This window comes from Festucalex cinctus, chromosome 13, assembly GCF_051991245.1.
Source record: "Festucalex cinctus isolate MCC-2025b chromosome 13, RoL_Fcin_1.0, whole genome shotgun sequence".
In the NCBI taxonomy this organism is placed as follows: Eukaryota; Metazoa; Chordata; class Actinopteri; order Syngnathiformes; family Syngnathidae; genus Festucalex; species Festucalex cinctus.
In genome coordinates, this window is record NC_135423.1 from 20,170,607 (window position 1) to 20,458,964 (window position 288,358).

General features: G+C 39.8%; 6 protein-coding genes and 4 long non-coding RNA genes across 20 annotated transcripts in view; 7 read left to right on the forward strand and 3 right to left on the reverse strand.

Moving 5' to 3' along the window:
- The window catches only part of ankrd13b (ankyrin repeat domain 13B), a 41,447-nt gene extending 31,770 nt beyond the window's left edge, over positions 1-9,677 (reverse strand). For both annotated transcript variants that reach the window (XM_077541868.1, XM_077541867.1), the window contains exon 1: positions 9,290-9,677. In XM_077541868.1, coding sequence (XP_077397994.1) covers positions 9,290-9,397 — 108 coding nt within the window. In that variant the 5' untranslated portion in view covers positions 9,398-9,677. The remainder of the gene's footprint in view (positions 1-9,289) is intronic.
- A 5,361-nt stretch (positions 9,678-15,038) lies between these two features.
- Positions 15,039-41,923, forward strand: git1 (G protein-coupled receptor kinase interacting ArfGAP 1). Of its 4 annotated transcripts, none has more exons than XM_077540795.1 (21): positions 15,039-15,403; positions 19,715-19,848; positions 21,204-21,316; positions 21,520-21,625; positions 21,936-22,022; positions 22,107-22,237; positions 22,307-22,401; positions 22,802-22,844; positions 23,328-23,354; positions 23,820-23,868; positions 24,867-24,939; positions 25,461-25,558; positions 25,842-25,953; positions 28,063-28,187; positions 29,381-29,533; positions 31,712-32,053; positions 34,470-34,550; positions 37,961-38,037; positions 38,123-38,299; positions 38,557-38,620; positions 39,562-41,923. In XM_077540795.1, exons 1-21 carry the CDS (start codon positions 15,352-15,354, stop codon positions 39,775-39,777), a joined length of 2,355 nt encoding a protein of 784 aa, XP_077396921.1. In that variant the 5' UTR covers positions 15,039-15,351; the 3' UTR covers positions 39,778-41,923. The 4 variants fall into 4 exon arrangements, with proteins under 4 accessions (XP_077396921.1, XP_077396925.1, XP_077396922.1 ...); XM_077540797.1 differs by lacking the exon at positions 15,039-15,403 and adding an exon at positions 15,488-15,745; XM_077540799.1 differs by lacking the exon at positions 31,712-32,053.
- Positions 41,924-42,269: 346 nt separating this feature from the next.
- On the reverse strand, positions 42,270-52,261 carry tp53i13 (tumor protein p53 inducible protein 13). Of its 4 annotated transcripts, none has more exons than XM_077541080.1 (12): positions 52,215-52,261; positions 52,017-52,123; positions 48,672-48,728; positions 48,412-48,567; positions 48,167-48,247; positions 47,916-47,951; positions 47,404-47,462; positions 47,219-47,297; positions 46,808-46,936; positions 46,181-46,375; positions 44,149-44,878; positions 42,270-44,073 (listed from the first exon to the last, which is right to left on the reverse strand). In XM_077541080.1, exons 4-12 carry the CDS (start codon positions 48,508-48,510, stop codon positions 43,967-43,969), a joined length of 1,515 nt encoding a protein of 504 aa, XP_077397206.1. In that variant the 5' UTR covers positions 48,511-48,567; positions 48,672-48,728; positions 52,017-52,123; positions 52,215-52,261; the 3' UTR covers positions 42,270-43,966. The 4 variants fall into 4 exon arrangements, with proteins under 4 accessions (XP_077397206.1, XP_077397205.1, XP_077397207.1 ...); XM_077541079.1 differs by having other exon boundaries at positions 48,672-51,838; XM_077541081.1 differs by lacking the exon at positions 52,215-52,261 and having other exon boundaries at positions 48,412-48,564; positions 48,672-51,838; positions 52,017-52,208.
- On the forward strand, positions 50,699-61,788 carry LOC144033177 (uncharacterized). Of its 3 annotated transcripts, none has more exons than XM_077541074.1 (24): positions 50,699-50,810; positions 51,272-51,408; positions 52,441-52,542; positions 53,233-53,316; positions 54,929-55,019; positions 55,859-55,899; positions 56,078-56,134; positions 56,325-56,420; positions 56,541-56,654; positions 56,738-56,881; positions 57,240-57,311; positions 57,399-57,441; positions 57,528-57,637; positions 57,732-57,833; positions 58,596-58,709; positions 58,787-58,891; positions 58,992-59,085; positions 59,176-59,255; positions 59,374-59,451; positions 59,528-59,566; positions 59,815-59,916; positions 60,025-60,099; positions 60,982-61,080; positions 61,202-61,788. In XM_077541074.1, exons 1-24 carry the CDS (start codon positions 50,789-50,791, stop codon positions 61,571-61,573), a joined length of 2,373 nt encoding a protein of 790 aa, XP_077397200.1. In that variant the 5' UTR covers positions 50,699-50,788; the 3' UTR covers positions 61,574-61,788. The 3 variants fall into 3 exon arrangements, with proteins under 3 accessions (XP_077397200.1, XP_077397201.1, XP_077397202.1); XM_077541075.1 differs by having other exon boundaries at positions 56,541-56,643; positions 56,736-56,881; XM_077541076.1 differs by lacking the exons at positions 56,738-56,881; positions 57,240-57,311; positions 57,399-57,441; positions 57,528-57,637; positions 57,732-57,833 and having other exon boundaries at positions 56,541-56,640; positions 58,594-58,709.
- Positions 61,789-62,841: 1,053 nt separating this feature from the next.
- LOC144033727 (uncharacterized) lies at positions 62,842-64,706 on the forward strand. The gene is made up of 4 exons (XM_077542037.1): positions 62,842-63,013; positions 63,155-63,243; positions 63,752-63,958; positions 64,418-64,706. The coding sequence occupies exons 1-4, from the start codon at positions 62,992-62,994 to the stop codon at positions 64,421-64,423; spliced, it is 324 nt and encodes a 107-aa protein (XP_077398163.1). The 5' UTR covers positions 62,842-62,991; the 3' UTR covers positions 64,424-64,706.
- A 158-nt stretch (positions 64,707-64,864) lies between these two features.
- On the forward strand, positions 64,865-66,185 carry LOC144033728 (uncharacterized). The gene is made up of 3 exons (XR_013288046.1): positions 64,865-65,145; positions 65,558-65,788; positions 66,061-66,185. It is a non-coding gene; the product is annotated as an uncharacterized LOC144033728 (long non-coding RNA).
- Positions 66,186-66,477: 292 nt separating this feature from the next.
- On the reverse strand, positions 66,478-67,721 carry LOC144033729 (uncharacterized). Of its 2 annotated transcripts, XR_013288048.1 has the most exons (3): positions 67,413-67,721; positions 66,957-67,043; positions 66,478-66,898 (listed from the first exon to the last, which is right to left on the reverse strand). It is a non-coding gene; the product is annotated as an uncharacterized LOC144033729 (long non-coding RNA). The 2 variants fall into 2 exon arrangements; XR_013288047.1 differs by having other exon boundaries at positions 66,957-67,721.
- A 1,989-nt stretch (positions 67,722-69,710) lies between these two features.
- On the forward strand, positions 69,711-180,018 carry igsf11 (immunoglobulin superfamily member 11). The gene is made up of 8 exons (XM_077540896.1): positions 69,711-70,239; positions 96,485-96,514; positions 150,520-150,683; positions 171,308-171,515; positions 171,797-171,952; positions 173,667-173,789; positions 175,144-175,291; positions 177,241-180,018. Exons 1-8 carry the CDS (start codon positions 70,110-70,112, stop codon positions 177,797-177,799), a joined length of 1,518 nt encoding a protein of 505 aa, XP_077397022.1. The 5' UTR covers positions 69,711-70,109; the 3' UTR covers positions 177,800-180,018.
- A 28,383-nt stretch (positions 180,019-208,401) lies between these two features.
- Positions 208,402-209,497, forward strand: LOC144033449 (uncharacterized). Its single transcript, XR_013287984.1, has 2 exons — positions 208,402-208,497; positions 208,735-209,497. It is a non-coding gene; the product is annotated as an uncharacterized LOC144033449 (long non-coding RNA).
- A 4,978-nt stretch (positions 209,498-214,475) lies between these two features.
- On the forward strand, positions 214,476-216,088 carry LOC144033611 (uncharacterized). The gene is made up of 2 exons (XR_013288016.1): positions 214,476-215,773; positions 216,011-216,088. It is a non-coding gene; the product is annotated as an uncharacterized LOC144033611 (long non-coding RNA).
- The last annotated feature ends 72,270 nt before the right edge of the window (positions 216,089-288,358 follow it).

The following is a 288,358-nucleotide window of genomic DNA, read 5'->3' on the forward strand; positions in this document are numbered from 1 at the left end:
GCGGCCATTTTGCCACTTTCTATCGACTGAAGATGATGTCATAGTTGCTCAGGGCTCAGGCAATGACCAATCACAGCTCACCTGTTTTCAGAAGCTGAGCTGTGATTGGTTGTTACTTGAGACCTGAGCAACTGTGATGACATTTTTACTCGATATTAAGTGACAAAACGGTCACCTTCTAATATTGATAAAAACAGCTGGATTTTGCTGCTTAACTCATATTCCATTAACTCAATAATAACCAGAATACCAGAAGACTAGCGGGGCTGCATATAACATACGTACAATTGTCGAGAATTTTTTGGTGGTTGACTTGCTCTTTATCTGTGTTTTACAGTCAAATTCTGTCCGAGTAAATCCCCTCTCCTATCATCCATTTTCTTTCACCCCCCCATCTCAGTGGTGAGCTCAGTGAGTGACTGCATTATTGATACATATTTCTAGCTATGGCATCTGCTCCTTCTCTCACACCAACCCACAACCCCTTTCCCTCACTCACTGTGTTCGTGGCCCAATGCAGCTTGGCAGGTACTTAGGCCAACATCAATCTTTCATTCAAAAGTCACACACACATAAATGTGCGCACACACCCAAAAGGTAATTTTCTCAAAATGCTTGTGCAAAGCCCACATGGAGAGATCGAGTGATGACTGAAAGAAGAGAAACAAAATAAGTTTTATCTCCTCAAAACAGAGGCTGGACCACCATGAAAAACTGGTTCGTTCTGCCAACTCAGACAGCAGTATGCGTACAGCAAACGAGGGACGATAACTCAAAGAACAAATTGACAAAACTTCACAGTCGAGATTTACTTGCATTGGGGGCTGTGAATTGTAGCACTGGAAATAAAAGCAAACGATACAAAACCTCAAATTGCAAACGCTGACCTACATTTCAGAATATTTTGTGTTTTGACGTTTCACTGCATATTATTCACTGTCAACCCTAATCTCCACAGAAGGCAGGCGGTTGAGGAAGTGTCCAAAAAAGTCAAATGGGCCTGCCAAAATAATCCCACAGGATCATAGTTTCACTGATGTTTATCTGAAGGTGCTGACACCTGTTCAGAACAGCTGATACAAATACTGGCATCACTGTTATCTTACCATGTCATCGTACCAATCCATCCATCCATCCATCCATCCATCCATCCATCCATCCATCCATCCATCCATCCATCCATTTTCCAGCACAATCTGAATTTGACCTCTAAGCATGTATTTATTGGAGCGCTCCAAAAATGCAGAAATGTTGAAGATGGGGAAGTGTGAAGCAGTCATTAATTTCATCCATACAAGGTTGAAGGCGCACAAAACTCACTGATTTGTTTGTCTTTGTATAGATGAGGTGCGCCAATGTAATCTTCTATAACCAAGACAGTACTCACGGATCTGTCTGTCATTCGTCATTAAAACTCATTCACTGCCAGTCATTATAGAAAGTTTTTACATTTCCAATACTCACGTGATATTACATTCAATAATTATATATAAACCGAATCTACCAAATAACAGAATAGACTCCCTACTTTTTGTCCCGTCCCGTTCTTTTATAATTGACAGCAGAAAAATGTAGGTTTGCCAAAATACAGCCATTTCTCCCATGGACTCTGAAACTGTGTTTATTTCCTATAAAATGGGGCAATGATGTCATCTACCGGTGGTTGGGCATCAGTAAAGTTGTTTCCAAGTTTGATATTTACAGTGGAGCATGCTCAGATTCGCCCCCATTTAGCACCGCTCTAAAAAATACAATTGACAAGTATACTTGTCAAAGGCAGTGAATGAGTTAAAATTGACACAATTTTAATGACGAATGACTCGTTGACGGATGGCCATTTCGAATGACAGAAACATTTATGCACACCCATTTCACTTAGGAATGACGAATGACGGATTGACGATTCCACTGCGATTCGTCTTGAAATACTGACGGATTGATGATGACGGAAGGACATCCCAACCCAACTGTTGACGATTGCAGAATGACGGACATCCAAAATTCATTGATACGCCAACATCTGCCGAAAGGTGTAAATGAACGGTCTCAGCAACCAGAATATTTGGCCCTGGCTCTCCTCTCTCAGGGTTAGGAGTTGTTCAGTTATTTGATGTTTTTATTCTGGTAGCTCACAAATCTACCAGAAGCATTAATAAAATGGTACATAAAACCAAGGGCCACACATAGAAATGGAAATAAAAGCACCTGAGGAAAGGTTGTATATATTGTAAAGTAAGGTCACTGATGCAGGAATGAAGGATTTATCCCACATGAGGCATACAGTATGTCTTGTGTCTGCACTTTCACTTTCAGCTTTTTAATCCACTACATCTTGTTCCGACTTCCATCTCTTGCTAAGCTTGCTTTCTTTCACCAATTGAATCTCATTTGCATTTGCTTTTATCATTTACTGTCAATCTTGAGCTTGATCTGTCTCCTGTTAAAAGCTTTCTGCAACTTAACTAAATCTGACCCCAACCATTGTAGCTTGTCTTTGTGGCGTCTCTCCGCTGCAATTAGTACTTGGGTTTCATTACACCAAGGAAAGTAAGAGGGCTGAGGGTGGGGTTAATCAATAGTGGAAGAAGGATGGTAGAAGTCGGAGGAGAGGAAAGGAGAGCCCGGTCACAGACAACCTGTAAGCAATAATTAATGGCTCTTTTCCCTTAGGTCAGCTGATAAATCTTGTGCTGATTTACCATTAACACCTTACGGGTTGTATCGTGAGCCCTGTTTCCATTAAGTAGTCTTTTGCTTCAGTTTAGTACGTAACCCAATCTATTCCAGAGCAAAGTTGTAAAGGGTGTAAAAATAATCAATTAAGATAATATGTATTTTGGATTACAGAGAAATTTCACAAGCAGATCATGCAAGCTTCATACATGTTGTTGTAAGGGCAACAATTCTACATATATTTAAACTTTAAAGTTACCCAAATGTTTATGTTCTAATTATCCAAGCATTTTCTGGGGTCCCCAACTAAATTGACAAGAGGTCCACAAACCCAATCAGCCCAAATGACTCGGGTTCAGACATGAAAAGCACCCAACCGCAATAATTTCATTTTCTGCTCTTTTATTCAATTGCAAACATGTCCGTTAATTGACAAAATTTTGCCTTTCTTAAATATGCTTATTTTAAGTCTATTGTTCATATATCTCTTTCATTAATTTATTTTTTGTGCAAATGTTAAATTATCAACTCTTTCAAGGAAGGGTTCCCATCACTAGTTATGGATACAACAATTTTCAACAACTATTTCCTTCCTTTTTCACCATTTCCTTTATGGCTAAATATATGTCCTCTCCTCTCGGATGTGTTTTCAAAGCTGTGATACCCAAAATGTTCTCTATAAATGTTTTAGTCTGAGGATTGTCACTTACAGTACATCAGTTCCGTTAACTAATTCACCCGCAGCCAACGCAATACACCGGGCACTTTGGATGGCACTGTCCATCTGGGAGCAAAATAAATAAAATAATAAAATTATTCCCAAGTTTTTGCCAGGCAAATCACAAGTCCTAAAAATGGTGGAGTCATCTTATTCAAGTCCCCATCTCTGGGGTAGGTCTGTAGCCTGTAAATACAGTAGAGCCCGGATTTATACAACCACCTATTCCACATCGCTATCTGTACTGGAAAACGAGGTTGCAAAAAGCTGGTCAATGTGTAAGGGGCTTGTGATGTCCCACTAAGTATGTTGGTAACACAGTTATCGCCATTCCATCTACACACCTCATAATGGATATACAAGCCAGTTTAATGTTCCACACCATTACATGGCGAGCTAAATTGAATTATATTGTGACACAGTGACAGTGAAAAAAGAGAGCTGGAGGAAAAACTGCAATGGAAAGAGCTTGATGAGATCATCGGCTCATTTCCAGACTTTCTCTTGAGATAACCCATCAGTCTTTACTGTGTTCTTTAAGCCAGACAGACTCTGCTTCCGATCAAGCCACCCTGCTCTTCATCACCATATTTGTGCCTCCTCGACTTCATTCTTAAATGTTGCCCGCTTTTACTTTTCCACTGCTTCTGCCAACTTGGTTATTTACACAGGAGAGTACAGATGAAGATTCATCTCTCAGAAATTTCTTTTCTCTCCTCAGCGCATCCTTCAAATTGGACTACTAACATAACACCTTGGTGTACTTCTCACCAATGGTCTGCTGTTAATAATTTTTTTTAAAACCAATCGAAGCAGCCATTCGCCACATAAATAAAGTAATGTGTTTGCATATTTGATCATTGTCATTATGAATTTGATCAAAAATAGTATATCAGGGCAGAGTGGAAATAAATTCCACATGAGCCTGTCTTGATTTAAAAGTACATACATATAAAGATCTATTTTACCTAATGCAGTTTCCCCACTGTTCAGTTGGACATAGTTTGATATCATTAGAAATGACAATAATCTTGATAAAATATTCTTCCTCTTTTGCATGCCTGTTTTCTTTTTGCCATTGATTCTGCTAACATTAGGCTCTTTAAAAATAAAAAATAAAAATGGACAGTGGGCGTGCCCAAAGTGACTATAGGTGTTTTGTTTGGCATAACCAACCCTACTACTAATAAAGAACCACAATAGGTTTAATTCTAAATGAGACTAAATTTTTATGGTAGGCAGCTCCTGCCTAGTAAGGTAAAATATCTTGTGCATTAACTTTACAAAGGTTAATTTAAGTTTTTTTACATGATAATTGATACTGTGTTAAAATTCTGCCGTGGTGAGAATCCACATGTGCTGAGTTATTTGGAATATGCATTTAAATGTAAAATACAGTATGTAATAAACTAAAGTTAATGTGACGCCAAGTAAAATGCACTACGGTTGAAATTAATGACTGTAAATAAAAATTACGAATACAAAAAAATCTAAATATATTGATAAACATACAATATTAACTTCCCACAAAAAAATTGGAGTTAAAAACAACAAAAACTTCAAAATGTTAAAAAATATTTTTAATGTTGAAAAAAAAACTAAAGAAAAAAAACAGCGAAAATGCAAATTTGCAGGTGCCAAACCGCGAGTATGCAAGGGGGCGACTACTATAAAATTTGGCCTCTGCAATCAAAAATGCTGTGTTTCGCACCAGGGCTGGACTGGCCATCTGGTATACAGGGCAGATGCCCAGTAGGCCCGTCCTCTTTTGGTATGGATGCAGTGCTTTTTATGATTATTTTCCTACATTTTACACCAAGAGACTGGCCCACAATTTAGAGGGACTAGTCTGGTAATCCAGTTCGAATATAGATCACAAACTGAAACATCATCAGTAAGCATCAGTGGCAGAACTACATGTTAGGCAGGAGTCGGGCCGGGCCGGGCCGGGCCGGGCCAATGTGCCAAAGTCAAAATGCCAGGGCTGATTTTTTTGTGCCAGTCCAGCCCTGTTCTAGCACTGAATAAGCTGAAACCACGGACCGCTCAACTGGCAACTGTCAATCAAAAGACCACTTCTACATTTTTGAGCATGCATGAAAATATATCCTCTTAAAGCATCCGTTGACTAGACAATATCTCAGCCTGTGGTCACACAGGTTCGCTATGCCATGACGCTGAGGCGCTCTGAAGAGGCCATGCCAGCCTAAAGCCTCGTTCGGTCCGTCACGTGATACGTCACACTTTTTCCCCCACTAGCTACTCCACCTTTTTTTGCGTGATATGCATGCACTCACATCCAACAATGAGGCGCTCAAACGCAGTCATGCCAGTGGAATATCCAAAGAGCTGATGCATTTTTCAGGTGTAGGAAAAGCTAGCTAACTATACTGCACATTACAATTGCACATAGAATCACTGAAGAGAATGCAGGAGCTCAAATTCTTATACAGTGGGGGAAGCAAGACTCATGCCGGATTCCAAAGTGTGTCACATGGCGCCATTTTATGAAAAAAGTTTGATCTCCACAACGGAGTACTAGTTATCAGTCTTTGCACTTTTTCATCAATAAGCGTAAAACGCACATTTCCTTGAAAAAGTAATTATACCACTTGCACTTTTTTTTTTTTTTTTTTTTTTTGCACTTTGTCACCTTACAACCACAAACGTGTATATTGGGATTTCACTGTATATGATTGTATTAATTTCCTCCGATTGGGTCTGACTCTGGGCTTGTTCATTTACTCAGCTGTGAGGTTTACTTGGCTTTCAAACAACAGTTACAGGTGGAAATAATTATTTCCTTTTTTGGTTCCTCATTGTCACCTTATGCATCTTTCTTTATTGTGCAGTCAAAGTAGTTTTGACAAACGCGAGCACTCTGGTTGAACTACGAACTGTTGTTGGATTTATTTAAGCTGCATACTGTATCTATGCCATTGTATTTACAGCACGCATACGGCTATCTGCTGTGATACTCAGCAATCAGCTCAACATCCTTTGTGAAAATGGGTGTGCAAAAGGGTGTTGAGTCAACTGTAACCAAACTGTGCCGATGTGAACTTGTGCTGCTTGTTAGAAATAAATAGTTCTGTTTTAAACAAGAAGCTCTTACTTTGAAAAGAGATATTTATAGATTATATGTAAACAGAGGAACAAGAAGAGAGGAACAGAGAAGGGGAAGTGTTTGTTCTGCTTTACTACCTGTCTTCCTGCCTCATCACACCTTTCTCTGATCTCACTTCAAACTTAGCAGGATGACTACTGAGATTTAGAATCTGAGAATATTTATCTGAAGTTAATGTGAAAGGAACGTAGAATACGTGTGTGCGTGTGTTTCAATGGCCTATTTTCGCCTATTAACGTTCTTAATTTTTGTGTTGGTTTTAGTGGTGCTTTAGACTTATGCAAAGCCTGCATAGTGACAGAGATTGAAACACCCAGGAAAATTTGCTACCATACAAAGAAGAAAAAAAAAAGAAAGAGTAATTGTATAAACACAGAAAAATACTCATAATTTTTATTTTTATCGTGCGCCGATATCCTGCACAGATTCCAGTGAGTTCGTTATGCTTCCGTCATGTTAAACCGCCGTCCTCTCCTGAGCTGAATTTAAAAGGAATGAGAAGAACCGCTTCCATCAAACGGGAAGTAAATGCTTTCTACTAGGGGTGTCTCGATCCGATACTGATGTTGGATATTGGTCCGGTATCAGCCAAAAAAATATATATTGGGCTACATCTAAAATATCTGATATTAGCACTCATGTAGAAGCAGGCCATACCAGACTCTGCTCCTGCTCTTCTATCCTGCAGCGTCTGGATCTAGCATGCAGAGCCCACTTATTCAAGTTCATGTTTGGATATGGGTCATACTTTCTCATACCTACAGTTCTATTGTTCTTTGTTTGAACACTTGCTCAAGTTGCATCGGTGCATTTCCACCTGCTTGTATCTACGAAGATGCCAAAAGAAAGAAATTGGACAATTATTTAGGGTTCATTAAAATGAAAGTCACTACGTACTCTTCTGTCTTTGTTAACAAGAATGTATATGTTAATTAATAATCAGTGATCTAGCATACATTTTGGAAGCCACCACTCACTGGGTTGAAAAGTAACACATGTCTTTGCATAGCTTAGAACAGGGGTGTCCAAACTTTTTCATTTGAGGGCCACATACAGAAAATCAGAAGGACGCAAGGGCCACATAATGTTATGAAGAGAAATTGTGTTTAGTCCTAAAAATTGAACAAAAAAATTATTTGTGCTTTTGCATATTTAGAAAAATGCTACAGTATATAAACCAATTTATTTGTAATATGACAGTAGGGTTATTATAGTTTTGGAATTTTTCATTTTAGTCAGTTTTTATTAGTTTTCAGGGTGGTTCTGTTAGTTTTTATTAGTTTATTTTTTTTTAAATGCTTAGTTTTAGTTTAGTTTGTTAGTTTCAGTATTAGTCTTAGTTTTTTTTAAATGTGTATTACCATTTTTTATTACTTTTAATTAATATTTAAAAACACCATGTTGTTTTTTTGAATTTGTGTTTTTTTCATTAGTTTTAGTTAACTAAAACAACCTTTAATGGCACCTGTTTTTCGATACCCTCCCTTCTTACTTTGACCATCTCCAAACATTTTTGTTTTCTTTATTTCATTTGAACTGAGTCAAATGCCATTTTTCGCATATGTCGCGGGCCACTAAAAAAATGCCCCGCAAAAATGGCACCCGGGCCGTAGTTTGGACACCACTGGCTTAGATGTTAGAGAATACTGTATCTAACAATAAGCCATATACAAATTAAAAGCTTGTTTCCAAAATGCAATAAACGGCACTTTTAAAAGACGTATTTTGCCATTCCCTTCTTTTATGCACAGACTGTTATTTGCCGTGTCAAGTATGTGCCAAGCCACAATACAACCTTGCTTCTCATTTACTCTTATATATTCCAGAGATTTTTATGTAATTGTAAGAACTTTTTAATTTTGTAGTCTATAATTATCCATATGTGAATGTGAGTGTGACTGGATCTTTGTCTTCTGCATTTATGCCCCTAGATTGATTTTTGCTTTCAAATAAAGTTCCATGTTTTTGTGTGCGTTCATGTTGTAAACTGTTCAGTATGTAGGAAAGTGTGTGTGGTACCTTGAGACTGATGCATGCACTCAAAACCTATCCTGCAGAGAATCTCTTATATAATGACACTGAGTGGTGGTGCATTTGTTTAAAAAAAAAGACACTGCACTCACATATGTGCTGTTAAATGTAACTCACTCACACAGAGCTAGCTGATATATTTCCTCAAGGCTAAACTGAAGTGGTCCTTTTAAAACAATAAGTGAAATAATGTTCAATCATTAAGGATTGTACTCTCTTGAAACTCACAATATTGACATTTTTTAAATGTACTCCCACATGCAGCATATGCTTTGTGTCACCCACTCACAATTGGTGGAAAGATGAATATCAGGTTTTGAGTTGTGGGTGCAATGTTGCTGCAAACATGCATGTACTGCATCATTCACCAGACTAGCAATAAAGCCATCTGTCATATAGCCTACATTTAGAATTTAATGACAACTCATACAACTTCATACAAAACTGCTTAGTAGGCTACATTTGAATCTATAAATGCACGTCAACGTTCACTATGGTAAAAGACCAAGAGCACAATGAAGCGACGAATATGGCTACAAGTGCCCTCCCTACTCACAACAATTATCAGCACTACCTGCAATTATCGAGCTGCTAAATGAAGTGTTGCGATGCCACCGGCACCATCTCCACTGGCTCCAGCGCGTGCACAAAACACGCCCAACGCACGCCACAAATAAAGAATCAGGCCCATGTACAGAATATGAAATAGATGTGTTTTAAAATGCTGCTCGGGCTCTCACCTGCTCGTTGGCTGTCAGCTCTTTCTCCAGCTGTCGGTGCTTGTTGTGCCACACCAGATAGTGGATAGGATAGCGACTCTTCTCCGGAGTTTTCTTAGCAGAAATCATCCTCGTTCATAGTTTGTCTCCTCCTCTGTCTTCACTGTGGATAAGGATACTTTTGTTAATGACGCTCGCTATACAATGAAGCTAATCATCATGTCGCTGTCGTCCGGAGTCTCGCCCTGCGTTTGGTTAGAACCCGGCTTATAACGGTTGCTTCGGTCTCGTCGCGAAATTTGCCTGTCCGTTTATTTCTTAACCACCCGCTTGGCCACCTCTTTCTCCCTCCCCTGCCTACTACAGAAACACATCTCTCCTCCTCTCCCAGCTCTCCTCTCTCCTCCCATCCGCCTGCTGACTGAGATGCGCTGACAAGCTGCAAGCAAATGTGCTCATACTCAGCCAATCCGCTCTGAGGAATGCTGTGATTGAACTTTATGTCTCAAAATAGGCTGAACAAATAATGAGCAAACACTCAGAATGGAATTGCACCGATGCAAGCCAAAGAGGCAGAGGAAGTTAGTGGCTCAAATATGCATTTCATTAAAGCAATGGCAATTGTGCCAATATAAGATAACGACAATAAAACAAATAATATGACATTTAAAACACCATAAAAAAATAAATTGCAAAGCTGACATGATAATAACAATGGTAATAATATTATTCTATCCATTTTCATACAGCTTTCCCTTTTGAGGTTCAGGGAGTGTAAGCCTATCCCTGTTGACTATAAGAGGCTGACTTTGACCAAACTGGTTGCCACTTACTGACTTGGAAATGAAACGGATCCACACTAGTGCACAGAAGTCAGGTGAATTAACCAGTACACCATCAGTAACTTGAGACAAACCTAAAGAAAAAATTATAATTACGAGCGATAATTTTATGTGCAGTAGCTACAGGTGGCCTAAGTGGTTTGTTTCTGTCTCATGGTCCTGGGTTTGACTTTTGACTCTGGTCTTCCCTTGCAGTGTGCATGTTCTCCACTTAGGTATACGCTTCACATGCTCCAAAAAACATGCACGTTAGGTTAATTGAAGACTCTAAATTGTCCATATGTGTTGAAGTGAGTGGCCAATTGAACTGTCTAACTAAATCTTTGTTGGTATTGTACAATACAATAAGCAGTCCCGGAAGTTCCATCATCTTCAGCGATACGATGGACCGATAGAAGGAGAAGCCCTCGGATTAACTGACAACCACTCTTCCTCTTGCCCAAAAGCAAGCTAGTATGGGCTAGAGCTCAATCATATAGGGCTAAATAAGCGCAGGATTTAATGCTCTACAAATAGGAAGGAACCCCCAGATATCATGCAACTCTAATCCATAAAGAAACTGTGAGCAAGGATATGTGATCAGTACCAATCTTTTGAGACACTGAGTAACTTGACTTCTTGGTTTTCTGGCAACATTGCACATTATTGACTTTCTGTCCATGGTCTTGCCTTTGATTCTCTTGCAGCAAAAAAATAAAAATAATAAGCCAATTTTTTCTGGAATTGACACGAAAAAAAAAAATCTCCTTGGCTGATTTTGAATCAGTTGGGAAAGTTGTGGCACTTGTGTGCCCTATGAGGAGCAAAAACAAAAGTAAGTCTAAATATTTTTGATGCATTATAGCATGCGAATGCTTGACTGTATCAACAGCGAGATACTGTATATCACTGTTTTATTTTGTTCAGACATATGAGGCACGTAGCACAGTAAATAAAGCCTTAATGAAAGAGCATTACTTAAAGGAAACTGTCACCTGCATGACAAATTCAGCTTGACATTTTATTGACGCTTACGTAATATTGAATGAGGCAATTAGAAAAAGGGTCGGTTGTAGTTTACAGGTACTGGTTTGTTTCTCTTCACTGGTGGGAAATAACGTATCAATACTTCCTAAATGTGTACTTAAAGAGGAAGTCAAGTGAAAATGTTTATTTCCAATATGTTCTTTGGATTCCCACTAGTTGAAACACGACATACTGATTAATGTTGTTAATGTTGCTAAGTTTTTCTCCCCCCCCCCAATCTTTTGAGACACTGAGTAACTTGACTTCTTGGACATAAACTCATTTTCAGGCTAGGTTTAGTATTGTTTGGGGGAAAAAATGATATCTTGTTGATGTTGATTGCTGTCTGCAATGCAGTTTTTCACATTTGTCAACACACATTTCTCAATACAATAACGGCTTTCTCAATACTGCACACACAAAATGCTAAACCTGACACTCCCTTTGCAAGAAGACTCTTGCTATCAAATCTCTACGTTGTGTTCACAAAATGGAACTCATGTTTTCATTTACGACACAGTCGTATTTTCCAATGACACATAGGATTCATTGAGCACATACAACTAAGCTTTTGTTGCACACTACAAAGCATTTACAGCACATTGTAGGGCAAAATTGAAAACACCATTGTAAAATGGAACACACCATACGAATGACATTGATTTTGGAAAATAAGATATTTCTCCATTTGTAAAAATGCCTCAGTGCTGTTATGTTTTGAGGTTGGATACCAAAACCGCAGACACAAATAAGAGTTTTAACACTTTATTCGCATAACATCAAAAGGCGTGGAACTAACTTGACTTGACTATAAACAACGAGAAGGCATAGAGGAAGAGAGAAGCAGGTGGCCAGCTGGACAGAGGAATAATCACACAAAACACACACTTCTCAGAAGGCTTATATAGACAGAGAATCGATCTGATTGGTTGTGGCTAGACATCACATAGCTCCTGACATCACATAGCTTAAGACTAGTTCAAATTAGATGCCGGTTACATCAGTTCAAAACAGACACTTGACCTCACGGTCATGACCTAAATATAACCCTTGCATGACCCAAACTTAACCCTGGTATGACCCAGTCATGATAAGTGTATAGCCTCCTTTTTTTCATCAAACAAACTTAAAACAGCACAGAAATATGCACCCAAAAATGTTTTATTTTTGTACATGACTGAGGAATAGTCATGATCAAGCATCATCATGCCTTCAGTTTCTGTCAGGCCAGAAGACCTCGTCCACCTCACAAGCGATGTTCTCCCTATCTAGACATCTCTGGAAGAACCGCATTGAGTGGCGTATGAATCCCTGAATGGATTCGAGGATGACGTCACCACAGGTTTCTTCCTGAGTCTGGGGGTTTCGCTCATGCACCTTCCACCTCCCAGCAGAAAAGAACTCCTCTACGGGGTTGAGTAATGGAGATTATGGCGGGAGGAATAACACCCTAAAATGTGGGTGGTCTTGGCACCACTGACGTACAAGCAGAGCCCGGTGGAAACTCACATTGTCCCAGATGACAACATAATTTCAGTAAATCTTTATGGATCATCAATGTGATCTGGTGGAACAAGTTGATTGTGGAAGTCATCAAGGAAGGACAGCAGCAAGACCCTCAAGCCAGCCTCCCTCATGCTCAAACCATGCATGGTTCAGCACGAATCTCATTAGATATAATAGTTCTCTGTCTTCTTACTACTCGTCCTCTCTGTCCTGTTCCTCTCTGTTCTCCTCCTTTCACTCTTACACTTCTTCTTCTCAGGTGTCTCTCTTCAAGGTTCTCCATTCACCAAACACAGAGGAGCAGGCTCAAGACACTTATATGCTGCAGTCCTGATTGCTAATTGCTCAGCAGATCTGAATGTGTTGAATTTTGAACACTTGTGTGTTGTAGGTTGATACTACTGAGATGTCACATGAGAAGTGTATGTAACAACAGAACATCGTATGCAGTGTTTTGACAACAAGTTAATGTGCAATTGACTGCAGAGTGTATGGTAGGTTGAAGCTTTGGGCTTTTACATGAGAGGTGTGTGCAACAACTGAGAATTATGTGTAGTGTTGAGACAACAAGGTGATTTGCAATTGGCGTCAATGTAAAGAAGGAAAGTCAGAGTCTAATGGAGTCATAAGGGATTGTGAAGTAGTGACCATTTGGGTCGAGCGAATGGTGCATGAAGTTAAGGTTGTGCAAATTGTGCCAAAGTTTAGATTTCTGTGTTAACAATCGTGAAAAACTGTTAATGAATAAATGAAATGAAAATGAATGAATATTGCATTTGTAGAATAAGAAATAAGTGGCAAAACACACTTTTTTTTTTTTTTTAAATCCATCTTAAGGGTCGGCCATTTTTTCAATTCCTGTCGACAGGGCTCAGTTAACAAATGACACTTGACCAAACCCAGAAAACAGGTGAGCCGTGATGGTCGTTGCCAACAATGCTGTATATTAACTAGTAGTGTTGTTCCGATACCGTTTTTTGGCCCCCAATACCGATACCGATGCCCAGCTTTGCACTATCGGCCGATACCGATACCATACCGATACTTAAGGCTTTTTTTCCTCAACATGAAAAAGCTGTCCTGCCATTGGTTCAGAGCATTCAAGGGCCAATAGGATCTCTTAGATCGGCATGCAGTGAACATGTCACATACCAGTGAATGTCGTGCACCAGCAAGACACAAGATGCTGCATCCAAAATTCTATATTAGTGTTGGAATTAATGGTATCGGCATGTTACTTGTGAGTACTCACCGATACCGATACCACTGTTTTAATGCAGTATCGGCACCTCTGCCGATACCAGTATCGGTATCGGAACAACACTATTAACTCGTGCTGCAAAGCAGTTAAAATTACATAACTATTACTAATTAATCACACAATTTTACTTAATTAATCATAATTAATCAAATTTTTCTATTTTTATTTCTAATATTTTCAACAAAGCCTGTAACATATTTACTTGAGTAAAATCTTGGAATTAATTTAAAATCATCACATTGATTCAAACTCTGTTCTCATAGCGAAGCTTTTTTGATACTTGAATACAATTCTCTTGAAAAATACAACTGTGGAACAATATGATCAAACCTAACTCAGTTTTACAGGCATCTTTCTTATATTATTCTCATGCAGAAAACAATTCTCAAAACTTCTCGCTCACGGGTTTAGTTCTGCCCACGAGCAACACAGTGCAGCAGCGTTGGTTTGTAAGGCCCCTATGACGGCAACCTGAGCAGGGTATTTTGCTAGGAGATTATACAGAGAAATTACCATCCATCCATCCATTTTCTTGACCGCTTACTCCTCACAAGGGACGCGGCGGTTGCTGGAGTTTATCTCAGCTGGCTATGGGCAGTAGGCGGGGTACACCCTGAACTGGTTGCCAGCCAATCACAGTACAGAGAAATACGTACAATATGAATAATATAAACTGCCAATAGATTTATTTCATTTTTTCATTTCACAAATACCTGTGGCTAGAAAGCACATGCGTGGAGAGGCTTTGTCATGAAAATGTATGGGTGTAGTCTGCAGACCGTGATTGGGGAGTGACCAACAGCCTCTCAAAATATTCACACTCTCTTTATTCTTGACTGTTTCCTGCTACTTCTTTGACAATTGCACCATGTTTTTGTCGTTCAATGACAAAACATTGCATTTTTTCAGGGTGTGTAACTTTTAATGAAGTGCAGAAGTGGAATCAGTATTGCTTCTTTTTTCCCCAGTATTTTTTTACACAAGTATTTTTTTTTTAAATCTTACATGACAGTGAAAATAGAAAAATAGAAAAATAGAAAACTATCCATTGCCTCTACTGTTATCGCTAGTATGCTACCGCAGGTAGATTGCAGGGGTGCTGGGTGCGTGGCAGCCAGGTAGGTAGAGAGCTGCCGTCTATCGGCGAGATGCTGCCATTGCAGCTGTTACAGACACTAACTGCGGAAAGCTCTCTCCCACAACCACAATACAATTAACCACGTTATGTTTTCACAAATACAATATGGAATAAGTTATTTTGCCAATGTATGTAGCGAATGAACCGGCTGAACGTACGGGGAATTTTAACGGTCAGCCGCCGGCCGGGAAAACCTCTCGCCCCAGCCGGCTTCCGGGGATTGAGGGTCCGCATCGGTTGACAGCAGACGTCGCTCTTGTGGCTCGGGGGGAAAAGGGCGAACTAACACATCATCGCCGACATCCACCTCTCGATTTCAGACATTTCCGATATGTCAAGAAAGCTACAGCGGACGGAGATCTGCGCCGACTGCAGTGCGCCAGGTAGATAATCAAAACACACGGGAAATGGTTACCCGGCTGTATCGGCACAATACTTCAAGAGAGCGACACGTAAGGGCGAAAGTGGCCGAGGCTGGGCGCCTTTTCTGCGGCTGGGTAGAGCAGGAAAACGGCCAGTGCTTCGAAGCGTCGCTGAGGCCTCACATATTGAGCGAAAATAGGCGTGTTTTTAACGCGAGATGTCGTTAGCTTATGGAAGCTAACCATTGTTGAGTCCTGCAAGATTGACTTGTATGTTTATTTGACAAGGTCGTATGCGAGGACACAGTAAGCGCATGTTGTGCTGTGGATGATGTTCACGGATATCGCTTTTGATCCGAGGAGGTTTGTTTTGATTTTGTGGTCTTAAACATATTAGCATATAGCTGAGCTAGTAAACTGGTGAATTTCACCGTTTGTGCTACCATAACATGCTCGCACTCATCGTAAATGTAAAAGTTGTTCATTCTGCCGTCTGATGAGTCTATTTGGAATTTAGAGCACTTGATTGAAGTGTTAACTTGTCAATCGCTTCATGGCTGTAGTGCTAGTTGAGCTAACGCAGTAGCCAAGCTCGCTAGCTAACTTTGGCTAAATGACAAGTTTCTCCATAGATGTTATGTCCGTTTATGAGCCAACTGTTAATTATGTGTAACAGTAATTTTCAGATATATATATATATATATATATATATATATATATATATATATATATATATATATATATATATATATATATATATATATATATGTATGTTTAGATTTTGATTTACGACACGTCTTGAAATTTAGTTTCGTATATTGCGCGTAACTCGTACGCAAAGGACAATATTTGCGTTCTTTGCCTTTATCCGTTATGTCTGGAAGAACAGTGAGAAGAAAAACAAACAGCTACATTTATTTGCATTTCACTCTGGTTTTAAGACTGCTCAGTCCTCTCGTTTAGTTCAGACTCCGGTTCATAATTATGTGTGTTGCTTGCATTCATTCATGTATATGTACATGTACATGCACATATAACTGCAGCTCTTTCCTTGCCGATGCCTTTGATTACAGTGCGTGTGAATTCAAAGCTGTCAAAACGGTTTTATGGCCCTACTGCTGAATGCATGCTAGCTACACTTTGATATATGTATATATATATATATATATATATATATATATATATATATATATATATATATATATGTGTATATATATATATATATATATATATATATATATATATATATATGTGTATATATATATATATATATATATATATATATATATATATATATATGTATATGTATATATGTACAAGATAGGAAATGTATTTTTATTTTTTAAGCACTTGTTTCTTTTTAAGAGTTTTTCTTTTCGTCTAACTAGTCGTACAGTTTTAATTGCAGTAAATCTTTGAATGAAAATCACTTTGAGCCTACCTATTCTTAACGCTGCTCAAACAATTTCATTTTGCGCTGTTTGTAACCTGAAACTGTCAATATTACAACAATTGAAAAACACTTGTGGGTCATAAATATTAAACATTCACACAACAAAAGAATGATATTAACTGAGTGTACTGACATGATTATGTACAGTATTCTTAAAACACTGTACACAATAGTTAACTGTATGCCGTTTAAAACCTAAAAATCGCACATTATGTTTGCGAGTTTCAGGGCCATCACAAATTGAGTATCCTGCCTACTCTGGAACCTCCAAAGTCTTACGTGGTCATTTCTGTGATAGTGGTCAATCGCTGATAAGAGAATTGCCTTTTAAGTTATGTTAAGTCATATTTTTTTTTCCCAGAGACAAAGGTTATCATAAAATTATCATCATGGAACCTTTTGCAACAATAGAGGAAATGTATTAAGCGGCATTTTAACATTGTCCAGATTATGTAACGAAACACTCACTTTTGCTTGATAAAAGTATTTGGATGCGCGAGGGGGGCCTACTTCACAAATTGTAGGAAAAAAAAATCCAAGTAGCTTCCCTAAGCAACATCAAAACAGTATTGTTGTATACACACACGCACACAATCCTTTGATATTTTGATTTTGGTAATAGAAATAAGGTCAAGTGAGGTAAGATTACGGCTTACAATCATGCATTAAGGCAGCTTTGATGTCCAAATGGAAAACATTCAAGACTCTCTCAAAAAATGTGGTGGTCAAAATACAATTAGATGGTCTTCTAGATGTTTTAGAATTTAATTTGGAAGTCTGACTCTGATTATATATAATTGTATTGTAATTTACAGGAGCGAACAAGGTATGAAGTATGTGTATCTTGGATTAAAAAAATAAAATCATTATTATTGACCCGCGTGACACACACAACCAACATTTTGCTATATGATTATGTTCTGTATTTTGTAGTATGCTTGGATGTGAATTAAATGATAGCTTTAGCCTGTGTGTGTGTGCATAACATTTACCACTATAGGTTCAATCATAAATCTGTGACTTTCTGGCATTTGGGCTACAGTTCTAAACTATGCTACTCAAACCCATTTTATTTCTACTCTTGCTCCAGGTACTTAGAGAATTTAATCAAATGATGCACTATTTTAGTCCCATTAATACCTTGAGCCCTGGCTTTTTTATCCCAGCTTGAACGTGACATAATATAGTCCACATCGTGGATGTGTGCATGCCGGCATGTTTCGACATTGTTTCCTGTTAACAGTTGTGTTCACACGGCGTGGCTGAAGTATAAACATGACCCATATTGCATGACTGCTCTGCCAGAATCTCTAGTGTTGTATTTTATTCTTACCAAGTCGTTTTCTCTGCCCTGATTTTAAATGTGATTGGTAGACTACAGTGTGTTGTAACTAGTGGTGGAAGAAAATGACATTGGCTAATGAATAAAAAAAACAAAATAACCTCACCACTAGTAGAATGGATGGCCGGCTTGTAGTCATTCATGCGCGTTCCTGTCTCCAAGCTCCGATTTGTAATAATTAAAACATTTGTGTAGGTTTTTGTTGTTGTGTGCTTTAAAACGACCTTATTTGGGGATCCAGGGGAGGTGGACATTTGTTGCCAAAATTTGTTTGGCCACTTCTGTGTTTACCGCACTGACATTTGTTGCTGATGGCCGCATTAAGTGAATGGGAATGACGTCAACAAAAGGTCCATGGGTAACCACGAAAGTGACCTTCTGGCCATTGCAAGTATGGTTTTAAAAACATACTAGTTATAGTTTTGAGGCAGAAATTTTTGTGTTGACCAATATTTTTTTCCCCCAGCCCCAAAAATGCATGTTTTCAAGAAATGATATTTTCAACATTTTACACAGATGGGGTATTAACAAATAAGGTCTTCATGATGATTTCCAACTTCGGTTATGCACATGTTGATGCGCTTTGCAAATTTATGTGAACTCAATGCCTTGTCTAAGCATTGCCATCAATTTTCCATTTTTCCAGACTTTTGGGACACCCTGTAGTACTGCTGCTACTGCACCTTCTACAGGTGCTGTTTTGTGTGCATCCCATCACAATTGGTGTCTCCTTTGGGTGGGTGCTGGACAGATTACAATTTACTACCTTTGTAATATTGATCTGAATTTACATTTAAATGTCATGTTATTCTGTTATTCTCAACATAATCAGTTTTGGAATGCTGTCCACCTTTTTATTTGTTGACGTTTAGCATACATTGTTTTCATTGAAAATGATGGGAATTATCTGTTCCAGTGTCTAACTGACACTTACATAAACCTCAAACAACAAACAGAAACTGGAAACAAGAGTACTGGCAGTTAACTTTCTCCGTTTGAACTTTCTTCATAGTTATAAACATGTGTTATGCAGGTGTAGAAAGATTCTTCTGTGGTCGCATCACAGCAAATGCTGCAAAGAGTACATGCCGTACTCACTTTGTCACTGGTCTGCCCACTTCCCAGCGGTGATCTGTGATTCTGTGACCACCCTGGCCAACTATCGCCTCTCCTGTGCAGAATTTAAAAGGAATGAGAGGAGCCACTTGCATTGGCCGAGAAGCTAGTCAGCTTTTTTTTACATTCACCTCCCAAATTGTCCTATTGTAGGAGGAAGTAAAGATCAGATCAGATCTACACATTCCACTATGTTGTTTATCCCTCTCACCCGAGGTCATCATTGATGGAACACAGCTCACCTGCGACCAAAGTGAGGATAAGCGATTGCACATAATAGATGGATGGATGGATGCACATTTGATGGCCGCTTGTAAAGAAGGACTTAAAGCTTGTTAAACCATTTTTAGTGTGAAAGGTGCCATTGTCACATAAAACATGTTTACAAAGCCCATTAAGCCATACTTATGTTGTTTTTCAGACCCGGGCTGGACCAGTATTAACCGAGGGGTGCTGATCTGCGACGAATGCTGTTCAGTCCACCGCAGTTTAGGCCGCCATATTTCCATAGTTAAACACCTGAGGCATAGTGGATGGCCGCCGGCATTAATGCAGGTGAGCATGGATGACTTTCGCAGAATAATAATAATAAATGAATATGCCTCTCAGAGTTGGCCGCTATCGCCTGTGATCACACGTAATATTGGATAGTAATTTGCAAAAATATCAGATATGGGGATTGGCCAATAGTATCGATTTGTGAAAAAAAAATATGAAAATGACCAAATTTGGATATTGGAGATTTCTACTCAATAGTGGTATAGTATGTAAATATAATTTCAAAATTAGTCCTACAACATTAAAAATAAATTGCTTACAAATAATTTCTAATTATTTAAAATGTTAAAGTGTTGGGTTAATTTCATACAAGATAGATATAACCTTATAATGTCGAGAAAGGTAATATTTCAAAACATTAACTTATTCACTTAGCCATTTTCACTGAAGCCTCTTCGCTCCTGGCTGTTTTACTGGATTTTGACTGATGTTATGAGGCCCACAGAATATTGTGTTTGTGTTCTATTGCTACAAAAACATGGAAAAAAAGAAGGAAAGAAAGATTAGTCTTTTCTTTCATCAGGGAAAAAGTATATTTCTATCTGTTTCTGTTTTGCAGCAATTAGCATTAGAATATAGCTAAGTTTCATCATTATTCACAAATCTGCTTAGAATTGTGGTAAACAGCTTGTTTTCATCATGGCCCTGGTTGATCTATTATACTCTGCTGCCACCTGCTGGCCGTTTTTGTAATTACTACCATTTTTTTTCACCCGTCATCTGCAGTTGAGAGACTGCATCAAATCTTTCTATATGCTCTAGCATTAAAAAAAAATAAAATAAAACAAATAAATAAATATATATAAATACGTGTTTGGCACACTTAATACATTTAAAATACAACGTATTTATACGTTTTTGGGAACAAATGAGTTAAATGTCTACAAAGTTTTGAGTGATTGCTTGAATGTAATATGCAAAGCAAAATAAGTTGGTGTACATTCATGCACATGTGGCAAAGACACGCTGTAATTTAGATTTACAACCCAGGCTTAATTTTAGTCTTGTCACCCGGATATACAGGTCAACTGAAAAGTCGAACGCTATCACTTCAAAAATATGACCTTTACAGTAATCACTACTTTCCTATTAGCCAGGTCTTTGACACCATCTTTTTGCTTTACAGAACATTGACATCAAAAGCACAAATGTGTGAATGGGTAAGATTTTCTGCAAATAGCTGAGGATAGATTAGACACTATGGGAAAAGTGAACTGCAAATTGGCAGTGGTTCATACTCTTATTTGTTGCTTTTCAGTTGCTCCCAACATTTCGGAAGTGTCATGGTGGTTAGTAAGGTGGTGAAGGTGGAATCTACTCTGATGAACTGCCCTGCTTGTGTATTTGTTCAGATGGTTCAAACGTTGGCCGGCAATGGGGCCAACTCCATATGGGAACACAGCCTACTGGATCCTGCTCAGGTACAGAGCGGTCGAAGGAAACCCAACCCACAGGACAAAGTCCAGTAAGCATAGTCATTCACTACTTGAAATATTACTGTAATGTAATCCCATAAGATGTTCACTCAATAATTTTCACTTTCGAAAAAAGTCATTAAAAAAACTCGCTCTGCTTTCTCAGTAAATATTGTCTTGTAATTTTGTATCATCATGATCATCACTCAATGCCATTGAGGTCTACATTATTGTGCAATTGCCTACTCAACAGCCCCACAAAGTCTGAGTTCATCAGAGCCAAATACCAGATGCTGGCCTTTGTGCACAAGCTACCCTGTCGCGATGATGACGGCGTGACTACCAAGGACCTCAGCAAGGTGAGTGCACAACCGAGGACCCTGGAGTCAGCGTCTTACCTTAATCCTAAAAATTGGACTCATCCCTATTATGGGTGGTCCCTCATCTAAAACCTATACAGTAGACTAGTGCACACATGCAAACTGGCCTATTAAGCCCCCATGGCACAATGTAAATTGAATGACAAAGCAGGATGCAATAATGACCTGTGTTGCAGTGGAGCTTCACTGGGCCAATAAGAAGGATGTGCCTGTTTCTATCTCAGCCTCATTGCTTAATCGCCCCCTTCTGTGCCCTGGATTTCTCCGCCTTTCATTGTTTTCCTATCAGCAACTTCACTCAAGTGTGCGAACAGGAAGTTTAGAGACGTGTCTTCGGCTGCTGTCCCTCGGCGCTCAGGCCAACTTCTTCCATCCAGTATGCAAATAACACACGGGACTTGCTAAGCTGACTGACATTCGACTTGTCTTGACGCCCTTTATTTCTCCCTGACCTACTCAGGAGAAGGGCACTACGCCTCTCCATGTGGCAGCCAAGGCAGGGCAGATTTTACAAGCTGAACTACTAGTGGTTTATGGCGCTGACCCCGGAGCACCTGACATCAATGGACGCACACCAATGGATTATGCCAGGTATCCGGTATAATGTCTACTTAAGCATTATGTATTCCAGATGTAATTGGGTTCTGTTGTGTGTTTTAGGCAGGCGGGTCACGTAGAGTTAGCAGAGCGACTGGTTGAATGTCAGTATGAGTTGACGGACAGGCTGGCCTTCTACCTGTGTGGACGTCGCCCAGGTAAACCATTGAAGGAATGGTTAGTTGCTGTACTAAAGTGACGAGTGATTGTATATTAAAGTGATAGTTCGGGATTTTTGACGTGGATCTGTATGGCATCGATTCGTCACCTACAGTGGTGTGCAATCAGCACTGACCTAACACTGACAGCGTCCTGTGACCCAAGATCTGGTTCGGTTTTGGTCGAGACGAAAGTAGTGCGGCAAGTTGGCTGGGGTCACGTAAATAAAGGCACACTACCTTTGTCTCGACCAAAACCGGTCCAGATCTCGGGTCACAGGACGCTCTCAGCGATAAGTCAGTGATGGTTGCACACCAATGTAGGTGACGAATCGATGCCACACAGATTCATGTAAAAAAATCCTCAACTATCACTTTAAATGATGTTTTTTCCCTTCAGATCACAAGAATGGCCATTATATCATCCCTCAAATGGCAGACAGGTATGGATCATAATCTTGATATTTTATTCTCTATGCCCATTTATGAATTGGGATCAATTCAGTTTAATGCAGTTTAGTACGGTGACCAGAGGGTGGCACCACAGTATATTTTAACTCACCTGTATAAGTGTATGAAGTCAATGCTTTTGACACTCCAGATAAAAATTAAATGCTGTGTTTTTAAATCTTTCATTTTTATCAACAGGAGGTTTGAATTATTGGCCCAAAAGTGCTGCCAATGAATACTAAGGAATTTACAACCACATTTACATGTAAATTATACAGCTCAAACATATTACAAAATCATTTTGTTACCAAAAAGAACTTAATTGTAGGACTTTCATCTCACTTGACTGGATCTGGTGAATGGTACCTGTGGATGTCAACATTGTAAGACGGTTCTCCACCCTTCTTTCTGTCTATTTCTTTCTTTTGCTCACCCGTTTTCTGTTCTCTCCATTTTGCTTCGCTCGGTGGAGCCAGAGCTCGTCCTAAGTGCCCGACACAGAGGTATCTTAACTTTCTTGTTCCTCTTTTCTCCCCAAAATTTCTCTTCATTTTTAAACACTACTTCCGCTACTCTGTCTGTATGTTTCCTTGTTGTACAAAGAGCTCTCAAAGTGGGAAGAAAATCATTCAGAGGACTTACTGTATCACTAGCAAAAGAAGCAGTAGATTAACTAGGGTTAATTAAGAAAGTAGCAAGGCAACAGCTTGGCAACTTTTTGCTGCCCAGCTGTAGCTTTCACCACCCCAGTTTCATCCTCCCTCGGAGACGGTAAATCCATCCAAATCCAAACGTACTTGCTATCTCTGTCTCCCCACTTCCTTATCGCTTACTCATCTCTATCGCCATGTTGTCCAACATGTTGTCCACCATGTTCAGCACCTTCTCCTACTGTTTGTCTACTCAGCTGTGTATTAGCAGTGCTGTTCATTATGCTGTTGTTATCTGTTTGTTTTTTTTCTTTTTAGTCTGGACCTCTCAGAACTGGCCAAGGCAGCCAAGAAGAAGCTCCAAGCGGTGAGTTCACTTGAATTGCAACATTCGTAATTGCATTACAATTAGAGATGGGCGATTAATTGGGTTCAACTAATATATTGAGTTTGTTTGGATGGTTTTTTTTCCATCTTTTTTTTTCTAGTACCTACTGTAGTTCAAAGTGCAGCTTCGCCTAGGTTTCAATAACTGCTAATACTTGCTGTCACCGTTAATGAGCTCCTTTTTTGTTTTAAATACTGGCTGTCACCTGTAATGAGTGCTTTTTTTTTTTTTTTTTTTTTTTTTTTTTTTTTTTTTTTTTGAGAGAGAGAGAGAGAGAGAGAGAGAGAGAGAGAGGATGTCTAAGCAGGACATTTATGATTGGGTGCTGGAAGAGTTGACTGAACGAGCCACCTCTGAGTTAATTTCCTGTAACTTTTATTTTTGAAGTAGGGAGCAAGGTGAAAGAGATTGCAAAGGCTAATGTCTTTATGATCTGATTAATATGTATTGTTCTAAAAAAAATATATATATATTAAAAGAAAAAAAGTTGCAATGTGTACTAGTTAGCCCCAAGGACAACAGGAGTAGCTCATGGGTCTTTGTTCTATATTTTGTTTACAAAAATAAAATGAATTAGAGAATGATCAGTAGAAAAAAATGCTGTTTATATTTAACCAAACATTAAAAAAAAGGAAACTTTAGAGCTGTAATTTTAAAACGACACTATTTTTGCCCTTAGTTATCATACCGTCAGAATCCAATATGGCCCCATGCATATTCACTCTATAGGCCGCACACTACATCAAATGGTCTGCATGGCTGTCGTCCCAAAAGGAAGCTTCTTTTTCTTCTGATGCACAACAAAAGCCTGCAAACAGTTGACTTAAGACATGCAGGCTAAAAATATGGATTACTGGAACCATGTCCTGTAGTCTCTGATGAGACCAAGATAAACTTGGCTGGCTCAAATGGTGTCAAGCCTGTGTTTAATACATTTACGTATGATGAAAATATATATTTGTCTGCTTGCCTGACAGCTTAATAATCGTCTGTTTGAGGAGCTTGCGATGGATGTCTATGATGAAGTGGATCGCAGAGAAAATGATGCAGGTGAGTCATGTCCCTGTTTGTTGGAGAAATAAAATCACTTTGATTTTTACCTTATTAAGTAACAGTTTGAATTTAAGATGGTACAAAGCGATTGATTTAAAAAAAAAAAAAAAGCAAAGACACCCAGAAAAAAATGGGTTTGTAGACATGATAATGAGAAACTAAGCTCGGAGTGAACTTCACAAAGGGAAAAAATGTTTTTGGAGTGAGGGAGGAGAGGCGGAGAGGGAGGAGGAAAGACCTCACCAATCTCAAGTCTCTCCTCTCTGCACTTCTTTTTCTCTCTCTCTCTTGAGAAGTAGCAGTCAAATTTGCTCTTTTACTATTGCACCGGAGGTAAGTGGCAAGGACGCATACACACATGCATATAGGACAAGGACTGAGAACACAATTGTGCATGTTGCAAAATCTATTTTTGCAGTACATAGCTGTGTTTGAGGAATTGGCTGTCTGCAATACCTACAAGACCTTGTTACTTAACCACACACATTTATTTTTGGCCCTCATCCTTGCGTCTCCAGTGTGGCTTACTACACAGAACCACAGTACTCTGGTTACGGAGCGAAGCGCTGTGCCTTTCTTACCAGTCAACCCTGAGTACTCTGCCACGCGTAATCAGGTAAACCAACTCATGCATATTTAACTTGAACAAGTTTTTTTCTTAAACTTAAGCATAGGCTCATATTTGTTTGTGAATCTGCACCGTAATGATTGCATGTGTGTTTGTGTGTGTTCCAAATGTTCAGTATGACAGTATTTTTCCACAGCACGTGGTCATTTACCACAGTCGTCTCACTGGCAGTGAACCATGAGCTTTCAGATGGATTTTTATGCTTTAGTTGAACCTTTAAACATCCTATTTGCTTATATGTTCTGTTTTTTCTCTCTCTCCCACCCCTCAGGGCCGTCAGAAACTTGCACGTTTTAATGCTCGGGAGTTTGCTACTCTCATCATTGATATCTTAAGTGATGCCAAAAGAAGACAGCAGGGGAAAGGTCTCAGCAGTCCATCTGGTGAGAAAGCGATGGGAGGGTTACACAGCAAGAACTTAGGCCATACTTTGTTTTGAGTATTTTAGGATTGTGACTATATAGTGCAATACACATCAAATTGAACGAGCCGCTGAGTTGCTGGAATTCATCTTACCGTTGACAGTTTGAGCAGTTAGTGAAATCTTGACTTTTTAAGGGCCCAGTCTGCCGGTTTCACTCAGGAAAATACCATTTTTAAATACAGGATGTACACACTTTAACTTTCTCTCAGTCTACACATCTGTGTTTATGTTAATTTTTGGTGGTGATTTCGTCCTAAACCCCCACCCCCCCCAGCCTGTATTTTGGCATTTTGTGTTTGTTTTGTAAACAGCGTGACGTTTCTGTGGAAAGACAGTGTTTAAACCCCTCCAGCCAATCGCAGAGCGGGGGGTGGCGTGTCGCAAACGGCGCCGGGCGAATTTGTCAGCTGCGTGACGTCACTCCCGCGGCAATTTGAAAGCACGGACGGATTTTAAACATTTTTTTTTACTCACTCATTCACACATGTAAGCTTCAGTGAGTGAGTGAGTGAGTGAGTAAAGAAAATAAATAAATAAATAATCCGTGCTTGCTTTAAAATTGCCACGGAAGTGACGTCACGCAGCCGACAAATTCGCCCAGCCCCGTTTGCGACACGCCACCCCCCGCTCTGCGATTGGATGGAGGGGTGTAAACACTGTCTTTCCACAGAAACGTCCCACTGTTTACAAAAGAGACACAAAATGACAAAATACAGGCTGGGGAGGTGGGGGTTTAGGACAAAATCACCACCAGACATTAAGAGAATCCCAGATCTGTAAATTGAGAAGTAGCTTGTTTGTTTAAATCCTGTATTTAAAAAGTGCATTTTCCTGAGTGAAACCGGCAGACTGGGCCTTTGAAACCACTGTGAACTGTCAAACTGATAGTTGGCCCATGACGGTTCTGGACTGCTGGCAGGCCTGTCTCGTACTTGTAGACTTTCACTATGAAGCCAGGCTGTTGTAACACATGCAAGCATGTGGCTTGGCCTTGGCTTGCTTAAATAAGTAGGGCTGACCCTGAAAAAGACATTGTTTGGATGGCAGCATTGTCGCGCCAAATCCTGTATGAATAGTTCAGCATTAATGGTACCTTCACAGATGTGCAGGTTAGCCATTAGCCATGCCATTACTTGCGTATCATCATTCACAGGCTGCTGTTGGCTTTTGTGCTTTGCACTGGTAACAATCCGGTTGGCCATTTTTTCAAGGCAAATTCCAAATGAGAACATATTTGCAAAAAAAAAAAGAACATTCATCAGTTTGAAGATTAAATATTGAAATTAATTATTTTTTCTAAATTACAGTTTGTTAAATATTAAATATTGTCTTTGTAGTGTATTTAATTGTTTATAGGTTGAATAGGATTCACTCATTATATTTTTTATTTATTTTATTTTTTTAACTTTTACACATTTTTACAACATCCCAACTTCATCGGAATTTGCGGTTCATAATCATCACTGTTGGAGCGGAAAGCTGGTCAATGTAATATTTTTTTTCACAATTCTGTACTACTGGTCAGTTCCCAAGTAGGTTGTTTATGTTTACAAATTACTGACCAATCTAAAGTGGTGAAAATGATCTGCGCTCTTATATGTTAATGGGTCAACAAACTTTTTTTTTTTTTTTCCCCTTGAACAATTAAGAGTTTGGAAATATAAGGATTTCGCTCCACGCCAATGATATGTTAAATCAAACAGTCAATGTGTACATTTCAAACTTTATCTACAAATACATGCCATAGTGTCAATAGATGTGTTCTGTCTTCTAACTCAACATACTAAGGAGAGTGAGAAAAACCACCCGGTGAGCAAAACAATAATATTGTTAAATGTCTCTTAGTGCAACAATTATATTATTAATTGAATAATGTTTAGTACTGTCGTATCACGATACCTGCTGCACCAGGTTGCACAAACGTGACCATGTGGTATTTTATCTTATTGAGAAAAAAAACATTTGTTCACACACAGTCTACATTTGAAATGATCTTCCACAAGAGATGACAAGTCATGATGTTGTACTCTACACATTGATGTCATATGATGTACATTTTCCCCTCCAGATCCATTAGACCTTGGATTTGATGATGACCAGCATGACTATGATAGTGTAGCTTCTGATGAAGATACAGATAGCGAGCTGACCACCCAAAATAACAACAACACACAACGCAACAACCGTGCAAAGGTACCGCACTTCAACAAAAATGAATTTCTGACTTAAATATTAAGAATAAGCCTTCATGACTGCTTGTCTCAGCATGCTACACAGGGAGGGGCCTCTGTTAGCGCTGCCACATAGCTCCTGAGTGACATCACCAGCCACATTTGGGGTCCTGTCAGAGAGGCATTGTTCATACAAAGAGAGAGGAAGGGGAAAAACTGAGTGGCACTGGCATAGAGCAGAAATGCAGTAGTAATAAAAAAAATGTGAAAAATAGAGCTCCAGGCTGCCTCTAAATGGTGTCATTTTACTAGTAAATTTTGAGATGGTGCAAGTAAAATTTTCACCTACCTGCGCCTATGGAACCAGTAAATTTGCAGATAAAAAAAAAATCGTTATTATTTTTTGTTTCTAACAATTCAGCCCATTTATCAATAATGTAGTAAAAATGGGTGGAGTGAATGTTTACTTCTTCCCTACTTCGTCCCACATTTCATATAAGGATGATTTCAAATGATACTGTATTCAGTAAAAAGAGTTTACTTAGCTGCTAAGTTTATATGTTTGAGCTCATAGTGGCTATTCATCAATGATGTTTGAAAGATATTTTCCTTGGTCCACTTTCTGGGAGTGCTATCGAACTGCATGTTCGAAGGTCACAGGAAGTGGGGGTGGATGTTCATTGAGAGCGAGAACCAAAGCTCTTCTGTGTGTGGATGTTTTTGGATCAGCTGCAGTTCTGGTCTTAGGGCAGCTGTACAGCTTTTCCCTCTTCACACTGCTAAACTCCGTTCTTATTAAAGACCATGTAAAGTGAATTTAGAGAGATGTTCCTGAATTAATTGCACACGTTTGAAGATAATTACTGGAAATCATGTCCAAAGATGTAGTGCAATATTGTGGAGATTTAGCGTTGAACTGTTATTTAATATTTTGGTTGGCAGAAGTTGTTGGCATGGCTAAAATGGGGCTTAGTGATACACTTGGAACTCGGCATGAATTGCCCCTTTGCCATAATATAAAAATGTCATTTTGGCAATTTACATTTACACTATTTAGTTTGTCAAATTTAGAAGATATTTATTTTCAATTTACATGGCATTTAAGCTCCAAAGTTACCCCCATGTTTGCACTTATCTTAAAAAAAAAGAAGAAAAAAAAAGAAGAAGAAACGTGAAGATCCACATTGGCTTTCTTTCTTTCCACCCGTCAAACAGAGCATGGACTCATCTGATTTGTCCGATGGGCCCATCACTCTACAGGAGTACCTGGAGGTCAAGAAAGCCCTGGCCTCCTCGGAAGCGAAGGTGCAGCAACTGATGAAGGTCAACAACAACCTCAGTGAGGAACTCAGGCGGCTTCAGAAGGAGGTAGGAAATGTAAAGAGACTGTGAATGTACATCACATTTCACAACATACGGTTAAGGACATTAAATATTTTATTAGGGTACATTGTGACAGTGGGCATATATAAAAAAAGAGAAGTCCATATGATATAAATAATTGAAAAGGAGACTGACACATTAAAACAGGGTATTATTAATTCTCAGAGGAGGGCAGGGTGAAGTCTTTTAGTTGTTTTTAATTTTCTCTTTTCATCTGAGGCTACATATTCATAGTACCTATTTATTAACTTAATTATTAGCTGTACTTTGTCTGCAATTGTCCAGTCTAACTCATCTAGTTAAGAGTAGTGTCGCTCGGTGTATTGCAAGCTTTGTTGTACAAGTGAAACAGTTGTTTGCATTTTCATGATTTCTTCATTTAGCAATATCTTGTTTAATTTTCAAGTTGGCAGCACTTCTTCCTCCCAGCAAGAATTTTCTCGCTTTCCTGGTTCAAATTTCTGGAGCTGGCATGTCCTCCCTGTGTTTGTGTTGGTTTACGTAGGTACTCCAGCTTCCTTCCGCAGGTTAATTGTTAATTTGAGATTCCAAATAGCCCATAGTTATTAACGTCAGTGGGAATTGTTGTCTGTTTACATGTGCCTTGTGGTCAAAGGAATGAATGAAGGTTTTGAAGTGGTGTTTGTTAACATTAACATTGATTCTTGAGACAGTCAAAATATTGTTAATGCCTCTGGGTATGATGCAGTGTTAATCAAGATAAACATGAATATTTTTGCAAAGCAAGCAGAAACAATAGATTATATGCAATATGTATTTCTAATCATGCCATAATGTAAATCTCTTAGAATTTTTTGTATACGAATTAGGAATCATTTGAGTTGTGTAGGTGGACCTAAGTAGCTGACAACTAGGGCTGGGCAATTATGGAAAAATTAATAATCACTTATTTTTTAATGATATTGAAATTGCAATAAATACAATTTATTCATTGATTTCAAAACTCAATATTTACTCAACTAAAAAAAAAAAAACAAAAAAAAAAAAACTTAAAATTATCAACAATCCATGCACACTGAACACTTTATTCTTGATCACTACAAAATGACTGTAAATATCATGTGAAATTCAAGCCTCTTGCGTTTTCATTCTGCTGCATCAATACCTTTTGTTACATTGCATCCTTGGACACATTCTCCCTTGTCTTTAAGTCACATGTTAAATGCTATTATTTTTTTAATTCTATTTTTATGTTGGCAAGTCTTGAACTTACTGGGCTAACATGGAATCCACCGGTCTCATATTTTGTGCCATATCATGAAAATGTGACAATAAAAATACTCAAATCCTTGAAAAACTCAACTCGAAAATGTAACTTGAAAAAACAACCAGAAAGTACATTAGTAACAACGTAAAATATGAATATGCTAAAATAATAGCAATTTAAAAATAAAAACACAAATAACCTGTGACTGTTCCTGCTTTGCACATGTTGGCCTCTTGGGACTGTGTGATGCCACTCATGCATGGATTATATACTTAGAATAAGATGAGTAGAATAAGAAAGTTGCACTTGAGCTCTATTAATGTAACTCATTTGTCACAGATTAGGAAGAAAATGTGTCTGAGCATTGTTATATTACCTGTGTAGATGTGTTCCCACAGCGTTTGTGTTAATATTTATTTGAAGGAATATTACTTCCGGAGGTCAATGATAATTTCAATAACACATTGGCAAGATCCAATGTGTGTAATAGTTTTTGTTGTTGTGTTTTTTACAGTAAACTCCAACTGGGGTGTCATTTAACGGCTTAATATCATGCTCGGGGAGGGCAAAATACATGTCACGCAACATGGTGCATTCAGGGTATTTTCACAACGTTTGGAATTTGCAAACACACCGCAAAGCCAAAATCGTGATTAATTTCCCATTTGATATTTAATGGTGACATCCACTTCAAGTGAATTTAACTGAATATACTTTTGTTTTTTGGAGACCTTCATCCCTCCCCAACGCCTGGTGCCTGTCCTGTCATGTAACGTGCCATTATCACACATCCGTCCCTCCCCTCTACTGATATCAGTTAATCTGTACCTGTGCTTATGACTGTTTGTCTTGACGATTCAGTTGATGCCGCACCCCCCCTCCTTGCCTTCAACCTCCCCATTTACCTCCTCTGATCCCTCCCTCCTGTTATGTAGATCACACGGATGCAGACAGAGAACAGCGCGTTGCGGGGTGGCCAGCACGCTGGGGGGCCAGTGGGCCATGGGGTCGGGGGTCCGGGTGGAGGAGGAGGTACCTGCTGGCTGGGTGGCGGGACGCGAGGAGTGATTGGTGGGGGTCTGCCAGTATCGGGGAAAGGAGTTGATCACTCCGGGCTGACGGCGCCCTCATCAGCTACTTCCCAGTCCCATCCCCATCGGAGAGACCGCCAGGCCTTCTCCATGTATGAGCCCGGGGCTGCCCCCAACCCCACGGCCCACGGCCCCCCAGCACTGGACTCCCTGGCAGCCCGCCTGCAGCCCCTCAACACACCCAGCGTAAGTTAGAACTCTCCCTTCCTTCTGGAGGCCCTAATTGGCTCTCCTTGGCCTGATTGGTGGATGATAGTCGAATGCTATCTCGCCATTTCTCTTTGAATCATTCTCTTTCTGCACTTCCGCTTCTCATCTTTCTCTTTCAGAGGCTCACCATTGTGTGATCTCCCATTCAGCTATCGAGCTGCAGAACCAAAGTGCCGAATTAAATGAACCCTGTAATGTGCCTTGTAGTCATTTGATGGGGAAATTGCAATACGTGCTATCTGAATGAGAAAGATGGGAAATAAGAAATGTGTCTGTCTGGTGCGTAGTAATACCTTCCTCTCCTGCACACTTTTGCATTCACATTTTCATCCCCCCTCTCCTAAATAGCTTTTGATAACAGCTGCTTAACAGTTCAGTCGAAAAACACACACTTGCCACAACGTTATGACCATTTGCAAGAGCAGTATCAGATGTTATGCCTTTACAAAACAAATATGTTCGTTTTTGTGATGGTAGTTTGCAACGGTATAGAACTGAACTGCATCATACTCGGAGCTGTTTCTAATATTTTGCTTTCTGCAAATTAGTTAAATGAGAAAATAAAACACGAATGCAGTGGTTCTTAACCTTGTTAACTTGGAGGTACTGAGCCCCACCAGTTTCCAATGTGCGTTCATCGAACCCTTCTATAATGAAAAGTAAATTGATTTGCTTTTTTGCACTAAATTCAAGAGTAGAGTGTTTACTAGTGAGCAAAATGAACAGGGAGATAGACTTTTCATGGAATGTGGCTCTCTTCACCTTGAATTCAGAAAGCTTAAGGAAGGCTTCCTTTCATTTTGCTTAATAGCTAGTTGTGCTAAACTAGAATTGCTCAACTTGGCATTGCAAATCGTGCAGTCAGGACGCTGACTCCCATCACTCAACTGAGCGTTATATTTATAGAGCACTTTAAAACAACCAGTGCTACTTTTTTTTCCAGATAGAAAGCACGGGCAGCAGATGCAATGTAAACAGTAGAGGCCCCAGAACTGAACTCTGTGGAACACCGTACACTCTTAAAAAGAGAATTGTTGAACCAATTTAAGATTAAACAGAGAATTTTTGACCAACTTATTAAAATTGCTTTAAGTGGTAACACACGATTGAATTAAATTAATCCAAAGAAGAAAAAAAATCCAAAGTGAATTGATTAAATTTAATGGCCTCGAAATTAATTAAACTCGAGTTTAATGAACTCAACATTCATTAAACTTAAGTTAATCCAAAGTGGATATATTAAGTTTAATGAACTCAAAATTAATTAAAATTGAGTTTAATGAACTTAAAATGAATTAAACTTAAGTTAATCCAAAGTGAATATATTAAGTTTAATAAACTCAAAATTAATTGAACTTAATTTTAACGAATTTTAAATTAATTGAACTTAAGTTAATCTAAAATGAGTATATTAAGTTTCATGAACTCAAAATTAATTAAACTTTATATATTCACTTTGGATTAACTTATTCAATTGTGTGTTACCACTTGCAGCAATTATATATTAAGTTGGTCATCAGTTCTCTTTTTAGAACGTACGTCTCCTTCTACATGTGAATTCACATTGCACATATTTGTCCGACCACACAAATCATTTGAGTCAGGTGTGTCTTGACCTCCGCCAAACACCTGAGACCGCGTCACCAAACCTCTGAGGTTTGAGCGAACACAGGTTAAGAAGCACAACACCAATTAAAAACATCTTTAAATTGCCAGTGAGACTTTTCTGACAGGGATAATTGAACATCTTTGTGAAGGCAGGATATCTGAAACAGCTGTTTTTGTTGTTGTTGTTTTTTTTGTTTTTTTAATGATTATTATGTTATGCGAGTAGTTGTGGTCAGTCACCTGCAGCCATTTTCTAGAGCTGATCCGTCAGATCATCCAGCATCAAATCAATGATCACCATATCGTCATATCTCTCTTCAAGAGACTTACCTTGTTTGTCTTTCTGTCTGCCTCCTCACCTGTCTGTCTCATGCTCACTGCAGTGCAGCCATGCATCCTCCGGATGTAAGCATTCTGTCCGTCATTGTTTCATTTGCCATTCATCTTCACACTGTGCTTGCCCTCTGCTTATGATCATGTGCACTGGGGAACATCAGTGTCGTGTAGTCTGTTTTAGACAGAATGTAACTTGACAGTCTCCACATTCTCAAGTGCTTGATAGTTAGAGTTGCCGTTAGAAGGGCGACTGTGTTGACGAAAGCAAGCAAACCGGCTCTTGCTGACGCTTCATCTTTTTTTCTGCTTTGTCTCAAAACCAACCCCTCCCCCCCATCAATACCGATTTCCTTCCCTCTCTACTAATCTTCTCCCCGTTATTTTGTCCATTGCTGTCATCCCATCCCTCTCTTCCTATATCCATCCCTATGCTCCCCTTTGTTCACAGGTACGGAAGGGTAGCATGGGTGGTTTAACTTCATATGGAGGCCAACATTTGTCTGGATCTTCAGAGATGGGTCGATACATGGTGAGTCCTTCAAGGACGCTGGTCAAGAAGGATGATGGGATAGAAGTTCAATTCCTTTCACTTTCATCATAATTTTTCACCACTGTCTTACCTGCTTGCATTTCCTCTATTATTGAGTTGCGGCATTTTCATTTTTGGTTGGTCACCTTGAAACTAACACGCAAAAAAAATACTACATAATGGTTTCCGAATTGAGAATAGGTGCGTTTCCATTACCCTTTTTCGCAAAAATAAAAGCGGTATTGTACTATTTCGATAAAGTGCAATTTCGAATTGTCGGTGTTTCCATTGAAGAGAGTTTCGCTTCTGAGGCGCAATTCTCAGAATGTCCCGTCTCGCGAGACCTCGCTGTTCTGTAGAAGGTGCTCATGATGTTTACGGTAGACGGACGCCCGGTGTAGTTATATTACTTAAAAAAAAAAAAAAAACACACTCACCGGGCGGTTTCGGGCATTTAGTGTTGGTGTTGTTGTGTATGTCCCTCGGGAGTCGGCAAGCAGTTCTGACACGAAAGCGAGTGGCACCGTACTTCCTACTTCCTGTAATCCTGAAATGTTGTTGTTCCCATACCGAAGCTGGGTAAAAGGCGGGTTACAAATTGTTAAAAGTTTCTGATGTTTTCTGCTAAATTAACCAGACATGGCAGGACAGGATTTTAAGCTCTCCTCTCCTTCAACTTTTCGAAGGAGTCTCGCTCGATTACACCTCTCTCTCTTTTATGCTCATGACGTGCAGTAGCTGATACAAATCACTTCAGCATGTAAAACAAAAATACAAAACCGAAATTGATCATTCTCAAAACAAATAGTATTTGCAAGTTTAATAAAAAAAACAAAAAAATACACATAAACAACGTGTTACAGTCCTTTCCTCCGTGACCGGGCGGGTGTCACATGAATACTAAGCGCAAAAAGTGTTTCCAATTACACTTTTGCGAAATACTTCTTTTGCGATACGTCTCAAAAACCACCTCATGACAGCGCAAAAACTTTTTTGCGATATTTGAGTGTTTTTTGTTTGTTTGTTTTTCCCGCAAATCCGGTGTTTCCGTTACCAGTTTACTTTTGCAAAACATGCATTTGCGTAAAACTGAGGGTAATGGAAACGCACCTAATGACTCCTAAATTCCAATGATGGTAGAGCAGCACTTTATTTCCCAGAATAACTTGATTTATCCAAGTCTTTAAAATGGCTTCCGAAACTTTTTGGATATTTAACTCATTCATTCCCAGCCATTTTCACTGAAGCAACCCCCTTCACTCCCGGATGTTTTACTGGATTTTGAATGATTTGGCTAGGCCCACAGAATATTGTTATATTGCTATAAGAACATGAAATCTACCAAAAGGAAGATTAGAGTCTCTTCTTCCATCAGGGAGAAAAAAAAAGTATATTTGCATCGGTTTCCGTTTTGCAGCAATTTGCATTAGAATATAGCTAAGTTTCATCATTATTCACAAACCTGTTCAAATCACTGGGGAAAAGAGCTTGTTGCAACATGGCCCTGGTTGATCTCTTATACTCTGTTGCCACCTGCTGAGCAGTTTCTGTAATAACTATTATTGCCTTAAGCGACCTCTTCAGGTCAGAGGATGCATCAAAGCCTTCTGTATGCTCTAGCATTTAAAAACAAAAAAACTTCAAACAATGTATAAACACATTTTTGGGACCCTGGCAATATTTAAAATAGAAAGTTTTTATACATTTTTGGGAGCAAATTAGTTAATTTGGAACACAAGCAAGAGTGGAGTGAAATACACTGACAATAAATGCACTCATTCTCATCTTCCTGCCATATGATGAGATGTAGTTTTTCTGACTTGCATTGAATTCAATCTCACTTCCTCGAATTCAAATTCAATTCACCGTCCTATGAGCTGAAGTCGATTCAGATTCAAATTCATCCATTGATTTGAAGTGAATTCTGAAATGGCGCCTACAGTACTGTAATAGTATGTGTAAATATACCACAAACTAACCACCACAAAGTAAACCTGTCTTGTAACATAGACCTTAAAATTAAATGTATTGTAGATTATTTTATTTGGAAAAAACATAAATCTCAACTGGGAGACTATCATCTTTGTATGGCATCAACTTCCATAATGAATTATTACTAAGTCAGAGTTTTGGCACCATCTTGTGGCATCAATGAGTATGAAAACAATGGGAATCAAGAATGTGTATGAAGATATTGAGTTTACTGTAGTAATTTTCTATTCTCTCCCAGAAAGTTAATAAAAAGCTTTTTGTCATTCGAAATCCTTATCCTATAATACAGGGGTGTCCATACTACGGCCCGGGGGCCATTTGCGTCCATTTTTTAGTGGACTCAGTTCAAATAAAATAAAAACAAAAATGTTTGCAGATGGTCAAAGTAAGAAGGGAGGGTATTGAAAAACAGGTGCTATTAAAGGTTATTTTAGTCAACTAAAACTAACGAAAAAACTAAAATAAAAAAAACAAACAATTTCGTTAACGAAATAAAACAAAAACGAAGATGCTTTTTTTTTTTTTTTTTTTTTAAGAAAACTAACAAACTACATTTTAGGTTTACAAAACTAACTAAAATAAAACTAATTATTGCAAAAATGTCCTTCGTTTCAGTCTTTGGTAATTAATTTAATGCATGAGCCTTTGGGGATGATTTTAAATGTGACTTTTAGTAGATTTATTTTGATATAAACTGGAATAATGACGTCGCGCCCTTGGTGTTTTTTAAATGTTGCGCACGAGTAATACACATAAAAAAAAACTAAAACTAATACTGAAACTAACTAAACTAAAACTAAGCATTTATTAAAGAAGTAAAACTAATAAAAAACTAACAGAACCACCCTGAAAAATAATTAAAACTAACTAAATTTAAAAAAACAAAACTCAAAAAAAATTAAAAACTAAAATGAAAAATTCCAAAACTATAATAACCCGACTGCCATATTACAAATAAATTGGTTTATATACTGTAGCAATTTTCTAAATATGCAAAAGCACAAATAAATTATTTGTACAATTTTTAGCACTAAACACAATTTCTCTTCAGAACATTATGTCGCCCTTGCGTCCTTCTGATTTTCTGTATGTGGCCCTCAAATGGAAACGTTTGGACACCCCTGCTATAATGTATATGTGATATAGAAAATGGGATTTGAACTACTAACCTTTATTTGATTGCATTTATTTTTCAGGAAGCCACCACATTGTAGATTACCGAGCACTTCTTATTTCTTCACCAATTTGATACATTACATTTAATTCCCTTGTTGGAACAGTGTGAATGTTCCAAGAAGCTGCATCTGCAATCAATACTGGTGTGCAGTATCGATCCCCATTGACTCAAGTGTTAAGAGTCCACAGTTCAATGCGTTGAATGACAATGACGCCCAGGGGGGTTGTGTGTCCCTCCCCAGATTTCCAAATCGGATAAGCACGGCAGCGGTACCGACAGCGACTACGACAACACGCAAACATACGACCCCTCGATAAGGTCAGAATGACTGCACGTCACCGTGCACAGAAAATGAGAAAACAAATGGATGGTGTTGATGAGCGTGTATTTTTGCTCTTTTCAGCATGGGCCGCAGCAGCGAGGAGGAGGGGCGCGGGGAGGCGGAGGAGGGAGGCGGTTGTGAAATGGGCGATCCAGACCCCACCTTGCCATGCACGGAGGACGTCATACTTAAGACTGAGCAGGTGACCAAGAACATCCAGGAGCTTCTCAGGGCAGCTCAGGAGTTCAAACATGACAGGTGAGATGCCAACGCGCAACAAATATTTCAATATTATAAGAATATCATAATATATCAATGTTACGGATTACTTGATAATAAGATGTGCTGCTTTAATAATTGTATAGTAATATTTCTCTAACACTAGTTAAAAAAAAATGGTGGCCCTCCAGGCCTATAAAGCACTGGGTGAAACCATACTTTTATATTCTAAATTTATTCAACACATATTTTGCTTTAATTGGATTTAGACATTAAAATCTGCTTATTCTCCTCAGCTTTGTACCATGTTCGGAGAAGATTCACTCTGCTGTCACTGAGATGGCCTCACTCTTCCCAAAAGTAAGTCACAACACACTCTTTTCATTTTGGCTTTCTTATTTGCATTTTTTATGGGGGGTGGGAATTACAGAATAATGAGTAATAACATGACTGTGTTTTAGAAATGCATAGCACAATTATAAAGATTATTTTAATAACATTCATTGGAGGAGTAGTGTAGAAAAAGTTTTTTTAAAATACAGTGTTCCCTCATTTATCGCGGGTTCATCTTTCACGGCCTCGCTGTTTCACGGATTTTTTACAGTGTGCTTTTTGGTTTAGTTTTTTCTGTGTTTGCGCGGCCATATCTCTCGAACCCTACGTCCGACCGGGGACATATATGGATTCGTCTCGACGAGACCTTTCCAACGATGTTTGTCCCGTCGCTCAACGACATTGCATTCCGGAGATAGAAAATATATACTGTGCTGTATAATAAGTACATAAAAAAAAAAAAAAACACAGTAATGGAAAAAAAATACTGTAAAAGGAAAAAAAATAAATGATGAATGAAAAAGCATTCATAATAAACTAAAATCATACCAAAATGAAAAAACATAATAAATGAAAAAATATATATATTCTGTGCTGTATACTGTAATAACTAAATAAAAAAAATACATACTTTTAATGGAAAAAATAAATGTAAATGTAAAAATCATACCAAACGAAAAAATATAATAAACTTAAAAATATAATTACCCGTAACAGGATTTATTTATTTATTTTTAATTAACAGTGGATTTCCATTATTGCGGGTAGTTTTTGGAACGTAACACCCCGATAAACAAGGGAACACTGTACTTAATAAGTTTATGTTGTATTTACTAATTAAAAGCAGTGTATATATATAAAATAATGTCCAATAAAGATGATTATGTATGAATCTTTCTATTGGTCTCACAATTTTCACCATCCTCCACTCAATTAAAATTTGGTTGTCCTCACGCCTCTTCGTCTAGCGGCCAGCCTTGGACGCGGTCCACTGTTCGCTCCGCCTGCTGGCCTCCAGCGCCTCGCGCCTACAGGTGGAGTGCCGCAAAGCGGCGCCCTCGGACCCGGGCGCTCCCGCGGTGGACTATCAGCTCCTCACTCAGCAGGTCATCCAGTGCGCCTATGACATCGCCAAGGCCGCCAAGCAGCTGGTCACCATCACCACTCGCGAGAAGAAGCAGTGACGAGATGCTGAGAGAAGAGGGGAGCGGAGGAGGGGATGGGGACTGGGCCCGTGGGTAAAGAGCAATGGGGGTGGAGGTCCAATGTGATCACATTGTTTGGGAGGGGAAAGAGAAGTTTGGACTATGCATGGGAAGGAATCAGATGGACGTGAATGAGCACAGAGGGAGCAAGTGGAGGGCTGAACGCGCCGTGTAAGATAAAAAGGTTTTACGTGCGACGATGGTGCTGATGTGTGTGATGTGAAAGCGCATCCTGACACGTTGCCACTTAATTTATTCCCCCGCTGTCGTTCCTCATCCCACCTTCAGCTCAGATCACCTTGGACCAACAGCCCAGTTTGCTCCAGCCTGTTGTGGAGGTCCATCATGGCATGTTACCTTTGTTTGGGATGATCTCAAAAAGACTTTCAAAAACACTTAACACTGGAATAATTGTGATGTATTGTTTTGCTTTTTTTGTATTGATATTTTTTACTGATTTGTTCTGTTTGTCATGGTCTCACTTATGATTCTCATTTAGTGGCGCAGGGAGACATTGTTCAACCTCTAACTGGGATTTAGCTTAACCTGTGAACGGATTTCTCCAGCACTCTTTTGGAGTAGAGAGACTCATCGGTCGAGGGGTTTCAGGCACCAAAGCATTTGGATTGAACGGTCAAACCAAAAACCCCTTGGTCTTCTTGTCTTATGACAGGACCTGGATCACAATGTTTTAATGAAACCTCAACTGTCTCTTAATGTTTTGTTTTGTTTTCCTCAATTAGCCTCATTTTATTGCTCCAGTGAAATCATCTCAGCATTAACCAGTGTCGAATGTTGCAGTTCAGCAATCCGGAATACCATCACAAGATGTTTTGCTAATATGTTATTGATTTAGTTTTCTGAGTATTTTAGCTGCCTGGTGAGCACAATCAAACCATTTTTCTTAATGCCACGTCACGGTCTGCTGAGTCAGCCCACCGAACTAAACAGTCTCTGAGAGGGGAGCTGGCATTGGTTGGCTTCATACAGGCGACCGAGCTGGTTGAGCTGTGCCAATGAGTTCAGAATCAAACAAGCCTGCTGGTTTCTCATCCTCAAAACCGTCGTTCGGCAAACATTTGTCCCTTCCAGCACTTTGAAGAAATCAGCACTTCAAATCGGTAGTTTGATTTGCTCATGTCTGTGTCGCATGCCTCCGAGGGCTGATTGTTTGCCACGCCCTAAAAAGACTCTTGCAATGTATCATTGCTTGATATTGAATGCCTTTGCACATGATCATGTCCTGTTTGACTGGCTGCAACAACGGAAATACTTCCATCGACAAAGCTTTTCCCATCAGTCAAGTTTTAGACTAGAGCCATACATCCATATATATATGAACATATATATTTTCATGCTATATTTTACATTAAGCTACATGTTAGGGATGTGTCTGTGAAATATTTATGTCTATTTGTTGACCCAAGTGGGCTTTAGGCTGTGAGAGCTATTCACCAAGCATCCAGTTCAGTTTGGCCTTCGAGTATGAAGAAGACGGATCGGGCAGGGCAATTTCTTTTCCCAAACACCAGCGGGATGAAGGCGTGTAAGGTTGTAGTTTAAGTGCATTAGGTGCTCGATGTAAGGGCTGCCATATGTGAGGTGTGTGGAACAGGAAAAGGTCTGAACTTAAGCATGCTTGGGCTCAGCACTACAAGTCATCTCAGAATGGCGAGAGAGGTTCCAAATTAAAAAAAAAAAAAAAAAATGCACATGGCACCTCTCAGTCATCTCGTTTAGTGGACACCCAGTAGAGTGTCTCGTGTGAATGTTAACTGCTTTAGTCTCATTGTGCCCAGCACGGGTTTTATTCTCCATCTGCATCTTAGCATCTAAACATCCCCGTGGTCATCATCGGCTGGACCAAGCCTTCCATCAGCCAGTGATTTATTTGATCTCGAACCACTGGCCATCACACTGTGGCCTGTTACGTTGCTGTCCTTGTGCATCACCCCACGGGCATATGTTTTGGGAGATGGGTGACGGGAGCGTCATCTTTTAACAGAAAACACTAAAAACTGTATAAATGTAGAGACGAGAGAACAATGACTTAAAAAAGGTCAGTCGTTAATGGAAACTCATAAGCTGTACATTTGAAATAAAATAATAAAACAAGTTAATTGTCCATGGTTTGGTTGGTTTCTTTTCAAGTATAGATGTGAGCCTCAAAATTGAACTTTTTACTAGTGATTGGGAAAATGAAGCTTCCTGAAGCACTTACCTAGATGACACTCTTGGTTTTGAGACGCAGTGGTATTTTAATCTATTTTTAGTGCACTAGCCTTTATCTGCAAGAGCGCCATCTAGGAGTCAAAAAAAAAAAATCAAGTGCTTCATGAAGCTTCATTTCCACATCACTAGTACAAAGATGCTAAATATTAAATAAGTATTGGAACATATTAGGGCCAGTGGTATTTCTGGAAGGTCAACACAAAACGTTATGTAGGAAACTGCATAAAACAGGAAACGGGTTCATGATGATCAACTTGGTGAATATTTATTGTTACTGCACATAACCAGGGGGAAAAAAAAATGTTGGAGCACTCATTTTATCGATATTTACATAGACAATTACTAATCTGGTAAAACATTTCCTTGTCATCAAATATCTGTTTGGATTATCTCACATTCAAAAATCTTTTCAATCAGGGAATAGTTAAAATAATTGAAATAATCCTTAAAATAAATTGACTTCTTCAAATTAGGATTATCTTTTTTTTCCCTTCAAGCACACCTAGAGACAATTCGGAGTGCCCAATTAACCTGCCATGCATGTCTTTGGAATGTGGGAGGAGACCAGAGTGCCAGGAGAAGACCCACGCAGGCACAGGAAGAACATGCAAACTCCACCCGGAGTCTGGACTCAAACCCGAGTCCTCAGAACTGGGAGGCAGACTTGCTCACCAATCATCCGCCCAAGCTTTTTTGTTTTTAAAAGCGTACATCCCATGTTATTCTCTAGATTTCAGGATGTTTCAATCGATATCTTTTGAACTTGTAATTATGCAAGTCACATCTGAAATGATTTCCCATTACATGAACTTAATGTTCACTACCAATGTTACTTAAACCTCACTCAACTTTTCCAAAGTAAAAAATAAAAACGTAGTATTACTCAGTGGCAAGAAAACCAAATCAGGTGACAAGAGGGAAGTCGACCGAAAAATGTTCATTACAATCTGTTCTATGCTGCTCCTAGTCTAAACATGGTCCTCTGATTAATATTTTGTTTGTGTAATATGCATAAGCCCTGAGCAACTGTGACAGCATGTGGCAAAATGGCTGCCCCCTGAGATGGATCAAAACAGGATGATTTTGCTGCTTAATTCATATTCCACAAATGCAATATTAATCAGAATACTGTCTTTAGACTAGTGGGGCTGCATAAAACATTCGATTGTAAAGAACATTTTTGGATTGACTTCCTTTTTAACTCATTCACTCCAAGCCATTTTCACTGAAGCAACCCCCTTCGGAACCTACCAAATGAAAGATTAGAGTCTCTTCTTTCATATATATATATATATATGAGAGTGAGAGTGAGAAAGAGAGAGAGAGAGAGAGAGATAGAGAGAGAGAGAAGGAAAAAAAAGTATACTGTATTTATATATGTTTCCATTTTGCAGCAATTAGCATTTGAATATAGCTAAGTTTAATTATTCACAAACCTGTTTAAATCACTGGGGTAAAGAGTTTGTTGCAACATGGCCCTGGTTAATCTCTTCTACTCTGCTGCCACCTTCTGACCAGTTTTTGTAATATCTATTATTGCTTTAAGTGACCTCTTCAGGTCAGAGGCTGCATCAAAGCCTTCTGTATGCACTAGCTGACTAGCATAAAAAAAACTTTTTGGGGGAATGGCAATGTTTATAATAGAACGTTTTTATACGTTCTGGGGAGAAAATGAGTTCATAGTTGTTGCACAAATTTCAAAGCCAATATAAAACAGTAAGTTTGCTTTGAAATTTTCAGACTGCTGTGTGTTGGCCTGTTAAAAAAATGCTGTAGTATTCACAAGTTGTATCTTTTGGTAATGAGGTTGCTCGCGTCTATCTTTACACACCACAGTAACATGCTGAATACAAAACGACTAAAAGGTTCAAATGTACCGGTACACTTATCCTCCTGACTTGAACAAGCCTCCAAACATGTTAGTTCCTTCATTTGTCTACATGTACTCATCGGAACTTGAGGAACTGGGCAGGAGAGCACACTCTTGTCTCCGGCCCCTCTTCCGCCTCCTCTTCGCAATTTGCAGCCTTCTCTGGATAACATCTACAACACCAAAATCGCACAAATGGCAGTTTTTGCAAATATACAAATGCTCCAGACAAGCAATGTGCTTTTTACCTGCCACGCTGTCGTAGTCTTGCTGCGGGTTGTGCCAGTACAGACTGGGCGATGTCCTCCAGTGGCGGTAGAGGCGCGTGTGCAAAACCGACAGCGTGAGGAGAACCAGCAGGAAGCCCAGCGCCGCCGCGGCCCACACCGCCTCGTTGGACCCGGGGGTCCTCGGCAAGACGCCACTCACCAATGTGGCCCCGCCCTCCGCGCCCTTGACACAAACACACCGTTGTCCTGCCGTGCAAGTGCCGCATTTGTCGGCGTTGGCCAGTTGTTTTGTTGCCGCGGACTCATCCTGCCCCTTTATTGAGTGCGTGTCACCTTCTTGTGCCAACTCTCTTTCTCTCACATCTATAAATTCATTTTCCAGCGTTTGCCCATCTGCAGTGGAGCTGTGTTTAGCAGAACCCGTCTGGTTCACTGTCAGCCAGCGTCGATCTGTCTCAGAAACCTTGAGGAGTCGCATCCTCTGCATAGAAGCGTTCACTGGACGATGTGTCCTTGGCGCGTGCGTGCTGCTGCTTTTCGTGTTAGTCGAGACGTTAGACAACTGAAATGTTCCGTTTGCTTTCACGTCATCCTGTTGAGGCGGGATGGCAGCCCTTCTCTGCCTCTGCCTTGATCCTCCTTGCAGTTTTTGCCCATTTCTATTGTTTGATGGGGAACCGCTCTCTGCCTTTATCTCTCCTTTTAGCCATGATGAGATGATCCGCTCACAACATTGCCTCACGGGCTCCTGTGGATGTGCATAAACAGCTGCCAAGTCAGATTTGGTATACTGGTAATCTATGTAAGAATGGATGGCTTTAAATATTAAAGTTGTGCCCAGAATAATAAATGTAACAAATGCAAGTTTAATTATTCACAAACCTGTTTAAATCACTGGGGAAAAATAGCTTGTTGCAATATGGCCCTGGTTGATCTCTTATACTCTGCTGCCACCTTCTGACCAGTTTTTGTAACAACTATTATTGCTTTATGATGTTTCATTATGTACATATATGAGACAGACAGTTGAGCAGTATTTTTGGAAGTATACCATTACACTGGTGATAAAGGCATCAAACAATGTCTCTTGACTCGGCAATGGATGTGTGTGTAGGCACTCAAAGTACTATTCTAAGATTTTAATATTCCCTTCTCATCCACTTATTTGAAAAGGAAATGCACAAATCCAGCTATTTTATTCATTTTTATGATGATGATTTACTCTTCACACGTAGCAGAGGGGACAGGGAAGCTCCGCCTCTCCTGTCAACATGGACTTACAACAACAAGGAATTTTCGGCCCATGAAAGATTGTGTTTGAAAAGCGATCACCGATTCCATCAGAAGAGTTTAAAACAAACTTTTAGATTTAGTCTACAGCTGAGCGCTGCCATTTGCGTGGGATGACCATGAATAGCGAAAACCCATGTGTAACTGATGCCAACTGAAAGGTATAGAAAAAAAAAAAGATTCTTCATAAACGCTGATAAATTTTAAATATTACAATGTAATGTCTTATTTTTCAGCGGTGATCAATAATGTTGATCAATCAGGCAAATGACGACATTGGCTTGGCAGATAAGCAGTCAGTGAGTGAGACTCAAGAACAGTTCTTGTGCGGTGTTCGCATTTATGTACCTTTTTTTTTTTTTTTTTTTTCTTAAACAGACACAGTGGTTGCCTGAACTTTTGGCATTATTAGTAATGCAAAGTAATAAATGATCTGAGATAATCAAGTTTTTTTTTTTACGTCAATGGGTGAAATGACATCATCTTTGCAGACGAGGTCAAGAATGTGATTGATTGTGTCACACTTGTTAGAGACCAGAAGTATACAATATAGCAGAGTTCATTGATGTACTTATCCAAGTTGTCAATATGAATGTCAAAGCCTCCAGTTATAAAAAGTGGTATTCAGTACAGATAACTGATCGCATTTCTTCAAACTCCTCCATAAATCTATCATTTTGATTTGGAGGTCTTAACCTTTGGATCACTATTTATTAAAAAAAAACTGAGATATTCAAAGGAATTGAAAAACAGTTCAAACCTTGGGTTCTGTTCGCCGTCCTTCCCAACGCGTGCGTTTCTGTCCATGTTGCTTAGCTTCGCGTGTCAATAGGAAGTTGTATTTGCCACCGATCTGATTGCTCGAGGTCGTCGTGCTCTGCAGCCAATCACAGACGTCCGAAGAGGCCGCAGTGGAAAGCTCCAATGTTCTCCCCCAAGACACCAAAGCTACGGGCTGAATACAGACATGATCACACAAAATTAATTCTTCCATGAAATGGCACCCCAAACCTATGAACAATTGAAAGCGTATATTTGTTTTTGAAATGTCAGCTGAAGCTGGAGCACCTGGAAAAAAAAACCCAGGCAAGCAGTGGGAGAACATGTAAACTCCACAAAGAAGGCCCTAAGCTAAGATTGAAACCCACGCAGTAAATTCTATAGTGTAAATTTGACTCTTTTCGCTATCTGAATAGTGTTCAAATTTACTCTACAGATACAGTGGAGAAGCTCCCAACTGTGAGATAAAACGTGCCAACAACTACTCACTAGTAGTAAACAACCCCAAAATTGCTTCCCAAACACCACTCGCTATTTGCGAGGGATAGCAACTGAGCCCTACTAAATACAGCACAAATCCGAATGAGGTGTTGAGGTGTTCCCTTACCATGGATTTGTTGAGATAGGGGTAAGGGGTGACGATGTAGTCGTCTAGACATGTGCCGGCCAGGATGGACACAAGCTGACGCTCGTTGAAGGCTGCGCAAGGATGGTAAAGCAATACGGCAGCACCGTGCTGGTAAACACACAACAAACACAAATATATGAGTCCAAAAAATACACCACATTATCAATAGTGTCTTTAAAGAAAAAAAAAAAAACACAATGTAGTCTTCTGTTTTCAGCGCAAGAACACTTTGATGTCCTTCTTGTGTTACCTCAAAATACTTGAAAGAGCAAACGACAACAGTGTCCTTCTGTTCAAGCAGACAAGAAAGCTTTTTCTACTTGTAATACAGATAATATTGAGTGACTGAAAGTCTCTCCAAAAAGCCGCTCGAGGTTGGAAGTCACTCACATGCAGGTTGTTGAGCCACCGTTGAGGAGGACAGTACAAGTACTCGCCGCTCTGTGCTCCGACTGGCCTGAACGCACCGCTGCAACGCACACAGTATACACACAGTCAAACAATGTGACAAATTATTTCAATTCAGTCATAGATTTTGCTTTCTCGGGATTGGCACCGGGCCATAACGGCTGTACCTGTTGGGGATGCTGTGGTGGTGGGAAAGGGGTTCGTTCATGCAGACCTTCCTGGCAAACTGTAAAAAAAGAAAAGTGGTCACATATAACCCTCCTCTGAAATTTGTTTCTCAGGAAAAATTATTTTAAATGTTGCTCAGTCGGTTTAACAATGCAGAAGTGTCATAAATGAAGAAATAGACAATCTCATCATCATCATCTCTATTACCAATTGCAAAATAATTTCAATCAAAAGTATAATAATGAAAAAAAACCTACATTTACTGTTTGTCTGTTTTTTTGTCATATATATATATATATATATATATATATATATACACACACACATACATGTATATACAGTATTTCTTTTCTTTTTTTTTTCTTTTTTACGCAAATTGTACTATTGGAAGATGCCGTATCACACTCAAACATATTGAATGTACCCTGACCCTTTGACTCTGCAATCACTCCTCCATTTAATGAAGACAGAATGTTGGTTAAACAAAGCTCTCGTTTTAGTGTTTGCTCACCTCGGGATCATACACTGTGGCGACACTGTCGAGCCTCTGAAAAGAGTAAAGAAAGTAGTGAAAAGGGTTTTTACCACCGGGACTTTCTCGTGCTGTGGAACATGCCATCCAAGTGAAAGATTTTGAGGAATAAGCGGTTAAGAAAATGGATGGATGGATGGATGGATGGATGGATGTCCCACCCCTACTCATTATATTAGTTGTCAATCATTCAGAGGTACAGATTTGAGATCTACCGTATCTATGGTTACCTGTGTAGAGTCCAACCAAGCAGCAGGAACAGGACAGCCCCAGTAGATGGCATCTTTCGGTAGATCCCTTTCCACCAGCAGCTACACAATTATCACGAGATGATGAATGTCATACATTACAACAAGCATCAGTATAATATTATTATTATTATTATTATTATTATTATTATTATTAATAATAATAATAATAATAATAATAATAATAATAATAATAATAATAAATATTTTACCACAAAAAAGCTCACCTTTCCGTTGTCACAGTCTGGCTTCAGATACCCAGAGACGATGTGCCGACCGAAATAGAACCACAGTGCGGCCAGCACGGCCACCGTGCGGCTCGGCATGCTCACCACTCATCCAGGTGGGAGAAAGAACGCCATGAAGTCAGGCTAATGCAGCTACTAAAACACAAAGAAATTAGTTTTGAAGTTTCGAATCACATGTGCACAGAACAAAGGATTGTAATAAAAAAAATAAAATAAAAAATAAACAAATAAATAAATACCGTGCTTATCATGCGGACTGCGGTTTCTTCGTTTCAGACGGCGGTCGACATTCTCTGCTTTGTAACACATACGAAGAAAAGTATTTTAACTGACTTAAAACTGAAAATAACAATGACAATCAAACAATGTCAACAACGGACGTATTTTTCTACTTTCAATATAAAATAGTTATTTCGTAAATCATTAGTTATCTAACAGTAAAATGCATTTAATCAATTTTCTTGTCTGAAATTCACATTATTATCGTTATGTCTAAGTATATATGATAGATTAAATCGATATTATGTTTTGTGATTAACATAATTCAGCTTTACTCTGAAAATATACTTGCAATTTTGGAGCTAGTAATTCAACTTGACGACTTCCGCCCAGTTGGCTGCTCAAGTACGGAAGGTCAAAGGACACAAACTTCATATCTTCAGGGGGCGTACCCTAAGCAGGTATTACTTTTTTTTTTTTTTTTGTACTACTTGGGTAGGGTCAAAAAAGAAAACCAGCTTTTCACAAATAAAAAAAGATATAAAGCCCCATTATGTGCAATATGTTAAGTGCTCTGATAGTTATTCGCCAGAGGTCTTTCTTTCCAAACGATCTATTTTTTGTCAGTAATTCAAAAATGACAAGAGTGTTGCCCGTATAAACCAGGCCGATTGTTATATTCGTCGAACGACATTTCACCACACTTTGAAATCAAATAATCCTCACAAATCTAATTACAACGATCCAGTCCAATCGGCCTACTTTTTAATAAGCGAAGAGATTCTTTTCACAGAGTTGACTCCCATTTTGACTCAGCTCGGAATATACTGTACCTACATTTTTTGATAGATTTATTGTGCTATTTTTATATGAATTATGACATCATCAACTGTATGTGGTTTTCTTGAATAGCACTTTACTTAAAATAATAATAATAATAATAATAATAATAATAATAATAATAATAATAATAATAATAATAATAATAATAATGTAAGATGATGGTGGTCAATATAATATAATATAATATAATATAATATAATATAATATAATATAATATAATATAATATAATATAATGTAATATAATATAATATAATATAATATAATATAGGCGGCACGGTGATCGAGTGGTTAGCACGTCCGCCTCCCAGTACTGAGGACTCCGGTAACCACCTCCCAGTTCTGAGGACTCCGGTTCGAGTCCAGGCTCTGGCATTTCTGGGTGGAGTTTGCATGTTCTCCCCGTGCCCGCGTGGGTCTTCTCCGGGTACTCCGGTCTCCTCCCACATTCCAAAGACATGCATGGCAGGTTAATTGGGCGCTCCAAATTGTCCCTAGGTGTGCTTGTGAGTGGGGATGGTTGTTTGTCTCTGTGTGCCCTGCGATTGGCTGGCAACCAGTCCAGGGTGTCCCCCGCTTAGCCTAGAGCCAGCTGAGATAGGCGCCAGCACCCCCCGCGACCCTTGTGAGGAATAAGCGGTCAAGAAAATGGATGGATGAATAATATAATATAATTAATTAAAATAAAGGGCAGTTACGGGGCTGCTGATGCAGGGCTTAAAACATCCACTAGGTGGCGCCATAACACCAGTTTGTGGTTCATAAAACTGAGGTTTGTTTAAGGCGACCGGATGCGCTCGAACTAATGCACAATTTGCATATTTATCACGTCTAAGGCGTTTATATGTTGTGCTGAAAAGTTAAAAATCATTTGTATGGTTTTGTCTACCGAATAATCAGCATTTCCTGGTTCAGACCACTACAATCTTGTCACTACAAGTAGTGGAACAAGCATTACCTGTTGGCACAGGTGAACAGTTTTATGTTTTTCAAAATAAAAGTACTCACATCATTTTATATGTACAACACATACCAATAAGGTTTTTAATGTATACCGGAACTATAGTCATAAACATAGACGGTTTAGTTCACTGTGTATTAACTTTCTTAATATTCATATACTAAAAATTGGTCAGGTTTTGATTTATTTTGAAATTCATCTTGCCATACCCAACCTAACACATACTTCTTGACCCTGCCCTATCATTCATGTTGTCTGCACTCACCTCAGTAGTTAAACCTGGACTGAGGGTGTGTTTGGGAGGCTTCCTCGGCAGAGGAGAAGGGTGGACGTAAATGGAGTTCCCTCACATGGAAGGTTAGCTGATTCCATTCACATTCTTTTATCTGGCAATATTTTTTAGCTCATCCTAGTTGCACGATTCAAACACATGTGACACAGTTTCATCTGTGACACGAGTCTGTAACTATTTCAGGATATTTTCGTTTTATTGCAGTTACACAGAACATTGGGCGTTTCTTCTGTTTTGAGGGGTGGGGCACTACTGATTATTCTCATACTGTAATAATAAGGTAATTCCTGTGGTTTATTGCAAATGGAATGCGGAAGTTCCTCACTTCCCAGAGAACAATTTGTTGACTTTAGTATTAAATAACTTATCTTGTGTGTTTGGTTAAATCAACAGTTCTCGATTAAGGAAGTATGAGAAATTCAGTAAAATGGGTGCACTGTTTGCTAGCTCTAAATGTGGGCAGTTGAAAAAGTTAATTCTAGGGTCCATAGAAATTGGTGCTGATGTGATATTGTGTCCACCATAGCTCCAAGGGGAGCTGCAAGTGTAGAGGAGCCAGTAGCCATCCCTCCTGGTCGTTTGGGGTCTGTCACTGAGGAGATCGAGCCTGAAGAACTAGAGAAGCAGGATGATGACGACAGGAGCCAACCTACAGATTGCCATGTAAGTAACAATCCAACGTCAAATATCACACCAGAAAAACGACGGAAATACCCACCGCAACAAATAGACACTGAAACCTTGAAATTTATGAAGAACAAAAATGCAGGGAAATTGTATAAATTAGTACAGGAGTTTAACATTGTTAATAGCCCTTTGTGCTCCCCGTTCTTTTTTTTCTTTTTTTTTTTTTGGTCTTAAATTTGCATTTTCTTTTCTATTATTCTTTAAATAAGATTTCTTAGGCGTTTCTGTTACATTTTCTGTATAACTATGTATCAGGCCGATATGTTCTGTACATTTGAATTTAAATTTATAAAAGAGGGAAGGGGAAGAGACCGACGCAAACTATAAGTACCTTCTGCGCATGCGTGAGAAATACTCCTCCTCCTCCTCCTCCTCCTCCTCCTCCTCCTCCATACCATTGGCGGCGCTATTTCACATTGTTAGAAAAAGACAACCGAAAAGCTCTTTACGGGGGCGGGATATAAAAATGTAAACAAAGCATAGCTAGTGCTATCTTTTTCATAATTCACTCACAATGTCCTCCCACGCGGATCACACCCTTAGGATCTTTACAGATTATCGTGCAATATAAAAATTAAGACTACCTGGTATATCCAGTTGCGTCTCCATGTCATACAGTTGGCTCCATCGACATACCCGTACAAATGTCGTTCTTTCTTGAATGACAGCGATTAATTCATCTATCGATCTTCTGTTGAGACAGACATTATACGTCCAAAACCGAAGGGTGACAAAATTAATGTGTAACATGAGCAAAATTGCAAAGGCTTTCCGTCGCTTACTGTTTATCCGCATTCGTCACTTCCTGTTCCTGCCCCATGCGCTGATTCGCTAGCTAACAGCCAATCAATGTGACCAAATGTTACGACAGTCCGACGCCGCTTCAACTTCCGACGTCGGATTGGTGTACCGAGGTCCAATGCAGTCTGTTGACTTGATTATGACATCGTATATATCTGCGCTTTTTTTCTATTAAAGAACATTGACAATGTGACTTTTTGTCATCAGGCACAATTCTCATATGACAGTTCTTCATCATCGTCTGACAGTGAGGATGAATGCAAGGTGCAAAAGAAGAAGAAACTGAAGAAAAAGAAGAAGAAGAAGAAAGTATGTATCTTTAGAACATTCTGACCTACACCAAGGAAATTTCTCAAAGACATTCTTATAATTAGTAGTATTAGGCCTAAAACTATTCGACTGATTTTGACAAAATCTCATGGATTAATGAATTCATTGACTGTGTGGCGCAGTTTTGCGAACTTTATTTTTCAATTAGTAATACCTGCAAAAAAATAAAAAATAATTATAATGAGCACAAAATATGACAATGGAGGTGAAGTGAATTTTACATATATATTACCACAAACAGTTGATATAAATGGTAAATTATTGCATGTAAATAAGTTTCATAATAAGAAATAGATAATCAAAATAATCACAACATCACTTTTAAAATGAGAATCTATTTTATGAGGTTATAATGTCAGCCTTTTACAGCTTCTACAGGGTGTGCCTTCCCTGGGAAGAAGTAAATACACTCCTGCTGCACTCGACTAAACTGGTCAGGCTTGTGACTAATGTGTTTGCAGAAAGTAGACCAGTTGCACTTTGTGATGGGTACAATAGGCTGGCGACATAGCTGCAATGGGTGGACATGTGCCTGTTTGTGTGTTTGCCAAGTACTTTGAAGAGCCCTTCCCTTTTTACACTACGCACCAATGACAGGATCTCATTTACCTTGACAAAGGCCCAAACAAATAAACCTGTTTTTTTTTTTTAAACTCTCTCTTTCTACAGGATTCCAGTTCATCTTCTTCCTCTTCCTCTTCATCTTCCGCTTCCTCCTCCTCTTCCAGCAGCTCTTCAGACAGTGATAGTGAGGTGAGTTATATCATTTGCGTATTCAAATATTGCTTCAGCACTTCTGCCGCTAGAACGTTGTCATCACATGTTGTTCAGAAGCATGCACTTTCCCCTCCAGCAAGAACATGTTTTTAGAAGTCATTTCAAAATCCTCTGCCGTGTGCGCAACTCTGTTTATGCACAATGAATCCAAATTACTCTATATTTCAGATGAGTTAATATGTACATCTGAGGTTTGTTGATGTGACAACATTCAAAATTTAGGAGCAACTTCTTCAAAGTTGAAAAGTTTTCGTACACCTTTACTATTAAAAAGGCAGGTAGCGCTAAAGCAGTGGTGTCAAACATAAGGTCCGCGGGCCGGATCTGGCCCGCAAAGGGGTTTAATCCGGCCCGCGAGATGATTTTGTAAAGTAAAAAAAAAAAAAAAAAAAAGTAATGTCGGACTAATTAATCAGTGGCCACAATCAAAATATATCAAATTTGTATTTTCACAAGCATATGAGCAATGCAACTTGTACAGGGGAATCGTCCTGGATGTAGTTATTTTACACACAACTTAGTTTGTTTAATTTTTCTTATTATTATTTTTTTTAATCATAGACCGACAAACGTGTTAAATACGACACAAATCCAATTACAGGTAACACAATTAGATCTGACAAGAATTACCGTACTTATGTCATTAACTGCGCCACGCAATGCATTCTGGGAACAATATATATGCAAATTTTTCGATTTAACACGTCCAGAACTCAGTGTTGCCGCGTTACATTTGCATTTGTATTATTTTTTGAAACAATAGGATTCCAGTTGAGCTCCGTAATTTAGGGCTGGCACACAAATAGCGAAAATCTGCGTGTAATTGACGGCAATCGTTTTTAAGTTATGTACCGTTATTTTTACCGATGCAGCCCATTTGGTAATATATTTTCCTCCATGTGGCTCCTGAGCTAACATGAGTTTGACACCCCTGCTTTAAAGAAACAAAGTGAAGACAAAGTTTCCCACCTCAGGGAGGTGTTGCTGGGTGCTGCAAGGATAAGTCTTTGCATTCCAAAAAGGTACTGCCTCAAGGTTTGGATTGTTTAGAGACTGTGAAGCATTAAAGTATGAGAAACTAGGTGGAGGACCCAGTTCATGCATCTACGTGTGTAAGGAATCTGATTGAAGATGGCAGGACACACACCCATTTGGAATGTATGAAACAGACGTGTTGTAACAATGAACTGGTCTGGTTTCCAATGCTTTTCTCTTTCTTTCTTTTTTTTTTTTTTTGACCATCCCAGAATGAACAGCAGGTCACATGTTGACATAACTGGGCTTTAGTATGCATTCAATTGGAGTGACTACATGTGTGCTTTTTCTGATTACATGCAAAAAAAAGTCAATAATTTGACCTTTCTTATCCAGTAGGTAACATCTGACTGTGATAGTATCACGGCACTTGAAGCAAGGACAATAATGACCTGTTTAACCAGTTGTTATTGAACTATTTAAAAAAAAAAAAATCAACATTAAAGCACCTAAACAATAGTTTAAGTACCAGTACTTTCTCCAGTTTTCTTTCTTAATTGTGTGCTGAACACTATATATATAATTATAATGCATTATTTTTATTACCTTACAGGATGACAAGAAAAAGAAGAAAAAGAAAAAGGAGAAGAAGAAGAAAGTGGTGAAAGAGTACATGTGGGACAGGTTGATCATACCACCGACCGGTAGGTGAAATACTTTGTCATGAAATGTTTATGTATTGCCTCAAGTTTGTGCTTTTTCATAATAATAATAATATATATATATATATATATATATATATATATATATATATATATATATATATATATATATATATATATATATATATATATATATATATATATATATAGTATTGTATATGTATTAGGGCTGTCAAAGTTAAAGCGTTAATAGATTAATTAATCACAGAAAATTGTCGCATTAATCACGTATTAACGCAGATTAATCGCACTGCTGCGCAGGTCCGTGATGAGGTCAATCCACGGCAATTCCTACGCCTGTTGTTCCAAAATGAGCGGGGTGACTCCAGTTGGTGTGCTCGGTGGTAAATTTCGCTTTAAAAAACACCCCGACGGGACTTTAGATAAAACAAAAGTAATTTGTGTTCAATTAATAATTGCTGAATTGCACCAATTGATATGATGCTGTTACGTTTTGAGCAATACACGCATGCCTGCAATTGAGTACATGCATTTAATCAATGTTTGCGAATGACATTCATATCATAAAATGCGTTGTCAAAATATTACGGTATTTTGTATTTATTTTATATTACGCGAATGCGCAAGTATTTAGCTGATTAATTGTGATTAATCAAAATTAAAAAGTGTGATTAATCAGATTAAAATTTTTAATCGTTTGACAGCACTAATATATATACATACTGTAGTTCCATTTTGAATACTGCAAGTACGTAAACATTGCAGAAGCATTGGTAATGTTCTTAAAGTATTGGTGGTTTGGTTGAACTGATTTCAAAGCTGCAATTGTTCCAGTTTGTAACAAATCCATGTTTATTTAGATGTGCAAACTGAACTTCATGGGGACTCAGAGTTAGTGCGGGTAAGAGAGAGAAATAACCTTTGACATTTGAAATATGCCCATTTTGCTATGGAATCAATGAATTGTTACATTTCATAACTAGTTGTCTGGATCTATTTTTGTATTTTATTTTATTTTTCATAAATACTGTATGCATCGTCATATGTAAAACTGTCCCATTGCTTCCGTCTTGTTTCAGGTTTCCAACCCATCCGATGATGACAATGATAAGAAACTTAAGAAGAAAAAGGACAAGGTAGAACTGAGCTTTTAGGCACGCTGAATGACTGCAGTATTGCTGTTAGTGGCATGTTGATGCATGGTTGCTTCTAATGTTTATTGGCTAACAAAAATAGATGAATTCATCAACATGTATGCATAATGTAGATAAATATAAACATGGATGAACATTTATTAATGAAAAAACAACCACCCTCGCTTTCCAGGATTCCTCTTCTTCTGACAGCTCTTCCTCAGATAGTGATGAAAAGAAGAAGAAGAAAAAGAAGAAAGACAAGAAGAAGAAGAAAAAACACAAGAAGGTATAGATATGTCACATGATGTAGTTATTTAGGGAAAAACATTCATAAATAACTGATGAAGTCAAGATAAAAATACGTGTTGACATCAATTTATATTTACGTTCTCCTTTTACTTCACAGGATTCCTCATCCTCTTCATCTGACAGCTCTTCTTCTGATAGTGATGATGAAAAGAAAAAGAAGAAAAAGAAGAAGAAGAAGAAGAAGAAGAAGAAGAAGAAGAAGAAGAAGAAGGTGGAGTGATTAGGATTTGCGTAATTGAGTTTCATGTCTGTTTTCTAAATGATGGAAATAACTGGCATGAATTTCTTTCACAGGATTCCAGTTCCTCCTCCTCCTCCTCTTCTTCTTCTTCTTCTTCCTCCTCTTCTTCATCCTCCTCTTCCTCCTCTTCCTCCTCTGACAGCGATGATAAGAAAAAGAAAAAGAAGAAAAAGGATAAAAAGAAAGATAAGAAAAAGGTACATTAATTTTGCTAGCTTCTACTCGCTGGGCTGCTCGCTCACTCGCTCACGCCAAATAATAATTGGTATAGTACAGTAATTGGTGGTAGTCTTAAAAAGTGTTGTCTCTCTGAGGCACTGTAGTTCACGTTTCAAAAATCATTGCATTTTATTAGTTCACCACTAGATGTCACTAAAAAATACATACTGTCTCTTGAAATGACCATAATATTCGAAAACTAATCGAGCACATTAACTACACATTCACATTTTTATTTCATATGGAGACATAATTACAACTATAAAGGGAACTCAAGAGAAATGATGCAGACGAAGCCAATGAAAGAATTGAAGAACAAATGATTTTTGTTCACAGGATGAAGTGCAAGAATCACTTTCACAGACAAGCGCTGTTGGAGATGCAGGGAAAGACAATTATGATGACAAGGTGACACACTCACATGCACATTATCACTCAAAGAAACATCAGATAAACATGGATTTTGTTTTGTTTTCATTGGTGTTTTTTTTATAGTACAAAACAGCGGAAGGTCAATCTGTTACCTACTTATCAAGTGGTAAGTTTTTTTTCTTTCTACACGTCAAGGTGGGTCAAAGATTTGAATAGCTTAGGGATCAATTTGATTCTAACTCTTGGGAGCAGAAGTGGTCTCAGGCTTTACTGAGGACGGCCACCAGAGTGATGATGAGGGAGAGGGAATGGATGAGAAGAAGATGAAGCAGAAAAAGAAGCTGAAGAAGAAGAAGGAAAAGGTGATTGTAGTGAGCGCATGTTGATGAAAAGAGCAAAATAAACAAGCAAGCCTCATAGTCGTGTGTGTGTGTGTGTGTGTGTGTTTTTTAATAGGATTCTGGTTCATCTTCGGACAGTGATGATGATGAAAAAGACAAGAAGAAGAAAAAAAAGAAGAAGAAAAAGAAGAAGAAGAAGAAGAAGAAGAAGAAGAAGGTATTCTTTAAAAACAATTAGCTCAAAAATAAGCCAAATTGGTTACAAAAGAGATGGACCCAACGTTTTTGGTTATTTATTGAACCCAAAAAAACCAAAATCAATTGGGTTGGGTTAAGCTCATATCGCATGAGGGACGAACATTTGCGATGCTAACAAATCAAATGTTGGTTTCACATCAGAGTTTATTCAAGGTTGCAGCGTTTCCTAAACATTCTCTCAACAGTCTTAATGGTTCCCTAAACATTCTTATTGTTTTTTTTTTTTTTGCTCTTGTGATAAGAAATTCCATTAAGACTGTTTAGAGAACCATTAAGACTGTTGAGAGAATGTTTTGGAAACGCTTCAACCTTGAATGAACCCTGACGTGAACCAATTAGCATTTTCTAGCTCAAGTGCTCATCCCTCAGTGGGATTAGGCTTAAAATTAATAAATCCACAAGATGACATGGGCCCCATTTTGTGTTATTTTTTACTCAACTGTTTTAGTGTATAAACATAGAGAGAAAATACAGTATAGTTAATGTTTTATTACATTAGTAAATGGAACTTAAGTCATCGGTCTCAGAGCAGGTGTTGATAGAGCTCTTGTTTCATAGCTCATTAGCTTATGCAGCCATATTTCATTTAAGTTTGCATGTTTGTGTGGCATGAGTAAATGTTGCAACGTGATAGAATCTGATTGCTAATTGCTATCAATATATATATATATATATATATATATATATATATATATTTTTTTTTTTTTGATATCATTTTTAGGATTCTTCCAGCTCCTCTTCCTCTTCATCTTCTGATAGCTCTTCTTCGGACAGTGAGGATGAGAAGAAGAAAAAGAAAAAAAAGAAAAAGAAGAAAAAGAAGAAGAAGAAGAAGGTGTGTTATCCTTCTAAAATATATTTTATTTCATTCACTCTCGGTTGGTTTACTATACTGATCTTATACGAAAACAGGATTCCAGTTCTTCTTCTTCGTCTTCGTCCTCTTCCTCTGACAGTGAGGATGACAAGAAGAAAAAGAAGAAGAAGAAAAAGAAGAAGAAGAAAAAGAAAAAGAAGGTTTGCCTTTGTACTTCTTGTATTATCCAATACAGTATTTGGTAATGTCAGCCATGTCTTTTCGTTATAAATAGAGTTTTTATAAAATTAATTCTAACAGGACTCCAGTTCTTCCTCCTCCTCTTCTTCTTCATCTGACAGTGATGATGAAAAGAAAAAGAAGAAGAAAAAGAAGAAGAAGAAGAAGAAGAAGAAGAAGGTTTGTTCTTTTGTAATTTGTTGTCTCATCCATTTCAGTATTTGTGTAGTTCCAATGGTTTGTATTATTATCCCAATATCTGAGCAGGACTCCAGTTCGTCCTCGTCCTCTTCTTCATCTGATAGTGACGAGTGCAAGAAGAAAAAGAAGAAGAAAAAGAAGAAGGTAAATAAACGTGAATTATTCTATTAATGGAGTCCATAATAAATGAATGAATAATATATATTTGCAGTTGCTTTTAATCATACTGCTGATTTCTGATGTCATGATACTTTGCCATTAGAAGGACAGCTCTTCTGATGATAGCTCTTCCTCCTCCTCCTCCTCTTCTTCCTCCTCCTCTGACAGTGACAGTCACAAGGTGAGATAATGCGCGAGCACGATACACAATTGTATTGCTATTTCTTGAGAACTTAAACCACAAATCCTTTCTTTAGAAAAAGAAGAAAAAGGATAAAAAGAAGAAGAAAAAGAAGGTGAGCCACCACCAGAAAGTGTGACTAAACAAAGTGTCACTGATAGCCAGATAAGATAAGTGTCACTTTATTAGATACAGCTGTATACCATGCATGTATGCATACAGTAATATGAGAGCTGTATGAAAGGTGTGCAAATTTACTAAGGCTTAATTTTAAAGTCTTCCTTTGTACTTTTGATACAGCTCTATTAATCTTATATTGTATGACTGGTAGTGGTAAATGTAAATGACTTGCTTTCTGTGCAGGATTCTTCCTCTGACTCGTCAAGTGATTCTTCTAGTGGTGATGACAAAAAGAAGCAAAAGAAGAAGAAAAAGGACAAGAAGAAAAAGAAAGATAAGAAGAAAGTAAGCAAACATTTTTGCTTCTCGTGCACTTCAAATTGATATTTATTCTGTGGAAATGGGGGGAAAAAATGCAGCGTGCAAACCAAATTATCGCATTTGTATCCAAAGCATTCAGATTCTTCTGGCAGTGATGAGAAGAAGAAAAAGAAGAAGAAAAAGAAGAAGGGCAAGAAGAAGAAAAAGGTCAGTTAAAGGCAGGGTCTTCCGTTTTCACTCAGGAAATTGCACTATATAAATACAGGATTTATACCCATCAACTCCTTCTGAATCTACACCTCTGGGCTTCTGTTAATGTGTGGTGGTATTTTTTTCCTAAACCCCCACCCCCCAGCCTGTATTTTGCCATTTTGTGTTTGTTTTGTAAACATCGGGATGCTTCTCCAGCCAATCGCAGAGAGGGGGGTGCCGGGGGGGTCGTGTCACTCACTGTTGCCAGACGGGGCCGGGCGAATTTGTTGGCTGTATGACGTCACTCCCGCGGAAACTTGACAGCACGCACGGATTTATTTATTTTTTCACTTACTCACTCACTCACTCACTCACTCACTCACTCACTCACTCACTCACTCACTCACTCACTCACTCACTCACTCACTCACTCACTCACTCACGCTTGAGTAAGTGAGAAAAAAAAAATCCGTGCGTGCTGTCAAGTTGCCGCGAGAGTGACGTGACGCAGCCGACAAATTCACCAGGCCCCGTCTGGCGACAGTGAGTGGCACCCCCCCTCTCTGCGATTGGCTGGAGGGGTAAACAACTGTCTGACCACAGAAATGTCCCGCTGTTGACAAAACAAACACAAAATGGCAAAATACAGGCTGGGGAGGTGGGGGTTTAGGAAAAAATCACCACCACACATTAATAGAAGCCCAGAGGTGTAGATTGAGAAGGAGTTGATGGGTATAAATCCTGTATTCATATAGTGCATTTTCCTGAGTGAAAACGGAAGACGCTGCCTTTAAGTGGCTATGTGCTGTAGAAAATGGGTGGATAATTCATTGAGTGTACAAGGATTGTGTGGTTATGCTTTCTCTTACAAACTGTGTCTTGCTTCTATATGTTCAGGATTCAAGCTCCAGCTCCTCAAGCTCCAGCTCCTCAAGTTCCAGCGACAGTGACAAGGAAAACAAAAAGGCCAAGAAAGACAAGAAGAAAAAGGAGAACGTAAGTAATGGAATGGCAACATTTCCTCCTGGAAGCGAGCCTGACATGTTTATAGAAAAGATGATTTCATTTGAAATGAAATGTCACTGGCATCTTCATCTTTTCCATCTCTCCATTGCAGAAAAGTCCTGATGCTGAGCAAAGCAGCGAGCAAAGAAACGATCCACAACTGCAGGTGTCCGACCCGGGTGTGAGTGGCTACTCGGCATTTATGAGAAGCTCCAAGCCCGGTGGCGCTTCCGCCATCACTTTTCCATTGCTCCCCTCCAAACATGTTGTAAAGATGGATCCTCTGAACCCTCCGCCTCCTCCCGCACTCTCCAATGTACCAGCGTCCACAACAGCTGGCGGAGATCGGGCACCCATTCGCAGACCCTTAAGCCCCATGGAGTCATTGATGGGGAGTACGTTTCGGTACAGAGACGCAGGGGCCCGTCAGCCCTCACATCTCAGCTCTACTGATCTCTACAGAGGTCACAGGTCTTACAACTGATGGCAAGGCATGCACAACTATTCACAGATTGGTCATTACATGAGTGGAAGTTGAAAATGATCTGACATGATGTCTAATTACACTGAATCATTGGAAATGTATGTTTAGTGAGGAGTCATGGTATAGGAAAAAAAAGATGATTTTTAAATGGAAAATATATATGGAGCACATCAAATAACTCAATGTTTGCTTCAGGGAATAAAACAAGAAGTGTGTATCGTGTGTACGCTATCTGATTATCAATCATACTGTAGAAACAGTGCAAAATACACACAGCTGTTTTAATTAAGTTGTCACGGATTTCCCAGTGATGTTGAACTTGGATAGCAGTCGCTCGTAAGTATTCGACTGTCACGTCACACACCAAGTCTGCAGTCTTTACTTCACACTGATACGGATTATTCAGCCGGAAATTCCAAGGGAATTAAAAAAAAAAAAAAACCCTACAGAAACGCAACAATCTCCTTCCCTGGTCTCGACAGTGCGTGAAAATAAAAATACTCAGGAGTGTACTGTGCTTCAAACCGAAAATTGCACAAGTAAGAGTGTCTAATACAGTGTGTAAACAAGAAACTTTTTTATTTTATTATTCTATTGTCAATTGCTGGAAGCATAAATGAAATTTTTGCTTGTAATTACCAAAACAATTCGCTTGTATGGACATGGACAAAATATTTCTGAGAAATAGAAACTTCAATCTCAAACAGAGACCACAATGCAGATTAAGTGAAAGTTTCTGTAAATCCTTATGTCTATGATGAGCAGGGATACAACACAACGGCATATAAATATTTGTTATTGTTATACAGTGTTGTTATGAAAAATGTTAAATATAAAGTGCATGCATAAACCAGACAAACATTTCTGATTCTACCATATGGTTTACACACACATGCACATACTGTATCTTTTGCTTCAGACTTGGAAATTCCACAACTAGGTCATTACAGGCCAGACAACAGGTAAACATGACTACAATTTTTTTTTTAAATTCCACCGTTTAAGAAGAACCGGTATGCGCAGGAGGCTCTGCCTCCCTCAACTGAAAAAACAAACAAACAAACAAAGCAGCCAAACATAATGGCAATATAATGACAGCTTTTTAATTAGTACACCTTGGCATAGGTGAAAAGGAGTATAGGTCGCCATGCTGACAGACTGAAGTTAAACTCCTCCCACTTGTTTTCACTGAATATGCTGTTTGTGCGGAAAAAAAGTTGAATAATGCTATTTCCGGTTCACATAAACGTTTCCCGGAGGCTTCTCGTTCCACAGCAGGAGGTGTGGTGTGGCCTGGTTGGGTCACGTGGTTTGAGGTGTGGTACTAGTTGGTTTATGGTTTATTGTTGTTCCTGTCCTCTTGTGTGCTTCAACTTTGCGGACAGTGTCGTCGTCGTTTGGACTAGCACGGAAGCACGATGAGTTTCAATCTTGGTGATGGTAAGAATTTCGTTCAATTAGCTCTTGCATTTTTCTACTAACTAAAACCACCTGTCACTTTGACGTCGTAAATTTCGAGTTGAAGTTAATTTTGGATATGCTGAGTTTAAACTTTACATTTACATGTGTTTTTATTTACAGCAGTGGGCGACGTTGAGGAACAGATGACTAAGAAAGATGCAAAAACGGACGAGTTCAGCTGGCCTTGGGGCAGCAAGAGTAAAGATAAGGTACATTATTCAAGTAAAAAGAAAACTAGATGTCACGTTACACATGTGACATAACAATTGATGTATCTGTGTTTGGATTAAAAAAAAAAAAAATATATATATATATATATCCATCCATCCATCCATTTTCTTGACCGCTTATTCCTCACAAGGGTCGCGGGGGCTGCTGGCGCCTATCTCAGCTGGCTCTGGGCAGTAGGCGGGGGACACCCTGGACTGGTTGCCAACCAATCGCAGAAAAAAAAAAAAAAAAAAAAAAAAAAAAATATATATATATATATATATATATATATATATATATATATTTCTTACTGCCTTTTACAACCAGGAACACGAATTTGTAAAAAATGTATTTATTTATTTATTTATTTATAAATAAAGTTTGTCACTGTCTCACCTGTGGCGTATACCACTTTGGACAATGATAAGCTGAAGAACATTCACATATAATGTAACACTTTAAACTGCAATGAAAATTCTGAAATTGATCACATTTGCATATTTCTAGGGTGACAGCAAATCCGGTGACAAGAAGAAAGATGGGAAGAGTAAAAGCGACAGTAAGGATGGAAAGTCTAAGGATGGAAAGTCTAAGGATGGGAAGCATAAGGATGGAAAGAAAAAGGAGGATGGAAAGAAAAAGGAACATAAGGATGGGAAGAGGTCGGACACCTCCTCCTCGTCCTCATCATCTAGCAGCAGCAGCAGTGATGAGGTGAGTTTTTATTTTTGCAAGAACTTTGTAATAGTTCCTTGTGGGTGATATTTGAAAAAACAGAATGCTGCTCGACACTTGCAACATACCTTTCACGCCTTGTTTTTTCTTTTTTGTTTTACCTCTATGCAGCCACAACAGGTCTTACCTGCTGTAGCACTTTGAACCGTACACGACACACCTCACCCTATCTGTGACTGTGCATGTGTGTTCTGTGACTCGTTGCAGTCATATTCTGTACCAAGTCACATTGGCTAATATATGCTGAGGCTGGCAAAGACTTGACAAGAGAATGAATGCCACTACCCTTGTTTTTTTATTTATTTAATTTTTTATTTTTTTTTATTTTTGGTGCTTGTTAGGCACCACTGCTGCAACCAAAACTATTCATTTATATGAGCTGTAGTACTTAAGATGGATTTCCCCCTGCAGTAAGCATTGTCCTTTTTGCCATTGCAGAACTGATGCTTCCTGAGAGACCAGTCTGGTGTGTTGGCGGCGTGTGTATGTGTGTGTAAATGCAATTTAACTTTATTCCGTCTGTCACCAGTAACATGCTGGTCTGGTTTAAACCAATCTTCAATTTAAGGATCTGACAACAGACGCCATACCTGAAAGCACTGTGTTTTTACCACAAGGTGGCATTGTTTCCTTTTTTTCCCCCTGTCAATCAAAAGTATGTAATGCATGGCAATTGTTGCCAATCGGATGTTTGTATGAAATTAAATAATGGTTGAAAAAGAAATAACATATTTGTCAAGTTGTTTTAAACACCCACGTTTTTGACCGAGTGGATATTTTTCTTCGTTTTTACAAAATACATCCGCAGACCTTTAGAAATTATGCAGACAGATCAAGTATACATAATGTATTGCATAAAAAAAGGCTATAGGTCGCTTGCACATGTCGTCACTTCCGCCTCGGATTTCTCGTAGTCGCCATGCTGGGTGGCCTCCATTTACGTAGCGATTCGGTCTAACACGTATCTATCACGTTTGTTTTCTGCGTTTAAAATGGTACATTGTTGCTGCATCGTTGGCTGTTCGAACAAAGCCAAGGGGGAAAATGGTCGGTCTTTTTTCCGAATTCCGAAAATAATTAGGAACCAGGGCCTGGAGACAGAGGAGTGCGGACCGGAGGGAAGTCGTTACTTTGGGCTCGTGTGTGCAGCGATCACTTTGTGAGCGGTAAGCTTGTTTACCTTTATTTAATGCATGAGGATTAATAACGTTTCGACCGCCCATATATGGGAACTTGCTTATGTTTTGGATTCATGAGCAAGCAAGTTCGGTAGTACAAGCTGGCTAGCGGACGTTAGCCGAAAGCTAACATCGAACATTTTCACCCAAGTAGTGCCAGTGCAAAGTGTTTACTGCTGAAATTGGATTGATTAGTCTTGGGCTTTTAATGCCGATAACATGTTTTTTGGTGGCAAATGTAAACTTGGGAAAAAAAAGAGACAGAAGGGGCTGATGCAAGAAAACAGACCCCCGGTAGCCTACACATCATGCTAAAGAACTTATTCACGGCCACCCTACTGCGGTAAAATAACCAGTCTTTCCATATTTTATTTGTTTATATATTTGTTTATTTTAACAGGTCGCCCTGCGCCCGTTTTTCTGTCCAATCATCCCGACTGGGCTCCAACATTAAAGTTGGGTCCCAAGTTACAACATCTATGTCTCAGCCCAGTCGGTGCCAAGATATGAACGTGCACAGGAGAGACAAGCAAAGAAAAGACGACTCGAAGTGGCAGAGATTGTTGCAGTTATGCAGCCAGATGGCTCCAGTAACCTGTACCCTCAAGTACTGCTGACATCATTGACTCTGGTATGCCACTCAGAATTCATTACATGATATATTGTATGCATGAGTGAATGTATGTGTTTGTTTGTGTGTGTACACGCACCTTATATTTTAGAGACATTTGGAAGTGTTTATAGAAATAAGTATTTGCCTGTAGCAATGTTCATACATTAAAAAATGCAACAAAATGTGTACATTTCTTTTACACTGACAAAAAAACTATACTACTTTACTATATTAAACCTATTACTGGTACCGTATTTTTTTGTGATTTTTTTATTTATTTTTTTCTTTAGGGATCTCATGCCACACCGACTTGATTGCCAATGACATGATGGAAACGAAGGCGAGCATCAAAGCATTGGAGGAGGACAACATGCGACTGTTTGTTTGGCGCTAATAAAGGCAGCGTTTATACAAATTCTATTGTTGGGTTTGTTTACAAAGCTATACATAATACAAATGACAGGATTTGACTCAATGTGCAATATGGTCCCTCTTAAAGTAATGGCATAAATCTCTATTATTTCTAAAAGCACAAAAAATGAAGTGAATAATGATTAGATGTAGTAATTTCAGGGTTAAAAATTGAACTGTTAATTAATGTAGTTTATTTTAGCACAGGTGCCTACCATCCTGAGATGACGGTATGATGTAATGTTGATGGGGTACGCAATGACTTTCATTATACTATGTACAGAGGAAAAAGTTGCTCTCTTTTAAATTTGTTTAATGTAAGACAAGTACCAGTACTGTGTTACAGTTTTCCCAATAATCCTTGTTTCACACTTGTCACAAAACCACTGTCCTTTTGGCAGTCTAGATTGGCACACTTCAAGTGATATCATTTGATTTTACAATCTGCTGCAGCACAAAAAACTACTTTATTCCGCATCTTTGAAGTACATGAGCAAGTGGTAGGTGACAGCGGCTGAGCAGGAACACTGGAAGTCCACTGCTGATCTAGTAAATGCTCTCCCGAGCAGTTCAGGTAAGGAGGGGATTTTGGGGGAAAAAAACTCTGGCTTTTCCAACTGGCCAAAACGAGCGATCTGGGTGGACTCGCTCAATCACACTTTGTCCACACCACAAAGTCGCAGAAGTCCGTCCAGTTAAACTCATCTGTGCCTGAATCTGAAAATATGAAACATAGAATTAAATAAGAAACTACAAAAAGTAAAGCCATACATACCTGGTAATAATATTGGTGTTGTCGTGACAAGTGATGGGAATTGTTGCCATCTGGCACCAGACAGAAATTGGGTGTTGTGACAGCCTCCTTAACCGTGAGATCATAAGAAAAGCTGTCAGTATGCTCAGTAGTTACCATGAACACGTTTTATTGTACTGGAAACTGAAACTAAAAATACGTCCTCTGAGAGTGGTTAACCTTAACCATTTAGAATAAGTTGATTAAGTAACATGTAACTAGTGAAAGGGCAGCATTAAATTTAATTAAGCCACGGGGAGGCTGTGCATAGTTACTTTTTATTCTTATACGCTCTGCCATATTTGCCTGTTATAAAATTGTTAGAAAAACCACATCAGGTAAACCTAGCTGTGCATGTAAACACAATGATAACAGGAAGCCTGAGAACAAATCAACATTTTTGTGTGCAGAATTACCAACACCATGTGGTTTACTTACGTGCAACAGCAACCGTTTCTTCTGATGCGATGTTAAAGTTTACACTCTGTATCCACCCGCTTACAAAATAATTGTAAGCCTCCGGGGATTTGTTGGCGTGTTATGGAGCATGTTGTCAACACGAGGTAGGGAAAGATGTCCAGAGATGTCACATTTGGCCAGCAAGCTTTCTCCGTCAAAAAAAAAATCACCCTTGGTCAGGACGTAATTAGGATCAATCCCGCCACACAGAGACACCTTCTGCCTGTATCGTTGTTTTTGATCTTCCGGTAAATCGTGAAAATACTGCGAAAATTACATCAGGTTGATAAGCTCTACCGTGTAACTCGCGAGTGTACCTTGTGAACCGGCGGACACCCAATATGGCGCCCGAAGGAAAAACTCCCATGATGCATTACGATGTGCAAGCGACCTATACTGTACATCTACAATTATTCATTCATCATAACATCATATATAACTGAATTGACATTTAGTAAAATGGATTAAAAGGTGTTTCGAATCTTTAATGTAGAGAATAAAATAATTAAATAAAAACCTCAGAATTGTGGGGCAGATGTGCTGACCAATTGATCACCTTGAAGCAATATCGTGGAATTATGTGAAGCTGCTTTTAAATTACATGCTCATTTAATTATTATCTAGAAATACCTTTAGAGTAGGTCAGCCGATGCAGTTTTTATATGCATTATGTGATTTGGTCTGAAAACAATAACTTTGTGTACAGAAAATATTGTTGCTCTTATTGATTTATATTTTATGAAGTTGGCGATCATGTCAGATTTGCCAAAGTATGTATGACTTCAAATATCTTCATTATGATAACGAGTGAGCAACATATACTATAATGGAGAGCTCACAAGGACGATGCATCTGCGTCCTTTTTGGCTCACTCTTGATACCAGACTTTCATGTATCGCCCCAGTAATCAGGATTCAAATTATGGTTTGTTTCACTGCGTTTGTGTCCCAGTACTGCCTGAATGTGAAGCTCGTGACGCAACACAATTGTGCCTAGAGATGTTATGTTGTTGTTTTGTTTGCCATTTGGTTTAAAAACATTTTACTTGCTGATATCGCCATCGCTGACATACACATCTTGTTCTGACTTCTCCTACACAACTTCCTGGAGCCAAGATTCAAACCCAGCTCCTCAAAGTGCCGTGCTGCAAACACTTATAATTTAAAAAGGTTTGTTGTGTGTTGACCCAGACACGTATCACACATCCTGTGATGTACAAAGCATATGTACTATTATCTTGCTGAGGTGGATATGTTTGATCAGTGAATCTGAGCCATCAAACACTATACAGTGTCTTTGATGGCACCCTGCTTATTTTCGTCAGAAGAACATTGCTACAGTAGAGTAGGAAGATAGAAAGCTACTGCTGGTGAGTGTAAATACTGCATGAAGCAGGAGTTAAACAAGTTATCGGAGCGCATGCAAGTTGTCTGCCCTTACTTAATGTATGAGTGACACCAATGGGCTTTTTTTCCAGACCAAAATACATAAAAAAAGAATTTCCCCCCAAAAAACATTGACAGACTTATATGCTGTCAAAGTTAAAGCGCTAACTAATCACAAAAATTTATCGAATTAATCATGTATTAACGCAGATTAACCACAGATGATCCTTTAGCTTGACAGCAGATGGTTATGTTAAAGGTAGCGCAGGTTGTGTTTGAGCAAAAAACATAACGCATTAAAGTAAAGCTTTTAATAAATGCGTATGGCATTCAGAATATTTGCTTATGTCAAAATATTGGGGTCATTTTCTCCCCATTTTAAAAGTATGCAAGTAATTAACTGATTAGAAAAAGAGGAAGATGAGAGCGTGCAGTGAATCAAAAAATGTTGAAGATGTCCTCATAACATTAAATGTCGAAAGAATTGGATGTTTTTCTTTTCTTCTGTCGATCTATTAACGTGCCACAAGGGGGCGCGGGTACTTTTTCCTCCCTTCCTGGCGTCAACGGTCTCCCAGCAACAGCCGGACTCAAGCCGCTTTCCAATCATCTGCCACAGAGGCTTGTCAAGTTCACAGAAACATTCGACTATTTACCGGATGTTGAACAGATTACCAAATAAAGTACAACGCAAAAGACAAAGTTGGTGCTTTTGTTAGTGTGTACGGGTGATCAGATAAAGCATATGACAATCTAAGTCTACGCATGAATGGCCACACTTTTGAATATGTTATCTTCCCCACCAACTGGTAACATAACTCAGTTTTATTTTGAATAACTTCAACCGGAAGCCGAGGTCCTTTGAATTACCTGTTACTACCCATCCACTGAACCGCTGCAGATCAAGCGAGGAAGCATGGAGCGCCACAGGACGCGTTGGAGACATTCACCAAGGCGGTGCGGACACGCTCAGTTTTGGACGGGTTTCTAAGTCGCGTTCAGACACGTGGAGAAGTTCGCCTCGGTCCAACTGGGACTTTCCACCAGCCCGAACTAACCTGACGGGTTGGCGTCACAATTTCACAGAAGACTTGGACTGATCCGCTTACCCAAAGGACGGGCATCGGGGGGGCTGAGACGCGCCAACACGGGAGACAGCGGCCGGTGACCCGGACCGGACCGGACATGCATTGGGGTTCCTTTTGGACCACGCGTATGAACATTTCACTTTGTTTTGGACTAACGAAGTGGCTGGTGCGCGCTGCGTAAAATTCCACTTGTTCCATGTCACATGCCATTACAAGGACGAGTTTTCTCCAAGGGAACTGAGCGGAGCAAAAGAACCGAACAACGCGGAACAATGGTGAAGTTTCATAACTCGGACCTATGGATAGCTTGGATGGTCGTTTTCTGCATGGAGGGTGAGTCTTCTTCCATTTGTAACTTTTTTTTTTTGCTGACAGAATGGTTGGTACCACACAGCACTACAAAAAGATAATGTTGGAGGAAACACTACCTGCCTCATTTGAGTTTTTGGAAGAAGCCTAAGAACTTTATTACAAAGCATCAAAGAATCAAAGGAACACTAATTACGTAACAAACGTAGCCTATACAATAGCTAGCAACACATGGCACACTATCTGAGCGTACTTAATACTTTTCCTGTAGTAATAATAATAGTAGTAATAATAATAATAATAATAATAATAATAATAATAATAAGACTAATTTGCTATCGCGTAGATTATTTATATAAAAAAAAATAAAGAAAGCATGTGGAAGTGTAGCATTGGGCGCGTGCCACACAGCTCTTTGATCCACCATCCCCACCCCTCCCTCTCTATCCCCCTTAATACTTATCTTACCCGGCAGTCAAATCCCCACATTTCCACCAAACTAAAGCACCGATTTCAAATGACGTTTCCTCAGCGTGCAAGCATCTCTGTCCGCGGCACTTTCGACTGTGCACGTTTTATCCCATGCGCGCGTGCGCTTGTCTGACTCTCTCACCCACGCAACGCAACTGTTGCAGATACGCGAAGTGGGTGCGTGCGTGTGTGTGTGTGTTTTGAAATAAACACTAAAGGCCGGGGTGGTTAGGCTGCGCTGGTAATCCACCCGATTAACAACAAACCCGCTGACCAGGCAGCACAACGTGTGCGCGTGTGCGTGAGTGAGTGTGGCCTACACACATTTGTTGATTTAGCTTACTTCACTTGTCAGGTGTTGTCATTGAACGCAGGCAAGCAAGCAAGCAAGCGTGAAAGCACAGCGAGGTAGACTTTATTATGTCTGATAGACACTGATCTTTTGAATTAAAATCTAACTAATGTTTTTGAACGGAAATACTCCTGCATTATTTAACATTTTGAAAGTACTTAACACTACTTACTAGGCTCTATTGATGCCTGCAATTGTTGAAAATATGAAATGATAATGACGAACATGTACTTAAAACACACTCCAAATGATGAAAACTTGGTGCTTATCTGACTAGCTCAGTGTGTGACCGACCCACAGGGGTTCGATGAGTCAGTCTCAAATGATACGTGATGGTAACCTCCTGACTACCAGAAATTCAAATTTGCCCTCTGTAGTGGACCTTTTTAAACCTGAGTATCTCCCACCCAGTGCATACAATTGAATTAGATAATTCAGAGCTTTCCAATGATACTAAATGTGTAGGGGTGGGGCTTTGCTACCTTTGAGTGCATCATAAAAGAAAATAGCTTCCCTCAGTGCAAGCACTTTTTAGGGAAGATCAAATGTAAGAGTATAACACTTTTTATTGAACAAATTTAGGCTTTAAATGTTGTTAAATGTTTAAATATTGTTGTTGTTGTGTTCTATAAGACTCTTAAGAACACATTAAAGTATTGTTTGAATTATTTTAACTGTATTTGAGCCTAGCATTTAAGTTTAAAAGAATGTCCACTGTAGTGGACACATAGCTTAAAAATAAAAGACTTTTTTGTTTCTCAAAAATTTCTTATGCAGTATTCCAGTTACTTCACAAAGATCGGGGAATATCAAAATAAACATTATTGGACAATTTTTTTTTTCCTGGTAGTTAAGAGAATATGCCCCGCTTGGCCATCATTGGCTATAGGTGATTACCCTACATTGCTTGCCCTATCTGCTGCAGGGAATTTAATGCACACAGTAGTCGACCTGTGGCTGTTTGTGATGGTATGTTGTGTAAATACTTTATTATTGTAATCCCTTCATACTATGTTGCAGGGGGAAAAAAAGTGGTTGCACGGATATGTGCTATATGAATTCTTATGTATAACGAACGGAAAGTACGGTGTTCCGCAGGGTTTGTTTACAGGATCTCTGCTCTTATGCTGCCCCTGCGTTCTATCTTAAGAAAACAGCAGTGGTTGTTTTAAATTGCTCTATAGAGTTGTGTATAGAGTTGAGTTGCGTGATGGGAGTCAGTGTCCTATGATTTGCAATGCCAAGTTGAGCAACTTGTTTAGAATACATACTAGCATGGATGACAATCTCCAAATATAATAATCACTCCTAAAAAAGGCAAGTCATCTTTTTTTTAAAGAATAGCAATACAAAATGGTGCCTAAAGTGCTGACCATGTCCCAACTCAGATTTTCCAATATAAACACACACGCCGCGCAGACACGGCCTGTCAATTTAGATGTGACAGGCTTGGTGTTAGATTGAATTTAGTTGTGATTGTCGAAGTGTTCCGCTTGGCTGTTCACTTATTTTGCCGTACTCCTCTGCAGAGGGTGTGTACTCACTTTTACCCAGGTTCTTCCTCTCGCTTTCTCTCTCGCGCACACACACGCACAGATGTACACACACACACTAAGCTTGTTAGATTGGTTCAGTCTGGGCTATTGTGTAACAAAATGGTTTAGATTAAAAAGACTACTGTAGCCACTTTTCGTCCTTCCAGTCCATCCGTGTCCGAATGCAAGTTTTCAAGGCCACTGATTGAAAATCAACACAAGCGGTTTGAGGGACAGTTCTTCCTCCTCCTCTTCACTCTTTTCGCGTCTCAGTGGGGAGTCACAAGTGTGTCTATAAATAAATTCCAGTGTATTGATTGTCGTTGCTTGTTTAGGCTGTGTGTACTGACCTCAACGCTTTGCATGTCACAATTTATCCGTAGATTGATCATCTGATTATGTCAGCAAACTCAGCAGACACTGGATAGTTTGTTCGGTATTTTGTGATCTTGACTTCAAATTAGTGGTAACTCGGCATTATGAGCAGGTTGTCAGCACTACCCCACAAATCCCAGATAAATGTGTTTTTTTCATTTACAGCACTGCTGAAATGACCGTGGCTCCCTGAAAAAGGCTCATTTCAACTGCCCTGCATAGATAGGGTGATAAGTGGGCTGTAATTTCTGATTCTTATGGTATTTTGACCAAAACATCTCAGAAACATTTCATTTTAAAATGGGAAAACACTATTAGCTCTCGCTTAAGTCTTGAAAAATTTGTTGTTGTTTTAGGCCTTCTGAAGGGAAGTTTCCAGCCTTGTCAAAACAAGAAACAGCGGAGGCTCTATGCTCTTAACTGATTGGTTCAGCTACTGTCACAATGAACCCCTCATGGCGATAGCAGCACAGAGCTGCTCTGTGCTTGTACCCAGGCTTACTGTTTTACCCAGAACAACCCTCAAGGGGCGCGGGCAGAACCAACATTGAGCTTCAATCAATTGAACACATTCAATTAAAGGGGTGGTGGTGGCTTTGAACTTTTCAACTACATCCCGCCGAGCAATTAGAATTTTCACGGAAATGTTGAGATTATCCAACAGCGCACATGACATTGTCCGCGTGTTTATACAACAACTCGGTGTGTTTGTCGAGCTCTTTGGCATTCAGGGCCATGCATACTGACATCAAGCTGAATTTGCACTTTCTTTGTGAACTTTATAACCTTTCAAAGTTTGACAAGACACATCTCGCCTGGTCACTTTTGATCAATCTGTCACTCAAATTCATGCAGGATACTAAATACTTCTATAGAATGTAGTGATGAGCTGCACTTTACATCACAATTTTGTTTGGTTTAGGGGACATATGAAGTATTATGAAAGCATGAACATTGTGTGAGAATGTTAATAGAGCAAATCATGTGCCTGCTTTCCATTTTTAGGCTGTGCTCACACGTGTAATTTGGTTCTCTGGTGCGGAACAAAGCAGAAGATCATAAATAGTGCATAAAAAAAAACAAAAAAACAAAAAAACATATGGATAAAGCTGAGTGAACAGTGTTGTGTTTCGTAACAAATTTCCAACTGTCAAACTAATACAGTACTGCTTTCCACTGATACACTTGATGGTGATTTTACCAGGGGAGAGAGAAGTCATGAAGAAAGTGTTAATTTGTTAATTAGTTGTCATACAGTATAACTTAGCAATGCTCAAAATAAAACATTTTTTTTCCTTTGCGGAGCAGTTTGCGAATCAATGACTTCATTTGTAGAGCAACTTTCTTGTGGAAAATCCCAGGGGGTGTGAAACAAGGGTTTTATTAAACAATGTAAATATGACAAAATGAACACTTTTCTTTTTTTCTGGAATCAGCAGTTTTTATTTCTTAAATTTTCATCATGTATTTCCTTGTATAGAAGAAAAGCTAGATTCAAACAAACAAACAAACAAACAAACAAACAAACAAACAAACAAACACCATACAAACACCATAACGGAAGCTAATTCCTGTCTGGTTCCGGTTCTGAACGTGAGTAAGTAATTTGCCGACCATTTTGATGTTAAAATTTGTAGGCAGACGTCTGAAAAGTGTCATGGATCACCCAAGCACTTATTTGTCTTATTTGTGTTAGCCATGTCAGTTTTAGGTTAGCTTAGAAATTAGCATGACTTCGCCATATTTTATTGTTATCCCTTCGTGAATATGACACTTAAGAAATCACCGCCACACTGGGATGATTACTGACTTAGGATTCTGCAACGTGTTTAGGCGCAACTGTAGCCAGCTAAAGCTGTTGGCCAGCTGCGAATGCCTAAGTAGCTCAGCTAGCGCTTATCTTGTCTGCCGACGACTACCTATGGTAGGTGACACGAGTTTAGCAAAGCTTTTTGGGATGTCTTGGTGGTTCTTCGTGCACTCTCTTTTGAAAGTTGTATCAGTGGTTGGTTCCCAGGTTTGCCCTTAAATGTGTTTTGATGAGCGGCAAAATGTTAATTTTAAACTGCAGCGCAAAACAACTTATTTCAAGCCTTGGGTTAGTGTACATAAGTCAGTTAAAATAATGTTCCTCATTTGTTTCACACTTTTATTAAAGGATCTGTATCGGACTGATATCTAATGTAAGACCTGGACGTGGTCTGACTTGGACCAATACCTAGGTTGACCATATTTTAATTTACAAAAAAAAAGAAGACACTTGGCCCGTCCTTAAATTATACTTAAAAGCTAAAGCTTTGGGCAACTGTTACTCCTCAGGACCGTATTTGAACACTTAGTAAGTGAGATATGTAAAACGCTGACCTTTTAAAAGACCTTCCTTGGACGACTGGACATAACCTTGCCAGCAAGTTGAATTCTCGTGGTATTTGTTCACAAACGCTATCCGTTCGCAGTCTACCTTTTTTAGGTCGGACCAATCAGGCATTGTTTAGGGCGGGGCATGAAGCTGTGATGAAACCAGGAAGCATTGACGCCGGGGGGAAAACCCCCCAAAACAAAGTAACAAACCTAACATGGACAAATGGACTTTGCAATTAATTCTGTTCTTGCAGAATTACTCATCGTTTCCTTGTTGAATGTTAAACAGCAAGAGGAGCTTTGTGTATTTTTATCTAGCTGGTAAAGATGTTTTTTCTTCCCCCCCCCCAAGACGTGACCGAAAACAACATTTTTCATCCTTTCCCAGGATTGGTCAAAACAAATGTGTACAAATATGCCACATCGTCCAATCAGCTCGAAGTATTGTACAGATTGTCCCGCCTTTCCCGAATAAATCACCTTGGAGCAGTCCCAGATTGATATTGTATTGCCAGGTTAGACTGAACTAAAAAGTAGACATTTTCAGGCAAAAGAGGACGTTTGGTCACCCTATTAATCCCAGAATTCAATATCGGGTCCACTTTGTGATACCATCACTTGTAAACAGCCTGCCATAAATCACTAATCGAGCAGTACCATAATGGCAGTGGACTGATAGCAGATGAGACAAGTCAAGACTGTGCAGAGTAAAAAGTTTAAATGGTAACTTTTTAAGTGTAAGTTGAAATGAGACCAGAGAACCAGAGCTCGGAGAAGTGACAAGCTGCACGCACATTCTTACATCATCCCTGTTTCTGTGGAAGAAACAAAACAAGAAGCCTTCTTCCAAAGCATCCAACTTAGAAGGTGCCTCTCACTGAGTAAATCCTGCTAAAGCTAAATTCATGTGATAAATAAATCCTCTCTGTGTCAGTTTTATCTGATAAGTAACATTTTTCCACTGCTCTTTCCGCCTGCTGCTAAAAAGGAGCAGCTGGAACATGAGTGTTGGACAGATGGAACTTTCCACCTCGATTATTTTTCCCACTAAAAATAGTCTGTCAAAAAATTAAAAGACCGCCGGGACCGTTGGCAAAGTGCATGTTCGTGTGTGCATGTACGTATGTTTTGAGCGACAGAGGTGCGGAGAACTTCAGACGACGCGGTCCTCAGATGACGGCGGCAGCAACCGTCCTGGGACTGTGAATGAATAAATGATAGGCAGATCTTTGGAGGAGGGAAAGCGCAGCAGTCGCCCCGTCATACAGCCTCTTAAGCACACATTCAAGCAGCCCCTAAAGGCTGCTCGGCAGTTGGCCAAGCATCTTGGGCAAACATCTGACGTGGTCACTGAGGTTTGGGCATTTGAGGTTTTCATTTGGTTGTACCTTTTGTTCAGGTGTCACATGAGAAAGTCATGAGCATGCCTGTAAACGTAGTTTGAATGATACCTGATTATTACATTGTCTGCATTTGCCGTTATTGGTTAGGGAGACAGACTCCATAAGAGGCCCACGTTTTGAAACGCAATCAGTCTTGTTGTTGCTTAAAAATCTATGAGGACGACTATTTGTTGTGTGTGATAAGAACCAGCAACCAGCGACATCATCAGTCTTAAACCAAAATCGGAAAACGATGATTTCTGCAATCCCGCAGAAACGCTTTGCATTCAGATGAGATCATCTCTTAGATTGATGCTGCTTATCACTTGAGATTGGCTGTGGGTGTGTATGCGTGTGCGCTCTGGTCTCATAAATATTTAGAGCCATCTCTCATGTCGTTCACACCTTGCTGGTTCGGAAGCTTTGACAGGATCTTTGCAGATGGGACCTCAAAATCACATCAGTAACTCAAGCGACATTTGGGCACGTACAGTGTTAAGGTGGGTCAGTTAAGCATGCGGAGATGATTTAAATAATTTTATTTTAACATCCTCTTAACGTTTGTATGACGAAGATCCATGTCAATTGACTTTTGTGAGCACTCCGAATGACGTATTGCAGCACACAGTCAGTTTCTGCCAGTTGATCTCTGGCAGTATCAATGAAAGTTGCAGTGTTTTTCATTGTCACATTCATGAGCTCAGATCAATGGTGAAGGCAATGCTTCTGGGCACACATGAAACCCACACGTGTGTGCCAACAGATTGTCCGTGTCCCTCAGTCCACATATATAGCCCCTGGCAAGTAAATTACAGTTGATTCCAAAGGATCATGAGGTCCCTGGACGGTATTGACTAGTTCCAGTGGTTGGTTGACTGGGTAGTACTTGGATAATGCTCTTCAACTGGGCTAGTCAATAATTTCTTTTACGACAAAGTGGAAACTATTAAAGTGAACTGAAAAAGTAAAAAATAAATAATAATAATAATAAAGCTTTAATTTTTGTAAAACAAGATGTACAACTAAGACAAGCTGTTTTTGTGAAAAGCATTGTTCTAAATTTGAACCGTCATATTACAATTAAATAGTGTTTCCAATTGATTTCACAGTAGTTTACATAATAGTCATAATATTGCCAGTTTTAGCCACAACCAAAAACCGGATGTTTGAAGATAAAAAAATAAACCCTTGGCAATCCTATCCAGCTGGTTAGACAATAGTTACATAATTCATCTTTCCAACTGCATGTTTTAAGGTGCAAAGCGGACATTTTTACGAATCTGAAGACTGATTAAGCTCGTATCTCATTGAGTGGTGAAACATAGCGAATTTAGGATTTTCATCAGGATTTGTCAAGTCAAGTTTGTTTATATAGCCTTTAATCACACAAAAGTCTCAAAGGGCTTCACATGCCCACAGTTGACAAATAGCAACGACATCCTCTGATCAAACCACAAAAGGGCAAGGAAAAACTACAAAAAAAAAAAAAAAACATCAGGGAAAAAAAATAAAATAAATAAGAAACCTTAAGAAGGGGCCGCCGAAGTGGCAATCCCCCTTCCAGGATGACCAGGCTGCAATGGATGCCAAATGGGCAACAATTTACATAGTTTATGATACTAAACATTAGTACTAGAATAGTGTAAAAGATTTGTAAGATGTTCAGAGACAATTTTTACTTGTCGCAAAAACATTTTGAGCACATTCAGATAATTTTTCACTGTCTGCGAAGATCTTTTGAAACTTATTACGAACCCTGACGAAAACCCCAAATTAGCTACATTCGCAATTTTTCATGCATTTTTTATTTAGGAATTTATTTAAATTTCCACTTTATAAAAGATGATGCTGACACTGAACTCCCTACACTTTATTTATTTATTTTTTAAATAATCACAATAAATAAATTATGTTGACATTTTTGAAAACTTTATTTATAGTCGAAAAGTTTACTATTTACACACTATTTACTTGCTTAGTTTTTAATTTAGCTTAACATGCTGAAGGCCCTGTAAGCTCCCTGCAATGTTTGTTATAATTTGTAAACAAAGCTGTCTATTCTTTATATGCTTAATATTAAAGGCTAAAGGTTTTTTGTTTTTTTTACGCTAAAATTTTCTCTTTTACTGCGAATGATTATTGGCTTGAAATATCGGTTATTGGCCTCCTTGACTACTAATAATCGTTATCGATATCAGCCCCGAGAAAACCAAATCGCTCTAGCACTACAATATTTTTCCATTACTTTACATGCATTTTTATGAAACAAAAAAAAAAGTATTACAAAACAATGTTTTTATTATTGCTGGATGGTAAAAATGTTTTCTTTATTTAATGATAACGGTGCTTCCGGTAGAAAGCACAGCAAGATGCAGCTGTCAGAAACACAACGGGAAACCTTATGAATGAATGTGCAATATCGATTCTGATGCCTCTCTATCAATACGTTTATTGTAAGGAGACCCACAACGATATACTCTCGTATCGATTTGATTCAGCACATCCCTAGAGATAACGCAGATCCTATGACCTCCACACTATATCATTGTGCTCTCATTGACAGTGAAGACAATATCATATAAAATAGTCTATCATGGTTTTGTACAGATATTTCCCACAGACAAATGCCGAGATGACTTGACTTGACTTGACTTGTACATCTTCTGTGTTAACATTGCCGGTGGGGATATATAAAGTGAAAATGCCGGTTAAATATTTATACTGTTTAATTAGCCAGGTTGTTTCATTGTAAATGATGGCCGTTTTCGTGAAAGAAACAGCTGCATGAGCATCAATCAGTCAGACTGGGCATTAGCAGGCATGAAAGCTGTCATCTCCGCTGTACTACATCCGCATTATGTCCAATTGATTCTATTTGTGAACGGAGCAGGCCATTGTCTGGAGAATTTACATCCCGCGAGTGGTATTCTTGATGACGTCTATTATTTGACTCTTGTGGAAGTGTTCAATACGAGCATCCAGAGAGGAGAAGAAAACATTATTCCTAAAAATAAAAATAAAGAAAAAACATGCAGACATGAATTCAGAAGCTTCTTGTTTACTATCAAAACTAGGGGTGTGAATTGCCTAGTACCTGACGATTCGATTCGTATCACGATTCACAGGTCACGATTCGATTCGATACCGATTAATCCCGATACGAATTTATAAGTCGATTGTTGCGATTTTTTTTCATTCAAATTTAGAAAATACTAATCAGTAAGCTTGTAGAGTGTAAGATTTATATGAAAATTTATTATTTATTTATCTGAAATTTCAGTCTTATAGAGGTTGTAATCTGTTTCATGTTTGAACAGCATTAAAATAAAATATTAAGGCTTAATGTTCCGTTCATATAACATTCTTCCATGCTCAAGGTGTGAATCCTAACCCGAAGTCAGACGTTTTGTTGAATATTTTTCCATTAAAAATGGAAGTTTAAAAATCGATTCACACACACACACACAAAAAAAAAGGCAATGATGATAAGACGTTGAACCGGTAAGACTACCAAATGAACAATTCTGAGCTCTTAAAAAAAAAACAAACAAAAAAAAAAACAAAACTTTTTTTTTTATTGAATCGATTCGAGAATCGCGCGATGTAGTATCGCGATATATCGCCGAATCGATTTTTTTTTAAACACCCCTAATCAAAACTATTTGATGTCTCTTTTGAAGCAATGTAGTGAACGTACCTAAGTGTATTGAATCAAAATGATCACGCTGATGTCTTGACTCTCTAACACACAATTCAAATACAGAATCTAGATTACAGGGAAAACATGATGACAAAAATGAATTATAATAAAAATAACGTTGGATGGAAATGCCGGCGGCTCTCCTCATACAACGTTGCTCTTTGCTCTCCCGCGTGCATGTTCGGCGCACTTATATCTGTCCAGTCCGCACAGACAATAGAGCGGTGATAAAATCACCTCTGCCCCGAACACATCCTTTCTGATAGATGGAGACACAAGAGCGCGAGATTGTCTATGCCTGCACTATTGTTAATAACAGCATATCCTGATAGGCCATATTGAATTTAAACATGTAGTGTGTGTTTCAGTATACAGTAATAATAATGAAAAATGCTCTAAAAATCAATAATAGTTGTCTTTGCTGTCCCATGTAGAATTGGATCTATAAATCTAATAACCCGAGTCTCTGTCAATCTTTATTTAAATACAAATCTACGGTACAAAAAGGTGTGACCAACTGTGAAAGTTGATAGCACCAACTGAGAAAAGGGAAAAAGTTGGTTGTACCAGTGTTACCAGTGCAAGTTAGCACAGTGCAGTACAGAGCCTTTCCTCACAGGGTTCTTCTGTGCCCCCCCTATGTTGTGGTTTGTGTGTGTGTCTGTGGGTACGATCATAGGGATATGCGGGAGGGGGGGGGCATTTTCTTTTTATTGTATTATGGATGTTTTAATTGTTCAGCACATTGAGTTGCATTCGAATGTATGAAAGGTGCTATATAAATAAAGTTGGATTTGATCTATGAAACATAATTTTGAGTATGATGATAACTAAGCTAATCTGCGTATTTATTTACGTACCAAATAGGCATACACAATTGCATTTTAATTTAATTTCTTTTCTACTTTTCAAACTTACTTCACAGAGAAATACAAAAAGGAAAGTCGCTTGTTAATGCCATGGTTATCCAACTACAAATTACATACCATTAAAAAAAGTAACATAGATTATCAGCAGATTTGGTCATACAAACATCTCCCAACCCCCTCCAGCTGAAAGTCGATTGGATTTCAAATTGCGTCCACAATCACATCTGATTGCTACATACAGTATGTACTTCAGCCTGACCTCCAATCACAATGTGCATGCTCCCAACAATCAAAAGGAAGTTAGAGAGCAGCAGAGCATTTCATAGCAAAGTTGTTATTCCAGACACCACAAGCACCTTAGGAAAATACAGAAAAGCTGTGTGAAGCATCAAATACAGTCTTGATCCAATAATCTGCTTTATAACGAACATATGGTGCTAGTATGTCACTGTGCAGCTATAATAGATTCCACTTTCTGAGGTCGACTTTTTTTTTTTTTTTTTAACGGGGGAACTACACAGGGATTTCTTCGAACAGAGAATAAGAGGTGCTCCTTCACTACTGACAGAACAAAGTCAATATTGATGTTCATTTGAATCCTTGTCCATTCATTCTGAAGAAAATCTGAGGTTTCAATAACTTGTTATCCAAGACCAGCGTGTCTCAAAATCTCTGAGGGGCAAAATAGAATTGCAATATTGACGCTCTTGTTTGTTACTGGCTAGTGGCTACGCTTGCATTCCAATGTGGCTCAAGTTGAATCCTTTCATTATAGTCACTACAAACAAGATAAAGGTTGTCCTTCGGAATTTATTTTGAAATGAGAGGAGTGTACAATAATTGACAGGCACAACAACATGATTCCACCTCATTTCCCCTCTTTTGTACATTTTAAGCACCTATAACAGAGTTGATGTATGGACAATTTTTTTTAAAGAAAGAAAGAAAGAAAGAAAGAAAGAAAGAAAGAAAGAAAGAAAGAAAGAAAGAAAGAAAGAAAGAAAGAAAGAAAGAAAGAAAGAAAGAAAGAAAGAAAAAGAAAGAAAGAAAGAAGACTGAATTGTCTTTTGGCGTCAACGAGAGTGTGAATGGTTCTTTGTCAAACTTTGGCAAGTGCTATAGAAAATGGTTGAATAAGAAATAGGCTTAAGCCAGAAATGACAAATGTTGAAGCCCAATTTGATTCACGAGGGTTGCCCACCATTGTTTTGGAGTGTCACTGCAGGGAGTTGAGTAATGAGCATTCATGTGGAGCTCAACCAGAGGCACTGAAACTCATGACCAGTTATGAGGCTTATGTTTTAGAAGATTACCATCGAATATTTATTTTTTATTTTTTGGTGAAACCACCAGGTTAAATAAAAAGGATTCTTGAGTAACAATGCTGTAGTACTTGTCGCAATTGGAAATAAAGAAGCCACAACGTTGACGTTAGACAAAACAGATCGCGAGGCTTCTACAGGGCTAATGTTATGTTATTGAGGTACATTAACATGAATCTCATTGATATACGCTACGTTAATTTGAACTTTTTTCGGGTGCTACTTGGCTTCACACTGGGTGTCTTTGGTGGAGAACAACGTACGTGTTGTAAGGATTATGTGTCATGGTGCTCGCCTTGCGTTTCAGTCTAAATAGCTTCCCCACTTTAAACCGAATAGCTTTGTGAATTAGTGCGTTGTGCCACTATACGCCCAGTTTTGCTTTTCAATGTGTTTATATGAGGTACAAAATGTGAATTTTCACTCACAAGTTGTGTATCCAGTTTAACACCTGAGACTCATCTGCCGCTGATGTATCGACATCACCACATTTATGAGGCAACCTGCATCAGCTGTGTTGAGTGCACAGGCAATTAAATCCCAACTCCATTGTCACGCTTATAATGTGCCAATTTAAGGGGATGGCAGTCTGAAAATGTCTATTTTTACTTCAATAGTGAATTTCTGATCTTTACCAAACTTTAATAGACTCTTCCTTGGCATATACTCAACTATCTACAACAATGAATGAACTTATTAAACAGATTACTGGACTCCTGTTAACTACTGTATCCTTACTATTTACTACACACGTGCACGCACACACACATGCAGAAACATGCACGATTGTGCAATGTCAAACAATCCATTTAGCTACCATCTATTCAATTGGGGTAATTACGAAGAGACTATTAAATTGTTACTGTCTGCGCACCATCACAACTGTAATTATGGCCAAGCATGTGCAATTCCACTTTGCTATCGCTTCCATTGTTATGTGATGACACAAAGCGTGCGAGGATGATCGAGCATGGTATTGTTATTGATGGACAGAAAGAATGAGAGTGAAGAGAGGAGAGAGAAGGGCGGGGAGTGTTTTTACAGGGAGAACTCTTGAGACTCTCATAAACATATCTCATAATCAATGACACAACATCAGATGATCCATCTTGTCTGGCCTGTAAACGGTTGACATTTTCCTTTTATTAAAGCTGTGAAACGGAACACAGGGTTTTAATGATGACATGTAATGATCAATGACGCCATTGTACTCGGGAGGGGGGCTGCTTTATTAACATGGGCCTTTGTCCCCTTTCAGAGCAATTTCTTTGTATTTAGAAGATGATTTGGGAATGGAATGTGGGTCTCGGATGGCCACGGCAGAAAACGCTACTTCTACTTTACCCGTTATTGTGAAGCAGAATTGTGGTGAAACAGTTGTAAAATGGATTTGAAATGAACGTAAAGGTCTCTATAGTGCCACTTTGCATTGGCATAATAAAACGTGGGGTCATATATACAATACTTTGTCATCCCTTAAGAATAATAGGAATGATGGACACACAACCTACTTACTGATTGTGAGAAACAATGTCATTTGTTTGTGTGCCACCAAAAGGAAAAAATCACCACCACGCGTTAACAGAAGCCCAGAGGTGTTGATTGAGAAAGAGTTCACGGGTATACATCCTGTAATTATAGAGTGCATTTTCCATATAAAATAATCGATTAATGGTTTATGAATCATATTTGGCTTGAAAATCAATTCAATAAGGATTATTTGAATTTTTAAAACCCAGCCCTATAAATAATGTTTGCTTAATTTTCAAACATATTGGTATAATGTAAGCCAAATGCTATTAAAAAAAACCATGCCACGACATTACGGGAAAAAAACTAAAAATGTGTAGCTTTTAAGCTAGAATTACAATTAAATTCAAACGTATTTGCAAATACAGTACATGTAAACTTATTTGCAAGTATATTTGTATTTGCCAGTCAAAAAAGGTTTACTTCACATTGGCAGTTGCACACTTGTGTCCCACAATGCGATTTCTGCATATGTCCCCCTCTCTGATACCATATTTTCTATAATGACTACCAAATGTATGTTGCTTCTTTGATAAGAAGGTAACAGAGTGGCAGTTTCCATTGGCATTAAATGCTAAAAAAGTTGGCACTTTTTATATTGAAGGTTAACTTGAATTCAACTGAGTATATGTTGGAAGCTGACTGTTCACAGAAGACGGTTTTATCGTCTTATTCAGGTGATTGAATGTGGGAGAGCAGAAAGCTTAGAACGCTGAAGATGACGCAGTGAGAACAGGGGCGCAAAGTTAGTTGGACACAAGCAAGCATGTGAAAACAGATAAACATCCACCCCTGGTTATCTGTTGAGTGTGTCTGTATTCCCAACAGCTCTACATCTGGCCTTCGGCATAGCTTAACTTCCTCCAAGCTTAACCCATTTAACACTTACTCAATCTTTCACTTGCTCTTCACAAGGCAGAGGGGCTTTTAGTGGCCGTGTAGTTGATTTACAGTTTTCTCATATAATTTCCTTTTCCAACCTCGGATTCATTCTTTTCCTAAATTGCATAAGCATAGATCAAAAATAATGGTTCTTTGCACTTAATTTGCACTGCATTTCTCCCCCCTGCACGACGGAGACTCAGGTGGATATGATTATTAATAGAACCCCTCGTTTATGACGTCAGTTGAAATTCACACATGCCTCTTAAATCTCCAAAGGGGTTTTATGGTAGACAAATCACTCTCAATGGTTATTCAGTCAGTGATGTGAAGGAGAAGCAATCTTCTCCTCTTGCCCTTCGTCGTGCTTTTGTGTCTTTCCAGCTGTGTTTTACCCTGTCGATCTGTTGCTAACCTGTCCGCTTCTCCCTCTCTATTGCGATTCTCAAACACTCATTCATTCTCTCCGATTTCTCTCTGTGACTAATGCATTGCCTTGTGTTTCATTTTCTCTTTTATTGAAAAAGGCCTCCATTCTCTGCCTGAAAGCTTTGTGGGGTCCTAAATGCTAAATGGCAGTCTGTCTCTGCCAGGCGCCCGCTTAGTGCTGGTCTCCTTGGTGATGAGACCGATCAGGCGCTTCTGTACCAGACAGTGAGCAGTCTGTGTTTGTGCGTGTGTGCGCTTCACTTACTGTATGGCAGTGTGTTTGACTTATATAGACATTCATATACTTTAGGGAGGACAAGGTGCTATGCTGGTGACATGTATTCAACAGCTCATTAGCATTTGAATGCATTATGTTTCCTGTCAGCAGGTCCCTGCCAAACAAGCAGGCCTTGTTCTCGCTGCCAGGGACTTGAGCGGGCAGAAGTGGCCGGGGCCCAACCTGGTATTGGTCAACATTGGCACAATTCACAAGAGTTAAACTCTGCAGACATTGCTGGCCTCTTAAGAATTCTGTCCATCTGCACTGGCATTTCAACAAGAATTAGATTCTCAGGAATGGAAATGAGTGACTTCACAAACATTTGCTGGTGCTTGTTATACAGCAGATTAATATTAGTAAAACATCATCAAAACAAGTTTCAGTTCATAAGAGACAGTTTAAGATCGTGTTGAAGGGCCAGTTTGCAGCGTTAATTTAATTAAAACTAATAGCAAGATGTGAATGTAGCCTTACTTCACTAATTCCTCCCACCTTTGTGACCTTTGGCCTGTGAAAGGCGCTATAAAAATGAAGGTTACTTACTTACTCAGAGGCGCTATACAAATGAAGGTTACTTACTCACTTACTTAAGTGAAATAGTCACAGGGAACGCATATCTAGCGTCAACAAAAGCAGCACCAGCGCTAATACTGGAGCTAGCATTAGCACTGTAAACAAACTAATGTTAGCCATGACTGCTACATTGGTAGCATATGACTTTGCATGTAATAGGATGCTACTAGTATTACACAAAATATTAGGTTTTGTTGTTATTGTTATTACTGGAATTTACAATTATAAATCAAAAATAGGTGATAAACTTTCCTGTTGAGCAGATTATTTGCTACTTTCTCATCAAAATCCTTTCAGCTGCCCCCTACATTCTGCTTCTCTTTGTTAATCTAATGCCAATTTGTTGGCAAATCAGGAATGAGAACTTTTAAAATGACAATAGTTTGAATGAACATTTGGTTTTCTTTTAAACAAGTGTTATTATATTTTTAAATTCACATTGTGCATAATGTTGTCTTGTCTGGAAACATTTTCAGTAGGCACATTTAAAACACAAATATAAATTTCATTTTAAATATATTATTTCTGAATCGGCTTTAGGGTCTTCAGCAAAGCTGAAATGATTTGGAAAGAAAAAATGCAATTTTGAGAACATTTATTCTGCAGACCTAAAATGTCAAAATCAAATCTCAGGACTCATTTGGGAAAACAAATAACATTACTGATATTATAATTTACTTAGCGAGCTCACTTTAGCTAATCGGTCACTCCTCCTGGCTGACGTATGCCTATGCAATAATAGAAGAACGGTTATGATCCCGTTACGTGTTCTTTTGTAGACATTTATACATGTCAATCACTGAGAAACTACCGGTAAGTATATTCTTAATGAGTTCCTACTTGCTGAAAATCTACTTGGATTATTTATGTAGCGTTATGGGTCGGATATACATGTTGCACTTAATCTCTAATAGAACTTTGCTAAAAGTGTCGTGTTTGATCTTATTTTATTGCACAAGTAGTGAATGCAATATTTACATGGGCCGTTAACTTATGGCTGTAAAGGCATTTACGTGTTCATCATGTAAGTAGTTAATTTAAAGTACAGTATGTGAAGACATTAAATGAGATTTACTGTTGCTGTGTGGCTACATAGCATTTTGTGTAAATGCACATCTGCTGTGTGTTACGACAAAAAAATAGGACTTTTACATTGCATGATTCAATTAGCTACTTATGTACAACGTGACATATCATATAAAACTAAAATGAGGCTAATTCTATGTACATTTGGATCCAATAAGAGCCAGTAAAAGAGCCGATCAGTGTAACACAGACTATTAAAATGGTCCTCAACATATCATGATACAACGTAGGCCACATTATGCTTTACAAAGATGATCTAAAGACGAAATAAAGACTTGTTAAAAAAAAAAAAAGGTCATCATCATGTCAACTCATTCTGTTTTACAAGCTCCCTACATCAGAGTTGGTTGTCCAGATGCTCACGAGCTATTGATTTAGGTGACAGAGACTCGTACTTTGATACACTGCTAATGTGGAAGAGGTCAGCCATGTGCTTGGAGCACTCATCTCACTGGGACCAATTTAGAGCACCTTATAGTAGTACCACACGTGTTTTAATGCCTTATTTGCTGCGCTTCATGTTTTAAGCATGCCTATGTGTGTCTAGAATCTGGATGCATAAGAGTTCAGTTCAGGTATGTGCTTGTGCTTGCATTATTAAGTATCATACTGTTTAACTTGACAGGAGAAATGCCAAATGTATACTGTAAATAGATAGACTGTAATGCATAGTGTAAGACCATATGTATGTGAGCCAAAAATCACCACAGTTTCAGCTTATGGTGTGATCCAGGTTAGCAGTGCTCCCATTTAGAAATCAGTGGTACATAGAGTATCATGAGGAATACCAAATAAATTGTAAGTGTGGGATGAAGTGTTTTGATCATGTACTCTCCACTATGGCTCAGCCAAGTGCTGGTTGATAAGAGGAGATCCACACAAAAGTGACACGAAACATGCATTAGAATCAGGGGTGCACCCTTCTTAGGTCTTAGAAAATAACCTGGTGCTGTCATTTTCTTCTTATTTTATTCCTCATCCATTTCTTGATACATTTTGCTAGATGGAGCTCATGGACAATTGAGAGGAATACAATACACGAATAGCTTCCCAATACAAACGTACAATAGTACACAATACATTACAATCATTTTCTATTGAAAAATGACTGTTCCTCATATACTGAGAAGAACAGCCAACTGCTGTTTAAAAACTGGAAAACAAATGAAATCACCTTAGCTTTCTCTTAATTTCCTCTATTTTCATGTTCTCCCCCGTGCTTATTTGTGGGACTCCAGCTTTCTCCTACATTCCAATAGCATGCATGTTAGGTAAATTAAAGACTTGAAATTGTCCTTAGGCGTGAAACTGAGGGTAAGTGGTAGTTTGTCGATTTGTGGCCTGCGATTGCCTGGCGACCAGGGTTGGCTGCGATGGGCTCCGGTTCACCTGTGTCCCTTGTGAGACAAGGAATAAAAGAAAACAAAAATGATGGATAGATGTTTATGTATTACTTTTCTTCCTCTCTCCCTGCTATTAAATGTTTGCATCCACTGTTCAACATGGAAAATCTTCAGGTTGACTCCGTTCTTTTTTTTTTTTTTTTCCCCTCAACTGGATATGCTTTAAGAGATGGCCTGTAGTTTCCCTGCCTCGATGCAGGCCACCTAAATGTTATAACTTATCGATCACATGCTGTAAAATCGTATGTATATCACAATTTTTTTTTCCAAAGAAAAACAAAAACAAATTTAGTTTAAGACACTAATTAAACCTGGCACAACATAAATACTTACTGTGCGATTTTCAATAAATGCCTCAAAGCACACCCCTACAAAATTTTCACGACACATTTCCATAGTACTTTCCGCCTACATCTGTGAAAATTGGAGGCATATGTAACAGCCAAAGATCTACAAAAAAAAAAAAGTCTTCTGTAGCCATAAGCTAAAACCTAACAGGAAGTTAGGAAATTTTAACTATATTTTGGAATTAGGTACCATTTTTGGCCTTTTAGAGAGGTCATATTTTAACTAACTCTCTTTACAAAGTTTATGTGATCATTTTCAAACTTTGGGAATTTGCTTTTTGTTTAATTATGCACTGTTGCCATGGTGATGCATTGTTTGCAAAGAAAAAATATGCTGTTTTTGAGGGTCCATACTTAGGCAAAAACTCATGAAACCTTGTCCACTCATCAGGCCTGGCAAAAACATTTATATTTTATAGGGTTATTGGGCAGTTTCTTCAAAATGGCTCAGTAGTTCCCCATATAAATATTTAATAAAACACACGTTGAAAGTTTTACCCAGATCTACGAAAACTGGAAGGCATAAAGTAGGTAACTGCCTTCAAAAAAGTCTTTCAGTCATTTGAAATTTGGCACCATTTTGCCCTTTTAAGGAGATCAAATTTTAACGAACTACTCCTATAAAATGTGTCATATGAAAACGCTTAAGAGGTATGAAAAGCTTTTTATTTCATCGGACGCTCTTGCTATGGCGATTGTGCTGTCTGCAAAGAAAAATTATGCTCTTTCCCCCCCCGGTCTAAACCTAGAAGAATACTCAAAAGTTTCTGTATTCTTACACATGTAGAGGGACATCGTAAAATGACCTCATGATAAAAAGCACGGTTAGCCACAAGGCAATGTTGTACTTTCATCGCATTGTGCCAGACTGAGCCACTCAAACAGCTCTTAGTTCCTTCACACTTCTTCTTCTCATTAAAGCACAACTTGTGATTAAAGGGCAACACTCGGCGTGATAATGCGAAGCCCATGTTTGAGTTTGTGTCTGCTAATAAAGTGAGACTGGTTGACTATAGGCTTGTGATTATTGTGTTGAGTTATGTTTGCGAGCTTCTACCTCATTTTAATGAATTACTTTTTAGTATGGTCACTCCATGCATGTGTTTGTGTGTGTTATATGGCTTACTGGATATCGGGGCCAGGAGTCGGTGGCTCACTCACAAGGTTAATTGACCAGAGGATACTATTTTCTTGATTAGGATAATTAATGCTTACCTTTCCTAATTATTTACCCTTTGACTTTGATGTGACATTCATTAGTGTTGCCTCATTAATTTGTTATTAAGACATTTGAACACATAATTGCCCATGTTTTAAACAAACACTTCTATAATAAATGGTTGATGACCAACAGAAGACTTAAAGATTATAAAACATTGACCTGCTTTCTAGAAAAAACAACCCCCCCCCCCCCCCCCCTACACACACACAAGGAGCTCAATGCTACTGTACATTGATAATCTCATTTACAAAACTAAACTTTGATTGATTACACATCTTTTTTTTTAATCCATATCCCCTTGACATTGATATTCAATAAACATTGCATTTGTTTATTCAGGTACAGATTAATTTTATATGAGCAGTATTAAAAGGTCTGATCATCAAAGATTAATAGTCTTTGTGCTGTAATGTAGGCTAGGGCCCATGAGGATTGTGAGCTGGAATGTAAAACAAAGAAATCATTCTCCACTCAAGCTAAATAAAAATATTTTAACATTGGCATCACTACTGCAGCCTGCCTGGCAATGAATGAGTTGTAATTCCAATGACAGAGCGAGCGAATGATGAAAACTGATCAATGTAATAAAGTTATGAGGGCAGTTTTTATTTGGTCTGGGAATTTTCAAGGACACAATGCGCGTGCGAGTTGTGTGTGTTTGGATGTTACATCCACCTGAGCAGGCACACAGTCTCACTCAGAGGCATTCATTCGCACCTAAACAAACTTCTAATGAAGCCTCTGCGAAGCAAACAACTTGATTAAGACACACAAGAGGTTGAGAATCAGGTGTGACCACCTTGGGTCATGAAACCATGTGTGAACGCATGCCAACAATGTACTGAGCACGTTGCAGTGCAATTTGTTTTAAGAGGCACTTCACTTCCTGAGGGAGTGCATTCTTTTGGCATGTTCCATCTCTAACTTTGCAGCTCACTACCCAGTGATTGTCCTTTTGCTGAAAAGTGTAGCTTTTTTGCCTCTGGGAAGAACATTTCTGTTCTCCTTGAAGCTGCATTTCTTCTGCGTCCACTGAGTCTTTCGTCTTTTGAAGCAAAACAAAACACAGGCAACGCTGTGAGCTGTGAGGCAGAAAGAAACTCAACCAAACTGTATCATGCACTCAAAAAAAAAGAAAAAAAAATGCACTCAATACCGTAGGTCCATAGAATTACACTGCAATTGGCTGGCAACCAGTCCAGGGTGTCCCCCGCCTACTGCCCAGAGCCAGCTGAGATAGGCTCCAGCACCCCCCGCGACCCTTGTGCGGAATAAACGGTCAAGAAAATGGATGTATGGATAAAGAGATATTTTGCATGTTGTATTGATGTAAAGTATTTTTTTAAATAATTATTAGAGCTGTCAAACGATTAAAATTTTAATCAGATTAATCACATCGTAGAATTTTGATTAATCATGATTAATCACTGACTTAAAAAAGCTTTTTTTCCCCAACATTTTTGACCGCTACACACGCTTATCCTGCTTTTTCTAATCAATTAATTATTTGCATAATTTAAAGCATTTAATAAATGACCTATGGCATATGTAAACATTTATTAAATGCTTTACTTTCATGCATGTAGTTATGTTTATTGCTCAAACTCCAATAGCTACCTTTAACGTAACCATCCGCTGTCGGCTAAAAAGGATAATCTGTGGTCAAAATTAATAGTGTGATTAATCTGTTGTAATAAAATGATTAATGCGATAATTTTTTGTGATTAATTAATTAGTTAACGCTTTAACTTTGACAGCACTACTAATTATATAAAATTTTAAATGTAAACCTAAGAGTGAGCCTGCTTTTTATCCATTAACTCCTGAGGGAAAGTGGTTACAAGCTCACCAGATATTTAATAACATTGTTGGGAACATGCATAGAATGTTTTTATACGTAGCTGTTGTTGGATTGATTGCTTTAGCTGTCTCAATTATAATGTATGAAAAATATTTGTACTCCTTATTTGTCTCTTTGGATTTTTCTTCTTTGAATAAATACCTTTCCATTTATATTTGCACATTGTGGACTGGGTGCCGTTTTGGGGATGGGGAAGAGGTGGGGCGATGCGGGAGTAGGTAGGAGTATGTTTATTTGCTGTCTTGATCGCCATGGAAACTGACATGAGGGAATGTCAGGAGCTTGGCAGTTCCAAGCAATTTGAGTGCAGTTAATGGGTCAAAATTGTCTGCAAAGTGCCGTCGAGGTTAGATTATACCCAACCTGCGTAATGGGGTTGCCTTTTCACACAACCACTGTTTTACAGAAACAGAAAGGATATGAGTGACACCCCCATAGGAAAGTAAATAGCATGTTGCTCACAACACAAATGTTCATTTCAGCATTTTTTTATTTTTTATTTTTTTTTTGGGGGGGGGGGGGGTTAATAGTTGACACTTTCTGCATGAAGTACAGTAGCAGTCATTATTTGAAAAGTCATGTGGGCATTCCGATGTGAGGACACATGCACAGTAATGAAACATTACTGCTGTTGTTAACTTGACCCCTGTTTCCCTTAATCTGCACTGTTCAGTTATGTTTGGCATGTTTTCATTTTTTTTGAAGATCAACATATGAACGCATTATGTACATTTTTTTACACTGGCTATTCTTTTAGACGTGGTGCACGCCCTGTTTTCCTTCTCCCATGAGCCTCTGCTCCGGCTGCCTGCTGGCAGACCTTTTTAGATTGAGGTCAGGTCGGGCATCGATGCTTAACCACTGGAGAAATGATTGCTCTACTCTGGGTCTAACTGTAGAACACTTAGGCCGTTCGTAGCAGGTAGTGTGAGGAGTCGGGTAGCGACGGCAGCGGGATCAGCCAGGCAAAACGTCTGCCTCGCACCTCTTACCCTTCACCACTCAGCCAGAAAATATGGAGGATGATTACTTTAGTCTGCTGCCACTTGTGAGTGACTTGTGATTTGTGAAAGGAATTCATTGAATTGCCATTTAAACAACTGTTGGCTTATGGAACTCAATGAGGCATCACTTGCGTCTGATCATGTTTAATACAAATAACTACAGTTAGTTAGATGAGGGCAGCACAGTGCTTGAGTGGTCTGTGAGGTTCGGGGTTTCAGTCCCGGTGGCAGCCTTCCTGTATACTGAAGACTTTTGGGTTTCTGATTAAAAAAATAAATAAATTAGGTAAAAATTCAGAATTCCAGATTGTATTTCATTGTATTGACATTAGATGTGATAAACAAAAATAAGCACCTTTGGTTTGAAGCCACCAACTTTTCAAGTAAGCAGTTATTTGAATGTGCCCCATTAACGTCATCGGACTGTTGCGTTGTTCATCAGAAATGCTTTTCCAGGCCTTTACTGCAGCCTCTTTCATTTCTTTTTTGTGTCTGGGTGTTTCTCCCTTTACTCTCCTCTACAGGAGATAAAATGCATGCAACAACCATTGGGCATAGCCAATACAACAATTTGGAATGGCCTGGAAAAAAAAAATAACAGCTGGTGTACTGAGCCACAGACATCAAGCAGGTCAATCAACAGCATTTGATGACAGAAAAGATGTGAGAGCTTTAACTTTGTTGTTGTAGTAACTTTAAATTGAATTGTAAAATAAATATACAGTTTTGAGCCCTTACTCCGCATGTGGAAGTCGCAGGATTCTACAAAAGTCAGATTAATCATTTGGTAGTTTTGGTTAGAAAAACAGCCCAAGCGCAATCTCGCACTTGAAATACCTGAGATAGTGTCCGGCAAACTCGCATATCTAATGAGAAGAGGTGATCTAAAATGATGGATGGATATATTATACTGTATGTATGTAATATATGAAAATATTATAGTCCAGTGTAAAACCCAATTCACACTGGCTGCGGAAAGGACGCAGTGCGTTTTCCGTACGGCTTATGCAAGGACTGCAATTCACACCGTGGGCGTTGCGCGGCCGGAAATCTGCTCCCGACAAACGACAAGATCCCGTGGGGTTCACGCTGAAGAGTTGAGTTCACAAAATAACAACCGTGTATATAGAGTCCTATTTGTAAACAATAGCCACGCTTGCCTGTTGTCACATCGATATGCTTTTTGGACATTATTTTTGGGACTTCTACCATGGCTCTTCTACCATGGGTATGTACGTATGCTTTGTGTTTAAATAGTGTTATTTTGTCATGTTTAAATTATTCTGAGCTCATTTTGTCTTAAATGTCCGACTCATGTCATGCTATGTAGCTAGCTCCCCCCCCCCCAAAAAAAAAACAAGTTCACAAACGGTTTCATGTTGAAATATACCAGATTTACCTTGATGCGAGACGCCCGACTTCCTGTCCGGCTCGTGTAATTTCTCCAGCTTCATGAAATTCCGCATGCGGCGTCCGGAAGAAATAGAACGCTTGCGGAAAACTTCCGCATCGCCGCAGTTGTTCCGCAAAGCAGACGCACCGCACCGCACCTGGTGTGAATTGACACATAGACTTGAATGCGTTCTATCCTTGCGGCGTCCGTACGGCCGCCGTACGGAGAACGCACCGCGTCCGTTCCGCAGCCAGTGTGAATTGGGCTTGAATTGAGCTTGAGACCATCCCACTGAACAGTCCTTTTCAACTATATGTTGACTTGATGGCTATTGAAATGACAAATCACTGTACTTTAATGCAGTGTCTCCAGCATTATATTTTGTTCATTATTTTGCTGCTCCTTTGTCTCTTGTGAAATAAGATTAGTCTCCATATTTTGGCCGGCATCCACACGCAGAGAAGTAAACAGGACACCCCCGTTATTCTAGTTTGTGATACCATGGAGGTAAAGGGTTAAGGCACATATTAGGAAGAAACACCCTTCAAGTAGACTTGTTTTTGATACAACTCCTGTATTTTAATCTGTAACAGACCTTTTGCAAGATTCATTATGTGGCCAACGAATGTACTGTGAACCTTTGCATTACAAAACCTCCAAATATAAAGGTGACCCTAGCTAGAACAACGTATTGAATATACAATCAACTGCATAATAAGTATTATAATTTTCCAACAACCTCAGTAACAGACTATTTTATGTTTCCGGTCCATGTACACTGCTATCACGCACAATAGTGTGTCAAAATGTGATAGGTCAAATGGTTGATTGCTGCCAATTTTAATGACAGCTGCATTAATGATGATATTGGCAACATGACAGGAACAAATCAATGGGAGTGTATCCAGCTACTATCGGATTTTATTAAGCGGGAGAATGAGAGCGAGAGAGAAAGAACGGGTTATCTCATAATGAGTCATTAGGGACCTTGCTGAGGGTGACGGTTACTGTTAACCTTAAGGTTATTAAACAACGGTCATTCCACAAAAAATTGTGGTGACTGATGGTTGAAATAAAACTTGGCGGGGGAAATTAGATTTACAATTGCAAGAGTACAATTCCTGGATAGGCATCCATGCACAATAATTAGTGGCTGTTGATTGCCAGCGAAGGATTGGATTAACTGTCCTCTGTCAGGAGAGAAACCTCGTCAATATTGTATATAATCACACAACTGTTTCCATCACATCAGAGGACATTATATTGACTTTCTCATGGAAAGTCATTCGAAACATTAGCATAATACAGTACTGAATAATACAACAAAGTGGTAACTTAACCCTAACCCTTGCATTTTAAATTCCAGAAACATGTGATTCTATAAACATTCCTGACAACAACAAAAACAACAGCACTCAGGCTTGAATAATGAACAATTACAAGAAACAAAGAAGTCGTGAGAGACATGGCTCAATAAGCAATTACAAAGGAAGAATGCTGACAGGATGCAAGCATGTGCGAGTTCTACAGGGCAGCGGTTCATGTTGTTGATGGCTCTGTAATTGACTCTATCTCATGTTAATTTATATGCACATGCAGTAGTCATTCACTGCTCTCCATCATGTACTGCATACTGAGAGGTTCTAATTTTAAACTCCTTCCAATAATTAAGGTCATCGAAATACAGATACACTTCTTCACAGGAAAGCCACTTTAATAAAATATTTTATGCTAAATGTAAATCTCTCACAGTGCCAATAAGAACGGAACATTTTGAGCTTTGTCGGGGCAGAATTTTGATCCAGCTCTTGTATTGGATCTCGACTGTGTCGCTGATGTGTACTGTATGTCAGAACGTGTCAATGATGCTATTTTTTCCTCTCGTTTTACAGGTTCATGGTTTGACACACTCACTGGAAAAGGTAAAACACACACACACACACATACACAAGCACGCACGGTTTCATAGCTCCCCATGTGTTGCATTCTTTATTTTTTTGCTTTTGCATTTTAGTGAACTTTCAGCTCATTTTGTGGCAGATTGAAGCTACTGGTTTTACGTCTGCGTCCTTCCCTCTGTAGGGCCCAGAGTATTTTAGTCCGTAATAATCCCCACCATCTGCTGTCTCCTTTTACTACGTTTAGTACGTGCTCTGTGACTCCTTCTCTATATCATTTACTGTTTATTTTCTCCTCCGGCTCCCCTTTTGGGCTGCACACTTCACTCATTATAGACCGGGGCCCTCAACTTTATACAACTCCTCCACTTTATACTACTCAATCTCAATCTGACAGCTCTCTTGTCTTTCTCTTCTACTCCTCTCCATCACTTTGTCTTTATGAGGCTCTTGCTGTTTTACTTTGAGCATTCTGGGTGTCACCGCACACATCGCTGCACATCCCCTTTATCCCCCTTTTGATTCGTAACCGCACACAAACATTCCCCACAGCATGTCAAATCCTAATCTTTGTTTCTAACACAGACTATATCCACTGGGAAAATCCTTTCATACACATTAGTTAAGCGTGTAGGCTTCACATTATTCGGAGAAAAAGTACTTATCAGGAGTGAGTTGTACAAATGGGATCCTGCTGAATGGAACTCTACCTATGTTCTTAGCAATCTCCTTCCCAAAAAGGCAGTATTTAAGCAATAACTTTGGATCAAATATATTTTTAAAATATAATAATTTATACTTCAGTTCATCGCGTTGATAATTGTCTGTCATGAAACACCCAAAAAAGGTTAAAGATTAACAATGACAGCAAGCCTCGAAAAAATACCCGGACTGAACACCGATGGAAGCACCTTTAAGGTCCTTTAAATCGACACTGTACATGAAAAACAGGACACCCACAGTGCTACTACAATATATGATGATGACCAAAATTCAGACAGTAATGACATCATCATCTGACGTAAGCCATGTTCAGCACACAGCTGGATTAACAATGAACGAATGGATTAGTGAGTGTGAAAAGAAGTCAGACAGAAACAGACTGACAAAACACGGTGACGCCTGTGTTTACTGGGAGATGTCACACAGATACTGATAATACCCAGAGATTGTCATATTTTGGCTGATATGCTAATGACATCACAAAACCAGGCAGCATGCACAGAAGCAGTGAGCTTCCTTTTCCCTGTCCCGTGCCTCATTTCTTCCCATGATTGCCAGCTGTTCCATTTATGCTAAAACTGCAGGTCTCTGCTGGTCTGAACTGCTGTCAATTGCTGTTAATAGGTGCTTTTGCCATTTGCCTCAGAGTCCCACTTTGCTGCGATGTCATTACTTTACAGTTCCTTCATTCCATGGCTGCTGCAGAGATTTTCAAAGATTCCAGTATTTGAACGTAATGACATGCTCTCTGTCAGTGATGTAATGTAAGGCATAGTCTGCTTTACTATTCGAAATGTTCATAATTGAAATGCTGAATAGACAGCTCAGGCTAATCAGCTTAGAAATGTAGTCCGCAGTCAACGGATAATAAGGAGGATCTCGCCGCTAAAGAGTCTATTAACACCCCTGTAATGAGAGTTCGTGTACTATGATCTGGGGACAATAGATGGGTGGGGAAATTAAGAGGGAGACAGAGCAGCAGGGGGGAAGAAGGCGCAGTAACAGTGAAATTGTTCTCATTTTTCACGAGGACTGTATAAAAGACGGAAAAACAATATTGAGTTGAGATTTAAGTGAACAAACTGCCAATGAAATGCAAGTTTTAGTGTAAGATTACTGAGATTAACTGGACGGTTCTGGTTGTCTTAGAAGACGTTTGGCGCCTCATCCGAGCAGGCTTTATGATCAGTTCGTGCACAATGCCTAGATGTTATGTTAGAGCAGGACAGGACAATTTATGACAAGACATGTTATGAGTGACAGAGGTACTGTTAGGTTAATGTAGCTCAACTCAGGTTTTCTTTATTTAGCATCAACGTTAGCCTACTAGTTTTAGTGTTTAGTGCTCACGAAAGGTTTGAATTATTTGCACCCTCCACTGCTTGAAGACGCAATGATTGACTACACCTTATAACCTTATTGACATACATTATAAACAAAATCAATAAACTCATTTATCATGGCTGTCACCATATTGTACAGAATGTATTTAACATTCATTAATATAGACTAAATCTGCTTTTGATTGCTTCTCCCCTCTCCACTTGTGTTATTTGCTCTAAGCATGATATGTTCTGAGATTTGCTGTGGTATGCGGTTTAGTGAACAGTGCATCAAGGTGCATGTTGAGGTCCACTGCAGGAATAACATGACTGACTGTCAACCATTTCTCAGTTTCACTCTCCTATTCTTTCTGACCTTTGAGCCTCGACTTTCCACACAAACACATTTCTAATTATGAGCCGGCTAGTGATCATGTCAGTCCAGCATGGATGGAAGACTTGGACATCCTCATCTCTTCCAAACAGCTTTATGCAGTGTATGCATATCCTCCTCCACTGTTTTTACCTTGTAGTAAAGTTCATTCTGCAATTCAGAGATAGTATTTTGTAATCCAATTTAAATTTGAAACAAACACCACTTGGAATTAACAGCATGCCATGTAGTTATAACGCCAACAGAATGATCAGATTTCCAGTTCAATTTAGTCTGTCCTTGAGTGTCCTCCTAGTTGGCATGTTAAAGGAGGTTCAATTTGTATACAGTGGACCCCCCACTATTACAGCACATTTCTGCGAGCTAAATCATTAATATACCACAAACTCCCAAAACACTCCTTACACAGTTGCCAGCTGGGTCTTAGGCAACTGAAGCGGCATAGCAGTTAGGTATTTACTGACCTGATACTGCCGGATCAACGCAGTGACAACAAGAACTGGCGGACGTTTAGAGGTGTTTTGCTGAGTGGTTCTAATCGATTAATTTGGTTTTGATGCCTTGTTTAGTCCTACTTTGGTGGAAGTATCGTGAGCCAAAGTCATTGGCTCCGCCATCTTACCTATTTCATCCTGCTAGACTGACCATAACACTATTGTTGTTGGATTTGTGATTGGTTGAGCAAGTCAGGGGCTAAGAGCAAGCGTATGTGTTGGTGGAACTTACGGTTTACTTCCAATTGTCAGCCCTGCCAATTACCCCAACACATCTTATGATCTGTGTCACCTGTTTCTTGTTGTTTTGTAAGTTATGTTTTTACAGTTTCACACTCTTTCTAACTCTTTGACTGCCAAAAACGTTTAATAACGATAAGTAAAATCACGAAGAATGCCACCATAAATGTTAAATTATGTCGTCCACGTGCAGCACTGCCTGGTCAATGAGTTGTGGAATCAAAAACACCCACTAACTATGGCCAGCAGATGGCAGCATTGTATCTCTTTTCAATTGACTCAAGGTGTATGGAATTACAATGAATCATGACGGAATCTGATCACATCTGATGAAATAGAATGTTTTAAAGGATGACATGAATGCCTTTGTCACATTAGACCTAATTCATAGAGTGTCACTAAACAAAAAAAAAAAGTGTTAAAGTCACTGATGTGGAGAATATCTTTTCACAAAAATCTTGGTTTCTCCTATCTTTTCAATTTTCGCTCAATGTCACTAAAATGTATTTTCAAATGGTGATTACTAAAGAATGGAATAAGGTAGAAACATGGAATGCGATCTTTCATTTGGTACCCACATTGTATATGTAGTAACAGCACACAATATTATGTTTGCCTTGAAAGATGAGTTAAAATGCTCAACATTGGCTGTCATTCTGTTTTTTTCTTTTGTTTTTTTTGTTTTTGTTTTTTTTGGATAATGTGTGGCAGTAAAAGAGCTAAGTTTGTTTGCCAGTTTAGTTTAGTTTTTCCTCTCATCTTTCGTCTTTTAAGTGAAATGCATTCTTAGGTCGCCTGACTAAAACTATAAAGAAACAGGTTTGAATTTTTTGTTTAGTTTTGCTGTACTTTAAAGGCGCTCAAAACAAAATATGAAACAGATTGCAGGCCAAGAGAAAGTGGTCTTAAACGTTTTGATAATGATAGCATGGAAAGCAACAAGTGCATTGAGATTCATCCAATTTTAATTCTGTGACAGAAATGTATTTTTGGTAAGGAACATACTAAAAGCTGATTATGTCCTGCAGAGAACATAGTCTTGTATCAGTGCTGACAAAGCAGACAAAAAGGAAAAATGATTATTTATGGTTTTACATGTAAAGTTTTCCCTATTTTATTGGTTGTACATAATACAGTAACTCAAGATTAAAGTCCTCAGCTGGTTATAATACAATTCAACCATTATACATTGAAATAAATGTGCAAGATTAGAGTTGTACAATTATAAATCATAGATACAATATAAAACAAATCGTAAGATAAAATCGCTTTTTGGTTTGTCTATTGTAGCATTTTATTTTATTTTTAGATTATGGGCAATGTTTACGTACATTAATCAATAGCAAAAGCCATGAAAAGATGCTTGCACTATACTTCCATCTGTATCACATCTATCGTTAGATTTCCCCCTGCTGCTACTGAGGGAATGCCTTAACTTCTTTTCCTCTGCTAAGTAATACACTTGCACCGATCGAGATTTCTTTATCTGCTTGGAAACCCTATCCATCCATGCAATTATATTTTTCTCTTATCTGCATTTATTACTACTTACTCCTTATACATGACAACCCAAGTGACCAGACTGATACATCACAATCTGGTCTTTAGAAGAAGCTGACAGTCTTGCGTTCCTAAAACTTCACCTCTGAAACAGACCATTTATTAGCACTTCTAATGGATATATGGTCCGCAAAAATGAATGTTACTTGAAGCACTGTGTGTATTTTTTTTTTTTTTTTATCATTTTCACTCTATTGCATTCTTTGAGAAGTTATACAAGCAGACATTTTCAATTTTATTTATTTTTATTTTATTTTTAGAAATATATTTTATTTTGCTTTATGCATTTAAAAAATAAAGAGAGAAAAGATGCTGGAAAATTGCTTGTAATTCCTGTAATTTTTCAGGAAATTTACTTTAAAAAATCACCTCTATCGGGATATATATATATTTTTTTGTCCATATCACACACTGCTAGGCAAGACTAATCAACTACTGAGTGACCCAGCTTCCTCAATAGGACAATTATTTACATTTATCGTCACTTCTTGTTGATGACGCACCGACAGAAACGTGTTTACGTCCGTTGATCGGGGTTGAGTACAGATGGTCCCTCTAATTCGGTATATTTTTGTGATGCTCTGCATCATAAAGTATTCTCCGAATATGTGGCAGCACTCGGTGAAAGGTGGGCATCATTGTCAATGGGAATTGACGTTTAACGGAGTCCCCATCTGACAATCTTGTGTTCCAAAAATTCAACCTCTGAAACTGTTACTAGCTCTTCTAATGAATAAATGGTCAGCAGACAACAACCTGTATCCAATTATTCATTCAACGTAAAGAACTTGAGTGTAGGACGGTGATTTGGATCAGTGAACAGATGGAGCAGAATGGTAATGAGCTGGAAGAGGTGAGGGCAGGAAATTGGACATGTTTCTGTGATTGACAAAGGGGGGAGAGGGGTGAGAAGGAGCAGCTGTCTTCAGATGTTGGCCTGGCCTCCTCCAAGATTCATGGCATTCAGACACCCAGAGGAGTAACCAAGGGCTCTCAAAGCCCATTGTACAGACGCTCACACAGAGAATGTGCTCTGACTTGTCTAATTCTGGCTTGAAATATATTTTTGGAAGTTGTTGAGTCGGGGTAGGATTAAATAAATTGTACTTATTCCTTCCTATCCCTTTCCGGGCATGTTTAAAAGGACATTGTGTCTTGATAGGTGTGTGTACTGTTTGTAATGTTGTGATTTTTGACATGTCTGGAATGTTGGTGATTAGCCGACTAGCAAAATAATCGCTTGTGCGTAGAACCCTAAAATGAATTAAAAGAAATGAAGAAATGGCTTCTTTTTTTTAAATGTCTTAAAGCTAGAATGACAAGAGTACTAACTGTGCATCTTTCAGATAGCCCGCCTACTGTATACCTGAATTTAAAATTTATGCTGGGCATGAACTCTCCATTCCGTGGTACTTGCCGCTAATCACATGCACAATGATGGATTTGATGACGATGCATTGCACCCTGCTAAGTGCAGTGTGAAAAGGTAGGCAATGCTGCTTGTGCTAGCATGACGACCAGTGGCGGGTCTAGGGACTATCGACAATGTGAAGTCTGTTACTAGCTGTGAAGAAAAAAAAAATGGGGACATAAGATTTTCACTGTTGTAGGTGGCACTTCAACAAGTTTTTAGTTAACAATTAAAAAGTCAATATGGCGTTATTTAACTGTCTAATTACAATTACCTAATCACCAGTCTAGAGTGTACCTTGCCTCTCGCCAAGAGTTAGGCGGAATAGGTTCCAGATCACCAATGACCTTTATTAGTTCTGACGACCATGTTGATTTTTGTTAAGTTTGGAGGGTTGAGGACCCAGGTGCGGTGAAGCAGGGCATGGAGGCAGAGGTGCAGTCAAAAAAAAAAAGATTTAATTAAACAAAACACAAAGTTCAGGCTAAGAAACAAATACATCCAAAAAACAGCAATGCAAAACGTGGGGGAAATTTCTAGGCAAAAACGGGCAGCATAACGGGAGGAAACCACAATGAATCGACTCGGACAGAGGGGAGACAAGAGACTAAACACACACACACACACTAATTGACACAATTAGACACAGCTGGGCAAGACACATGCTGATTGTTTGACACATGAGGAACGGCAGACTAACGCAGGTGGACATGACAATGCTTGACAAGACTAGGGGGGCACACAAGGACAACAAACGCAAAACACAGATCATGACTGAACTTTACAAAATCAAACTAAACCAAAATTAAACCTGAGTCATGACAAAGGTAACAAAATCAACCCAAACCCAACCCAAACCATAACAATTTTATTCAAACGCTTCTGTGGGTTAAGCATTGTAACTCCACCTCAGACCAAACCAGAAATTGTCATAAACACTTTTGAGATGAACTCTGCATGGACAGAAAAAAAATCTATGCAGTCTAGAATTTAGTAGAAATCTGTGACATGGTGGAGGTTGTCCTGACACTTTTGTCCAAATAGTTTATATGTGAGAGATCTGGTTTAAACAAATACACACAGCTTGCAGTCTCATTGATCACAGAGCTATTTGTTCTAGAAATGATCCAGGCCATGCTGTTGTTCTCATGCATTATTCAGAAAATATCACACTCTTCCCTGTTGGAAGAAGGGCACTATCATCTGTTGTTCTGGTTGTCATGTAGTTTGCGTGTGTAGTACTTTTGGAAATCAGTCCAATCACTGCATGCTCTTTTTTTAATTTTCTTGATGATTCAGAGGATCCTTATTATCGGCAGATACCTCCAAAGAATATTCTTAAGCCAAGCACCCCCACTGAAGCCTTTCAATATCACTGTAAATAATTGACATTTGAGGTGAGGTCCTTTTTGATGTTATATGCATCTGCTTGCGTGAGGCATAAACTCCCCTGCTCACTCAAGAAGAACTCATTACTCAGTGTGGCAGCTATCTTGTTTCTAATTTTTTTTTTTGGGTGAAGGCCACTGGATATATTTTATTTACACCTCTGTGAATTATTCAGAGAAAGTGTTTCGAGATGGAGCAAGCTAGCTAACTGTCTACCAGCTGTGAATGGTTGAGTTATTCTAATGATCCCGCTCACCCCTATATGCATTAGTGCATGCCTGCAGGCTTGGCGTTTCGTATAGAGAGATTGAAGATCCACTTGCAGCTCTTACCGGGACTTTGAAAGGAGTTGACAATTTTGTTTTCCAATCCTACCCCCCGATTTGGTCCGCCCAGGTTGTAGAGGGTGTTATGAAAGCGTGTGATCATGCCCAACTGCTCAAAGATGTATTGTAGCAGCAGGCTTTGTATTCCCCTTTAGATGTCTGCTTTTTCTTTTTTTTACAGTGTAATCCCTGCTTGCCTTTCTCTCATCCTACTCAGTCGACACTCGTTCTCATTCAGACCATATCTTGATTGAGTCAACTGCTTCATCTCTGTTTTGAGCTGACCACAGAAACTTTATCAAAAGCAGTTCCACACGAAGCCTCAACCTTTCCCACTGAAGGTTTTGTTGTGTGTTTGAAAAAGATCAACTGGTGTTTGTCTCCAGTTGATCTCTGAAAATGTTCAAAACAAGGCCCCTTTGGAAATATGTCCCTCAAGGCACAAACGATGAATGCCGTTGAGAGGAAAAACATTTTTTTGCAATGTAAGAAGGGATTGAGTCTGAAGCGATATGTTGATGTATAATAGTTCTCTTCTTTTGAAATCTTACCTTGTTCTTTGAGCTGTGGGAACCAAAACTATTCCACCTGGATTTTGGCCAGCTGAACTGGGCCTCAGAGAAACAGTTTCTTCACACACATACAAGTGCCACACACACACACACGCACATGCTATTCTCCTCTCACCATGCCTCCAAGATCCCCTCCTTACTTCCTCTGATCTTCTGAACATCAATCCCTCATCCCTCAGAGCAAAAATGAGGGGTAGGGAGATGACAAAAATGAAATGACAGATTACCTGCTATATATAGAGTGAGTCTTATGCCGCTTCCCTTATTCATCTTCTCCCATTGCCCCCAAGACATTGGATACACCTTTTGGTTCACGACTGGTGATGCAAATAGACCCTCCCCCTCTCACCGCAGTACAAAATCCAGCAAGATGTCTTCATAAATTGAAATGGACATATTGATGGTTTCAGTGAATTTCCAGTGGCTGTAAACAAAACTACTGTCTTTCGGTACTAAATAAAGAATCTAAATCAAGAGATAATTGGTTCACTGAATCACTACAAAGAGACGGATTATCGAAATCCACAGTGTAATATCCTCTTTTTCCTACCTATCCATTTGACTGCTTCGTTTTGATGAGAAACTGGAAGAACTCTCTATCACACCAATATAGCACAACGCCAAAGTGTGACACTTGTAAAGCATATTTCTGTTGGAATTCAGCATTGCAGTTCCAGTTAAAGCAAACATTTAAAATGTATATTTCACTTACCGTGGTTTTTACTTTGATGTCGTCACACCTCCCAAACAGAGGAAATTCCATTAGCTGGCATTTAACTAAGAATGAATGCTGTTACTATATTGAATATTTTATAATCGATTAATCTATTGATTATTCAATCGATTAATCGACTAATCAGATTAATTTTAATTTTGCATTACAAAAGCCCCCCCCCCATTTGCTGTTTATTAACCAGTGATTGGTGTTTATTTCATAGTTCGTATTTGTGTAGTGAGTAAAAAAGAAAAAAAATATAGATGATTGATGTTGTACAATGTTACCATTTTGGTCATTGTTTTCCAAAGCATAAACATATGTTTGCAAATGTCTTAGTTTGATTAAACACAGAAGATTTGTTTTCATGATGATGAACAATGGCTGTTGATTTGCTGAAATCAGAGGATTTGGACAATTTTAATAAATAAAAAAAAAAAAATGCTCCAAATGGTTACTTGATTACTAAATGTACTTGTCCATTAATTTTGACAGCTCTACTAAGAATTGAGAAACCAACTGTGTTTTATATGATAATTTTACAAATACAGTAGATTTAATGCTTTTTTGGGGTTAAAGAGAGATTACTATACTGTGGGTTTTAAATGTATGCTTAAAATTAGAATTTTTTTTTTTCTGATTGCATGTCAAATAGGAACAGTGAATAATGAAAACAACATCCAGCTTCCAGTTAGCTGACGGTTATTATACTATGCTCTTTCTTTAACTGTATCACTCTGCCTCACACTACCTTTCCTTGTGTTAAATGTTCAAGGATAGCGAGAGAATATTGAAAGAGTTGATGACGGAAGACCTTTATTGGGTAAGAATATAAATAGTTATATCTATTCACATCAAACAAAATGGAGCTAACCTACACATGAATAAAGACTCAACTTTTCCAATTTAGTCCCCCCATCCTCTATTGCATTTTTTTTTTCAATTTTCACTGGAATGCAAAATTGTGTGGGCAAGGGCGGGGAGAGACAAATTGAAGCCATGAAGCCATTCCTTTCATGCTGAGAGGAGAAGGAGAGTTCGGTTAGCGGAGTTGACATTCCACTTAATTTGATTCATTACTGCATGAGGATGCTATATTGTTGCCACATGCAGGAACTGGGCCAGATGGAGATCCTGATGGTGGACACATGAAAGCCAATATGGAGTCCAATGGTGCTCAGCAGCATTTGTCATTATTTTTGTAAACCAGACGTGAACACGTTTTTAGGAGATTGTTCAACCAAGTGTGAGCCATTTGAGCTGATGGCAGGTGAACAAGACAGCAATTTACCCAAAAAAATTGTTTTACCTTAATTTGTGGTTGTCCAGTTTCCATCCACACTCAATATGTTCATGTAATGGTAGAAAGGACCAACATTATGTAGCTGTTATATTCCTGACATATGAGCATGCTCAAGGGACAATCTGTTTGTCCGCCTTGCGATGAATTGCTCATACAGCATGCATATACACCAAAGACATCTGCTCAATGACTCAACAGTTTTGGCTACTACGAGTAGGCAAGTTGTTCATGGTTGAAGTTCAAACTGATGATTCCCGTCACATAATGTTGGTTTGTTGTTTTCATAAACAGAATTATCAACTCTTTTAAATGTTCCTATGGCAAGCACCTGTCAATAAATGTGATTAAAGCCTACAGTATATTTATGCTTTTATTACATTTACGCTCGTTTGTTTTAAATTTTTTTTATTACGTTTACTCTCGTTTTGTTGATTAATTTTGTCTGCCATTTTTAAATTCAGTCTCAGTTTTAGTCCAATTTCTGTCACGCTTGGTAGTTTTTATCACAGTTAGTCAACCTCAGCCGACTATAAATCTAGCATTTTAGTCTTTATATTAGTCCAAGAAAACATAATTTTATTTGTCTGATTTTAGTTTTAGTTTTAGTCTAGTCTAGTTTTAGTCCGGTGAAAAATGTGTGTTGACGAAATAATTTGTATTTAGTTTTTGTTGACGAAATTAACACACATCATATTCTTTCCATTACATTCCTTACAATCCTATGATTTTATGATTATGATCCTATAGATATCATCTGAAATCAGATTCATCTCTCACAATGAGGGTGATTAATTTAAACAATATATAATGATTTTTTTTTGTGCCATAATGCTTACAACAATAAAGTCATTACAGACAGAATTTTTAACTGTTTATAATACTTTGTCATTTAGTATTTAACTTTGCAACATAGATTAAAATGGGTAAAACAAATAAATAAATAAACTTGACATTTTTTTGTCTTTTTTTCTTGGTGGATTGGGGTTGAATTATCGTTGTCTAATGTTTTAATGTGTTAATTGCTAAAAAAAAAATAAATAAATAAAAAATGACAGTACAAAAGAAAAAGTCGACCAGTTGTCTGAACCATTTCTGGAAAATATTAGTTCATGCAGAATAAAAAAAAAAAATCCAATATTACAGTATACGAATGAAATCTAGACAAGAAGATCACAAGCAGAGAAAACAACCTGGAGCATTTGCGTGGATCTAAAAGCTACCATGCACTGCTTTCTTACATCGTCCACATCTGATTGTAAACCGAATCCTCTTCCAACCACATCTCCCAACCACCCTTGCTTCCCCTGCTATTAATCATCATCTTGCCACAAGCAACTGGATTCAGCACAAGGTGACACTCCACTCCACTACCAACACCGCTGTAGGTAGGAAATGAGAGAGGGGGGTCGATGAAGGCGGTGAGGGAGGACTGAAGAAAAAAAAAAAAAAATCAAGAGTGAAGAGTGGTAGGTTGTGAACAGGCAGGCAGCAGAAAAGTGAGTGTGTGAGCATATCCATCTCCTGGACTGTCACAGTAGGTGGGAAATCCGAAAGGTGAGGTATGACGCTGGTCGGCTTGTGTGAACCATAGACAGGTTCCCAGATTACAAGCTAGGAGAGCCAGGTCTGGAAATTCGAAAAGTGGAGTCGCTGTTGTTGCTCGGCTGCAAATAGTAGAACTGGTCTGACACTTCAAAATACATCTTCTTTGTCCCCAGGGGATGTGAAGTGGGATCCTTGAGTTCAGTTTGTAGGATTTGCCCTTCCAGTCGCCAAAGCTTGAGAAGAAGGCAATTACTTACATGCGCATACCACTGTCTCACACACAACCTCCTCTTGTTATGTTGGTGAAGTGAGATTTAAACGTGGCATTATCAAGCAGTCAAGTGTGCGAAAGAGAGAAGCACTGGGGTGGAGTGTTCGTGTACAAAAGCACCTACAGTACTCACTACTGTATGTGTATGTCCAGTATAATGAGCACATGGGTTACGCTGGGGGGGCCATTATGTTTTAATTGTGAGCCCCTCAAGCATGAAGCGTCTGTGGAGCACCATAAAGTGGGTCTCGCCCTTTTACTGTATGTCTTGGACAGACAATAAAAACCTCTGTTTTCCATTTTGCTAGGTTTGAAATTTAAAGAACAACCAGGGACATTGTGAACTTATACGATTCTCTCCCCCATGTGACTCGTATTAATTATAATAATACCAAAAACTTGTTAGATGTATTGAGCTTGTGTATGAAGGAACAGAAGATGAACTTAACACATGCTAGATTTGGATAGAAAATCTTTTTTTTTTCCTTTAAAATGAAGACCTGCTCAAGTTTAATGTTCCGTGTGTATTGTAGTAGAGGAACCACTTCCTTCATCATCCTTCCACTCAATACACTTGTATTGCTTGCATCATGTTTCAAACGACACAGGTCACTTTGTGACTTGTGCAAGCACCATAAAGAAAGATTCAACAGCAGTGTAGTCGTTTTATTTTCTAGTTTATGAAAGCAAGGCAGCGGAGGGCCAAGCCAGCCATCTATCAGGTCTGTGTGTTAACGATGCTGCCCTTGTTCAGCATTATGGGAAAAGCACAGCAGGGGGGAAGAATGAAAGGCAGTGCGTGCTATTCCGCTGCAGCCTTCACTTCCTTTATACCAGTAATGGCAAGTGGATGCTGTGTGGTGAAGGCTATTTTGTTTGACAAAGTATTGAAATGTGAGGTAGTTACACTAATGGCATTACGTGGACTTCAGTTTATATGCATGAGTTTGTTGCAAAGACTGATGGGTCATAGTTGGATTCCATTACACCTTATGACATAAATAATAACAGCTGGTGTGATTATTCTACACCCTACAAGTCTGGAAAAAAAAGTGGTATTATTGTGCATGAACAAGCCAAGGAAACAAGTTGTATTTTAACCTTATTGGACCACGGAACTTGTTTCTAAAATGCATCAGGCTTGTCTGTGTGTTCATTTGCGAACCCAAACACTAATTTTTGTGCTGAGGACATGTATTTCTTTATAGTGGAATAGTGTAGCACAACTCTAGTGTCTGCCAGATCTTTCTGAAGCGGTCATGCAGTCAAACGTGGGTTTTGACTTGCTTTTATCAGACTCATGTGAGTTGTTCTTTCTGATATATATATTTTTTGATCTTCTAGTTCTTTAACTTACACTTTCACTTCCAAAGTTGACGCCAAGGATGTCTTTACAATAGTACTATGTTCTATGCAGCCCCTCAAGGCTAAACACGGTATTCTGATTAATATTGCGTTTGTGGACTAGAAATTAAGTAGCAAAATCCAACCATTTTTATCCATCCCAGGGGACGGCCATTTTGTCACTTGCTGTCGACTGAAATTCACATCACAATTGACCTTACCGTAAACCATGACCACAAGACCTAGTAAACCAATCAAGACGCAAGACGTCATGTCTGCGACGACGCGTGCGTTTTGCTCCGGACAAACAAAAGCAGTCCTGTAGTGCATTGCGTGGTTGTTCAAAGCCAGGAAAAAAAAAAAAAATCAATAATAATTGTTAAACGCTGTAGTCACGGCTTGTGTAAGAGTGATTGTCGTTATCCCAATCGACTAACCGGCATCCTGCTGTAGTTTTGGCTTGTGTAAGGGAGACGCGAGAGAGACAATGTCCAGTTTATTCCCTTCTCTAAACCCTCAAACAACTACAAAAAAAATGTCTGCGCTGCATCAAACGTTGTGGAGGACCACACACACGACCAGTTGAATGCCTACAAAATTACCAGAAACTACTACGTTTGCACGAAGGTAATGTGTTGTTTTTAGCCAAGGCTAACGATAGCTCTGGGTAGCTAACCATCCACACGTTTGTTGACTGAGACTTACTATTTACTTTAAATGCCAACAGAACAAACTTTGTACACACGACCAGTTGAATGCCTCCAAAATGACTAGAAAATACTACGTCTGCACTAGCTCCGGGTAGCTAACCGTCCACATGTTTGTTGACTTACTATTTACTATAAATGCCAACAAAACATTGAAACTATGAGGTAATATAAATTAATTCTTACCTTGCTTGACAGGAATAATGTCGAAAAACTTTGGTTCTGCTGACAATCGGTCAAAGTGAGTGAGGCGACTCGGTCTTTTCCTTAAATCTGCATCAGCTGACAACGATGCGTATTTCCTTTTGTTTTTGGGCAAAATTGCATTGTGAGGGAGTGAAGATACCCCTCACAAAAAAATGCAAAGCCCCCTTTGCTTGCTTCGAAGAGAAATATCGGCATCCTGAAAATACCCAACCGAGAAATCACAAGGAAGATCTAACAACTTTGTCATTACAGCGCCATGCTGTTTCGCTAATCTTATCTGAACAATGTCAGAGCCAGGTACCACCCGCATTATGCGACACGCATAACGTGGGCGGGGAGGGACGTGCCACAGTTAGGTCAATTGCTCAAGGGCTGAGGTAATGACATTCATGGCTCTTGTAAAGGTCATATGACCAAACCCAGAAAACAGGTGACCCATAATTCTTTGTTAGCTGAGGCCTGAGCAACTGTGAAGTCATTATCAGTTGTCAGCAAGTGGTAAAATGGCCGCCCACCTGAGATTTTGCTTCTTAATTCACAGTTTACAAACGCAATATTAATTAGACTTAGACCGTGTGACTTGTGGGGGTGCATAGAGCTATTATTGTAAAGAACATTTTTGAGTTGACTTCCCATTTAAACTAAATTGATATGGGAGTTTTAAATTGGTACCATAACCCCACTGGAATCAATGATTTCGGAGCTATGTAAACCACATCCTCTGAGAGCTCAACTATTAAGGCCTTCTTTAAATGTCTGGATGGTGATGGATGATTTTTTGTTGTTGTTTTTTGAAGAAGAAGATGTTATTTTATTTATTTATTTTTTATTTTGTTAAGAGGCTAAAGAAGGCGAGCCACTGCTCTTGCCTTTGGCCTCCGGTGTTAGTCTGCCACAGACGGCGTTTGAGCAGCCATTTTCTGATGTCAACCACAGATGGCCTCTGCCATGCTAGATTAATGCCATTATTTGGAAGTAGAAAAATGCAACAATCTGCTCAAAGGCAAAACCAGCAGTTAATGTCAAGTATTGTTATGACAATCAACTATAGCTTTAAGTGTGTGTGTGTGTGTGTTTTTTTTTTAAGTTTGATGCTGAATGTGGGCAGAGTTGCTTCTGGTTTTTTTCCACTTGGCTCTTTCAGTGTTATGAAAGGATGCGAATAACAAGTGGATGTGTGATAACAAGAGGGCAACTGTGGATCACGGCGAGATAAATGGATTGATAGATGTGGAGAATAAAGGGAGGCTAGAGGCCTTTTGTTTTGTTTTGTTTTATCAGTGACTGCTGATTGTCAGCTTATACATGTACACTGGTTTTCACCTCCTATCCAATTAACAGTGAGCCCTCATCTAGCTTCCAATCAAAATTGAATACAGTAATGTTAATAATATACAGTAAAGCTTTAGAGCTGACAAAGGCTAATTTCTGCCACATCACTGTCTTTTCATTGCATGTTTGCTTGGTCACAGGGCAGTCATAGAGTACAGTATAGCATTGTACGGGGTCCACAGCAAAAACACGCACACACACCCCTACATGTACACAACCACACAGACGTCTCCCTCGCTTCGGACACTTTTCTGCTTGGCTTGCATTGCTTGTCCTCTTGTTGGCAAAATTGCTTTGGGTCCCCTTTGTGATAGCTATTCTTCGCTGTCCCAACGTGTGCTGTCAAATAATCCGCACATTAATAATTTAAAGCATATTTGGCAACAGATGAAGTGTGGCAAAAACATGCATCGATGGGGATACATGTGTCTGCACTGTCGGATGGTTGACTGTCAAAGCGTTACCTCACACTCACAAGGTGTTTTATTTAGACTTCTTCACCACTCCCCCTCCTCCACCCACATTTATCACACCTTCTGTACGTCTGTCTTTAGCTCATGTTAAAAATCACTTTTCCTCAAACGACACCTAACAGAGAGGGCTGTTGATAAGACATCTTCCTGTCTCTTGTATTGGATGTTCTTGGACCAGAATTGGTAAAAAAACAAAAAAAAACAAAAAACAAACAAACTGAAATCTCACAGGCCTTTTTACACCCAGTGGTAGAATTAGCACTTTATCTTGTGAGTTGTCATCACTTTGTATGTAATTCAACAGCTAACAGATGCTTGAGTCTATTTGCAGCTAACCCCATGTTGGTCTCCTAACTTGTTAATGCTGTGTGAAGTTTGCCGTCAAAGTCAAGTGAAGTGGTATGTAGCGTGGACAGGGCTAGTATACTTTTAGTCCAAGTGAAAGGATCGGGATATTGTAAAGCATGAGCTTTGAAAGTTTTAAGGGAACTACTTGAGCTCCGTTATCAGAAGTGAGTATTTGTGTACAACAGTATGGTTTCATGCCTATGAAGAGATGCAGTTTGCCTTGATTTTGTTGATGCAGTACAGAGAATGCCAGAAGGACCTGCATTATGCATTATTTGTCAATCTTGAGAATATCTATGACAGAGTACTCAGATAGGAACCGTAGTACTGTATGAGGAATCTGGCGTGGCAGAGAAGTAAGTGTGTTTGAATTGTACAGGGCATGTATCGGGGATCAGCTCTAAGCCCCTCCTGTTTGGAATAATGATGGATAGGCTGACATATGAGGTGAGGCTGGAATCCCCATGGGCCACAATGTTTGCCGATGACATTGTGATCTGCAGTGAAAGCAGGGAGCAGGTGGAGGCAACCATGATGTATGGATTAGGGAGTGACACTGAAGAAACGACAGGAAGCAGAGCTGTGGGTGGCGGAAATGAAAATGTTAAGGTTTTCTTTTGGAGTCCATCAGGATAAATAGGATTAGAAATTAGGTCATCATAGGGACAACCAAGGACCAACGTTAGATGTGTTTTGGGGGTAAAGTTAGAGAGAGTCAAAGTAGATGGTTTGGACAGGTCTAGGGCAGAGATAGTGTGTATATCGGTTGAAGGTTGACGTTGACACGGAGCGAGAAGGTAGGACTCAGACGCAGAGTGTAAGTTGGCCAACAAGGCTGCAACTTTAATCCAATTGAACAAAAAACACCTCTCAAGGAGGGAAAAAAGGCAGAACAGAAAAAGCTCCAAACTGGAGAAAAAACAAGGGCACTCAAAAACAGGGACAACTAAAGGCGCTCCGCTAGGGAGGAAAACAAGGGGCAAACTAAGGGCGCAAGACAAAGCAAGGCTAGACATCGAACGAGGACTGTGGAACAAGGGCTGTGAGGACGCTTCCATGCACTGAGATGTGACACTTCGGCAACGGAGGGGAGAATGCAGGTGGCTTTTATGTCCGGGTTGATTGGGAACAGGTGGTGGTGATCATGGGCGTGGACCGGTAATCAGTGAGCTGCAGGAAGGGTAAGTGACCTGGGGTGAGAGGAGAGTTAATACTTTCAAAATAAAACGGGAACCTGACTTTGAAAACAAAAGCATGAACCGCCACTCTGGTGGCGGCGTGACAGACGTGTATGGAGCTGCCGGAAAAGAGAGCAAGAGGAAGACCAAAGAGAAGTTTGATTGGATGTAGTGAGGGAAGACATGAGGGCAGTCTGCGTCTGAGCGGTGGATGAAGAAACTAGACTTCAATGGAAAAGCGTGACATACTGGTGGTGACCCGTAATGGGACAACCAGGGAGAAATAGAAGAAGACCTGATGGTCCACCGTACAACTCAACACTGGGTAAAAGCAGATATTCATTTGAGCTGTTTGTTTTGAGTAACCAGTCATGTTTAAAAATACTTTAAAAAAGTGCAGAAAAACGACATTGTTTCTCATTCTTTGATGATGATGCCAAGGGCAGTTTTTGGAGGAAGTCCCCTGGAATTTATGTATTAAGCAAAATCAAAATCTTATTATCTTATTGACAAAATCTATTTGTCAAACCTGTTGACATATGTCATCAAATATCAGTTTGAAATACAAACCAGTTTCTGTTCCCGTGGCTGACAGAGGCCAGGTTTTTTGTGGCAGTCCTGCTCTCTCCCATGTGGTTTGACTAGAAGATGTTCTGGTGTGCAGCTTTTTATCTTGGCCACTTGGATAATGGGCTATTGGCAATCTTTGCAGGTTGTGACCTATCCCAGCTGTTTTGAAGTTCCGGCATGTTGTGTGTGTGAAGGACATGAAGGTGAGCGCCTTGAGCGTATGTTAGGAGACCTGGCTGCTGTGCCTGTGTGAAACTGAGACTGTGGCGAGTCATTCAACACAATGACCTGCAGGCATAACAGCATATTTCTGTGCAGTGGCTCCAGTACACTCAAGGTTCGTAGCATAGATTTGATCTTTCTTGTTCCCAAATAAATTTGAAAATGAATCTTTGTTTGTTCCAGATCTGCAGTGGATTAATATGCGTCTGTATTATTGGACACCTATGTTTAAATCACATTTGCATTCTCTGTGTTACGTCCCAATAATGTACAGCAAATTGTACGTTTAAAGTTTAAAATGCACATTCACCACGAGCACTCAGCCTATACTCACCTGTTAGCACTTTGCATTTGACTGTATAATTACTTGTGAGACACCTCAAGATGTGGATGCTATTTGCAGATAACAGCTGTGGAATCTGAGTGGTTATTTTCAGAGTTTTGCGCACCAGGGTGGGTAACATAAACCAATTTTGTGAGGGAGATTTGCGAGAAAGAAGAAGAGAAGGTGCGAGAGGCTTTTTGACCCCGGTTAAAGTGAGGAGGGGATTAAGTTGCCGGTGCCGCTAAGTGAAGGGGCTATTCCAAGAAACGGTATACAGTTTCATCTTTGTCATGTTTAAATGCCAAGCTAAATCCTGCTCTGTGTGTCTTTCAAAGTCTCAGTTCTAAATCCGACCCTTCTCCCAGACGTCTCCACATACCTCTGGATTCATGTGTCTCAAACGTGTCGTTTCACATTGGTTTCCGTCTTGCGAAAGATGAGGTGAATGGCGGGTATGTGAAGAAGTACTGTTAATTTTATCTGCCATTTTTCAATTTAGTCACAGTTTTAGTCCAGTTCCAATCACACTTGTTAGTTTTTAACCTCATCCCGTTTTTATTTAGTCAATTTTTAGTCGACTATAAATCTAGCGTTTTAGTCTTTATTTTAGTCCAAGAAACAATTTTATATGTCTAGTTTTAGTCACAAAAAATGTCACAGTTTTAAGTCTAGTTTTAGTCAGGACAATCATTCAACCCTTGTATTTTATTTTTTATTTTTTTTTAAAATAAGCATATTATGTTGAAGATTTTGAATCAAAAACTATTTCACGTAAAATATTCTCATCTTTTTGATGAAAAACAACTTCACACAAATTACAGTATATCAACAAGTGGCTACTATGGCTCCATGCTATGAGCTCGTAAGATAGCCCAGCGTTATAGCCGTTGGATTAATGTTACATTATAACTATTACCTTTCACCGTGAATCCACCTCCTGTCTGTCCCATGTGTTTGTGCATGTTGCACTCGATAGCTCCAGATTTGAAAAGTGGGTGTGTCACTTTGTGTCACATGACAGTGTCACAGTGACAGATTAACATCATATAATTTTCATCTCGTTTTTGTTCATGAACTAAAATGTCCATCGATTTTAGTCTAGTTTTATTAAGTGAAGTACATTTTTGTCTCGTCTCCATTAGTCAACGGAAATGCATACTGGTTTAGTCCCAGTTATTGTTTATTAATTTAGTGTAGTCGAGTCTAGTTTTAGTCTGGTGAAAAATGTGTGTTGACGAAATTATTTTTTAGTTTTTGTTGATGAAATTAACACTAGTTCACTCAGCGCTGAGTCAGCGGCTAAATAATTAGGTACGCACACATACTATTTTGCGCTCAACTCTGTGATCTGCAGTCTAACTAACTAACTAACTAACTAACTAACTAACTAACTAACTAACTAACTAACTAACTCAGATCTGAAGTCTAAAATTTAGTCAAAAAGTTGTGTAATTCATAATGTTACCATAAATGGAAAAATATATGACTAAGAAATATATAAAATAAAATATATGACTAAAGTTGTACAAAAATCCAGTGCAAAAATGCAGTGGTTGAATCGCTGTGAGCTATTATGGCACCCGAGACGCCTACTCTTATCTTGGAAGTCTTCTTTTCACAGCCTAGAATGTTGAAATCCATGTAATCTTGCTGTGAGGTGTCTTGCCTTCCTCGGTAATCTACCTCCACTTCCTCAAATGTGTCTCTCATCATCAACAATTTTGCTTTTTCAACTTATATCTGTGATTAACTGCTTTTAAATTTGCACGGCATTGTTTGTAAAATATCAAGTGGGTTTTGAAAGAGCGCCTGTTTTGATAATATTCCCAATTAGAAATTGTGCTATGTGTTGTCAAGGTGGTGGCTTCTTGTTTTGATGTAAATTATTTTCATAGTCACACATCACCACTTAAGCCTTAACTCAACACACACACTGTAGATAATCAAATCAAATAAAGCTTCACAACGTTTTCACTAATGAAGCAAATATGTTTAACGAAGACTCTTTAATATCCATAATATCCCCACCAGAGAACACTCCTCATGAGTATGCTGAAGAAACCAACGAGGCAAAAATAATTAGTCTTTTCCAGTGATCACGAAGCTCATTAATCAGCTTAGAGTGAAGTGTGAATACATAAATGGCTTTCTTACCAGTCCAACTGACGCACAGCATGACACGTACTACATGACATGTTAATTACCAGGAGAATCTATGAGTCTGCACTTATAATCATTCACACTCTAATTCATAACCTCTTTCCAGTGTTAACATGCTGAATGAAGCCTGATCGTAATAGAACACAATCAGTCAAAGAGGACTGCAATAAATCAGTGGTCGTCAGGTTAACAAGCAGTCAAGAGCAGTCTTTCGTTAAGATGACTTCAAGGTACAGGATGTGAAATGATAAAGTTGAATGAATACTTTGGGTGCCCTCTCTCTCTCTCTCTCTCTCTCTCTCTCTCTCTCTCTCTCTCTCTTTCTCTGAGTTGACCTTCCCTTCACGTAGAACATGCAATGACAAAGATTGTCTGATAACTATACATGCCTCAGAGCGTTAACATTATACTTTCAATGCTCGTGCTAATACAACATCAGAGGTGTGTGGAATGATCCATCAAATTTTTATATAGGTAACATAGGGTGATCAGGTGTTGCCATGACAACAATAGATGTTCAATGTCCAACATCAAAATACATATGCACAAATAATTATGATGCTGCATTAATGGCCGACTAGTGCAAACTGTATATTGCTTTTGCTGCACTACATAACTTTTTTTAGGTGGTTTTTGCATGCCTCTTAATGGTTTTCTCATGGGTTGGACCTCATTTTGTGTGTGGGGGTGTGCATGTGTGTGTGTTTTGAAGCCAGTTCTGTATATTTAACTCGGTGAGGTAGCAGACATTATGCGCGTCACTACCAATTAAGCCCCTGCTTACTGGAGCCCCTTTAAGTGTGATTTTTCACAGGCTCTAAGTGTGAAATCTCCAGGATTGGATGAAAATTACATCAGCTTTATATTCAGAAAATGCATGAATCAAGCACATTTTTTTTCTCTTTTACCGTCTTCTTGCAGTTACTCACATAATGAATGTCTGATACAATTTCAGTGTGGGATAACTACAGTATACACAACACTGAGCGATAACATTATGAACACAATTTGTGTCGTTTTAACTGCCACAAATGTAGCACTGTGTCGATTAATTTGTTATGTTTTGGGGCAGGAAAAAAAAACAGCTACCGGTTTTTCTGTTTTCCAGTTAGTTGATGAGGAAAAGAACACCTGATCCAGTGTCATCAGTGTATGATTACATGCACGCTTTGCTATGTCATTCCCTAAAGAGCGTATACTTGGAATGTCTAAGTGCTGATCTCTAGGCAGACCTCGAATAGCTCCTTACTTAGCACGTGTTATCCTAGGTCGTTGTGGTTCTTGTGGGGAGCTATCATGGGATGTGTTGGAAGCGGTGTATCAATTAAATCTCCGCACGGGGTTGAAAATGATCCCCGGCTTAAGGCTGAATCACAGCCTCTAAGGGGATACATAAGGGAAGTGAGTGTTTGTTTGAGTGATGTGGAGATAACCACAAAATAAAGTGTAAGATTGTAGAGTGTAGATTGTTGACCTAAAGTTAAAATTCTGTCCCCCAGGCTGCTCCTGGCCCCTTCAATGTTTGCATGTGCTTGAATTTCTTTTGAATTGTTTGGAAGTAGTTTAAATGACAACTTAGGGGATCCTCTATGTTGAGTTTTTGTTAGTGGAAGTCAACCTTAGTTATGAGATAGAGTTAGAGTTATGAATTATCCATCTCAGGGGCGGCCATTTTGCCACTTGCTGCCGACTGAAGATGACATCAATGTTACTCAGGTCTCAATGACCAATCACAGCTCACCTGTTTTCTGAAACTGTACTGTGATTGGTTATAACCTGAGACCTGAGCAACATTGATGTCATCTTCAGTCGACAGCAAGTGGCAAAATGGCCGCCCCTAAGATGGATAATTAAAAACGGCTGGATTTTGCTTCATAACTCATATTCCACTCAGCAACATTAACTAGAACACCATATTCTAACTAGAGGGGCTGCAGAGAACATACTGTTATTGTTTTTTTGGTTTGGCTTTCCCTTTAAATGAACAAATCTCTGTCTTTTGTGTTTGTATATTTCCATGTAGCAGCATGCATGTTGAAAAGCATAACTTTGTCGAATGGGTCTGCATCATGTGCTGATCATTCCCTCTGCCTGTCCCCAGGACAAATATCTCCTTTCACCATGTGAGGGCATGGAATTAGGTTAAAGGATTGGCTTTGCTGTTTTCGAACTCCGACAGACCGTCTCAGTCAATGTGTTTATTATTGGGGTTACATTTTTCAGAGAGGAAAAATTTCAAACTGCATCGTTGTAAAGCTCAGTCAAAATGGAAAAAAGGCCAACTTTAATTGAGCTTATCGTCAATCATTTTTCTTAACTCTTATCAAATTTGTATCCAGACTGAAGTTATTGTCTTCCCAAACACAATTAACAAGACATTTTGAAGCGCTATGAAAATCATGATAAGTATCAAAGCTACCAATTTGGGCAACTTTGTAGAAAATGAAAGGCTTCACTGCCCTCTAAACTCTTCAAACGTGAGCATGATTAAAACAAGAGTTACTACCGCCTCCCCCCGCCACTCCCTTTTATCTTCACTGTAGTTGCTGCTGCTTTGTACGAATGAGGGGGAAGAGCTGCAGCACCCCAAGCAGAATATTAGAGAACGGGCTGGTACTAATTGGTATTCAAAACTTGCGCACGCACTCCTGAGGCAAGCCTTTCTCTGTTCAACGATAGAGGATAACCAACAAAAGTTCTTTTCTTGTCGATCTAAGCAAATTTCTCTGATCACAAATGTATAGGGTGAGGAGTTCCTTGTGCAGTGGCTCTAACCTGTTGGAGGTAGCGAACCCCACCAGTTTTCTTTGCACATTCACCGTACTTTTATTTTTATTTTTTTAAATTGAAGACATAGTTATAGGGTTTACTGGTGAACAAAATGAACAGGGAGAGTAGCATTTTCATCGAATCTGGCTCTCTTCACCTTGAATTCGCAAAGAAAGGGTTGTGTTCTTGTATTCCCCATCGCAAAGGTTGGGGGGGGGACACCCACTAACTATGGCCACCGGGTGGCAGTATTTTATCTCTTTTCAATGGGATAATATTACGACAACATGGCGGATTTTAGGAAATATGTTTTCAAGGGTGCCGTGAATGATCAAAGTGTTTGTCACATTAAATCTAATTCACAGAGCGTAACTAAACTAAAATATTAATGTCAAAGTCAGTGTTATGCAGAAAATGTATCTTTTCACAAAAAGCTTGTTTTCTAACTATTTTTCTATTACAGCTTGGTGTCACTCAAATTACATATTTTCAAATGGTGATTACTAAAGAACAGAATAAGGTAGGATGATGTTTGGCAGTAAAAGAGTTAAGAGATTGTTATTTACTCTGCATAGTCAGAAAAAAAGTCTTATCTGTATTGTACTGTGTTACGTAAATGGTAAAATTATGTTTAAGAAGTGTTAAACATTCAACATGAGAGATGTTTTTCTAATGGAGGCACTATATCTAATAATTATTTAATATACAAATTATGTAATCACTCGGGGAATGTGCTAGGCTCGGGTTCTCCTTGTATGTTAAAATTATTTGTCTTACTAAGAGATGTTGACAATTTTATGCTTCCAACTTTACGGAGACATCTTGGAGAGGGCCATTTTCTTTTCCCAGTGTGTATTGCAAGGTCCTTAAAGGCACGGTTGAATGAGTGTAGTGGGCGAAGAAACTGAAAGGCTTGACCTTAACCTCATCAAATACTTTTGAAGTGATTGTGCTACCCCAAGCAAATGCAAGATTCCCTCAACCTTAATGTATTTTCTTCCATTTGACTCACTGTATGCTGTGCACTTAGCTGTGTCCTAATAATGATGCCTGACATTTGATGTTAAAACGTCATTGACTGAGCTACCTACCCAACGCTAAAGTGCAGTTGTAAAATATCCTTGTTGCTCCTTATCAAAGACATAAAATGCTGTGAGGGGTTTATAATCCCTGTGATACATCTCCTTGTGCTCCCTATGATCTCGTTTGCTACATTTCTTAGCTGGATCCAAAACTCAGTCTTTCTAGGACTATCCCCAAGACAAGACAAGATGTAGGTACGAGTTTCAACCAAGGTCACCCATTCATTACCCACCCATGACAGTTCTGTGGTACAGATGTGGGTCACAGCTCTTATAGTGTTCTCCTATTTTTTTTTCCCTCTCCCTGACCTTCTTCTAAAGGGCTTCAGGAGGAGGTGCAGTTCTGTGGTGGTGGGGGGTGGACTCACTTATTGTACTTGTACAATCACCGTTTCTTCTGAGACATCTCAATGAACTTTCCGAGTAAATTCAGACTCGTGCTGCACAGCCACATTAAGTGCTTGAAGGAATGATCTTTCATTGATTCTGCAACGCCTGATGGAGGCCCATTAAATTGATCCACCAGCAGTGCACCACACTGCTTGATTTACTCGGCGTCACGGCTACCTTTCACCAGCCACTATTTTACACGTGACACACGTGAAAACAGATTGGTCCTCACTCTTTGTTAAGGTATGTAGACAGCAAAGTAATGATGACTTCATTAGGCGCATTCCCCACATGGGACGAATGGGAATAAAAAACGAGTGTACAGAGGCGCAGGAGTGCGCATTTGTACCATTTACAACACTTGCACGGAAACACTGCAGATCTTAATGATCTCATATTGTAGCAAAGATTCCCATTGGACAGACTACGGCAGAATGGAGCGTTTCACCAGAGATCTCTTAATTCTTCCTCTATTGGGACAATGAATGGCGATAATGACTGCCCTCACATTGTCTCACAAGCCGAGCGTATACTGTACAATGGCAAGTAGAGACACTATTTCTCATTAATGAACTCCTTTTGTGTTCTTTTAAATCACAATGTGTTATCAGTTTCAACAAGTAGCAACTCCCACTATCATCCCAATCCCTGAATAATCAAATCATATTAAAATACATTTATGCAAATCCTTCCATCAGGAGCCCCATATATCCCTCAGTGCAGAAGAGTCGCAGATTGCTTATCAAATTAGCTCCTAGCAGCTGCCGTTGATTTGTGAACCGTCAGGAAAAGGGAGATATGATTTAACATCCTTATTATATTGTAGATGTAGTTAAAAAGTTATACAGGGCATTCTTGTGAAAATGATCATCTCTAGCTCCATGAGGCATTTTTCCTCCTATTGGTGTGAGAGTGAGGGGGGCGTGGTTGATCCATTTGAGAGATTGGAAGGTCTTCATATATCGTTAAACACATGAACACATGAATCATTCATAATGTGAGCCTCTCACTATGATGGGTGCCTCATCTCACACCCCTCTCTCAATCTCTGTCACCGCTTTCACATCTGTATGCACACGATGCTCGAGCTCCACAGTACTTCCTGTGCCTCGGGTTTACCAGTGCATAGTATGTAGTAGTATATTGGTGCCAGGAACTGCTATAGAATTCCCCGCTAGGAAGAATAATATATTATTGAGTATGATAAAAGAAATTAACAACGCCAAATTCTTCTGCTAGGTTAGAGTAGAACAGAATGACTGAAAGCACTGCTTGACAATGTTTGGTAGACGAGCTAGACGTGGTCATGAACAGAAAAATGTTGGTTTGGAGACCCAACTACACTCATATTTTGTCCAAAGAGTTTCACCAAGCTTCATTCACTTTTTTGAAAACTTATTGGAGTGTTTTTGTATGTTCTACTAGCTAGCTAGCGCTAAGCTAACCCTAGAAGGGTTTGCAAACTACCTTTGTGCTAGGACATCAGAGGCCAAGAGCGAAGTAACAACAAAAGCATTGATACCCTGCCTAGATGGGATTTCCTGACTGATTGCTTAACATTTTAATATACTGCTCATAGCTAGCTAAACATTTCCATACATGCGCAAACAATTGCAGGTGTCAGCTCTCAAACTGTGTGCATCACATGACGCTGTGCACTCACCACATACAGATTAGGTCACATGTGTTGCCAGTGCCACTGCACTGTGACACTAGATCACACGACAATATGATATGATTCATTCTCACTCAAATCTGAAAATTCAGTACCGATTCATGCAGGGCCCTAATCTGTGAAAAGGCATGTAGGATGACTTTCAGACATTTGTAAACAGGCTTGTCTGTGAGACAGACCAAAATAAAAACCCAATGACATCTCTCACTGAAATGGAATCCGTTGTAGTCATTTAGGGAAATCCTCAGGAGGTCTTCAGAGTAAAAGTGCTGAAAGCTGCCATACAAGATGGACTGTTTTTGTCTCACATGCAACACGAACTGAACACTGCAAAAAGCACGTTGTTTGCTCATACTTGACAAAGATACTCTTACTTTGCAATGTAAGACAGAATATTAACCCATGGTAGCTTTTACATATATTCACACTACTATATTTAATTAACAAAACTGAAGTAAAATATAATCACATTAATTAACTAAATACGACTATTAACAATACTGCTAGTTATAATAACTCTTGCACATTTAATGGCTTAGGATAATTTCCTTTAAATAAACCTTTCTTTATAATGTACTGCCAACAATGCCACCTTCTGTTATTATTTTAGAGCTGAATAATAAAGACTTACTGCAACTGTATCATATTAATAATCATTTAAGTCTTGATACAGCTCCATGTGAGTCCACTTTGCAAATGAAGAAAAAGACAGCATGCCTCGTCCATATTGCATAGAATCATATGGAATTACTTTTGCCACAAAGATCAGTAAAAGAACTACATCCATACTGTTTTCAGATCAAAATGAATTACAGTAAATCCTTACTTTGTCCATGCCCTTTTCTCATATGACGTAATTCAAACTCGTATCTTTAGTTGCCTCAACATATCAATTTGCGTTCCGTCAATAATTCAAAACCATAAAACAGCGCTACCAAGATAATTCTCTGCATTGCTCTCTCCAGCAAGCTCAACATTTATTTGAATTAATTTAAATTATGTACAATGTCGAGGTCACAAAAGGTTCACAGAGAGCTACGTGCTAAACTACTGGTACTGTGTTGTGCATTCAGCTAGTGCTGCAATTTAGGATTAATATGTTGATTATGTCGCCAATTAATTGATCAATATGATTGAAACATGTTTTATTTTCAATTCCTTTATTAAAAACATGACATTATTTCATATTGACAGTGCAGAAGATACATAAAAAATAAATTATGATACTGGTTTGCTCCACAATATATCAGAAAATAGACACAAATGTAAATTCAACAAAAAACAATCTTTTATGGAGGACTACAGAAAGAGGATAATACTTTTGAGAAGCTGAAATTCTGAGTATTTGGACGATTTTAAATTAAAAGGAATCTAAACAACTCATTAATTCGATGAGTTAGTGGTTAATTGTTGCACCTCTACATTCAACACAAGTTAACCCCCCCCCCCCCCCCAAAAAAAAAAACAAAAAAACAAAACTTGGAGTAGAACCATTTGCATTATTTACAATACATGTTTTTGTTTTGTTCTATTTTGATGTGTGTTTGTTTGGACATTATGAGAGAGGAAAACATTTGTTGTGTTGAAGTTGGAATGCCCAGTGAACTTTAAATTACACACCTCCTTAACTCCACAATGCATGCGGATTAAAGCTCATTCGCATATGTGTGCCATTACGCTGTAATCTAAATCTGTGTGTGAAACGCTGGCCCAAGCGCGTGTGTTTGTGTGTGCGTTATTCTCCCTCATGGCCCAGGTGGCATGAGGAGGCATCGCTTCCAGCTTCCAGCGTGAACGCACAAGCAAACTCCGCCGGTTGACTGCACGTTTCTGCCGATGATTAGATTACGTAAGAAAACACTGCGCAGCTCTAATAGTTGGTAAACCCAGATTACGCAGGATTATCATCCCTTTTGCTCCGCCTCTCTTGTGTCCGTGTGTTTGTTTGTGTGTGTCGGTGAGAGTGCATGATAGAGGATGAAATGGAAAGAGGTTGGGGGGAAAGGAGTGACGTGTGTGCGTGTGTAAATGTGTGTGTTGCGTGGGTGGGGTGGGTGGTTGAATGATGCCACAAACACCAGAGCCAGATGGGACAGAACCCCTAAGCAGCTTAGAGTCACAGTAATCATGCAGGCTAAGTTGCCATCAATGGTGTATGTGCATATTTGTACGCTGCATGCATCAAAATGTGCTTTTGTGCATGTTTGGTGTTTGACGTACATTAGAGCAGCGCACACACAAGCGCGCATCTCGGAAAATGTGAGGAAGAGCAGAGGGAATAAAATATGGCGCGAACATTCTCATGCAATCAAAGGTGGGAGTTTTTCAAACACTGCGATCACACGCAAACAATGGTGAGGTGAGACACAGTGCTCCGTGGTTAGCACCCAAAGGGAACCCCGAATCAATAGATTTCATATTGTAATTGGTTTCAAATTTTTTGTATGCCACTGAGTAGTGATAGACCGATATGTTTTTTTTTTTTTTCAGGGTCAATACCGATGCCGATTATTGGTAGTCAAGGAGGCCGATAACTGATATTTGAAGCCAATATTCATTTTCAGTAAAAGGGGAGACTAACATATTGGCGTAAAAAATTTTTAAAATCCAAATACCAATCTTGACTTTGTTGTCATGTCTTAAAGCATGTTTATTGAACAAGTTTTTAGACTTTTCTAAATGTAGAAGTTTTTTTTAATCTTAGACAATTGATATCCTTTTATATTTCTAATGTTTCTGAACGTTTTCACCAAGTTCCCAAGGTTATCTACGTCTTCAAAAGTTAAATGGAAAGTTAAGCAAATGAAGTACCAAAGCATACCTATAGTTTTCTGCAGTAAATATTTTTTTTCCCAAAATGTAACAAAAGGTTCAGAAGGTTCCCAGGGTCAGCAGCATCTCTTTTTAAAGTTAACTGAACATTTCTATGAATAACTCCCTGAGAAATGGTTTTAGATTTCCCTTATATCGGCCGTCAGATTTTAAAAAAGGCAGATACCGATATGTCAAAATGCTCAGTATCGGCACTGATAGGCAGATTATTATTATCTATCTCTATCAAAGAGCAGAAATTGTGAGGGAAAAATTAGGGATGTTTGATACCTCTTTTTTATTTATTTATTTATTTATTTATTTATTTTCCAGACCAATACCAGTACAAGTATTCAGCTCTAGTCACCGTTACCAAGTACTGATACCACTAGTACTTTTGATACATAAAATGTACCAACCATAAAAAAAATCACAGATAACTAATTTTTCGTAAAAAAAATGTGTAAAACGGCGATTTATTTTCCCTAGAAAAAAAGATGTTCGCCATATTAACTTGAGTAGTCACCGATACCAAGTACCGATAAAAGTAGTATGTTTGATATATAAAATACCACCCCCCCCCAAAAAAAAATAAAAAAAATAAAAAAAATAAATAAATAAAAATAAGACAAATCGAGAGAGAGAAAGAGATGCTTACTCCAGACTAGAAGGGGAAAAAAAATGGAAAGACAAAACTGTAAAACCCATGAGAGACGCTTTCATGAATGCATTTAACTACATGAATATTCAATAATTGTACTGCAGCACAAAGGGAAGTAATCACTGACTTATTTATCGGTGTTTTTGACATGCTACGCAATTATACCGCTACAGGAGAAAACTATACAACTGTATGGTTCCCTCCTCCTCTGCTCTTTTGCTGTGCGGCATTGATAGAGATGCCACTGGTTGACTCTCACGCCCTAATATTGATTTGGAAGAATCAATAGTGATGATTGTTCTAGTGGAAATGGTGATCAATGCAGAATGATATGGTGCCTGGCTGCAAATTACTCACTAACACTATCGAGTGTTATTAGGAACACCATCCCTGTACCAAATATGCGGAGTTTATTGCTGAAAGTGAGACGCTCCCAAACTCCCACTTCACCCAAATTTACTTTCACCGTGTCACAAACTTTGGCTCGCCTCATTTCTTCCCGTCTCCAGAGAAGACGGCGCTGACAGCTCGCCAAACTCTCCGCTCATTTAACATGCAGCTTCACTTTTGATGGGATTCATTTGAATGTAAATGATGCGGTGATGGTTGGAAACGCTTTCGTTGGCCAAAGCAGCAGCATTTTCTGAAAATAGAAAAGATAAAAAAACTCCGTCCCTAGCCTTGAAGTCGTAGCCGGGCCACAGAGAAGGAGAGCGAAAGGGGGACAACAACAAGCCACCAAAGTCATTAGCAGCTGTAACTCCGAAGGTAATGAAATTACGTGGTCACTTGCCAAACAGCTCAATATGTGCTTTGATTTTTATTTAGTCATTTGAAATGCCCACTAATGGGTCGTTTGTCTAAGGTGGCATTAATGGAGAGAGGGGGGAAAAGACAAACAACTGAAGAGAGAATGTCGATCCAAGAAACCTGAAACTGAATGGGGCACAACAAATATTCTGAAGGGATTAAGCGTTGTGGATAATAAAGGCTCAGGTCCTCAATTCTAGGAAACCGGAAACAAGTTTGTTGCTTGCGCATTATTCCTCCGTTTCCAATCCTCTTCAGTGCTAGTTATGAAGCCATCTTCCACACTGCAGGATATAAACTAGACCCACATTCATTTTTAATGAATGGATGGCAGCAGAGGTCAAATCATCACATCTCACTACATTTTACTTTGTCTCAAAACTTTCAGGGATTATTGCTCTCTGGCTTTGCTATATCAGTCCAATCCACTGACATCCGTTCTCAGATTGTTTCCCTCCTTGCTTTATCAAGGCAATCCTTGCTTGATCAAGGTCAAAGGTCAGGTCACAAGGCTCATGTTCTTTGTTCTGCTCAATAATTATTTTTCTTTCAAAGTTGGAGATTATTTGAACAAGTACAAACAGCACTGATTTTCTATATCTATCTATCTATCTATCTATCTATCTATCTATCTATCTATCTATCTATCTATCTATCTATCTATCTATCTATCTATCTATCTATCTATCTATCTATCTATCTATCTATCTATCTATCTATCTAAAAACAGAATATTTATCTCTTAAACTTAATATTTTATCTATCTTATGAATAAAGTCAATCTGTCTGACTGCCTTCTTCAAGAGACATGGCACTAGTGCATAACGTATGTTAGTGTACAGTGTACAAACATTTACTCTTTTTTTTTTATCACTTCACAGGAAATAAACATTGTAATCTGTACCATTTTTTTTTTTACAGTTCTACTTGCATGGTACACAATAGTGCCCAAACATGTTGGTGATGACTTAATCGTTGTTTAACTAAGCTGCTTGCTGCTTTAATTTACGCATCAATGCATTATTGACCATTATTCAGAGCATCTGAAATTTGCTGAGTCATAACAAATGAATGTATTAAAAAAAATAAAAAAAATAAAATATATATATATATATATATATATATATATATATATATATTTTAATACATTAATACATTAAAAAAATTATATATATATATATATATATATATATATATATATATATATATATATTTTTTTTTTTTTAATACATTCATTTGTTATGACTCAGCAAATTTCAGATTCTGGCATCCTGTATTTTCATTGTTTTGTTTTTGTAAGCCAGTTGTTTGGGCCACATGTATGTCAATCACAGTTGTCACAGTGATTCATACGATAAAAAAATTAATAAGAAATTGTTAAACTGTTAAATTCCTTCCCATTTACTTTCACATTCACATTTGTGTGCTTCTCATCTGCAGCAAATCCCTAGCAGGTGTGTTTTGGTCATACCGGAACTAGAACTACTTCCTGCATCCTTGTCTAAGAATGATGGGAAATGTAGTTGTCGCCTACTAGGCTAATGCTGAGGTCGCCAGTCAGACCCAATGCAAGATGAGCTGAACGGCACAGCCACTGCCAGCTTCCAATAGCGGCCAGGACCAAGCTTAAAAGTTTGCATAATTGTGACTGCATTGAATTGTTTAGCCCTGTTGAAGCATTTAGTATGAGCTAAAGTAATAACACAATCCCCGGTTAACTAGCGTTTGAATTTGTTATAAATAAGTTGTCTGCAAAAATGTATCGTATAGGACTTCATCCATCCATCCATTTTCTTGACCGCTTATTCATCACAAGGGTCGCAGGGGGTGCTGGCGCCTATCTCAGCTGACTCTGGGCAGGACACCCTGGACTGATTGCCAGCCAATCGCAGGGCACACAGAGACGAACAACCATCCACAACAAGCACACCTAGGGACAATTTGGAGTGCCCACCTAACCTGCCATTCATGTCTTTGGAATGTGGGAGGAGACCGGAGTACCTGGAGTAGACCCACGCGGGCACAGGGAGAACATGCAAACTCCACCCTGGAAGGCCGGAGCCTGGACTCGAACCGGAGTCCTCAGAACTGGGAGACGGACGTGCTAACCACTCGATCACTGTGCCGCCTAAAATACTTCATTTTTAGTAAAATTGTAGTGGTTTTTCATTTTAGTAAAAATTTGATTCAGAAATTGTTTTGGCCATGGCTGTAAACATAAATTTCAGAATAGGTGAGTTTTACTGTAAATTACTATAAATGGGGTATCATGTAAGATTAATGATTACCGGTAAACAAAAAAAATTAAAAAAAATTAGTGAAAGCTGCATTCAATTAAAAAATGCTGTGTAATAGCACGAGGACATTGAAAGATAATAAGGCTGCAAAAGATCAATAAATATATTTTCAGTCAATGTTAGACCCATTTCAAGTTACATAGAGGCGGAGCCACAATTTATATTTGCCCATATTTGCCTTTGACCTCTTATCTGGTAATCATCATGTTTTATTGGACAGCTCCAGCTTCCTTCACGTTCAGGGGTTTAAAGTCCAGGTGCTTTGCGCTACCATCGATTTCCCGTAGTTACTCAATGAGAGCCATTCGGTACCTTTCGCGCCTAATGTCATAAATCACCGGAAATTGAGAGTTCTGAATCTGAAGCTGCTCTTTTGGTGTCATGACACAAGTTTTATCTGTCAGAATGTCACCCGGATGTCTCACACCCTTTGACTTTGCGTCCACAGATTTATTTGGGGACTTTTTTGGAAATGTTTTGCTCTCATTGGTCGTCTTTGAAACAGAAATAGAGCGATGAAGTGTGAGATTGCCTCCACACTAATCATGTGATGAATGCGTCCATTCTGTGCTGCCCTGAGCCGTGAATAGCTCAGCTGATTATTGAGGGGTGTGTTTTCCATTTCTGTGCGTACGGTAGTAAGATATGAGAATAGAGTGACATGAGCACATTTGCCGCAAGACACTCTGGAGTGATGAGCTTTCCGGTTTGTTGCTGAAGTACTTCGCTATTTTGTGTTTGATGTTAACGCGTTGAGCCTTCGGCATTATAAAGTCCTTTCGATGGATGCTAAGCCCCACTAATAATACCATGGTCTTTCTGCCCAGCTCATATGGATTTTCCATCCCAGAGAGGTTATAGTACAGGAGGCAGGCAGCGACAAAGCTGGAGTGAGTGCACATGGATCATAAGGGGATCATGTACGTAAGGTTCCTTATCTACACACAGACGAGATTGATATTGGGCTTCGGAGCGGACAGTATGAAGATTCTTCGGAGTGGCTTTAAAGAAGGATTGGTAGTTGAGACTCGAGAACAATCGTATAGCTACATTTTGAAAAAGCGCTACAACGCATTCCAGATGAAAATCTTTGTTTGACTGCTCTCAATTCATGTTTGTTTTAGAGCTTATTGAATTTAGATTGATCACACAAGGTTTTTCTTTTTTTTTTAATTATATATTTGTACGAGGGGTGCTTGGTACAGAGTAGTCACTGATACCAATACCACAACAATTTTTGATATTCAAAATTTCCCCAAAGAAACAGTAACAGAACATTTGAAATAAAGACCTGTGTATATCAATATAGCATTTTTCCTTAAAATTGCATGGAATTAATGGCAACATTCGATTCTTGGAATTTCTAATTACTAGTTATTGATTGTGCCCTGCGATTGGCCGGCAACCAGTTTAGGATGTACTCCGCCTACTGCCCAAAGCCAGCTGGGATAGGTTACAGCATCCCCGCAACCCTTGTGAGGAATAAGCGGTTGAGAAAATTGATGGATAGTTATTGTTTGTAAAACGGCCACAAGTATCGGCCCCACGTGAGTACCAAGACCTTGAAATAAGGCCCAATACCAATACCTGGTAGGGATGTAACAAAAAGTGCAATATTGTGATACTGTGATATTTAAACTGCCACAGTATCGTCATCATCATGTTCACAATATTTAAAAGCAGCACATCTGTTAAAAAAAAAAAACTCAGGTGTTGATTTCCATTTGTGCAGTTCTAGCACCCACTTGTGGCATTTTTTTAGTGCAATTTAATTTTCATTAAGGATGTTTTGGCCCTTGTATGTTTAAATCTATACTAAATGTACTATACTCAATATACTCTATACTCAATATGTGACGGAACTCAATGTGTGCGTGCATTGACAAGTAAGCGCCTCAATAGGTGTTATTAGAGATTGTAGGTAGTTTATATACATTGCTGCTATGTACAAAAGCACAATATTGCATGTTTTTCTTAGTATAAGCTATTTATTTATTTTTTTTAACAAATATTGACCTTTTTTAAATTTCGCCAACTTCCCAAAAATATTGTGACATCGTATCGTGATGTTTGGATATCGTTACATCCCTAATACCTGGTATCGGTACTTGCTCATGCCTAATTTGTCCATCTAGCATATCAATGGAAACTTCGCAATTCCAAAATTTTAAATTTCAGGAAACGACAAATATGGTTTGTCGAGTCATTAACATTGCATCATTAAAGAGAGCTAGCAATTTTCAACACTTTTGATTGGCCAATAATGGCATGTTAGAGAGAATAGTATATTTTATATAATCTGTTTTTTCATACTGCGATTGGTGGGCAACCAGTCCAGGGTGTACCCCGCCTACTGCCCAAAGCCAGCTGAGATAGGCTCCAGCACCCCCCGCGACCCTTGTTGAGGAATAAGCGGTCAAGAAAATGGATGGATGGATGGATGTTTTTCATAAAAAGAACAATAAAACTTAACAACACTAGTAAAAATAGTAAAATACATTTTATTTACATTGGTTAATCTCATTTCAGTCACTTTTTCTTTCCAAGTAAAATTCCAGCTTATCGACCAACAAACAAAGTTAGTTGCATCATTTAATCCAATTAAATGATTACTTCTTTCTATGGGTTTGTATACTGTCCTCACATTTGCACTTCCACATGAACGTATGAGTGGACCAACTCATCCCCAGACTCAGCTCAGTAACTGTCAGTCACGCCTCGAGCAGTCACAGGGGACTCGCACAATCAATGGACTTGTGTTTGTCCAGCAACATATTCCCCTCCCACACGCAAGCGCCCACCCCCACCATCCACACCATTGAGTATCCGACCAGTCCTTGGACAGTCCCTGGACAGTTGATACGCTGAATGTATCGATTGATCCCTATTAACGTGGTGTCCACGAAAACCCTCAGGCAGCAAAGAGGAAAAAAGACAGCAGGAGATGGAATGAAGAGGAGGACGCGTAGTTTAATACGGAACGAGATGAGAGGAAAGGAAGAAGCGATGCGCAGCGCCTCTGATGATACTCCAAAATATAAGTGTCAGATTTGAGCAAGGCCTAAATTTTAGCGTATGCTCCCGCCATTGAAATGTTAACAAGCAAAATGAGTTGCTTGGTGCCAAAACTTGTTGAGCTTGTGTGTGATTATGCAGATTCAAACTGCTGTGTGACTCTGAAATGAGGCATAGAAATTGCTGTTGGAAAGATATTGATTTTGTTGTCCTACATTTTTCTCAATTTGTACTTGTCATTCATAAATAAATAGTTTTCTAGTCATATTCTGTACGGCCTTATTCTTCAGTGAAAACCTTTTACAGTATCATTAAAATGAGACATACAGTAATGCAATTAAATAACAATATAATATTGTTTATTGAGATGTACCTGTATGGTGTCACACTTGAAAGTAATTTTCCAACAAATAAGGGATGCTCGTTTTTTCTGACTGAGTACTCAACACTTGAGTAGTCACCAATACCAAGTACTGATACCACTAATGCCTTTGATACGTAAAAAAGATCATTTTAAAGACAAATCTATGATCCCAATGTAGCATTTTTCGTTGAAATTGCATTTAGTTAATTGCCATTTTCCATTATCTTTTTTCCCCCATTTGTTCACAAATAACATTTTGTACAAAACACACAATAAAATTGTGTAAAAAATGTAAATACCGATTTTTGGCCGGGCCGATTTATGAATCTGAATGCCAATAAAGCTGGTATTTCACTGAGCAATAAATGCTTGCGAACATAACGAATTTAGGGTTTTACGAACCCTGACGTCGTGATAAGCAATAAATCAATCAATATCACAATAATAAGAAATTAGCTTGATAAGTTTGCTGGGCGCGATAACTCTCAACCATGAACGTGCGTGTTTGTTTACATATGTCATCAACACATTCGCGCTAGTCCGTTGCTTCATAAGATAGCCATGTGGCATTATTGCTAGCAGCGCACTGCAACTGGCCTATCGGTGTTGTTTTTATTCATTGCTTGTGCTTCGAAGCCTGCCAAACAAGCAACACTCGCTACGTGCACCCTCGCAGTCCTGTGCTACTCAGTGAGATACAGGCTCTTTGGGTGGGTAATTGGGTGGGTAAGTTAACTTTGCTGTGGTGCGGTGCTGTGCCAAAGTAGTTACCCCTGAAAAAATGTGTACTCCCTGCCGCGGGTGTGCATGTTTTTCAATAAATGAATGAAGAAGACACGTGTGATTTTGACTTTTAGAAACACGATTTTGTAACAAGAAAAAAAGAATATCATAGATAAACAAAAGAAAAGCAAGAACACGCTCACATTTTGTAATGGACTCTAGGTGCGTTCAATGACCACGCACGAAGTAGGAAATCTCACAATACATAGAAAAAGTTCAAACAACTGATGAATGTTAATGTTTTTTTATTCGGTTTTCTTCCGCAAGTTTAGGGTTATGGTTAGGGTCAGGAACAAGGAACATTTTTGAAAAATCGCCACTTTTATGTGGTAAAAGTTCTAAGATCCCACGGCAGGGGTTACACATTTTTTCAGGGGTATAACTACTTTGGGACAACAACGACACATTTGGCGCATCCGACTCAGCGTGAAAGCTCCTGAGTAGTAGGGACGGATATCATTTGGAAATAATTCAGACATATTGAGCTTGTATCAAAGCTGAACACATCTGCTGATGTGTGGGAATTCTTTGGATTTATGTATTATACCATTATCATTAGTTGAAAAATTATATGAAAACCACAATACAGTATTATTGTTTTTCTCATTAATTTCTGGGGCAATTTATCACCAAGCAAAATTTCTTATCGTGACAGGCCTAAACACCGCAAATTAGCTACAATTGCATGCATTTGTCACTCAGTGAGATACTGGGAACTTTTCATTTCTGAATTTATTTAACTTTCCACTTAATAAAGAAGATGTTGATACTGGGAACTCACTACACTTTTTATTTAAAAAAGAAAAAAAAATCTTAAATTAAGAAATTATGGATGTTGAAATGTAATATTTACAGTACAAAACTTTAGGGAACTATATACTTGTCTAGTTTTTAATTTAGTTTCACACATGCTGATGACCCTGGAAGCTCTGCAATTTTTATTATAATTTTTAAAAAGTATTTAAAAAAATTGATGCTAATATGTTCTCTTTTACTGCAAATTAATATGGGTTATCATCCTCCTTGACTACTATCGGTATTGGCTTTGAAAAAGCCATATCGGTCTGTCATTAGAATAAAATGAAACTAAAAGACCCAGTGGCCAGAAAAAGTCTCAATCAAAATATGTGGTTGTACATCATAATGGGCATCTGTCAGACTTGTATGCCTACAGTTCCTGATCATAAAATGACCACAATATCATACACTCCCATCTCTATTTAAAGTCTTGGAAGCGAGCCGAGCATGATGCAGCCTTATAATAATTGCACAAAGGCTGAAGACCTGACCAATAGGGTCACTTCTTTCTGAGAAAAGTCGTATTTTGATATGAGCTTTTAAATGTACAGTAAGTTTTCTAATTAATAATGTACTGCACCCCCAATTTAAAATAATTGTTTTTTGTGTATGCTGGGTTCTCACCAAATCCAAAAAGGCGAACTGGAACGCTTCCTTCGCAAGCGTTTCACCATGTAGAGTTTTTTGGAACAATTGCTCATTCGCGCTTTCGTGCGCCCCACAGTGGAGGAGGCGTGTCCCTTGGTGAACAAGGAAGTGGAGCATTTTAGCAAGTTAACCAAAAGTGGTGATCGCCAACTACTTTACACTTCTTTCCTGAGACTAAACAGCCGTGGCACAAGTTTCTTCTTTTTTGAAGTACGTGATAACACTTTCGCTTTTTTAGTGGCTAACTGGCGGCCGGCATTTGTGCTAAAAATAGCTTTGGCATTGATGGTAAACACTGCTGCTACCTCGGTACAGTTCATTACTTGAATGCTACTTCTTTGCTCACCATTCTGTTCCGGCTGGCGTGTTGTTGCACTCGGGGTGACAATAGAGAGGACACTGTGTGTGATGTGGCCCGTACTTGAAGCCGATTGGCTGCTGTGAGGCGAAAAGCGAAACAATTAAATTTTTTTTTAACTTTGGCGAATATGCAATTGTGCGGATTTTCGTCACAAATGTGCGGATTTTCGCTGCTGCGCACCGCGTCTCAGCGCACAAAACACGTCCTCCGCGCCGCCCCACGCACTTTTGTTCTGTTGAGCGTGAACTCCATTGACTAAAATGCAAACGCGCCGCCGAAACGCCTTCCCCCGCTTTTGGTGAGAACGCAGCATTAGGCAGTTTTGTTGCTGCAAGTAAATCCAAAATAATTAGTGCTCAACTTTTCTTGGATTTCTACTTAAATTTGTGTGACATGGACATAATAATTGCAAAGGAAAGGTACAGTATGTCTCCTCATTTTGCAGTCAATATGCTTTTTAAACCAACTCCATTGTATGAATCTCCCAAAATGATCTCTTGTTTTGCTACAGTGGGGCACGCTCTCATCCAGGTAAAAAATACAACAGCTGAGCTTTAATGTAATAAGTGGCCTGACCTCTGTGCGATGTGGAGGGAAAAAAGTGCTGTTGTGTCGGGGTGTTTAAAGCATTAGTCTGTTTGGAGGGGAGGTGCTTGTTTCTCCTAATGGGCAGCACGTGTGACTCCTCACTCGTCAGCTGTTAGCCTCTTTTTGCCTTCCTTCCCTCGCGCGTCTCTCACACGGCACACACGCACATTCATTTCCTGTTTGCATTGTAAACTCTCTCTTTTGTGGAAGGGAAAGAGGAGGCGTGTTTGCCAGCCATATGGCGGTGCCAGAGGCGTCCGGAGCAGATGTGCTTGGCATTGGAGGCTCTGCTCCATCAAGCGCATGCCGACACACAAAAACACACACACATACACACCCACGCACTAACATCATATACTAAATGACCAAAAAAATAGAAACACGCAACTACTTGAAATGTTCAACAGAGTAGATTTACGTTTAGTTAAAATCGTGGGGGGTTTTTTGTTTCACTTTTTCCTCACCACATGAGTGCAATGGCGAGCTGATTAGTGAACAAGTCCTCAAATTGCCGCTTACATTTTTTGCAGCCTTGAGGAAAAGCCTTTGGAGCACTGACTCAGCTTTTATGCATTGTTTTTTTTTTTTTTTTTCAGCTTTATTTTTGCTGAATAGTATATGAATGATGTAGGTGTCTACTGTATGTGTGCTACAGTACAGTAAAGTTACTTTTATCGTTCAGTCCTCTGAATGAAATAGAACTTAAATTTGACAAGATTGCAGAATGATAAAAGCCACCGTCTTCCCGGTGTTTGCTGAGCCAGCGTTTGACCTCCGCCAAGCATCGCAAAGCAGAATTAGTCAGAAAACATCAAGTTGATGAAGTCAAATTCCTTGCTTCCAAGCAATCCAGCAAAAGACATGGGAACTTAAATACTTGTCAGCATTATTTGTGAATATCAATTTCAAATGAAATGCAGCTGAGATGATTTATTTTGCTATATGGTAGACAGAGCAGCTCTTATATGTGCAATGCAGATATAAAACACATACTGAAAAATACACATTATGTACACACTTGATTTCAAATGCCTTCTCGAGCTGCATCTGCCTTGGGCTGAAACAGACCGTGCTTGTGCCGGGTGATGTCTCGATAAATGGTTTCGAAGTATCATTGTGGTTCCATAAATACCTCACGTCCACATAGCAAATCTTGCATACCGTCATGTTGTTTTGATATGTTAGCCTTGCATAGTGATGAGATCTCACGTGATGAGAGAAGACATGATTCTATGCCAAAAAAAAAAGCCATCATAAGTGGTTTTATGAATCGATATCGAGCTATGAAAAGGAAAATTGATTCGTCCAAGTGAATTACCAAACTCACACCCATACAGAGCATGCATTTTACTTGCCAAATAGGAGACTGAGGGGAATAATCCCCAAAGACTAAAAACAAACAAAACAACTAAACAATATCCATATTCATTAATATCCAAATGCTTTCAGTCTAATTTAAACAGCAAAACTTAGTGCCCTCATTTGTCCAATACTTTTGGACTGGAGAGTATGGGGACCAATCACAGTTCACCCATATTTTTAATGCATTAGTAAGCATGAGTAATGGATTACAAAAAAAATGTCATATGAAAAGACAAATGATGCTTTGGATCGAGTGGAGGAGAAAACAAACATAAGTGAATTTTTTAATGGGACTAAAATGGCTTTTGTAGGTAATCAATTTTGTGCGCTTGTTCTTCTCCAACTGATAACATACATCACACGGCCGGTCATCCGTCACGATACAGTCAGCACTAAGCAGCTGTCCACAGCGAGCTAGCAAACTTTTGTGTCACCATGGCCAAAAAAGTTTAGTTAAAAAAAATGTGCGTGTGTGTGAATATTAGTGTGTGACAGCTTGTAAAGGGAAGCCACTGACTTCTCGGTCGTTTTAAATAGAGTTTGACAAGACAGATCATGCATACAGTGAGTAAATGTTATTAGTCTTGTGGAAGGGATGTCAGATGGCAGGCCCGGAAAGAGAAAAGCAGTCGAGATTGAGAAACAGATGCACCAAAAGAAATCACCAAAAGGTCACTGCTTATAGACGTCAGAGATGCTGAAATTAAATGTACTGACCAACGTCTGGCTTTTTGGTTCCTTGTTGTGCACACACTATTAAGCATTCTTGTCCAACTGAATGGCATCCCGCTGTCGTCAGACAACAGTGCAGGCATATTGCCTCTGTCAGGACTTTGTCTTCCAGATTTATATGAACAGATGGATTGTTAACATGCCAAATTACAACAATTAAAACTTCCCAGTTCAACTAATCCTAAAATTAGTTGAATTAGGTTTACTGGTATTTACTTTGTCATTTTTGCAGTAAGTGCTGTCACTGAGAAACCAGAGGTGGAGAATCCAAGTCCAGAAAGTAAAAAGCCTGCCATGGATTTAGCCACAGATGCTTCTACTCAACCGCTTGTTTACCTGCCGGTTGAGAAGATGCATCAGTGGCTAAAGCCAATCTGTGGAAGGTTTTTATTTTCTGGACCTGAACTTTACACTTCTGTGTGAAACTCACATTTAGGTTGGGTTGCACCAACAAGGTTTAATTTAATCTAAAATTAGCTCTAATTGGAGTTAAGTAAAACCAGGTTTAAAATGAATTAATCCGGTTACTATAAAATTAAGCAGAACTTTGTTGCACCATTTAGAATTAATCTGTTAATTAAAACTTGGTTTAACTGAAGTTAAGGTGTGTCTAAATTGATTTAAAAAGACTGCTTGCGTTATAGTGGTTCGGAAGAGAAGCTCAAACTTCTTTTTGAAAAAAACTTGCTGACCAAATTAATGGACAACAGCACATCGAAAAAGAAAGATACTGCTTGGCAGCAACTGGCTGACAGTTTTAATGGATCGGCCAGAGGGAAAGAGAAAAGAGATGTCGCTCATCTTAAAAGCTTGCTGGAAAAACTTAACAAAAGCCGGTGTTGTAACATCGGCGGTACATCTGCATGTCTGTCACTGTTTGACAGCTGGTCCAGAATTCCTGTTCATCTCCAAAACAGTTGCCTAGGAAATGGCTATCTCACCAAAGATTTCTGTATCGTAAAATTCAAGATGCCTGTCTCTCAATTTACTTCAAGGAACTTCATTAGCCATTTTTAAAAGTTCACAACTGTCAGTTTAAATTAATTCTCGATCACAGTTCAAACAAGAGTTTATAGTTCTGGTGCAACAGATTTAAATTTCTACCATGATTTATTTAACCAGGTTTTAAAGTTAAACCTCGTTGGTGCAATCCAGCCTTAAAATATACTTATAAGTTGAGGGAGTCGCCACTGCTTACAATACAGTATGAGGATTGCGAGGTCAGCAGATTTAGTGAGATCAAAACGCCCATGAGGCCCGGCCACCTCTTCGGCAGGCCCTCCGTTCTCAGCCACCATTTGCTGGGGGAGTTTCTCACATGGCACGTGCTGGAGGCTGAGCTCAACTGAGCTGAGAGAGGAGCAAATCAGTTCATGAAGTGATTCCATTCAGTGCGACACAACACTGATCCAGCCTCGTCCGACTCCTCCACCCCTTAAAATACTTGGTACGCAAATGCACAGTGACACATTTGAATCTGGTGTGCTTTTAATATTTTGTGCATGTGCACCTGTGCATCCTTACTGTATGTGTGGCCTCGCTTATATAAGTACAGTTCACAGTTATTTAAAACTAAATTTCAGAAGTTATTGACCTTAATAAGAATGCTAAGAAAATTGATATTCCCATTTTGTCTTCAGAAGTCTAAAATGAAAAACAAGAGGAGTTTGAACTGAGTTCTTCAGAAAAAGATGCATCTAACAATTTGCATGTGGAGAGCACAAACCCCCCAGCAAACACTATGTACTGTATCGAGCCTGTATTCAGAACAATTATTGGACACATTCATTTTATGTGATGTGCAGGCACTGCAAGCCTCAGGCCTCCGATCAGAGGCGAATGTTCCTTCAGTCCCATGTGAAATCAGGCAATCACAGCAGTGTGGATATGAACAGGAGAGTAATTGTAACAAAAAGCATAGCTTTCAGCAAAATTATTGAAACGAGTGAGAAACCAACCGCCTCCCTGCCTGCCTCATATTCAGTGGTTCAACTTCCATTCAACTGGATGAGGAACAAGAAACAAACTCTTATATTGAATCTCAAGCACAAAATCAGTTGAAACCCAGCTGAATGAGCATTTGTAGTGAAGGTGAGACACACAGGGGTGTAAAGAGAAGATAAATTGTTACAAGCACTCATCCCTATTGCATGGAATCACCTGCTGAGGACATGCTGATTCCCAGGGTTAGGAATTTGCCAGTTTTTGGGATCAAATCGTTAGATTTCAGAGAACTCCAGTAAAGGTAGAGCGGATCATTCATGTACGCACAAACTCAAGAGTGCTGAAGTACAATCAATACGGACTTACAAGACAATTAGTACAGGACGGTGCAGACAAGATTACCTCAGGCTAACTGATGTTTCCAGGAATAGACACACCAGTATTATCTGCTTGCTCTGGCTGGAGGCTTAGACTGCATTTAGGTTAACCTGTTCGTGCAGACAGTGTGGAGAGAGTGTCAGTATTTGTCCTTAACCTGCAGATACTAGAGAGACTACAGTGGATAAAGACAGTGAGACTGCACACTCACAAGGTATGTTCAGGGCAGTGAATCGATCCCAACTGGACTGTTCAAATTGCCGTAATTATCCTGACTCCCCATGAGAGACTCACAAGTTTAGATGAACCTAACCTAACCTAACCTAACCTAACCTAACCTAACCTAACCTAACCTAACCTTAACCTAACCTAACAAAAAAACAAACACCTTGAACAAATGACAAACATGGCACAGAAAACTTTGGCCTTAAATGACCTAACTGATTAGAATATAAGCAAGGGTCTTTTGATCCATTCAAATGTCATTGATTGGCAGAGGCCTCTCATTGACTATGCTTACCTGGAGTCAATATTCAGGCAACATTCCGGTTCCTGAAACAGATGGATATCCTGTTTCCATGCGTAAGTGGACAGTACTCCCGTATATTTGGTCATTGTGGTCAATTGGAAAACCCGTCACACGGGCAACGTCATTACGCAAATAGACGTCATTTCCGCGTTTCACTTTCTACGGTCAATAAAAGATCTCTCAAATAGAGCATGCGCACAACATAGAACAATGCCCCATTCAAATTAGGTATTCCAAATGTGTTTATATGACCAATCCATTCGGGTTAGAGAAGGTGCAAACCAGGGGTCTTATTCGGGTTTCTAAAAACCTGAATAAGAGCATTTTTGTGTTTTTGCGCATTGTTTACATGGCATTCCAATGTATCTGGATAATTTATTCGTATTATCTCACAAAACCAATTCAACAAAAAAATCTCTTGGTCTGTCTCTTTGCCTATGTCTTTACTTCGTTCAGGATGTACCTGGAAACCAAGCTGACATGACCAGATTGCTCTTTTGGATTTAATTGAGAGAAGCAGGGGCGTGTCTCCCAGTGTAACGGGACTTCAGGATTACAGCTGCCAAAGACCAAAATTGAGCCGCTTGCCAATCATGTCATCTTACTGGCAGATCAGTATGCTTGCCAGGAAGCTAGATTTATATGCAGACATTGTGACAGGTTTGCCAAATGCGCAATTTGCCAGGAAATGGAATTACTTCACACAGAGGCGTTATATGAGGTAGCTGGTAGAGTCTTTTGAGAGAATTCAGGTCTTGTTACTCAGATGTCATTTTTGTAAACAAGCATGTTGTTGTTTATGCTGTGTTTAATCTGAGTAAGCATGTGAACTGTGTTAAGACCAGGGCTGGCTGCTTGTGATTAGTGTATACCACTGAAGTAGGTATGTTATGGTTTTGGACATTGTGTCTCTGTATTGCGTGTGCGTGAGTGTGTGTTGTGTTTGTCTGTTAGTTAAGTTCGGGTATGCATGTGCTGAGCCATCTGTTCACTGCTTTATCAGTAGTCTTCCAGTGCCCAGGCTTATCTGTGCACAAGCGTAGTGCTGGCCTACTTTAACCTTCTGCTCACTCACTTTACCCAGTCAAGCACAATAGTTTCATGTTAATCACTGGTCGCCAGCTTTCTTTCACAGGAGTAGACGTGGTAATTAATGCTGTGGACAAATATCAACTATCTTATTATTTGTCTCACCAAACAGTATGCACACTCTTTTGCAAAGTTAGCAAGATTTTGACAGAGGGGTTTGTCATGCATACCTAATTGATCTAAAATGGTCAGCTGTAGTTCTCCTGAACAGACCATCTTAAGTCTCATGAGGAGGAGTCTGAAAGTGCTGATTCTCATGTGATGTGGTGTGACCAAACACCACAAGTAAAGTTATAAAATACTGTCTCTTAAAGGGATTACATCACGATATGTTAAGCCCTTTCACAGTTAACTATAGGCATATTTTGATTCAATCTTACGTTTGACACCATGGCGATGTAATTTTGAATAACATATTAGGTGTTGTGCTGGTTATTTTTTTAACACGGAAGTAAAACGCACGGTTCAGTAAAACCCCACCTCTTCCTTTTTTTTTTTCTTTTTTTTTCTTTCTTTTTTTTCTTTTTTTTCTTTTTTTTGTGTGTATGTGTGCGTGCGTTTGCGTGCGTGCGTTTGCGTGCGTGCGTTTGCGTGCGTTTGCGTGCGTGCGCGTGCGTGTGCGTGCGTGCAAATACGTATAAATTTATACTCATTCATTCACCTAAAACCTTATAAATATCCCATTACCCTTCGCCTTAACCAGGTACTTCAGAATCTTGCCCACCTCTTCCTGTGTGGTTGCCGTACCCCCTCCCGTCCGAGCAGGCTGTTGTTGCGTTTGAGTATTCCTCTGAGTGGTCACGCAACTTGACGCAATTCTTCAATAAACATTCTAAATAAATTGGCTCCTTGGCGCAATAAATCGTAGGGGAGGAGGAGAAGGAAGAAGAGAAAAGCAAGAAGGAAGGAAGGAAAGAAAAAAAAAAGCAAAGCTGAGCGAGTTTCAAACCGGGTACTTGCTACTTACAGGGAAAGCACACTAACCAATACAATGTTTGTTCAGTTAGGTTTAGCAGTGCAAAAGTTTTACGCAAGTTTACACAAGTGTCAGCCAGATCGGATTTTAAGACGGACAATTCTCATTGCACTTTGGTATTGCAAATGTGAAGGATAATTAATTGTTTAGAATTCATTTGGACAGAATGTTTCCTGATAAAGGCTACTTTTGTCACTATCCCATGGAGGTCTCAGAGAAAGTGGGCGTGTGTTTAGTTTGCAGAGGCAGTGCAGGGGTGGGTCCGCACCTAATGATGTCACAAAGTGCCAACAGCTCATTTTCTCAGGTTAGGAGGGGCTGGTGCTTGGATAGAAGAATGACTGGCGAGGGGCGAATGGAGGAAAACACAACTTCTGTGAGGAATTAGCATTTTAACATGGCCAAAAGCTCCAAATGTGTATTTTTCATGTTGCTATCCCTTTAACTGAAGTCATCTAAGTAACTTGCAATGATCAATAAAGTCAAGTCTAAGTCTAAGTCTCATTTAAGATAACTTAAATTACAACACTAAGCTTATTTTATCTTTGTTAAATTGAAACTATATTGCGGTACATACTACGGGAAACTATTATATGAAGGCAAGTCAAGTGCATCCTGTTAAGCGGTTGTCTATGTGGCTAATAGGTCAACGAGGATGGGTGGGGAAGAAGGATGAGAGAAAGGATGAGCAAGAGATTTTTAAAGCTCTGTCGATGGGCAAATGTTTGGCGGGCTGCCTGAGGAGTGTGGAGTGCAGCACCAGGAGATCAGTGCAAGGCATAGAAATGGATGTAAATAGGCAAAGTCATGTGAGCAAATCATTGGCAGACACTGAGCTGACATCATAGTTTGGGCTTGAAACAAAAAATAAATAAATCACAAATCCCTCACGCAATGAGAATACATTGCTACAGATGAAGAGAGATATTTATTTTCCCCAATTGTTGGTTTTAACTTTTGGAAATTCCGACTGTCATAAAGCAATTTAAAATATGCCTCACCATTATTTCACTTTACAGGAAAATAGGGTCAATAGTCATTGTGCCACAGTAGTGCCTCATGTCCATTATACAATTCTTAAAACATGTGCGGGTGGAAAATATGGTTATTTTAACACTCCAATTTGAGTCTTAAGTTGTGTCATGCATCTTTAAATGGTGTTGTGAAGTGTTCATGAAATCACATCACAATATCCTTTATACAATGACCCCCCCCCCTTTTTTTTTAAAGGTACACTGTGCCGTTTAAAAAGGTAATGTTAAAGCTTTTTCTACATCATACATGCTCCACCAATGCCCAGATGAGTACAAAGAGCCCTGACTCTTTTACTCTGACTGCATCTATCAGCTTTTATCTTCCCTTTATAGTAGAGTGTGCGGAACCCCACACGCGCCACAGTTTCGTTGGTGAGGAGAGGGGTGGAGTTTTTCTTACCTCATTTGACGTCATGTCTTCGTTTGTCAACTGTGGCTGTCATTTTAAGATTGTGCACGTACGCGCATGCGCACAATGAATGAGTCTAACACAGATTCTGCAGTTACACTTTGGGCCAGAGGTGGCAGTCGTGAGTAAAAAAGTGACAAACTGAACAATGATCCTTTAAATGCAGTGCAGCCTGAGGGATCGAAGTTCACAGGCATTCAATGTTGGTGTGACCTCGCTGCTTCAGTGTAGAAATTTCTCCAGATTCTTTTAAACAGCTTTTGAAATTGTGGATTATAGATGATGAAATAAAAAAAATAAAAAAAACAAACTCTCCTCCTTGCTTGTGAAAAACTGAGCTTTTTGGGGATGTTCCTTCTGTACACAATCATGACACCTCTTGCCACCCTGTTCATCTGTTGAATGTTCCAACCGGTGTTTTTACATTCCTCAATTTGTGCAGTCTACTGTTTCCCCGTCTTTTTTGCAACGTGGTGCAAACCTCAAATTCCAAATGATATATTTGCAAAACAAAACGAAGCAAAACTAACAATAACACAAATTTAATCAGATATCTGAATATCGAAAACACATTTTCTAATGCTGTAAAAAGTATTCAGTTTTATTTACATTTAACCTAACATCCCAACTTCATGAGAATTTGGAGTTTATCATTTCATATAACAACAGAATGTAGTAAATATATGCTATCATATCGTCCACCCACTTACACTTTTTTTGATTTTCTGAAAATGGTATATAGATTAAGGAAAGACTAGATGACAAAGGAAAACAAAGCAAGGTAGCATGCGACCTATTTTTCCATCAATTTGCTTTGAGTTTAGTGATGAATTGCCATCACACAGCTGGGTACACAAATACACCACCTGAGTTTCACATGAATTTCTTTTGCTCGCCTGTTGGTTTGCATGATGTATTACATCATGGGCTGTGATAAAAACACAAATACAACTCACCATGAACCACCTGGGACAGAGCGTTTTGGTTGTGTGCAGCCAGAGGCAAAGAGAACTATAAAATAAATAAATACTGTTAATTTTTTTTAAACATGTGTTTGTCTAATAATGTTCAATGTTTTCCACTCAGTATAGACAGTAAAGTTATTTGCCATTTCAGTCCAAGTATTCTAAAAGGGTGCAGATTAAACTTGAAACGGGACCGGCATGGCCAACTGTTACCCCTCGAGCAGGAGATACATGCGTTTTTACGCTCGATCTCTCATCACTCCCAGACTCTTCCTCCCCCGTCCATGGAGGTCTCACGCTTACACAAAGAAATGCAGTTAGAAAAAAAAGATAGTTATCATGTATAATTTTTTTTTTTTTAAATCGCTGACTCTTTGCTGTCTAGTTTTTCGGATTGTACTGTACATGTGAATATTTAAGACCCACGCTGGAATTTAACAACACGTTTGAGTTCCTCCACAAGTGCCTCAATATTAAGTGTTATTAATGATTGTAGGTCGATTATGGTGCACACATGGACAAAACTATATGCTCTTGCCAGACATAAATCAGTCATACAAGCAAATATTTTTCATCTTTGTCAAAATACATTACTTTTCGCACGCTTCATTGACCATTGTACTTTGTGCTGCTAAGCCAATAGGAGCACATGACAATTTTTTTTTTTCATTGCCAACTGCCCCACAATATCGTGATAATTATCGTATTGTGAGGTCCTTACCGTAGTACCGTAGTACCATATCGTGACATTTGGTTATAGTTACATTCCTCTAGTATAAGGTCTATCTGAGCTCTTTGAAACTGAAATAAATATAGAACATGAGAATAAAATATGTAAGAACTAAATTTGAGTATGCGAAAAACTTCTCTGCCATCAATGATGCACCTCACACGCATACAGCATATACAGTGCGTAATTAAAGATGTACAGTACCTTCTATCTGTGGTGTCTCTGCAGTTTTGACATTTGGCTCCTGAATGAAAAACGTTGAGCTTTCCAACAGATCCTCTGTGTTGTTTATGCCTTCGCTCCTCAAGGGTTGTTGCATTGCCTGCAGTGATAGTTTCAATGTGGCCTCCCCAGAAACCATTCTTTTCTATTTTGCTCTGTCTTCAACTAACTTTCATCCAGTCAACGTGAAGTTCAACCAGTGAGTTTCACAAAAGTTTCACATAAAATATCCTTTAAAAAAAAATCTACTTTATAAAGGTATTTCATTTCTGGTGTCCCCTTTTTATGGTCAATTTAATAAGAGTTGATGAGTAATTAATTGACTCATGGCTTTTATGTGTTCCTTAGACCCTCACAGAGCAAAAACTTGACATCATTTTGAGAAAGTGGTTACTTACTGGGTCCTGGAGGGCAACAGTATGCAAAGTCATGAGGCAATGCCAAGTAATACTGTAGTCAAGCTCTCTGTCATCCTTGCTGAGTCTTGCGTACCCAAAAAGCTACCGAAAGGTCACAGGTGGCACATTTTACTAGTAGTTGTGGTGTAAAATTATCTCATGCTGCACTTGAGTCAGTATTTAACTACATGTAAAGTGCAAACAACCACCAACACGGAAGATGAACATTAAATTTAATCAACACTATGAACCTTAGAATCTGGGTTCAAAGTTTTTGTCATAACTTCCAGGCAGTAATGATAAGAATTTCCAACCACTGGCGTTTCACAGCACTCGTCGTAAGGTTTCTGGTCCCTGTGGCTATCACAACGACCCTAAACCTGCCCATAGATGCACAGTTTAGATTTGGTTCCTCAATCTGTGCCTCTTTAAGTATTCTTGGCACTCGAGGCATTTGATAGATTGCTAGTGTCTCTGTGAGGGCAAAAACAAAAATCATACCTAATCATTCATACCTTTCTTACATTTTAGCACAAATTAGTTTCCAATTTCAACTTTACCTTATCTTTACTTTATATGTATCTTAACATACATCAGCTAGTCTACATACACCATACAGTAAGTTCCAACAGGTGCTTTTTAAATTTGGCAGTCAAAAAATGTAATTATTTTGCATATTTGTAATTATGCGATTAATCGAAATTCTAAGGTGTGATTAATTTGATTTAAAAAACTTGACAGCTCTTTCTCTCTCTCTGTATATATATTACAGTATGTTCATTTTTGCGTTTTCTTACATTTGTGTGTTGTTTTTTCCTTCTGTATGAGGCGTCTTTGGGCACACATTTTATAACTCATGTGCTGTCAAATGAGGCCTACAGCTATTGTGAGCTTCACATACCACTGCCTTGGGGAAGGAGGGCTTTTGCGGGAAGTTGCTCCTTCGGCGTTCTTTCTTTCTTTCTTTCTTTCTTTCTTTCTTTCTTTCTTTCTTTCTTTCTTTCTTTCTTTCTTTCTTTCTTTCTTTCGCTTAAGTTATTGTTTCAATTTTTCTTGCATTCAATATGACTCAATGGCAACTCATTACCTGTAATGAGGACATTGTCGATTTACCATATGCACATTGATTGGCACAAAGGAGTCACAGCGGGGATGACATTTAAGTGGAATATCTTGAAGTAAAAAGGCTTGAATAATTGATGTGTTTTCATGACTATATCAATGATGAGCGGTTTAGCTGACCTCCCTTGTGTCAAGAGTGAGTGTGTAGAACATTGCTGTGTATTCCAGCCAGAAGAAAGCGTAGGAGGTCTAGCAGGTTGCAGCCAGGCCAAGAAAGCAACAGGCAGGAAAAAAAAAAAAAAAGAGAGATCCCGTAGGTGATATCGGATGCCAAATGGCATGTACTTTGTGAGCTAGACAAAACACAAACAAGCCATATTTAGTTTTTCGTGCTTGTACATTTGGCTTGACTCCTGCGTTCTAATAGCAAGATCAGCATCAGACGACATCACTAACAAAGAAGATTAACAGGACATGATCAATTATCTGTAATTCTATCAAAGGGATCATCCCCCTCACAATCTTTCGACAAGATGAAGTCATTGAGGGTTTCGGACATGGCTTGTGGGGGAGACGTAACTTAGTTTAGGCTGTAATTTCTTTAGCCGAACTAGAAATAGGTTGTGCATGTTCATATTTGTCTTTGTGAGTCTGTTATATCCGACAGCTGTGGCTAGATGAGAAAACCGACTCCATAGCGCCTTGCTTTGTAACGGTAAAGATTTCACAAACCACAAGCTTTTGATACCCCACACCATAACACACTTGTGATAATTTAAGTGTAGTTGTTGTGTTATATCACTGACACATTTGCGTGTATGTGTGTATGATAACAACACTTCTAAAGAGGAGCTTGGTTTAGAAATCATGTCTGTGTGTCTGTAACGATGAAAAGATCCTTGAATGCAAAGGGGAAAGAACTGTGGGCAAACTTGACTTTTACAAGAAAAGCACATGACATTAATATTGTTATTTACAACTCATATATAAACAATAATACGAACAAATTAATGTTCCTCTAAGTTATGTATCTTTTCTTGTACTCTTCATGCTAACAATGACATAATAATGGGGTATATGCAACGGAAGAGGCGGGACTGTTTTTTGCACAACAGTTTGTTTCCGGTTCGGTTTGCGACGTGTGGGCTGCGTCAAAAATACTTGTGCTTCCGACTTTGTGCCCCTCGGTTGCGCGTTCGTAACCCGGACCGGAAATAAACTGATGTGCAAAATCACATCCCGCCTCTTCCGTGGCATATGCCCCATAGTGTATTGACTCAAAAATATTTAAATGAACCTAACATATTCTCATTCTAGTTCTCAGCATGAATAATACGATCAACAAAAATAAAAATTCGGGCCCGACCAATTCATTGGATGGCCAAATAGAACTGCTGGTTATGGCTCTTCAAACATCAGGCAAATGGCTCATTTTTGCTGATTTTATTTATTTATGTATTTATTTATTTAACCTTTTTGTACTTTTAGCATTTAGCTGGACACAAGTAATCGTTTTATTATTTATTGTACATAAATCTATACAATAACCTCGTATCCTTGAATGTATACAGTGTAATGAAATCATTCCATGGATTTACCATTCAAAACTAAGTTAATCTTAATTTTTATAAGCAATGCTTAGGTGAGTAATGTAAGTAGTTGTGCAAGGAATTGAGCTGTCACTATTTACGCGCTACCTAACATAATGGGCTTTGTTTGAAAAAGAAAAAAGAAAAGAAAAGAACACTAAAACCTAGTGCACTTTTTTTTTTTTTTAATTAATCGCCTGATTAATCTATAATTGGTGTCGGCCTAAAAAAAAAAAAATCAATATCTGTGGGGCCCTAATAAAAATATTAATTTAAAACTACTTTGACTATCAATCGAAACTGAGCTTTACGATCTTTGAGAATGTTTTTGACACATAAACTAAATTGATTATTCAGATATACTTCCCGTTGTGTTTTGTATCTTTTGTGTACGAAGTCGCTGATGGATTTGTGCCTTCCCCTGCAGTGAGCGTACACGCACTGGACGTGATGGTGTCACAGAGCAGTATCCAGGTAGCCCGAGGCCAAGCAGCCGTCCTGCCTTGCTCCTTCACCACCAGCGCTGCTCTCAATAACCTCAACATCATCTGGATGGTGATCCCGCTGTCCAATGCCAACCAGCCAGAACAGGTGCAGTCACTTACACACTCACTCGCTCACCCACAGTGAAGCTGCGCCCAACGCCGTAGCTTTTAAGTGAGTAGTAACAATGAAGTAGAGGAGTGATACAGAGAACATAGTCCAGCAGCCCGGGGAATAGTTGAGATTATCCTAACTCACTTTCCAATGTAACCTCGCTGCATATGCCTCATGTGGATGGCTGCTTTCACCTTGACATCATGCAGTCAAAACAGGTACAAATCATTCCAATGCTGAGTTGGAACAAGGTGTGTTCAGATAGAGCCTGAAGAGCATTTCAGAGAACAAAACATACATTATGTACTGGCGCACAATCTATAGAAATTATTTTCAAGGTAATAAATATAAAACTTTACTACAGAGATGTGCCTCTCATATATTGTTTAGAGTGAGGCACTTCAGTTCAACAGCAGGTGTGCAACGTGTAGCATTTATGAAGGCATCATTTAATCATATCTCTTATTTATGCAACATACACAGTTTCAGTCAATCTTATTATAAAATCACGTGAATAACACATCCCCTTGTTTAATACGCCACCTCAAAAAAATAAACATTTTTTTTCTCTGTACTCCTTTACTCCTTTATTAATTCATATTATTCAATCTGATAATAAAGATACAAAACGTGCCAGTAAAGTGTAAATTCTTTTAAAACCAATTTAAAATCTATGCGCCTTTAAGCCTTTCAAGATATTTTTGAATCATGTTTTCAAAAATCTCGTTCTTGCACTGTATACTCTTTTGGTAATTTTATGTTTGTTTGTTTTTTTATTTCTTTGCTTTTAAATCTTTGTTTATAATTGCTATTAATTGTTGTAGTTTTAATTAAAGTATGTCAAGCACATGAGTTACGTTGTGTATGAAATAAGCTATAAATAGGTTGATTCAATTTTTTATTTTTATTATTATTTTATTACTACGATTGGCTGGCAACCAGTCCAGGGTGTCCCCCGCCTACTGCCCGAAGCCAGCTGGGATAGGTTCCAGCACCCCCCACGACCCTTGTGAGGAGCAAGCGGTTAAGAAAATGAATGGATGGATATTGTTTTATAATTATTATTAATTATTTTTACAAAATTGTTTCTTATCAAGCAACTTGTTTAAGGCCCCTGTTGATTTGGGATCTTTATAAAACAAATGAGTAGCAAAAAAACAGTTTGAACTGGAAAATGGATTTTTGATTTAAAAGGTTTAAGTTCATTGAATCAAACCAAATCGTCTCAATTTGAAATATACCGAGACACGTATCGAATCGTCTTTAATTGGAGATATATATATCTTAAAACAGAGCGTCTCAATTGATTTTTCTTATTACTCAACCCCTCCAGGAATAAGAAAATATTTTACACACTCCCACCCACCCTCACTCAGCCACAACTACAAACACTATCCTCTGTCTATAAAATTGTTGTAATTAATTACATTTCTGTGGAGGAGCTAATTGTGCACTCTCTGACAATGACAGTGCCATTGCCACCTACTGTAGTGGATGTGCAATTACACTTAGTACTAGTATGGCAAAAAATAAATAAATAAATGTTCCAAATATGTTTTTTTGTGTTTCTTATTCACGGGATTTTACAACATTTGTTGTGATTTTTCTTTTCATGATATGCTATACTTGAAAAGACTGATTTAATTGAGATCCCATGAGTGCAATAAAACATGCCCAGGAGTAAAATAATTAGTTACACACATTAGACATTGACAAAGTCTAAACTAGTGTCAGACATTACGTATCATACAAAAAGTGTGCATGGGTTAATGCGTTAAAACTCCTGCAGGCAAATATATAATCTTGTTATCATGCACAGCATAATTAATACACTTTTTGCCAAAAAATAAAAATAAAAATGAAAGAACCAGTCAGTCAGTATTTTGAGGAGAATGGCTGTGGGCATGGTTCAATGTCAGCAAAGTAGCATTTTTATCCTTTTTCCCTCTGCACAACATGAATAACTACTACTACAATATGGTGAAATGAACTTGTTACTGATAATGTTTTGTTTTTCCACACATGAAATAAATTTGTCATTAAATAGGCCTTGGGACAAACTATTTTAGAGCCAATCTTTTTCCAGATAGGAAGTCTCTTTTGGTGCATCTGAACGCACCTTGGGGATATACGTTACATAGAGTACAAGTTGTAGCGATTAGGTTTGAATAGATGTAGAGATTGTGGCTGTGTCCTTGCTTTTAAATGTCTGTCAAGCCAAAGTCATTTTTTTGCTCATTACACAGACAGAAACTGAATAATTTGGTCTTTATCATGTTGTGTTAGTTTAAATTTCCGCACTTCCTGCTTTGCCTCTACTCCCCTTGTGTGTGTGTGTTGTTTTTTTTTTCCTCACCTTATCCTCTCTCACTCTCACCTTAACTTGTCCTTCCCCTTTCAGGACTTGTGTGGTTCATTTTGAACTTACTTAACATGCAGCTGCCGGCCATACAAGCTCACCTGCCTCCCCTCACTTTGAACCTCCGCTGGTCGGCCGTCCAAATAATATGATTATCTTCTGCACTAATTACCTCATGCCCACGACAGGCTCTATATAGCAGCTGTTCACTTCACGCACAAGCTCTCACACGTACACGCCGAGGCACAAAGTAGCTTCAGACTGGCTGCTGGTCCAAAGTGCAGCGCAGATCTGCATGCATCCATGTATAGCTTTGATATTTTCACGCAACACGCAGGGACACAAACATGCATGTGGAGAGCTCCAGAGACATGTGAAATCAGATCCATGCATTCATATAACTAAAAACTGCATATACATATACATCACGCTGTGATGCTCAACAAATGTAGTAAACAGAAAGACTTGATGCGGATATCAGCTGCCGTCAACAATCACACGCTGTCGACAGCCACTAGATATTCTTTGGCTCGTGCAACATCTTCACTTAACATTACATAATATGTACTTTAGAAGTATAAACACCGGGTAACAAGTTTTTAAGTGCACATTGTTGCAGACAACAGACCCCTGCGATGACGTACACAAGAAGAAACAAGCACTTTCAATTCTTTGTGTGAATTTGCGTGGGGTGGCGACAGCGCTAGAACAAGGTCATTTTGGAGAAAGAGAATGTCATAAATGATTACAGTTGATGCTAAAAGCCATTAAGAATTACTGAACAGAACTCTGTACACTTACACGCCCTCACAGCCAGCGTTAGCACTCTAAAAAGCGCTCTTGGACCACTCAGCTCGCGCTCGGTCTTCTCAAATTTGAATAGCATGTTGAGATAAAAAGCGACAGTGCCGCTTATTGAGCTCTGTTACACGGCAAAAGCACGAGAAACGTCAGCTCCTCTCACACAGATCCTGTTTGTGCACGCTTTGCTTGGTGTTGTGAGTTTTCATTCCGTCATGTTTGTGTGTTTTACAGCCACCAGTCTACAAGGCATTTTCCACATTATATTCTATTTTAAGGATTTGATCATGACATTCATTTGGTAAAACACACCTGGCGACAACTCCAGGGCCTTTTGCCCAAAGTCAGCTAGGGGTGGGACCCTTTGGGTACCTCACGATACGATAGGATACGATATGCGATACAGGCCTCACGATAACGATTATCTCACGATGTGACGATACCGCGATATATTGGTCAGGTAATAAATCCACGATACTCTATAATAAAACTAATCAAGAAATAAACTGATGTTGTTTTTCAATGAGAAAATAGTTACCTTTTGTACTATCACTGAAATATAATATTAAAACTGTTGTCTTATTCACAGTGAGTACTTACAGTGTATTTTTTTTAAACAAATACAAATGTCTTCCTAACAGAGACCACTTTCTGTCAACAAATTTGTGTCTTTCTTAAACGCTATTGTCATGCAACATGTCAGTCAGTTAGAAAGTCAATTGTTTAATTGTATATAGGCTACTGTGACAATTTTTTTGTGTAACATTGCAAAAGTAAATAAATAAATAAAATTACTGAAATATTAAGTCCAATTAAGTCAACATTAATATTCCTCAAATTTTAAAGTTTTAAAATATTAAAATTGAAGATATAATACACATTTTTCACAGAAACATATGCAAAACTGAGTCACTTTATGGACAGATGTCTTACACAAGTAAACGTAAGCTCATGAGTCTTCTTCGTCTGAAGACTTCCGTACATTTTCCCGCCATTCTTATGAGGCGCTCCCCCTAGTGCCCCCCCCCCCCCCCCCCCCCCAAGTCATTGCTCAATAAGTAATGAACAATGGAGCCGTTATACTGGCTGTATATTAATTACAAATATCGCGATACTTGCGTAGGCGTATCAATAATCTGTCAGGAGACGAAGTATCACGATTTATCGCGGTATCGATATATCGTCACACTCCTAAAGTCTCCTAAAGCTAGGATAGACTATAATTAATATAGTTCGAACTGAATGAAGACAAGCAACATAAAACATGGATGGATATAAATAAAGATATGGATAATTAAGAATAAATCAAAAATTGTGAATGCCTGTTTTCTTCATTAATTAATCTGGAGAAAAATGTAGCATTACATAGAGTAGTTAATAGTTATACTATAGTGGTGAAGATGCAGTAAGTGTAATATAAATATGAATATAATGAACGAAACATGTTGTAATTATTCCGTGAGTGATCCATCAGTCAGGAAAAATAAAAAAGGTTGCCAAGGATACGCTTTCCTCGATATTTCTCTCTCTTTATCAGGGTCTTCTTTCAGGCCAGAAGGATTATGAAGAAGCTTTATTTTTGCCCAGATGTTCCTGGTTCAGTGTTAACGTTGCTGCAGTATGAGACAGCATGTTCTTATCTTGCTTCTTGTGCTAGCTGCTAACTCTCCACAGACTGGCTCGGTGCCATGTGGAAATTATGTGTGCATAAAACGGTGTGCGTGCATGTAAAGGTGTATGTCTGTGCGTGTGTGTACATGTGTTTGATTTCATAGACTGCGATGTGCGAGTTATATCTGCGTTGCACTGTTAATTATCCCTTCCCATTCGTCATTAAAGTTAATAGAGTGTGGAATATTTTTAGCAGCTGTTTGAATAAAGAAACGTATAATTGTACAGTTTGAAGTGAGCCGCTGCTCTGGTTATATCGAGGTCAGTGATAATCTGTGGCGCAAAAATGATGTTAATCTGTAATAGAGAACATCTGTCAACATATTTCAGATGATCAGATTTTGAGCCTCATCCGAACCTTCCAATCCACCAGAGGATGAATCTATGGTATACGTATAGTAAAAGCTTGACAATTTAATTTGCCTCTCTGGATCAATAAAGTTTTATTTTAGGCTAGGACAATCAGGCTGTTTTTGATCGATTTCCCCCCCTTCACAACCAAGGAACTCAAACACCTGACCATTTTATGTCTTCTAAAATTGTCCTATAAGATTATTCTTTGGTCTGAGATTTGTTAAGATTGAATTTGTCGCTATAATATGGTATGTCAGTACTGACAATCTTAAATATTAAGCGTGTTTAATATTTATAAACAAAAATCTTCATGTGAGGGGGGGAAAGCCGACGCTTCGTCGACTCCTAAGTAATAAACTGACGTTTACGGAACATAACCAATAAAAAAAGCGTTCTGACAGATGAACAAGAAAGCGGCGGTAAATCCTACAAACTATTCTGCCTGATGTCGTCTTTTGTTTAAAAGGGGAGGAGGCGAAGTAGAGAGGAAAAAAGGAGAAAAAACCTGAGCAGGTATCAAACCGGGTACTTGCTGCTTACATGGCAAGTGTGCTAACCATTACGCTATTTGTTCAGTTAGGTTCAGTAGCGCAAAAGTTTTAATTGTAGTGTACACAAGTGTCAGCTAGAACCACCTGTGATTTTAAGACGGACAATTGTAATTGCCTTTGGCATTGTAAAATGTGAAGGATGATTGATTGTTTTTAATTCATTTGGACAGAATGTTTCCTGATAAAGGCTATCTTTGTCACAATCCCATGGAGGTCTCAGAGAAAGTGGGTGTGCGTTTAGTAGGCAGAGGCGGGTCCACACCTAATGATGTCACAAAGTGACAACAGCTCGTTTTCTCAGGTTGCGAGGGGCTGGTGCTTGGAGAACCGAATGACCTAAAATTTCTGAAAGAGGGGTGAATGGAAGAAAACACCCCTTCAGTGATGTTTTTGGTGAGGAATTAGCATTTTAACATAGCTAAAAGCTCCAAAAAAGTAGATTTTTCACATTGGTGTCTCTATAAGATTTGAAACACTAGTGTGTCTCAGGTCTTATTTCAGTATACTTTGGACCAGGGATGAATAATAGTTTGACAGATAAAAAATCAAGAGACAAGAGCACAACAAATGCTTGCGGCATTGTTTTTTGATTTTGTCTGAGTGCAAGTGCTTCATTTCACTGGACTCCATTACGCTCCAATGACGGCATTTATTAAAAGTAGGGATGTTCGATACCACTTTTTTTCAGACCGATACCGATACTCAGACCCTCAGTACTCACCGATACCGATACCAACTGCCGATAACAGTAGTACATTTTGACAAATAAAAAAAATCACTAAAATATATTTTTAAACAAATATATTTCCTTTAATTTTGACCAAAAAAAAAAAAAAAACGGCACAGTCACTCTTCAATATTCTTAACGCTCAAAATAAAACACAAAAATGCTCTTTTAGTTTTGAAGTATTTCCAAACCCGTGAAGTTTTGGTAAAAAACTGCTGCAAGCTAGCACCAGTTACAGGTACGGAGGACTCACGTAACGTCTTCCCCCTCTGCCATCGGTCGCTTTACTCGTCTGCGTCACGAGTACTCGAGTACTTGAACGCCCATTCCTAATTTCCATACATGTGCAAACAATTGCAGATGTCAGCTCTCAAAGTGTACTCGAGTACTTGAAAAAAGGCTGGTATCGGCCCGATACCGATACCTGGTATTGGTACTCGCCAGGGCCGGCCCTACATGATTTGGTACCCTAGGCGAAAATGTACATGGTAGCCCCCCCCACCCCCCAATCCCATTTAAAAAAAACACACAAAAAAAAAAATTAGAGATATATTGTATTTAATAGCGCACCACGCAATAAACACCAAATTCCACAAACAAATAAAAATAAGAAAAATAACAGAAGTACAATGCAATGCAACTTTTTATTGCAATTTTTGAAAAATGACAGTATTTAAAACCTCAAAATGTTTTCACTATGTACATTAATAATTGTGTAAGATACAAAAAATAGTAAATGTATCAATATACAAACTTTGATATATCGTAAAACTTTGGCAATAAGGTGATTCACAGATAATGTGAATAGTGTGCAAAAAAACTTCATTAAATAACTTAGGAACATAACGGCAAATACTTAAAATAGTGCACGCCGGGACCTCCTTGCAGCAAAGGCATCAATTGGTGCGTCAAAGGATAGCTGCCTGGATACTTCTTGATTGATGCTGATAAGTGCCAGTCTAGTTAGCCGTTCTTGTGACATGGTAGACCTTAAATAGTTTTTATTAGTTTAAGCTTGGAAAAGCATCTCTCAGCTGATGCTACAGTCACTGATATGGTAGCAGCCACTCTGAGTGCTACCCACATGTTGGGATAGATTTCTCTAAGTTTTTTCTCCTCTAGAAAAACTATAAAAGTTCCATGCTTGACATATTGGATTTTGGCCAGGTAAGAAATGACTGCATCTCTGCTAAGAGTGTTTTTTTATTTTTTTTATTTATTAGAGTACATATTGCACAAATAAGTAGACCCCGAGAAAAAGGCTTGTTAATTCCAGGCCTAGCAGACATGTTGCTACCCATAACATTCATCGAGATCATAGAAAATACTAGATGTCGTCGTTTTTGTTGTGGGTTGCATTTTTTATTTTTTTTTGCATTAGTTAATTTGATTAAATTGAAGATTTTGTAATCTATGCATCCTATTACAACCTTACTTTCATGTTGTGAGTCAAGTGCGTATTCTACAGAAAACATTTTGTCAATATTTTGGAAATTGTTCTTATGTTTATTGAGATATTGAACATCCATCCATCCATCCATTTTCTTGACCGCTTATTCCTCACAAGGGTCGCGGGGAGATATTGAACAAAATCTTTACATTTTTCAAAGGGGGTATACTCATATATGCTGAGCACTGTACATGATGCAGCAATAGCTGATATAACTGAAATAGTCACCTGGATCTAGAAGATCGAGCTTTGTGTCACTCAAAGTACTGCTGTTTGGTGCTTGACTGGCTGTTGCTTCAGCTGTACATTAAACAAAATACATCACTTCAAATTATTTTGGTGTTAAAGCAGGGAAAACAAATCCATTTGCATTATGATAGAATACAATGTCAGAAATTATGGCTGTATGTATTAAATGCACCATCCATGCACTTACATTCAGTAGCCTTTGGTGAAGATGACACTGAAGGATTGTTTACCACAGCTTCTGCAGGTGCTTGTTGTGGCTGCAAATATTTTCTCAGCGCATCTAGTTAAAAAAAAAAAATGCATTTACTATATCGATGTTTACATTAAACCAGCACATAATTCTTATTTTCAATAAATTAATGTGGTTATGTGATACAATGACTTGTGCAAATCCATTTGCAGGTATCTGGACTTACTGGCTGTTTTAGTTTAAACTCAGCAAGCGTTGCCCCACTCTTGTGTGCAAAGTAGCTACGAGCATGGATGTAATGGTGCAATGGTGATGTAATTGTAAACAAGTTACAAGCAAGCTAAGAAGCTAACGCTATTTTCGTGTTTATTTTATAAAAAATGATGATTGACTGACATACATACCTCTACCCTGGGCCCGTTTTTCCTCCTCCTCCTTTCGCCGCTTTCTTAACTCTTTGACCGCCAAAAACGTTTAATGACGTATTCTAAAATCCTAACGAATCCAGCCAAAAACGTTAATTTACGTTTATTACGTTGTTGTTTTTTTCTCTCAATGGGCAGCGCAACATCTTGTGCAGCGCTGCCGTGTCATTAAACAAAAAATATTAGTGTCAAAGTCACTGTTATGCAAAAAAATGTATATTTTCACAAAAAGCTTTTGTTTTTCTCAATATTTTTGTGTTTTCGCTTTTGTCACTCAAATGACCTAATTTCAAATGGTGATTACTAAAGAACGGAATAAGGTTTTTCTCATGAAAGAATTGAATCCAATCTTTCATATGGTGTCCACCATGTTTATGTAGTCATACTGTACAATGTTCTGTTTGCTTTGAAATTTAGTGAAAATGCTGGCACCGTTGGGGTCTATCTATCTTTCTAAAGTGCTGCCACTACACTCTGAGATGATATACGACCCCTCCCCCTACCTTTCATTCATTGTAATCGGCAGCAGCGGGTCAGGTTCAGGGCGCCAGGACAGCAGGTCGTGAACTCACATTTTCATTTATTTGAAATAGAAGTAATAAAAAAAAGGAACTTAATAAAATATATTTGCTATATAACACATTTTATGTTAGAAAACACGAGAGGGGGGGAGGGCTTTTTGTGTTTGTGTTTTTTAAATTTTATTTTTTTTCCTTTCTGAAATTTGGTGCCCCCTCCACAAGATGGCGCCCTAGGCGACCGCCTAGCTCGCCTGGAGCCTAGGCCGGCCCTGGTACTCGCCCATCCCCAATTACAAGTATCAATAATCTAGGTTATTTGTAACAGGATTCTCTTCTCTTAGATGTTGATGTGTACTGTATTGACTTTTTAAGTGTAGGAGTTCAAAAGTTTCAGAAACAAACCGGCTAGTGTGAATTGAAAACCTTTGGAATTGCCAAGACATCTTCATAAATTGGCTTTGGCAGCAATAAATGCAACCAAAGTTTCCTGTAGTTGCAGCTCATGGCTGCGCAAAAGTCACGAGGAATTTTGGACTGTTTTTCTTTCCAAAATGGTTTCACTACAGCAATATTATTGGAATGTGTAATGTGAATCTTGTGAGGTCATCATTTCTATTGGGTTGAGGTCAAGTCTGAATGGGCCACTCCAGAAGTCTTACTTTCTTCTGTTGCGACCATTCAATTACAGATTTAGTTTTGGGTCATTGTCCTATTGCGTCACCCCTCCTCTGTTAAGCTTCAATTGGCAGACAGATGGTCTTGGTGTAATACAAACTTGGGAAATCATTTTTCAAGCATCCAGCAATCTAGGCAGGGAAACAATCCCAAAATATGATGATGCAACTACAGGTTTTCGTGCCACAACTCTCACCTCTTCTCTTTGTCATGGTTCTTATGGCATGTTAGGCAAGTTAAGGTGTATGGTAGTCATTTTGTTGCATCAATCTCGGTTTATGGGCCCGCCGCAATACAACACGCTGCATTCTACAATGATCTGACACGGCACACGCAGTCTGACAGTTATAAAGCCTCGCCCGGTAGAAAATCTTCATTCAAATCTGCTGTGGCCACAGTTGTACTGTACTATATTTATTAATTTACTGTACTTGAGTATTTTACTGTATTTTATTATTACAAAAAATAATGTAATCATTTTACTGTGCTTATGAATGAATGCATGTCTGCATCAGCAGAAAAGCAAGTCAACTGGCATTTGTTTAAGAGTTGCTTAGCAACACGTCACACATGTTTTACTTCTGTGGATTTCACAACCGGCATATATCAAATAAGGCCAAATGATTCAAAATAGAACTCACCATCGCCACCATTAAAATGATGGCAGTTGTTGTGAGTGGCACTTTTCGACAAACTGCTCTAAGCCGCTCGCACGAGTCAGCAGCCACGCCGCGCTGCGGCCGTCACCAGCACAACACTTGAATCAAAATGTGCAATAGGATTTTTCGTTTCATTTCAGCATCACTCTGCCCAGGGTTGTTTCCAAATTTTACATACTTTTTTTCACCTAATCTTTTAGTCAAATTTATTTGTATAGCACATTTTGTTATGTGCCGTGAGGCAAAGCAAGGCCAGGACCCAGGATGCAGAGTGAGAGACAAAGTCCACAGTTTATTGTTCACAAAAGTATCAACAGAAAATCACCTTGCTCAGGGAAAAAGTTCTAGAAAACAAAGTAGCAACCAAAAATCACCTTGTTCAGGGATGAAGAAACACTAAAGCGCAAAGTAGCAACATAAAACACTAGGGACCAAAGTAGCAACAGAAAGAGCCGTCTTAATAGACCGGTAGAACGAGAAACAAAAAACCACTACAAGCCGGAGACCAGGGACTAGAACACAACAAGGGTGTGGCAGGAGGAGACAAGCAAACGTAGCAGGTATGGCAAGGGAATGTTCCGGCACAGAACCAAAGGAGGGGCTGGTTAAATAGGTTGTTGGCTCATCAGGCTGATGAGCCTCAGGTGTGGGAGCAGGCCTCTGCCTGCGAGGTTGGCGCCGCCTCCTGCCACACTCTGGAACTGCTAGAGAGACAACAGAACCATCACAGTACCCCCCCCCCTAAGGAACGCCACCCGGCGTTCGACCAGGCTTATCAGGGTTACGGGCATAGAACTCACGCAGCAGTTGCGGGTCCAAAATGAGGGCACGTGAGATCCAGGAGCGGTCCTCCGGGCCGTACCCCTCCCAGTCGACGAGATACTGGAACCCCCTGCCCCGCCTGCGGACATCAAGGATGCGATTCACGGTGTATGCAGGGTGTCCATCAACGATCCGGGGAGGAGGTGGCGGTGGGGCGGGTGGCTGGAGGGGGCTATCCACGACCGGTTTCAGGAGAGACACGTGGAAAACGGGGTGGATCCTGAGGGATGACGGGAGCCGGAGTCGGACAGCATTCGGGTTGATGATCTTGTCAATGGAAAAAGGGCCAATGAAGCGTGGAGCCATTTTGCGGGAGTCCACTTGAAGGGGCAGGTCACGTGCGGAAAGCCAGACACGCTGTCCCACTTGGTAGTCGGGGGCTGGGGTTCTCCTCCGGTCAGCCAGGCGTCGGTTGCGCTCCGCTGTCCTGGACAGCGCTGCTCGAGCCTCCCTCCAGACTCGTCTGGCACGGCGGAAGTGGGCATGGATGGACGGGACGGCAACCTCGGACTCCTGGCTGGGAAACAGAGGGGGTTGGTAGCCCGAGGTCACCTTAAATGGGGACATGCCTGTGGCAGTGCTGATCAGTGTGTTATGCGCGTATTCCACCCATGGGAGGTGCGCGGACCAGGAGGCAGGAAGGCGTGAGGCTACGCAGCGCAGAGCTGTTTCCAGGTCTTGATTTGCACGCTCCGTCTGACCGTTGGTTTGGGGGTGGTAGCCGGAGGAGAGACTGGGAGAGATCCCCAGTGCCCGACAGAAAGCCTTCCAGACTTGAGAGGTGAATTGTGGACCCCTGTCCGACACGATGTCTGTGGGGATTCCGTGGAGCCTGAATACATGTTGGACCAATAGGTTAGCAGTCTCCAAGGCGGTGGGGAGTTTTGGGAGGGGGACATAATGAACTGACTTGGAGAATCTGTCGACGATGGTAAGGATTGTGTCATTGCCCTCGGATGGGGGAAGTCCCGTGACGAAATCCACCGCGATATGCGACCATGGCCGAGAGGGGATGGGCAAGGGGCGTAATAGGCCTGCCGGGGCTTGATGAGAAGGTTTATTGCGGGCGCAAACTGAGCATGACGCAACAAAAGCCCGAACATCGGCAGCCATGGTTGGCCACCAGAAGCGCTGTTGGATCAGGGAGAGTGTCCGGTGGATCCCAGGGTGGCAAGCGATTCTTGAGGTATGTCCCCAGAGGAGCACAGGAGTCCTGGCGGCAGGTGGCACGAACAGTTTCCCTGGAGGACATTCATTTGGAACTGGTTGGTTGTCAAGTGCCTCCTGAACTTTCTTCTCCACTCGCCACCGCATCGCCCCGACCACACACTCAGGGGAGAGGATCGTGCTTGAGTCCCTCTCTTCCTCTCCAGAGGCGAACTGCCGGGAGAGGGCGTCAGGTTTCAGGTTTCGGGAGCCGGGGCGGTAGGTGAGGGTGAAGTTGAAGCGTCCGAGGAAGAGAGCCCAACGAGCTTGACGAGAGTTCAGTCGTTTGGCGGTGCGGAGATAGGACAAGTTCTTGTGGTCCGTCCAAACAATGAAGGGATGAGTTGCACCCTCCAGCCAATGCCGCCATTCTTGGAGGGCTAGGACCACTGCCAGGAGTTCGCGGTTGCCCACATCATAGTTGCGCTCCGCCGGGGAAAGCCGGCGGGAGAAGTAAGCACAGGGGTGTAGTTTTTGGTCCGCAGGCAGGCGCTGAGAGAGGACGGCCCCCACTCCTGAATCTGACGCATCCACCTCTACCACAAACTGCTGCTCGGGATCTGGGTGGGCGAGAACAGGGGCATTAACAAAGAGTTCTTTCAGACGGTTAAAAGCACATTGAGCATCGGCAGACCACACGAAGCGAAGTTTGTTTGAGGTCAAACACGTGAGAGGAGCAGCTATACTACTATAGTTTCGGATAAATCTCCTATAGAAGTTAGCGAATCCAAGGAAACGTTGCAGCTGCTTCCGATTGGTAGGCAGAGGCCAATTTTTAACCGCTTCGATTTTAGAGGGATCGGCCCTGAGCTGCCCCTTTTCTATCACATAGCCCAGGAAATTAACAGTGGAAACATGAAATTCACATTTCTCAACTTTAACATACAGTTTGTTTTCTAGTAACCTCCGCAGGACATCTCTTACGTGCCCCACATGCTCTTCATGTGATCGAGAAAAGATGAGAATATCGTCTAGATATGCAAAAACATTCTTACCGAGCAGGTCTCTGAGTACATCATTCACAAATGACTGGAATGCTGCTGGAGCGTTTGTGAGCCCAAAGGGCATGACCAAATACTCAAAATGTCCCAAATGGGTATTGAAGGCAGTTTTCCACTCGTCGCCGTCGCGTATCCTTACCAGGTGGTAGGCGTTTCGGAGGTCCAATTTGGTGAACACCATTGCATTGTGGAGAGGGCTGAATGCAGCGTCCAGGAGCGGCAGAGGGTACTTGTTTTTAACTGTGATGGTGTTTAAGCCAGTGTAGTCAATGCAAGGACGCAGAGTTTTATCCTTCTTTTCCACAAAGAAAAACCCTGCGCCTAATGGAGATGAAGACGGTCTTATAAGTCCTGCAGCTAATGAGTCGGTGATGTATTTTTCCATTGCTTCCCGTTCGGGTTTGGTTAAGTTGTATAGTCTGTGTGTTGGGAGTGGAGCCCCAGGGAGCAGTTCTATAACACAGTCATAGGGTCTATGTGGGGGAAGGGAGCACGCCAAGTCCTTTCTGAAAACTGCCTTTAAATCGTGGTATTCACTGGGGACGTTACTTAGGTCAATATCTTTTGAGTAGTGGGGAGAGTTAGGACCCCTGGCAGGTAGGGCTGACTTTAGACAGTGGGCATGGCAATAGTTGCTCCAGTTCCGAATTGTGCCTGTGGACCAGTCTATGTGGGGGTTATGCAGCTTCAACCAGGGAATCCCTAGAATTGCGGTGTTGAGGGGGGAGGAAATCACATAGAACTCAATTACTTCATGATGGTTACTAGAGAGTGTCAGTTTAATGGGTGTGGTTCTGTGTGTAACCCTTTCTAGAAGCCTCCCGTCGACTGCAAGAACTTTCTTGGGGGAGGTCAGTGGAGTCAGGGAAAGATTGTTGTTTTTAACATAGTCAATGTCTATGAAGTTGTCATCGGCTCCGGAGTCTATCAGCACCTGGACAGGTAACGAGCAAAGTGTCGTGTGAATCATACCTGGTACCTGTATTTGGGAGGACGAGGGGGAAGATATTCGGCTCACCAGTGCCTCCCTTCCTACTGGTGAGCCCCGGCTTTTGGCAACTCGGGGCAGCTTGCCAAGAAGTGGCCCCCCTGGCCGCAGTACAGGCACAGTCGGCTCCTCATGCGTCGCTGTCGTTCGACAGGGGTGAGTCGAGCCCTGCCCAACTCCATGGGCTCGTCGCGAGGTGTCGTGCTGGAATGGAGTTCAGGAGCGGTGCTCGGAGATGAGGCGGTGGAGTTCCCCATGACGGTTGAGCTGGACGGTGAGAAAGTTGACGAGCGACGAGCCATGTCCATCTTCCTCTCCCGCCGTCTCTCCCTGAGCCGATTGTCCATCCGTGTTGCTAATGTAATAAGGTCATTTAGTGAGTTACATTCATCCCTTAAAGCCAACTCATCTTTTATCTCCCCAGCGAGCCCCTTTTGAAAAATAGTTTGTAGCTCAGAGTCCCCCCATCCGCTACTGGCTGCCAGAACCTGGAAAGTTAATGCATATTGAGAGACAGAGTGGCTACCTTGACGCAGATCCAGCAACTGGCCAACTGCTTCCTTGCCTCGCACCGGGTGATCAAAAATGCGTTTCATTTCTCCGGTAAACTGTTCATAATCATTTAGCACTGCCGATCCTTGTTCTGTGATTGCCAAGGCCCAAGCGGCCGCTTGTCCTGATAACAGACTCATAATGAAAGCGATTTTTGACTGGGCAGTAGCATAAGTACTGGGTTGCTGGTTAAACACTAATCTACATTGTAGCAAAAACTGAGCACATGTGCCTAAGTCTCCAGAATACCTAGCAGGAATCGGAATAAATGGCTCTCTGGGAGAAGACGGCTGGGAGGCTGGAGGGGTTGCCGCCGATGGAGAGGGCGAGCAACCAGAGGAGCTGGACGACGGCAGTTGGTGACTCATGGCTGCCATCTGCTTGTTCAGCTGGTCCACACTGGTGGTGAGTTGCTGTAGATGGTCCATCACTTGTTGCAGGGTTGATTGGTGTTGTCCCACAAGTGCTCCTTGTGCCGAAAGCGCACTCCTTAAGCGCTCTGACTCTGCTGGGTCCATTATGGCCGGAACATTCTGTTATGTGCCGTGAGGCAAAGCAAGGCCAGGACCCAGGATGCAGAGTGAGAGACAAAGTCCACAGTTTATTGTTCACAAAAGTATCAACAGAAAATCACCTTGCTCAGGGAAAAAGTTCTAGAAAACAAAGTAGCAACCAAAAATCACCTTGTTCAGGGATGAAGAAACACTAAAGCGCAAAGTAGCAACATAAAACACTAGGGACCAAAGTAGCAACAGAAAGAGCCGTCTTAATAGACCGGTAGAACGAGAAACAAAAAACCACTACAAGCCGGAGACCAGGGACTAGAACACAACAAGGGTGTGGCAGGAGGAGACAAGCAAACGTAGCAGGTATGGCAAGGGAATGTTCCGGCACAGAACCAAAGGAGGGGCTGGTTAAATAGGTTGTTGGCTCATCAGGCTGATGAGCCTCAGGTGTGGGAGCAGGCCTCTGCCTGCGAGGTTGGCGCCGCCTCCTGCCACACTCTGGAACTGCTAGAGAGACAACAGAACCATCACACATTTCATACACAAGGCAACTCAATCTGCTTCACACAAGGAAAGACAACACCTATAAGCATCAACAAACAGTAGTTAACGTTCAGAGCAAAGACCAAACAAAAGTAGGTTACAAAATTTACTAAAAGAACATTTATTGACAATGTTAAAACATTAGACAGCAAACTTTAAAAACATTGAGCATAAGGAAGTTTAAAGGGAAAAAAAACATGATTTAAAACTGAAAGATCTTAATCAAAGGTATTTAACCTGGATTTAAAAGCATTTACACTCGGGGCTGACTTCAATTCTGTTGGCAGCTTATTCCATTTTGTGCAGCATAACAGCTAAATGCAGCTTCACCATGTTTACTTTGAACTCTGGATTCCACAGCAGCAGTAGTTAAAAAAAAGAAAAGAAAAAAAAGAGTAATATGCAGCTGATGATCAAATAAAGCTGACCATCATTTCAGAAAAGAAACTTCTTAGGGCTGGATCCAATAAATGCGCACTGTATGCTGTGGAATCCTGGTTGACAATAAAACAGAAGGAACATATGGCAAACCTGCAGTTTAAAGTGAGTGAGGGCTCATATTGTTGATGTCATGTCTCAGAGGATCGAAAGAGATAACAGTGACGGCTTATGGTTAGAAAATTGAAGGGAGGCTGTGGGGGTTTAGAGGTTTTTTATTCAGGCTTTATTTAGGCGGTAGCAGTATCCCTTGTGTTCGCAGCCAAAAGGTCCTTTGGGTTGCTCAGAAGTAGGCTATGATCATCAGAAAATAACCGGTTACATTAGAGATGCTTTTACAACACAATTTAACACTTTAGGTTGGAAATGATGGAACTGAGGTTTGCCATTAGAAAGACAGTGGCATGCCCAGACTTGAACCAACAGAGTTCTTTGCTCTGTCCATCATCTGAGTGCCTGTGCTGACCTCTTTTCTGTCTGCACACAGTGGCCGAGCCAAGCAGGTCACGCGGGAGGATGAGGTGATTTAGACTCATGCAGTACATTGGATCAACAGACTCATTACAGTGTTAGTGTAACACACTTGTGCTTATTGTCGGCATTTATAAAGTTAACATTAATTTAATTGTTTCGTACTGCTGATTCGAAAAACACTAAACTATAACAAGTGGATATGCTGAAATGCATCGAAAGTTGTCACTGCCTAGTTAATCCTCTGCTCATTGTGAGGTCAATTGATTGGATCGTTTTAATCGTGAGTAAATTGTAAAGTTAACAGAGTATGAAACAGGATTACAGTCGTGTGAAAACAGACAGCAAAAAGATTCGACTGGTGCTGGAGGTTCTATTACTCTTTTGGAGTTACTGAAACATGTAGGTACTGAAACATAAAATGCAAAATTAGGCAAAAAAAGAAAGAAAAAAAAACCCAACAACATACATCGCACTTGAGTATAAGTAACGGGTAATTTATTTTACAAACTACTTGACCAAAAACAGACATTACGTCATCTTGGGTGGCAAGTTATAAAATTCATAAAATAATAGAGAACAGGCTGAATAGGTGTAAGATATGCTAACACAATGAAGGTTCACTTGTAGCTTGTAGTCTGTAGAATAGGATTTTCTTTTGGGGGGCATTTGTGTTCAGTCATTCTCAGTTGTCTTTGAAAGCGAGCGGATACTGTTTAAAAAATTTAATTGTTAAGGAGTAGATGATACAGGTGCATAAGTTTAGAGTGCCCTCCTGTGCCTGTCTGTCAAATTATATACCGCAGGTATATTTTTTCATGTATAAGTCGCGCCAGAGTAAATAAGTTTCAGGAACAGCCAACCTATAAAAATAAAGTGTGATTTATAGTCCGGAAAATACAGAACAATAATAAAGAAATCACATGACGTACCATCACAGTAACCACAAATGGGCCAAGCAATGTAATGTGATCACCTGCTGCCAGTGATGGCCAAGTGAGGCGTGTCATCACGAATCAATTGAGTCGGGACCTTCGTCAAACCCCCGAGACTGACTCACCCAACCTCTGTGGTTCGATCGAACCACTTTGCTGGTGAATGTGTGCCGGTGTAAAACGGGGGTAGAACCAAGGGGCAGTCATTTTGCTACTGCAATCACACACTCTCAACCCAAGATACATTGATATCGCAATCCTACGAGTCAATGAATGCACACTGACATACCCAACCACACAGACATGGAGGAGATGAAGTTGCAGGCTCTCATCACAGCTGAGGAGCTGCCTATTCATCTGCACGTAAGAGGACAAAGCGAGCGCACTACACTCAGGAAATTGCAGGCGTGCAATTTACAACCGTTAAGCAGTAGACACACACGTACACACGTAGAAACACACAGCTTTCATCAAAACTGTCCTTGTCACGCTCATAGACGCACACACTGAAGCTGGTTGTTTCCCTGGCCGGGCCTTTGAACAGTTCAATGAGGACTCTTTTCAGCCAAGTGAATGGCCCCTCTGATTCCCCTCCGTGTGTGACTTGACGTGTGCATGTGCGCAGACCATGTGTTTGTGTGTGTCCTCTTCATCTTTTGTGCAGGCCCAGCTGAGGGGTGAGAGCTGTTTTACATGGGGCTCGGCCGCACAAACCAGCCTGTTCAAAGCTAGTTTGAAATCAGAGCTGGGCTTTTAAAAGAATGTCTGTATTTTATTTTTTTTTAACATTCTTCAATTTGGACCTGTGAGAATGTTATTTCAACCTTTAACAGAATGTGAAACAACTGTGATATTATCATGCAACAGATTGCAGTTGACATTGTGAAGTCAAACGTTTTCAATAATGCATACCATTAAGTGGATGCTTTTATCTTAAGAGTCATATAGCTTGAAGAAAGCGTACTTTTAGTATGTTCTCTTTCGTCACTGCACTAGAAACGACCACTTATTTGAACAGGTTTGTCTGTTTTGATTTTTTATTTCTTCAAGTGGACAATATAAACTTCAGCACTAAGTAGAACTACCGCCACAACACTAGTGAGACAAATTATATGTTATTTTATTATTCCGCTATTTTGTTTCTCGCACTTTTTTGACGTACTAATCCTTCCGCGTTTTTCAAACGATTTTCTTTCACCATTTCAACTTCTACATGTTCCGAAAATTCACGCCAAGTGCGCTTGTATTTGTCCCAGTCCAACAATTTATGGTTTTGCTAAAATTAATAAACCAGCAATTCACCATTCATTCCCAATGGCATATTCAACACTGCGCATTCAAATCATGAATGAAAAACAAGCAAACGAAAGCAACATTGTTTTAACTCACTGCCATTAGAGTATGCTTGACAATTGTGTTTTTTCAACGGGGATTAGTGGGGGAGCATCTGATTCTGCTCCACTGTAAATTTCAAACTTGAAAAAAGCTTTGCTGATGCACAACCACCATAGTTGACATCATTGCCCCATTTTAGATACAGTATGAAAGTCAATGGGAGAAATGCCTGCATTTTGTGCAACTTACCTTTTTCTGACTGTTGACTACAAATGAATGGAAAAGGGAAGAAAAGAGAGAGTCTATTGTGTTATTTGGTATATTCAGTGCATATTTAAATTTTAAAATGTTCTAATGTCTGGCAATGAATGAGTTTTTAAAAATAATTTTGTGTAGATTTTTAGTAAAATTCCTCTTAAAAATTTAGTGTTGTTATTACTGCTGTCAAACGATTAACATTTTTAATCTGATTAATCACACTTTTAAATTTTGATTAATCACGATTAATCAGCTAAATTACTTGCATATTCTCGTTATATAAAATAAATACAAAATACAGTAATATTTTGACATTAACGCATTTTATTATCTGAATGTCATTTGCAAACATTGATTAAATGCATTTAAATGCAATTTACCACCGAGCACACCAACTGGAGTCACCCCACTCATTTTGGAACAACAGGCATAGGAAATGCCGTGCATTGACCTAATCACTGACCTGCGCAGCCTTCAATGTAACCATCCGCGGTTACGTTCAAGGCTCAAGCGCGGTCAAAGAAAATAGTGCGATTAATATGCGTTAATACGTGATTAATGTGACATTTTTCTGTGATTAATTAATCTATTAAAGCTTTAACTTTGACAGCCCTAGTTGTTATAGGCATATCTTTGTTTCCGTTTCCAAACTGCAAGGCATTTACAAGGTTGCACTGGATTGCCCTCAACCACTTATCGAGTCTTGTCAACAAACTAAATACATGGCACACTTCAAAAGAGAAATACAAATCAAGCAATAGGATTTTTGGTATTCCTTTTTTCTTTTTATGTATATTTTTTCCCTTCAACTGCCTTATTACTTAACTGGGGCTCTGCCACCAATGTCAATAATTTAATTTCTGTCGACTTTCCACCCAACCTCACCTTGTTGGTGCCACCTCCTTCTCCCTTCTGTGATGTCCCAATGCAGGTGATAATCTACCAGGGTGGCCAGGTGTTCAGCCTTGCTAACCACCTCAATGGCCGTGTGGGTTTTGTGTCCACCATGCCAAGTACAAGTGCCTCCATCTTCATCAACAACACCCAACTGTCAGACACCGGAACCTACCAGTGTCTGGTGAACAACCTCCCGGACAGAGGGGGGCGCAATATTGGTGTCATCGGGCTCACTGTGCTAGGTACTTTTTGCTTTTGTTGTCAAAACGTTGTAGACATGATTATTAAATTTCACCTTTAGGTTACGGTGCATTTTATGTTCCTCGAATTTGACCCAAAAGCTAGTTTTTCATGTTGTCTTCAAATCACAATGCAGTATATGCACCTACTGAATGAACTACTTATCTGCTTTAAAAGACCATATAATTTCAGCTCTTTATGCAAATATAATATTTATACATATAAAAAAAGATTTGCATTATAAAGTGGTTGACATCTCACCACCCACTCTTTCATCTGTCAGTGCCCCCCTCGGTGCCAGCATGTCGAATCCAGGGAGCGCTGGATGTAGGCAGCGACATCATGCTGTTTTGCAGTTCAGATGAAGGTATTCCAACACCATCCTACTCGTGGGAGAAGCTGGACGCGCTGCCCAAGCTGCCGCACAACGCCATGCAAGGTACTAGAAACAAGCTGGCCATCGGGGTTCCCTTTTGCCCCACCTTTGCTGGTAAATGTAACACACTCGTTAGGGAGCGCAAGACTCCGCCTTCCATTATCACGACCATACCTGGACATTTCCGTCCTGTGATCCTTCTGAGGACTGATGTCCCGTTGATTGATGTCCCGTGTGATCAAGAATGTGTGGTGCTGTTCTATTTTTCACCCCCTTCTCTCATGCTGACTACCAATTGCTGACGTTTTCGCACTTCATCCGAGAAGCACTTGCATGCGTTAAACTGGATGTTGTCACTAGGCAGCTGGCATTCAGCCTAAGAGAGCTTTTTAGTGGTTTCTCCTTTCTTATCCGGCTGTGACCTTTGCACAGCAGACAGTCTCCATCACCTGTTGCACTGTGTGTACACTACCGGTCAAATAAAGGCTCACACAAAGAGGACTCGGATTTTTACAGGAAACAAATAAGTCATGATTGTAAATTGGACTCTCTTCATGTCAATAAAATTTCCAGGCAGTTGTTTGAGCCGTTTCATGACTCAAGTAGTGCTTTTGCACAGTGCATGCAACCCTCTTAACTCATTCATTCTGTGAAACAAACTAATCTAGTACAATTGATAAATATGCAGAATACAATCAGTGGCTCGAGTCCAGGCTCGGACCTTCCTGGGTGGAGTTTGCATGTTCTCCCCGTGCCCGCGTGGGTCTTCTCCGGGTACTCCGGTCTCCTCCCACATTCCAAAGACATGCATGGCAGGTTAATTGGGCGCTCCGAATTGTCCCTAGGTGTGCGTGTGAGTGTGGATGGTTGTTCGTCTCTGTGTGCCCTGCGATTGGTTGGCAACCAGTCCAGGGTGTCCCCCGCCTACTGCCCAGAGCCAGCTGAGATAGGCGCCAGCAGCCCCCGCGACCCTTGTGAGGAATAAGCGGTCAAGAAAATGGATGGATGGACAATCAGTGGCCAAAACATTAGGCACACATGCACAATCGACAAACAGGGGTGTCCAATCTTTTTCCGCACTGAAAAATCGAAGGACCACTTTGACATTGCCAATATATATATATATATATATATATATATATATATATATATATATATATATATATATATATTTTTTTTTTTTTTTTTTTAAATGGCCCCTGGGCATAGTTTGGACACCACTGATGTGCACGTAAGGTCTAGGTACTATGACTTGTAACAATGATTTCGCCATGACAAAGATAATGATGATGTGATCATACTGTCATGGAGGTATTTAACTACCGGTAGTTATTGTACATGTTTATTATTGGGGTTGTAGTTTATAATGTGTAGAATTGTTGTTTCATACTGTGTTTATTTTTTCTTGTAATATTTGAGTGGCCATTTTTAACCACATTGATAAAAAGCACATAATCATAAATGCACTTTCACTACTACACAATTAACCACAGTCATAATAAACATAGCCTACTCTTAATTCAATATATCAACGACTGAGTCAATCAAAACTGAGGGCTGAATATTTGTGTAGTGCTTCTGGCAGCGTTTGTCGTACTTGTTCTAAAGCTATCTGGCTCCCTCTACTGGTTAACTGAAGGGTGGTTCAAATCAAACTGTAACAAAATGGAACTTTATCTGAAGCAGCACATTCCCCATAGTTAAACTGAAGGTCTGTAATGGGTAGTATGCTGCATGTGCTGGTTTAATCACAACACAACCTGTGTGTGTCCCACAGACCAGATGCAGGGCACTGTAACACTGAGAAACATCAGCACCAGTACCTCAGGTCTCTACCAGTGCACCTCCAGCAATGCCATCGGCAAGAGCACATGCCTGCTCAATCTTCAGGTTGTTGCACGTAAGTACTCCAAACACATAACCTCTATAGCTGCTGCAAAGCTGTGCCTCCGTTAACACGTCGCTGGTATTTATAGACGTTTCACTCATCGGATGAAAGACTGAAGTTGAAAAGTCTACTCTGTGACATTTGATACGAGACCAAGAATCAAACATTGTCGATGTCAAAACTTTATTTGACACAATCAGACCAAAATGAAGATGGAGTGTGTAAGATAAGGTCAAAGAATTGGCCTGGTATGGCATGATAGTGAGGAAAGTAATGTTTTTTTTGTTGTTGTTGTTGTTGTTGTTTTTTTTTTTATGAAGAATGACAAGCAGAGGTGGATAACGTTCTCCTCATGCTCTACTGTTACTTTAGAATAACATAAATCAAGTAATAACAAAAAGCCATCCTCCAAATAACTACTTGATTAAGTTTTTTATAATAATAATAACAAGAAGAATAAAAATAAATACTCAAGTACTGAGTAACTTCTGATTTATGTATTTATATTTGACTCATTGACCCATTTTCAGCAGTAAAAAGTTAATATATTGTCTATAATTAATGTGGTAACTTTATTATTTTTCATGTACAATTAATACCTTTGAAAAGTATTTTTTTTCTCCTTGCTGTCAACTGATGATGACGTCACCTGTGCTGAGGAAGTAGGTAACGACCAATCATGGCTCAGTTTGCTGACCAACTCCAGAAAACAGGTGAGACATGATTGGTTGTTGCCTCACTTCTCAGCACAGGGGATGTCATCATCAGTCGACAGCAAGAGGAAAAAAAAAAAAGTTTTTAAAGGTATTAATTTTACATGAAAATTAATGAAGTTATCACATTAATTCTGGACAAAATATTAACTTTTCACTGCTGAAAATTGTTCAATGAGTATCCCTTTAAATTAGGAGATAAATGTCAAATAGACAAAAATATAAAACAAGAATATGCAAATTCAAGTATTCCCTACAATAGCACTTGAACACTATATATATATATATATATATATATATATATATATATATATATATATATATATATATATATATATATATATATATTAATAAATGGGCTTAACTTTGTTTGTTTACACACTTGAACCAACACTATGGGGTCACCAGACAGGCAGAGATTATTATTATTATATTTGATCATATTGAACATTTGTAGGTAGGTTTATTCATATTTATCATCAGCAATGTTGACGTTTCATTAGTCAAAAAGTAAACATACAGTACATTGCAGACTGATTTTCCTCCCTGCTCCTTGTGAATGAACACAACCTCTGACAGTTCTTTCTTTCCCTCTTCTCATGTGCAATATTTATATATATATATATTTTTTTTTTCTTTCTCTCACTATTTAGCCCAGCCTCAGAGTGTGGGTCTGATCGCAGGGACCATTGCCACCGGAGTGCTGGCGCTCATCATCTGCTGCCTACTAGTGGTGGTCAGCCTCTACTACTGGAAGAATAAGAACAGATACGAGGAGGAGGAGATACCCAATGAGATCAGGTTGATCTTTATTTATTTATTTAAGGAATTGTAGTAAGAATTGTGATTTCAATTTGCAGAGCAATTTTGGTGATAAAGCCTGTCAAACAATAGTGACAACAAGTTGAGCATAAGAAGTTGAACCATTTTCCCATTTTTTAGGGGGCTTAACCCCTGTTCATTTTGTGCTTGTACACACAGGGCATCATTTGCATTGTCTTTCTTCTAAACATGTAGTCATATACTCCATGTTTTATGGTTTCTTTGAAATAAGGGGTGGCTCAACTTACCCCAGTTTCCCCTAGTCATTCTGGTCTCTGGTGAACTGAAACCTAAATGACTTACCTGGACTATATTCAAACCTATGGACAATTTAGTAGGGATGTAACGATATCCAAACATCACAATACGATATCACGATATGAATGTCATGATACAATAAATATCACGATATTGTGTGTGTGTGTGTGTGGGGGGGGGGGTCGGCATATTTAAAAAAGATCACAATATTGTACAAGAAAAAACAAAAAACAAAAAAAGAGCTCATACTAAAAAAAAAAAAGAAAAAAAAAAGCACAATATTGTGCTTTTGTACATAACAACAATGCATATAAACCACCTACAATCTCTAATAACAATATTGAGGCACTTACTTGATAATGCAAGCACACATTGATCGCTTCACAAGCATATTACGTTCCCCTTCATCTGACAATTAGCATAGATTTTAAACATAGAAGGCCAAAACATCCCTAATGAAAATTAAATTGCACTAATAAACTAGCCACTAGAGGGTGCTAGAACTGCACAAATGGAAATCAACATGACTTTTTTTTTTTTTTTTTTTTTTTTTACAAATTTGTTCCTTTTAAATATTGTGAACATGACGACGATATTGTGGCAGTTTTAATATCACGATATCACGATATTGCCCTTATCGTTACATCCCTACTGTAAACTAACCTCTAGTTGTTTTTTATTTGTTTTTTATTGTTTTGTTTTGGGGGGGTTTTGCATTTTTTTTTTATGTAAAGCAGTTTTGTTTAACAATAGTTTAAAGCAAAGTTTAACAGTGTTTTTTTGTTTTGTTTTTGTTTTTTAGCCCAAAAGTAACAATATGTATGTGTATATCGCATGAATAGGAACTTTAGAGAGCTAAAATAAAAATGAAATAATAATAATAATAAAAAAAATGAACTATGGCAGATCAGTGACCAAAGACTGTATAGAATCAGTTACAAAAAAATAGCTCATGGAAAATGAAAAACAATTGTTGGCCAGTGATTGATTTACATCCGCAAAAGTTACTGTAGCTGGAGTATATTCAAAAACAACAAAGACACAGTAACAGCATGACTTGTTGCAATACTACATACGAATACCAATAGTACTTTTGTTACATAAAATTTCCCCCCAAAAAATTGTAACAGACAATTTTAAAGAAAGACCTATATATTCCAATATTAGCATTTTTTTCCCCTTAAAATTGCATGAAATTAATGGCAATTTTCCCATTCTTTTCATTTCTAGTTCCTGTTTGTAAAATGGCCACAAGGAGGTACATTTACTTTGAAATGAGGTTGGGTATATTGGCCCAATATCTATACCTAGAATTGGTACTCACCCATATCTCCAATTAATCGCCATGTTCTCCTATCATAACATTAATACTTTACAAAATTTAAATATGATAATTTAAATTATTATAATTGTGTGATGTCTCCATATTTGTGTGGCGAGAGTATGTTCCAATATTTTTCTGGGTACGCCAATTGAAGCAATTGAAGACTTTACTGTTTTTAGATTAATAATTTATTATTTTAACTGTCTTTTTTTTTTTTTTAACATTATGTACATCAGTTTGTATGCAATATAGAGTCAAACTCCCAGTAAAAGAAAATAAATGAATGAATTAAAAAAAATATATATATATTCTCCATCACTGACCTCTCACTGTCTCATCTCCACAGGGAAGACGACCTCCCCCCAAAGAGGTCCTCATCCGTGAAAGCGTTCCACGCCGACGCGTCGTCTTCCGAGAACGACACCCTGACCTCCACCAACACCTACAACAGTCGCTACTGGCACAACCCCAAACCCAACTACGACACCAACTCGTACACCCGCTACAACGGAGACACGCGGCAGACCTTCGCCACCGCCGTCCATGGCGCGCATGGCGGCCACAGACAGTCCCAGAACCCGGGACACGGACACGGCTCGGCGGTGCCGGCGCCGGGCTCCGCCCCGCTGTCTCGCCACACTCAGCCCGCGACGACAACAACTTCCAACTTTGCCAATGGCAGCCACACACTCCCGCCACCCAAGACCCTGGTGGTCACCACGAACTCGGCGCCGTCTCCCCCCGCCATGGTGCGCAGCAACGGCTCCGTGAGCCTCAAGCCGGTGGCGACGCCCACGCACGGGCAGCACACGCACTCGTACGCCGTCAGCCAGGCCACGCTGGAGCGGATGGGGGCGGTGCCCGTCATGGTGCCCGCCCAGAGCAGAGCGGGCTCGCTCGTCTGAACACGTCTTTGAAGACAGGACTTCAATTAGTTTTTGGGTTTTTTTTTTTCTTTTTTTAATCCAATGATGAAAACCAAACTGAATATGGGCTGAAACAGCCTGCTGCCCTTTATTTTACTATTACAACTGTGTCTTTCTCTACTCTTGTGTGTTGACATTTTTCTTTTTAATTCTAAAAACAAAGTAGGATTTTGCAGTGCAGAGTTCATACAATGCCAATTTATTTATTGTAATAATCCTAGCTTTTTATTTGGAAATAGAAGACTGGAATTCAATCATCCATTATTGGCGTTCATTTGTTGTTGGATGGTTTTTATATTGTTGGTTTGTTTGTTCTGTTTTCCACAAAACAATGAAGGCATTTCCATTTCAGCGTGTCAATACTGTATGGTTGGATAACAAGAGTCAATGCAAATTCCCTTCATAAATGCATGTGGTCTCTGTTTGAAGATATTTTTGGGCCACAGTTTGTTAAATTATGAAATTGTGATCAGATGATGATTATGAATTGAAAAAAATGGATGTTCCACGTATAGCATAAGAAGAATGTAATGGCCTTAGAAGAGAAAACGATGACAGACTTTTGGGGTGCAATATGTCGCTTAATACAGTATACTTTTTCAATGGTTGGATGATTTGATGAAAATGTTTTGTGTTTATGCACTCATTTCGATTAAGCAGCCTACCATCTTGTTCACAGTCTTATTGATGAAATGCTTTACCCATAATACTCTTTACACGGACACAGGAATATGATGTCACTGTTCAAGAATGCATCTCCAATTTTCTTGTCTTTTTATTATTATTTTTTTTTAATAAAAAATATTTTTCTTGGTACTGGAGATGCATGCTTTAATTTTGGAATAATGAAATAATGCTAATGCACTATTGGGAATGAATTGCTTTTCAAAGTATAACAATGTTCAGATCTATTTGGATCCATGTTTGTTTTTTGTTTTTTTTTATTCACTGTTATGCATAATCTGGTTTGTCAAACCTCTGTGCTGCTTTTAGATTTTATTTGATAAATGCTTTCTAAAAGAACAAATATATATTTAAAGGTGACACTTCCCCATTCCCTCACCTAATCCCCATACAAAGGAAAGCATCTGTTTTTTTTTACTGTACATATTGTAACTACAATTGTAGGCTAGAATAAAAACAAAAACAAAAGAAAAAACATTTCAATTTGACTCGTGTCTTAACATTTTGTGGCATCTGAGGCACAGAAAAAAAAATACTGATTGATTGAAGGGATGTGTTTTGTTTTGTTTTTTTTAATTTGTAGTTTACTTTCCTCACAAATATTGACAAGGCAGGTAAATCCAATCTGTTTATGCTGTATATGGTAGAAATATATCATGTGTTTATATTTTAACCAAATTTTTAGCAAAGGAACTCAACTTTGTCATTTGTTGCGTGTTAAGATAGTAAAAGTCTTCTCACAAAATTGTATGTAACGCGCAATTATTCTAAAGACTGTTTTTTAATTTGTGTTGCAGCTTTATGGATATTTTGATATTTGCAATTGAATAATGCCATCTCATTTTGTCTTGGAACCATTATTGCATTTCATTGAGCCACTGTAATCTTGTGTCATCATGTAAGAGTTATTCACACTGGGTTGAAACTGGATCAACGTTTGAATCAAATGTATGTAAATCCATGCGGTCATAGCTGTACATGTGCCATTTTTTTTTTTTTTTTCACTCAAATGAGAAGAGAACAAGATGGAAGTTTATGAACTAATCTAATATTTTGTATGCCCTTTATGGACAGAAGCACAGGTGTCAAGACACAGTTGAACTCATTGCACTTCTCTTTCAACTCGCTCATTTTAGCCAAACGCATCCAAAGTAAAAGGTCCAAAAATGTGAAAATGCCCACACAGTCGCATCCCTTCTTATTTACCTGTCAATGTTTCCAAATGAAATTCATTAAGATTTTCTCCGCTTCTCAAACAGCTGTGGCTGTTAAACACATCCTCCAAGGTCTCTGTTATTATTCAAGGGAGAATGGCCACCTTGAATGGAGAAATTGGTGACTACGGTAAACATGCTGTGTCCGTGACCTAGCGTCTACAACGAGGTGTTAGTAAATAATGACCAAACCAATTTGTAAATATGTAAAGAAATCAATTTGTTCTTACTGTTGGTTTGAAATGTCAAATAGGAAACATAACACTGGAGCTTGTAGAGAATAAAATATTGTTGATACAATCTTAAGCCTTTGTGTCTTTTTTTAGTGTGTACTGTAATTCTGTCTCCCTTCTAAGAATGGTTACTACAACGCGTGTATATAAAAAATGCTCTATAGTGTTTAATAAAAATGTTAAATATTTTATGTTCGATATAAAAGTATTTTATCAAAAGTATTTTAATTAGTATGCAAACAACTTTATGACCAATGCAATTAAAAAGAAATTGAAGATTTTTAGCTGTGCACTTTGTTTTACTAATTTTCCGGTTTTTGTTGTACCATTGTTTCAATCGTGGTACTATTTGCAGGTATAATATCAAAATCAATTTTTAGTATCGTGACTAAACTAGATGAGAGGATAACATAAGAAGTTACAATATGGACTAGTGCAGCAATTCTCAGCTTTTTTTTTTTTCTTGTACCAAGGCGAGGCATTTTTTACATTGAATCTCAACCCAAACTACTAAACAAAAATGTCACAAAAAAAATTATGAATACTGAAAGTATGATCTAGTCTCAATTTACTCCCAAATTGACATATTTGTATTCAGTGTAAAATCTGGGCCTGTTTAACTGATCACAAAGCTGATATTCCGTGCTCAGCATATGTGAATACACCTCCTTTGAAAATTTTAAAGATTTTGTTCAATATCGCAATGAACATAAGAACTTTTTCCAAGCTTTTGACAAAATGTTTTCTATAGAATATACACTTAACTCACAACATGAAAGTAAGGTTGTAATAGGATGCATAGATTACAAAATCCTCATTTTAATCAAATTAACTAATGCAAAAAATTAATGCAACCCACAACAAAATATTGACATCTAGCATTTTCTATGAGCTCCATGACTGTTACGGATAGCAACATGTCTGCTAGGCCTGGAATTAACAAATTGTCAGTCTTTTTCTCAGGGTCTGTACTTTAATATATTTAATTTAAAAAAAAAAAAAAACTTTTTTTGTGGGTACTAATGAACAAATCTTGTTTGCAATCAATGGCCCGCATTTGTGGGAGTATTTTGTAGTACAGCATCCCATAGAAAATCTTAATTCTGATAGGAAACTAAAGTTGTTCTTACAAACCCATTCGGGTGTATAGTACTCATTTATGCTTTGCACTGTATACTCACTCACAGGAAGCCATTATTTATTCATCAAACCTGACTCAGATGTGAATGTGAGCTTGAGTTTTTTTTTTTTTGTTTTTTTTTGTTTTGTCTGCATGTCCAGGGTATAGAATACCTCTCATCCCAGTCAGCAGGGATTAGATAGGCAGCTCACCAGCAACTATTATGAGATCATGCAGCCATCCATATACATACATACATATATATATATATATATATATATATATATATATATATATATATATATATATGTATAAAAGATGGCTGGTTGTTGGAACGTTCCATTTGCACTTTTACAATGAACCACTAGAGGGTAGTATTGATACACACATACAATCACCAGTTACATCATGATGTAGGCCTACTCTTGACAAGTCATACAACAGGATAGCTAGCCTACACCAAAGAGTCTACATTTACAAACAAAGTCATTCCTACTTTTGATTGACACTGTCAGTAAAGCAAAAGTCAAAAGTAAGTGTTGAACCAACTTGAATTTGACTAGATTTGGTATTAGGATTGACACAATAAACAAACGACAACAAGACATGACCAGAACAATAAACCAATAAAGATGGAAGAAAGCAGGGAATTAAATACAAATAAACTGATGAGCCAACAAGAGACACCTGGACAAGAAGACACAGGTAGGAAGCTGATTGGATAACATAAGTGGGGCACAGGTGGACACAATAAAACTTAACAAGACAGACATTGACAAAAGGAACACAAGGAAACTGACTGCTAAAATATAACTAAAACCAAATCAATAACACACAGATCATGGCAAATTTGTCAAGTGCAAAATCTCTTTTGAGGCTGGCTGTTTTTTTTTTTTTTTTTGTTTTTTTTTTTTTTTTTTTTTTTTTACAAATTGTACAAACTGTACTTTATCCAGTTTGTTCGTAATCCTTGAGTCCGTCCATGCTTTTCTAAGATTGTTTTTATTACTGTACTAACAAAACAGACAATGAACATACAGTGAGACACATTTGTCTTCGCAACTGAACAATGCCCCAATAGAGCAAAGCTTCTTACTGAACACAACCTACATCAGCATTAAGGAAGAAGTAGAACAACAATGTCACAACTAGCATCACGTATAACTTACCTTGTATGACATACCCCTTAGCCCGTAACCCCTACAGGTTATATTTGATGTCAAAGATTATTATTGCTTCAATAATTCTGGACTCTGAGTGTTAGTTTGAAGGTCAGCGAGATGTAACCTTTAGATTACACATCTTTATACTCACAAGTCCGGCTGTCTCACATGATTAGAAGTTCTACCAATGCTGTTAACCCCTCCAGGCTGAGGTCACTGACTGAGAGAAGAGTGGCATCTGTTCGATAAAATATGTGTCATCACTGGGATAAATGATTTGAAGTTTAGATGGGAAGGAGAAATGCGTAATCTAACTTTGAGCAGAAGTTTTTAAAGTCAGGTCAGAAGGTTGGAGGAAATCATTACTACAAACTCCAAAGTCGATCAAACAAAAGAAAGTGTCACTGATTGGCTTTGATGCTCCCTAAAAATCAACTTACAGCATTTAAGGATTTTACTAGGCTACCTGTCAGACACAATACAACATGAAGTACTAAAGCACAAGCAGTCTTTTTCAATTTCAGCTTTCAATAATTTGCCATTTGGAACAAGAATGAGGCAAGTCAAAGTTAATTAACCTTTTTAGACATATTAAAGGTGACCTTCCATCATAAAACAAGTTTCCCCACTGATTTATGCTCAACATACATCAAAATGAGTCTGGGGCCGGTTTTAAGCATGACATCACTGTATGTGGTTTGCGGATTGGATAATTAAGATGCAATAGCTGATAAAAGGCAAAAGGCTTGTAACACTTGCATTTGAATTTGGCGCTGTTATGATGTAGGACTGGGACTCATTATTGAAGTTTGGTGATAGTAACACTATCGCCGCTAGAAAAATGACTGACCTGATGTAGCACCTATTACATAAACCTTACTTTGGTCGTGCAATACAATACATGTATTCAGGAAGTAGAGTTAACATTTCAACGTCCCATGAATAAGGTCGCATAAACATGAGTTACAAACTTGGCGTGTGCTTTAAAAAACAAACAGAGACAGGCACATAGAAATGCATGCACACTGTTTAATATATTTATGCTCAATATGCCGTACTTGCCTGGGGTAACTAAGCTAGCATTCAACAAAGGGTGTAAACAGGTGTGTGTTGCGTGTACGTGTGTTATTTATTTAGTTTCTTAAAGTGAAGCAACTGTTTGGAAAACAAACTTGTTTGGTGGATTTGATGGAGGAGCAAGCAGGCAGATTTGACGTATTTCATTTCTAGATATGACAACAGAGTAAACTTTATGCTTCAATCGCAAATTTGGCAGAAGTTTATTCTTGGATATCTGGACATGTCATCAAAAAGGCATCAAGAATTGGGGGCTGAAAAGAGGAAAAGAAAAACCAATGAGATGATGCTCGCTCGTTACTTGCAGGTATGACAATTTGTTTATTTTGTAGCAGCTACGTTTACATAATCACAGTTAGCAAAAAAAACAAAAAAAAAAACACTCCAAACTGCCGCAGTGGAATGGTTGTGACCAGCACGTTCATTATACGGTATGTTAAATGGAATGTGACGAGACAATATTTATGCTTAGGGCACCAAAATGTCTAGCGCCGGCCCTGGATTCAGGCCTCAATCACAGCTCTGTTTTTAGCTAGAGCAAGTAGGGATGGGCGAGTACCGATACCAGGTATCAGTATCGGGCCGATACCAGCCTTTTTTCAAGTACTCGAGTACTCGTGACGCAGACGAGTACAAGCGACCGATGGCAGAGGGGGAAGACGTTAAGTGAGTCCTCCTTGCCTGTAACTGGCGCTAGCTTGCAGCAGTTTTTCACCAAAACTTCACCGGTTTGGAAATACTTCAAAATTGTGAATCTTAAACTAAAAGAGCATTTTTGTGTTTTATTTTGAGCGTTAAAACTATTGAAGAGTGACTGTGCTGTTTTTTTTTTTGTCAAAATTAAAGGAAATATATTTGTTTAAAAATATATTTTAGTGATTTTTTTAATTTGTCAAAATGTACTACTGGTATCGGCAGTTGGTATCGGTATCGGTGAGTACTGAGGGTCTGAGTATCGGTATCGGTCTGAAAAAAAGTGGTATCGAACATCCCTAAGAGCAAGTATAAGCCAACATGGTAGTTTGGGGCGAATTGTCTCAGTCAATTTGGGGTTTGTTGTTGTGACATATGCAAAGAATGGGCCAATGTTTTCATTGCACCTCTGGCAATTCTTTTTACTTATGCCAGAATTGTTCTTCAGATGAAGAGTCTGAATAGTGAGGAATTTAGTTTGCTAGGTTTTGTTGCATTGTTTTTTAAAAATGGATTTTATAGTTGTTATAACTACAGTATGCACATGTGTCATGACTGGTTTAAATTTCATAATGAACCATCCATTCATTGCTTTATTTTTTTAAATTCAATTTAATCTCAAATTTCCAGTATAAGGGAAGCAAATCAGGCATTTAAGGCTGAGAGCTATGACCTACATGACAGCAGTTACGAAGGACTTTAATGTATTTCATAATATTTTATGTTAAAGTTTGCTCAATGACTATGGTAAATTTTCAAGATCAAGATCAATGATAAACAATTTCTCTGGCTGGAAAAGCAAAAAAAAAATAATAATAAAAAAATAAACAAGAGAACAAGGATAATTTTGTCCTTGTTTTATTGCAAAATCCAATGTGACATCTTACCCCATATAGTGTGACAACCATTGGTGGGGCAACATGTCACATGTTCACTCCCTCTATTTGATGGCTTATAACTGCACTGACACAAAGTTCAAAAATGACACAAATACAAAAAAATTACCCAAGACTTTAGTCTTTTCTCTGGTACACATTTTGTTTATATATCATGTATTGATTCCAAGCAATATCTAAAAGTATAAAAAGTGATACAACAAGCCCCGGGCTCCCCTATGTTTTACTGAAATAAAAGTCAATTAGCTTTCCAACAAACATTGCCATCAAATAAATGAGAGGGTTTCATCTTCTCTTGAAATGATTACTGCGTAGATTAAAGCTGAGGAGCACAGTGATATGATGATGTGTTATTTCTTTTACTTTTGACAAAAGAGTGCTACAATCAACTTGATCTGACTAATTGAACACAGACTCCAAAGAAAAGCTGGGATTGTTGCCAAGAAAAACAAAACAGAAAAATGCTTGTGTGTTCTATGTTATCATTTGTCGATCAGTAAGCCGGCAGGATGAGCTTTCCACCTCTGACTACCTTTTCATTTGTTCCCTTTCTTCCAGGATTTGCCGTGCTATTTTGTCTCACAACTGACAAAGGTCCAGTCTTGCTATTATCTGAACTCAGACACCCCAGATGACATCAATGCAGCGGATCGATTTCCCCGTGGTAGGTGTGTGGATAAAAAGATCGGACGCAAGCAATGGCAGTTAGCCTGGTGTTTCGCAGTGACTTGGAGGGTGAAATTCTGTCATGAACTGATGCAAGTTGTTAATGTTTAGTTCATATTTGGTTCACATGAAATATGCGAACAGCTCGTGGTTTTGTTTAAGACATGGATGATTACACACAAGCGTATTCATATAGCGCTTTCACGTGATGGAAATGTTTGATTTCTCTATGTATATGATTTTATTTCTTATTCATTTGCACCACGATATCCCAGATTTACCTTCTCTATACAGTCAATCACAATATAGAGTAGGCCGACTCACTAATTGGGATCTATTCAGTTCCCAAGGACTGCAATGAATGAGCAGTTAGATGTAGCATTACCACAGAGTGGTTCTTATATCAGATCAGTATCTCTTTTGATGCTCTCATCAGCCACTTAAGAAGCCATTGGACCTGCTACTTCACTAACATGTATTATTACTACCTTCATATATGGAATTTCTCCGAAAGATTTGATTTATTCGGCATGTGAAATTAAACGGACTGGCACATTCACCATGCAAATTCCATAATTAGCATTTTCCTTAATCAATAATAGGTTTAAAAAAAAAATAATTTCACAGCCAGAAAATTACAAGTCCTAGCTTGCAATTTGTTCAGGTTGATTCGTGGCGAGACTGGCGACGATGCATTTGAATTCAATTCAATCGTTTGGAAAAGACCGACCGAAGCGGGTACTCTATCAGTACAAACTACTTCTTGGTTTTGTTTCATTTTTTTTTCCCTGTGGAATGGCACGTTTTTCAGGAATTAGATTGATGCTACCGAGATAAAAGTTTGTCACCACCAGTGACGTGCAATAGCACTACGAGTGTCATGACTCGGGTCATGCAGGGGTAATGTTTGGGTCTTGACTCATGTCTGGGGTCACGCCAGGGTTAAGTTTGGGTTCATGACCGTGAGGTCAAGTGTCTGTTTTAAACTGATGTAACCATCATCTGGTTTCAACTGGAAAACCGCTATGTGATGTTATGTGATGTAAGGACCTATGTGATGTCAATCTTTAATCCTTTACTTAGTCACAACCAATCAGATTGATTTACTGTCTGTGGTTGCAGACTGAAAAGTGTGTCTTTGTCGGATTATTACCTCTGTACCACTGTCTCTCTGTGCAACTCTCATTGTTTCTCGTCTTGTCAAGTTTGCTCAATGCCTTTAAGGAATACTTTTTAAGATCAGGACTCTTTCTTCAAGAAATCTTAGGGCAAGGTCACGGATCGTGAAGGGGGTTGTTCGGGGACCTTTTGTCTTAAATTTGTAAATGAAATTTACATCCTCTTCAGTCAACAAAACTCCAAACTGGCGACCAGCTTCACCTCTTCAGTCCGTCCAAATCCGATCTTTCACTCAATCTTCTGTCAAGATAATTAACCCAACCTTGGGTAAAAGTCAGCCAATCTGCTCAAATTTCACAATTCAATTCAATTTTTTTGTAGTGTACTGTAGATGGATTGGTGGTTTATAATAGAAGGAATGCGTCGTTCTCCTTTCCTCTGTGTTTGGAGGGCACAACAGCCACTTCCTATCATCACCACATTGTCTCCCTTATACTTGTGATGACAATTTATCCACTATCTGCACTGCTAACAATGTGTCTGAAAGCTGCCTGAAAGCCATAGATGGCTTCAATAAACAACTGGGTGGCCTCTCTGTGTGTGAAATCATGCATAATAATAGCATTTTTTTAATAAAGGTACCAGTAATCTGATTGTGGTTTTCCTTGAGCTATAATAAAATACAGTGTTTTTTTATTTTTAATCATGATTACGTAATGCCGGTTTATGAATTCCGTTACTCCTCAACTGTGTCTGTACCACCTTGGAAAGCATAATTGTAATAGGGAGTACTGTATGTCTGTTACTGAGGTTTTGCATAAAGAAGCACTGTTCAATACATTGCACATGCCCTGTTTTGTTCTCTTTAGTTACATCTGTTTTTTCCCTCTGCGGTGTCCCAGCCTGTAATAATTCATGACCAGTGGCACAGTTTTACAACTGAATTTAGAGGAAAAGTTGACTTCCACACTACTTTGTGTTGGAGAAAATGTGCTAGACATATCTCCGATGCTGTCTGAATTATTAAATGTTTTTTCCCTTGAAACATACCATCACAAATGTGCTATGACATCCCCCAACCACTGTGCAAGCCAATAAGTGCCGAGAGGTACAAAAAAAGAAAAAAAAGAAAAGTGTGTCGTTCAAGCTCACTCTGCACAATGCAGAGAGAGGCACTTGCTTTTAGAGAGCTTAAGTGCAGTTATATGTATGTGATGTGTCCAAAGTCATTTCATTTGTCTATCGATCCTTCTGGCTTTCTTGAATGTTTGACCTTGTCATTTAAACTGCTAGTCTAGGTAAGAAATTCCATTCAAACAAAATGGAATGTGAGCTATCAAACACAGAACAGTTCATCAAATGCATTAATAGACCGTTTGGTATTCTTGCTTAAGTTGCATATACGACATAAACACTTCAAACAGCTCAAATTTGTGTTTGTGTTTCTGCAAAGACAATTCATCCTCTTTTGAACAGAAATGCAGCACTGTGCATCTTGCAGTTTTCCACTCAAGTGACTGCATGTGCCTTTCTCTGCGTGTGTTTGGTGATTGAATGCCGATCAATCCAGACTGTAGTCTGGCCTCTCGTCTGAAATCAGATGGGATTCGACTCAACCCTCAACAGGATAAGCAGAAGAAAATGGATCTGTAGTTCTCTTATGAAGCTCTACAGAAGCATTTTGTATGACACAAAAGTGATCTGAATTGTTTTTTTTTTCTTTTTTTTTTTAAAAAGAGCTCAGAATTGTTCATTCGGTAGTCTTAACGATTCAACGTCTTATCATCATTGCTCTTTTTTTTCTTTTTTTTTTTGTGTGTATGTGTGCGTGCGTTTGCGTGTGTGCGTTTGCGTGTGTGCGTTTGCGTGCGCGTGCGTGTGCGTGCAAATACGTATAAATTTATACTCATTAATTCACCTAAAACCTTATAAATATCCCTTTACCCTTTGCCTTAACCACATACTTCAGAATCTTGCCAGAGTCGTGAGGTTTAAATGGTCAGGAGACCAGAGAAAAGGTCAGAAAAAAAAAGAAATAAAGAGAAAAGAAAGGTAAATCAAAGTGAAATCCAGCACCGACCAAACACTTCCTGCCTTCCCCATGATTACAAAATCAAAGTCTTAGGCCAACCCCGGAAGCCTCTAAATTCCAGCAAATTAGCGAGATCTCAAGAGACCAGAGGAAAAACTAAAGAGAGGAAGGAGGGAAGGATCGATGAGGCAGAGTGAGATCCATAGAAGCCAGTACATCCAATCCATCAAAGTGAAATCCAGCACCAACCAAACCCCTCCTGCGTGTTTACAAAACCAGAGTCTTATGCCAACCCCAGAAACCTCAAACTTCCAATAAATTGAGATCTCAAGTGACCAGAGGAAAAACTAAAGAGAGGAAGGAGGGAAGGATAGATAAAGCAAAGTGAGATCCACAGACACCAGCACCCACTGATTCATGGGGCTGTGGGAGGGAGAGGCAACTTCTGTTTGAGTTTCAGTAGATGCTGGTGCGATGGATCTGGCATGGACCACCACCAAAGAAAGAAGCCGTCAACCCCGCGGCTTTCTTCCAGCAAAGCGAGCACCGCCCCTCCCCCGGGAATCCCCAGGCCGCGGCAGCACCAAGGCCACCCCCAAGCCACCCGAGCGGACACCGGTCGGCGAGCCGACCCAGACGCCCGGAACACCCCCGCCCAAGCCCCGGCCCACACCCCCGAGCCCAAGGCCGCAGAACGAGGCCCGGCGGGCCCCCACAGCGCCCCACCGGTCCCCAACCCCCATCCCCCCACGACCCCCCCGCACCCCACCCAAACCCGCCACCCGCCACGACTCAGGCCCCACCACCCCCGGCCCCCAAACCCCCGAACACACCCGGACCCCCCAACACCGAACCCCCCCACCCACCCATAACCTCCAATAATGTTAAGGTTAAAGGAACCCCGGCTGTCACGACAAGTTTGCTCTATATTATTTATTTGGTTGTTACTAACATGGGGACGGGTCTCGAATAAGCTTCGGCTTCTACCCGTCAGCCCTTCTTTTGGATGTCAATGTTGCAAATGATGTGATGTGATTGATGTAAGCTGTAATGTGTCCGAAAGGAAAAAATGAATAAACTAAACTAAACTAAACATAACTATGAGATTCATTTTTCACAAATAATTTCCAGTTTAATACATTTTGTAAAAACTTTATTTTGACATACACCGCCATTATTATTTACGTCGCAATGCATTCCGTGCGTAGTAGTGACGTAAATGGCGGTGGTTCTCTGCCGAGCAATATGAAAGCCTGTCAAGAAAGCAAGTTAACCTCAAGCGTTCCAAAACAAACAACCGGAAGAGTCACGCTCCCCGCACCGTCCTCTCGTCATTCAACAAAAGCATTCATGAGTTTTGATCGTCCCTTTAGGAACGTAACTGAGGTTTACCACCTTGCTTTCTTGATTGCCGTTTCACATTTGCTCGGCAGAGAACCACCGCCATTCTTTTTTTTTTTTTTTTTTTTTAAGAGCTCAGAATTGTTCATTCGGTAGTCTTACCGATTCAACGTCTTGTCATCATTGCTCTTTTTTTTTTTTTTTTTCTTTTTTTTTTTTTTTTGTGTGTATGTGTGCGTGCGTTTGCGTGCGTGCGTGCGTTTGCGTGTGTGCGTTTGCGTGCGTGCGCGTGCGTGCGTGTGCGTGCGTGCAAATACGTATAAATTTATACTCATTCATTCACCTAAAACCTTATAAATATCCCATTACCCTATCCCTTTAACCAGGTACTTCAGAATCTTGCCAGAGTCGTGAGGTTTAAATGGTCAGGAGACCAGAGAAAAGGTCAGAAAAAAAAGAAATAAAGAGAAAAGAAAGGTAAATCAAAGTGAAATCCAGCACCGACCAAACACTTCCTGCCTTCCCCATGATTACAAAATCAAAGTCTTACGCCAACCCCGGAAGCCTCTAAATTCCAGCAAATTTAGCGAGATCTCAAGAGCCCAGAGGAAAAACTAAAGAGAGGAAGGAGGGAAGGATCGATAAGGCAGAGTGAGATCCATAGAAGCCAGTACATCCAATCCATCAAGGTGAAGTCCAGCACCAACAAGACCCCTCCTGCGTGGTTACAAAACCAGAGTCTTATGCCAACCCCAGAAACCTCATACTTCTAATAAATTAAGATCTCAAGTGACCAGAGGAAAAACTAAAGAGAGGAAGGAGGGAAGGATAGATAAAGCAGAGTGAGAACCACAGACACCAGCACCAACTGATTCAAGGGGCTGTGGGAGGGAGAGGGTACTTCTGTTGAGTTTCAGTAGATGCTGGTGCGACGGATCTGGCATGCATAAGGACCACCACCAAAGAAAGAAGCCGTCAACCCCGCGGCCCAGCAAAGCGAGCACTCCCCCCCCCCCCCCCCCCCCGGAATCCCCAGGCCGCGGCAGCACCAAGTCCACCCCCAGGCCACCCGAGCGGACACCGGTCGGCGAGCCGACCCAGACACCCGGAACACCCCCGCCCCAGCCCCGGCCCACACCCCCGAGCCCAAGGCCGCAGAACGAGGCCCAGCGGGCCCCCACAGCGCCCCACCGGTCCCCAGCCCCCATCCCCCCACGACCCCCCCGCACCCCACCCAAACCCGCCATCCACCACGACCCAGGCCCCACCACCCCCGACCCCCAAACCCCCGAACACACCCCGACCCCCAGCACCCAACCCCCCACCCACCCATACCTCCACCCCCCCCCCCAAACAAGCCGCCCCCCCCCCGACGGCCGCCACCCCCCCCCCCGCGAACCCGGCACCCCGCGAGAACCCCCCACCCCCCCCCCGGAAACCGGCACCGGGCAGCAGCGCAGAGAGGGAAGATGTGCCCACCCCACCTCCAGCCGCGCGAGATTTGCACAGCGGCGGGAGGGGGGAAGCAGAGGAGGAAGCACCAGGGGAGAAGGCGGAACACCAGAACACCGAGCCCGGTGGGGAGAGGCCCCGGTCGTCACGCCAGAGTACTAGTGACACCTAACCCTGTTACTGAGTCCGCCAGCTCGCCGACTGGCGAGCTCTACCCTTACACCGTGAATGTGGCCCCACCCAGTGTATATACAAGTGTGTGCATGTGGTGCATTAAAATTGGGAGCAGGTGAGTCGGAGCAGAGGGAAAAAAATTTCCCCTACTCCGACACACCCGTATCTCCCCCAAAAAAATGAATATGTATATGTGTGGTGCATTAAAAAAGGGAATGGAGGGACAAAGTGGTGGGGCAGGGACACAAATGGGGGGGACCACAGCGCTGCCAGGCACTGCAGTCCCTCCCCTCTGATGGCTCCCCGCCCCAACTCACCCCTCCCCTTGGACGTGAGGTGCATTAAAATTGGAGGGGAGTTGAAGGGTGAAGACGGTGTTTCCACCCTTCCCCACCCCACCAAGAAATGTGTTGTGTGCCCTATGTGTATATTTACAAAGTGTATAGTGCAAGCTAGTGAAGTGAGTAAGAGGAGCGACCAGCGGGGCCTCACCCAACCCGGCGGGTGTAGGTGGCACGCCCGCCCCCCAGCACCCCCACCCCCACCCGCCCCCCACCTCATCCACCCGGCACCACAATGGGCGGACAGCCAGCGCAGCAGGGCTACCGGACAGCCCACCGGCCACCGGAGCCCGCCCGGGGCGCCAGGAGTTATACCGGAGTGGGGCAGGCACCAAACCCTCGCCCGGCCCCCGGAGCCCGACGCCCGGAGCCCGACGCCCGGGCCGGGGATGGAGCCCCAGGCCCAGGGAGAGGGAGGGGGAGGGGCCGCAGGGCAGACAGGGAAGGGGGGGGGGGGGGGAGCGGGGAGAAGACGACAAGAAGGCGAAAGGGCGGCTGCAGGGCAGGAGGCGGGGGGGGGAGGAGGAGGGAGGTCGACAAGGGAAAAGGGACCGGGAGGCAGAGGAGGATGGGCGGGAGGAGGCGAGGAGGGAGAGGCGACGGGGGGGAGGAAGGGGGAGGGGAGAGGGAACCACGGGGCACACCGGAGGCCCACCCACCCCGAACCGCGCCGCCGGGCACGGAGCAGCGGACCGCGCCGGGACGGCACCGCCCCGGGCACCAGGGGAAGCACCCCAACACCGCATCCCACAGGGGGCCCAGGGAGCGGCCAAGACGCAACCGCGGGGTGGGGGGGGGGGGGTGGGGGGGGGGCAGAACCACCCCCGCCCGACCACAGGGGACGGCGTCAAGAAAGTTGACTAATTAGCATGCAGTAACACCAAGTGTTGATGCTTAGTGCCCACTAGAAATAGATCTTAAGGAGTTATTGAGTATAGTGTCGTATAGTGTGGTATGCTCGAGCCCACTAGCAGCAACTAGGTTCCTGACTATATAAAAATAAAAACAATCAGATACAAAATACCAAATACAGAAGCAGCGAAAACAGAAGTTGTAACGATGTGGTGGCTCTCGTTAACAGGCAGAATCTTGGCAGGATTAAGTTGCCAAATTGAGATTAAAATATTCTATGTACATAGACCATATTTGTTTAAATCTTGATACTTGATTTTTATTTAAGGCAGAGATTTTTTCCATTGAGATATAATTTATTAGTAAGTTTAACCAGTGGTCGATATTTAGAGATTGTTTATTTTTCCAATTGACAAGGATTATTTTTTTAGCAATAGTAAGGGCTATAAATATAGATTGAGATTGTTTACATGGTAGCTCAGTTATTGTTAAGTCACCTAGTAAACACAATCTTGGAGATACAGGAAGCCTACAGTTTAATATATCAGCGAGCTTTTCCAAGATTTTAGTCCAGAAATGCAGCACTGGAGTACATGACCATAAAGCATGAAGATAAGTATCGGCAGTGTTTTGTGAGCACTGGAGACAAATGTCGGAGTCAGAGAGTCCCATTTTTTTCATCATATATTGTGTAATATATGTTCTATGAAGTATCTTATATTGGATAAGTTGCAAATTTGTCTGTTTGGTCATTTTAAATACATTTTCACAGATTTGGGTCCAAAAGTCTGGTTCCGGAACTATAGACAAGTCTTTTTCCCATTTTAAAGTCGGTAAATACGTTTTATTTGTGTATAAAAATAACTTATATATTTTTGATATTTTCTTTATTGTTGTTGGAGAAAGCTTTATAATATCTTTAGCTAAGACAGGCAGTTGGAGCGTATCCTGAAGTGTTGGGATTTGTTTCTTAACCATATTTTTAACTTGCAGATAATGTAAGAAATTTCCCTTTTTTATTTCATATTTCTGGACCAAGTTTGTATACGATATAAACTTATTATCTGAGAAAAGATGATGAAGGTGTGTAATTCCTTTCTGCTCCCATAGGCTTAAATGGAACGACTGATTATTAAGTTGAAAGTCGGGGTTATGCCAAATGGGAGAGAGCCCACAGGGCGCCAATTGGGAGTTTGTAATTTCTAATGCCTTCCACCAGGCAGTCAGGGTGGCGGCTATTGTTACGGGTACCGGAATGCAGTACCCGATGGCAGTTAAAGGTTTATCTGTAAAACAGGTTAAAGTTGTGAACAATGCAAGACCACGGCGCTGCTGTCTTTCGCCAGTTCTCATCGGCTCTGAGAAGATTTATTTACATATTCACACCAACTACAATAACCCAAAAATACACAGACTTATCACTATTTGCTTCATCCCATTTCTTAATTTACTCAGCATATACAATACTGTATTTCTATTTGCCTATCTAGACATTCACATTCTCTTTGTTCATAAAAAACAATAACACAAACATTTCTGTTACCATGGTCTTCAATACAAATCAACATCCACACACATTATACTATATACCTATTTCAATTTCCTAAATAAAGCTTTGGTTCACACTTCTATATGCATCAAAGTGCATTCATAGCTTAAGATGCTAGCGACATCTATGGGACTAACACATAGCAACAAGTACACATACATGTAAGAAAGATTTAACAATACAGTATACAATAGTTACAAACGTTAAGTTCTTATTGCTTTTTAAACAGTCAAAAGAAATATACGTTTACATAAATTGAGCCAGTCATTCGCCAAATCAAAACCCCATTCAAACGAAAATGAAATAACGCCCAATTAGGTTACATTCAATGCACGGGTACAGACGCCGCCATTTCACTACTCGACGCTCGGCAAACGACGACGACAATACACAGTAACTGTACCCGACGCATACGGCACGTTTCAATTCGAAACTGAAATACAACATACACAAACATATCCGAACATTCATAAACAATTTTAAATCCTGTACCCACCTGTAAAACAGGTTAAAGTTGTGAACAATGCAAGACCACGGCGCTGCTGTCTTTCGCCAGTTCTCATCGGCTCTGAGAAGATGGCCGCGCGCATGCGCCCCATACAACAGTGTCAGGCACGCAACTGACCCGTGGTCTTACACTGCCACCTATTGACCAAGATAGGTCATGTCTGTTCTTCACATTAAATTGAAGGACACAAATGCACATTACAAAGGAAATTCAGATACTAAAAAGTTTGGAAAAATAAACATTGTGATCACACTCCGTGGGCATCACACTCTCCCTGACAAATAAAATGGCTCCTGGCATTTCAAAGATAAAACATTTTCAAAACACTTAAGTAACTTTACTACACTTTTCTCTCAAATCTCTTAACAAGCAAGTATTGTGGGTGGTATTTGTGATGTGGGTGTTTGATATGTATGTTGGATGTATGGTGTGTGGGTGTAGAAGACTGGATGCGAGTACGGTATTTGAAAAGGTGGAAAATACTGTACTGGTATGTGTGGTGTGTGTGTTGGTACAGTATGAGGAAATGCATGCACTGTAGGTGAATATTGTACTGTGCAATCTTGCACTGAGTTAACAGTTGTATGTCCCTGTAATGACGGATCGCCTAAGGTGTGATAGGTGAGAACCTTTCTGGGTTTTCTTTCACGGGTTGACCTTCTGACCTCTGACTGAAACTGTACCTGCTCGACGGGGGATGCTGAGGATTTAGTTCGAGGGCTGTGCTGGGCTATTGGAGATTGGGCTTCTTCCTCATCTGACCTAGCAGCCACGACAGGTAAGTCTCCATCTGCCACTTGTCCCTCCTCTTCTGCACTTCCCCCCTGCAACAGGACAGGATTTGGTAAGTATTCCGGTACAGTGTGACTCTCTTGCCTGACAGGTTTTGGAAAGACTGTCTCTTTTGGTTCTCCCATGGGATCACTTCCGGCAGGTATCCTCAGCCAGTATCCACAGCTTCCATCATCCTCCGAATCACTGTCAGTGCTGTCTTCCATGTCTGCCTGTTTTGGTGTGTCTGGCACTTTTCCATGGTTTTGTCTGCTCTTTGTTTTCTTCTTATGCCCAGTTTTAGTTTGAGGTGGAATAATTTCCACAGGTAAGTCATTCACCAGCAACAGGAGATTGCGATGCAGTGTTCTGGTCTTTTGCCGGTCTCCATGCTCAAGACAAACAACGTAAACTGGGCTCTCAGCAACCTGACTCTTGACTACATAGACAGTCTCCTCCCAGTAAGATCTTAACTTGCCAGGTCCTCCACGTTGACTGAGGTTTCTCACCAGAACTCTGTCTCCTGGCTGTAACACAACTCCTCTTGCTTTTCTGTCATAGGTCACTTTTCCCTTTGCACTGGATTTCTTACTGTTTTCACTGGCAATGCGATAGGCTTCTGACATTTTCTCAGCCCATTTCTCTGCATATCCTCTAGGTGAGTAGTGTTCCTTTTCTTCAGTTAACCCAAACAGCAAGTCAACTGGGAGATGGGGATGACGGCCATAGAGGAGAAAAAAGGGTGAGTATCCTGTAGATTCGTGTTTGGTGCAGTTGTAAGCGTGAATTACATGAGGAAGATGATCTTTCCACTGCAATTTCTCTCTTTCAGTCAATGTCCTCAACATCTGAAGTATCGTCCTGTTGAGACGCTCAACCGGGTTGCTCTGTGGATGGTAGGGTGACGTTCTAGAGTGGCCGACTCCAGACAGTTGCTGCAATGTTTGAAACAATTTATTTTCAAATTCACGCCCCTGATCATGATGTAATTTAGATGGGTAGCCAAATTTTGGTATGAAGTCGTTGAAAATCCGTTCAGCTGCTGTTTTTCCACTCTTGTTCTTTGTTGGGTATGCCTGAGCAAATCGAGTGAAATGGTCGATTACCACTAGAATGTATTCGTACCCTCCACAACTAGTCTCCAGATGTAGATAATCGATGCATACGAGCTCTAGGGGAAAGTTGGAGGTGATGCTGCCCATCGGAGCTCGAACATGTGTGACAGGTTTCTTGGACTTTATGCATGGACATTTCCGGGTAACATATTCCTCAATTTCCTTAGACATAAATGGCCAATAGAACCTCTCCCTTGCCAGGTGGAGCACTCTTTCTGTTCCAACATGTCCCATCCCATTATGTAGATGTTTCAGAGCAAGAGTTCTATACTTCACCGGGAGAACTAACTGCCTGCGTTGACTTGTCTTTCGGTAAAGGAGGTCATCTTCAATGAATAGTCTACTCCACTCATGAAGTAGCCTTCGAGCCGCTCCACTTACAGTTTTGCATGCTTCGTCTGTCAACTTGGTGTTTGACTCTTTCAACTCCATAATTTTACTTATGGCTGGATCTTCTCTCTGAGCTTTTACTAACTCATCATGATTGACTGTTTGCATGTGTTGGTAAGACTGCTGGTTAGAGTCAAGGGAAATGATGTTTAACGCTGCAACCCATGCCACATCATCCTTTTCGGCTGCTTGACTTCCATCCCATGTCGCACGGACTGTTTCACTGGAGAACTCTTCTGTACAGGTTTTTCCATATTTTTCCATGTCCAACGGAAGTCGAGATAAAGTGTCTGCGTCTATGTTTGATTTTCCAGGCCTGTACTTGACATCAAATCTAAAATCGGCGAGTTCCCCAACCCATCGATGACCGACAGCATTGAGCTTTGCTGTACTCATTACATATGTCAACGGGTTGTTGTCGGTGTAAATAGTGAAGTGGGGCGCATAGTACAGATAGTCACGGAATTTTTCACATACGGCCCATTTCAATGCGAGGAACTCCAGTTTCCCACTATGCAGATGGTAATTGCGTTCGGCTGGTGTCAAAGTTCTGGATCCGTACCCGATGACCCTCAGTTTCCCATTTTGGCGCTGATATAGAACAGCTCCTAGGCCCTGGTCTGAAGCATCAGTATGCAAAGTAAAAGGCTGGTTGAAATCAGGGTATGCCAAGACAGGAGGATTTGTGAGGAGTTTAACCAGCTGTTCAAGGGCTTTCTGGTGCTCAGTGGTCCATACTATGGGCTCTCTGGAGGGCAACTGTGGACGTTTGAGATTTTTACCATGTGACGGAATTAGAGTCTGCTCTGGTTTGGTTTGGAGCAACTCGTAGATTGGTCTGGCAATCCGGGAAAAATCCTGAATGTATGATCGAAAATAGCCCAAGAATCCTGCTAATTTCCTCACCTCACCGACTGTCTTGGGTGTCTTATTTGCCAAGGTTTTCACAGCTTCAATGTCTCGTGGGTCTACTCTGATTCCTTCTGCTGATACAAGACGACCCACATACCTGACTTCTTGTTTGAAGAGTTCGCACTTCTCAGGTCTCAACTTCACTCCGTGGCGTTGGAGGGCCTGAAGGACTTTGCGGAGGGTCTCAACATGCTCTTCAAATGTTCTTGCATAACAGAGGATATCATCAAGATATGGAATACAGCAATCATCCCTGAGGGGTCCTAGCATCTCCTCCATACTCCGTTGGAATGCTGCAGGGGCATTCGAGAGTCCAAATGGGATTCGTACCCACTCATACAGTCCCCATGGAGTAATGAAGGCAGTCAAGGGGCGCGAATCTTCAGCGATGAAGCCCTGGTGGTAGGCTTTCCCTTGGTCCAAAATGCTGAACCAGTTATAGCCTCCGAGAGTGTCTGTCAAGTCTTGTATTCTGGGCAACGGGTGACGATCTGGGATAGTCTTCTTATTGAGGAGGCGATAGTCAATGCACAAACGCAGGCTGCCGTCCTTCTTTCTGACGCAGACAACTGGGGCAGCATATGGGGACTTGGACTTGACTATCCAACCTTTCATCAACAATTCCTGTATGTACTCCTTCACTTCTTTAAACAGTGGCTTTGGGACTGATGAGTACGACTTCTGGACAGGGACTGTGTCTTGGAGGGTGATCGTCATCTGTAGGCCCGGAACACATCCAATGTCATTACTGTCTTGTGCAAAAGCCCCAGACTCCTCACACAACATCTTGTTTACAATTTCTTTCTGTTGATCTGCAAGGTGACTCAGGTCAACAGGAGGTTGAAATGGAAGTGAACTGGTGACAGTTGGTGTTACTACAGCACTGCTGATGGTCACTGGGGGATGAGAGTTTTCAGTTGAGTCTGTTGTGATTATCTTTTCCACACTTTGGACACTTCCAAGCGCTGTTTTTCTTGGGATGGTGACTGTATGTTTCGTGTTGTTCCCTACAGGCACTGTCACATAAGGTTTTCTAGAATTCTCGACCCGCAGCAGACCATCTCCAATATCCAGTTCTGCAAGTGCTATCGTGTTGTTGTCAGGTTCAAACAGGCATACTCGATCGGACAATTCCATGTGGTGTGGCACTTGGCATTTGACCCAGGCAACCTGACCTGCTGGAATGACAACATCATGTGTACCTGTTCGTAGGCGGCCATATTGCACCGGGGGGTTGTCAGTCTGGATGAAGTTGACAAGCAGCTCCGCCTTTTCTGCTGGGATTCCCATGGCGCTACAAAGTAGACCGATGAGGGTTGGGATGAGTCTTTCAGGTTGCTCCTTTACCATCACCTCCAGCACATTGAACCCCAGGAGCGGTCTCTCCAGGACAAGGCTGCTCACAAGGAAAGGTACAGTGACTGACAAGTCAGGATTTTCATTCCCCTTCAAATTCACTGCAAGCGGAACCCAGCCATCGAAGGGAAGCGCTTCACCATTCACTGCGTAGACCTTCAGCTCTTCTTCATCATCAATGATCTCACTAAGAGGCCTAACAATGTCATCAGGTAAGAATTTGTCTTTCCAATTTCTGTCAATCAGACTTACTTGGGCCCCTGTGTCAAGTAAAGCAGTAACTGCTAAACCATTCAGGTAACATTGGGTAAGAGCCCTTCTTCCCACCAGCTTGGCAAGGCACTCACTTTTGCTGTAAGGTAAGTCAGGAGTTCTGTCTAGTTGCTTCTGTAGCTGATTTACTACTTTATCTTTTATTTCAGGAGTAGACTTTTCCTCTTTGAATCTTCCCTTGTCATACTCATCAGGGTAGCAGGTTTCAGTTTGGGACAGCAATTGCGAACCGGTCACTGTTTGTCCCCCTGCAGGGACCGGCACCAGTTTTCCTGCTGTGGCGGTCTCTTCAGGCAGCCCACCGCTCTATGTCCTTCCTCCCCACAATGGAAACAATGTGGACACTTGGGGAGATTCTTTTCAACACAGTTAGCACAGCCAAAGGGTCGCTCTCTTCTCCTGTCTGTCCTATCTGCTCTAACCCGAGTATGTCGTTCTGACTTGTGGCAATCGATTGACTGCTGCATGACCTCAACAAGACTGGTAAGCTTCTCGACTTTCTCTGTCAACTGCTGGATTATACCTTCTTTCTTTGTGGTGTTCTCTTGTTTGATGCTAGGTGGGCACTGAAATGTGTTAACCTCACCCTCTGCACTGTGTACAAATGTGTGTTTCAGGCGGGTGGCTGACCCTAACCTTCGCTGCCTCTCACTCTCATCACTCATTACTTTCTTCATCTGCTTGAGAATGACCTCATCAGGAACATTGTGGTCTAGAAGTAATGGTTTGAGCTCTCTGCGAATGTCTTCATGCTTGTGCCCTAGACCTTGATATACAGTGTGGAGAAAAACATCCTGAACTGTACTAGCATTGTGTTTAACATCACTATCAGCATGTTTTGAAGCTAGCAAGATCTTTTGTTTGAGTCCTATAACCCTGTATAGAAACTGCTGTGGTGTTTCACTATCTTTTTGCTTGGTGCACATCAGTTCTTGAAACAGCTCTGTGTTGCTCTGCTCACCCAAGTGAGAGTGGAGAAAACCCTTCAACTCCTCAACAGTTAGATCTTCCTTAATCATCAACATGTCCTTAAAATCTCCAGGTTTGATAATTCTCAAGACTGCTCGAACAATCTCTCCCTCACTGAACTTTTCCTTTATCCCTTCCTCAATCTGTCTACAAACACTGTTGTAAGTGATGTCTGATCCCTGATCGCCAATCTGACCTCCCTGAATCTTAAATTCCCTGCGATTGAGGTATGAAAGTTCTCGTAGAGAGACAAGCTTATCTGACGTCACAGGTGTGTGTTGGAAACTTGCGCTTTTGGTGTCAGGTGTATTGCTATTCAATGGCATGGATTGAAATTTCAACTGTGGCTGTGGAACTCTTTGTGAAGTGTGTGTGTTCATGTACTGCATTATTTGTTTACTCAATTCCTCATAACTAGTAAGCATCTTCTGCAGTGTTTCATCAGGAGTAGTCACATTTTCAAAAGCTCCACTAACATCATTAGCGTGACCCACTTCAAAATTGACGGCATCAACTTGACTGTTAGCGACAGGACTTTGTGACACGCTTCTTGTACTCTCTTTTGGACCCAAAGCTCGAACCTGTATGTGGTTATCAATCACATCTTTCAAGCTTAATAAATGTGCAATTCCGGCATCCTCTAGTTCAAGCAAGGTCTTACTGTGCATGTAGTTGGTTATGTAGTCGAACAAACCCTCTTCGTCCTCTGCAGTGAAATGAGACAAACGAGGCTGGTCCATCCCTGGCACTTGTACCAATGCCTCGGCGATCTGGAGCAGTTCATCAGCACGTAGAGTGAGCAGGCCCTTTTTGATTGTCCACACCAAACTTTTCCTCTCACTGTCCGCCGCCATCGTTGCTTCCAGATTCCTTGCAGATTCACCACACCACAGTCTCAGGATCAATGGGTCCGCTCACAGCCAGCAGGTGGCGCTGAACGATCCCGGACGAGCCCCCACTAAACTGTTACGGGTACCGGAATGCAGTACCCGATGGCAGTTAAAGGTTTATCTGTAAAACAGGTTAAAGTTGTGAACAATGCAAGACCACGGCGCTGCTGTCTTTCGCCAGTTCTCATCGGCTCTGAGAAGATTTATTTACATATTCACACCAACTACAATAACCCAAAAATACACAGACTTATCACTATTTGCTTCATCCCATTTCTTAATTTACTCAGCATATACAATACTGTATTTCTATTTGCCTATCTAGACATTCACATTCTCTTTGTTCATAAAAAACAATAACACAAACATTTCTGTTACCATGGTCTTCAATACAAATCAACATCCACACACATTATACTATATACCTATTTCAATTTCCTAAATAAAGCTTTGGTTCACACTTCTATATGCATCAAAGTGCATTCATAGCTTAAGATGCTAGCGACATCTATGGGACTAACACATAGCAACAAGTACACATACATGTAAGAAAGATTTAACAATACAGTATACAATAGTTACAAACGTTAAGTTCTTATTGCTTTTTAAACAGTCAAAAGAAATATACGTTTACATAAATTGAGCCAGTCATTCGCCAAATCAAAACCCCATTCAAACGAAAATGAAATAACGCCCAATTAGGTTACATTCAATGCACGGGTACAGACGCCGCCATTTCACTACTCGACGCTCGGCAAACGACGACGACAATACACAGTAACTGTACCCGACGCATACGGCACGTTTCAATTCGAAACTGAAATACAACATACACAAACATATCCGAACATTCATAAACAATTTTAAATCCTGTACCCACCTGTAAAACAGGTTAAAGTTGTGAACAATGCAAGACCACGGCGCTGCTGTCTTTCGCCAGTTCTCATCGGCTCTGAGAAGATGGCCGCGCGCATGCGCCCCATACAACAGTGTCAGGCACGCAACTGACCCGTGGTCTTACACTGCCACCTATTGACCAAGATAGGTCATGTCTGTTCTTCACATTAAATTGAAGGACACAAATGCACATTACAAAGGAAATTCAGATACTAAAAAGTTTGGAAAAATAAACATTGTGATCACACTCCGTGGGCATCACACTATCATTGGGTTTTTAAAACAATTATGTCGTCTTATTGATTTTGTAATAAAGAGTAAATCTGACAGTCTAAGATTATTACAATCCTTCTGCTCCAATTCCAACCAACAGTTAGTATCTCTGTTGGGTTGTGTCCATAGCACAAGACATTGTAGTTGATTAGCTAAATAATAGTACATAAAGTTTGGTGCCTCTAAACCTCCTTTAGATTTACTTTCCTGAAGAGTAGATAGACTAATTTTGGCTTTTTTTTTATTCCAATAGAATTTTATGATAGCAGAGTCCAGCGATTGGAACCAGTTAGACGTAGGTTTAAATGGAATCATTGAAAATAAATAATTAATCTTTGGTAAAACTTTCATTTTTATAGTAGCTATCCGTCCTATTAAAGAGATCGGAAGATTATTCCAGCGCTCCAGGTCACTACGGATACTATCCAATAATGGTGAAAAATTTAAAGAAGTTAATTCAGTTAACTTAGGTGAAATTTTAACACCTAAGTATTTTAAATTACCTGTAGGAAAGGAGTAGTGTGGATCCTGACTTGTAGGATTCCATGAATTTTCTGTAATAGGTAATAATGTTGATTTTGTCCAGTTAATAGAGTAATCTGATAAGTGAGAGAATTTAGTTATTAATTTAAATGCTTCCCCTAGCGAGATAGCAGGTTCTTCTAAATAGAGTAATATATCATCGGCATATAGATTAATTTTATGTTCTATTGTCCCGGAGTGGATTCCTTGGATCCGTCCATCCTGACGTATAGCTAATGCAAGCGGCTCAATAAATATAGCAAATAATAAAGGAGAAATTGGGCACCCTTGTCTTGTTCCCCTTTGTAAAGTAAAACTCTGTGATGTAATCCCATTAGTAGTAACTGTAGCTTTAGGAGAATCATATAATATTGAGACCCATTGAATGAATGACTCCCCGAAGCCGAATTTATTTAAGACAGCAAAGAGGAAGGACCAGTTAACTTTATCGAATGCTTTTTCTGCATCCAGCGAAATAACAACTGCCTTTTTATCATACCGCTGTGACATACTAATCAAGTTAAAGAGTCTCCTAATATTATTAGTAGAATGACGACCTTTAATAAAACCTGTTTGATCACTATGAATAATTGTCGAGATTACCGTCTCTAATCGAGATGCCAAGGCCTTAGCGATAATTTTAATATCGGTATTAATTAGTGATATCGGTCGGTAACTTGACGGGAGGGTAGGGTCTTTTTCTGGCTTTAATAAAAGTTTAATTGCTGCTATATTCATATCTTGACGTATATCACCTTTACTTTTAATTTCAGTTACTACTCTTAGAAATAATGGAGCAAACATTAACCAGAAATGTTTAAAAAATATAGCCGGAAAGCCGTCTGGACCAGGTGCTCTGCCATTAGGCATACTGTCTAAAGCACGATACAACTCATCTATAGTAAGCGGGGTATCGAGAATATCTTTATGTTCAATAGATAACTGAGGTATATTTAAGCTGTTTAGGAATTCCTCAATATATTCAGGGTTAGGTCTATTAATTTCTGTGTATAGATTTCGATAATAGTTATAAAAAATATGGTTAATTTCTTCTGGTGATTGTGTGCATTCACCATTTATATCTTTAATAGCCGTTATAAGAGATTTTTCCCGATTCCGTTGAAGTTGATTTGCCAGGAATTTACCTGATTTATTATTATGTTCAAAATTATTATATCTCAACTGTTGTATTATAAACTCTGTCTTTTTAGATAACATGTTATCTAACTGTATTTTTATATTCTGTAGTTCTATCCATATTTGATTATTTGGGTTTAATACATATTCATCAGTTAGTTGTTTAATTTTGTCTTCCAGGTATTTTTCTAATTTTTGATCCTGTTTCTTTTTATAAGTTGAATATGATATAATTTTCCCTCTAATTACCGCTTTCCCTGCTTCCCAGAGAAGAGATGGAGATATATTTGGAGAGTCATTTATTTCCAAAAAATCTGCCCACTCCCTTCTAATAATTTTATCAAACTCTACGTCTTTCAGTAATGAGATGTTAAAACGCCATATCGGGGGAGGTTTAAAGGTAGAGTCAATTTGTAGAGTGAGGGAGACTGGTGCATGATCACTTATAATTATAGAATGTATTTTTATAGCAGTTTTATCAACAATAGAATTATTTGTAAGGAAAAAATCAATTCTTGAGAATGATCGGTGCACAGCAGAGAAGAAAGTAAATTCCTTCTTAGTTGGGTTTTAAAGTCTCCAGCCATCGCTGAGGCCAAAATCCTCCATATATTCATCTATTACTTTAGCGGATCGTAATCGCCTTGTATATATCGTATTATTAGAACGATCTATTAACGGGTTCAAGACTGTGTTAAAATCACCTCCAATAATAATAGTAGAATTTGTTGCTAAATCGAGTAACCGAGAAAAAAATTCATGGAAAAAATCAGGGTCATCATTATTTGGGGCATATAAATTACCAATTGTATATACTTTATTAAATATAGTTACCTGGATAATAATATATCGGCCCTCTAAATCTGTTACTATATTATTTAGAGTAAAGAATAAATTCTTATGTATAAGTATAGAGACACCTCTTTGTCTACTATTATAGGAGGCAGAGTAAACTTGACTAAAATTTTTATCTATAAATAATTTTTCTTCTGATTTTTGTAAGTGGGTTTCTTGTAGGAGACAAATATCTGCCTTAAATTTTGAGAGATGGTCTAAAATTTTTATTCTTTTTGCCTGGGAGCGAGCGCCACACACATTCCAGGAGACCAGAACTAATTTCTGCATACAAGCAATATAGACTCAGTCTTATGTATACATCTATATAAGCTGCTTATTAATATTAACATATTGTAGGATAGCAAAAGAGTAATTAGGCAATTTATATAATTTATATAAAGAGAGAGATAGCAAGTAGATAAGTATAATAGTGAAGAAACGTGGGGGGAAGAGAGTGTGAAGGAAATCTGTGGGGGATTCAACATAACAATACACCAGTAAATGGTGACCTAAGCGAGATTATTATTATTATTATTAATTTATTTTTTTTAAGAATATATTTTTATATTATTATTATTATTACTATATAGCCTATGCATAATATAAATTCATATTCTATTTCGTAACCCATTATACATACATATACATATACATATATATACATATATACACATATACATACACATACATATACATATACATATACATACGTCAAATAATCACACAATGCTCGGCTCTACCAATTGTCAGTTAGAACAGCCAAGGGGTCGAGGTTGGGTTTCGGAATAGCTGGCCGTCGATATATAATTTATCAACGACCATCGAAGTCCGTTTACCCTCCTGTCTATTTTGTTTCATTATAGGAAACAGTACTTTTCGCCGCTCGTTTATCTCTCTTGGGAATTGATCATTCATCCCGAAAGATGTCCCTTTGAGCTCCCGTCCTTTACTTTTTACCAATTCTTTATGTTTAAAATGTTCGAACTTAGCAATAATAGGACGGGGCTTATTGCCCTTACGAGCTCCGAGCCGGTGTACACGGTGAAAAGAGATATTATTTACCGCCGCCATGTTAGATTTTCCCAGTCTCGCTACCGGTCACGCGATAGTCACAGCATCTCGCGATGGGAAATGTAGTCCTACTCGAACCACCGCCATTCTACGTCACGGCGCACGGAATGCGACGTAAATAACGATGGCGGCGTAAATCTAAATAAAGTTGATACAAAATGAAAAATGAATCTGCTCTTTTTTTGTTTGTTTTTTAATATGTGTATTAGGGGTGTGCCAAAAAAATCGATTCATAAAAGAATCGAGATTCTCATTTATTAATCGAATCGAATTGATATTAATATCCAAAAATCGATTTTATTTAAATTAGAAATGAAGAAGAAGGGGAAAAGGCAGTTGTAGCCCACATGCTGTTTTTGTGGAAAAAGGTACTTACAATACAAAATGAATAAATGTTTAAACAAAAACAAAAAAAGACACTTTAATGTCTCTATTTGTCATTTTGTCTTGCAAAGCAGACTGGAGTACATCATGACAATGTTGTGCCAATCTGTAAATTGAAGCAGAAATCATTTGTCAATCAAATAATTTTGAATCGAAAATCTTTTGAATCGAGAATCGAAAATCGATTCTGAATCGAATCGTCGACCCAAAAATTGTAATCGAATCGAATCATGAGACAGTCAAAGATTATTATTATTATTCTCCAGTGGGCAGCACAAACAAGTATTTAAAAAATTATGAATAAATAAATAAATAAATAAATAAATAAATAGGGCGGCACGGTGACAGAGTGGTTAGCACGCCCGCCTCCCAGTTCTGAGGACTCCGGTTCGAGCGAGTCCGGGCTCCGGCCTTCCTGGGTGGAGTTTGCATGGAGGTTGCATCTTCTCTGGGCACTCCGGTCTCCTCCCACATTCCAAAGACATGCATGGCAGGGGTGGTGTAATAAAAATTTAAAAATAAAAAAAAAAGGAAAATAACGTCTTGTTTTTTGTTTTTTTTTGGAGCCGATCAATGTTAACATCGCAAAAATTAAACCAATAACAGATTAAGCATAAAATGCTAAACATCGTCCAATCACGATTCAACCATTCAAACCAGTGTAAATTCTGTTTACTACTTTACATCAAAATACTCAAACTCTTTTCAAACAACAAACTAAAATGATACTTAATTTAGTACAGACCGTACTAAAGACGATGCTCCAAGGCAGTAAGTGTCAACAGTGGATGCTAAGCTAATGTGCTTACTCTCGAGTGCACTAATAAAATGAAAAGATAAAAAAAAAATCATTAGGTGCCCTGTTTAGAAATATAATAAAAGAACAGGTAAAAAATGTAAAGCATAAAGGGTGAAATCATACAACCTTGCTCCTCCTCTTTGAGAGTTTGGAGGTCATATAGCACAAATAAAGCTGCCTTTGGACAGTTTGTGCTCATTAACTCACAGGATCACTATTAACAAAGACCTTGTGAAACAAGTCAACCAAATCTGCTCAAGCGTATACAAAGTCACTCCTTACAAACAGCACCCCACACCGTACATTGCTCATTTATTTGATTCAACTTCCGGATGGAACGTAGGTTACATAAGCCAGAAGGTCTGTTGTGTCACTCAGCGCAACTTTAGTGCGGAGGAGATTGTCAGTCTAGCTCCAAGGTAAGAAAAATATCCTGTCTGGATACTGCTGGCCAGAATGTTGTCTGTTCTGTGCAGAAGCACGTCTCCAGAGAACATCAACAAGAAGCAAACAAAGCTCTTCTGATGCCAGACAGCCCCCAAGAGCTCTGACAGAACAGTAAATACAGCTCAACACAGCCATGTGTTCATTATTTATGGCTCACAAGTCAGCTGGGGGTCATTAGTGAATACAGTGTTAGATTTGTAAGCTAAATGATGCATGACTGAGATATGTTCAAATATGACTGAAGCGTATAAAATGCTTTGGCTTTCAAACATCTTACAAGAATGTTTGTAATGTACGGTTTGTTTAGTTTCAAGTTATTTTGGTCATGAATAAATATTGTGACGAAGGACGGGCCCGTCTAGACTTCGCCATGTGATTGACAGTCGCTGTAGCCAATCAGAAGTTGGCTGAGTTTGGTTGAGAGCGCACCGCTTGTTAAGGCTCGTTAAGTTATACACGTTGATGTACAGACATCGCAGTTGGGTCAGTGTGTGCCAATTACAGAGTGCGCGTCATAAAAGTGAGTATTGTGTTAATAGCCCGATATAATGATTAATGCACGATTCGTGTAGCAAAGAGTATTGTTATATCCGTGGGCCGTTTACCATTGTTTACATATGCTAATCGCTAGCGTGCTGATGGCCCAGTCATACGAAGTTCATTTTATAAGATACTCTCGACTGAGGCGTTTTTTGTTTATTTGTGTACCTTTACAAAGTGTTGTGTCTGATAGGTCTTTATTTTTCTTGTGTTACAGAACCACACACGCACATACATAATAACTTGTACAAAGTAGCCACACACCCATAGTTGGACTAATAAAAAGAGAACTGAATCATCTCCTCGCATTCTTACCGATGCCCCCTGGTGACCGCAATCTCAAGGAACCATCACATTAGCTCTCCCCAAAACATTTGGTGCCGAAACCCGTGAAGTGCGGCCACCGTGGGATTAAAGAGAGATGTATTCAGAGCAGAGTCGCACTCCACGTGAGGCTGGTGCCCGGCCACGCCGAGAAACACAGCCGCCTATTTGGATGCAGGACTACGTCTCCTCAGTATCCGCACAGCAGCAGTCAGCTGATGACACCTACGAGCACCAACCATCTTATTCCAGCGTGGAGAGATCAATGGAGAGAGCTGCCATACCTCCACAGTCAAATGAGGACTGGAATACACTTAAAGGAGCAACAGCTAAGAGCTCAGGTGAACATGAACATTTACCTCCCTTGTCAACAAGCACACCAGTGAACCACGGGCCGAGGCCAGCTGTAGGAGAATCATCTCAAATACTTGCAGTTCTACACAGCGTGCTTGAGGATAACCAGAGGATACAAAACCAGATGATGGAAATGCAAAGGTGTCTTAACACTAGAATAATGCCTTCAGCCTCATCACCCACCACCCAGCCGAGGCCACCCCCTGTACCCTCACAGGTACCTGCGCTGCCGACAAATCAGGACCACGGCCAGCTTCCCCCCTTTCCTGCACAAGCTGACATCGTTATGCTACCTTCGAATGTCGAAGAGGAGTGGCCACTCCCCCCCCCCCCCCCCCCCCCCCCCCGGTAACAGATGATCTTGTTGAACGACGGCAGCGGCCGCTACCACCTACAGGTATGGTAGCTGACCTTACAGATCGACTAAATAACATGAGAACTACACCGCCGCAGCTAAGTTTCCACCCTGAACAACGCCCTCTACCAGCCGGTGTTCAGACACCAGTGTACAGTAGCCCCTATACACCACCACGATGTGGTTCAGAACCCAGAAGGCATCCATCCCACCACCCAGCATGAGAGAGTGTATCATGGCCCCAAGCCCACGATTCCAAGCTTCACAAAGGGGGATCGAAGAGAGTTCGCCAGACTGAAGGTTGCACTAGAAAATCTTCTGCCCGAAGATGCAACAGAGCGTTTTAAATATCACATTCTGGTAGACCATTTAGAGTATGAAGATGCCTTGCTCATTGCTGATTCATACAACTCACTCAATACAGCCATATACAGATACAATGAACACTTTAACTGAACAATATGGACAGCCTCATCAGCTGGCTCTTAGAAAAATTGCTGACCTGATGGAATCCTCAAATATTGGTCGTGGTGACACTACTGGTTTCAAGCGGTTTGCCTTGAGAGTGAGAGCATTGGTGGGCCTGTTGGAGCAGTTGGGAGAAAGTGGACAGACTGAATTGTGCTGCGGCTCTCATGTGACACGGTTGCTGTCCAAGTTGCCACACAACATGCGAGCAGAGTTTAAACGGTTCCTGTATCCTATGCATGTCACCATCCCAAGCCTTCTGCACTTTTCTGACTGGCTCGATTATGAGTTGAAGATACAGGAGACAGTGTACGAGTCATCACACAGTAAGGTGAAGAGCAGCAGCGAATCCAAGTCATCACGGCGCCATAACAGCAAGGGGAAGAAGAACACTCGCATCCTCCATACCACGGAAAAGCCAAGTGATAAACTCCCCACCGAGACATCCAGCTCCAAGAAGTTGGAGAAGACACCATTCTGCCCATATTGTGTCAATACGTTGCACTATCTCGATCAGTGTGCCAATTTTGCCGTCCTGACAGGTGAACAGAAAACAACGTGGATAAAATCAAATAGAAAATGCTGGCGCTGTGGTCGTTCCCATCAAGCTGCACAGTGTCGTCTGAAGGTCACCTGTCCAACGTGCAAAAGGAAACACCTACAAGCCTTATATGAGGTAAACATAAAGATTGCAGATGAAAGCCCATCAAGCCATGTCAGCTCAACCAACGAAGTGCTATACCTGGACAGACGGTCTGGATGCCACCAGGTGCTGTTAAAGATCAGCCGAGTACTACTTTGCAACGGTGAGCACTCCTTAGAGACTTATGCAGTACTTGATGACGGGTCAGAGCGAACCATTATCCTTTCTGCAGCAGCACAAAGCCTTAAACTCATCGGCCAGCCAGAACAACTTGCTCTACGAACAGTGCGGCAAGACATCAGAGTCATACATGGTGCAGCTGTGTCATTTACCATCTCCCCAGTAGATCAGCCGCAGGATTCAAGATGCCTTCACAGCTGATGCCTTGAGCTTGGCTGAGCACACTTACTCAGCGGAGGCACTTCAGAGAAAGTACAGGCACCTAAGAGACCTCCCAATTCCAACAATGGATAAAGTGCGCCCCCTGCTGTTGATTGGGTCAGATTACCCGCACCTCATCACTCCATTGGCTCCGGTGCGCCTGGGACGTCCTGGCGGCCCTGCAGCAGTAAAAACAAGGTTAGGTTGGACACTTCAGGGGCCGATTAAGCATATTGAACAAAAGTCTGCAGCTCCACAATGCCTTCACATATCCACATTGTCACCCACTGCTGAAATCCTGCATAATGTGGAAAAGTTATGGCAATTAGAAGTTCTTCCATACCGTAGTGAAAAGCTCGTTGTGCGCTCCAGGCAGGATCAAGACGCAATACACCTGTTGGAGACCAAAACTACACGTGTCGACATTCAGGGAACCCAGCGTTACGCAACTCCACTCCTCAGAGTAAAGAACATGCCACAACTCAATGCACCCAAAGAGGCAGTGTTAGCCAATCTGCGCAGCACAGAAAAAAGATTACTGCGTGATCCCGATCGAGCTACTGCATACTGTGCCGAGATTGACAAACTGGAGAAGGCCGGCTATGTCTTAAAGGGAACCGAAGAGGAGCTGCGCCAAGCAAAAGAGACTTGGTTCATTCCACACCATATGGTGAGCCATAACGGGAAGAACAGGATTGTTTTTAATTGTTCTTTCTGCTATAAAGGAGACAACTTGAATAAACTGCTGCTTCCTGGGCCCACCCTCACTTCCAGCCTGCTGGGGGTGCTGGTACGTTTCAGGGAACATTCAGTAGCCGTCAGCAGTGATATAAAAGGGATGTTTCATCAAGTCAGGCTGCTTCCCGAGGACAAAACACTGCTCTGCTTCCTGTGGCGGGGCCTGAAGACAGATCAGCAACCCAGTGTCTACTATGGCAGGTACTTCCATTCGGTACGACATGTAGCCCATGTTGAGCAACATTTGCACTGCAGAAGCATGTGTGTGATCACAATCAACCGAGTGAGGATGTACGAGTGACGATTGAGAAATCCTTCTATGTAGATAACTGTCTACAGAGCGTCCCCACTGTACAAGAAGCCCAGCACCTTGTGAACAAGTTGACAGCCCTACTAGCAGCAGGTGGGTTTGAACTAAGACAGTGGGCGAGTAATGTCCCCGAAACAATCAAACACCTACCTCGTGAAGTAAGGTCCGAGAGCAGTGAGCTGTGGCTCCAGGAATCAAACATCGACCCACAAGAACTCACTCTAGGGTTACGATGGCTTTGTAACTCAGACTCTTTGAGGTACAAGTACCAAAAACTAGATCCTCCCACACCTACCATGCGAAAACATATACAGCGTGCTGGCATGTTTGTATGATCCCTTGGGTTTCATCGTCCCCTTCACAACCCGAGCCAAAGTCCGAGTGCAGCGCTTATGGGACAAACAACGAGAGTGGTGACGTATATAATTTTAGTTATCTATGTAGATTCACGCCCCATCCCTGAAAAAGCCACCTGGTTTGGCCCAAATCTGCTCTGACACATTTTCCTTTCTTTTGACCTAGCAGATATATGTAGGGGCTTTCCGATCACGTGTGCTCTGGCTGGCCTTGAAGGCATTCTGTGAGATAGGGGTTTTCCGAACACGTGAGCTACACGTGCTACATGTGAGTGAGTGAGCCAAACACCAGGTGCAACCCATAAAAATGTCTTGTCCGCAAGATTTCTGAGCAGGAAGGTACACATGAGCTTGCGTAACCATGAAGTTCATGCAGAGGTCAGCTTTAAATTAGGCCAAAGGTGGCGAGCCTAAGTTTACGTGGAGTAACAGTGCCCCCAATGGTCAAAAAATTGCACTGCACCCAGTACTGCATTTTGTAGTTGTCCAATACCGTTAGCTGCCTTAAGATGTTACGCCCAAGGAAAAAGTTTGGGGGTGGACTCTAGACAGGCTTTATAAACCAGTGCATTCCGTTGTCCAAACGGATTTTTAATCCCTTCTGGCCAGAATATATGTCTTGTTTGTATGTCTGTGTCAAATAAATCTTTTTGTCTACAGCTTGAATCTCGGCCCGGCACTCTGTTACTTTTTTCATCTAGCTTTTGAGTTGTGGAACTTCTCCTTCAAAGCGAATACAGGCGAAGACTCTCCTTCCAACAACCCGGGATGCATAATATACGATCACTCTTGGAGAGGACAGCCGCCCGCGTTTCCAGTCCCCCCCCCCTTCCCGACATATCTCCCCTGAGCGTCGGCCCGGCGGGAGGGTGAAGACGGCCTCCGCCGGGACGTAAATCTCGGTCCGGCCGTCTGCCTCTAGTCCGGGCCGACGGAACAACAGTGGGACCACCCATCCATACCTGAGGAGGTACTACAGCCATGGTCAGAGTGGGAAGAGGAGTTACATCATCTATCACAAGTCACCCTACCCCGCTGTTACACCAGTCCTGCCATAGACACTCCAAACTGCTCTCGACAGGTTCACGTGTTTGCAGACGCGTCAGAAAAGGCCTACGGCTCTGTGGCCTACTTGCGCACAGAGGACACAAGAGGACAAGTGGAGGTGGCCTTCCTAACAGCTAGATCCAGAGTGGCCCCTAAAAAGCAACAGTCTATACACCGGCTGGAGCTGTGTGTGGCCCTGACAGCTGCCCAACTAGCTGCACTCCTGCAACGAGAGCTGACTCTGACTATTAACAGCATCACCCTTTGGACAGACTCCACCACTGTCCTCACCTGGTTACAGTCAGATTCATGTCGTTTCAAAGTTTTTGTGGGAACACGAGTGGCCGAGATCCAGGAGCTGATGGATCCCAAAGCTTGGAGATATGTGAACTCGGCACTTAACCCGGCTGATGATATCACACGGGGAAGGACATTGTTGGAGCTGTCCACCAACAGTAGGTGGCGACATGGTCCAGCCTTTCTGCAGCAGACATCAGATTTCTGGCCCACTCAACCAGTTTGACAAGAGCCAGAGAATGATGTTGAGCTACGCAAGCCTGCCATCTCCTGCCTTGCCACTACAACTGCCAAGACCCCATTGCAACTACAAGTTGACCATTCCCCCTCCTACTCCGAATTGATTGCGGCGGTTGCCCGGTCTCGTCATGGGGCGGCCGCTGATAACGTCACACTCTCTCCTATCGACTATCAAGAAGCAGAGAGGGAAATCTTACAGCAAGCCCAGAAAGACAGTTTTCCGGAGGAATACAACCTGTTAAAAGCCAACAAGCCAGTTCCCTCAACAAGTCGCCTTTTGACACTGGCCCAAGAATTCGACACTGCTACAGGTCTTATTAGAGTTGGTGGGAGACTTCGTCGCAGTCGTCAACTGGAGCCTGATTTCATTCATCCGGTGGTCTTAGACCCTCTTCATAAAGTCACTCAGCTTATCATCCAGGATATGGACAAGGCCCTACATCACCCAGGCTCAGAGCGCCTATTCGCTGAGTTGCGACGCAAGTATTGGATACCCCGAGGACGTGAAGCAGCCAAACAACACCAGCATGCCTGTCTGGACTGTCAGAGATGGAGAGCCACTCCGACTGTTCCTAAGATGGCAGACCTGCCAGAAGTAAGATTGCGTTTGCTAAAGCCACCCTTCTTTTCTACAGGCATGGACTGTTTTGGGCCATTCACAGTTAAAGTTGGACGTCGTCTTGAGAAAAGATGGGGCATTATATTTAAGTGTTTGACGATCCGAGCTGTACACTTTGATGTTCTTTCCAGTTTGGACAGTGACTCCTTCTTAATGGCCCTCAGGCGATTTATTGCACGAAGAGGAAAACCAGCCGAACTCCTGTCAGATCAGGGAACAAATTTGAAAGGAGGTGAGCGGGAGCTCAGAGAAGCCTTTAATGCACTTCACCCATCCCTTCATGATCATTTGGCCAAGTCCCAGATCCAGTTCAAATTTAATCCACCAAATGCACCACATTTTGGAGGTGTATGGGAAAGAGAGGTGAGATCGGTCAAGGCTGCACTATACGCCACAATCCAGCCTCAGTCTGTTCCAGAAGAAGTTTTGCGGACTGTCCTGACGGAAGTGGAAGGGATTTTAAATTCCAAACCACTGGGTTACGTATCCACAGACGTGGCAGACCCTGACCCTGTGACCCCTAACCTCCTACTCATGGGGCGGCTAGACTCCTCCCTGCCTCAGGCTGTATATGTGGATGCAGAGCCATTAAGTCGGCGTCGCTGGAGACACAGTCAAGTGTTAGCGGACCAGTTCTGGTCGCATTTCATCAAGCACTATCTCCCAACCCTGCAGACCCGTTCGAAATGGCACAAGGACCCAACCCAGCTACAGATTGGAACCACAGTTATGGTGATGGACCCCCAGTTACCAAGAGCGATGTGGCCCATCGGTCGTGTTACCAACGTTCTCCCAGGACAGGATCCGGACTGCTGAAGTACAGGTCCAAGGCAAGACCTACGTGAGGCCTGTTGCACGCCTCATAGCCTTGCCCTCCATTCCTGACATTGATACTGGCCGTCCTTCTTAATTATGTCAAATTTGATAAATTTGGGGGCGGCTGTGACGAAGGACGGGCCCGTCTAGACTTCGCCGTGTGATTGACAGTCGCTGTAGCCAATCAGAAGTTGGCTGAGTTTGGTTGAGAGCGCACCGCTTGTTAAGGCTCGTTAAGTTATACACGTTGATGTACAGACATCGCAGTTGGGTCAGTGTGTGCCAATTACAGAGTGCGCGTCATAAAAGTGAGTATTGTGTTAATAGCCCGATATAATGATTAATGCACGATTTGTGTAGCAAAGAGTATTGTTATATCCGTGGGCCGTTTACCATTGTTTACATATGCTAATCGCTAGTGTGCTGATGGCCCAGTCATACGAAGTTCATTTTATAAGATACTCTCGACTGAGGCGTTTTTTGTTTATTTGTGTACCTTTACAAAGTGTTGTGTCTGATAGGTCTTTATTTTTCTTGTGTTACAGAACCACACACACACATACATAATAACTTGTACAAAGTAGCCACACACCCATAGTTGGACTAATAAAAAGAGAACTGAATCATCTCCTCGCATTCTTACCGATGCCCCCTGGTGACCGCAATCTCAAGGAACCATCACATTAGCTCTCCCCAAAACAAATATTATATATGGCATCATCAAGTTCATGGCATAAAATTACATGTGAAATGAAATGCAAGGATAAGTGGATGTATGGGTAAAATTTTATAAGCCAGTTTTATTATTATATTTATTATATTTTATTTATGATACACATTTTTATAAGGATAAGGGACTACAGTACATTTGGTAAATTGAAGTAGAAATTGACTCAATTTCACTATCAGGTAGTATCACCAGCCAATCAACATCAATTATAATTTTTTTTTACAACATATAATGAAATTGTACTAACGTCACGTGTATAATTAAATATAGACAAAAAGTCTTTGTAATGCTGTTAGAGTCTGCAGCCACTAGATGGCAGAAGAGATCAAGTGTGGCGCGCATACTGACGCTTGGCAGACGTTCGACTGCTTTGGTTCTTGTGCACGTTTGGTTTGAGTCGGCTGTTTGTTTCACATTGCCCCGTTATTTATTGAGGAAAGGTCATGTTCCTTTGAGAGGGCGAGACCTCAAAGTGCAATTTGAAGAGGTTGCAGGTGAGCGAGCCTCGCCAAGCATTACTTTTGCACTTATAGCGTTTGGATTCCCATGCGCCTCTTTCTACGTTTCAAGGAATGACGTCACCATTTTACAATGCCCTCCAAAAAGTCAACAAGTCAGGGGTTAGTGGGTGGGGGAGCGATACGTGTGTGCGCGCGGCTCACTTTGGTGCATTTTGAAAATTGGATGGGCTTGCTTAAAATCTCAACACAACCACAGTAAAACAAAGTGCTTACTATAAGAGGAGTACATGCAGTCTTAATTGTTGGAAACATTTGGTCCTTTGTTATACATTTTTAATATTGTTTGTTTTTCCTTCTTTGAACAGCTGTTAGCTACAAGTAAGCTGCTGTCTTTTATTTGTCTCCAACATGTTGCACAGTTCTCAGTTGCATACTTACAGATAACAGTTAAGTACACCTAACACATGTACAGTATTTACACACAACACACACTGTACGTAAATATACACTGTAAAAAAAAAAACACATGTAGAATTAACAGTGAATTTCTGTAAAATCATTGCATAAAAAACTGTAAATACAAAAACAAGGAAGCATTGTGTAATTTAACATGTAAAACTCTGAACTGTGAATTGTTGCTCTGACAGTAAGAAAATGTTGGGGTGTGCCAAAAAAAATCGATTCATAAAAGAATAAAAGAGATTATCATTTATTAACCGAATAGAATCGATATTAATGTCCAAAAATCGATTTTATCTAAATTATAAATGAAGAAGAAGGGGAAAAGACAGTTGTAGCCCACATGCTGTTTTTGTGGAAAAAGGCACTTCAATACAAAATTAATAAATGTTTAAACAAACAAAAAAACAAAACAAAAGACACTTCAATGTCTCTTTTTGTCATTTTGTCTTGCAAAGCAGACTGGAGTTAATCATGACAATTTTTTGTATATCTGTAAATTGAAGCAGAAATCATTTTTCAATCAAATAATTTTGAATCGGGTCGAGTGGTTAGCACGTCCGCCTCCCAGTTCTGAGGACTCCGGTTCGAGTCCAGGCTTCGGCCATTCCTGGGTGGAGTTTGCATGTTCTCCTCATGCCTGCGTGGAACCTCTCCGGGTACTCTGGTCTCCTCCCACATTCCAAAGACATGCATGGCAGGTTGATTGGGTGCTCCGAATTGTCCCTAGGTGTGCTTGTGAGTGTGGATGGTTGTTCGTCTCTGTGTGCCCTGCGATTGGCTGGCAACCAGTCCAGGGTGTACCCCCCGCCTACTGCCCAAAGCCAGCTGAGATAGGCGCCAGCACCCCCCACGACCCTTGTGAGGAATAAGCGGCCAAGAAAATGGATGGATGGATGGATGGATGGATGGATGGATAATTTTGAATCGAAAATAATTTGAATCGAGAATTGAAAATCGATTCTGAATTGAATCGTAGACCCAAAAATCACAATCGAATCGAATCGAATCGTGAGACAGTCAAAGATTCCCAGCCCTATAAAAGATACATTTTTTGGGGGATAATTCAGAAATTACTGTAATTTAAACACAAATAAACTGTAAAACAAAGCATTTGAATACAGTTAAAATAACACTTTTTATCAGTAGGTTCTTTGGTACATTTTGTTTATGCCAAAAGAAAAAAGAATTTAACAAATTCATATTACAGATAAGAATATTTAAATATACAGTAAAACCATGAGTTAAAAAAAAGTTTTTTTAATGCAACAAAACCTGGAAGCTGTGGTTACCAGAATAGTTCTGTAAAAAAAAAAAAAAAGTGTAAATACAAACTTACAGAACTTCTTACTTGTAGATTCAACAGTCCTTTACTGATCGCTTAACAACAACAGGTTAGAAATTGGTTAGTGGTAGTTTGGTTGCCAGGCGGCACGGTGGGTGAATGGTTAGCATGTCCGTCTCCCGGTACTGAGGTCTTGGGTTCGAGTCTAGGCTTCGGCCTTCCTGGGTGGAGTTTGCATGTTCTCCCCATGCTCGCGTGGGTCTTCTCCAGGTACTCTGGTCTCCTCCCACATTCCAAAGACATGCATGGCAGGTTAATTGGGCGCTCCAAATTGTCCCTAGTGCCCTACGATTGGCTGGCAACCAGCTCAGGATGTACCCTGCCTATTGCCTGAGATAGGCTACAGCATCCCCGCAACCCTTGTGAGGAGTAAGTGGGTAACAAAAAATGGATGGATAGATATGGACAATGCATTTCTTGCTGGCGATGCTATTTAATAATTATTTTCCTCTATTGTGCCCCACAGTTTTGATGGAGCATCCTATTAATCCATTTAAAATATAGACAGTATTGAACCTAGTAGAGGCAGAGCCAGGGGTGGTCAGAAATCTTGCCTGAATACAAATTTTCTAAGAATGTGTTTATAATAGAATGTTTGATTTTTGCAAACAATAGTAATTACTAGGGATGTAATGATATCCAAACATCACGATACAATATTATCACCATTTGAAGGTCACGATACAATAATTATTACGATATTGTCAGGAGGTTGGCAATCCAAAAAAAGACACAATATTGTGCTTTTGTACATTAAAGCATATAAACACCTACAATCTCACTTAATACTGACACACTTACTTGCTAATACAAGCACACATTGAGTTCCTCCACATTTTTCAACATCGAAGGGCCAAAACATGACTTGTGAAAATTAAGCTGCACTAAAAAAAATAACAAACTATCCACCAGAGTGTGCTAGAACTGCACAAATGGAAATCAACCCTTTTTTAAAAAAAAAGAAAAAAAAAGATGTATGTTAATATCATGACATGACGACGATATTGTGGCAGTTTTAATATCACGATATCACGATATTGCCATTATCGTTACATCCCTATTAATTACGGCCATTATTTTGACACCATAGCAAGCAAACAACATGGCTGGGAAGTCATTGTTTATTATCATACCGTCCACAGTCATGCTTACTTCAAATAAAATGCACAAAAATCCAGAAGCTCATATACCTGCTTGTATTATGAATTAATACAAGCAGAAACAAACAAAGTAAAAAGCACCAATTAGAACTGCAAAGAATTAAGAGCATTTTGTGTCATTGTGTGTTTTTACATATTAGAATATGATTTCAAAGAATGGGCCATTATGTTGCAGTATGCAAAACAGTGTTGCTTCTGATTGGCTGCTTGCTCGCAAAGACACGGGATACGTACAAAGTACGCTATAAACAAAGAAACAGGAAATAAAATGGCCTTATCTAGTAAATTCAACTCAGCAAAACATTGCTTTTTACTTGAATTGATTCTTATTATGAGTGTGTTAAGCAAGGTTCAGGATATGGATGTTTTTTGTTTCATGAAACCCTGACTGTGCATGGATGGTTTGAAAAACAATCGACTTGTCAGTTACAGAGGGTGTACACATGCATATCATGCGTGAGGCGAGACAGCCGCTCCAAATTATAATGTCAGAGCCCCTTTTTTTTTTTTCTTGTGCCACTCCAGCCCTGATGATGTATAAGCACATTCAGTGGAGTAAGTACATCTACATTCACGTCATCTCCAGACAATCTATTCAGCTCTTGTGCCCAGCAGTGGTAATTATGTCTCATTTATCCATGCCACTGGGATCGTAGCTGCGAGTCGTTTTGATGTTTCTGTTTCTTGTATCTACTTGAGACAAAATCTCTTTTTCATTCATATATCGCGTGACCTCGGAGATCACGCGAGCCATGATTGCGGTAATAGAGCTGAATTGGCCCATCTCAGGGAGCTCAAGGCAAGGGTGAATCAATTAGCTGCTTCTGTCTCCCGCTGGATCGCGGTACATACTGTAGAACGCCGTCCACCCTGACCGAGCATATTGGATTCGATTCAGTGCGGCTCTGATGCTGGCAAGCGGCCTAGATGGTGTGAAGTGCCAGCGAGAAGGAGGGATGAGCAGGGTGCCGGTGTGTGAAGGGGAACAAATGGAATAATGAAGAAAAAAGCACGCCGGGTGAGGCTGTGTGAAGATAGAGACGAGAACGTGAATTAGTGAAGAATGAGTCAATATCTTCAAGCTCTGTCTGCCTTTTGCATTTGTAATTTATTTGTTGTGAGCCGTCCCGGCGACTAAAACTGGTTGTTAATGTGAAAACCAAATGCTATGAACCAAGTTCAGTCAACGAGTTGAAATTCTTTGTGAGCATTACTGTGATATTGAGAGTGTCTATTATCAGCATCACTGCTTGGCAGAAACGTGAGCTGTTTTAAAATACGTGCATGTTGATGACGCTGAATTGAGGTCGCTCCACTTCACAGTTGGACCGAGAATTCGTAGACTTCCACCAAGGCATTTACTGAAATCATAACCCGGCACACAGACTATTTTTTGTGCATTTTAAATAATTTAACTGAAATAATTTAAAATTTTATTATGCACATAATATTTTCTCAAGAGGGAAATTGAAGTTGCGTACACTCTGCTGAATATTTTCTACTGCACCCCACATACCACATACATACTATATATGCAGGCAAGCAAGGAGCAATGTCACTACAGGGACCTTAACAGTAGTTAGGAAGTACAGACCTGTCGCCAAACCTCAGTCTTAAAGGGGGGGGGGGGAGACATAAAATGCATGAGGGCTGGGGGCAATTATTATTATTACTCTCCAGACAGTACTTACTTTGCTCGTCATGGTGGACATTCACAACGTCATGAAGCAGACGAGCATCTCTCCAACAACCAGTCCTCACTCCACACAGTGAGGCTCAAACTGTGATTCTGTTTCAGCTACAGCCGAGCTAGGCGGTCGCCTAGGGCGCCATCTTGTGGAGGGGGCGCCAAATTGCAGAAAGGAAAAAAAATAAAATTTAAAAAACACAAACACAAAAAGCCCCCCCCCCCCCCCCCCCCTCTCGTGTTTTCTAGCATAAAATGTTATATAGCAAATATATTTTATTGAGTTCTTTTTTTTTTAATTACTTCTATTTCAAATAAATGACTGTGAGTTCACGACCTGCTGTCCTGGCGCCCTGAAACTGACCCGCTGCTGCCGCTTACAGTGAATGAAAGGTAGGGGGAGGGGTCGTATATCATCTCAGAGTGTAGTGGAAGCACTTTAGAAAGATAGCTAGATGGTTGGCACACGTGTTGTTTATACATTGACATCGACAACAATGAAAAGGTCCAAGCCTTCAGGTGCTGCACTAAGAAAGCGGCAAAAGGAGGAGGAGGAAAAACGGGCCCAGGGTAGAAGTATGTATGTCAGTCAATCATCATTGTTTATAAAATAAACACGAAAATAGCGTTAGCTTCTTAGCTTGCTTGTAACTTGTTTACTGCACCATTACATCCATGCTAGTAGCTACTTTGCACACAAGAGTGGGGCAACGCTTGCTGAGTTTAAACTAAAACAGCCAGTAAGTCCAGATACCTGCAAATGGATTTGCACAAGTCATTGTTTCACATAACCACATTAATTTATTAATTTATTGAAAATAAGAATTATGTGCTGGTTTAATGTAAACATCGATATAGTAAATGCATTTTTATTTTTTTTTAACTAGATGCGCTGAGAAAATATTTGCAGCCACAACAAGCACCTGCAGAAGCTGTGGTAAACAATCCTTCAGTGTCATCTTCACCAAAGGCTACTGAATGTAAGTGCATGAATGGTGCATTTAATACATACAGCCATAATTTCTGACATTGTATTCTATCATAATGCAAATGGATTTGTTTTCCCTGCTTTAACACCAAAATAATTTGAAGTGATGTATATTGTTTAATGTACAGCTGAAGCAACAGCCAGTCAAGCACCAATCAGCAGTACTTTGAGTGACACAAAGCTCGATCTTCTAGATCCAGGTGACTATTTCAGTTATATCAGCTATTGCTGCATCATGTACAGTGCTCAGCATATATGAGTATACCACCTTTGAAAAATGTAAAGATTTTGTTCAATATCTCCCCGCGACCCTTGTGAGGAATAAGCGGTCAAGAAAATGGATGGATGGATGGATGTTCAATATCTCAATAAACATAAGAACAATTTCCAAAATATTGACAAAATGTTTTCTGTAGAATACGCACTTGACTCACAACATGAAAGTAAGGTTGTAATAGGATGCATAGATTACAAAATCTTCAATTTAATCAAATTAACTAATGCAAAAAAAAAAAAAAAAAAAAAAGCAACCCACAACAAAAACTGTTATGTTCAGGTGTGAGGATCCCAAAAACACGGACAAGGAAATCAAGTTTGACAAAGTTTAATCTGTCACACAGCTGCGAAAATACAAAAGCACACTTGCAAATGCAAGGACTAACAAACAAAACGCACACTAACAATTCACGTGAGTACCAAACAAAAGAGCTTACAATAGTAAGAATGATAGTCAACAGAAAACACACATCACCGAACGCGGAAAGGATCTAACAAAAGGAGCTTGCAAAAGGCAAGAATCAAAACTACCGAAACTGGAATACTTACTAAAAAACGAGACAGGCACAAGATCAAGGCGAGATACAAGAACGAGGACGAGGAGCAGGTAAACGGGAGGTCGAGACTAGTTGGGAAAAGGGGACAAGCAAGAGGAATAGTCCGACAAACTGGTGTCTTCTAAGCAGACCATAAATAAGGAGGCTAATCAGCAAAACACAAGGCAGGTGTGTGTGGTTGGCCTAGGCTCCCCCCAGTGGTCACAAGAGCAACTGCAACAGAGAAAAACAGAGCAGGCCAGCCAACACAGAACATAACAGTACCCCCCCCTCAACGGACGCCCCTTGGCGGATTACCTGGCTTGTTGGGGTGAGACAAGTGGAAGTCACGGACCAAGGACGGATCGAGAATCCAAGAGCGGGGAACCCATTGGCGCTCTTCCGGCCCATAGCCTTCCCAGTCGACCAGGTACTGCACACCTCGCCCTCGACGTCGGGAGTCCAAAATCTCCCTCACCGTGTACACGGGATCGCCGTCAATCACTCTAGGTGGAGGAGGAAGAGGAGCTGCTGGAGGACTCAGAGGACTCACGGCCACGGGCTTGATCAGGGAGACATGGAACACTGGATGGATCCTGAGCGTTGGAGGTAACTTCAGCTTCACCGAGACTGGGTTGACCATGGATTCAATTTCAAAAGGGCCAATGTAGCGTGGGTCCAGTTTCTTGGACCCTCCCGCTAAATGTAGATCTCGTGACGACAACCACACCCTTTGTCCCGGGCAGTAGTCTGGTGCTGGGAGTCGTCGTCGGTTAGCAATCTCTTGGTTCCGGGCGGCGGTGCGCGAGAGCGCGGCCCTTGTCTCCCGCCACACACGGTGGGCTCGCCGGAGGTGGTGCTGAACAGACGGAATTGCTATCTCATGTTCTTGTGAAGGAAATACTGGTGGCTGGTAACCATAGGCTGTCATGAAGGGGGAGTGTCCAGTGGCAGAGGAAGTCAGAGAATTGTGTGCGTATTCCACCCATGGCAAGTGAGAGGACCAAGTTGTTGGATGGTTCTGACAGACGCATCGTAGAGCAGCTTCCAAGTCTTGATTTGCCCGCTCAGTTTGCCCATTGGTCTGCGGGTGGTAGCCTGAGGACAGGCTGGCAGTAGCTCCCATTGAAGCACAAAATTTCTTCCATACTCGTGATACGAATTGTGGTCCACGGTCTGATACAAGGTCCTGTGGGATGCCATGGATTCTGAACACGTGTCGGGTTACCAAGTTGGCTGTTCCCAAGGCGGATGGGAGCTTAGGCAGGGCAATGAAATGGGCCATCTTTGAAAAGCGGTCAACAACTGTCAGTACCACCGTGTTTCCTTGAGATGCAGGCAGGCCTGTGATGAAATCCAGTGATATGTGGGACCAAGGTCGGGAAGGAATTGGCAAAGGACGAAGCAGGCCTGCCGGAGGTCGGTGAGATGCTTTATTGCGGGCACAAACGTCACAGGCATTGATGAACTCTGCCACGTCTCTTCTCATTCGGGGCCACCAGAACTTCTGAGCCAAGAGGGAGTGTGTTCGGTCAATGCCGGGATGGCAGGCGATCCGGGAAGCATGTCCCCACTGCAGGACCTCTGGGCGGAGACGGGCTGGGACAAACAGTTTCCCCTCTGGGCAATTGTCTGGGATTTGTGCCTGGGTTTCTTGTACCCTTCTCTCCACCTCCCATTGGAGCGCGCCCACCACTCTGTTGCTGGGGATAATAGTTTCATTCCCTGGTCCTTCCCCCATTGGGTCGTAAATTCTGGACAGGGCATCGGGCTTAGTGTTGGCTGATCCACTCCGGTACGTCAGGATAAAATCAAACCTCGTCAAGATGAGTGCCCATCGAGCTTGTCTTGAGTTCAGTCTCTTGGCAGTTCGAATGTAGGCCAGGTTCTTGTGATCAGTGAAGACAGTGAATTGTTCCTTGGCGCCCTCCAGCCAGTGCCTCCACTCCTGAAGGGCCAGAACAATGGCCAGTAATTCTCGGTTGCCCACATCATAATTTGCTTCTGCCGGGCTGAGACGTCGTGAAAAGAAGGCGCAGGGATGGAGCTTCTGGTCGGCTGGGAATCGCTGAGAAAGGACGGCCCCCACTCCGGAGTCCGATGCGTCCACCTCGACAACAAACGGAAGGTTAAGATCAGGGTGGTACAATACAGGAGCCTGAGTAAATAGTTGTTTCAGTCTAGTGAAAGCCAAGTCGGCTTCTGGGGTCCATTTAAACGAAACCTTGTTGGATGTGAGTCGCGTTAGCGCGGCTGCTCTTTGGCTATAATTTCGGATAAAACGCCGATAGAAGTTAGCGAAACCGAGAAATCGCTGAAGTTGTTTCCTGGAGGTCGGAATCGGCCATTCTACCACTGCCTTAATCTTAGCTGGATCGGCTCGAATGTGGCCTTCCTCTACCACAAAACCCAGAAACTGAACAGAATCGGTGTGGAAGTCACACTTCTCGGCCTTTACAAAGAGGCGGTTCTCAAGTAAGCGCTGCAAAACCATACGGACATGGCAACGGTGATCTCTAAGATTCTTAGAAAAAATCAAAATATCATCCAGATAAACAAAACAAAAGTGGTTAAGCATGTCTCGCAGGACGTCATTTATTAATCTCTGAAACACAGCAGGGGCGTTTGTTAGCCCAAAAGGCATAACAAGATACTCGAAATGACCTAATGGTGTTTTAAATGCCGTCTTCCACTCATCCCCCTCCTTAATCCGGACTAAATGGTATGCGCTGCGGAGGTCTAATTTTGTAAACACCGTAGCAGACTGCAGTGGCGCGAAGGCTGAATCTAATAACGGAAGTGGGTATTTATCCTTAATCGTAATCTCATTTAGCCCCCGGTAATCAACACATGGTCGCAAGGTCTTATCCTTCTTGTCTATGAAGAAAAACCCTGCCCCTAGGGGTGAAGACGACGGTCGGATCAGGCCGGCAGCTAATGATTGGGAAATATAGTTGTGGAGGGCTTCTTGTTCGGGTTGAGACACTTGATATAGTCTGGAATTAGGTAGGGGTGCATTGGGAACAAGATTAATTGCACAATCATAGGGCCTATGAGGGGGTAAGGCCTGGGCTTGGTCCTTACTGAAAACCTTTCTCAGGTCGTGATACTCAGCAGGTACTTTGGTTAAATCAATCTTCTCGGGACTCGGTTCAATGAGGGGTTGACTACTAACTTCTGCGGATTTTAAACAGTGTGAGTAACAAAATATACTCCAATTCTCAATTGCAGGAATATCCCAATTTATATCGGGATTATGCATCTTGAGCCAAGGTAGACCCAAAACGACAGGCGATGAACTAGAGGGCATAACCAAAAAACGTCGGGTCTCGCAATGATTTCCGGACAGTTTAAGGCTAAGAGGACCTGTAATCTTGGTAACCTTAGCCAGAAGACGCCCGTTGAGGTCCAAGACCTGACGCGGTTTACGGAGGGTATAGGTAGGACATGACAAAAATACTACAATGCTGGGGTCAACAAAACAGTCATCGGACCCGGAATCAATCAAAGCCGTAATGTGCGAAACCCGCCCATAACCAGAGATCTCCCCTGGCAGTTCTAGTCTCTTTGCCGTTGGGTCTCTAATCAAGTCTACCAGCTCTGAACCGTCCTCGGGGTACTCACACGGGTTGCTGTTGTCGGGGCTGGTAGAGGGTCCCTCCATCTGGCGTTGCCCCCTCAGAGCTGTCGAGGAACCCGAGCAACATGGAGGCCGGATGGGGCAGGAAGAAACCAGGTGTCCAGTCTGTCCGCAGTAGAAACAGGATCCAGTCTGGACGCGCCGCCACCGCTCCGCTGGACTGAGATGTCCTCTCCCAGTCTGCATGGGCTCCTCCCTTGCCACCTCCATGGGGGGTGTCTGGGTGACTGAAGACTCAGCAGGGTAGCTGAGGCACTCCAACTGTTGTTCCCGCCATCGCTCCCTCATCCGATTGTCCAGCCGGATCGCCAATGCTATGAGTCCCTCCAAACTGGTGGTGTCATCCCGAACTGCCAGTTCATCCTTGACATGCGGTTTTAACCCTCTGCGGAATATGCTGCATAGGGCAGTGTCTTCAAACCCGCTCTCTGCAGCCAAAATCCGAAACTGGATTGAATAGTCTGCTACTGTTTCACTGCCCTGAACATAATCCAGTAGTCTACTCCCAGCTTCCTTGCCCTTAACTGGATGATCAAACACACGTCTTATCTCAGCAAGGAAAACCGGGAGCGAAGTGCGTAATTCAGGTCGAGCGTTGCTTGTCACCATTGCCCAAGTGGCGGCTCTATCAGTAAGCAAACTCTTCATAAAAGCCACCCTACTACTATCGCATGTATAAGTAAGCGGTTGCTGGTCAAAAATAAGGCTACATTGATGTATAAATTGGCCGCATAACCCGAGTTCGCCGCCATAGCGGGATGGATGAGGAAGGTTAGGCTCGCGGCAGCTGTGGGCACCGGTCTCCGACGCACCCGAAGCGGCCAGATGAGGTGGGGGAGGGGGACCTCCAACCTCACCTCTCGCACCAACGTGTGCTGACAAAATGTCCAAACGGCTGGCTATGCGCTCTAATGCCTCCCTTAGCTCAGCCAGCGACTGCTCATGGCGCCCCACAAGCTGCCCCTGACTGGCCAAGGCCTGACATACTTGATTTATGTCCGCGGGATCCATCTGGTCGGACTATTCTGTTATGTTCAGGTGTGAGGATCCCAAAAACACGGACAAGGAAATCAAGTTTGACAAAGTTTAATCTGTCACACAGCTGCGAAAATACAAAAGCACACTTGCAAATGCAAGGACTAACAAACAAAACGCACACTAACAATTCACGTGAGTACCAAACAAAAGAGCTTACAATAGTAAGAATGATAGTCAACAGAAAACACACATCACCGAACGCGGAAAGGATCTAACAAAAGGAGCTTGCAAAAGGCAAGAATCAAAACTACCGAAACTGGAATACTTACTAAAAAACGAGACAGGCACAAGATCAAGGCGAGATACAAGAACGAGGACGAGGACGAGGAGCAGGTAAACGGGAGGTCGAGACTAGTTGGGAAAAGGGGACAAGCAAGAGGAATAGTCCGACAAACTGGTGTCTTCTAAGCAGACCATAAATAAGGAGGCTAATCAGCAAAACACAAGGCAGGTGTGTGTGGTTGGCCTAGGCTCCCCCCAGTGGTCACAAGAGCAACTGCAACAGAGAAAAACAGAGCAGGCCAGCCAACACAGAACATAACAAAAACGACTACATCTAGTATTTTCTATGAGCTCCATGACTGTTATGGGGAGCAACATGTCTGCTAGGCCTGGAATTAACAAGCCTTTTTCTCGGGGTCTACTTATTTGTGCAATATGTACTCTAATAAATAAAAAAAAAATAAAAAAACTCTTAGCAGAGATGCAGTCATTTCCTACCTGGCCAAAATCCAATATGTCAAGCATGGAACTTTTAGTTTTTCTAGAGGAGAAAAAACTTAGAGAAATCTATCCCAACATGTGGGTAGCACTACCATACCAGTTACTGTAGCATCAGCTGAGAGATGCTTTTCCAAGCTTAAACTAATAAAAAACTATTTAAGGTCTACCATGTCACAAGAACGGCTAACTGGACTGGCACTTATCAGCATCAATCAAGAAGTATCCAGGCAGCTATCCTTTGACGCACCAATTGATGCCTTTGCTGCAAGGAGGTCCCGGCGTGCACTATTTTAAGTATTTGCCGTTATGTTCCTAAGTTATTTAGTGAAGTTTTTTTGCACACTATTCACATTATCTGTGAATCACCTTATTGCCAAAGTTTTACGATATATCAAAGTTTGTATATTGATACATTTACTATTTTTTGTATCTTACACAATTATTAATGTACATAGTGAAAACATTTTGAGGTTTTAAATACTGTCATTTTGCAAAAATTGCAATAAAAAGTTGCATTGCATTGTACTTCTGTTATTTTTCTTATTTTTATTTGTTTGTGGAATTTGGTATTTATTGTGTGGTGTGCTATTAAATATAATATATCTATAATTTTTTTTTTTTTTTTTTTTTTTTTTTTTTTATGGGATTGGGGGGGGGGCTACCATGTACATTTTCGCTTAGGGTACCAAATCATGTAGGGCCGGCCCTGCACAAGCCCATATACAAACCCTAATTTCGATGAAGTTGAGATGTTGTGGAAAATGTAAATGCTTAATTGATAGTTAATTGATAATTGATTCTGTTCCACCAAGAACCATTCATATCACGACTCCACAAGCACCATAACAGCTATAAAGAAAAGATACTGGTAAGTCTAATTAGCGACACACTCGTCTACTACTCCTCCTGTGATTAATAGCGCCAACAATTGTATTTGTCTTATTTCACGAGTGCTAAACACATGAAAAGTGTTGAAAGAAATATGCAAATGACACAGAGGGAGGGGATGGAGTCAAGGTCTGTCGGGAGCACTGAACGAATTCATGTGAGAAACGGTGCACAGTTGTATAACATTTTTATGTGAATGTTGCAAGCATATCAAGTCCAGGCTCCGGCCTTCCTGGGTGACGTTTGCATGTTCTCCCCGTGCCTGCATGGTTCTTCTCCGGGTACTCCGGTCCCCGCCCACATTCCAAAGACATGCACGGCAGGTTACATACACCAGTTCAGGGGTGTACCCCACCTACTGCCCGAAGCCAGCTGGGATAGGCTCCTGCACCCCCACGACCCTTGTGAGGAGCAAGCGGTTAAGAAAATGGATGGATGGATGGATGGATGGATGATTCAAGGATGGAGTTGGACAGTTTTCTGATGTAAATCAAACATTAAACATGTCTTTTAATGTGTAGAATTATAAACTGAAGCTATATCACCATCCGCTCTTAATTGAAAGTGTACAAAAGTAGTTTTTCAGAGAGCTCAAGTGGAAGCTGATGATTTTGAGGAGGAAATGGAATTGTAGTTATAGCAATGTTGGCCATGATAGAATTAAGCACTGCATATTTCTTGGCAATGTCTTTTAACTTTGATTATAATGTGCATAATGCACATGTAAGAATATTTTCACTTTCGATTTTAAAGTATTATTTTAATTTGTGGACACAAGGGCCACATATGTTATGAATAGAAATTGTGTTTAGTCCTAAAAAAAAATTACAAATAATTTATTTGTGCTATTGCATATCTTAAAAAATGCTATTTATTTGTAATAGTGACGCCTATTTTTTGATTACTTTGACCATTTAATTTTTCGTATACTGTATGTCGCGGGCCACTGAAAAAAAAAATGGTGGGCCGCAAATGGCCCCCGGGCCGTAGTTTGGACATCTTTGATCTACATTACGTTACACCTCAGCCGGCAAAGATTTAAAGCAGCCACAATTGTGTAAGGTAATGCTGGTTGTCAGTGTTTCAGTCAGTCATTGAATGTCATAACATTTCATATGGGATTGTCTTTTTTATTTTATTTTTTTACTTCAATGATTTAGCTTACTGGATACAAACAAATGAAGTAAACAGCAATATATTTCACTTGAACTTGAGCTTTTCCTAGAAAAATATGTGAAATCTGTTTGGTTGTTGTTTGTTCAGAAAACAATAACCGCCCACCAAACAGTTTGATTGATATTAGCTCTTGCACGATCACAGGGAGCGCAAAGCTCTGTGCTCCACTCACTACTGTAACAGCTGTCAAGGTGACCAAATGAGAAGATGTTGTCTATCGTCTTCAACTTGTCAGCAAGGAAAGACACAAAAATCACAAATCTGACAGTGACGGCATGTTCAAAGAGGCCACAAAGCTTGTGGGTAAAAGATTTTTTTTCCAACACTGCATGACAGTCAGAATGGTGTGGGTAAGTGAAGGATGGAATTTCAAACTTGCTCACGTTAAAAAAAAAAAAAAAAAAAAAAAAAAAAAAAAAAAAAAAAAAAAAGAATGATTAGATCACCACTAGATGGCGCTGTAGGGATCAGTGAATGTCTCTTTAAAAAAAAAAAATTTCACATTTGAAATCATTTAACATTTCTGCCTTGAATCAAACACTTTTGGAAATATAAATGTAGCAGCTCATTCTAAGAGATTATAAAGTGCAAAATTACCGTATTTTCCGCACTATAAGGCGCACCTAAAAGCCTTCAATTTTTTCAAAAGCTGACCATGCGCCTTATAATCCAGTGCACCTTATATATGGATCAATATTGAGCCGTAACAGGTCTCGCTGTCAAGACGCTATCGGTGACTTGGCACGATCGGTGACGCGCATGCACAGAAGATCCCGCCATCTTGGATCGCGAACTACGGCATCCCCACTAGAACAAAAATACCTTTTATGCCTGCGTGATAGTAAAAACACGATACATCATTGAAAAAAAATCTTCCATTCTTGATGGATTATAAAGAAACTATTTGTATTCTACAGGTTTTAAAGACGAACATGTTACTTTTGACCCCATTACATTCCTAGTGAGTCTTCATTGTTATAATTTACGTTTAGTCTGCAGTATTTTTATTGTTTTTAGAAGAATATTTAAAATATGTCACTCATTCATTGAAGTTAACATTAACATAACATTAACATATTCTTATAATGCGGAAAATACGGTAAAACTTTTTTTTTTTTTTTTTTTTTTTTTTTTTTAAACAGTGCTACTTGTATTGTATCCCTCAATATACTTTGTATGACAAAAAAAACAACAACAAAAAAACAACAACAGCAACAACATCACATTTTGGCATTTCATCCCCTCCAACTCTCTGCTGTTTTAGACAAATTCAAATGTAAGACAAATGTAAGACAAATTCAGCAATATACTTGTGGCTAGTTGATGGTTATTGGAAAACCTGAACGATTTTCATCCAATTGTTAAGCAGTGTTTACGCAATATCGGATGGTCAAATGGATGATAAGAATCCTTTTCTAAAGTGTCCTATACACTGTACACCGGTACTTTTTATTTTAGAAATTTGATGTCACGACGTACCCTTGAAAATCTGGATACCCCACAGTGAACCCATCAGCAAACTGTCAATCCACCTGTCGGCTGAAACCCCACACATCTCCACATTAAACATTTGAATTTTTTTTTTGAAATGCAAATTCCAGTTTCTGCGCTCATGTCAAATAGGATGAAAGAGCGATCTTGACAGCATCTTTCAACACAGGGACTACACAAGAGAATGTTGATGGACTGTTATTAGAGTCATAAAGTAGGAAGATGTAAGACACAAGTTAGATACTGTATATTGGATGGTTAAAAAGTTTCACCATGAGAGGTTGTGGTTTGCCTTCAATTTTAAAGGCCAAAGGTTTACAATATGCATGCCAATTTTGGTAATCATTAAAAACAGTTGTACATGCTCACGCGTAACAACACTGACTGGCCGTACACTTCTATAATTTGTGAATAGTTTTTGTCAATTTCCATGTACCTGAGATTAATTTCAGTGAGAGGCTTAATATGAATGTATGCGATAGGACAACATACACAACACAGGTAACGTTCCACTGCTGCATTTTGTAATAGGATTTTCCCTCCGCACACTTTTTAGCGTGCACATCCACTGATGTGAAACAGGATGCGCCAGGAATATTAAAGCATCAACAAATAAGAAAGAAAGAAAATAATACTCCACATGAGTGACCACAACATACAGTCTTTTACGGTCACTGTGGCTGGGGGTGAAAATTATTGTCAGACATTTTTATAATTTAAACGTTAATATGCCAGGGCAAAAGACGACTGAAGAAGAAATGAGTGACTTTATGACTCGTGAGGTTTTTTGTTTTCTGTGAGGATGGCGTGTTGTCTTCCTTTTTGCTGTGAGGTGACAAATGCATGACAATGCATTCGGTTCGGAGGATATCACTGTTGACCTGCAGCAAACACTAATGAATATTCTTGATTAAGGACAAGTGCTGCGCCATCCATATTCTTTTGCGCTCCTGGGGGAAGGCAGAAAACATAACCAGGGACTGAAAATACTCCTTTTATAATAATGACTGCCACATGATTTGTGTTTGGCAAACTCTAAAGCCACGTTTTTTATTTGCCAAACTTAGATTTGATAAACAATGATGCCGTGGATTTTTTTTAAAATGAATAATGTAGATTTTTCCAAGTATGCAGATACAGGGTTGACATAATGGGTGTAATTCACAAAGGAGGTTCAACAAACTGTGAGATTAACCCTTGAACGAGTTGACATACCCTCTGATAGGGTTTTTGGTTCCAGTCCAGCTGATTCCAGTGAGTTTTATCAATGCTAAGTAGCCTCACCTGGACTTTAAAAAACCACCTAAATGGAGCCCTGCTTCGTCGAGTCACCATGGCAACAAGGAAGCCGAGCACGGCGCCGCCCTCTGCTTCCGCGTTGCTTTTTAAATCAACCAAGAATCTTAATGTGATCATATGTCGAATATGAACATTTCTTTATCCATCCATTCATTTTCTTGACCGCTTATTCCTCACAAGGGGGGTGCTGGCGCCTATCTCAGCTGGCTCTGCGCTGTAAGCGGGGGACACCCTGGACTGGTTGCCAGCCAATCGCAGGGCACACAGAGACAAACAACCGTCCACACTCACAAGCACATCCTAGGGACAATTCGGAGCGCCCAATCAACCTGCCATGCATGTCTTTGGAATGTGGGAGGAGACCGGAGTACCCGGAGAAGACCCACGCGGGCACGGGGAGAACATGCAAACTCCACCCAGGAAGGCCGGGGCCTGGACTCGAACCCGAGTCCTCAGTACTGGGAGGCGGATGTACTAACCACTCCTGCACCGTGCCGCCCAACATTTCTTTATTAAAAAAAAAAAAAAAAAAAAAAAAAAAAAAAAAAAGCAACACCGCAACAATGTCGAATTTGAACATGTCTTTATTTTTTAAAAAAAGGGGAAAAAAAGAAAAAAAAAAGAAAAAAAAAGTGCAACACGGCAGCGGCTCCTCATTGAGGAAGAGGGCGTGGGAGAACATTTGCTGCTCGGGTCAACGTGTAAATTTAAATGTATAGTCCTGTGCGATCACAATATTACAGGGGAAACCTGTTGAATGCTCATAATTCATTTCATTTAGGTGCAATCCTGCGAGGGAGAAGCGCACTTGATGCAAGATGAAATATAAAAACCTTATTCAAACGGGTATAAGAAAAAAATGGAGCGCATATGACTACGTCTGGTAATGTTGGTGACAAAAGTGGACTTTACGCTATAAACTACAGACATATTTACGCAAAAAGTCGCCGCAGCGGACTGAATGAATGAGGAAATGAATTGTCGCGTGTGGCTGAAAGGAGGAAAAACTCGAGGTTCATTGTGACAAACCTAGGTTAGGTTGATGGACCATGTTACTACGGTAACTGACCGAGAGCTTAAATTACTTATTTTTATGAAACAGGCTAGAGTTCTCAGTTCCCTCTTACCTCCTTTTCTGAAACGAGTTTCCCACTTTTCAGGGTTTCTTTACCAAGATTTCTCACTAAACCTGCTGTTAAGGTTCCGGTGCGACCGGAGAGTGGATCCCAGAACAGAGGAGTAAGCGAGAGGTTTTATTCACCAAAACACGTGAATATGAACATAAAGCGCTGGACACAGCCAGGAAAAAGGTTAACAAAAAGTGCTTGCAAATTGCAAGGAGGGAAATTAACACAACACAAAAAGACCCGAAGGCTACAAACCGCAAACACAAGAAAGCAACAACTTACTATAGCTATGAAACACGCCACATAAAAGTGGGAACAAAAAGAGACGTAGCAAAACTTACATAGATTAAAATCGAGAATCTTGGACTATAATAATTAGTGATGTGCTTCTCGGGTCGAATCCCTGAAGCGTGTGCCGAGTAATGCAGATGAGTGGTTCATGAACGGCGTGTCAATGCGTGTGTTGATGACGTACGTGGTGACGTTTGAAGCCCCACGAAGCAGGTGTACCACGTGACTGATTCAGGAAATGATTCGCTAGGTTTGAGTGTAGTTCGAAATAAAAGCGGCAAAGAAACGCTATGGATTCCCCTTCACTTTTTGTGTTTTCGGGTCCCTTATTGCGCTACTTTTTTTGCTTTTGGCATTCGATTTGACGAGCCTCTTTTTGCGATGGAACCAGCAAGAAAGAGATTTTCCCTTGTTTAGGAGCACTTCGAGCAGATCTCACCTCAGAAGGTAATGCACTGCAATTACGGTACTATTTTAACAGATTCCAATAATAAAATAAAATAAAATGTGACAACACATAAAATTCAAATTTTTCTGTTCACAGTTGAAAGTCCCCTCCAGTACTGAGAATCACAGAAATATACGCGTCCAATTCTATACAAACTTGCTATCTCATATCGATGCACCCCTGCTTCATCAGTACCATGTGAAAGAGTTTTTTTCCAAAGCAGGTGAAATTCTCTGCAAAAAAAAGAAACCGCCTGAGTCCAAAAACTTCGGAAAAAATAGTTTTTAAATAAAAATGAATAAGCACTTTATTTTACCTCCTTATTTCACATTTTCACTTGTTGCATAAGTTTGAAGTTTTTGAAGTTTGAAGTTTATTGAACATATGCATATATACATATATAATTATATAAACACATAAACAAAGAAAGAAAGTTAAAAGTAAAAAATAAAAGAAACATCCAATAAATATCGATGTATATGTTCAAGGGAGTAGGAAGCACAAACATAGACAAAGTAACACAGAACAATTCATGTTAAAACACTCTTCAAATATATATTCTTTTGTATTTAGAGCATGATTTACACCCCACCATTTTATTGCATGCACCAAGCATGTTATACATTTTTCTGTCCACATGATGGCGTAGTCGAGGAAATGAATCATCTTGAAGCCCCTACGTGTGTGTGTGAAGCATTTCACTGCAGGGCTTCACTGCTTTACGGGGCTTCATTTTGCCATCACTACAAGAAAGCAACAACTTACTATAGCTATGAAACACACCACATAAAAGTGGGACCAAAAAGAGACATAGCAAAACTTACGTAGATGAAAATCGAGAATCTTGGACTATAATAATTAGCGAAGGCGAAAAACAGTAGAAACACTAGACGATGGCTGTGAGCAGACGGCGCAACGACCCGACAGTGGCTGCAAGGAGTCCCAGTCCTTATGAAGGCCTAATAGGTGATGCACTGCAGGTGTGGTGCAGGGGACACGCCCCTCTCATTAATCAGGCACTGTGAGACAAGGAAAACACACTGAGAGCCCAGCAACATGACACCTGCTTTGTGAAATACACCCCTCGGATCACTCTGATAGAAGTCAGGATTTCGTTTAACTTCAGATTTAGAATGAGGCCAGTACAAGATACAGTACAAAATATCTGATAAGTTGCAATTGTAACTATTTACTATAAAAATTTAGTCTGAATGCATTTGTTTTAGCAACTATTGATGATAGTAATTCATAATATGAAACGGTCGAAGAAAACAAAATAACAAAATAAGAGTGAAATATCAAGCGCGTGTTTGTGTGCTAGCAGGCATGCATGTGCTTATCAAGCCAGTGAACAAAAAAGCTTGCCGAGATCTGTTGTGCTCACTTCACAGTACATGCCCCGAGTGATGTCTGCTTGAAGGAACACCATGTAATTCTAAAAGATTTGCAACTGTGCCTGTCCCTGCGAGGGTCTACACAGCCTTCGGTCGTGTCACTTATCACAAAATTCCTGCTTGTGTGTTTTGTTGTTGTTGTTTCAACTCAATGCTGGGTGCATTTTTCTCATTTCTCCCTTTGGTACACACAGTTTCAGCCAACTAATTACTGTTGTTTGCAAAGTATGTATCATCTGCGTACAGTGCGTTTAATAACATTTCCTGTAAATGTCAAACTATTTCACCATTCCTTATATGCATTATTACTGTCAAATGAAAACAAAAGCTTGGTTTTGAAATCCGCCGATAGTCTAGTGGTTCATTCACATAGAACAGAACTACATAAGTTATACGAGAAGTTGCAAACAGTATGCTATACAGCAGGGGTGTCCAAACCTTTTCATTTGAGGGCCACATACAGAAAATCAGAAGGACGCAAGGGCCACATAATTATGCATATTTATAAAAATGCTACAGTATATAAACCAATTTATTTGTAATTTGGCAGTAGGGTTATTATAGTTTTGTAAAGATAAAATGTAATTTTAGTTAGTTTTCGTTTTTTTAAAAAGCATTTTCGTTTTTATTTTATTTCGTGAATGAAATTGTTTTTGGAATTTTAGTTTTAGTTATTTCGTTAGTTTTAGTTAACTAAGTTAGTTAACTCCAAACATTTAGGTTTTTATTTTATTTGAACTCAAAGTCAAATACCATTTTTTTTTAGCATATGTCGCGGGCCACTAAAAAACGGACGGCGGGCCGCAAATGGCCCCCGGGCCGTAGTTTGGACACCTCTGCTATACAGTATACACCAACCCCTTGTGCTGACTTAATGCACTCGAGTTAACCTGATTCTGGAGGGACTATAAAGCCTTGTTATATGTTGTATAAAGTTTGGTGCTACATCTATATGTGCTATATACTGTATTCAGGTCAGCACAAAGCATAATCACAAGTCTTGTTAAGATGGGGTCCATTGTAATTTAGTGTGTGATAGACAGTGAGACACAGCTGGCAGGAGAGCAGCTGGGACATCCCACCGTCAAGGTTGCACGCCTTATAAAATGCTTGCATGTTCTGCCGCAATTGCAGAGGTTAGCCAGGTGGCTGGAAGATCCCAGCAGTGAAGCGCTCAAGTGACATTAACATCATCTCGCCATTGGCCAAGGACCAGCAGGTTACATCAGGAAAGGCCAAGATGGGGCAGCCTGCTCTCAGCCTTGTTTGATGAGCTGTACACATTTGACCTATTTCACAAGCAGTTATCTTCCCTGAAAATCTTTCTTAAGCCGTAAATACCATTCTGAGGCTCATTTGAAAGGAGAATGGTCATATACATATCGTATGTTTATTCTTCGTCAGTGTAGATATAGAACTAAATTAGCACCATTAGTGCATTTAATTCATCAATGTTGATCTGTTTTTATCATTAAAAGACAGCTGAAGCTCATAAACATCATGCTATAATAATATACTTTACTTATTTAGCCATTTTTGGCAGTCAAACATTATTCATATTTAGCCTATAATCAATTTTTATTTTCATTATTTTTTACGTACAATTAGTAGCCTACCTTTAAAAACACATTTTGCAACTTGCTGTCGCCTGAAAATGACATCACAAGGGCTCAGGAAACCAATCACAGCTCAACTTGTGAATGTCACATGGCCAAACCTAGAAAACAGGTGAGCTGTGATTGGTTACCTGAGCCCTTGTGATGTAATTTTCAGTCCACAGCAAGTTGCGAAATGTGTTTTTAATGGTACTAATTGTACGTGAAAAATAATGAAAGTTTCAAATTAATTATAGACAAAATACTAACTTTTTATTGCTATAATGGGCTAAATAAGTGAAGTATCCCTTTAACCCTATAAAGCATGAACCATGAAATATATGAGAAAATTCTGATTCTTTGTAGATATAGTATTGGCCCTTTTCAATAAACATTTTTTTTTTTTAAATCAACTTCCACATTTGATTTAATAAACAGACATATCAAACATATTAGTATTTCCAAAAATCAGAAAAAAATATTTCCCACTATTAATAAATATAGGTGTCTCTCTCTCAATTGGGGCAATCTTGAAATGTCGCTGGAAAAGCCATCAGCTGCGTGATACTGCCCTCTAATGGATTATCCCTGCAATGTATGTGTCAGATCATATACATCAGGGTTTTAATGGCACATAAAAAAAAATACTCATAAAATAGAGGGCTCAAACTGTCTTGTATTTAATATGATACGTTTGGCGTTATACGGCTAAGACTGGGACTATTTTATTGCTATGACTTAAAAGTTTCCTCTTTCTCTTAATGGAAGACTGGACTTGCTGTAGTGGATTCTTGTTCTCACATTCTTTTGGAGTAATGAACAAAAATTCACACAAATAACACAACATACCTCAATTCCAGTCAGTACAGTGGAACACCATATTTTTTATTCAAATACTTCTGCCCATATCATGTTAATTTAGAGTGAAAAATTGTATCCTATGAAATTCACATTTTCAATTCTTCCTTAGTTTTATGTCCACACACACTGATTAAGGTCTCTAGCTGCCATTTGTTATAATCCTGCAGGCGTTGCACATTTTGTTGCTGAATACTGTATGCATAATTTCTGTAATGACACACTTGTTTAAGCAGATAGTGTTATCTTGAGAAAGCAGTGATACAGACTAATTTGAATAAGTAATGCCCAGGCACAGTTGCATCGTGTCAATGGAAACCGCCACCCCAGGCACACTCGGGATCCTTTATGCCTCAGTTTTAACGTAATCTTCATTCTAACTACACCGCAGACATTAATATACATTTGGAGAATGGACTTTATACCCAGCTGTAACTATAATTTGATTTATTTTACAAGCATGTGATCAATACAGCATTTAAAACCATTAGTGAATTATCCACCCACAAAAAAAAGTAGCTGCAATTTGTTTCTTTCTTCGTGGGTTTACCCCGAACCAGAACATTTGTAATCTTTCTGAGCATGTCAGTTCTCATTATTTTTCTTTTGGAGTTGTATTTGCATTGTTCTGTGTAATATTTTATTTCTTGACAATGTCAAGTCAATTGGACTGGTGGTGTGATCATGGTCTGCTAGACGGCAAAATGATGTCTTGCTTGAGGCTGTGGGAGGTTTAGTGGTTAGAGTGCTGCAGAGCCAGCATGCAAGATGGAGATAAAAACCCTTTCACCCCGTGAAACACATTACCATTAGTCTTATTTCTGATCAAACCTCAGATAAAGAACTATTGGAGACAAGTCAGGAGAGAGAGCGAGGCATAAAGAGAAGCGAAATAAAACCATGCTCTGAATGAAGAAAGAAAATGGTCTCGAGAAGTTGATCACATCCAAAGTTCAGCTTCCTCTCTGTTCTGCATCACTTATGACACTCACAGTAAGTACTTCACGGAGACAATAATCTATGGACACAGAAACATTGAGGTAAATGATAATTAAAATAATAATAATAATAATAATTCTGTTATATTTGACCCAATTGGGAGCAAGCTCCCACGATGGGTACCCGAACGCCCATTAAAAGGTAAACAAGTGTATGTTTGGTATCTACCACCTTGACAAAGATAAAAAAACAAAACAAAAAAAAATCAAATTAAAAAAAGTTTACATTAAAAGAATAAATATTCAGCACAGAGAATAAGGGTCTTTTCTGATCCTGATAAGACTGGCAATAAGCAGTAACAAAGATCCCAACGCGAACTTAGAATAACAATAGAACATGAACTAAGAATAGGAGCACATAAACGTGAGAGAACAAATACAAGTTAACAAAAAAAAAACAAAAAAAAAACAAAGAAAAAGAAAAGTGTGTTGTGTGAAAAACTTTCAAGTACCTATGCAATATACCAAAAGGTGCTTGACGGTGGCAGATGAAAAACGAGATGCCAATAACAAAACCCAAGTCAAAAATAATAATCGCAATGATAGAGACCTGACTTCAAAGTATTTAATTGATTTCAAAATGAATTCTCACAAAATAAAGTTAGTTCATCTGTTGGTATCTGTCTTCCATGTGCTGGTTTTAGAAGGATCAAGTTTTTCCACTTCGTGGACCTCATGTCAGTGGCTGTAGGTGGAGCTTCTACCATGAGGGCCGCAAGGTAAAAATATGCTATGTCAAGGGCGCTATTATGTATTTTAATAAGATAACATTGTTTTAATTGTCTTTTATCATTTATGTACAGCACTTTCTCACAGCTGCAGTATTGTGCAGTGCTCTATGAATAAAGATGAGTTGCGAAAATTGGCTAACTTGGTCAAGTCAAACACAAAAATTGATGATTTTTTTTTGCCTTGAAACGAGGGGTGGGACAATTTCTCAAGTAAATGATGGAAAAATCTATTTGATAATTCTAAAAAGATTAGTGACAGCACCAATGAACTATGAATTAATTATATTAATTCATTTGAAGACATTGATCATGATTTCTCACAATAATTAGAAAACATAAATACTATGGCAATAATGAAACACTTAATTTGTAGAAAATTCTGCCATTGCTTACGTTTTCATCCCTAGAAAATCCCAATGCTCCATCATAATATATCATAATATCATAATATTTGCAAAAGGACCGTGAGCTACTCATGTGGTCCTTGAGGGCTACCTGGTGCCTGTGGGTACTGCATTGCTGACTCTGGCCCACGGCAATCTCATCGTTAACTTTGAGACGCCACAAATAAACGGATACATTTTACAATCAATAATTGGATACTATTTATCCTGCTTATCTACAGTTTAGTATATGATATACTGTGTCACGTTTCAGTTTGTTTGGGTTTTTGTTTTATTTTGGTGAGTGTTGGTTGTCTGGTGTTCCTGTCTTCTTCCCCAGTCTCGTTATGGTTAACCTTGTCCACCTGCTTGTGTCTTCCCTTCCTGGGGTGTATTGCTGATTGGTTCCCCCTCCCTGCTGTGTCTCCGAGGTGTGTCCTGTTATTGTCATTAGTGTTTGTATAAGGGAGTGGTGTTTGTCTCACGTGGGTGTGGGAGCATTGTTTGTTGTTTGTTGTTTGTTGTTTGTTGTTTGTTGTTTGTTGTTTGCTGTTTGCTGTTTGCTGTTTGCTGTTTGAATGTCTGCATGTCTGGTCACAGTGGTGTCTTTATTGCCAAGTCTACCAAGTCTTTATTGCCAAGTCTACCAAGTCTGTTATCGCCAAGTCTAAGTCTTCCACGCCAAGTCTGCTAAGTCTTCCACGCCTAGTCTGCTAAGTCTTCCACGCCAAGTCTTCCCCGCCAAGTCTTCCCCGCCAAGTCTTCCGCGCCAAGTCTTCAAAGTCAGCCACGCCTAGTCTTCAAAGTCAACCACGCCAAGTCTCTGCCTCACGCCACGCCAAGTCTCTGCATCACGCCACGCCAAGTCTCTGCATCACTCCACGCCAAGTCTTTGCATCACGCCACGCCAAGTCTCTGCATCACGCCCCGCCAAGTCTCTGCCATGATCTGTGTCCACGTCCAGCCCAGTCTACTCCCCTTCCGTCTCGTCCAGTCCTTCCCAGTCATAGTTAATAAAGTTCCTTACATCATCTTTCCAGTCTGTCTTCCCGCCTGTTTCCTCCGCTTTTGGGTCCACCCATACCCCCAACGTAACAGAATGCTCCCACCAACCCGGACCCAGCGGAAGTTCCAAGTCCCCGTTCCGGCTCCGCGCCGGATTCAAGTCCCCGTTCCGGCTCCGCGCCGGATTCAAGTCCCCGTTCCGGCCCCGCGCCGGATTCAAGTCCCCGTTCCGGCCCCGCGCCGGATTCAAGTCCCCGTTCCGGCCCCGCGCCGGATTCAGGTCCCCGTTGCGGTCCGGCGCCGGATTCAAGTCCCCGTTCCGGCCCCGCGCCGGATTTAAGTCCCCGTTCCGGCCCCGCGCCGGATTCAAGTCCCCGTCCCCGTTCCGGCTCCGCGCCGGCCTCGGGACCCCGTTCCGGCTCCGCGCCGGCCTCAGGATCCCGTTCCGGCGCCCCGCCGGCTCCAGGCCCTCTTCCCGGCACCTCGGCGGCCCATGAATGCCACGCCTGTGCCGCTGCTGCCGCTTCAGCCCCTGGCCTCTTTGCCTTGTGCCGCTCCTGCCGCTTCAGCCCCTGGCCACTTCGTCGCTGCCGGCCCCTGGCCGCTTCGGCTGTGCCGCTGCCGCCGCAGCCCCTGGCCGCTTCGCCTGTGCCGCTGCCGCCGCAGTCCCTGGCCGCTTCGCCTGTGCCGCTGCCGCCGCAGCCCCTGGCCGCTTTGCCTGTGCCGCTGCCACCGCAGTCCCTGGCCGCGACGCCTGTGCCGCCTAAGCCCTTGGCGTCTCAGGTCCCCTTGTCGCGGCCAATTGGCATCTCAGGTCCCCTCGTCACGGCAGAGTTGCCGCCTTCTCCAGTTTCCTCGTCTCTGCCCCAGCCAAAGTCCCCAGCTTCCTCGTCTCTGCCCCAGCCAAAGTCCCCAGCTTCCTCGTCTCTGCCCCAGCCAAAGTCCCCAGCTTCCTCGTCTCTGCCCCAGCCAAAGTCCCCAGCTTCCTCGTTTCCGCCCCAGCCAAAGTCTCCGGTCTTGGGGTCCGCCCCGGGCAGCGCGGTAATGGCGGCCGACCCGGCACCCAGCGCCAGGCGGCGCAAGAAAAGGGCCCACCGCGGGAACCGGCCCTTGGCGGCGCCACTCCTTTTGTCGCCCCTTGAGCCCGCAATAATGCCGCCTCCTGGGCCGCCCCCCGATCCAAATTTCATGGAGTTTTGTAAGGCAGTGTTTTGCCCCTTGGTAGACTCGTATTCGTACCCTGATTAGGGGCAGAGTTTTAGCTCCCGTTCCCATCCCCGCCCTCCCCGTTTTGGCTTGTTTTTGTTTTAGGGACGTCTGGGAGCCGTCCCTTGGTGGGGGGGTACTGTCACGTTTCAGTTTGTTTGGGTTTTTGTTTTATTTTGGTGAGTGTTGGTTGTCTGGTGTTCCTGTCTTCTTCCCCAGTCTCGTTATGGTTAACCTTGTCCACCTGCTTGTGTCTTCCCTTCCTGGTGTGTATTGCTGATTGGTTCCCCCTCCCTGCTGTGTCTCCCAGGTGTGTCCTGTTATTGTCATTAGTGTTTGTATAAGGGAGTGGTGTTTGTCTCACGCGGGTGTGGGAGCATTGTTTGATGTTTGTTGTTTGCTGTTTGAATGTCTGCATGTCTGGTCACAGTGGTGACTTTATTGCCAAGTCTACCAAGTCTTTATTGCCAAGTCTACCAAGTCTGTTATCGGCAAGTCTAAGTCTTCCACGCCAAGTCTGCTAAGTCTTCTACGCCAAGTCTTCCCTGCTAAGTCTTCCCTGCTAAGTCTTCCCTGCTAAGTCTTCCCTGCTAAGTCTTCCCTGCTAAGTCTTCCATGCCAAGTCTGCTAAGTCTTCCATGCCAAGTCTGCTAAGTCTTCTACGCCAAGTCTGTTAAGTCTTCTACGCCAAGTCTTCCACGCCAAGTCTGCCACGCCAAGTCTTCAAAGTCTGCCACGCCAAGTCTTCAAAGTCTGCCACGCCAAGTCTTCAAAGTCTGCCACGCCAAGTCTTCAAAGTCTGCCACGCCAAGTCTTCAAAGTCAGCCACGCCAAGTCTTCAAAGTCAGCCACTCCAAGTCTTCAAAGTCAGCCACGCCAAGTCTTCAAAGTCAGCCACGCCTAGTCTTCAAAGTCAGCCACGCCTAGTCTTCAAAGTCAGCCACGCCTAGTCTTCAAAGTCAGCCACGCCTAGTCTTCAAAGTCAGCCACGCCAAGTCTCTGCCTCACGCCACGCCAAGTCTTTGCCATGATCTGTGTCCACGTCCAGCCCAGTCTACTCCCCTTCCGTCTCGTCCAGTCCTTCCCCGTCATAGTTAATAAAGTTCCTTACATCATCTTTCCAGTCTGTCTTCCCGCCTGTTTCCTCCGCTTTTGGGTCCACCCATACCCCCAACGTAACATACTGCATATATTTTGAAGTGATTTGACGTAAATGATGTAGAGTTGATGTGTTTGACCATAGTAATAACTATTGTGGAGTGTTTTTGGCTTCAGTGTAGCAAAAAAAAATTTAATCTCTAGAGTTATCGTAAAATAAATTAAACTGTGAAATATGTTACTGATTAAATGCTTTATAGATAAACACCAGAGGGTAAAAAGAGAGAGAGAGAGAGAGAAAAAAGATTCACTCCTCCATTACACCCAATAAAAATCACAAACATTTCCTAAACTTGTCTGAGTCAGTCACATTTTTATTTAATTATCCATCTGTTTCTGCTTCTGGTTGGCTGTCTCCTCTCATTTCAGCGCATTTCCTGGTATTTGCATCACTTGGTGTTTAGCTGAGCAGGAAACGATCTTGCAGTGGCAGAATGCTACTGCAACTTTGCACTTGTTTTTATTTTTAATTTTTAATGTTAAGATCAATCATACTGATATAATATTATCATGCTCTAATGAGTTGCAGTTAATACATACATTTGGCCAAACAAGGTTGCATTTAGTTTTTTAGACTTTGTTATGCTTAACATGAGACCCAAAGTACAAGTAGCAGCTGCTGCTGGTTGCCACCATTTATGTGACACAGGTATGGTATGACAACAGAAGGCAGGCAATGACAAGCAAGGACCATAACCAGTCAAACAGATGTTTTGCAAACGCACGGTTGATTGAGTGAGGTCCTCCCTTTTTGCACAATGCAAGACTGTTGGATAGATTCTGTATTCAACATACATCAAGCATAAACAATGAGCAACGCCTTTGAGACCTCCATGAACACCATGTGCTTAATTTTCCATGATGAATTAAGCGGCGATATCACATTCTGTTGTTTACTCCTCTTCTCCTTTTCAGCTCTGTGTGCAATTTTTCATTTCTCAGCTAGTCATCTTCTCCCATCATCTTTTAATAGTGACTTCATCAGACGCTGTTGTAATATTTTGCTTCATCCTGCGATATAAATCATTTTTGACCACACAGCCTTGGTGACTGACATAACAGGTCATAATAACACGGTTTGGCAAAGGAAGATTATTATTATTTTTTTAAATCTTAATAGCAGCACTCACTACGTCTTTCACATGCTTTAGACTCTGTTTCTTAACCCATTCAAACCCAAAAACGTGTAAATGAATTTTTTAATACTTTGTCCTTCCCTACCAAAAACGTTTTTATGTTTGTTTGTTTTTTAATGCTAGAGCACACAGAATGTTTTGATGCAGCTTCTGACCTGAAGAGGTCGCTTAAAGAAATGGTAGTTATTGCAAAAAAGGCCAGCAGGTGGCAGTAGAGTATAAGAGATCAGCCAGGGCCATGTTGCAACAAGCTGTTTTTGCCAGTATTTGACAGGTTTGTGGAAAAAAAAGAAGAAACTTTATTATTATTCTAATGTTAATTGCTGCAAAACGGAAACAGATAACAATATACCTTTTTTTTTTTTTTTACTGATGAAAGAAGAAACTAGTCTTTCTTTTGGTAGGTTCCTTTTTTTTTAGAACAATAAAACAATATTCTGTGGGTCCATCAATGACGGATGTCCCATTTTTCAGACAGACTGACGGATCACGGAAACATTGACAGACGCTCATTTTGCTGAGCAGTCGACGAATGGCGGATTGATGATTACAATGCGGTTCGGTTTGAAATATTGACAGATGCCTCTGAAGCAAATGTTCACACATTTTTAAAAAGGGTGTTAATTATTGAGGTTGCAGTATGTAATTTGTTCCCATGCGGGCATCTATAGGCAGATGATAATCTATTCAGCAACCTTTGGCAACTTGGTAAACAGATTTCAACACTGGAACATAAATATTTACTGTTTACTGTAGATACCTGTGGTGCATTTAAATAGCTGAAAATATTCAGATTTATTACTGACCTCACCTTTTGAATCTCTAAATTTTTGCCTAAGTAAAAAGGTCACCTTTTCCATAATGTGATCGTAAGTCACTTATTCACTGCAAGAATGCTGCTTCCCTGCATTGTGTACTCGTCTCTCTTATTGCTTCTCTCCTTTTTGGTATTCCGCACAAGCCTTGAGCAGTTGAAACAGCGCCATTCACTTGGTTGCAGAATAATTGGCCTCTAAATCACGCCCATTTGGAGGCTTTCGGCCTTTGTGGCCTGGTTGTATCTCTTCCTTGAATCAGATTCCCCTGTGACATACTTTTCAAACCAGAAGGTGAGCCTCATTGTGGTTTTGCAATGGATTTTGCTTTGTGTCTAGATGTATAAGCCTCATATTCCATAATGGTCGGCATTTTGTTTCACTTGTAATTTTAACTGAGTGCATTTAAATTGTCAGGTTTGGGGTGGATTTTTTATTTTTTTTTAACCTGCTGTTGTCTCACAAAATTAAAAATGTCAGTCATTAGCATCCTGATGACCATCTATTGGCAAATCGTTTGAGCATCAGACACTATAGAAAGTGCACACCGATAGCGACCTCAAGTTAATATCTTGGGAGGCGTACACTTTCACATTTGAACTGCTAAGGGAATCGATAGTGGTACTTAAAGGTACCAGGTTTCGCTACTTTTGTGTGTATGTTGTATACGTGCAAATTAATTTAGTTAAGAAATTTGACAAATACAACAAAACAATATCATAAGTTGAAAACAAATGTGCAAAAAAAGATGGACTAAACATAAATACAGGAATAACATTTTAAAAACAATAATTAAGTATAAATACAAACAATTACCCCCCCAAAAAATAAAAAAATACGAAATACAGAGTGCAAAGCAAAATCCTTTGCAATGAACTGCACAATAAACCAAGATTAGAATGGTATTTGTGATTATCTTGGTTTCTAGTGCAGTTGTTTTTACAGAACAAAACACGGCACAATTACATTTTAACTAACTGACCCAAACCCGAACCATAATGTAACTCCATTCCTCGTGTTTTGATGTGCTATTTATGGATAACATGCAATGGATGCTGGTATGTCTGAAACTGACTTGGTTTCATACTACAGCATATACCAGGAGCTCAGTGCCTTGATATAGATACATGCTCCTTCGTATTTTAATGTAATCCTCATGTTTTCATATATTTATGTATATGAATATATGAAGACATGAGGATTACAGGTAAAGCAGTGAAATTCTGTTTCATTGGCACACACAATCTTCCATTCTCATTTCTTTACCCCTTTCTTACTTCTTTCTTCTTCCCAACGTGTACTATACATCTATCCAAGTCAATGGAATAATTGGTCCCAAAGAAATGAGAAAGGCATGTACCGTCGTCCATAAATCATAATATGTCACCACAGCATTTTTCCTCACATACTGATTCAGGGATCGTAACTGTTTTCTATAGAGCTGTGGAACATCACATGCCCGACTTTAGCGAAGGTGCCGCATAGCTAACAAATATGAGGAGGTTTGTGTCTTCAGAGAACCAAGCATGCATGTTTTTACATGAGAAGTACATGTTGAAAATATAAATAGGAAAACATTTGTTGTATCCTTTGTTCAACTTGTCTTAGTCACATAAAATAAGGAGTATCCTATTACAAGGAGCATTAGAATTGTTGGAAATTAATATTGTTATATTGTACTTTTAATGTGTCTTGTTTTCTCTCATGGGATCAGTCATTTTAGGCATGCAAAGTGTATTGCTTCAGTTACAATTGACATTTTATGGTCATTAAGTCTCTCCATTACGGTTCCCCTATGGCAACCATACGCTGTTACTAAAGTGCAGTTTGAAATTTCAAAACCATTATTCATTTCCCCCGATGAAGGAAGGAAACAGTTTGAAAACTTTGCTACAGGGCACTGCAGTAGGACTTCTGAAATGTAAACCTTAACTTGAATGAAGAAATTAACATTGAAGTCACTTGTCCCCAACCATGGGAACTGTCCGTGTATTTTGCTGACTGTTTCTACTGGTGTACAATGAACCATGCTCATGTCATTTTTCCCAACATATTCAACAACCCTTCTCTGATTTGATGGTAGTCACTTCCTGCTCTCTTTTGTGTACTCTTGAGTATAAAACTGTAATGTGGGCTGGTCCTGAATAAAGGACAGTGAGAACTTTATAAATTATTGGTTTGCTTGCTGTACCGAGCAGAAACTTCTGTGCTTGCCTGGTAAATGCTGATCTTTCTTCACTCATCTGTGATCCGCAGAACTCATCTAGGGATGTATAATTCATATCTTGGAGGATATAAACATCCTCCTGAGAAAGATGTATTTATGAAACAGCTGCTTAGAGTGTTTATTGCAAAATACTCGCTTCAGCTTTAGTGGCGATAATGAGTTTTTTCCAGGAATAAAAAATGAACGATGAATTATGTAATGCATTATTAAAGGGTTAATGTAACAAATAAGGGTGGCTAAAACTATTGATTCATCAAAGCATTACAATACTTCCACCCCAGTATTCAATATCGATTCAGTAAATCCTCTGAATTAATTCACTTCTTGGCCAGCGAGGAGCAATTCATGGATGGAAGTGGTATTCCACCAAACGCGATGGTGGCTGAAACGAGCACCTTCACTTAGATCTGACGATTGGGGTAATTTAAAATGTCCCTTGGAACTGTGTCAGGTAAAATTAAAATAGCTCCATGTTCATATGCAAACAAAACAAAAATCTTTAAATCTTCAAAAATATTATTATTATTATTATTATTGTTGTTGTTGTTATTATTATTATTATTATTATTATTATTATTATTATTATTATTATTATTATTATTATTATTTTAATGTAGTGTGCTTTTGCTTTTGAAAGAAGTATTTTTTTTGTGTCATGACACCAACCTGGCAATAGCCGCCACTACTATGCCCCAGCCACAGACAAGGGCGGAGGCTAACTCTTGAGCGTGTCACCCAAGATGAAAACATTTGGATTCAAGAATGATCATTTTGATGAAAGACAACAGCAAGATGCTGTTTAAAACTAAAAAATCAGAGACACAGCATCTATGACGTTTTTGTTTGTCAGTCAGATGCAGGTGAGCTAGCTGTTTGAACTGTCAAAATTATGCTAGCTAGTTTAGCGTGACGGTTTAGCTCACTGGTAGCTGGTCAAATATTAACTAAATCTCGGTCATGTATTTAATCGAGAAGACAGTTAAAGCGATCATACATCCACAGTCAGGGGTTTCTTGACATGTCTTACCATTATTTGTTGTTGCTTTATATTTGCATACTACAAGTATATCATAGTCTGCTTCTATCTCATTCAGTGGTTCGCTGGCTGATAGCCAATCAACTGTGCGTCATTACCCCGCCCACTTACTGGTACTTATGTTATACTGTACTGGGCATGTTTACGCCACAAAAACAGTACAACAAATTAATTTTGTACTGTATTGGGTAGGGGTGTTAAAAAAAAAAAAATCGATTCGGCGATATATCACGATACTACATTGCGCAATTCTCGAATCGATTCAATTAAAAAAATTAAATAAAATGAAATAAAAGAAATTATTTTATTTATTTTTTATTTATTTTTATTTTTTTTTAAGAGCTCAGAATTGTTCATTCGGTAGTCTTACCGATTCAACGTCTTATCATCATTGCCTTTTTTTTTTTTTTTTTTTTTTGTGTGTGTGAATCGATTTTTAAACTTCCATTTTTAATGGAAAAATATTCAACAAAACGTCTGACTTCGGGTTAGGATTCACACCTTGAGCATGGAAGAATGTTATATGAACGGAACATTAAGCCTTAATATTTTATTTTAATGCTGTTCAAACATGAAACAGATTACAACCTCTATAAGACTGAAATTTCAGATAAATAAATAATACATTTTCATATAAATCTTACACTCTACAAGCTTACTGATTAGTATTTTCTAAATTTGAATGAAAAAAAATCGCAACAATCGACTTATAAATTCGTATCGGGATTAATCGGTATCGAATCGAATCGTGACCTGTGAATCGTGATACGAATCGAATCGTCAGGTACTAGGCAATTCACACCCCTAGTATTGGGTGTTTTTAGGGCATGAAAAAAGTACATCAATTTAACAGGCAATCGACTGAAATGAATGGATGACCCCTCTCCTCTATTAGACCATTAAATCGAGGTTCCAATTAACAAGCATGACATCTGAGCTACAGTGCTTACTTAACAGGAGGGGTGCGTGTGTGCATGTGGGGGTGTGTGTGTTTTACCACATACACAGTAATCTAATCTAGATTTAATTCGTCAGTAAATAGAGCAATAGTTCTATTATAAGAAACAGTGTTGGTGAGGTGACATCTGCATGCCTGAGACAAAGCAAAAAAACATTTTTCATGAAGCATTCTAGAAGCTGCCAATATGGTTTTTTCATCATCACTCTCCTGGTGATGTTGGTCATTTGCACTGTGCTCTATAGAGTGAACTGTAAACCAGGAGATGAGCAAGAAACACAATAACACATTGATTGATTGATTGATTGATTGATTGATTGATTGATTGATTGATTGATTGATTGATTAATTGATTGATTGATAATGTGTAAAGATGCTCTGCTGGTGTGATAATAAGTCTCATTCTGGCAGTCCAGAAACACTGAAACTAAACAGATGGATACATTCGAATCAAGAGGCAGATTAGCAAAGTACCGGCACCGTGTTGTGACTTGTGAGGCATTTATTGTAACTGTTGAGTGTAACAAGACAATTCAAATAAGGAGACACAGAAAATCCCCAAATCCCTGTTATTTCTAAATACATGTATGCTACAGTGAACCATGACATATTAATACAAAACATCAACATGATTAAAATGGTTCAGTATTGCTAGAAAGCAATAGGAACATTAACATACTGTATGTTTGATAGATGAACAGTATAGAACAGGGGTGTCAAACTCATATTCATATTCACATTCAGGGGCCACATGGAGGAAAATATATTACCAAGTGGGCCAGATTGGTAAAATCTAGGGATGTAACGATAATGGCAATATCGTGATATCGTGATATTAAGACTGCCACATATATCATCATCGTCATGTCACAATATTAAAAGCAGCCCATCTTTTTAAAAAGGCAGGTAAATTTCCATTTGTGCAGTTCTTGCACCCTCTGGTGGCTATTTATTTTATTTTATTTTTTAAGTGCAGTTTAATTTACAAAAGGTATTTTTTGGCCCTTCCATGTTTAAAATCCTCGCTATTGGTCAGATGAAGGGGAAAGTAATATGCTTGTGAACCAAGTCAGTATGTGGAGGAAATCAATATGTGCGTGTGTTAGCTAGTAAGTTACTCAATATTAAAACTTACTAGAGATTGTAGTTTGTTTATATGCATTGCTGTAATGTACAAAAACACACTTTTGTAGGTTTTTTTAGTGTAAGATTTGTTTTTTCAATATTTTTTATTTCAATTTTTGGATCACCAACCTCCCCACAATATCGTGATAATTATCGTATTGTGACCTTCATATCGTGATAATATTGTATCATGATGTTTGGCTATTGTTACATCCCTAATAAAATCATTGTATATATATATTTTTTTTAATTGCTGTCAATTATATGAGGATTTTCGGTATTTGCCTGCCAGCCCAGCCCTAAATTGCGGGACACAACTGTAAATATAATTTACAAAAAAATAACACGAATGCAAATGGTCGCGGCAACACTCTGCTTGTGTGAGTTCCGGATGTGTTATATCTACCATTAATTGCATATACTTGTATGTTACCCACAGAATGCATCATGTGGTGCCGTTAATGAAGTTATAAGGATGTTAATCCTTGTCATCTGTGTAGTTGAACGTGTGTCTTATTTAGCAGATTTGTGTTTGATTTATGTTGGTCTGTATTTTTTTTTTTTTTAAACCAACTAACTTTAAATTGTGTAAAATAACATCCAGAGCAATTCTGTGTACAAGTTACATTTCTCATCTGAGGATTGCTTGTGAAATTACAAATTTCTATGCTTTGATTGTGGCCGGCTGATTAATTTGTCTAACATGACTCTTTTTTTTTTTTAAATTTATTTTTTTTTTTTTTTATAACCCTTCCAAAATCATCTCGTGGGCCGGATTAAACCCCTTTGGGCTGTATGTTTGATGCCCCTGGTTTAGAAGCCATGTTGTTCAAACAATCAACTCCAAGTAGGCTACAAATATTAGGAGCTGCTTCCTTTTAAGACGTCATCCTAAGCTATTGACTGACTCTCTGGAGTCTATGGAACTAACTATGGAACTGTTACGGTTTCAGACTTCTGTGTACAAGGATTGTATATAGATTTGAACACCTCTTGTTGAAAACCAATGGCTGGCTTTCAAACGTAACAAATACAGTATATCACATTCCTTTGGTTTTTAGTCTCCACTTTTTACTAATATCTGCACACTTTGGTTAAAAAAAAAAAGAAAAAGAAAAAAGATCAGTGTGGTAAACTGATTTTTGCATTCCAAAATTCTCCAAAGTTCTGTAAACTTCCATAAAAAAAAAATTCTGTGACATTGTGTGTATGCATTTTATTGCACTGAAACATAATAAATTCAACAACTTTGGTAACGGATTTCCACCTGCTAAACTAGACAGCTGCCTGATTATGTTCTGAATTATGCTCAATTTTTGTATCTCACTTGCTTCCCTCTGCTTGGGGTCTTTCCAGTTCACCAAAACAGTTGTGATTGAGACGGTAATTGCAGTTTTTGTTCAGCAAATAATATCCCACACTGTGCAATAATACATGCTGATGCTGGCCATGTATTAAAATTCAGTTAAAAACCGCGACTCGGTTGATATAACAACAATCTGGCAGCTGTGTTTATTGTGGATACTCTGAATACACCCCACTGACAAACAAATAATAACTGCACAAGAATGTCAACAAAACAATAGCTGGATGGAATCAATCCAATAGTGAGCCAACAGGCAGCTATTTTTGAGCTCTCATTTATATTGTTTAAATCAGCAAACCATACAACTTTGATAGATATAGCTGTTCACTATTCTTTTAGTTGTACCCTTGCTTTGTCCTCAGGATACAGACAGGGCATTCAATTCAATCCATTTGCTTTAACAGTTCCATCAATTTTGAGTGAAAAGAAGGAAGCATACGTCAACCAAGAAGAGCCACTTACTTCCAAAGACAATGGTGCCTCGTTTTTGGATGGTATATAGGCACGTGCTAGTAGTTGTAAGTCGTTCTCTGTTAATGAAAGAGCAATCCAATTGAGAGCAAGCTTTCTGACTCAAGGCAGCACATTTTCTCTCCAGAATGCCTTGATAATCTTATGATTCCATTGTAACTTGCACCTTCCAGAAGATCTGTTCCAGATGTAGGAAAGCAGCCCTAGAAGATTTATTAGTATAGCATTTGGTTAGTTTATTTAGCATAGCTTTTCGTAGTGTAGAGATTATTTCGATTGTAGGTTTCACTGCTGCTGTCAATCACAGCTGGACCACGCCCAACTCTCTTTCGAGCCACAACCCATTGGTCCTCCAGGCAACACCCACTTTGAGCGCCAATTTCAAATCTTAGTAAGGGGTGGAGCAAGAGTCTGGCTTGCTGTTGAGCTACCATTTAAAGAAATTGTCCCGATCAAAAAACAAAACAAAACAACAACCTTCAATTAACCAATAAAACTGATTAATTTCCCAGCCTAAATATGATGCGAGGTACTTGTTGAACTTTGGCATTAAATATCTGAAAGAAATCTTTTGTTTTATGGTTTTTGGGGCAGCATGGCTCAGCATGGCTCAGTGGTAGAGTCTCCCAACCCAGAGGTTGTGGGTTCGATCCCATGCCATTGTGGCCACCCCAAAGTATCCTTGAGCAAGATACTGAACCCCCAATTTCTCCTGATGTTTTCAGGGCCTTATAAGGTGGAAAAGCGCTATATAAATAAAGTACCATTTACCATTTTGGATCGTATCAATAGACATAAGCCCAATCAAATGGCATCTTTGTAAAAACAAATTGTTACATACCAACTTCATGCAGTCTTTTTTTTTTTTTTTTTTTAAACAGTCACACAACTAATCATTTCCATTTGTAATACTTTATTTATAGATCAACCTGCAGACTATTAACAACGTGTTATATCGTTATATCTGTCAGAAGAATTGTACCAGGAGAATTCTCTAAGTATTCTTTGCAATCCGATGCAATCTGACCCACTGAGAGAAATTTAAAATGAACAATATAAGTTGATGCATTTGCATGTACTCAGTTGTCACAAGGCAGAGAGGACATGCCGAAGTAATCCCTCTCCTGCCAACATCAATCTGTTCTGTTCTATGGTTACTTGGAGGTATTGATTCAGAAATGTCTAGCGGCTAGCCAATACGTGATTGATGGTTAATCTATTAAGTCTATTTATGATACCCTTTGGGGAAGCTTTTTTTTCTGTTCTTTGTAAGATGCTGCCTAGCTTTTTGAGGGTCTTTTCAATTGGTGTAATGCTTTCCAGTGGTAGCATGGATGCTGGGCATGAGAGCCTGTGAAGGATACATTTGTTTGCAGTGTCCTTTGTCAGATTAGTTTTGCAACACAGCTTTTAGATCATTAAAGTAGTAACAGTAGATCCACCCAAAAATAATCTTTTTTTTTTTTGTCACCTCAAAGATACAATGCATTGTTAAAAGAAAAAGACAGGCAGTATATAGCAGACACTGTATATTGACAGTATGTTCATTTGTGTTGACATAATAGTTCTCACCAGCAAACCATAATTTCAAATTAACAGTTGACTTTCATTGAAATGAAATTGTTAAGTTGGCTGTCTCAATTTAATTGTGATAGCTTGCAAAATGTTTTCCCCAATAATCCATCCATCCATTGTCTATACCGCTTCTCTGTTGTAGAGTCACATGCAAGGAAGCTGGAGCATATCCCAGATGATTTGGATGAGAGTCAAGGTCTGAGTTGATTGGCAGTCAATCAAATCACAGGGCACTTTGGTCAAATTGTTTAGTTGGGAACTGTATAAAAATCTTGCATTGTTCAGGGAGAAGAGTGTCAATATATTAGTCCTTTACTCTAACAATCATATTCTTTTGTTTCGTTATAAGGTAAAAAACAGGTCAACCGTGCAAATTATGTTGCAAACAAGATGAGATTTAGTCACACTTAAAGTGAGAGTTGGGCATCACACATTCCAGAGGGGGACACGGGAGTGAATTTTCACTCCTGTCCCATCCCACTCCACAGAAAAAATAAAAAATATATCCCATCCCGTCTCAGTCCCAGCCCATTAAAAAAAAAAAAAAAAAAAAAAAATAAAAAATCCTGTCACATCCCATTGCCTTGTGGGTCATGTAGTTATTTTGCTAACATTAGTAGCCTATGTACACTTATGGAAAGAAAAATACAAATGGCTGCGCAGCTGTTCATGTTTTTTTTTTTTTCCCCGTACTGGATAATCCCAATTCCATCTGATCCTAGTGCAACATTGAATGAATAATGAGCTTGATGAAAAGAAGGGACAAACTATGGCACAAGTCAACACGAACGAGTAATGGATTTAAAATGGCCGGACGAACTTATGTCTAAATTGCTCTAAAGCAAAAGGACAGCAGAACAAACAAACAACACAAGAGGTGTAGGGGCTGCCTAACTAAACAAATGAACCAAGTGGAGAAAACACACAAACGGCCCTACCCACAAATGACAAAATGGGCAAACACACAAAGTCAAAAACCCGTCAACCTCCCTGACCACCAGCCTTTCGAACTGTGGCCAATCATGACCATAGCTGAAGCCGATGCGGCAATCAAGGCTCCTCTCATGTCCTGATTGGTGGACCAAGTCGGGGAAAAGGTCCACCAATCAGGGATGGGCACGAAACAATGTGGACCGTGAACTTTTTATTCAGTACCGCCCAAATCCATCCATCCATCCATCCATTTTCTTGACCGCTTATTCCTCACAAGGGTCGCGGGGGCTGCTGGCGCCTATCTCAGCTGGCTCTGGGCAGTAGGCGGGGGACACCCTGTACTGGTTGCCAGCCAATTGCAGGGCACACAGAGACGAACAACCATCCACACTCACACGCACACCTAGGGACAATTCGGAGCGCCCAATTAACCTGCCATGCATGTCTTTGGAATGTGGGAGGAGACCGGAGTACCCGGAGAAGACCCACGCGGGCACGGGGTGAACATGCAAACTCCACCCAGGAAGGTCCGAGCCTGGACTCGAACCGGAGACCTCAGAACTGGGAAGCGGACGTGCTAACCACTCGACTACCGTGCCGCCCTCGCCCAAATCCAATTAAAAGGTAAAGTTCCTTAAAAAACAAACAAACAACAAAGTCAATCTCTAAATCACACCTCTGGACAACAATCTTAATACTGTAGTCTTAAATCCGAAGCCACGTAACTTTATTGTAACTCTGTCTACTTTATATGAGTCAGTCAGTCTGAAGATGCCCCAGGATGTTAGCTAATCCATGACCAAATCTCTCGAAAGAAAGTTGTTTAATTTGTTCAATCATTTGATACCTTTTCTGTGATGTGGAAATTTTTTAAGGATTGGAAATTGTTTTTACCCCCCCTGAAAACCAAGCATGATGTTGCTTTTACCTAGTGATGGTGTACAAAATCTCTCCTTTGACTTTGTAAAATAATTTTTGAGAGCCGAGTTGTAAGCCGATATTGAATCTTAATTAAAAACAATGGCAACGCGGTGACATTCTGGATGACAGCAGAACCAGAAAAATACACTGCTGAGAAATCCATTACCATTCTCAGCACCTTTTCTCTCTGGTCGAAAGCTTGAGAAAGATGAAACAATTCAAAGGTCTGCTTGGTATTTTCACTTGATAAAATATTGATCTTTTCATGCAACCCCGCCATGTGACATCAAGCAATATAAATAAATAAATAAATAAATAAACAATAAATAAATAAACTAAGTCTTCACAGTAATTTACTATTAGAGTTTATAGATTCTAGTGTAGACTGCCAGGTTTAATTTAATCATCCATCCATCCATTTTCTTGACCGCTTATTCCTCACAAGGGTCGTGGGGGGTGCTGGAGCCTATCTCCGCTGGCTCTGGGCAGTAGGCGGGGTACACCCTGGACTGGTTGCCAGCCAATCGCAGGGCACTTAATTTAATCAGTATCACCAAATATATGGCTTTTAGCATTTATGCAGAGTACCTCCATTTCCAAGGGATTGTAATATTCAGAATATAATATATAGGAAAATCAATTTAATATTGATGAATGTCAGAGGCCTAGTCTGAAGCACATTGGGTTTGCTTTTCACGCAGACAAAAGTGAAGGCAGCAAACCCCTCAAACAAGCAGTAAATGTCAAGAAGGACTGGAGAGCACACCCAGGGAGAAAAATTCACAATTTGATGATGGCTCAAGATTTAAGGCGGTCTTTGACTGCAAATGAATTTCATCTCGCTAATTAGGGGTTCAACTGACTAAGCGGCACTTACATATTTACAGTTATTCCAGCATTTTGGACTAAGTTTAACGAAAACGCAGTTTAGCATGGCTTAGCATAAGCATGCTTTCCAAATTCACAATAATTGTCATAATTATGCATTCCTTCTATTTTGAGAACTGTATGAATTTTAGGGCGAATAAAAAGTAGTGTGTCAAGCTAAGCAATTGCTTAGTGTGAAGTCCAACTTCATACAAACGCAGCACTTCACTTAATCTAATCTTTAATTTCAGAAGATGACATGGTATTATTCAGATACAACACGAAGTATATCTAGTGGCATATGTATTTTATTACATGTTGACTCGATGAAATTTTTCATGGCCATATCGACACGATATTGTGTCTTGTCATTGTTAAGGCTCCAGCTGGTGCTAAGGGATCTTTCGGAGCGAAACCAAAGTGTTGTTATAAGACTTCATCCTCAACCCTCAATGGCTGATATAGATGACAGTCAAAAACCTCTGGTGCTGCTTATTACAGAGGTTCAATGACCCATGAGGAGCTGATAATGTTGTGAGGAAATGGAATGGAATTTCTAAATGAAATTTACCATGCTGTCTTTGTCATATCACATTGGATAGTGGCCTGTATGATTGCATGATTCAACAGCACCATGTAAAACCCGGAAATATGGTTCGGCTGTACTGAAATTTATATAGTACTCTAAACCACTTTATTTGGCTGACCACGTGTGTCACCGTGATAGCTGCAATGAGATTTGAATCAGGCATTCTCATAAGTTTCGAAAAGGCATTTCTGAATATTTTACTTCCAGTGCCTCATGGCTCTGCCATCATTTCCAGTAGGCTACATTTACAGTGCCGAGTAAAAAGATGTAGGAGCACATTCATCCATTTTTTTTATTTTATTTTTTATTTTTTACAAGGTCACAGCAGCCTGTAGTCGATTCATAATCCTATTCATTAGCTATATAGTATCACTTTCCCCTGTAGAGATGTTTAAGAATGTCTAAATTACTATAACTACAAAATAAAACTTCATTCTTGTCATGTTTATACTCGACTTAAATATTTTTTGGGTCAACTTAAACTTTTGACTTGCACATCATTGTTTTCGACAACACTATGTGATATCACCAACATCATATAAACCACAATATTTTTGCTTTTGGTAGATATGCTGGAATTTTGAGTTGTGTCAAATTCGAATCACATGACCGCAAAGTTGATTGTTGACCTGTGGTCAAGGGTGTTCAGCCATATTGGATCCCCATTAGCTCTTGCAATTCACAAAAGCTACCCTTGACAAAATTAAAAAGTTAAAAACAAAACAAAAAAACCAAAAAACAATATACGGTAATATACAGTATAAATACAGCCACAGTAATAAAATAAAAAAAACAATAATAATGATAAAATACAAATAAAATAAACTATAATAATAATAATAATAATAACAATAATAATAATAATAATAATAATAATAATACATTAAATGTTACATAGGGGCGGCACGGTAGTCGAGTGGTTAGCACGTCCGCTTCCCAGTTCTGAGGTCTCCGGTTCGAGTCCAGGCTCGGACCTTCCTGGGTGGAGTTTGCATGTTCTCCCCGTGCCCGCGTGGGTCTTCTCCGGGTACTCCGGTCTCCTCCCACATTCCAAAGACATGCATGGCAGGTTAATTGGGTGCTCTGAATTGTCCCTAGGTGTGAGTGTGGATGGTTGTTCGTCTCTGTGTGCCCTGCGATTGGTTGGCAACCAGTCCAGGGTGTCCCCCGCCTACTGCCCAGAGCCAGCTGAGATAGGCGCCAGCAGCCCCCGCGACCCTTGTGAGGAATAAGCGGTCAAGAAAATGGATGGATGGATGTTACATATTCATTGCACATTAATTTCCCCTACACAGTGTATAGATTTCTACTCCAGCACACACATGCACGAAAAGTAATCATTCTGATATGCTAATATGCATGTGCACGACACCTAGATGAGAGAGAAAAAAAATACAAATCCCACTGTCCCTTACATACCCAAATTTCCACCCCACTAAATACACCAAAAATACTCATGTTGGACAGTGAACGCCAAGTACACATCTGGACACGCTTTTGCTTGAATATGCTGTTCTGTGTTTGGGCAAGAAAAGCACATATCACCTCCAACTTGTTTTCCATGGTTGAAGCTACCAGGTGTATAAAGCCCATCACGACTTAGCTCCTAGGATCACTAGGACATACAAACCCCTCCACCATCATAAGGTGACAACTCAGGGAGGCGTGTATTTTTCTTGGTTATTAAAATTGTAATTGCCATTGATAAACAAACTCTTTGAGCTATAGAACAATTGCTCACAAATTGCTTACCTTTGCTTTTGATAGTTGAATGGCTAAAAGATTTGCATTATACTCTCTGTTAGGTATTGTAAACATTATTTATGTTTTAATCCTTTGGTCGATTATTTTGTTGATTCCCGATCAATTCATCTATAAATCAAGACCAAATTGGAAACATCCATCCATTTTCTGAACCGCTTATTCCTCACAAGGGTCACAGGAGTGCTGGAGCCTATCCCAGTTAGCTTCAGGCAGTAGTACACCCTGAACTGATTTCCTGCCAATCCAGGAAATTGAAAACCTAAAAAGTAATAATCAATTAAAGCAGAATTTGCAACTATGGTGGAAAGCCTGGCTCAGTAGTTTTGAATTAGAAAATGTTTTTAAAAGTAAGCCCCGAATGTCAGGAAATTAATTGTGGGCTAATTTTATTCCAACAAACCAAACCAGACAAACCACAACAGGATGATAACACTTGTACACAGCTATAAATACTAACGCTTATGAAATGATGAAGCAAATTCAAACACCTTTGGAGGCTTTATGTATTTAGGCTAGAACCAGTCAACAATGAGCCAAGGAGTTGTTTATTTGTGATTTGTTTTTATTATTCCGCACTGTGAAGCTACAGGCAATAGTAATGATAAACAGCTTGTTTCCACTATATTAACTTTGCTGAAAAGGCTGTCAGGCTGTTCAGATGTTGTCCCCTGTAGGGCGTAATTAGGAGCAGGGAGAAGAAAATCATTTCCAATCATGCAACTACACTAAATCTGTGGCTCTGTAACCAAGAGATAAAAATCTTTCTTAAAAACCCCCAAAACAAAACAGGTCTAAATGAGTTATGTGTTGATTCAAAACAAGTGTTTTCCTTTTATGCTGTTACATTGATATATGAAACTGACAGGGTATACTCCACCCTGAGATGTAATTTTCCACGTCAAATTAACAACCATGTTTCAAGTGTAGTTGACCTAGCAATTAGTTTTCAAGCATAAGCAATAATTTAGCATGGACTGTGTTTACGACTTCTGCGCTCCTGAAGGTATTGTCAATATTGTCAGCAGTGACAGCAGTAAAATCTGGACACGTTTCAATTTTATTGACAATACAAAGGCAGAGTGTAGACACGGCGGGGGCGGGGGACTCTTAACACGCTGGCTCCACACACTACTTGAAGGCTGCAGGCACCCAATTCATGAAGAATACAAACAAGCATTTGAACCTGATATTAATGAAGGTGCTAATGTGTTTAATGCAACGGTTGCTGCGGATGCCGGAGAGCAATGTCAGATCCCTTCTGAGAGAATCTTCACCAAAACAAGGCAGATCATTTCCAGACAGACAGAAGCTGTCAGCTCCTCAAAGCAATCAGAGACAATTTTTTATTACTTTTGTAAATAAATTAAAGTAAGTAACAGGAAATGTGGAGAAGTTTGGGTGCAAAAACAGCCGAAATTCCCTTCACTGTCACTCTCTTCAATTTAATTAACAATTAAAGTAATTATTGGTCAATATGAATTAAACAAAAACAAACAAACAACAACAACAACAACAACAACCACAATATATATATATATGTATATAGCTGGTCATTGACCATTGCACTGTAAAATGATTATAAAACTCCTCATCCTTCATTCGAATAACTATAAAGGCACCGTTTCACCCTTTAATAACAACAATCTGGGCGGCACGGTGATCGAGTGGTTAGCATGTCCGCCTCCCAGTTCTGAGGACTCGGGTTTGAGTCCAGGCTCCGGCCTTCCTGGGTGGAGTTTGCATGTTCTTCCCGTGCCCGCGTGGATCTTCTCCGGGTACTCCGGTCTCCTCCCACATTCCAAAGACATGCATGAGGATAATTGGGCACTCCGAATTGTCCCTAGGTGTGCTTGTGAGTGTGGATGGTTGTTCGTCTCTGTGTGCCCTGCGATTGGCTGGCAACCAGTCCAGGGTGTACCCCACCTACTGCCCAGAGCCAGCTGGAATAGGCTCCAGCACCCCCCGTGACCCTTGTGAGGAATAAGCGGTCAAAAAAATGGATGGATGGATAACAACAATCTTTTGAGAACTGAGGACACTGATGATTAAAGCTTTGTAGGAGCAATTGTTTGCCATTTATGCTTGATGTACAATTTCAGTTGCTCAACAGTCCGGGATCTGCAGTGTTGTATTTTGCACTTTAACACAACTAGCATTTTGCGCAAATCTGAGGGTAATGGAAATGCACCTAATGACAGGCTGCAGTGGCTCACCTGAAAGAGACATCTGGCCATACTGTCTTCTGCCTTTTGTTGTAGCTTTGATAAGGATCACAAGCACTCTCACAAACACATCACTGCATATAACACTGACACTTCCACATACCTGCAAGTCACAACCCTTAAAGGAGTTTAACTAATTTGTATATGTAAAGAGCGTCCATTTTACAACTTTTAAATATTCCTTCAACCTGTTGCTCCTTCCAGAAAAAAAGTACAAACTTTCGATCAAAGTCCACATCCCTAATAAGCAAGTTCTTTGAGCTTAAATTGATTACGAATTTGACAAACAGGACAGAGCATTTATGAAAGTGTGTACTATGAATAATCTAAAACGCATGCGAATATGCCTGTGAGTCAAATTCAACTGTCGAAAAATGCAGTCTGCGTCCTGTGAGATCTGCAATCCACATCAATACTTGAAAGCAAACGGAAAGCACAGATCCCTGGCAACAGGCTTGCAGCCAGTCAGGGAAGTCAGTAAAGTGGTTCTTGAATTCTGACAGGATCCTCTGAGTATATTCCTCAAAACGATTACTAGCTTGCCTTGGAAATTCATATCTGCTTACATGTGATGTCCCAGTGCTCCAGCGTCTTTAACTGTTGACATTACTTCTGAGAGTGTTACTGAACTGATCGTGTTAATTACATGTTTATACTTTCACCGCTGCTCCAAATTCAACTCACTCACTTTTTTTGTTGTTGTTGATTGCAGACACTGCACCTGTCTCATCCAAGTGAACCTGGAATAATAATCTTCTCTGTAGACTCCAAATGCGCAAAAAGCACACAATCATTACAATATCCATTGCTAGTTTATAATATTCTGAAACAATCTGTATTCATTCAATATGTATAATAATATGTATTCATAGCAAACGCATATCCTTAATAGCAACCACAACCTCTGCCTTGTTATTAGAATTACTGCAATGTTTCTGCAGTCTTTATATTGTTTTCAATAAACACACGTGTAGTTTTCGATTTAACGCTTTGTAACAAGAGAAAAATGTTCATCGCGGAGAAGCAGAAGAAAATGCAACAATCACTCACGTTCTGCAGTGGACTTGAGGTGCGTTCAATGAACAGGCACACAGTAAGAAATCTCAGGTATGCTCAGAAAAAGCTCAGACGATTGGCAGTGACAGGTTGTGACACATTTTTGACATTTCCCTTAAAAAATACGTTGAGTGTGAATTATTTTGTTCCAAGTTTGTAGTATTTGATTACGCATTCAACCAGCTGGGAGCGGAACGGGGAAGAGCAGAAACACGCACGAACACACAAGCACCGTTACGTTGAGTCAGTATATACATTAATATATACAATATGTACATACATTAACATGTATACATCCTAATATTTTGAATTAATAAAAAATTAAAATAACTTGAAGTTATTTGTCAGTTTTAATTTTGCTGCTTTTGCTGATGTTATAGATTTTTGTCGAGGTACCGTTTCAGTACAGGTTTCGAGGTATTTTACGCAGGTATGGTATCAAAGTCAAAATTTTGGTATCGTGACAAAACTCCACACATTTGTCTTTGTATCTTAGTGGGGACATCTAATTGACATAATACATTTCTTAGCCCCTTACTCTAACCTTTACCATCACTACTGCCTGCTCAACCATAACCCTTACCTTAACGTTTACAAGTCCCAAAAGAAGGGTCCGAGTAAAGTCTCGTGGCTTTAGTGGACAGGTCTAAGTCTAATTTTTTTAAGATTCAACATTCAATTGTCGATCATAATCAGTGGCGATTGCTCTAAGACTACAACAAAGCTCAGCTTAAATGACCCTCCCCCTGAACAAATTAAGTGAGGAAATATGGTTTAATGAACATCCACCCATTTTCTTGACCGCTTATTCCTCACAAGGGTCGTGGGGGGTGCTGGCGCCTATCTCAGCTGGCTCTGGGCAGTAGGCGGGGGACACCCTGAACTGGTTGCTAGCCAATCGCAGGGCACACAGAGACGAACAACCATCCACACTCACAAGCACACATAGGGACAATTCGGAGGGCCCAATTAACCTGCCATGCATGTCTTTGGAATGTGGGAGGAGACCGGAGTACCCGGAGAAGACCCACGCGGGCACGGGGAGAACATGCAAACTCCACCCAGGAAGGCCGGAGCCAGGACTCGAACCTGAGTCCACAGAACTGGGAGGCAGACGTGCTAACCACTCTTCCACCGTGCCGCCGTTTAATGAACATATAAACATAAAAAATTACAAGTACAAAATACAAGTTGAAATGAAAAATAAAAAAAAAGAAAGAAAGAAAGAAAATAATTCGTCAATAATAGAATTTATATGTTCAAATGGAGTAGGAAGAAGTAAAAGAACTTATCTAGTCCTACTCCCTATTATTTCTATCATATGCACTGCTGTGTATACAAATTATGTGCCATAATACCTTCATGTTTGGTTCAGAATCACCTATATATCACAAATAACTGACACTACTTCCTTCTAATTCATCCCTGCAGTCCATGGCACTTTTATTTATTTATTTATTTACACAGCTGGAAGCTGCCAGGCCAGATCTTGAAACAGTCAAAAAATAAATAAAAATGTCATGGTAGTCACAATGTGGATGAGAAACATAGTCCAACGTATTAAAATAGGTAGAACACATAAACTTGACAGAAAATACTATAATAGGCCATAACAAACTTGAAGGTGGTCCATGATGGAAGGAGAAGAATATTTCTATTGCACGGTCATTTCAAGTTTTGTCACGTTCAGCCGTGTTTTGTTGCATCTTGACATGTTTTGTTACAGTTCTCAAGACAAGCTAGGACGTATGATAGCCATTTTGTCACGTTCAATCATTCCAGGGTGTGATGACTCACGGGCCCAGCGTGATGCATTGTATTGTGTTCTTTTATAGTCTGATATGACGCACTCAGTCTGGGAGGCAGTTTAAAGCCAGTTCTGGCAAAGGAACTATATTTGTTGCAGCCATGAACCTGCTCCAAAACTGTGTAGAAAGCCTTGACAGAAAGTGAAAAATGTGGCTCAGGAACAAACAAACATGAGTGACTCCATTGGAGCATGATAGTCGAGAAGGCAGCATGCTAGCATCCATTGTAGGCTGCGGGCTGAACTGTTGTGCGGCGTTTAGCCTCCGGTGGTCAGGAGCGACTCCCCCGCCCACGTTCTGTCACGATAGACACTGACACAACTTGGAAGACTTGGCTGTGGTCACTGAATCGTAATGTAAAGCTAGCATATCATACAGTAATGCACGTCTGCGAGTATGACAGATTTCCTTCCCTCACTGAAATAATGATTTGCGTGTTTTGCAGTTTTGTTTGGCCCCTTAAAGGGTATTATATCTCACACCAAATATGTCAAAACTTGAAAGGGTAATGTGCTCATTAATCTTTGATTGCTTGGAGGGTCTGCCTTCTAACTTATAGCTCAATGTAGAAAATTAACAGCAGAGAGATAGTGAGCCGGGTTAAACAATTAGCATTGCTTCACAATCATTTCATATGTTAGTGCTTGGCTTCATAAAAATGTGTATTTGAATCAATGAGATTTAAGAAAAGGATCATTGAGTGCTTTGTTGAAGTAACAAGTAGAAAATCATGTTAAGTTTCAGTTTTGTTTTGTTTTTTATTTACCACATCTGCGCAGAGTGAAATAAAAAAGTAATTTTCATTCAACTGAAGAGGGACAGCATGCTTCTAATATCCTAAGTACAAATTTTGTCAACATTTCCAACTGAGGAATTGCTAAACTTAATTTGTTTGAATAATAATCACAAGTGGAGCTTATGATTGCCTTTGTGAAGCTCAATCTTAACAGTCAGACTTCTGAGTTAATTCTTTGTCCCTAAAATTAACTATGATTAGTGTTGCATGAATCATCTCATTGCTTTTAACATTTTATTTTCTCATTGTGCTTTGATTTCACTACCTACTTCGACATCCAGTTTTCTCTAATACTCTCATGGTTAGTGAAAAGAGCAAAATCCATAAACCCTTTTCTAAACAATGACGAAAAATCCCCTACAGCACATTATGATGTTATCTTCAGTCACACTATGAATGAATGAATGAATGAATGAATGAATGAATGAATGAATGAAGGGTCACCTGCCTTGGGTGGATGCTCGGAGTCACACCCACCCACGGACCTCCTTTCGGCATGATACTGATACAGATGTTCTTTCTTTGTATTTCTTTACGGTGACATTTTATTTGCCTTGGTTGATTCTAAATACACTATTTGACTACATTATTATGCTCTATTTTATGGCTTGTGAGAAAAGTTTAAAGGTCACATGATCCTTCATAACTTTTAAATGGATTTGCATAGCTAAATCTATATTTTTGGTGAATCCTCTATTCTAAAAAAATGTTTGTCAAGCAATATACTAATCCCTTGAGAAAAAAAAAAAGCCTCTTTATTATTTTTTGCTTTCCATCCCAGTGGTTTCTCCATCTCCAACTTTGTCTTTATCATAATGGGTCCTTTCTCAGAGTCACTCACATCTCTCCATGCAAGCGAGAGCCTCAAGACTCTTTCATTGTCAGTGGAATCACACAGGAAGACACTTCCAATTTTCAATGTCAGCATCCTGCTGCGGTGTGATTGCTGCCATTGAAAATAGTCCCAGGTGGCGGCTTCCCAGGTAGCGTGTTGATGTTGATGTTAATGGGGTTTGAGTTCTTATCTGCAGACACTCTCGTGGTCTGAATGTGGGCAAAAAGTTCAACTTCAGTGCTTTGTGCTATCCATTTAAGATTTATATGTTGTCCAAGCTCTGGCTGTAACCTCAGCAATGCAGACTTACTGGTCACTTGCCGAATCAAATTCTTTATATTGAATTCTTTTAATGCGATATAACTCAGTGATTCTCAAAGTGTGGTACGCATGCTGAGGAGTTCTCAAGGCAGAACATCACATTTTTCTTACCCGTCAATCTACATAGAGAGCACTAGGGGTGTTAAAAAAAAAATCAATTCGGCGATATATCGCGATACTACAGCACGCAATTCTTGAATCGATTCAATAGGCAGCCGAATCGATATTTTTAACATCCATTTTTTTATGGAAAAATATTCAACAAAAACGTCTAACTTTCACACCGGAAGCATGTAAGAATGTTATATTAATGCAGTGTTTCTCAATTCCGGTCCTCAGGGCCCCCTATCCAGCCTGTTTTCCATGTCTCCCAATTCCCAATGCAGCTGATTCCAATGACAGCTAATCAGCAAGCTCTGGAGAAGCCTGATAACGATCCTCACCTGCGTTGCAATTGGGAGACATGGAAAACAGGCTGGATAGGGGGGCCTGAGGACCGGAATTGAGAAACATTGCATTAATGGAACATTAAGCCTTAATATTTTATTCCAATGCTGTTCAAACCTGTTTTTTAAATACAGTGTCTCACAGTTATAAGACTGAAGTTTCAGATCAATAAATAATACATTTTCAAACAAATCTTACAGTGTAAATGTACAAGTTTACTGAATGGTATTTTCTAAATTTGAGTAAAAAAAAAAATCACAACAATCGACTTGTAAATTCATATCGGGATTAATTGGTATCGAATCGAATCGTGACCTATGAATCGTGATACGGATCGAATCGTCAGGTACTAGGCAATTCACACCCCTAGAGAGCACACAAAAGTTACATGAACCTGATTAATCTGAGCCTGTGCCGGAAATACAGTACATAATTGAATCCACAGCTGTACGGCAGCCACCTATTGACGAAACCGTGTACCTACATGAGCTTTACACATTAAAATAATCCCAGGACTGCTGGTTTGAAGGAGGTATTTTAAAAATAAATATATTGATATTAAACGAGAAACGCTATTGGGATATCTATTGCCTGTGCACGATACAGTCCTGACATCCCTTTCTCCTAAGAATATCTCACTCCACAGGAAGAGTGATTCCAATGAGCTAGTTTGACATCAGGTAAAAGATTAACAGATTATTATACAGGACAGTTCTTCATCTGCCATGCTGGTCGACAAGAACACCCTATCGACCACCTCCAGGTCACTCCCACTGAGGCACAAATGTGGAGTCTCCACACCATGAATTTAGAAATGAAGAAACCCTGAAGTGGCTAAGAATCCACTGACTTTTTGGAACTTAACCTGGATGTGTCATTCCCACACAGTTAGTTAGTTTACACAATGTGTGATCTGTGAGCATCAAGAGTAATGAGAACTGAAGGACATAAAAAGAGCAATTAGAGACTGAGGGCAAAATGAAAAGGATGTGAAAGAAGAAAAAAAAAAGATAAGAGAGCATTGAGTGAGATTAATCATTCTCATGACTGACTTGCATCAAAATGTATCATATTGTTACAGCAGTAGCATACAAACTACATTATGTATTTTTAATAGGGAAGGCTGCACAAAACTTTCATACAGAATGAAATGCCTCACAACACAGGGGCAATCGGAAAGCGCCAGAGGAAAACATGATTTCAACATCACAATGTGCTGTCCCATCCTAAATGCACTGCTTGGCTAAATGTATGCAACCTCTTCAAATTGTGTTCCTCATGCTCCATGCACAATAAATGAAAATCAGCCCTCAATAAATAGGTTGCTCGGTGCTCTGCATCAGGGCCGGCCCAGCCTCGAAGCAGACTATAATAAGCAGCTGCTTAGGGCAACCGACCACTAGGGTTATAGTTTGGTGGTGGTGGTGTTGAATGTTTAGTAAATGGACCGTTGTTGACTGTTTAGTAAAGCAAAACAATGCATTTTCAAAATGTTGTTGTGGTCAGTGGCCCTGTCGAATGATGAATGGTACAGGTGAATGTATTCAAATTCAAACAATGCCCAGATCTGGATACTATATGCTCCACTGTTTTGCTTTCGTTCATTTGTACCCCTGGCAGTGACTCCTACATTTCCAATAAATACCCCGGGTACTGTGCCATAATACTGCATATGTTTAATACACCTTTTGATACACCTTGGAATTGGCTACATGAATGTTAGTATTTCACACTACAGTCCAGAGTGCAACCATTGCGAGAAATGAAGAGAAAGAGTGATGGAGGTAGATTAAAACAGCAGAACTTAAACAAAATAAAATAAAATAAAATAAAATAAAATAAAATAAAATAAAATAAAATAAAATAAAATAAAATAAAATAAAATAAAATTAAATTAAATTAAATTAAATTAAATTAAATTAAAAGGCTGTTAGAAATTATGATTTGCTGGTAACTAACTTTTGGTTGATAATAATAATAATAATAATAATAATAATAATAATAATAATAATAATAATAATAATAATAATAATAATAATAATAATGATAATAATAATAAATATGGGCCCCATGACATCATTTTTGCTTATGGAACCCAAATTGGCCAGGACCTCTGCATCAAGCATGACATTTGAAATACTGAGATTATGGATTTATTTTTGTTATTAGCATTACAATTTACATAATTTACCTGTAACTCGCGATACCTGTTGAGATTTGATATGTTTGTTTCTTCTGTTCGTTTAAGGAACACAGCAGGCTAGCTTCCCTGCTGATTTAATTTGCCTACCAACACATTACATTTTTGCGTCTTGGATTTACATATCTAGAGCCTTGAACACATATCAGAAAATCTGATTTATTAATTCAGCTCAGAGTGTGTGACCTCCACAGCTTTGGTTTGTGGAGTGATTGATTGAGGTTTGATTTCCTTGTGAGGTGAAATAAACGTGAATAATCTGGCCTTCACAGATAACATCACTTTTTTTTTTTTTTTTTTTTATTCAAAAAGTGTTTATTGATATCTTGAAGTCCCCCAGAACATTTTTCAAAGTGATGAGGAACTAGATGAATAAGACATAAGAAGCGGTATGGGAGTTAACAAGATGTCTTGAAGGAGTCTTGCTTTATTCTCGCTGGAGTAACACTTTTCAACGTGTGTTTGATCTATTTTACATCTCTCCCTGCTTCTTCTTGGCTAGTTTGGGTGTCAAGTTGCCCGGGTGGACTCTTGCCTACTCTCAAAAAACCTCTCCACTTATCTCTATACTGTGTTGCTTAAATATAACTTAAATAGAGTTATTGCAGGGGTGTCCAAACTTTTTCCTCTGAGGGCCACATACAGAAAAATAGAAAGCTGCAAGGGCCACTTTGATTTTTATTTTATTTTTTTTAAGTTATTTATTAACACATTCATTGCCAGACCAGCAAAAAAATGCATCATTTGACGTCTTTTTCCGTCAGTGGCAGTGAATGAGTTAAACATGGTAAAAATCAATGAAGCAATTATAAATGGTTGCTATAATGTACAGTTACTTACTGAAAACTGCTAACAGCCACAAGGCAAATAGTGACACCTGTGTGCCACTATAATAGATATGCCTCTCCACTGAGCAGCAGCTGAATCCCAACTTGGCATTCTGAACCACAAGAACAATTGGTCGTCAACTTAACAACCATTAATTTAATGTGATGTTTTCACTAAATTGGACCTTGACACTAAGCGATAAGTGGATGAAACTATTTTTATTTCTGAAACTGAATTATTAGCTGCAAATTTGTGTCTTTGCGTAGCTAGAAATGTTTAATCCACCCTCCTTTTTTTTTTTTTTTTTTTTTTAAACAGCATTGAAAAATTATTTTTCGTATTTGCCGCGGGCCGCCAAAAAATGGATGGTGGGCCGCAAATGGCCCCCGGGCCGTAGTTTGGACACCACTGAGTTAACGAATAAAGAATCCTAATAAACTGACTCATTTGGTTTACTGTATCTTGTGATCTCATTTTTGGAAGAAAATAAACGTTTTTTTTGTTGCACTAGTAATGGAAAGGACAACTTTTGGAGAAGGAAATGAGCTGCATATGATAAAACAGACAAGCTCATCTGTAAAGCATGGTGGCTTGCATTGGAATGAGCTCGCTAATCTTTATTCATAATGTAACTCCTGATTGTAGCAGGAGAATGAATTTTAAAGTATAAAAAAAACAAAAAAAATTGTCTGGCAAGTTACAGAATAATGCATCCAAACTATTTGGCAGAAGCTTCACCATGCCAGGTTGATGACCCAAAACACACTGCCAACACAACAAAAGGCTTCATCAGGATGAAAAAAGTGGAACGTCTTTGACTGACTGAAGTCAGTCACTGAACCTGCACCCAATAGAGCATTCATTTTACCTCCTGAAGAGGCTGAAGTGAGAAACCCCAGAAACAAAAAAGAACTGAAGCATTTCAAAAGAAGAATGCAACAGTTCAGTGAAGTCAATGGGCCACAGGCTTGATGTCGTTATTGCAAGAAAGGGTTATGCCACCAAACATTAATGTTATTATTTTAAATTCATTTAATACTGTAATGTCTATTCAAATATTGCATTCACTTGAAAAGTGTGTGGGTTCAAACAAACAGTGTTCTGTCCTGAATTGTTTAACATGTGGAGACGTAAATACCATGAAATGAAGGTGGAATTCTGAATATTTGTCTCATATGGCGTTCTGGAGTAGAATTAAAGTACAGCGATATCCTTGGCTGAGTTTTTCTGGTCATTTTGTTTTCTTCGTGATTTTTTTTTTTTTTTTAAATAAAGTTTTTAAAATGTTTACTTCTAGTGTTTCCATGAGAACTTTTACAGTCTTCTCTATTAATTATCAAACCTTGCCTTTAGGGGTTTTGCACTTGCAGTAAAGATCCACGAAAGATCACACCTACACACACATAATGCACTTCATAAAGGGGCATTGTGTTCAGTTAGAGCCCTTCTAACAGTGCCGACGTGATCTCTTAGTATTGATGTGTTGAGGGGGTGGGTTGTGGCGCATCCACCTGAGAGGGGCATCCTCAGTACTCCCCTGCCGACCATCGTTGATAAAGAATCATCAAACAATATGACGGGGCATCCCTCTGTTGATTTATTTTAGAGCACTTAAAACAAAACAAAAAACACTGCTAAAACAAAGTCCTGTTCATAAATAAACATTGAACAAAAAAAACAAGACATGGATATAAAATAATAATAATAATAAAAAAAGACAATGTTAAAAACAATAAGAACAAACAATATACTAAAATACTTAAGACATGGCAAAGCCAGATCCTATGCTGGAATCAGCTATTTGGGTGATGAAAGAGAATGGAAAGTGCAGCGTTTAGATGAAGCAGAAACCCAATTAAAATGTAAATTATATAGGCAACTCATTTATCATGAAATACTTAAAATAAACAACTATCCTTTTATGGTGTTCCACGTGATTGTATTTTCTATTCCGGCAATGATTCTATAGAATTTGTAAAGATACTGTATAAACAGTGATTACTGATGAACCTTAATTTTCTTGATGATACCTTAATTGCCATCAGCCCTGATGAGCTACTTTAAACGTTCCGTCAGTTACTAAAGGAGTTGAGGAATAAACCGCTTCAATTTATTTTTGGAGAAACTCCAAAACATTTTGGAACCAGGATTGTGTTTTTTTTCCCCCAGCACGTTTCATGGAGGATGACTTAGTCAAGTCAAGCATTTTTCCACACACGCTCCAAATACAAATACAAGTTTTGGCACGGACGCAGATAGCACGCGGATGGGGGGGGGGGGGGGGGTCTCCCCCACCCCCTCAGTTTCATGAAGACCATGATCTGTCCCCTCCACTTTTTGAAGGGTTTTTGCTTGACGTGTGCGCCTGCGACCACACATTTTGCTGCCTTATTGTATCGATAAAATTGTCATGGTTTTGTTTGGGTTTTGGTTTGTTTTTTATTTTTTGCTTTTGTCAGGGTTCTAGTTTTGAGTGTGTTTTGTTTGAGTTTGTCATCATGTTTCATGATTTTCTTTTGAGACTTCAATCAAAACATTAGAACGCTTTATAACTGCCAGGCAGCCACAAGTAAAAATAAATATGTAAACACGATTCATCATCATAAATAATAAAAACATAACACCAACGTAGGATCTGCCCATCTCAAAGAAAAAAAAAATAGGTATTAAAATACCATATAAAAATAAAATATATTCAAGTTTTTCAATACTGAGAAAGTGAAATAAAGAGCTTGTTTTTAGTCTGTTTTCCGCCATTATCAAAGTGAAAACATGAATTCAGTCCGGGTGAAACATGACGCCGCCAAAGGATTGTGTTCAAGGCGGCAATGTAGCGATGTAGTACACATACTTTTGTGACAAAATAAACGAGGCAGAGAATTTGCCTCGAGGATTTTTTCACCTCGAATTATTCGAGTACCTCGAGTACTCGTTTCAGCCGTAGGTACGTTCTGCTTTCCTTGTGTGTCTCCCATTGTCTCGTCAAGCATTGTCCTGCGCACCTGTGTTTGCCTGACTGTGTACATTGAGAACCAGTTGTGAAACTCCTGAAGAAATTTAGATGCAGTTCTCGGACCACAGCGCCTGGCTTTTTACATTAGCCACATCTGTCCTAGAGACACTTGTTGGACAGCGAGTGAAATTACAAATTAATAAAAAAATAATAATAAAAGTAAGCAGTAATTACAGTAATATCCATCCATCCATTTACTTGACCGCTTATTCCTCACAAGGGTGCTGGAGCCTATCCCAGCTGGCTTTGAGCAGCAGGCGGGGTAGTAATTACGGTAATAACTATATGTAAAAAAAAAATACTGAAGGTGCATTTTTTTATTTTGTAGCACTTGCTAAAGACCACGACACCCTGAGCATTCACCTCTATCGCCTAATGAGGGAGAAGGCCCTCTGTGCAGGGTTCGACACATCCAAAATTATCCAAGCAGCACACTACGGAAGCTCATTGTGCCCTCCAAAGCTTCATCCATCATCATTTAGCAGCGATCCGTAGAGCATACAATGGTTGGCGTAGCATGTCACTTATCATTTTCACAATTGTTGGTCAAACATGACACAAAATTTGTCTCGCAAAGTCTTTTTCTTCAAGCATTGGCAAGACAGAAATTTATCAACATTGCATGTTAAGCAACTTAGATACAAAGAAAAAAAACAAAAACTTGCATAAAGGGGACATATTCATGATAATATGGCTTCTAAATTCTTATGGAGGACCTGCCCACCCATTAAGTGTGAAATGGAACAACCAAGTAAATCTTTAAACTGCATTTTCTGAAAATACCTGTTTTTGTTCCACAATGACCACCACCACTCAGTGACCACCCATAAAGTGCGGTTGAAAATCCACAACCACTTTCAAGAAACTTGACTTTGAGACCTGACTTGTACAACATGCTCTCTAAAATGAATTAAAATAGCTACATTCTTCTTTATATTGATGCGTTACAAAAAAATAAATAAATAAATAAATAAATAAATAAAAATGTGATCTGCTTTCAACCTATGTGCGCTTCCCAGCAGTATGCTGAATGTTGGCTGTGGCTCGGTTGAATGATTTTCAGATTGCTCCGACAAAGGTCTAAGTGACAATTGATCCGTAAGATCAATATGATGCGGCCATTTGTTTCAGGAAATGTGCACTCATCAAAGTCGCAGCTATAAATTTAACATATGAAGATTTAAATGACAGTTTCAATCTTTTTGTTCGACGGAGAGCTTTGCTGTGGTTTAATTCGAGTCGATATGTCACAATGAGAGCTTCTGTTGCCTGAATGAGAAAACACGCAAACACTATCAGTCCCTCATTCCTACATGTAAATTAGTCTCACAGAAGACTGATGCCAGATAATAATCTTAAAGCAGCAATGGATGACTTTTCCATTGGATCTTCTTAAGCCTTTTTATTTAATTGGAACAATAGTTCTTTTGTTTTCCAGATATGAAGGATGTGCGAGGATGAAAATAATTTGCAATTAACTTGGTTTTCATGTTGTGTGATTGCATTTGCGCTTATGTTTGCTTTTACACATTTCAGTTTTTATGGAAACAAAAGAGGATCGAGCCAGATCCATCCATTTCCCATGTCAGGTTTGAACAATTGTTTTGAGTATTTGGTAAACTAATATTTCATCCCATATCACCATAACCATTCAATATCATTGCATCCGGTTAAATAATGTACTGTATTTAGGCACTGAAACATAAAAATAATTTACTTAATGTGCTTTTTGTTGGTGGCCTTTACTGGTCATATTTGTCTTTGCGGATGGATATGATAGAAACATAACCAACACCAATACTACCGCAATTAACTAATCCACAATCCATTCAATAAAGTCATTTATCATAGCCTGATTGAAAGTTCTCAGTTATATTTGCCAGAGCATAGAAATCCTCCACCGAGAGCACTTTTGTTAGCAGAAAGTCATACAAAGAGGATTCCTGCTGGTTTACAGCAGACATATTATAGATGACAGTGCAGAGAAATGAAGGCTATTGCTGCTCTGAGCGCATTGCTTTCATTTTGGAGTGTGTTTCATGATGGAGAGACTATTTCTTCTTGTGTGGTGCTGTACTGTGGAAAATGAGGTATTAAAGCACCGGTCAACTCAAGTTGTTTGGCACAAATACTAACTACAAGAATATGCATTGCATAATCATTTCTCACCTGAAATGTGCTTTGGTAACCACTTAGAAATTTGTAGTAATTGTTATATCCACTTTTATTCACAATTACAGTATAATGGGGAGGTAATCATGTATTAATTGAATGCAGTAATTATAATGCAAATATTATGATTATTATAAAAATAAGACAGAAGGCAGAAACTAAATGACAAGACTTGCTGCTGATGGTGGCCAACCAGTTATAAGATTTACAGGGGGCAAGTATTATTCACATGGTGCTAGGTTGCATTTAAAAATACAATTTATGTTTACTTGGGCTATCTTTGTCTGACATTTATATTGTTTTGATCTTAAAAATCAAAGTGGGAAATTGTGCAAAAAAGTACGAATTTGAGAAGAGTGCAGATATTTTTTCAAAGAACTATATCTTGGAGAAAACTCCACTAGCTGCCACTGATCTGTATGTATTGCAAGTGCACAACAGAGGCAGACATGCCAAGTTCTAAATCACTTCCTTTCTCTGTTAAATGGCCGCGTTCGCTGAAGAGATCTTTTATTCTGGTCTATAATTGCATGCCATCTTCCTGCTTTTCTATTCTAGTCAGCAAGTTGAGTAATTTGTGAATGTTTCTTTTTTTACTTAAGGCATACGCTGGTCAGCAAAATGCAGACTGCCGATAATGATAAAATTGATTGGTCTGAAATTCTAACAGAAAAAACAAACAAACACCACATATAATCAGTATTAATGAGAGGTACTGTTGTCTAAAAAGGTAATTTAGTATGCTGCTGCCTTTCGTGCAGTCAAGTCACCCAATTCCCAGTCACTGCAGGTCCCAAGTATGCGGAAAAAATGGGTAGGTTTGCATGAGGACGGGCATCTGGAGTAAAAACTGTGCCAAACAAATCACGTGAGTGACTTGCTGTGGCGACCTCTGAGGGGACAAGTCGAAAGTCGCAGCGTTGCTTCCTGTTAAGGAGCCACCTGTTTATTGTCAAGTGGGCATGTGGGGATTTTCAGGATCTTGCACTGAAACAGGTTGTTCGAAGGTGGATGATGGTTCCTTGCCAAAACAAATCCCTAAATCTCTAATGTGTGACAAGATTAAATAGGGACACATCCCATTTCTTGCTCTTCTGTAAGTTTCACCCATATTTCTGAAAAAGAGTGTTTTTTTTCTGAGGTAGTCACATATCATGGAAACATAAAGCTGGTGGCCTTTTATAAGCATTTTCTCACGCACCCTGCAGCACATCAGTTCTACTTAACACATTGACTCCCAGCCATTTTCACTGAAGCAGCCCACTTCGCTCCCCGGGTGCTCCCGACTGATTTTGCAAGGCCCACAGAATACTGTGCTCTATTGCTATAAAAACATGGAACCTACCAAAAGAAAGATTAGAGTATCTTCTTTCATCAGAAAAAAAAATATTTCTATCTGTTTCCGTTTTGGGTGGCACGGTGGGAGAGTGGTTAGCACGTCCGCCTCCCAGTTCTGAGGACTCCGGTTCGAGTCCAGGCTCCGGCCTTCCTGGGTGGAGTTTGCATGTTCTCCCCGTGCCCGTGTGGGTCTTCTCCGGGTACTCCGGTCTCCTCCCACATTCCAAAGACATGCATGGCAGGTTGATTGGGCGCTCCGAATTGTCCCTAGGTGTGCTTGTGAGTGTGGATGGTTGTTCGTCTCTGTGTGCCCTGCAATTGGCTGGCAACCAGTCCAGGGTGTCCAGAGCCAGCTGAGATAGGCGCCAGCGACCCTTGTGAGGAATAAGCGGTCAAGAAAATGGATAAATGTTTCCGTTTTGTAGCAATTAACATTAGAATATAGCTAAGTTTCGTCATTATTCCCAAATCTGTTTAAAACAGTGGAGAAAAGAGCTTGTTGCAACATGTCCTGGGCTGATCTCTTATACTGTTCTGCCACCTACTGGCCGTTTTTGTTATAACTACCATTGCTTTAAGCATTCTCTTCAATTCAAAGGCTGCATCGAAGCCTTCTGTATGCTCTACCATTAAAAAAAATAAAAAATAAAAAAGGTCTTTGGGACACTTAAAATAGAACGTATTTATACGTTTTTCGGAGCAAATGAGTTAAATGTAAATGCACCCTTGGTGCGGTTATTATTTTTGATTACCGGTTTCTTCCCTTTACATTCTAATTTTTACACAAGGCTAATTGCATTTCGCCTTTCTGTCATTCTCTTACAGTTGGAATAAAACCTGGATAAAAACTCAATCAGGTAAATATGCTGGATATGTACACAGTAAATTTTGTAGAGTAAATTTTACTCTGAAAAGGTTATATTCATTCCCAGTCTAAACAGGGTAAACTTTATACCCAGAAGAGGGTAAAATATTCACCAAAAACAACAACAACAAAAATCAACAGTTGAGGAACAATCCCACAACCTTCAGCATGGAAGACAGCCACCCTAACCACTGACCCATGCTACTCCTACTCTGTGTCAATATATCACAGGTGTCAGGAATCCTCATACTTCCATTTTTTGTCTCCTTTGGGACACACCAGCAATATGTTAACTCGTAAGTCTAGCCTAGCTCAAGTGGTAGAATGGCTGTCTTCCATGTCGAAGGTTGCGGGATTGTTCCTCAATCTTTGAGTGTTTCAATTGTTGTTTTGTTTTTAGTGCCACCGAATAGTCTTTTTAGAGTAAAATTTACTCTAGAAAACTGTAAGATTTCAACATGAAAGCACTTTTTCCCACTATGTATAAGTGGCTGGTTTGAAATCTGAGGAGGAAAAAAAAATAATTCAGAATTCCTTGAGTGTCAAGTGTTTGTCAGTTTTCTGATCTCTCTATAAACTGACCAAATTGCTACCATGGCCACGACTGTCGATCACTGTGACATCCCAATAAAACCTAAATCCCTACAACTCCATTTGGGAAAATCATCTCACTGCTGTCAAATCGTTGGTGTCACAGCTGAGAGGGATTCAATATTTATTTACTCAACAGTTAAGATTCTTGTATTGAGAGGTTAACAATGATTTTGACTTCACTTGATAGGGAAAAAAGAAAAGAAAAGGAAAAACAGGCGTACAGTATGGGTGCACTAGATCGAGGGCATTCATTTGGAATGGCAATACTTTTAGCATTGACTTCCACTAACAATAACAGTTTGTCACTTTTACTTGTGTTGAAATTGACATATGAATGCTGTTTGCACTTAAACACATCTAAATCATCTAAAGTATGAAACTGCAGTTGTTCCGTTACTCATACTACATGACACTAGCAAATAAAAAGTAAAAAAGAAAAAGAAAGAAGAAGAAAAAAAAACAAAAAAAAAACAAAGGATAAGTTCTTTGTTCGGCAGCATCTTAAAACGGTTTAATTATGCGAGGCCTCTATTTCCTTATGCTCTAAAAGCAATAAAACCACCAGGCCTGTGATAGTTTACTGCCATCTGGGATGGGGCAGGACAAGTGCTCAAATTCATCTGGATGTTTTATTTATTTATTTTTATTTTTTTTAATGCTCCCTAAACACACCTCCACACAAATAAAGCAACACAAAATTGGCAGTAGCATCTAATACAGTTTTTATTATCTTGACAATATATCATCTTTTAGATATTGCATAAGCAATTGAAAATAACGAGGCAAGAAAAAAAAATGTAGCTTTGTGGTGATAAATGGTTAGGAAAGAAATTGTTCATAGCTCATCCGCCCATTTCATGACCAGGCTGTGACTACTTTATATAAAACAAAATAATTAATAATATACTGATTTATTAACTCATTCAGTGCCATTGACAGCGATACACGTCAAAGTAGGGCGGTGCAATTAATCGAAATTCAATTCTAATTTCAATTATTACACTCTATAATTACAAAATCAGCATAATCATAAACTAAAAAGACTATTGTGTTGTTTAAATTTATACATTTGCACCTTTTTATTTTATTTGAAAATAACTAATTTGATCTTTTTTTTTTTTAATCCAAAAGGAACTTACATAAATATAGTGTTTCAAATAATTTTGTCTTAATATTTTTTTTATTTGTTTTTTATGTTTAAAAATTTTCCTGTTTTGTACCAAAAAATAAAAAAAATAAAAAAAATATTGCCTTACTGCACATTGCATATGCTGCACTCCAACTTTCATGTTTTTGCCAACATAAATAAATATATATAATTATTATAAATTATGTTTGGTCCAAAACTTAATTATATATATTTTTTTAAATTTGGTCCTAATATTTTTAAACGCTTAAACATTTTCTTATTTTGTGCCAAAACATAAATAACCGTTTGAATAATCGTGATTTCAACTTTTGCCAATATAATCATGATTATTATTTTTCCCATAAACGAGCAGCCCTACGTCAAAGATCCATTTTTACTGGGCTGGCAGTGAATGAGTTAAACATCTATGTTCATCATATAGTCTATGTAGATATATTGTACGTGGTTCTATAATTTGAAATAGAATTGTAATAGAACATATATTGAAAAAAAAATGAAGTGTAGCATTTACTTTTCTGTCACGTACAAACCATTCTGACACATTAAACGCTCTGCACCTTTATCTGTGATGCTTTCTGGCTGAGCTAAGATCAAGGTGCTCGCTGATAGAGTTCCAATGAATAATGTGTCATGAGATTTAAGACCAGCACTGCAAAGTGATGGAGTTTCACATCTGCTACTGTTGCTTCGATGACTGGCCACAAGATATATATTGGTCAGCCAGAAAGAAAAGATTTTGGATTTAATGTTTTTCAAATGTCATTAAGCATGTTTATGTATGTATTTAAATGAATTTGGTGTATCAAATTATTTTGTTAATATACATAGGTGTTGCAGCCATTAAACTGAAATACAGAAAAAATGTTCAATTGGATCTGTAAAATGAGTAAAGAGAAAAAGAAAAAGTAAATACCGTAGATTAGTTTGTTCAGATTTTCTTTAAAAGCAGAATCACGTTTGTATCATGTATTTTATATAACATATCATGATGGAGACATAAATACAATGAGAGAAGTAGCAATTTTTTACAAATAAACTAAGGGTCGAACCCACTGAAGGTTTGCAATATAGACGATCGTTGGGAGAAAACCTGATGTCACGGCTACCTCCCGCCCCTGAATTTAAAACTATGAAATTAATTGAAGGAAAAAAAAAACGTTTTTAGTAAGTGGAGTTTCTGAATAGATGCACTAGACAACAAATATAGAAATACTTTTGTCAAAGGACGAACAAACAGTATTTACATTCATATATGAAGACTATGAAGGCAAGAAATGCCATAATAATTTCATTGTCATTATCAGCAGATGTGGCAGAGGAGACTCCACCCACAAATGCTCACCAATGAACCTGGGGGGAACACTGGTTGCTCATTTTTCATCATGTAAATGAGGACATTTCATTCATCATTTATGGTACTTCATTTATATAGCGCTTTTCCACCTTACAAGGCTCTCAAAGTGCTTTACATTCAACTACTCATTCCCTTACTGATGACGCAGCAACACTAGCAACTGGGGCTTCATGTCTTGCTCAAGGATACTTTGACGTAATCGACATAGCATGGGATCGAACCCACCCCCTCTGGGTTGTGAGACAACCACTCTACCACAGAGACACATGACCCCACGAGATAAATGTTGATGAGGCTTCTTCAGCAGACAGGAAGGGTTTTGGCTCCCACTGAAGTCCTTGAAAAGGTGAAACCCAATGTGGGTTCACTTCACAGATGACAGTTCAGGAAATTCGTTGAGCAGTCATAGGTTAGCAGCGTGAACAGGAGGAGGCCCAGTTTACAGCGCCAAGGGGCTGTTATTGCTGAGGGTGCTGAAGGAGATGATGATGTTTTAGATTCTGGCAGTCTGACACCCACAGCCAGCTTTCTTATTGCTGCCCTGTGTTGTTGCTTCACGTGCCCTAATGTCAGCATCCAGAGGCTTCAGCAATACACTCACCTTTGCATTCGGACTGAGCATCTGTCGGCTATATTATGATGGCGTTGGTGGTGGACAGATCACCAGCACATTTTGAGATAAAGTCCAGGGCGGATGAAGCGTATTCCTCCAAGCAATTCCACTCGTCATCAGTTTAAGTCAATTAAATGGTTTTAAGACAACAAAGACACTCGGAAATGAAAGTAATTTAGCTGTCTCAACGGGATTACATTAAAATAGCCTTTAAAACTGCCCTTTTTAATCCTAATGTAGATCAAGAGTAAAATCTTCCGGGCTGTAATCATACACATTGAAAGCATGAATAGCTACTATGAAATTTTAGGTATTCTGAAATTCTGAATTATGCTATTCCAAAAATGTTATTGTTATTTTTTGGTCTTTACTTGTCACTCCCTTAACAAAATAAATAATGAGCCATTTTGTCTTGCCATTGTTTTAAAGGAAAACATAATGCAACTACATTTACAAAATTAAATGTCAACTCTGGAACATCTTTCAAATTGCCTCAGCATTTAGATAAGATTGAACTCCGCTTCAAGCAAAAGCGGCAGGACGATTTGCATCTGATAGCAAATGTTTTTTACCTCTTGGAAACTCTTCCACATCAGTATTCTGGAAATAGTATAGAATATGCTAAGGGGTTGACAGTGACACACATAAGTACATTTCTCTGCTTGCAAACACAAGAAGAATACTTGTAAATACAATATTGAGACTTTTTTTTTTGTGTTACTACTCATATACACTAATAAAACACTTTTACATGCGGTTGCTGTCCTGTGAAAAACACGTATGTCCATTTTTGTCATTTTTTTTTAAACACATTTATGTTCATGGGATGAAACTGAATGCAGAGATCCCAAAAACGTAGAAAAACAAAAAAAAAACAAAAAAAAAACAAAAAACAAAAATGTTTTTAACAGGACAGCGACAATATACTGGTTTTGCTCATGTGACTGGGGTCGTGGTCAGCATTATATGTATGCATTTCAATATGAATAAACAATTATCTTAAATAGTTCTCTGTATTACTAATATATCTCACTCATCATTTGACCAAATTAAGAGGCGGTAGTATCAAGTGTGAAATATGCGGCATAGTCATCATCCACCCACTCCTGCCAGTTCACTCATTACCTCTTCCAAGGCAGCTTCCATCGACGACCACTGGTGGCTTAGTGGTTGTACCCATGCCCGTCTTTCATGACTAGTACTAGTGCCAGGTTTTCTATCATCATCATGACTGCTTAAACAGGGATGCTCATTACTCCTTATTTCTCTAATCCTGACAGCAGCCCCGGTGGTGCCAGTATTGCTTATGTCTGCAAGAATCTGAGAAGCATCAACTACAACACAATCATCCTCGCTATCCTTCGCTGCGCGCATGCTTGATGTTGATATAGTAGACCAGTGCGAAAGTCTGTTTTCCTGCCTTCAAACTCACTCTTAAACAGAGCAAGAAAAGTTTAATTTTAACAACGAAAGACAACAAAAGATTATATTTGGCACAACATTAACTCGGGGAAAAAATGCACACCAAAAGTATCCTATTGTCTCTTGGTTTAAAGGAAAATGAGCTTCAGTACAAACATCTGTGATAGACCATTCTCATCTTTACCTTTGTGCCATTCAAGTGCTTGTACAGTATGTACAATATGAGTGCATACAAACCTTTGACAATAGTACCAAGATTGAGAATGTTATGAACGTTCTGAGGCGATCAATCACAACTAATCATCATCAAAAGGATGCTTTTTATGGTTTAAATATGGGCAGAGCTAATGGAAATTGGACCTGCTTGCACTGTCATTTCAAAATTATTCAAATTCATCAACAACTGCACAGTGGTGTGAAGAAAATGGGCCGGTGCACACTTCCCATGAATCCAACAGTGATTTTGCATATATGCTCAATTTGTGCACAGAGTACAAACTTTCCTAAAAACGTATTCCTGAATGAGACCCAGTGTAAATTAGCATTCTATTTAGCTTCTGAACACCCTGATGGTTTTATTTGTATTTTTATTTTTTATTTTTTATTTGAAAGGGGCCGTGGAACTGACTTCTCCATCCAAAGCTTTGTGGCTTTGACTTCCCCAGCAGATTGACGATTTTTTTGGGGTCCTTTCTGCTCTGTTTCTTTCTGCAAAGACTTACAGGAAGACAGCCACCGATGCAAAGGTATTCACTGAGCCACAATAAAACAATATTCAAGACGACATTTATAGTGAACCATGCAACATCATGCATTTTTTACCTTATTTAACATACCACAGGCAAAAGGCCATAAATAGTAACATGCAATGCTATGATAGTATTGATGTGTGTGGGAGGGGGGTTTCACACAACTATTTGGAGCCTTGGAACCAATTTGTACAAATATTTAAAAGATGACTGAAATGTGTAAAATGTACTGTTTGTGGTATAGCTGTTATCAGCAGATAGGTCAGGGTCAATAGTTTAGATTGAGAAACAAATATCCAATAATGTCAATGGAGGAAACCCCCCCCCCCCCAAAAAAAAACACTATAATTTAACCTGGTTGGGTTCCCTGGACTCCTCCAGAGTCAGTCCAACAGCTTCAGCAGTCCCAGTGTTATATGAGCACACACACATAGCCATTAGTCCACTGCCTGGAGACAACAGCTGCCAGCTGATAATAGACAAGACAGATGGAGAGAAGTGAGGAAAGAGTTGGATAACAGTGGCGAAAATGGTCAACACTGACTCTGTCAGTCAAAAGGAAGACAGGCACGATATTGTGGGGGAAAAAAAACAAGTGAGAGGTTGGTGGTTGTCCATGTTCATGAGCCTCCAGTGACGCCCCGTCATTCCTGACTGATGGCAAAAAGCTCGCTGCTGTGTCTCTGCTTGAATAAAAATAAAACACCCATTAGGTAGAGATTATTGAATATAAATTCATATTCAATCAGTTCTTTGCGACAAGAGCACAGACATAAACAGCAAGATCTTTTCATTATTTAGTCATTACTGTACTGACAAAAACAAAACAAAAGACTCAAATCCCTTTTTCTAATAATCAGATGAACAAGGAACAAGCAACAATTTGTAAACTACTCGAGTGAAACTTCCTTCTTCAAATCAACTCGGGCCAGTTACCATCTGAATGCCTGATCCAATTTAAATTGGTTCTTAGCAAGGTATCTAAAATGATGAAAATGCGTACCAATGTAAAATCTTTTCATGAACAATGACTGCAAGTTAACTCAATGGAGGCAACACAATAGAATAGTTGTTTTGTCTCTATATGCAATGTAACAAAAATGGGGATGACAAGGCCTTCATCGTTGTTCAATGCTCAGAAACCGACAGAACGCAAAACAGGGAACTAAACACAGACTGACGCGCAACGAGGCACACCTGGTCAAGACAGGTGGCTGGAGAGATGATTGGGTGACACAAAACAGATCATAACAAGCTGTGTGAAATTTCACTAATAAATAAAACTTGATGCGAAACATCAGTGCCTATTCAGTTACAGAGATGGATAGTTAGATTATATTTAAAAATAATAATATTATATTTAGGGCAGCAATTGGCTGACAACCAGTCCAGGGTGTACCCAAAGCCAGCTGAGAAAGGCTCCAGCCCCCCACAACACCCCCCAACCCCCTCCCACAGAAAATGGATGGATGGATCAATATTAATAATTTCTTTAAACAGCATCATCATCATGAAAGAACTCTTGTAACACCAAAGGTGAATGGACCAAGAAAACTGAAAACATCAAGCTACATCAAGCTTGAATTATTTTTCATTGGTGGTTTATTAATTGAAACTTTTCTTTTAAATCTTTTGTGTGGCACACTAATTATGTGTGCTTATAAACTGTTTACTGATGCTGTCAATTAAAATTGCATAGCCAACGGGGATAATTTTAACAGATCAACATGATTAATGTTACTTCATGTTTACTGATGGAGATTTATGCGTGGCCGAACAAAGCTGCTAGCTCCTTATAGCCGTTTATTAAAGGCATCAGACCAAGTTCTCATCACAGGTCGCATGATTACAAGAACAGATCATATTTCTCTTAATTGCAACGTTATGAACTTCTCACTCATTGATGCCTGGACAGTGACCCAGAAGTTGTTCTCATGCTGTTGTTCTCATCAAACCTTATTTATTTGAAACCTCCTAGGTTAGTGGTCTTGTTAATACATATGTTTGTAGACACTGAGGATGTCAAAGATTTTGATGGCTTTGAACCAGAATGGAGGACCAATTACCACTCGATTCCCCGAGGTTATTACAACTGCGCCCCAGTGTTGAAGTTTAATATACCTGCAGATGCTGTTGTTACATTTTTACAGAAGAACTCGGGGCACACCTCGGTATTGAAACCAATATTTACAGTGGCCCGAGCCAACACATTCCGGCGAGGGCAAAAATGTCAGTGGACTCACAAAACAGATGAAAACTTTTATTTGGCTATTTATCGGCATGGCGTTCACACAATTAGTGCTATCAAGGTTAAAGCTTTAACTTGATCAATCAAAAGTGTTGAAAAAGGCTCACTCTCTTTGATACATGCAATATTAATGGTTGAAAAGGCAACGGTTTTGGGCTCTTATCAAAAGTGATGATTTTGGAAGTATAAAGATTCCACCCAACGCCAGCGTTATGCTTTCAAACAGGAGCAGACTTTTGACTTAACCTCACATTAGCCATGGCAACATTAGGATGGGTATACGCAAACAAATTTTAAATAAATGTTTACCTCTCCGGCCTAAAATAGTGTATTATCAATCAAATCTTTGAAAAGGGAACATTATATTGGTTAAGATCATTGGACTGTGCAGATACGCTTGAATTATTAGTACATCATTATGTGTATTTACAATCTGTTGTTCAAGATACATATTTGCCGTAAATGACTTTTAAAGATAGTTAATAACTTACAAGTGTCCCTCTGAGGCAGTGTCATATAGTCAATATGACTGTCAGACTGTATCTTGGGTTCAGCGTGACCTTTACAAAAAAAAAAAAAAAAAGAAATCCTTAGTCCAGGGTGGATTTGATGCTCCATTAGAAATTCCGTGGGTTGTATCTGTAAGACTGTTGAATACTAATAGGTTGGTTTCTGGTGAATAGGCTGCCTTGATGTCACATTTATCCTACGGTGTGAATCAGAGTTGTGACATTTGCTAATGATGTTCTGACCCTGTTACATTACAGTCTGACCCTGTAGATGCGGGTTTAATATCGCTCCTGGTCAGGGAGTCTTCAATACTGCGCCTGTCAAAATAAATAAAGTATAGGACTGCACATCTCTTATCGCATTTTAAGAACCATGTCTCACAGTCAGATTTTTCATCCCAGCTATAGTCCCACCGGCTGTAAAGAAGGTTATTATTCTTTGCACGGGGACACATTACATTCATTTCTCGGGCTTCTGTAGACATGCAACAGCAGATCTGAAGAATGTGATTTGGCACCTGCTGCAGGGGATAAGGCAAATGAGAACCAATAAAAAGATGTGGCAGCTGTTCAGTAGTTCTAAACCTGTGAAAAAGAAACACTAAGTCTCACTGGAGAGTGGAATCAAGTCATACAAAGACAGGAACAATACAACCACTGAATCTATTTTGTTCTCAGAGACACAGTCCTTAGATGAAGTTCAGAACTGATGATTGATGAAGGGAGGTAGCGGTAGAAAAGGTTTTCTACTCAAAACTATCTTGCTGTGTGACAGATTGTTATTGGAGTAAATGATCGTATCATGAGGAATTGGCATTAGTACCTTCCTGCTGTCTGAAGAATCCTTGCTTTTCAATCCAAGCAGTCATTGATGTGCATTGTCAGCACTGGAAAATAAATGCAATAACTGAGATGAGACAGTAAAGCAATACATATACTATATGGTATATGCTGATATATAAGTCGTACACTATATATGTTTTTTTTTTTTAAACCACATACATGTTTGTACATCATTTTGTTATATTGTTTGCAATAAGTTTGAAATAGTCCTTACACCATATGATTGCTGTAAATAGTAATTTATCACTTGTGTGGCAATGCAATTATGACTTCCATATTTTTGTTGATTACATTTTGAGTGAGGCAGCAATTCTTTTTTTTTTCTTCCCTTTTTTTCAAGAGAGAGCTCAGAATTGTTCATTCGGCAGTCTTACCGATTCAACATCTTATGATAATTCCGCTCTTTTTTTCTTCTTTTTTTTTGTGCATTTTGTGTGCGTGCATGCGTGCGAACACGTGTAAATTTGTACTCATTAATTCACCTAAAACCTAATAAAAATCCCATTAGACTTAGACTTGACTTTATTGATCCCTTTGGGATGGCTCCCTCTGGGAAATTTACATGTCCAGCAGCAATGAGAACAGATAATAAAATAAAAAATAATTCAATCAATCAATAAATAAGGTTATTACACC

What these genes read in the sequence shown, in the direction of transcription:
- git1 (XM_077540795.1), top strand. Translation starts at nt 15,352, where the DNA reads ATGTCAAGAAAGCTACAGCGGACGGAGATCTGCGCCGACTGCAGTGCG. An exon ending in ACACCAATGGATTATGCCAG is followed by an intron (nt 22,238 to 22,306) that starts GTATCCGGTATA and finishes TGTGTGTTTTAG; the next exon opens with GCAGGCGGGTCACGTAGAGT. An exon ending in CCTAAGTGCCCGACACAGAG is followed by an intron (nt 23,355 to 23,819) that starts GTATCTTAACTT and finishes TTTTCTTTTTAG; the next exon opens with TCTGGACCTCTCAGAACTGG.
- tp53i13 (XM_077541080.1), bottom strand. Translation starts at nt 48,510, where the DNA reads ATGCCGAGCCGCACGGTGGCCGTGCTGGCCGCACTGTGGTTCTATTTC. An exon ending in CAGACTGTGACAACGGAAAG is followed by an intron (nt 48,248 to 48,411) that starts GTGAGCTTTTTT and finishes ATAATTGTGTAG; the next exon opens with CTGCTGGTGGAAAGGGATCT. An exon ending in CCACAGTGTATGATCCCGAG is followed by an intron (nt 47,463 to 47,915) that starts GTGAGCAAACAC and finishes CTTTTTTTACAG; the next exon opens with TTTGCCAGGAAGGTCTGCAT.
- LOC144033177 (XM_077541074.1), top strand. Translation starts at nt 50,789, where the DNA reads ATGGAGTTCCCTCACATGGAAG. An exon ending in GGGACTCAGAGTTAGTGCGG is followed by an intron (nt 55,900 to 56,077) that starts GTAAGAGAGAGA and finishes GTCTTGTTTCAG; the next exon opens with GTTTCCAACCCATCCGATGA. An exon ending in GAAGAAGAAGAAGAAGAAGA is followed by an intron (nt 59,086 to 59,175) that starts AGAAGGTTTGTT and finishes CAATATCTGAGC; the next exon opens with AGGACTCCAGTTCGTCCTCG.
- LOC144033727 (XM_077542037.1), top strand. Translation starts at nt 62,992, where the DNA reads ATGAGTTTCAATCTTGGTGATG. An exon ending in GAGTTTCAATCTTGGTGATG is followed by an intron (nt 63,014 to 63,154) that starts GTAAGAATTTCG and finishes TTTTATTTACAG; the next exon opens with CAGTGGGCGACGTTGAGGAA. An exon ending in GCAGCAAGAGTAAAGATAAG is followed by an intron (nt 63,244 to 63,751) that starts GTACATTATTCA and finishes GCATATTTCTAG; the next exon opens with GGTGACAGCAAATCCGGTGA.
- igsf11 (XM_077540896.1), top strand. Translation starts at nt 70,110, where the DNA reads ATGCCATTACAAGGACGAGTTTTCTCCAAGGGAACTGAGCGGAGCAAA. An exon ending in GCCGCACAACGCCATGCAAG is followed by an intron (nt 171,953 to 173,666) that starts GTACTAGAAACA and finishes TGTGTCCCACAG; the next exon opens with ACCAGATGCAGGGCACTGTA. An exon ending in CAATCTTCAGGTTGTTGCAC is followed by an intron (nt 173,790 to 175,143) that starts GTAAGTACTCCA and finishes CTCACTATTTAG; the next exon opens with CCCAGCCTCAGAGTGTGGGT.